The 232,317-nt window shown below is 38.4% G+C and overlaps 7 protein-coding genes across 7 annotated transcripts; 5 read left to right on the top strand and 2 right to left on the bottom strand.

The window, feature by feature from the left end:
- Positions 1–22,291: 22,291 nt before the first annotated feature.
- On the top strand, positions 22,292–68,137 carry LOC139726904 (inositol polyphosphate 5-phosphatase OCRL-like). The gene is made up of 23 exons (XM_071637898.1): positions 22,292–23,031; positions 28,492–28,589; positions 33,893–33,990; positions 36,219–36,347; positions 40,884–41,339; positions 46,304–46,399; positions 47,257–47,437; positions 49,712–49,831; positions 50,359–50,575; positions 51,472–51,588; positions 53,577–53,758; positions 56,344–56,455; positions 57,120–57,229; positions 58,060–58,195; positions 58,855–58,965; positions 59,575–59,740; positions 60,910–61,034; positions 61,766–61,876; positions 64,181–64,288; positions 65,050–65,134; positions 65,805–65,932; positions 66,295–66,406; positions 67,164–68,137. Exons 1-23 carry the CDS (start codon positions 22,969–22,971, stop codon positions 67,316–67,318), a joined length of 3,216 nt encoding a protein of 1,071 aa, XP_071493999.1. The 5' UTR covers positions 22,292–22,968; the 3' UTR covers positions 67,319–68,137.
- A 5,140-nt stretch (positions 68,138–73,277) lies between these two features.
- On the bottom strand, positions 73,278–78,345 carry LOC139726901 (uncharacterized). The gene is made up of 3 exons (XM_071637895.1): positions 77,965–78,345; positions 74,735–74,988; positions 73,278–74,012 (listed from the first exon to the last, which is right to left on the bottom strand). The coding sequence occupies exons 1-3, from the start codon at positions 78,215–78,217 to the stop codon at positions 73,893–73,895; spliced, it is 627 nt and encodes a 208-aa protein (XP_071493996.1). The 5' UTR covers positions 78,218–78,345; the 3' UTR covers positions 73,278–73,892.
- A 161-nt stretch (positions 78,346–78,506) lies between these two features.
- On the top strand, positions 78,507–83,866 carry LOC139726900 (protein MIX23-like). The gene is made up of 5 exons (XM_071637894.1): positions 78,507–78,554; positions 80,136–80,261; positions 82,099–82,245; positions 82,877–82,936; positions 83,585–83,866. Exons 1-5 carry the CDS (start codon positions 78,510–78,512, stop codon positions 83,639–83,641), a joined length of 435 nt encoding a protein of 144 aa, XP_071493995.1. The 5' UTR covers positions 78,507–78,509; the 3' UTR covers positions 83,642–83,866.
- A 6,494-nt stretch (positions 83,867–90,360) lies between these two features.
- Positions 90,361–97,856, bottom strand: LOC139726899 (pyridine nucleotide-disulfide oxidoreductase domain-containing protein 1-like). Its single transcript, XM_071637893.1, has 6 exons — positions 97,718–97,856; positions 96,454–96,716; positions 94,995–95,217; positions 93,079–93,336; positions 91,663–91,805; positions 90,361–91,074 (listed from the first exon to the last, which is right to left on the bottom strand). The coding sequence occupies exons 2-6, from the start codon at positions 96,607–96,609 to the stop codon at positions 90,361–90,363; spliced, it is 1,494 nt and encodes a 497-aa protein (XP_071493994.1). The 5' UTR covers positions 96,610–96,716; positions 97,718–97,856.
- Positions 97,857–104,133: 6,277 nt separating this feature from the next.
- Positions 104,134–124,383, top strand: LOC139726898 (splicing factor 3A subunit 3-like). Its single transcript, XM_071637892.1, has 15 exons — positions 104,134–104,271; positions 106,801–106,848; positions 107,747–107,799; positions 108,429–108,534; positions 113,321–113,485; positions 114,426–114,508; positions 115,045–115,183; positions 116,011–116,079; positions 118,825–119,009; positions 119,626–119,695; positions 120,845–121,006; positions 121,546–121,656; positions 122,349–122,439; positions 123,014–123,069; positions 124,031–124,383. The coding sequence occupies exons 1-15, from the start codon at positions 104,176–104,178 to the stop codon at positions 124,106–124,108; spliced, it is 1,512 nt and encodes a 503-aa protein (XP_071493993.1). The 5' UTR covers positions 104,134–104,175; the 3' UTR covers positions 124,109–124,383.
- A 7,448-nt stretch (positions 124,384–131,831) lies between these two features.
- Positions 131,832–145,784, top strand: LOC139726897 (protein FAM76B-like). The gene is made up of 9 exons (XM_071637889.1): positions 131,832–132,019; positions 133,039–133,103; positions 134,252–134,312; positions 135,196–135,348; positions 136,628–137,244; positions 139,724–139,792; positions 142,028–142,169; positions 143,211–143,312; positions 143,887–145,784. Exons 1-9 carry the CDS (start codon positions 131,927–131,929, stop codon positions 143,986–143,988), a joined length of 1,404 nt encoding a protein of 467 aa, XP_071493990.1. The 5' UTR covers positions 131,832–131,926; the 3' UTR covers positions 143,989–145,784.
- A 25,213-nt stretch (positions 145,785–170,997) lies between these two features.
- On the top strand, positions 170,998–232,016 carry LOC139726885 (uncharacterized). Its single transcript, XM_071637879.1, has 9 exons — positions 170,998–171,107; positions 182,090–182,311; positions 203,424–203,652; positions 213,156–213,401; positions 215,997–216,182; positions 217,334–217,416; positions 220,234–220,416; positions 222,589–222,744; positions 231,514–232,016. The coding sequence occupies exons 1-9, from the start codon at positions 171,099–171,101 to the stop codon at positions 231,634–231,636; spliced, it is 1,437 nt and encodes a 478-aa protein (XP_071493980.1). The 5' UTR covers positions 170,998–171,098; the 3' UTR covers positions 231,637–232,016.
- The last annotated feature ends 301 nt before the right edge of the window (positions 232,017–232,317 follow it).

Here is a 232,317-nt window from a genome sequence, read left to right as displayed (position 1 = left end):
AGCAGATTTGCCTTGTGGTCTCTGTGTCTGGTGCTTGTAGGCATATATTGAGCTTTGATGAAGAAAACATGTAGCATTAGTGTCTGTACATACAATCGAGTACATGCTTCCAGTAGAGGATATACCTTGAACTTTTTTTTTTCATTCTCATGACATAGCTTTAAGTTTTCTCTTTGTCCCTTCCACCCCCTGTTTCCTAATCAACTACATTTTTCTACATTGCCATGTACAATGTTGTAAATATAGCTTCGCTGGTACGTATATGTTGTAAGTTGAAATAATGCTTGCAGAAAAAAGAAAAGATTATATTTTAATTCTTTTATGTGATTACACCTGCAAAATGGAATGTGGAGAGAAAGAGAATGAGCAAATTGAGGATTTGATGAAATTTCATCTTGTGACGTGGAAAGTTTTACAGTGAGTGATTCTGCAGGATTGTGTATTATTGTTGCTTGATTGGTAATATTTGAAAACCTACATTCTCTTTGCTGTAGTTTATTTCCATACAGGTTATTCAGTAAAAGCATTGTTGTTGCATTGATCTTTTGCTTGTACATAATTCCAAAGTTTTCAACCAAAGGTTTTTTTTTTAAATTTTTGGCTCGTATTATTTTGGAATGTTGTTTCAACCACCCTCACCCTTTTTTCCTCCTGTTCTCTGACATGAAAAACGAACTAATTGAATATTTATATATTTAGGTATATTTATCTTTTTCTCATATCAATTTATGCCCAGTTCTGCCATTGTGTAAATGATATTGTTCTTTTTTTTTTTTAAGCTGGGAGTCTGTGATACCACTACATGTATATCCTTGTTCAAGTGAATACCATCTGATTCAATAAACCCATAAATGTTATTATTTAAATGAAATTAGTGATATTTGTATGTAATGAATTGAACAGGTGCCTAAAGAAATATGAATTCTACAGGCATGCCTGCTATCTTTGTATTCAATTGCAACAGTTTTCTTATCTACTTCATCCTCCTTTCAATCTTTTGCATTGTATTCCCATTTTGATTCAGAATTCACAGACTTAGGTATGTATTCACTGATTATTGGTATTCGTTGTGTTCCTGGTATGCGGATGAAATGAAGTATTCTATCATTTTGAGATATTCAAGTTTTTTGCCAGCAGTGTGTACCTCAGCCATCCAATGTTCAGCCAGGATTGAATGTCAGTGGGATGTATGTAATTTAACTAACTTTGTATTCTGTATGAGACATGATACCCGAACCACTCAGAAGCTCGTTAAGATGGTCACACCATTATTAAAGCAGAGAGCATTTCAAAGCCCTTCAGCTTAAAGGGTATTCAGAAACTTCTTGAGGTACAATAACTTGAGCTGTGTACACCAAAGCATTTGTCTTACCTACATGCAGGTTCACTCTTGGCTGTAAACTGCTCATGACGAGTTGACATACTTCAAGGCTGGTAAAGTTTGTACAGACAGCATTAAATGTAGAAAAACTAATAAAAGCTGCATGTGAAAAAAAAAAATGACTGATGCAGATTTAGGTATGTAAGATTGGTAATTCTTTTTTCTTTCCTTCTTTTTTTTTGATAGTATGTTAAGTACATCTGTGTTAAGCCTCTGATCAATAAGTCTTCTTTTTCTGATCCTCAATAACACATTTGTCATACTCGATAAAACGTTTAATTGTGTATGGCAATTTTATATTTGGAGTTGTTGGTTGTTTTTTTCAGTGTTCCCAATGTCTGTACTCTGGTTCTAATGCCTGATAAGATTCTGGGCATAACATTAATTTGGCATTCAGATTATGAGTCATCGAGTGCTCTTTTCAGATGATTACATAACGCAAAATGAACTTGACTGCAATTGCAGTGTGCGCATACTTTTTTCCCCAGTTGGATTTGTTGCCGTGTATTAATTCAGATTTTGCCGGCAACTGAGAGAGACCAACCCTGTGTAAATACCTGCTCATTTAGTCTCTTGTTTCTCCAGACTGAAAATATGTGTGTGTATACCGCTATTAAAGCAGAAGTATTCTTCGAAAAACCTACATTACTGCATAGTAGTCTAAAAGTCTGATGAACTGACCACCACATGAGAAGCAGAACAGCACTAACACTGTAAAATAAGTTTTTAGAGTTAGTGCCTTCTGCTTTTCAGCAACTATCACAATATGTTCACCACGTCTCAGTGAGATTAATCCTCTGTGATGTTAGACGTACAATTTGCTTGCCTTAACAACCCTGCAGTTAACTCTTCACAGTTAACTTATTACTGCTGTTGGAAAGAATTTTATTACATTTTTGTTGATATTTTTTAAAGCAAACTGTTTGAAAATTGTAATTATTATAATACTCTTTGTGTAAGATTCACACTGTAATTAGACTTGGATATTTTGTACAGATATTAGAAAACAAACATGTTAAATTTGATCTTGTTTTGTCGACAGTGTAGTGGCAAAACATTTCCTAAATAAACAGGTTAACGCCTTCTGGGCAGGACATATGTAGCACATATGCTGTGATTTCTTTTTGGTTTCGATGTGTTTGTGATCTGATAAACAAGAAGCGGTTGTTTGAGAGGTGAAAGTTGTTGAGAGTGATGAGTGTTTTATATATGTGACCGTGCATCTCAAAACGAACATAAAGTCGCACACACTGATTTTGCGTGAGGACTGAAAATAAGTGAAATGGGTCAACCTAGCCGAACTTGACTTTTTCATATTTTCTGAAAGAGCTGGTCTTCTTTTACACTACGCTAAAATTTGGTATCATAAGACGGGCAGGAATGTGTGTTTTTTTAGCAGTTTATCTCGAACATTTTTGGTAGAATAGTGTGATTAGGTGTGTCTTTAGAATCCCTTTTTCATTTCTGAAAAACCTTGTCCACACTCTTCACTTTCAACTCTAATAACTTTTGAAAGGATAGTGCTACTGCTTTGTAAGTTGGCATTAATTATGGAAAGAATGTATTAATGAGGCATGCTTAATTTCAGTTTAATCTGATAATCCCTTCATTGTTGTTACTCTGGTGGTTTACTTCCTGTTTTTTGTCCCATTCATCGCACAGCTAGCACGGTTTGGTAAAGATTAAGCGCTTGAATAAACACTGTACTTCAGAGCCTCTTTTCTCAGTTCACACTTTTCCTGAGTTTGTGCTTTCTTTCCAATATTTAGATAGGTTAGCAGAGTCCATTTGATTTGAGTTATACATCATTTTAAAGCTTAAAGTCTGCTCTTTCAGAATATAGTCTTAGCTGAAAATTCATGTCTGGCAACTTTTTGTTTGTTTTGAGGTGCAGGGTCACATATAGAAGTTTTCTCATAGATATCCTATAGATGGCTGAAATTAAGTCTCAAGCTACGTCACTCGTGTTATCATAAAGTCTGGGCATTGATCCAAGTCAAATTATCTTGATGTGTTTGGTTTACTTGACGTGGCCTCTAAGGAAACACTGAACAGGTTCATCTTCATATACATGTAGATTGAGAGAATGCAGCAATGGTAATAGAACACGTCAGTGAAAGTTTGAGGAAAATCTGACTATCTTTTCAAAAGTAAGGAATTTTTGTAGTTTCAGTGCCTCCGTGGCTGGATGAAAAGACTACTACAGCTTGCGCTGTCACCAGTGTAGAACAGTATAAAGAAAATATAAAGAAAATTTAACATACAATGTATTTTGGCTTTTCTCGCATTAAAAAAAAAAAGAGAGAATGTGACTTGCCTCTTCCAGAAGACAGAGGGAATAACATTACCCATAACATGATATTATGTCATTGACAAGTCGAGAGAATGCGCGCTTTTTTCAAAAGAGGAAATTTTGTGAATTTCTCTTTATAATTTTCTTATATCGTTCTATGCATGTGACATCATAAACTGTAGTACAGTAGTCTTTTCATCCAGCAATGATAGCACAGAAACTTCAAAAATTGATAACTTTTGAATGGATTGTCCGATTTTCCTCGAACTCTCACTGATGTGTTCAACTAATATTGGTGCATTCACTCAATACACATGTATACGAAGATGGACTTGTCCTTGAAATTCCGTGAGTAAGCTCCCATGCGATTAATGGCTATAAGACACCTTCAAAGAACATGGGTAGGAAAGATAAAGTGTCCTGCCTAAAGACGTAACTGGTCTTTGCTGCAGACTCAAGCCAGAAACCTCGGAGTTGAATAAAAGGACCTGTCGATGCAATGCAAATGCATGTTCACTTTTTGTTGATTCATACCTTCAACATCACTTTTGTTGTCAAATGAATATCTAGACATACGTACAGTGTATGTGGCCTACACCATTGGTATTCTATAATTATTTTCTAGCATTTTTTCTTTAAATTACAGTATTGTATACTCCCACACACACCCAAAGAAAAACAAACAAACGAACAAACTTCCAAAGCAAGATTCTGTCAGTGACAGCATCTGTCAATCACAACTAAGGTACTAATACAGTCAACCTCGCATACCTCGAATCCAGTCGGGACTGAAGAAAATGGTTCGACGTATGCAAACTTCGAGGTATGTGAACATGAGTTTCATAGGAGGGGATACACCAGGAAAAATCGGGACTTTAATTTTGCCTCCGAGTTAAGCGATATTTGGCTAATCTGACGTCGAGGTATGTGAGGTTGACTGTAATTTATGATTAACAAAAGACATTGGAATCCCCTAGACTGAGCATAAGTTATACATGTATGTTTCTATGTTAATTAGATTATTAAATTACAGGGAAACATGCAAGTTATGCTCAGTTAAAGGACAAGTTCACCTTCATAAACATAAAGATTGAGAGAATGCAATAATATTAGTAGAACACATCAGTGCAAGTTTGAGGAAAATTGGACAATCGATGCAAAAGTTATGAATTTTTAAAATTTTTGTGTTGGAACCGCTGGATGAGGAGACTGCTGCAGCTTGTGAGTCATATGCGTACAACAGTATAAAGAAAATATAAAGAAAATTCAACATATTTTCACTTTTTTCGCATAATAAAAGAGCACTTGACTTGCCTCTTTCTAAAGGCAGGGGGAATAATATTACCCATAACATTTGTCGGTAACAAGTCGGACGAATGTGTACTTTTTTCAAAAGATGAAATTTTGTGAAATTCTCTTTATATTTTCCTTATATTGTTATACGCATGTGACATCTAAGTTATTCACACACTGCAGTAGTCTTCTCATCCAGCGGTTACTGCACAAAAACTTCACAAATTCATAACTTTTGAACGGATTGTCCGATTTTCCTCAAACTTTCAATGATGTGTTCTACTAATATTGCTACATTCTCTCAATCCTTATGTTTATGAAGGTGAACTTGTCCTTTAACAAAAGACATCAGAATCCCCTAGACTGAGCATAAGTTATAATACATGTATGTTTCCATGTTTATTAGATTATTAAATTGCAGGGAAACATTCAAGTTATGCTCAGTTTAGGGGAGGGTGCATTCCAATGTATTTTTGTGAATCATATCAGCACTTTACCAGTGATTGACAGATGATATCAATGACAGAATCTTGGTTTGAAGGGTGCTGTGTGGGTGCATCCAACTAATCTGAAGAAAAATGGCTGAAATAATATGAAATACATGTATATGGTACATTTTTAGATAGTCAATATACATTTATTTTGTATTTCATAGTTCCATTAAAGGGAAGGTAAACCCAAAGAGCAATGTGGATTGAGTGAAAGCAGTAACATTAGTAGAACACATAAGTGAAAGTTTGAGGAAAATCGGACAATCGATGCAAAAGTTATGGATTTTTAAAGTTTTGGTGTTGGAACTGCTGGATGAGGAGACTACTAGAGGATATGACGTATGAGTGGACAACAATACAAAGAAAATATAAAGGAAATTCAACAAAAATTCACTTTTCTAGAATTATGAAGGAGCAGTGGACCAACCGCTTTCAGAAAGCAGGGGGAATAATTGCTACCCTTAACATATGTCAATATCAAGTTGATGGAATTTGTAATTTTCATGAAAAATGGATTTTTGTAGTATTTGCTTTATATTTTCTTGGTATTGTTGTCCACTCATACGTCATAACCTCTAGTAGTCTCCTCATCCAGCGGTTCCAACACCTAAACTTTAAAAATTCATAACTTTTGCATCGATCGCCTGATTTTCCTCAAACTTTCACTGCTGTGTTCTACTAATGTTGCTGCTTTCACTCAATCCACATTGTTCTTGGGGTTTATCTTCCCTTTAAGGGTCCATGGTCCTAACGACAGTATCACAACGTGCTCAAGACTTCAGAGTTGGAATTTACCTTTAGTGCAGGATTTGCCCTTTGTTGTGAATAGTCACCAGTAACCTTGTTGATGACCGCTGCCGGTAAAATATCCCACGATTTGTGGATAGATATTGGCTAGCTGTTTACTAGACAATCGTGTTGTTACTTTTAATTTTTTTTTTCCACATGGGAAAATTTAAAGATTTTGTTCTAATTGTTTAATTTTTAATAACCCTTTTAGGGATGAAGGCAATTTACCTCAGTAATTGAATTGTAAGAGCTAAGAAATTTCAATTTGCTAAGAGTCTAATGATAGCATGCAAAATTGCTTGGCATATTTCAGTTTACCAATTATAATAGATGTAAACAAACTCAAGTGTGTGTGTATGTCACGAGCGGATCCAGGAATTCTGTAAAGAGGGGGCGCGTTTACAAAATTAAAGGGGGGCACACGCACCCCTCCCCCCATTTTTTTCTTTTTATTTCTTTTGTTTCAACAAAAAATAAAGGGGGGGGCGTGCGCCGGTTGCGGTCCTCCCTGGATCCGCCCCTGTATGTGTGTGTGTCTGTCTGTCTGTCTGTTTGTCTGTGCACATTTTTTCACATCATAAGTTGGTAAGATGAACAGTATTATGTCAGCATTCATTTTTTTCAGACTTACATTGTGTGTGTATAATATGAATATACACTATCATATTACATAAATATATTACAAATGTCATTCATTCAGATGCACACAAAAACTACATAATGCAGGGGCTGCAGAACGTTTTCAGGGTTGAGGGGGGAAGGGGAGATGCAGTACATGGGTCAATGGTCCCCATCCCTCCTGATAGATAAATAGATAAATATGAATATATAATATATATATATATATATGTGTGTGTGTATATATATATATATATATATATATATATATATAATTATATATAAGAATATTATATACATATATATATATTGACATCAAATCTTGCACATTAATAGACGTGGCTGGTGTTGGGTAGCACCCCTTTAATCATCGAGCTTTCGGGCGAAAAGCCCTTCTTCAGGATCTATACAGTCAATGACAACAACGTATAAATAAAATCAACCTAGGTATAAAATCATACTAAACTCAACTAGCCTCATATACTATACATTTCAAAATATACTCAACATAAAACATACCTCAATTCAGCGCATTTTATAACAAAAAACAAATCAGCATACTATAACTAAATACAATCGCAAAACAAAACTTACTGTGTTGGTGCTGAGTGTGGTCTTGTAGTGTTGTCTGTGTGAAGATTGTGGTCGGGTGTATCTTATATGTATTTGTGTATATGGGGGGGGGGGCGTTCCTGTACTAAGGCTCGTTCTCAATAATCAATCAAAAACTACCAATACTCAAAAATTTTCACCATCCAACAATACAGAAAAACTTCCAAATTACTATTACAATTTCTACATATTAATACACCTCTTGTAATACATACAAATATACAATCCGCATACATAATATAATTTATACACATGAATCTATTTATCCAAATACTTACATACTTACAACCACGTTACTTTAACTACAGTTCAACTTTCCCAAAATACATATACCATTATTACATTACCTATTATATATCTACCTACATTTACATCAATCACTAATTCTATCTAACTAAAAATTATTCTAACCTTCTCAAACAATAACATATTTATCATATACTAACATTCAATTAATCTAACAAATATTATAATAATCTAAAAAATAACATTAATTATTATTAATGTGCAAGATTTGATGTCAATAGATTTAAGTACTGTTCAAAAATGGACTTATTGGTTTTTGCAAACAAACTCTTCATATATATATGAAGGGTTTGTTTGCAAAAACCGATAAGTCCATTTTTGAAGATTTTGAAGTACAATCTCTGTCATAAAGTACAAAATAATACCTTTAAAATGATATATTGGTCACTTCATATAAAGGTTTATTTTTTAAGTTATGGTCAAAAGAAGCAAAAATTGTCTTATTATTCTCTTTATTTTTCTTGACCTTTAATCGCAAATATCTCCACTTGGCAAATATGGACTTATCGGTTTTTGCAAACAAACTCTTCATATATACATATTATAGATAATGCGAGAAGATAAAGCGTTCAATTCACTGAATTAATGAAGGAGCTACACTGGTTCTGTACCTACATGGTCCACATGACCCCTTCTCACACTCGTATGAGAAAGGGGGTTTATATGTGATGAGAGAGTATAAATTATGCCAGCCTATATAATCTTTTATTCGGGCCCATTCATTAAAAATACTGGACAGAGGGATATGCACCATCCTTGCCTAGTTAAAGTTGAGTAGGATGGAGAAAATTAAAAGTAGGGCCTAGATAACTTGAGTCAAAAGAGTTTTGTGCACTGAAATTAGGCATATCCCCACTTCGCATCTAATCAGTTGATTACGGTTCATGGATCACTATGTGAAAGGGGGAAAAAGTGATGTAGATTGTGGTGAGAAAAGAAAAAATGTTGCACTTATTAACATTAACTATTCTAATCATACATAAGCACCAATGAATCAAACCTACTTCCTCATGTTTATTATTTCTACAAACAAAGGCTGATGAATTTTTCATGCTTAGTTTGGGAAGTTTGAAAAGAAAAAAGTTTCAGTTTCATCCTGTTCTTTCCTTAATATAGAGAGCAAACTAACTTCTATTGCTAAAATCCTATAAAAAAAGAAAACACAAGGCAATGATAGTAACAATGATAACAACACTTGAATTCATGATATCTATGAAGCACTTTAATCACATAAAAATGTATCTAGGCACTCAGAAGAAAGAGAAAGTGAAAGGGAAAGAGGAAAGAAGAAGAAACGGCAGTTTCAAGCGAAACAACACAAACTATAAAACAGGAAGTTACCATAATCAAAAACCCTTTCATCAGAAATGAAAGTGAAGTTCCGTGGCTGCTTCATAAAATTGTTGCCTGACAATTTCCAAGAAAAGTTTTTGATGATATTCAAAGGATATGATATTTATTCGATTTATTTTTCGTGTTTTTTTAACATGTAGTAAGAAGTTGGTTTTATCTTTCTCAAGGCCATTCATAAGAGTTTTATTGCAAAATGAGCTAAGCGCCATTTTTAAGCATTTCAACATTTCATCAGATAGAGCAAAATTGAACCTTTCTGATCATAACTCACTTGTGACATAACAAGGAATATTCTAGACGTTCTGATTAAAAATGTCCTGTATTTTTTGATGATTTCCTTTGTTTTTTAGCAGCTCAACTTAACAAAACTTGAGTTACAGCTCGCGTTTATAGCTCGTAAAACCCTTCATATGGTACGGTAACACTCTTCTGGAGGTCCTTATGAAAGGATTATGTTTATTATACATTTTTATACATCAATTTGCTAATTTCTTTCTTGCTGCGACTTATTTTCAATAATTTGTTCCCATTAATGTTTTTTTTTTCATAAACGACATAACAGCAATAACTAACAGTTTACTAGTACTTTCATAGTTCCGATTTTTTTTTTTATTAAAAAAAAAATCTTGCAATATGGATTTCCTTGTAGTCTGGCGAAAACTTGCTGGAATCATTCTTCTTTAGCAAGGACTTTTCCAAATACCAAAAGAAAAGAGCTCATGTCTACTTTGCATTCTCAGTGTTTGTGTTGTGGGTCCTAAAAAAATAAAATAAACACTCAAATAAAGAAACTATTGTATACGTGATCGAGTAACATATTTGTGTCACTGGACGCCAATTATTTTAAAGGCCTACATTGTGCTTCTCGAGGTAAATGACCATCATTCACTTTTTGTCATGTAAACATGCTTGTATTGCAATCTATCTATCACATCGAATTGCCATTCAACGCTATTCGTAATATTGCTGCTTTGTATTAATCAACGAATTATTGGTTCAAATTATTGAATTGATTGAATATTGAATTCAAACAGTCATTACGCGGATACTGTTCGGTACAGACGGACCACGACGTCGAACAGGGAGCTGCAGCTCTCCTCGCCAAGAGAGGGCGTAAATGAACTTGTTCGTTGGGTGTTGTGCATCATACATGCATTGCATGCATGGGATGCAGCGCATATGTCGTGTACATATCGATTGGATATCGTATGTGTAGCCCATAATGTCATCAATATTCGCGTCACTCTTCCGCAAATCGTAGTTGAGAGGTACAGATCTAACTGAAGGAATGACAGCTTCTATGGGTCCTATGGCACTATTTGGCGATTGTACATAGGACGTGATACTAAGCCGCTGTATCAGTGCTGACTCAAGCCTCAAGGTAAATATAACAGCAGAGAATCTAGCCGCTTCGGTTCGTTCGCTCAGGATTGTCAATTCCCATCCATATAGGCATAGGGGAGTTGTGCAGTAAACATCGTATGGTGTCCACATCCATTGCATTGCATTGCCGCAGCAGCCGCAGTTCACGGGCTGAGCAGCTACATCAATCGGTAGGACTCTCCCACTGCACTGGTATTCATAATCACTTCACACGCACGTAAAACCATGACCCACCAATGTGTATTGGTGCTACATGTAGATAGTGGGCAGTACCCGGCATATAGCTAGCGCTAGGGTACTGAGTGTAGCAGTAGTTTTTGCTAATAATATGGCCAGTAATATCGTACAGATGTTTTACTGTAGTGCTAAGGTAGTGAATACAATGCAATGAGAGTGGATTGCCTTGTTGAGGGTGAGTGTTTCTGTAGTGAACCATTCACCATCATACTCTTCATCTAGGTCTAGACCATATAGCAAAAGTGTCATCATGCATCAAAGTAATGTTAAAATTAGACAGAAAGATCCGTCTGTCCGGAGGACTCTTTTATATTTTGCCATTAACGCTGTCCTCCGTAGACAGACGGAAGGTACCAGTACCCATTGCTGTGTGGATATTCTTAACCACTGTCTCTATGGAAAATTGGGTGAGGTACCTCACCCTTCTCGATTGCGTCTAATTCACGGCCCTAGGTCGGCAAATTTAAGCTTGTATAGTTACATAAACTATTCAAGAATAGACTACACTCACCAGATTAATGAATAATCCAACATTTCGGTAGAATTTTCAACGTAAAACACACATCAACCAGCCCGTCGCATCGTCACGTTCAAACTGCAGAAACATACAGTATGATAAGCCAATCACATGCGAGGTAGTTTCTACGTGTTTTTTTTACTAAAACACGTACCTCGCATGTGATTGGTTTACAGATTCAAAATGGCGACTTACGGCTAGCGAACAGCGATGTTGCGATATGGATAAAATTTCTGCATTATAACCGAGTTACTGTGAGTATTTCGATTGCACAATGTGAGAAATTAACCCCAAAATTGCTGCATAATGTGTCATGTCATGTCAAACTTGTTTGAATGTAAAAAGGCTGTCTGAAATTTGGTTTATCGTAACGTTTGATCTGTGCGCGATGCTCCACACAGGAGCCGCGATCATTGACTTCGGTCTGTATACGGAGGGGATCCGTGAAGCCAGACGCAGTCTCCGCGGAACATTCCCCGACGGACAGATACAGACCGATCTTTCGGTCAACGTTACAATGCACACCTTGTGTCCATGCACACAGATGTAAATCCTTCCCTTTCTTGGCCTTGATTGCATAATAAGTTGTATCTAGAAAGAGCTAGAGTCTAGTGATGGTTTCATGCCATCATAGAATTTCAAAGAAAAGTAGATACTGGTAATTCTGATGCCGACTGTGTGGCTTCTGTGTTAGTGAACAGTAATGTCAGTATACTGTAGATACGTCGAATATATCGCGAGGTTTTTATTTTCGCGAATTTCGCGAGTCCGGTGCTACAGTTGTATTCACAAAATTAAAAACACGCAAAAATATTTACTCTGATCCCGATGTGGATGTGACATATGCATACATTTCTCTGTTCAGTACAGGACTCCACGATCGTGAATTTAACCACTCACGAAATCGTCGGGAATTCCCGATTCGCGAAAATTTAGACTCGCGAAATATATGGCGTATACAGTATATAACACAAAGCCACCCATAATTCAACCACAACGCAATGTCGTCCAAAATTCGACCACCTGCTAGTGCTGCATATTTAGAAACCTACATCATGTGGAAATGCTTTTGCACACAGTTGAATCTTTGCAGGGGAGGTCGAACCTTTGTGAGTGTCCCGTACATGGTGTATACTATGTGTATGTGGGCTGTGTCAACTTTACAGCGTGGTAGATCACCGATCAATTGACCGAAAGATCAGTCTGTACTTCATTCTCGAGGGTATGTTCCATGGAGACTACATCTGGCTTCACAGAATCCCTTCCGGAGGAGGACCATTAAAGGACAAGTTTACTTTCATGTACAGCCGTACATGTGGATTGAGTGAATGCAACAATATATTAGTAGAACACATCAGTGAAAGTTTGAGGAAAATCCGACAATCCGTTCAAAAGAACATATGAATTTTTTAAGTATCTGCGCAATTACTGCTGGATGAGAGGACTGCTACAGTGTGTGATGTCACATGCGTACAACGATATGATGAAAATAAAATTTTAAAAAGAGAATTTCACAAAATTTTACTTTTTGAATAAAGTGCACATTTCTTGGACTTGTTACTGATGTATGTTAAGGATAATATTATTCCCCTTGCCTTCTGAAAGAGAGAAGTCAAGTGTTCTTTTGTTATCCAAGAAAAGTGAAAATAAGGTGAATTTTCTTTATACTTTCTTTATACCGTTGTACTCCTGTGACATCACAAGCTATAGTAGTCTTCTTATCCAGCCATGACTGAGCAGAAACTTTAAAAATTCATAACTTTTGAACGGATTGTCGGATTTTCCTCAAACTCTCACTGATGTGTTCTACTAATATTGCTGCATTCACTCAACCCACATGTCCATGATTATGAAGGTGAACTTGTCCTTTAAAGTAAAAAAAAATGTTTATATAGAACTCCACCGGACAGACAGATTTTTCTGTCTACTTACTCTAAGTGATTATTTCATAGATTAGAAGAGCAATAAAACAGTCATAATCAATTGTTATAGTCTTTGAAACAACAGGTTGCCTTTAACTGTAATACATTGTATGTTTGCTCGACAGTAAGGTCCCATTGTCTAATTAAAGGGGAAAGAAAGGAAGTGATCTAGGTGAATCTGGCACATCTTTTTTTTGTCCAATTGTATGTTTGTGAACATTTTTTGCTGTTAATGATCAAAGGATAATGTCGAATGTGCTAATTAGTGAAAATGATTGTAAATATGGCAGGATGAAGAGTACACTTCAGTATTTATGATATAAATTTATAGTGGGCAATGATAATTTCACTAGAAAGTCTACAGACATGGCAATTCTAAGAATTATGACATTCAACGGGGATGGTACATGTGCACCTTATTTTTGAACTGAGTAGTACATGTATGATACAGGATAGATGTTTTTATGAACATTAAAAGAATAATGAAAAAATAAAGTTTGAAATTTTATGAGATATGTCTGCTTGCAGCAAAGAAATAAATGCATTTGGTATCATCCTGTCACAAGCGATTATAATGGTGATTATTACCCATATATAAAAGGTAGTTTTGCCAGGCAATCGTAGTTGGTACAAAAGTATTTTGATCGGTCGGGAAACCACCAGTTTCCAGTGGGCAATATAGTGGGTATCATCCTTCTTCTGGATTTCGCCTTTAACTTTGCATGTAAACACATGCACAAACCGCCAGTTTCCAGCGGGCGACATTGGCCGGTAGCGCTTCTGCCGGATTTACTATATTACACATGAAGAAATAGGAGTTTCTCGCGGAGAGGTTTCGCGATGAAGGGCAAATTCCCATACGTTAGCAAGTAAAAAATTAGGACGGTCGCTGCGACTGTGTGACCGCGCGGCATACCTGAATTGTGCATAGGGGTTGTGTGCAAGCATGTGGGTGTAGAACTTTGAGCGCAGTCATGTAGGATTCGACCTGACACCGAGTGGAATTTGTTACCGTGAATCGGGAAGTTTACATTTTAATGATTTAAGTTACTGCTCAAAGATGCCTGAAATGCCTGAAAATAGTACCAGGTAACAATAATAATAAGCAAATAATCAACGTTGGTGAAGGTGATGGGACAAACTATCACTTCGGAGGCGATCTGGATGTAGCTATCTTTCCGAAGCGCAGCTGAGGAAAGATAGCGTACACATTCAGATCGCCGAGGAAGTGATAGTTTGTCTCATTGCCTGAAACTAAAAGTTGATTATTTGCTTTATATTCCACATCAAGGGTAAAAAAAAATCCCATTTTATTCCAAATCTGAAACCGTTTTAGCTGTCTTTAGGTATCCTTAGGGCTTAGGCTACGTGTGCGCGTAGATGACAAAACAATGAATTTGCTGCGCGCACCACGCGGCTCCAAAGTGAAAGTGCGTTGCACTGTGTACTATCAAGTGACCTAGGTCACATGATAGTCCACAGTGCAACGCACTTTTATTTCACGCGTACTCATCTTGCGTGGACTGTGTGGAGATCAGCGAAACAAAAGTGACTATCAACATAGAGTGTAACGAACTTTTCTTCTCAGGTGATGTGATGGGCAAAACTACGCTCCATCACGTGATCAGTTCTGGACCAATCCTATTGCAACATTCTTAGTATGTGGACTGTCTACTTTCGGGGGATGCAAAATTTATTGCCCTCACTAGAATAGTATTGCCCGAGTCGAAGACGCGGGCAATATAATTCTAGTTCGGGCAATACAATGTCGTATCCCCCTCAAGGCTAGTCCATATTAAATATCATGCCCTGTAAATTGATGCATTACATACTAGTCGAGACAGCTCACGACCGATGCAACATACTTTTCACTTCCTATATATTCCCTTTTTTTCTTATTTGATGTGCATTGTATATTTAACTCTTTTTGACTTTCAAGTTCCTCAAAAACTCTTCATTCCTATATTGTAAATATGGTCCATTTCAGCACATCCAACAGTTGCATAAAATTTGATCAACAAACGGTGAAGTGTACGGTAGGTGTGTATAATAGCATTTCTACATCCTATGATTACTGTAGTTCTCATGTACGCCTGCAGAAACTATCGAATTTCACTCTTTAAAAAATGGAGACATACAATCTAAAGGCTATCAGAATGCATAATGAATGTTTGAGCTCATGCTGTGATGACACATTTTCAGTTGTGTAAGGAAGACCATGCGAAATATTCACTGAAAATGTACAGCTGTATATCCGATCATGGTTGCTGTGTGATGTTTTATATTCGATCTCATTGATTACATTAATATGCCAAATATTTTGTGAGGTTCTTATTTTTTAGTGAAAAATTGAGCAAAGAAAATGGGATTCCATTGGGATTCAAACCCGAGACCTCCGGATTGCTAGTCCGGTGCTCTACCGACTGAGCTACTGTATAGAAAGCCCTAGTGCCGTGTTCGTCCCAGAAGCCCTAAATTCTCAATGCTCGAATGGTCAGAAGCTGTAGCAGTGTGTTTGTGTGTGACACACACGCACACACTTGAACCTAGCAAAAACCCAAAGGATAATTCAACTTCAGGGGATAAATGCAAGGGATCACCGAAGTGATGCAGCTTTTAGAGTATTTGCGAATTTTGCAAGTCAGGTGCTATTCGTGAAGTTAAAGACGCGAAAATAATGACTCTGATCCCGATATGAATGTGACGCACACATATCTATTTGTCCGTTAGGCCAAAAAAAAAAATTGTTGCATTGGCGTAACATGAGATTTTCAAATAGGGTCGGTCGGGCAGATTTTTTTTTTTTTTTTTTTTTTTTTTTGCTACCTGCATTTTACGTGTAAAACTTGTGCTCAGCTCAGTAAACAGTTACAACTGCTGCACCGAATGTGCTGTGTTCATCTATTCTACAAATCATTTATGAGGCCGATATTACTGGAATTATACCCCTTCACAGAATTTAAAGATGTTGAAATCCCTATCCTGAATGTTTTCACTTCATATTTTACTATTTTGACTTAGATAAGATAGATGCAAATTGACCCATATGTACGATCTTTTCATCGCACACGGCGATCTCTATTACAGTCCCACATATACAGATTCGTGTAAGTTCTCCACACAAGAAACCTATGGCAAAACTGTGCACAATACATCGCAGTCTGAATGCTACATATACACTGAATAAATCTTGTTAGAGTACGTGTCCGTGTTGGAAACAGATGACGTACTGATCAAGGAAGGCTTATGCGAGGCGCTAGATCTCTCCCTCGTACATCCGATATCCCCAGAGCCGTTTCCACTTCCGGGTTTGTGCGATCGCGATCGCAATCAACAAGATATTTGATATCGATAGCAAAAAAAAATAATAAAAAAACATGGGGTCGGCGGAATTTTTAGGGTCGGGCGGGTTACGCCAATGCAACAATTTTTTTTGGGGGGGGCCTTAGTACAGTACTCTACGATCGCGAATTTTATAACCATTTGCGCAATCGTCAGGAAGTCCTGATTCACAAAAATTTAGACTCATTTAAAATGACGTACTGTAAAACATGATATATTCGTGGCACGAAATTTTCGCGAATTGGAGCCCGCAGCCTTTTTTGTGGCATGAAATTTTCGCGAATTGCCACTGGCATTGAATGCATACAGTGTAGACAAGAAATTTCGCGTGCATTTTAATTTCACGAATCTTGGCGCTCGTGAAATTCACGAAATTAGAATACACGCGAACATTCCTCATCTTACAGTATACAGCATTGGGCCTCAGCAGTCTAGTGAGAGTGAATTCAGGGGTCGCACTTAACTTTTTTTTTAACTAGCCAGGCGGACTACTTAGAATCAATTTTGACACTGAAGCAATATTTTGGCTAGCCAGACGGACTAGTAACTTCAGAATTTTTCGATTTTTAGCTAGTCCGACGTGATTTTGGGTGGCCAATGGCCAGCGGACCATTGCCAATTTCGAACCCTGGAATTGCATGCAGCAGCCCATTTGCTAACATGTGATTCAATACTACTGCTAGTTGCTTAAGAGGTGAATGTGTGTAACATGGACAGACCAAAATGCGACAAGTTGGTCTGTCCATGTTACATGCGTTCACCACTAAGTCTAGAAATGGTATAAAGCACAGTATTCAACAGAATTTTAGAGCTGTTTTATCTTCTCTCATCAAAATTAAGCCATTCATTTGAAAAGCAACAATGTTTCAATGAGCATTGATTAATAATTTGACCTCCATTAATAGTACACAGCTTCCTGTCCAGTGTCACATGTTCACCAATTTTTTTTTTTCATTTGTCATAAATTTTAATAGAATGCTTATATGTGAAGCAATTTAGGGGCAAAATTATCTCTCATTAAAGTGTTCTGGATGAATACCAAGGTACGCTGAAAAACTGTGGATAGAGTATCACTCAGCACTGTGGTGTCATGTGCAGCCAATCGCAACGGAGGTGACGCTGGAGCGCTTCTATCAAATTTATGAATCTGTTCATAGAACAGATTCATAATTTGACCTTTATATCTTTAGTACACAGATTTCTGTTGTGAATCTGTTCTAGAAGATCATAATTATTGTATTGCCCAGGGGTAATGCACACTGGAAACAAGAAAACAAAACAACATCCCTGAAAAGTACCCTTTTACTGTGGAAATGCCCACCTCAATCCACATTCACATGCCAAAGTGGTACACTTGTGTCCCATGAACAGCAACCTACTGTGCAGCTGTTAATTTTCTGTTGTTGTGTGAAACGCCGTTTGACAAGTACAGCTTGTATGCCTATAGTCACAAATATCATTAATTGTGTGAATGCAATTTCATGTGAAGCCACGTTAGGCACACTAAAATTGTACTGTATCTAGAAAGGTAATGTGTTAACTGTTTAATATCCCAATGACCAACGTTGTTTACTTCCTCATTCCTCACAGATTGATTGTTTGATTGTTTGTTTGTTTTCTTGCCTGTCTGTGTGAGGCTTGTTTGTTTGTTTGTCATTCCTCCAGGGGAGTATAAGAAAGAATCCTCTCTATTAAATACAATAAAAGAAATACATTGTGCATCATACAACATTGAAAAACAAATACAGTTCACTTTACGTTATACATGTCACTTTACATTGGGTGATTTCAAGTTACCATGTAAGTGCTAGTGCCAGTGCTGCCCCCCCCCCCCCAAAAAAAAAAAAAATAATAATAATGTTATACACGACCCCCTGGCATGTCAAATTTTATGAACATCTCTTGTTTGTGCAATTTTGAAGTATGAGGTAACCTCTATCAATCTGTGCATGTGATTACATGCTCAAGCCAGCAAAGCCAACATTAACATTGTGCAGAGTTAAACTTAAAAGCCACTAGCTAGATGGAGAAACTTTTGAAAACAGACCAAACATCTTTTTTTTTCCCCTGTCAAAATAGCACATTGCCAATTCAAATGTACATGTATGCCATTCAGGAGCAATTTACACTGTACAAACCTGTACAAATTGTATGTTCACCATTCGATGTGTGTAAACACATGAATTATTGAATGCTCTGGTCTGCAGTGAATTATGAATTTTTCATGATTTTGCTTATTGGTAGTAGTGCTACCGTTTCATTGCTGGTAAACTTTGACATTTGGGAGTACTTTCTAAGATTATGAACAATTGGATGCAAATATCATACAGTTGTAGAATACGTGTAGATCTACGAAGACATGTAGTGTAAACTTTGGTTAAGCTCTTGACTTTTCCGTGGAAAGAACAAACAAGGAACAAACAAAAAACAAACAAACAAATTTTTATAAAGATATATGCGCACAAGCAAAAATGACTAACAATTCCCTAAGATACAATACATGGTACCAAAATAACACAGCGTATTGACTGTGTGTTTGCTCATGTTGTTTACATCCTTATGTATCTTGGATGATTTCATGAAAATTTAATTGAGCTGTCAATGTACGATCTAGTTCCAGTGCTTAATCCAGACTTCTACGAGTACAACTTTGCATATTTCATTCTCTATATGTGACCGTGCACCTCAAAACGAACATAAAGTCGCACACACTGATTTTGCGTGAGGACTGAAAAATAAGTGAAATGGGTCAACCTAGCCGAACTTGACTTGTTCATATTTTCTGAAAGAGCGGGTCTTCTTTTACGTTATGCTAAAACTAAGTATCATAAAACGGGCAAGAAAGTGTGTTTTTTAGCAGTTTATCCCGAACATTTTTGGTAGAATAGTGTGATTAGATGTGTCTTTAGAATCCCTTTGTCATTTCTGAAAAACCTTTTCCATACTCTTCACTTTCAACTCTAATAACTTTTGAAAGGATAATGCTACTGCTTTGAAAGTTGGCATTAATTGTGGACAGAATGTGTTAATGAGGCATGCTTAATTTCAGTTTAATCTGATAATCCTTTCATTGTTGTTACTCTGGTGGTTTACTTCCTGTTTTTTGTCCCATTCATCGCACAGCCAGCATGGTTTGGTAAAGATTAAGCGCTTGAATAGACACTGTACTTCAGAGCCTCTTTTCTCAGTTCACACTTTTCCTGAGTTTGTGCTTTCTTTCCAATATTTAGATAGGTTAGGAGAGTCTATTTGATTTGAGTTATACATCATTTTAAGTCTGCTCTTTCAGAATATGGTCTTAACTAAAAATTCATGTCTGGCGACTTTTTGTTCGTTTGAGGTGCAGGGTCACATATACAGTGCAGGGTCACATATACAGTGCACTCCCATTGTAACGAACGCGGTTATAATGAAATTCCAGTTGCAACAAAGTAAAAATTCAGGCTGCAACATTATCCACTCGCTGTATTTGTATTGTTTATTTGTTTGGTTATAATGAAATTTTGATATAATGAAAGAAAACTGCTGGTCCGGAGGACTTCGTTGTAACAGGAGTCCGCTGTACAATATTTAGATGCGTACACTGTTTGGACACAGTCTAAACATATTAAAAGCACTGTGATTTCCTGACTTGGTTTTTGCAGTTATAGGCAATTCCGACATTGAGTTGAGGGTACAGCATGTCATCACAATGTAAAGTTCATGGGATTCCAAAATCAGTGTAAGCTACACTCCATTTCCTGTGCTACTTTGTAGCCTGTGATGTCATGGAACTAGATAGACCTGTACAATTGTATAATGTATTGCACTAGGAACCCAGTACTGAGGTAAAATCCTTACCTTTTCTGAAGCCGTCCAAATATGGTGATCTGGTTTCAATTAGCCTGATGCCCAGTTGTGTAATATTGATTGCATGATTCACTGAACATATACTTTGTACATTAGATTGTGTCAAATGTGAGAAAATTTAAACCAAAACAATGTTAATGAAATTTCTCTGTTGTTCAGTCTGATTTAAAGCTGGTGGTACAAATCTCCCAGTTTGAAGCTCAAATTCTGTTACAAGATGGAGCCTTGTCTCATTCTAAATGATACATTTGTAGTTTTATGCTATGATGAATACAACTGTACCTGTAAGTCAGATTCAGGTAAAAATTATCTGGGTTACATAAAGGTTAAATTGATATACACTGTACAAAATAGTAAAAACAATGCAGACATTTACAGACCAGTGTACATACAGTGTACACGTGTATGTTTACATGGTACACTTGTCATATGCACAGGTGCATTGGCATTAATTTATTGATCTCCAGTGTATAGGCTGTACTTTGTGTTAACTCCAACATACATGTATACTTACCGGTACTTGGTTGAAAGGTGGTGTCCTTTAAGAGCATGACAAATCAACAAACAACAGAAACCTAAAATGGAATGGTGTAGTTTTGGTTGAGATGGGGATTCAGATTTGAAGGCGATATACATTGTAATTAGAAATGTCTTAAATATGAAATGTAAAAAAAATACAATACAAGGAGTTAAAAGTTTATTTCATGAAAATTAGTGTTGAATTGGCCAAGTTATCCAAAAATTAGGAGTTTGTAGTAAAATGTGAGACTCACCTTTTACACGTATTACAACCACTTTGTTTTACTCGGTTTTGGGGTATCTCAGCCATTTTAAAACCAAGTTTCATCCAATAAACTTTTTTGATTCCTTTTAAAATTGTGTGCAATAAGTGGTTTCTGTCAATTATCTTGCAAAAAGTTAAAACCTGAATCCCCATCTCAACCAAAACTATAGGCTTACCATCCCTTTAAGCAGGAAAGTTTTATGCCGGTAGGTCAAAAATCACAATGTAAAAGTGAGTTCTTCAGTGCCTCTTCTAGACACGTTGGCATGTTTTCTCTCACACAGATGTTCAAAGAAAAAAAAAATCATTTACACAGTACTCAGTACATTTGTACAGCTGATGGTGTACTCTGCATGTACAAATTGTACAACATACAATATTGTAGCTAATAGTGTGTGACTCTGCAAAGGTGTGCAAGTTTTATTCTGCACTTCAGCTACTTGTATGTACACGTATCATATCTCAAACTCACGTTGTCATGATCAAAAACACACAAAAGGAAAGATGATGGTGTTGTTTAGAAAAATTTCCCAAACCAATCTTTTCTTTCTTTCTTTCTTTTTTTTTACTAATACAAAGTAAAGCTGAATCTGTGGTGGTATGCTCTGTGTTCAGTATTTGACTATTATTTCTAACCATTTGTCTATTGTGACATACATTGCAAATGCACACCAAACCCATTGTTTGATGAAAAGTTTTGTTTTTGTATTCTTTTTTTTTTTCTTTTCAGTTGGCGCATCATAATCGCTGCAGGGTTCTCCCGTCAGCTTCGGTGAATGTGAGGGAGGAAATGAATGGTTTGACTGAACTGTCCTGCAGGGTAAATATTTTGAGCAGCGGATCAAGCGGCAGATTAGCTTGTCACCTTCCTATCCGCACACCAGCGTTCAGCAGAAGGGGACTGCTGTTGCCGTAGCTGGGTGATCCGGTGGGAAGTCGTTGGATGAGCTGCTAACCGTCTACAGCGATCTGACTGAATTGAGCTAGCGGAATCACAAGAATAACCTCTCCGACAACCCTTCTCAACAGCCAACTTCTTGTCAGCTCCTTCTCCTTTCTGCCTCCTTTGACCCCCACCCCCCCCCCCCCCCCCCAAAAAAAAAAAGAGAGAAGAAGATAGAGGTGCAAAAAAGGGCAAAGTGTGATGGTTTAGTCACACACATGTGCTCACAGGACGAGGGTTTGACTTTTAAAGCCAGCCCACAATTACGGAGAATCATGCCAGGCGGCACAACGTGTGCGGCACATGAGTCAGACTCAGAGTAGGGCTGTGTGTGGAGGTGTTTGACATCAACTTCCCCGCCCGCCTGCCTCGTTTCCCGACCTTCTTTGAAGCTACTTCGCTAGAAAGCCATCGACTGTGCCAGACACTGTAGTGCACAACTCTTGACTTCCCATTGGTGTCGGATAGACTCTACGGCTTATTGCACGTATTGTGTACAAACTGTAGACTCATTTAAGTTATATACTTTTTGTGTGCATTACAACGTTTTTATGGATGAATACAACACTTTCTGTGACAACTGTAAAAGATTAGAAGGAGGATTTCCAACATTGGATGTTAGCAACTCCAATGAATTATAGTACTGCAAACCTTGCTTGGATTGTATTCTGTGTGATAGAAATACCAGGAGGGCGACCACATTCACTTAGAAATAGGACATTGTGAAAGTGGGTTCAAACTCACCGCAAGGGGATAGATACATCGCTAAGCGATGGTAGATGGCGCTATTCTGAAGTGATCTTTATCACCAGCAAGAATCATCGAGAAATCCTTGGGAGTCTACATTCTGGCACGATGGAAATTAAAGTAGCTGTACAGGAGAAGCTGAACACCAGTGCTGGGGAGCAATGTATCGACATATCCTTTTTACCCTTTAAAATTGAGGGAGTTCAGTATTCGTCTCAAAAAATGATGATGTGATGTGGGTGAATTACGACATTTTCAATGTGAATTTTAAAGTGAAGAGGAGAGAGAAATAATCCTTCATTAGAATGAATGTAACATTAAAATGTTTCTGCAGACTTTCTATGTTTGTGGAAAAGAGGGTCTATGTATTTCATATTTCTTATTAACCTGTAAAGGACAGACTGATTTTGCTACAACACGTATTTCCCATAGACACCTGCCTGAGTATACTTGGGACTCTTCCTCAACAGGTTTACAAACTGTACTTCTTAACAGTACCTTGTGTAATCTGTACAGTATCTATCAAATCAAAATTGGTCTTGAAGTTTAAAACTAGCTGGCAGATTGATTTTGATTGACTTTAGAAAGCACTCTATTCAACATTTCCTATTCACACTAACTATATTGACTATTAAACTCTGAAATCAATGTCACACACATACAGCTGTACACACACACACACACACACACACACACACACATTCTTGCAGTAATAATATCATGGGACTCGGTACTCAAAGAGATTTACATCAGTGAGGGATTTGTTATGGTTGATAATGATTTCTGAGGATTGTACATGTATAATGCTATTTTTGAGAAATTTTCTTTGGAGAAACAGAACTCCAGCTAACATTCAGTCAGACAGAAAAATGAAATGATGAATGAGCATGAAATACAATGTTTTGATTGGAAGTTTCTATACTTAAGTTCCTTGTAGGTGTGACAGCATGTGGAGTCATAGGATACTCAGACATTTTAAAAGAGAAAAATGATTGATGAAAGCGTCACATTAAATTTTTATTGCAAGCACTTGAGAAAACTACCTGGGTACAGTAGTCCAAAACGAGGTTATCTGTGAAGCAGAGTTGTTGCTGGGTGATCTTTTGTTTGCATGCTGCGCAATTTTCTCCATGAAATTATAAGTATCGGTTATGCTCTCAAACTCAAAACCAGAGGAAACTTCACGGGTATGTTCAGCTCACTGAAAGTGAAACGCATGATATTGCTTTGGTACTGGGACCCATTATGTACATGGTATGTATGTTTTACTGCAGATTTGATTACTTCAATGTCCAAAAGTGACATACTTGTACAGTAATGCACATTTATGATGTACAGTTTTCTATGCAGTGCTCACGACTGTGCATTCACTGTGTACCATGTGGTACGCCATCTATGGGACAACACTTACATGTAATTGAAAAGAACAACAAACAGTGATATAGTGGCAGTCGTCTGTAAGTGTATTTAAGGACAGCCCATGAAATCTTGAACATCAGTTTTTCTACTTCCTCGCATTTTTCATCGATATTATTTGAGTTAGAAACACCATTCACAAAGTTCAGTATGAATGAAGTGAAAACAAAAAGGTTGTCAAAATTGTATTAAACATGCTTGTACATCAAATGGGAACATTACAACAACTGTAACAACAAATCATTTCACCAGAAATCATGGCCCACACACATTGTATGATGTGCTTTATTACACAATACATGTACAGTGTACAGTCAAACCTGTCTACAGGGGCAACCTAAGGGAGACAAAAACGTGCCCATTATAGATAAGTAACTGAGATATCTGTAGACTGATTCTTTAACATGCTTTTTCTCTCGAAGCGAATTGTTTTTAGTGGTGGTATACGGCAGGTGGGCCGCCATAGACAGGTGGTTGCTAAGACAATTTGAAAGAGATAGACAATATCACTATAAAATTTCGTGCACGATGTTGGCAGACATTATCCTTCAACCATGCAAATTTCTTGACTTTTGCAGAATGCGACGTGCACAAGTACATGGTTGTCCTACAAATTGTAGCTATTGAAGCATGCCCAGGCTCAATGACAGACAAGTTTCAATTTCATCGATCACTAAGCTGTTTTGAAAAACATCCCTTCATGTCACAGAAACCATACTTCTGTGACTGTAAGCTGATCTATCTTTTCTTATTTTTGTTTTTATTTTAATGTATACATACTGTTATAGTACTATACCAATGGAAGCGTTTCTGGTTATAGAGCAAACTATGCTTTTCATTTCAGCCCAATGTTGTTTAAAGTATACAGTGTAAGATTGTAATTGTTTGTTTCGGTCTCAGAAATTTCAAAAGCCTCTTAACTGCTACATGTAGCTGCTTCTTAAGTTGACAACACTAATAGGAGAATTATTTCCTGTTTCTCTATCAAGTGGTATAAAATGTGTAAATGATTTCAAATTCTGATTTTGTGCTGATTTAATGAATTCAGTGAGTTCCTGTGATTCCTTTCTGGGATAAGATACTTGGTACTCAGAGACCTGTGTACTAATAAATCTGTAGATGATACGAGAATAGTACAGTGTAACAGCAACAACAACAACAAAATCCGTAGGACTTGATAGGTTAAAGTGTGATCATTAGCCCCATCCCAATGAATTTCACGTAAGTAAGTTTCTGTTTTTAAAAAGATACTAGGAAATCATTAATTTCAAACTCAACATGGGCAATGGGATATAATGTAATCATAACCTTTTCATTAATTCTTAAGATCTCCCAGGTAAATTTTTCTTTTTGTATGATTTTCTGTGGAAAGGAAAAAAAAAAACAGAAGGTAATGATTTGATGGCAGTGTTCTTTTTGTGTGTGTGTGTGTGTGTGTGTGTGTAATTTGGATTTTTTTTCCCCATTTAGACAAAATTGTGACACTGGGATGTTTTACACTTCACCTTTGACCTTTCGCAGGCAATTAGCTTTCATGCAGCTGTTTGGTTTTGTTTTCTTTCTTATCAGAAGCTCTTTTGTAGGAAAGAGAAACCAAGTAGAATGCATTTCAGAGTACAAGAGTCATGTTGGATATCATTTGATACCCTGGTGCTCTGATCTAAATGCCTAGATCTTTGTCATACATTCCAAAACTGGATGCAGCAATTGTACTTTACAGGGATGTTGTGTGAGTCCAATGCAAGCAGCACAGACGTTCCTTCCTCGCTTCCAGGATTTAGCTTTTACTGTTTACGTTAAAAGGGAAGACGTGCTGGGTATAGATGTTTAGATAGTTGATGCCATGTTGATGTTGCTATATCTGGCTCCTAGCTCATTGAGTAATGTGAGATATTAGAGAGATCACTACCCTGTATTATGACAACAGTCGTACAATTCTCCTTCTACTTAGTAGATCTTCCACTCGTTGTGTTATTCTAAAGATCACAATGAACATACGACAACTCCAAGTAGATTTCCAAAGGATAAGTTCTAAAAATCTAGAGACAGAAACAGACATGGAATGATAATTCAAATTCATGAAATTCATTCGTGGAGATGTTTTTTCATTGCAATTGATTGACAAATTGCCCTACATCAACGCAAATAAGCTCTGAATTGATCAGTGTTTTAGTAGTGGCCATGATAAAAGAAATCATGGATGTACGTACTCGAGCAGGATTTGAACCTACAATCTCCGGGCAGGCGTCATCTCCACTAGAGTGCGCTTCCGTCCAACAGCAAGTGTTGGTTGTAATCCTTATACTGTATACACCATATATTTTGAGAGTCTAAATTTTCGTGAATCAGGACTTCCCGACAATTTCGCGAGTGGTTAAATTCGCGATCGTGGAGTGCTGTACTGAACAGACGCGTGCGTCACATTCATATCGGCATTTAGTCAATATTTTCGTGTTTTTAGTTTTGCGAATATAAACAATAGCAGCTGACTCGCGAAATTTGCGTGAATTAAAACCTCACGAAATATTCGGCGTATACAGTAGCATGCCACAGGTACTGCGTAATTATTCAAATTCATGGAGGTCATACATGTAGGTTTGAATCCTGCTCGAGTGCATACACCCATGATTTCTATAGCTACTACCAAAACACTGATCAATCAGTGCTTATTTACGTCGATGAAGGGCAATTTGTCAATCAATTGCAATGGAATGATGATGTTATAATATTCAACATGTATGAATATAATCTGCATAAGATACATGAAATTAAGTTTTATTAAGCCAAAATGTATGATTTGAATCATTGAATTATTTTGTGCCATGGTATGTTGAAATTTAACAAGCCTGAGATAGCACAAGAGAGCATATGAATGATATCTGGAGCCTAATGACCCAAGGGACTTCGCGCACATTATCGAGTTGGAGTCTCCCATTTTCTAGGGGTTCAGGTGGGAGAATCTCCATATCGGAAGGTGCTGGGGGTTGGAGTCTCTGGTAAAGGTACACAAGATGGTGCTACACTCCTGGTATACTACATTGTACATACAAGCTAAAATGTTTTTTCGAGGCATTCCTGTACACAACATCGGATGTAATAGCAATCTTGTACAATCCCATTCTGCACATGATTCACCTACAGGTGTATCTCATGACGTAAATCTTACTATAACTGGCACCAGACTGTGTCATAGAATAGATCCATTACCTACTGTTCATACGTGTAGTACATATGGGTTTGTCATGAAAGAAACCTGAACTTTGTATACTCCTTATATTTCTTTGAAGCCACCCTACAGTAGCCCCAAGGGAGCAGAGTTCATTCCCTAGTGTAACCATGGCAACATCATGATGCATTATGTAGATGGTGATGTGTGTACATATTTAACAGGTTGACACAGGCAGCATTTTCAGTTCCACTCTAGTATAACAGCCTAGAATGTTACCGGTACCTATTAAAGCTGAAAGAGTCCAAATTTATGATGAAAATTTAGAAGAGGGCCTCCATCTTTAAAGTTGGTGTGTCACAAGAGGAGAATAGCACTGGTCCTGTTGGAGATCCCGTAAAATGTAACTCAGCTATTGGATCCAGTATTATTCTTAATTTGAAGTACCCGGTACAATGTATCCATACATTGTACAAGTGCCACAATTTGCAGGTGGTTTTATACAAATATGTACAAACAAGCAAACATTTGCCGATGCTGCAGCAGCTTCTAGCATTTCAGATAATGTCATATTTTTGTTTCATTTTCTGCTCTATGTACTTCCGTGCATACACTGTAACTTCTTGATCTTGGGTGCACTGCATTGGTTGGTGTATTGCCAAATGCACATGCAGTATATTGCTATTTAGCACATTGGGCCAAAGTGTGAAGGTGATTGAACTGCCGATTTGCTTGGAAAATCTTTGCCAAAAGTTTGTTGACATTGCACTGGCAAATATGAACTTTCCAAGAGGTGCCCTCTAGACCCTTTACTACTAGGCAACTTTAAGACTTGAAAACATCCAGTTTATTTGTAAATATGCCATCATATTTGTAAATATGATGATACAATGTATTTTTGCCATATTCATTTCTATTGCAAAGTACAATGAGTCCACACTACTTTCAGTCCAACAATATTTTTTAGCTTCCGAAAGTACAGATCAGAGCTGGTATTAGATCAACAGCTCAGCTGAATTGTAATTTTCCTTAACCTTTCCTGTGTGCACTACTTGGAAGGAACACTTGTCCCGGACTGGCTACAGGGGAGACGTCTGCTAGCCCTGGTCCACTGCCCCACCGCTGCTCGGGGAATTGGTGAACAGGCGTGAGTATACAACATCTTTCTAGACCCTTTCTCAACCTTTTTCAACCTGCCGCCCGCTGTGGCTCCTATAGGCTTTTTCAAGACCAGTTTTATAAATCCAATGTGAATCTTTTTTGTGTTATTTATTGCAGGCATCACGGCCAACCGGTTGATAAGCATGGTTAGATGTTCGATGCCGCCGCTTAAAAATATTTGAAGCATACGTGTGCCAAACAGGATCTGCCATGCAGATGCGAAGACATTTGACTCGTGTCTCATGGCATAATCACCAGCCACTTTCTAAAGGAAGATATGTCTTTGTGATGGTAATTACAATGTACTTTTCGCTATCCCTTCTTATAAAAGATAGGTGGTACAGACACGAGGATGTGCGAATAGAAATTGCTGAAAAAAAAATTTTAAAAATGCTGAAATAAAGATGAAAATTACTAGACTGGGCATACCGGGGCACTAATCTGATATATCTATCAATAAAGAATTATACTTGGAAGATGATTCCATGCTAGTTTTATTTGTCGGAATTAAGTGGAAAAGTGATAAAACCGGCTTTCCAGGATGACAGTTTTCAACATTTTCTCATGGTACAGCTCTGATTTACACTTTTGAACAAATTTCTGCATGGGATTGACTTTTGTTTTACATGCTTTATCATCAAGTGAAATTTCATTTCATTTAATAGATGACAAAGTGAAATTTCATTTCATTTTATAAATGAATAAGCAAAATATGGCCAATATTATGTTAACGTTCAAAATGAATCTTCAGATTGCTCAGCAAGACGGCGGCTTCGAACATCGATCATCAAAGGAACAAATGCACCTGTGAAATTCTTTTTTGCATCAATAGAAATCTGACAACTGTTTGAATAATTACAGCCTGTTGGAACTCCAACTCTTTAAAACCTCCTTGGTGTATAGACACCCATGAATAGAAAGAGGGAATTACAGTACACTGAGGGTGTTTAAGATAAATTGCTATGAAATGTTGATAGAATGTCATATTACAGATAGCATGGCAGTCATGTGATCAACATCCCATCTCATCTTGAGGGATAATGGCTTGCAGAATGGTTTATTGGCTTTCCAAGGATCATGACTTTAATAAATTAATGTCATTGTTTCAGGGGAAGCCATGTTTTGACAGCTTTGAGTGCTCTTTTGGGCAGTGACGTACTGTATACTCCATATATTTCACGAGTCTAAATTTTCGTGAATCGGGACTTCCCGACAATTTTGCGATTGTGGAGTCCTGTACTGAACAGAGAAATGTACGCGTACGTTACATTCATATCGGCATTATGTAGAGTCAATATTTTCGGGTGTTTTTAATTTCGCAAATAGCAGCTGACTCGCGAAATTCGCGAAAATAAAAACCTCGCGAAATATTTGGCGTATACAGTATACTGAATATCTCTTTGTGAATGTTGTTGGGATGACTTGCCCCTTTAAACCTTGTTGAGGATCATACCATGGTGACTGTATTGCAGTAGTGATCCTTAGGTGCTTGTTTGAATGTTAGAAGAAAGACTGCCCAAACCGGCAAGTATGGGTGCATGTATCGGGCTGTGAGGGTGCATGGCGGTGTACACAAGACACGTGTGCTTGGATTGACGCCCTATGTCACTTTCGGTAGCCACTCAAGTAGCCCTGCTAATAGGCCAATTCCTGACGCCAATTTCGCCGAAGGAAAGAATCAGGATTGAGCGGCGAGCGGTAATGATGTCAAACGAGTTTTGAGTGGGAGTTGTTCTTGACGTGATCGCAAACCACAGAATTGCGAAATCTCAGCTGAGGGGTTATTAATAGGCCCAGCTACTCCAGTAATGTCGAAGATGGAATTCTGGCCTGACTTCAAATCTGTGTGGGCTTGTCTGCAAAAATCTGAAAAAGTTTAATGAGACTGCAGCACACGAAGGAAATATGCAATCTCTCTTGAACTTGCACAGTTCATGAAGAACACTACACACATCATCATCTGTGCGTTATATCCTACACAAAGCACTACGTAGGCTCATGCTCAAAAGGTCATGGGTTCATACCTCAGGTAAGACACATTATTCACTCCACAGTGCAGGTCTTTGTCACGAGAAGGTCAGACTTAGTAGTTTGTAGACAACACAAAGATGAAACTCTTTGAGGACAATGAAGGCAATTGCTGTTCCGCATCATATTTGAGTTTGCTTCAATAAATGCAGGAAAATCAGTCAAAAAGAATGGTTGAGTGTCTTGAAATCAGACCAAAGAAAAGAGAGTCATGAAATCATGAAGTTTTATATGTTTTCATGCATCATTGATACAGGGATGCCAAGTTTTAAAAAAAATGTATGAGTGAGATTTTCATGACTCGGCATCTCGGCATGCGAATGTGTGCGCGAGCGAGGATGTGGGAGGGGTTTTTCCCCCCTGTGGCCTCCCAAGGTAGGGAACTTTTTCAATTTTTAGCTCTTAATGGTGCGATCAGATGCATACTTTAGTGACTATTTTTTACTTATTTTGAAAGACAAAAGGGAAATATACCTTCAATTGCAACTGTCACAATTATCTTTTGAGCTATGCTCATTATTATAGGCCCAAGTTGCAGACTTTGCCCGTTGCGTGAGATCTTGAGATGGCCCCTAAATGCTTGAGTCTCACGCAGAATGCGTGAGACTTGGTAGCTCTGTTGATACTGTAAACACTGTTATTTTTTGCGTACAGGTATTTTTGCAAATGAGGAGGTCATAGATGATTTTGCAACATGATTTCACGAATTGACACGGATGCTAACTTTGTTATGCACTATTGAACCCGAGCGCATGGAGACATTTTCGTATGTTGTTAAATTTGCGATCTAACTGTGATTCACGAAAATAACGAAAATTAAACCCTCGAAAATAACGAAAATTAAACCCTCGAAAATAAAAGCTTAATCCCACAGTATTTAGTATGGCATGCTCTACAATATCCAAATCAGAGTCCTGCAGTGATTTCTACTCTCCACTTTGTACAACATTGTGTACACATGGTGTCTCATAAATGGTGCACCCTTGACATGGGACTTGTGAAAGGCATCAATAGTTTTGCCTATAGAGAGTCAATGCAAAATCCACTCCACTTGTAAAGGGATTATTTACCATTTGCAGATGAAATAAAAACCCAGCTTCAGTGCTTCAAAATAGTTCTAAAAGGGGAATTAGGGATAGAAACAAATTTGTGATGTAAAAAATAGAATCAGTATAATTAACGTGAAATATTAAACATGTGAATAATGGTTATAATAAAAATGTTTCTAGACTATTAAAACTGTCTACAGTTATGGTTTAGTGGGAAAAACAATGATATCTCCTTATGTTTTTAGCTTTATTACAAAATTTCTATGTGGTAGGATGTTTTATGATACAACTGACCTACAGATACAAAACTGTATGCATCAAATGTGATATCTATAAAAAAAAATGAAAGAAATTTAATCACTGCTCCCAATGGTAAACAATGCCTTTAAAATCATCTTAATCATACAAAGTTAAAACAAGTCAACAGCACAAATTTTATCAAAAGATGGCATGGTAGTAATAAGAGTAGCAAACCACAAGAATGATGCTTGTTTGTTTGTTGTTGTTGTTGTTGTTGTTGTTGTTGTTGTTGTTGTTGTTGTTGTTGTTGTTGTTGTTGTTGTTGTTGTTGTTGTTGTTGTTGTTGTTGTTGTGTTGGTTTCTTTAACCCCAAAGTCAGTTGTTTCGTGTATCCTTCACAAGAACAAATTAAGTTTAATTTATTAGTGTAACAGCGGTTTGTCTTCATGGATGAAGAAAACACCAATATGGAATGTAACCTGCAATGGGAACATGGTGTAGACTCCATGAGAAATGTGGTAGGCAGAGATGACAGGCAGGGAATTTTTTTTTTCTTTGCTGGCTTTCATTCCTTTGTGTGGCAGATGAATTATAGGGTGTGGTCTTCATTCCCCACCATCATTGGTATCATCATCCTGTTCTCCTCCACTGCTTCACTCTCTTCCTTTGGTCACCTCCTCCTCCTCCTCCTCCCTCCACCTCCTCCCTCCTCCTCCTCCTCCTCTGCCTCTTCTTTCATCCTCTTCTTCTACTACTTCTTCATCTTCTTCATCTATTACTTTACCATCTCTCTATCTTCTTTCTTTTCATTGCCTTTTCTTCTCCTTCTTGTTCTCCTCTTCATCCTCTTCCTTTATCTTTTTCTGCTACTACTGTTGCTTCCTCTCCATCTTCTCATTTTCCTCCTTCTCCTTTGTCTTTGCTATCATCTTGTCATGTTGTGTATAATCACCATCATTATTGGTGGAAGGAGAGATGTTTTGAGTCTCATCACTGGTAAACTGTAGTGATATCTTTGTTGCAGTTGTGGGTTACATATTTCTTGACAATACTAGATATCAACCTTCATTAGCCGCATTTACACCTACTAACAGCCCGACTTTTAAAATCGCGATATTTTGGTTCCACCATTTACACTTGCGCAAACGCATGCGAAGTTTAATCTTCACGAAACATCATGATTTTTTGGTCGGTAGTGCGCATGTGTAATTTAGCTCTCTTCAATGCGGTAGACGAGTGGAAGCGCGCGCTATTCGTATTCACTACAGTGCAGTCTATTTTGCTCACAGCTAGCTGGCTGAGCCGAGGATCAGCCATTTACTGAGTACCTGTAAAGTATGTATACCGTTTACTCTGGCCAGCAGCCGACGTACTCTACACTTTCCAAAGGGGGATAATCCGATACCGAAAGTCACGTGATGAAAAATCGTGATATTTCTGCAGATTGGGTTTACAATCGTGAAACTTCGCCTGAAACATCGCGATGTTTCAAAAAATCACACTCCGGCTGGCCATTTTTCTGGCGATGTTTCGAGGGCGTTTGGGTGTAGTTGCTTAGCAAGTTGCACCCAAATGTTGCAATTTTAGTAATATCACAATTTTTCCAAGCAAGTGTAAATCCCCCTATTCATTGGTAAGTCTGAAAGTCTAAATGTTGGGACTGTTTGAATGAAACGAAAGCTGCATTCTTTAAATTCCCATTGTGTTTGAAGACGTTGATGAAGATCAGTATGAAAATTCTGCTCTACCTGTACCATGTCATTGTTACGAAGGCGGGTTTGTTTTTCTGTTAATTGGGTAACGTATAAAGAAGGGGAATGTTTTCAAAAGATTAACCCGAAGTCACACATTCACTTTACCCATTCATTGTTAGCATGCTAGTGTTGGCATGGCAGACATAAGTGAGTCACCTCATGGATAATGGATTTTCGATAAGAGTTTTATGTTTTGCATTATTTTATTTTCATTTCAGGTTGTTCATCTTCACCAGACCAGACGTCATAAAGCAAAGCAGTGACATCACACTACTGAGGGCGCTACCTATCAAGGGAGACTTCAGCTACACTATAGGTAAGGGTTCAAAGGTCGCATACGTATTATGTCCTTGGCTCAGGATCGAACCCATCAAGTCTTCAAAAATATAATGGGAATTATGCTGCAGAAAATACTATCCTGTCATAGATTGGCATCTCTGAATTTCACTGCATTTTATGTCTCGTAGACTGGGGTATTAAAGATAATTGTAGGTTGTAGGTAATAGAAGCACAGAGAGCATCCATGGTTCTTTGTTGCAGCACCACACTGTAAAGACATGGATTTACTATACTTTCAAATCTGATACAGTCTTGCTGCACATGCAAGTACTAATTATGTTAATAGATCACAAATTTTTAGGAGATGATCCTTCCTCTTTGCAGTCAGATTTTAATGAAATGTTGTCACAGTAGCATTGGAAGCCATCAATTTTACATCTTTACTGCGATGATGGTTTTTTTTTAGCATGGCGAGTACCTGCGAAAGTGAAAGGGCAATTATCTAACATGTCAGGTGGTTTCACAAAACGGTTTCTAGAACTTGAGGCGGGACAAACTTACCTGCCTTGATTGATCACTTGATTATAATTGACAAGAAGAAGAAGACTGTAATAATTTTTTATTTCTCTTATGAGAACAAAGGGGTAAAATAATGGAGCTGCTAGATTGTGTTTATAGACAACTGCCTATGACGTACAGTTAAGAATGAAAGTAATGGCAGTTATGACGACATTGATTATGAATATAAATCTTTATTGCTGTATCACCATCAAATTACTGGGTGTCAGAGGATTTTATAGAACATAAGAAGTCATTTAAAACGATTACAACTTCATTAATGTTTCACCAACGTATGGCATGACAAGTGACAACTCTAAATGATAGTCATCCTATTTTATTAATGTGAACAGGGGCCTGTTTAATAGTGACATATTCCTTTATGATGAGATTGCCCTCAATACACAAGAGCTGTAATGATTCTGAATCATGAGGATAAGCTTTAGTGTGGTGGAGGGGATTAGAAAAGAGGTGTGAGTTGGGCAGGTTATGAATCACTATACAGTGTTTGCAACCACGGTTTTAACTGGGGAAAAACTATTTTTAGTGCATAAATAGACTTTTGGGGGTTTATTTTTGTAAGTGAGGGAGGTAAAGGGTATCAGTCATGATTTTCTTGAAGGGAAGGAGATAGAGAAAGAAGGAGAGGCTGAGTTAGAGATGTAGTTTGTTGTCAAATTTCTCACAGTATACACTACCGACCCCAGGTGTTGAATTAAATGGTATTGAAGGATGCTATGTTGTGCAAGAATTGTTTTGGAAGATCCATGCATGAGAAGCTTGATGTAAATTTGCAAACTTTTATTTTTTTTTTTATTTTTTTTTTATTTTTTTTAGGGGGGGCGGTTATAAGTCTTCTGTCAATTTTGAGAATCCTTGAAAGACCCTCACATATTTCGCAGAAAATCATGTGACATTTAAATCCCATATTTGTGTATTCACATCCAAATTTTAATCTCTCCCAAGGTCTGTGTTTATTGTTGTTAGTTGCTTCTGTTGTTTTGCTACCATTTTCCTTGTTCATCATACAGGGAACTCTTATTTAATAGCTTTTCTGATTTGCTGAGAAAATTAATTCTCCTAACTGTTTGTGGAGGAGCCCTTTGTACACTGTATTGGAACTTCAACATTAAAACCATATCACTGTTGGCAAGAGTTTTCATGAAAACACAAATCTCAAGTAAATGTTCATGAAAAGATTGCGCTTCAGACAAAGTAAATGATAAGTCATGTCTGGCAAGTCAATGTTTGTATTAAAGGTGTAGAGGTGTTTGCATCACTGATCAAAGAAATACTCAAATTCACATTATAACATAAAGACAAAAGGAAGAAGTTTTCCACGTATTTGAAACTAATCACAAGTGTAAGGCAGAAAAGAAACTCATTTCATGTGGCTAAAAGCAGCGATCATCAGTTAATTAATGAAAGCAATCTTGTTATTGGAATATAAAGGGGAAAAAAAGAAGTGTAAGATGAATGGAGAGTTCTGGATGTAATTAATTTAACCCAGTGAGGACGGACCAATTTTGTCATAACACACATTTTCCCATAGACACTTGCCCGAGTATTCTTTGGACTTGTCCTCAACGTGCTAATATTGTTCACTCAGTATAAAGTGGCATTATACATGTAAAAGGTGTATCCGTGTCATTACAATCATCAATGCAGTATTGAAACAGATCCACTTTTAATGTCCTATGTGCCCAGAAACCATTGCCCGTGACCAAGGGATGGTGAGAGCACACGTCAAGACAGCTGATACCAGTCTCATCATAGAGGTGCCTTTCGCCCAGCGTTCCTCCGCTTTCTTCAACAATGTCAAGAAGTCTATGAATGGTAAGATGGCTGCTGAGGTAACAGCTGAGTGTTCATCTCCCCTATTCCATTTCTCACCACTCCCCCCCCCCCCTTCCTTCTCTCTGCCCTACCATATCTCCCCTTGCCCCTTGCCCTTCCCACTCATCAGTACCCCCCCCCCATTATCCTTCCCCCCCCCCCCTTACTATTTTCCTCTTTCCCTATGTCTCTTACCTCCCCCCCCCCTTTAAATCTCGCTTACCCCCTTTTTCTTCTTGTTCCCCTTCAGCCCCCTCAGTATTCCTTCCCATCTGTCTTATTATTTCTTCCCTTGCCCCTTACCCTCCCCCTCTTCAATCTCCCTCACCCCCTTTTTCCCCTTTCCCCCTAGTCTCTCCTAAACTCTTTACCCTTTCATCCCTCCCCCTCCTTCTTTCCCCATCTTCTGTTTATCCTTCTCCACTTACCATACTCTCACTAACCATATCCTACTCTTCATCTCTTCTTCTTCCTCCCCTTGAAATTCCCCCTTCCCCTCTTCTCTCCTCCCTTTCCACTTCAGTCCTTTTTTACCCTCCCACCCTCTCCTCCCCCTCCCCCTTTCAGCCTCCCTGCCTCCCCCACTCTCCCTCCTCCTTCTCCACCTTTCACTCGCTTCCCGTCTTCACCATTTCCCCACTTCTTCTCCTCCTCTTTTTCTCAATCTCTTTCCCCTCCCACCCTCTTTCTTGCCCCTTTTTCCACTCCCTATCCCGTCCCCTTTACCCCTTCCTTCCCTCTCACACCCAGTCCCATTTTGGCAGGCTAATTGACAGCATATGCCAGATCAATTAATGCATAAAAAAGCAACAAGGGTATCGAAATAAAGCACAGTGAAACACATGTGTACTGTCGTATCTGATTTTAGCTTTGTCAATACTCAGGGGTACAGGGATGTCCTCTGACAAGTCCAAGGTTCACCCTATGAGGTTGAACTTGACGGGTCAAATGGGCTTGAGTATATTGAACTAGTACAAAGATTGAGAAGCTTTGATAACTGTTGCGTCACTGACAAGTATGCTGTTATTGTTGTTGTCTTAAGCAAAGGGTATGGTGTAGAAATAGGGAATTGATGATATGAAAGATTGTACAAGATTATAGATCTATCATGGTTGTGGTTGTAATATTGTCAACTACAATGTACCATGAAGGTCTATTATAAGGGGAAGATCCTCTGTTTTGTTCGTGCATCATGATCTCTTTCTACAGTAGTTGGTGTTTATCAAATCATACCAAAGAACATGGAATATGAGGTCTTTCTTAGATAGTCCAACCAATAAGTATATGGTTGAAGGAAAACACAATACCCCGTTTATGCTTTCTTATTGGTGGGGGGGGGGGGGTCCTTATTATATTGAGAATAACCCCAAGGCCTTATTGATGTCAGTTCTTTCAAGCCTAGAGCTGGATCCTGATATGAGGTGGATGCCCAACAGAAAACAGTAGTGCCCATTAAGAACTTTAGTAATGACCAATTAGATATTCATAACAAGATTCTAGTGTATCATAATGTTTTTTAAAAAAAGAGTTTTTTGAGCCATAGGAGATGACCCAGGGAGTAACAATAGGGTGAACAAGCTTCAAGGAATGTGGTATTACATCACTTTAAAACAAAGACACCATTATTCAGACGGAAGAAATGGTTACTTACAATTTTGTAATACATGAGAGCAGCTAGTTTGTTCTCTGTGTTTTGTGAATAAAGTCCACACTGCTTGGCCCAGTTCTTCTGGTAAAAGAACAAGTTACCTTTGACCAACCATTATGTGAAAGGGAAATATTTGGTCATACCAAAATTGTTTGGTCCATACATTTCTTCTCCTGCCATACCCTTGCTCTGAGGTTTTGAGGGAGACATTCTTTTTAGCAGGGGATAACATCACAGCGTGTGAGTTCTTCATGTAATGACCTTTAACCTTTCATTCATGCAGAATTCTGGACTTTTGCATTACTATTAAAACCTGCATTTCTCTTGTGCAAACACTTCTCATGTCACTTAATTCCATCTTGTCTTTCACTCTAATACTAAACATTAGCACTTTAATAGTAACTTTTCCTACAGCAAAGGTACAGTGTATGAAGTATAGTCTATCATAGTCTAGATTCTAGACTGGTTCATTTAAAAGTTAAAGCATCTTGACAGAAAACATCTCAGCCACTGCGTGGCTGAGAAGTTAGTAGGAGAATTGTTTTTCAACGGGATCTGAGGGTACTGGAGTACTTGCAAGAGCTGTACTAGAGAATATCTAGGGAAAATCATAAAACACAAGAGCACAAGAGCACAAGTTTTCTTTTTTTCCAGGCACTGTAAAAGCATGGAACAACTTGGCTCCATCTACTATTTCCCAAAAGGACCCCCTTAAGTTCAAACATGCCCTGTTTGAGGACCCTTCCCTCTCATCCCTTCTCTGAAAGTCCACCCTCTACGCAACCTCCAGTTAAAACTCCACAGGAGATGTTTAGGAGGTCTACTTATCCAAGATCCAAGATCCACTCAGCCTGATTCGTAGGTGCTTTTTGCACTGTTATGGCAAGAACAGCAGTCTGGAATCTAGACTATTAAAGTGCATAGAAACAATTTACTACAGCATGCCTATTGTGGTAACTGGGATGTGCTAATCCTCACTTTATATGCCAAAGAATTACTGTAAAACATGATATATTCGCGGCATGAAATTTTCGCGAATTGGAGCCGACAGCCTCTTTTGTGGCATGAAATTTTCGCGAATTGCTGCTGGCATTCAATGCATGTAGTGTAGACAAAAGCTTTTGCGTGCATTTTAATTTTGCGAATTTTGGCGCTCGCGAAATTCGCGAAATTAAAATGCACGCGAAAATTCCTCGTTTTACAGTAGATTACAAAGTGCAGCAGATAATGCTTGATACATTGTAGATTGTCAAAGTGAGCATACATACTGGGCTGGGTTACTCTTCACTTCCATATTTCTTCATGTTGAACTTTGATCTCTGTTCTTGCATTGCACCTTGATCAATTTGTCAGATTTTAAATTAATTGTTGAAAATATGCTGGCACAAGGTGTGTGTACATATAATGCATGGAACTATTCTGGCATTATCAGGCAACAGCCTGAATGCTGAGCTTGTTGAGAGTGTACAGTAATTAGCCTGAGTGTATTTCATCTACCTTTAGACTTTATGCAGCTAAAAGTCTGAGGCCAATAATTAAAGGGGAATTCCAGACCAGGTAAACGTTAATCTCAGAACAAAAAGTAAAATCTTCATAGCACAACAACAGTGAAAATTTGGCAAAATCATGAAATTGTATAGTTTTGCTAATATTTGTAAAACAGCTCTTGAACAGCTGATATGAATGAGTGAGTTGGTCATATCAACTCAGATTTTATTCCATTTATAATGTACAAAAAACCTGATGAATATTTCATGTTTTATTTCATTCATTAAATTTCTTTTTTTTACTATAAAAGTGTAAAACATAATGTTAGTCCTGAATGAATAACTTCAAAATAATGATCGTTCGGGTATATTAGGATTAAAGGCTGGGGCATAGTTGCATTTAAACAAACCTTTCAATATTTTGTCGTAGTGGCGCTCTGCTTGTAAACAAACGATTATTACGGGGAGTGCTTTACAATTTGGTGCCGCATTTGGCCCAGTTTCGGTTTACAGCGAGAAAAGGCCAGGCCAAGCCCGGGCCAAGTCAGGCCGAGCCGCGGCCAAGACTACCTCCAGGGCTTGGCCAAATGCGCGGCCGATTTTGGTACCGCATTTGGACTTTTTGCGTGTTTACAGTGGAATGAAGGCCGGGCTCGGCCGTGGCCGAGCCCGGCCCTTTCACTTACTGTCAACGGGGTCTTTGCGATTAGACTTGTGCTGTCTCTTCTCTTTGTATCCTGCTTGTACTAGATTGTCCTTGTTCTTGTGGTCTCACAATTTACAACCTTGTGCAAAGTGGTGAGGGTTGTTCTTGGAGTGGACCGACTCTATGCTCCTTGTAGAAAGCATTTGATCCAAGTGTTAGTTTTTTCTTTTCTTTTTAAAGAGTTGAATAGACTGAAGACCATGAGAATTGCATACGTACAAGGGTATGTAATCAGCACCCTTATATGTATGCTGATATGAATTACATACGTATACATATTGGCAACTCCCTGCTTATAGTACTCCTGCTTCTCAAGACAACTCAAGATGCATACATGTGAAGGAAAGCAGTGTGCTCATCACAGAGAAGGTCAGGAGTCTTTCTCTGATAGAAGGGCATTACATGCACCATGGGTACATACAACATTTCTGCACTAACAAAGTCCAGAGATGTACATGTAGATCTTATGAGTGTCTCGTAATCTATTCTGTTCAAGAGCAATTTCATGATACAGGCAAAGTCAGATCGAAGATGTGTCCAAAGCCAGCCTTCTGTGTCTCGTCACCCAAACCCACCCATGTTTGGTCATTCTTACTTGATGTTCACACAAAACCAATGCTTTCTTTCCCCGTCATTTTAATAGCAGACTCATTTAGAGAAGTCGTCTTCATTTTTTCACTGTTTCCGTCCGCTAGCATGCCTAGAGAAGGTCAAACATGGAGTCGTTCCCGGGTTCTACTGGCTGCAACGATACCATCAAATGATCAAGGGTGGTGGGGGGCAGCAGCAGCGATCAGCTAACCTGTTAAACCTCTCTTCACCGACCACCACGGATCCGTTCGGAATGACCTCCTTCGCTCCTCAGCCATCGTCGGCGACCTCCGTGTCGTCCCCGAGTTCCACCACTGCCAGTACTAACCCCTTCTTGCCACACGCCCAGACCCTGCCCAACCTGGAAGCGGCGAATCCGGCATCAACAGCCGGGAAGCCAACCATGCGTAGGGGAGTCTCAGACCCCCTCACGCATGGCTACGTCAATATTGGGGCCCAGAGCGACGTGGAAGGGGAAAGGAGTTTACTGGACAGTACTGACCCTTTCACCCCCTCCTCTCAAATGGTACATCCCGCCCCTCCATCGTCATCCTCGTCAGGTAATTCATCGCTGGTCGTCGTTCTTCTCCCCCTCTTTCCATCTTCTCTGAATCACGTTTCCTTCCACTCCCCACTCACTCTATCACCAAGCCACAAGTTGGTGCCAAAGGCATGTGTGTCACCCCTCCATTTGTCCATCTGCCTATCCAGACATGACTGTTTGTAAACTTCTCAAGTTATTGGGGAATTTTGCTGCACAAATCATCATATTCAGAGTATCGTCATTGATTTAAAGCACCAGTTTTTAAGGGAACAACAAATGTAATCATCTTGTATGTTCTACCAATGTGATAATTAATTAATTGTGAGCAATTTGAGGCTTGGAGTCAAAAGGGGCCTGAGCTTTCAATCCTAGCAGAATCTTCGTCAGAGGCAAAATGACAAAGCAATTAGAGCCTTTCAAATTATACAGCTGAAACAAATAATCTTGTATAAAAGACAAATTACTGTACCTGATGAAACAGTAACACTTACCAATGAATTGTAAAAAATCTTATTAAAAGTTCCAGCTCCAGTTGCAGACTTGAGTTACTGGGACATGTTTTGTTGTTAGGGTAAACTTGGCACTTGCGTAATTATCAGGTTACGTGGCCATTCTAAGAATACCTTTATGGAGTCCATTGAATTTTGATAATGCACACACTGGCACCACAGGATCAATTGTTTATTAGTGTGGTCATTTGTGTTTGTATGAACTGTAATGAATCTGTGCCAGTGTTAGACTACATTAGATTTATACATCCAAAGCTTCAACTGCAGCATCTAAACAGAAAGTCTCTCACTAGTAAAGCACACAACATTTCAAAATAAAAAAGTCTTCTTAAAATTTGTATCAACCATGATAGATTCCTGTGATTTATGTACATCTATAAATAGGCAGATGATATTGTTAAAAGTCTAAATGTATGGTACAGGCAAAATGTCATGTGCTACTAAATGTGAGAATATTAGATTACAACATTGTCCTTTCCCAAACTAGCAATTACTTTCCCATATCTGTATCATTGTATTGTGTTTCGTCCTAGAGTTTTCTCCTAGAGCTTTCTGTACATCCACAGCTCCATATTTTTCTCTTGCTATTTCCCTACCCTTCCATGCACAGTCACACACACATGCACAGTACACACACATGCATTTTTTGTACAAGGCTTCCACCTGGATATATGATATTTTGCTCTAGGCAATTGGACATATTCCAATTTTTATGTCTGAAAAACATCCTTATATGTTTTATAGATTGATGAATTGAAATGTAAAAACCATCAAATTAAGTATCTTAATTCAGATTAGTAAGTTTAAGATTTAGGTATCATGCAGAATATCGGTAAATACACAGTTATGTTTCAGAATATGGGTCAAAATTTTAGAGTTGTCCCAGTTTAATGGTGTGAAATGTATTGATGACTGCTCGGAGCAAAACTTACAAATATCCTCAGTTGAAGCTGATTACAAGAACACACACATGAACCAACAAAGCCTGAGCAAATGGATGTGCCTGCTGTGCTACATACGCTCTTCTTCACCTCACACAAGCATGCGCACATCCAAAGAAAGACCTTCCTTTGACAAGTCATACTACTGAGTGCATCCTGCAAGTTTTCACCCATTTGTTTTCCCCTTTACTCCTTCAGTGCATTTTGTTCTTGTTCCTATTCACAGAACTTGCTCATTTTGTTTTGTCTGTTGTGCATGCTGGTTGTATGTCCTTGTATTGGAATGTTCTTGCTTCACTGAGCTTCTGAATGCACCCTGCAAATAAATCACACTCATATGCAGCATATACTGGGATGATCCTATCTTAAAGAAAGGTCAAATATTTGAGTTATGGCCCTTTGCATCATGGATTTATGAGTTTGTGATCTGTCTACTAGTAGTATGTGGACAAGGTTTTAAAGACATCTTCTTCCAGTATTCTATGGTCCATGTTTTGTGATCACTACCACTTTTATCCTTTGCAAAGTAGACATTGCCAGGGAACCTTTTGTTTGAAGATGATTTGCTTCTTTCTTCTTCTTTTTTTCCTCCCTTTCATCATGCTCATTTGTTTGGAATTTTCCCCTGCAAAGTTGGACACCCCATATATTGAGTGTATTGTGCATGGATGTACCCATAGCTTCTGGTATATGTCGTAAAATCATACCACAGTCTGCAATTAAGAACATGCACATGTATGTAGGCCTACATGAGATAAATTGAAAGAGAGAAGAGTGCAACAAGTTTTGATATGATGTTTCTCTCTGTTCTGCTGTGTTGCTATTATTTATTCACATTGGACCTAACAGACGTGTCTGTAAATATATGGTTCAGAAAAACTGCTAATATCTCAATTTTGTCTTTTCTGAAGCAGCCAAATTTTGACAGTAGTTAGAGAAGAGATTACTTTCCCAGCTAAAAGGCAAACTTTTTTAAGTATTTGATTCTGTCAACCCAAGTGACGCACATTTTGGTACAATTGTACATTACAAAGAATCCGAATGTGTGACTTTTTGTGGGTTTTTAGTTTTGCGGTCACATTTGGTCCTACAGAGGGGAAATTTTGAGACTAGTCAGTGGTATAGTTGCTGTCTTCTTCCGTAGGGTGGGTTTGGGGATGAGGAATGGCTTAGTTTGTTTTGGTGAGGAGACTTCAGGAAATGTGAGTGTGCATGCTATGCCAAGGTTCAGTGATTAAGATGCACATGTCTTTATTACGATGGGCCCTTGAGGTTTGTTTGGGTGGGGAATGTGTTCCCCCCCCCCCCACCTCTTCCACCCCACCCCACCCTACACATACTGATGATAACAAGCAGATATTGATGTAATGCCATGGCATACTTGTTCCCACTTCATGAAACAGCTCAATACATATGCGATGTGATGTATATACAGTGTTAATGCTTTCTATGATATGCAGCTGGGCAACAACCAATCAGCTGAAAGCTCTTCAGTTGTTGCCATGGCAACTGAATATGCGAGTTGTATCATACTATTAGGCTGAAAGGGTAATTGCAAAGCAAAATGAAATGAGTCCAGGGAGATGCTATCATTCCTATTGAGTCTATTGTCGAATCGTGCAAGATCATGCTGACATTGCTTGCATATTTGCACTTATCAGCTACACTACCGACTGATCATAGTCTGCTTGTGTATGACTGCCACCACACAGTTATCAAGAGAGAGCTAGTAATTTTAACCCATTAACGATGAGTCCCGAGCATACTCAGGCAAATGCGTGTTTTAGCAAAATCAGCCCTTCCTCAATGGGTTAATCTTCATGGAGATTAGTGGACAATGTGTCAGCAGTGGCTGGACCATGGGTTGCCACAAAGAACTTTGTGGATGACGTGTTGGGGGAGGGGGTTACTTGCAGAAGGTGGATTAACCAACTATACAAGACTAGAGGCTAAACATTATGGAGTGTGACCCATGCCAGTGTTGGAGGTCAGCTCAGGGTCAAGTGACCTTTGGGAAAGGTGTGTTCATTTTCTGTTCATAAGAAGTCTTCTTTATGACTGTGAATCAGAACTTGTCAAAACATTTCATCTGCCCTCTGGTTGGTGAGGTCCATTTTATGCAGATATAGTTTGTTTTGTTCTGTTTTGTGTTGTGTTGTTTTGTTTTGTTAAAACAAAAAAAAAAAAAAAAACATGTTTTTGCCAAGAATGGCTTAGGATGATATACTGGAATGCAAAGAACAGTTCTAGTATGGACCTTTTCTTGTATTGTAATCCAGATACCTTTTCATCTCATTCCACTAGTTTCAAATATGTTATGCATTCTGTAAAGACAGGTTCGCATGTGAAGATCAAGTTGGATTTTGTTGTGTGTTTGTGTGACACTACACATCACATTGATATGATTGTATCATCACAGATCTGTTATCCTGGGATTATCAGCCAAAACAGAGCATTGTACACAGTGTGCGTACGGGTCGTGAATCGTTACTTAAAAGAAATTCCTTACATGTATTCACTCTGCTCCGTGTTTTCACTGTTCTGTTTTGTGCCATGTTTTATCAGTTTTCTATGTCAATAATACATGCTCTTCTTGCTTAATTTTTTTTTTTTTTATAATGGCTGTATGCTGTTACATGTTCTTGATATTTTTCACGACCTATGCTTGTCTGTTAACATGTATATTATGCTGCATGTACATCTTCTTTATTGCACATATTTTATCTGATCTTACATATTTTGCATGTATCTTCTTTGCTTGCATGTTTTGTCATGTATATTATGCTGCATGCTTCATGTTAAGTAACGCCAAGGCTGCCTTTAATTTCTGCCATGATGACTTTAGGTCAAGAATTATTCCATTGTCACCTCTTATAGCACAATCATTTACATAAAGATGTACAACATCTTTCTAGCATGAATTCTAATCTATTGAAAATTATATGGTCTACAGCTCTCCGTTGTGATGCCTTGTATGAAGAAAGTCTTTCACTGTCACTCCATTTATGGATTTTTTTTTTAAATCCCAAAACTTTGTATCTACCTTCAAAGTAGTTGGTCATTCAAGCTACCAGCTTTTCAGACATATAGCAACCTTCTTGTAATCCAGCTTCATTATCATACTCTAAGCTAGTGATTTGAATGAAATCTTTCAAAAGTTTTTACCACACCAAACTTCTGAAACAGCAAGTGATGATTGAAGTCAAGCCACTAGGGAGGGGTGTGACTTCCAAGCCTGTTAATTTCAGATACGGGTGAATTCCCAGTCAGGTCACCCACATGTAATGGGCAATGTTAGACCTGCCTAAAAAAAAAAATTACATACTTTTGGAAGCATTGAAGCCCATCTATGTAGATGAACAACAGAGTGCATGAGGTCAGACTTGCTAGTGAAGGTTGTGGCTTTCAGGCCTGACCACTTTGGAGGTGGATGACTTTTCACTTAGATCACAAGCTTTAGCGGGTGGTGCTAGAGATTCATAAAAACTCGTGACACTCTCAAGACAATGTGCTATCAACTTTCTCTATAGCTTGGCACGTGTCACAGGACTATGGGAATAACGAGGGGTCGTCATCGTCTTCGACATCATCCTCATCATCATCCTCATCATCATCTTCGACATCTAGTAAGTAGCAACAAGGCGGTGCTCTATGCTTTGTTTCCTGTAGATGCTGTGTTTCCACTCTCTCTGTCTCTCACTTGTCCTGTGTCACACAAAGCATTGTGGGCAGCATCAATATCTGTTAGTGGGACTACATAAATCTTCTTCTCCTTTCTGTCTCAGCTACTGCCTCGCAGTTATTTGGGCATAGATTGTCATCAAATGTTCTGTCCTGTGGTTTTCCTGTGCTTCAGAGCCTTGTGTATGGCAGCTTCCAATCCAAATGCAACTTTTTCTGCAAACTGGCAGATTCATCCATGTTGAAAAGACCATATTTCAAGAAAATCTAGCAAGAGCAAGGGGGAAAAAACAACTTTAAGAAGTGATGTTTTCTTGAGGGAGCTTCAATAGTAGACACAGCTGGTAAGTCAGAGTCTAGGGCATAAAGGTATTTGATCATTCATCTTTTCATGTTTTGCATGGTTATTTTGTGTTACCATGGTGATTTATCCAAAGCTGGTCTCAATTCAGTGAAACAGATTCACACCTTATCTCAAGATTTGCAATTTTCACATCCACTGACAGCAAATTTTGTGATAAATGTATAGAGCAAGATCAGTTTGGCTCTGAATGCCTTCATCATTATACACCTGTGACATCAAAGATTTGTGATACACCATCCCAGATGGTATTCTACATTCAAGATAGTAACAAACTGAATGTTTTTACATGCTACCTTAATTACTAGTGAGTTGATCTATCTTGTGCGTAGTGACACATACCATACTGTTATGAGTCTATAGTTGTGTGACGTGAGTCGAGATTCAGAATTAGATGTGCACTTTCGTGGCGCCTGCCCACATTCTTCTACTCTCACCAAGGTGTAGACAAAGTCGGAGTGACGCCAGGGTTCGAGGACAACTTTGCCGGCATGGTGCTCAACAGCAACGGCGGCATGCTCATTCAAGACGACCATTTCCAGGAGCCGACGAATAGTACATTCTACACCGACCTGGATGGGCACAAATTCCAGGAGACAACATCAAAGTCGTCGTTACTGACGTAAGAAAATTTTGCTTTTCCTCCCATCATGATGATGTTAAGATTTGTTATGGATCTATGAAAGAAGTTATTCATAAATAATTGTTACAATTGTAGCTGTAGGCACTGGATAAAGAGTGTCGAGATTAAGTGATGTATTCAAATTTATGGATATTTTTCCTCTAGAGGAGCAGGTAACAAGCTGTTCCATCTGCCTGTAGATACCAAGTGCATTTTGATACTTGTCATCCAGTTTGCCTGTACAAATATTAGTTTTTGCTATATCATCAGGTGAGAATGAGAAGTATGTTCAGTCGCCACTAAACCAATTGGCCCGAATTCACGAAGGTGGTACAAATTGTTGTTCTTGTTGTTCATTTTCCATCTGGAAACCATGGTTTAAACCATGGACAAAAACCATGGAGCGCCAAGTGTCGCATGGAATATTTCGTTAGCGAAATTGTCATTTCGTGGACGGAATGTTCATTTAGTTACAAAATGTTGTCATTTCGTTACAAAATAATCATTTCATCGACGCAATGACTGATTTCGTACCGAAATATTCCATGCGACACTTGAGGCTCCATGGTTTTTGTCCATGATTTAAATCACGGTTTCATTTGTACCACCTTCGTGAATTCGGGCCATTGTGTTTGAGATAACTGAACGCCCTTCTCATTCTCAACCGACGATATGGTGGACAAGAGTGGGGCAAGCTATGTGGTTGTCATGAAGAACCTGTGAAACCTATGAAAGGTACATGTCGGCATCGAATTTGAATTTGGTGGTGAAGTAGTCTTGCTGTGGTGGCAGAACCAGGAGTCCCCAAATGAAGCCATCCCAAGATTCACAGCAGGAGCCACATCTGGTGATTCACATAGAGTATTACAATCTGCATTCATCATGAATCCATTCATACAAATGTAGATATGGGGGGGGGGGGGAGGGGTTTTGTGGCATGGCAGATTAAAACACTTGACTTTCGGTCCAAGATCCAAATCCCATCTAATGCTTACACATACGTCCTTGAACAAGATATTTATACCCACCATGTCCCTCTCAACCCAGGTATGTGAACAGGTACCTTAAAACGACTAGGGTAGTGATTTAAAAGGCAGGGCCCTCTGATAGAGCAGTGGCAACATGCTACCTTTGATAAAGAAGACCATGCTCATATTTGTCATCACACCCTGTTCACTTGATATACCAGGGTCCGTTTCATGAAACTTGTTATCAGTGACAACTGCCACATTTCTGTGACAAAGTTGCTCTCAGCCAGTCAGATGCAAGGATTTCAGTAGCTTATACCCTATTCTAACTGGGCTATTTGAGACCAAGTTTTTACGGGGGGGGGGGGGGGGGGGGGGGGGTGGTCAATTTGTAAATTTTGCCTGTACATAGAGCCGGATGTCAACTACAAGATTATATGGTCATACAATAGAAAAAATTTGATTTTATATTTTTTGATAAATTAATTATGCAAATTTACGCATGAAATCATATTTTCACCTATTACTCCATTAAAAAGATTGAAGGATTGCTAAATTTTTATGTCAGAGTTCCTCAAGACACATCGAACAATGTTCTTATAAAAAAATAGCGCAATCAAAATCAGTTTCTTTTGTTCTTTTGTTTTGTATTGTTTTGTTAATTTCTTGTGTATTTTATTGTTTTTTCGACCTTTCCTTTTCTATTGTTTTTTGGCCAAAATTTGTTGCAGGCACTTTTCCAAGCTGATCTACATTAGAATTGATTAATTTCAATGGTTAAAAGTTGAAATAATCTAATTTATATCATTTAAACAAAAAAACACAATTTGCATTGGATTTGCACACAAAATCATGAATTTGAGCTGTTTTTGGGTTGACATGCATATGCAAAACATTGCGTAACTTCAGAACGGTGTACCCGGACATCGCAAATTTGGTCTCAAAATATGCGGGAGACTTCAATGAAAAAAGTCATGAAACGCCACGGCAAAATCTTTGCGCGTTGCGGAATCGTGGCGCGAAATGTTGGGGGGGGGGGTCAATTTGACCCCCCAGTTAGAATAGGGTTAAAACAACTATGACAACTTGTCCGTGATACCAAGTTTTATGAAAAGGGCCCCAGGGCCCCGTTTTATGAAGAGTTATGATTGATTATATAGTTGATTTCTATCATTAGTCTATGGCAGCCTGTGTGTAAGGGAAATTTATTATCAGTTATATCTGTAGATAAAATGGGGCCCTGCTTTAACCCCTTCCCCCACCACACCCATGTTACTTCTCCCTCTCTCAATCTCTACCCCAGGAGTTCAAACCCAGAGATAGACAAGCAGGGCTATGCCTCCATCAAACCCTTCAAGCCTGCAGGAATCCGGGAAGAGATTCTGAAGAGGAGAGAGGACGAGTACACCTTTCCTCATGATTTCAGGTAGGTGGTGTGATTCAACAGATCCATGAAGGCCATCGGAGGGAAACAATCCTATTTTCTCTTCAAAGATCAAAAATTTGAAATCTTGAATTCATCTTCTTCCAATTTCAACGACGGAAACATTTTGTAACCTGAAGCTCTTTAGATATTGTGAAACGTGGTAATGTTGCTTGATGGGTTAAATTGACCTATATATTCTATTTCTATGCACAGTCTTTTGCACATTTGACTGAATCTTAACTTCAAAGCTGATTTTCTCAATGCAGTGTGTATTTGGTAGCCACCTTTTCGACTGTTTATCAAATGTTTATGTGGAGGTATTTAAAATTCATGTGAGAGAAATGATACATGTATGTCTTTAGAAAATGTGGGATATGGTCTGGAATGTTCAGAAATGCTGAAAGTACAAGACCTATGCCAGGCTGTTTTATGAATCTGACATGGTAAGAGGCCACATGCATGTTTAATTGTAAACTGCAAATCTCTATCCAGTTAAGCCTTTGTCATCCCCAAAATCATCCTCCTAGGGTGTTTGTCGGCACGTGGAATGTCAACGGCAAGGGGGCGACGGAGGACCTGCGGCATTGGCTGGCTGCCGATCCCCGACCCCCAGACATGTACGCCATCGGGTTCCAGGAGCTGGATCTGAGCAAGGAGGCGTTCCTCTTCAACGACTCCATCAGGGAGGAGGAGTGGCATAAGAGGGTCGTCATGTGCCTCCACCAAGACGGGATCTACGTCAAGGTAATGTCCCCCAAGCTTCCAGCCCCTTGGACAGAACATAAAATTAAGGTCCCATGTGTGAGATCTACAACCCACACTGTCTTGTAAAAGATCTCGCCTTGTTCATTGAGGGGGCAGGGTGTATACTAGCCTGTGGAAGTGGTCCGCCCTAAGTATTGTACGTACATACTATACAACTTGACCCCATGGAAGACCAGCTAGTGCAGCTGAATATGGGCTATCCAGCCATCTTGTCAGAAAGAAAATGACAAGAGAAAAACAAAACAAAACAAAATGAGCCCCTTCTCTATTGACTCTCGGAATTATTACACTTTCAGACCAATACCCTTTTAGTCCATATAAACCTTGTATCCACTTTGATAGTCGTTCCTGAAGAATCAATTATGCATATTACTGTACGCATATGTTTGTACTACATCGTCGTACAGTACATTATCTAATTGAGCTATGCAACACATTGTCGGCTGAGGCATTAACACTGAACAAAATTTAAGTATACCCCTAATGACATTCAATTTGCCAACATTTAGCTACACACGCATTCTGACGCTCACAGATAGAATTAGAATTCACTGTTGCAATGTAACATTTTCTGACGACATAAATACATCTGTAATGAGGCAACAAGCTGTCCGCACACAAAGAAAGAAGGAGTTGTCATCTAGAACAGTTCCTATCCCAATGCGTCAATTTGACATGCAATTTCACTTTCACGATGCTGATGCCATATTCCATATATGGATCATGCTCAATGGTACTTGACCAGGACTAAACCCGAATAAAAACTAACAGTGTTATTTCAAGTGTTATGGTGGTTTTGGTATTCACAACACTCTGCTTGCCATTGCGTTTGTACTGATTTCATTTTGACCTTTCACCTTTGATGGTCCCATCAGATCAAACTGATTCGTCTCGTGGGCATGATGCTGCTTGTATTCATTTTGGAGAGGCACTTTCCCTACATTGACGACGTCATCGCAGAAACGGTTGGCACAGGCATCATGGGTAAAATGGTGAGTTTGGATGTACAGTACTTATAGCAAAGAAGCATCAGGTCCGAACTCCAGAATTTATAACCACTTATGTCAGAAATATTTCCTCACTCCTTACCCCAGACAACATTGAAAGAGCTCTATAAGTTTGCTAACACTGTTATCAAGTATTATCGTCATGTAGATGAAAATGATGAAAAATAAAACTTCAGAGCATGTAGTTTTTCTTTTGTGTGTGTGTGTGTGTGTGTGTGTGTCATTTTGTGTTATGTGTGTGTGTTTTAAAGAAAGAGAAGAGAGAGAGAGAAAACAAATTAAGGCCCTATACAACAAATATGTTGCCCCAGACTATACATAAAACAAACAAAATAAATCTTCTGTGTTATTCCTATTTGTTTCACTGCGTTGTGTTATGTGATGATATGAGGAGTAGTGATTTCTTAGGGTGTTAAAGGACAAGTTCACCTTCATTAACATAAGGATTGAGAGAATGTAGCAATATTAGTAGAACACATCATTGAAAGTTTGAGGAAAATCAGACAATCCATTCAAAAGTTATGAATTTTTGAAGTTTTTGTGCAGTCACCGCTGGATGAGAAGACTACTGCAGTATATGATGTCACATGCGTACAACAATATAAGGAAAATATAAAGAGAATTTCACAAAATTTCATCTTTTGAAAAAAGTACACATTCCCTTGACTCGTTACTGACATATGTTATGGGTAATATTATTCCCATTGCCTTTAAAAAGAGGCAAGTCAAGTGCTCTTTTATTATGCGAAAAAAGTGAAAATATGTTGAATTTTCTTTACATTTTCTTTATATTGTTGTACTCATATGACATCACGAGCCTTAGTAGTCTCCTCATCCAGCGGCTCCAACACAAAAGTTTTAAAAATTCATAACTTTTGCATCGATTGTTCAATTTTCCTTAAACTTTCACTGATGTGTTCTACTAATATTGCTGCATTCTCTCAATCCTTAAGTTAATGAAGGTGAACTTGTCCTGTAATCGTTAATTAATGAAAACTCGAATTTGATGAGAGATTTGCGCAATCTGGTTGTTGTTTTTTTGTGTGTATGCATGGTAAAATTACATCACAGTATTTTTATTATCAAAAATTGGTCACCAAGTGACTCCTATGTACCCGTTACATATCGTCGGTTGAGAATGATAAGGGCGTTAAGTTGCCACAAAACCCATAGTGTTCGAGACAACTTAAAGCCCTTCTCATTCTCAACAGACGATATAATTTGTAATGGTTTTGTCATATTTTCATAGTTTCTTTAATAAAGCTGAATTAGCGAGTTCGCTCTTCACACAATGATTCCTGTCTATGCCTACTTGTTGTGAGGAGAAATGTAAATATTCATGAGATGGGAGGGGAAAACTTCAAATGCATATTCATATTTAAGGAGATGTGCAAAAACACAGTGAACAATTTGCAATGAGTGTTTGGAGGCTCAGTGGACCGTGGTCGCAAGTTGACATCACGCATACTGCTTGCCTGCATCAGCCAATTAAAAATTCAGAGGCATTGGTGATCAGGTGATTGCTTTTCCAAAAAAAGTCCTCGTGCCCTTAAAAGGGGGAAATGCCGTTTTTATCATCAAACTTTGCATCGTTGATTTGATACACATAATATTAGATCATACACTTATAATCTTTTAATATAGTCCTTATTGAAGAAATAAAAAGAAGAAGAAAACAAAACTGCTTGTGATATATGTGGACTGTGCAGTGGTAATAAACACAGGCATGAATACTGTACATTATGATGGCTGTTGTGAGCTGTCTGTAATTAAAGGAGTTCAGTGTTGTTTCTTTCCCGTGCATTTCATTTCTCTTTTTAAATCATCATCATCAGGTATTGGTGCCTGATGTAGGAATTGGACTCTCTGCTCTGAGGCAACCTCAGGGTGACAAGAAAACACTGAGGAGCAATATTTCTTCTTTGATTAACCTCTGAAGATGTGACTGTACCTTTAAACTCCTTTCCTTCCAGGGTAACAAGGGAGCTGTGGCGGTGAGGTTCAACTTCCACAACACCTCCTTCTGCTTCATCAACTCGCATCTCGCGGCCCACATGGAGGAGTTCGAGAGGCGTAACCAGGACTACCACGACATCTGCGCCCGCATGAAGTTCGAGCGGGAGAACCGCCAGCCCCTGGGCGTTATGCAGCACGAGTGAGTTGCCATGGCAACACCATCTCCCCTCTCTTTCTCTCTCTTTCATGGCCTCATGAATGTCGCCCTCATTATGTCAATGCTCCATCTCTGTGCTTCGTCGCTCAAATATTCATGACAGGCATTAGGCTTGCCACCTGCTCTCAGGAGTTTTCATGCATTTTTTTTTTTCCTTTACATTTCCCCCAGTCTTTTTCATTAAAGCAACAAGAACTCAGGTGTTTCTAAAGTGATAGCTGTGGCATGATTACAAGGATGATATCAAAAAGAACCAGGGGTATGGAAGCATGAAAGTGCTTTCAACTAGAAGATACCATCACATTGCATTATTGTCACACAGACCTCAAACTGTTAAGTGAATAAGCTTCAGTTGATTAGAGTGAGTTTGATCAATTGGGCAGATAGCATAACATGACCGTGATGTGAATTTTGTCTGGTATTTACCACAGACCATGTCATTCATATTGTCAGTCGTGTGATATCGATATACTTGTTGTACCACAATCACCAGGAATGACTGATGTGTTTCTTTGTCTTCTTTTCATTGTTGTTGCTGTCGTTGTCGCCATCATTGCCATCGTCATCATCATCATTGTCAAATGTATTATTTCGTATTTGTACTCTTATTGTTAGTTAAAATCCTAACCCAGGATGAAAGTGCAATGTGAATTCTGCTTTCATCCAGTCGCATTTAATCTCTACAGACCAGAGATGGCTTCTGTTCAGTAAGCGTCAATGCAGTACATATTTTAGTATACCATATCTCCCCCCCCAAAAAAAAAAAAAAAAAAAATTATAACGAGACCCTCCACAGTGATAGCTTTAAAAATAGTGAATCAATCCAAATACAATTTCAGGGTAATATAATTTATTGCCCACATCTTCCAGAAAACCTCATCCAATTTGCTTCAGTGGTCAAAGAGAAATGAGGAGTTTTGTAGAGCATGTCAGGAATCCTTTCTCTCCAAGTTCTGTCCATTATGTTCACACATTGATATGCAGTTTCGAGCATCCGAGTGCTAAACTTAGAAGAATCAGACTCATGACATGCTTTAGAATAATCCACATTTCTCTGTGACCACTTAACCAAATTGAATGTGTTTTTATGCCTCCGCCACGAAGTGGTGCCGGAGGCATTATGTTTTCGGGTTGTCCATCCGTCCGTATGTACGTCCGTACGTCCGTCCGCATTCGTTTACGCGATAACTTGAGTAATATTGACTGGAATTTTACCAAACTTGGTCCAAGTATAAAGTATGATGGGGCAATTACTTGATTAGATTTTGGGTGAAATCGACCAAAGGTCAAAGGTCAAAGGTCAAGGTCAAATCATGAAATTGTATCTGTATACGCGATAACTCCAGACTGGATCACGCAAATTTTACCAAACTTTGTCCGAGGATAATGTATGGTGGGACAATTACTTGACTGATTTTTGAGTGAAATCGGACAGAGGTCAAAGGTCAAAGATCAAGGTCAAATCCTAAAATTGATCTGTTTATGTGATAAATCAAAACTGGATGGAGCAGCTTTCCCCAATCTTGGTCCAAGGATGATTTATGATGGGGCAATTAGTTGAGTAGATTTTAGTGACATTGGCAAGAGGTCAAAGGTCAAAAGGTCAAGGTCAAATGCTAAAAATGTTGCTATTTCCCCCATATCCATGCCATGCCCAAAGGTATTTTCTTGAAACTTAGTGTAGACATATACTATTGCATAAAGATTCTCCAGAGAGAGTTTCATGTCAAGGTCAAAGGTCAAAAGGTTCAAGGTTAAGGTGAAAATGTTACAATTTTACTTTTCTCGCAGGTGGTTCAATGTATCTTCATGGAACTTGGTACATATGCATGTACTGACTAGCAGGGATTATCTAGGGAATATAGGGGTCATGGGTCAATAGTCAGGGGGTCAAGGTCATGGTCAACTCCTCAATATTTTACTATTTCCCTCATAAACTAGTATGTATATGCAATGCTTGCATTATTATTTTTAAAATTCAATATACAATATGTACATGTATTACCTAATGGAGATTCTCTTGGAAATTTCCTGCCAGAGGTTCAAAGGTTAAGGGTCAAAGCAAGGCTTTAATGCAAAAAAAAAAATCTATTTGGCACTGTTATTACACTCTTTCTTCATACCTTTAAAATTACCCAATGCATAAACTTATAAAGGGTCAGTCAGAAGTTAAGTAAAAATCCTCAATTCCCCAAATACATGTACCTGAACTCTTTCATAGACAATTATAGCAAACCTAGTTCAAGGAAAGTGAACATTCAAGATATTTCTGACAAACCTGTCATTTCAATATTTTGCCAGTTATGTGAAACTGTCATCACACATTGTAAAGACATTGTACTATACACCTATTGGGAGAATCATGCATTATGGCGGAGGCATCAGTCGCCATAGCGACATTTCCAGTTTTTTTCTGCAAGATAGAGCTAAGATGTTGCATTTTAAGACCCTGAAGTAACATATAGACAGTTTAATCATATTGGGAGTTATCAATGCAAAAATCTGATCATAATCTTTTGGGGGACATACTGTAGAGTGATCAATGCCGCTCATGCTCTCTGTTGCAGTGTTGTCATCTGGATGGGGGACCTGAACTACCGCATCAGCGACATTCCAGTAGAATCAGTCAAGAAGCTGGTGGATAAGAATTCATACAAAGAGCTGCTGACGCAAGATCAGGTAAGGAGAAAAGGGATGGTTTTGCTTTCATCCATGTTTGTGTGAAATACTGTTCAATGTGCTTTGCATTTGTGTGAAATGACGGACTGCACGTTCGCTACTGTTGAAATTTATGAACAAAATATTTGCATAGACAAGACCCTAAGAAAGATAATAGCACACCACTGGAAGGTGATGCAGAATGGAACGTGCACATGATGGACAACGGCTTTGAACTGCAAATGTGTGAATTCCTGCTGTAGGATTTTAGTTGCATAGTAAATTGTAGACCTTTTGTCATACATGCCCTCTTTGAGCAATTTAATTAATTGTATGAGGGAGTAGTTGTGAAGTGTGATGTGTGTTCTTTCAACCAAATAAGCCAGTTCACAGTTAGCACTAGTCTGCAATGACCTCTCCAACCACAGACTTTTCTGTTGCTGAAAAGAATGCACATTCACCTGTAAATACCAATCTGCAACTGGTTCATTTACAACACAGTTGTCATGAAGCCCTATCCAGGTTTTGAATACCTCAGTTGCAAATCCATTTCAAGAGAAGGTCTGCAATGACCTTTATCTGCACATGCTCAGATTGAAACTATGGACTGGCTCATTTGACATGATTTTATTTTTATTGTTATTATTTTATTTTATTGTTTTAAATCTGCCCCGTCCTTCTAAAGCTAAACAGACAGCGGGAATGCCAGAGAGTCTTTGCAGGCTTTCAGGAGGGGCCCATTGGATTCAGACCCACCTACAAGTACAACTCGGGATCAGATGAGTGGGACAACAGGTAAGGGACTCCGGAGCTGCTTTGCCTTTTTAATGGTGTCATCCAGGAACAAAAAAAAAAAAAAAAAATCAAGACATACACAAAAGGATAAGAGGTAGTACTCCATGGGGGGGGGGGGGGGGGGGGATGAATAAGAGTTACTTTGTGAAATATTGTAATTGCATTAGAACTCCCCTCATTGAGATGTGTCAGGGCAGTTTAGTTTATTTGTGTGTGTGTGTGTATTTTTTTGTCAGTTTGTTTTGTTTTTTCAAGCATGGAGCTCCAAAAGCAAGAAGAACGAGGGAGAAACCTGGGTCCTTTCTTTGCATTCAATTTCAAGAAGAAACAACAACACAACTACAAATCAACTTGTCTACCTAAGGAGAAAAGTCTAAAGTTTTCATTCTAAAGAAACTGGCGTGAGAGCTCAATTTCTTCAAGGATTGTTGATAAGTTGAGGAATGGTCAGTCTGTTTCCCTGACTCACTAATGTCTTCTTGTGCTTTCTCAGCCATGACAAACTTTCATATAAGGTTTTAAAAAAAATCATCAACAACAATAGAGAGAGAGAAAAAAAGAAAAGACTTGTGTTGGACGTAGGAAGAGTCTGTACATACAAGTTGTACATTGTATGTAGATCTGCATCATAACATGTTATAGAATTTGTAAGCTCTGCAGATACTTTGAAGCATCTGGCATTTGTTGTGAAACAATGCTTTAAACCATACAATTGATGAGTTGGTGTGCTCATTCAGGAGAATTTAGACGGACAAATATAAGAAGTGTTTTGATAAGTTGTCATGTAATTTTGTATAAAACATAAACATTATATCCTTGTTCCAATCCAGTGAGAAACAGCGTGTGCCTGCCTGGTGTGATCGCATCCTTCACCGTGGCGACCGCATCGCCCAGAAGGTCTACCGGAGTCACATGAAGCTGAAGCTGAGTGACCACAAACCCGTCAGTGCCCTCTATGATATAGGGGTGAGAACTTGGGAGATTTGTTTTTTCCTTGTAACATCTATTTCCTATCGTACAGTTAAAAAATGGAATGCAATACTATGAGGATTCAAATTCTGTATGGAGGTTGAATGGTACAAGTATACATTTGATTTATACTTTTTGGCTGAGTGCAGACCTCCCAACCATTCTGAATTTGGAGGAAAGAGTCAGAATTTTGTCCATTCCCAACTGTTTGTTTTGATAGGTGTTTCTTATTTTTCTTGATAATTTTACTACACAATCCTATGGGAATTGCCCTTTCCTACTTCTGAGCCAGATCATCCCTATTTTTAGTCAGAAAGGTTGGGAGGTCTGGTGAATGAATGCAGATTTCATTGTGTAGGAATCTCATTGATTAGATAATTAGGGGTTGTTGTTTTTGTTTTGTTTGGGGGGGGGGGGTTCATCCATGTGTCACCACCTTCCATGCAGTTTCTGCAGGACTACCAAATAAATGTATGAAATGCTCATCAGGTGGAGCAAGCTGATGTTTAGTAATTCACTGATGTTTTACTCTTTTATGTGCTTGAAAAAGCTTTGTCTGATAATAGTAAAAGCAGTTCTTTTATAACTGTAGAATATTTGGTAGTATCAATTTGATGAATACAAATATGATTTACTCCTCTTTCCTTGTGCTGCAGGTGAAAGTTGTGGACGAGAAGAAATTCAGGGAAGTGGTGGAGGAGGAGATACGAAAACTGGACAAGCAGGAGAATGAGGCCCTGCCTCAAGTCACCCTTGGGAGGAATGAGGTGAGTTTTCTCTCTCTACCATACCTTGTCTGTCAATCATCTGTTCCACTTCTTGTCATGAGAAGAAATGTCCTTAGGAATTCAGATATTCAGAATATTTGTGCCCATCAAGCATCGTATTTCTTTGAGAAAAACCACAACTAATGTTATCTGTCTTCTACTGATGCCAGTATAAGTGTGAGTCAGGCCATATCTGTTTAGTTTGCTGCCCTCTGTATCACACCACCAAAGATCAGATAATGAAACTATCTACAGTTGAGAATGATAATGGCATTAAGGTGCCACTAACACTATGATGGCTTTAGTGACAACTTAATGCCCTTATCATTCTCAACCGATGCTATCAAGCTTTTCCTAACATTTCATTTGATAATTGCCTAATCACATTTCACGATGTTACCTAATATGTTTCAAAGAACAGTGTGTAAATGTGCCGCCGCCATCTTCCAATATCTTTGCGTGTGGTGCTCAGTCAAACACCCAAAATGTCAAAGTAGTTAAATAGAATATCCTGTGTACCGTTTGCAGTCATCCAGTCTGACATGACATTGGTGACTTGTCACATCTTCCTTTTCTTTTCTTCTTCTGCATCTCGTTGCCATGGTGAAGTTGAACCTTGGTGAGCTGCGCTTCATGGAGGAGATGGTCGAGATGGTGGAGGTGGCCAACACGGGACAGGTCAACACGCTGATTGAGTTTGTGGCCAAGCTGGACGACAAGTCGCCGTGCAAGCCCTGGCTCAAGGTGGAGCCCCAGTCCACGTTTATGATGCCAGGTAGGCTGGTCGGTCTCTGATCTCCAGGATGCTTTGCCTTAACGACCTTAACCTGTTTCATGTCTGTTGGGAAGTGAGCTGCAGGAATATTCATATAATAATAATGATAATAATAAGGTCTTATTTATCCAGAGTAGCCTCTTCAGTGTTGCCTGTACTCTACCAGAGGGCCCTGTCATTGTTTTACCCTACCGTTGCCAGGTACCCATTTATACACCTGGGTCGAAAGGAACATGGTGGGTAAAAACATCTTTTCCAAGGACGTAAGCATTGGGAGGGAATCGAACTCGGGTCCTCCGATTGGGAGTCGGGAGTCTTATCCACTATGCCACCACGCCCCTATCATCAAATTGGCAACCTGAAATTTTACTGCATTCAAATTATAGTGGGAAAATAAACGATGGTACTGCTTAGATTTATCAAGTCAGCACAAAATCATCAAAATTTAATGATTGCCATTTTGACATAGACACATGAGCTTTAATCATTTGATATATATTGCCAATCTAAGAATCGGCTATTTATTTAGTGACTGTAAGGCTTTCGAAATTTTGCAACTGAAACCGAGTTAGGATCAAGGTAGGTTGTGGTGACGTTCTCAAGTAAGGTCATAGTAAAGTCTTAGCAAGTATGGCTTTAAATACAGTGGAAAATTAGTGAAAGTGTATGCCAGAACAAGAGGGATAATGTCAAGCCCCCAAACAAGTTATATTGCAGTAATGTGTCATACAAAGATGTGTTTTGGTAGGTTGACTTTCTCTTTTTCTCATGGGATTCGGGATAGTGGTGCTCAGAAAGATTAGCCACCCACAAAAGCACACAGAAACAATACGTGCACACACATCTACACACATGTTGCACATACACATTGTAGTACATACACTTATGCTGTGCGCTCACATGCATACACATGAGCACTTGGATAGGAGCAACTGTACAAGCTGACATGATAATATTTTGACTGTTGTGATCACAATGGAAAATGTATATTTCAGTAAATTGTTCAGGCACAGGGGAATTTGAGGGATATTACTGGTTAAACAATTTAAAAATTAATGCAGGCAGTGCTCTGTGGTTGTTCAGAAGACTGCATTGATCTAAAATGGGCCATTTTTTAGTCGCTTCCTCTGACACTCTAATTTTCCTCCCCCCCCCCCCTCCCCCCACAGGAGACATGGTGGAGGTCAAAGTTACAGCATACATTGACAAGACGACAGCATCAGCGTTCAACACTGGCCATGACAAAGCTGAGGACATACTGATTCTTCACCTGGAAAATGGCAAAGATTACTATATATCCTTAACAGCATGAAGTACCTGCTGCCTTTTGTCAGCTGATGTCTGTGCAATTTCATAGGTGTATTTGTAAATTTTTGCACAGTTCTCTACATGGATCTACTCTAGCGTTATGCAGTACCTTGGTAACTTTGGCCATCAAAATTCAACAGTCAAAAGAAAAAAAAAAGAAAGAAAAAGAGGTTTCATGGGAGATGTTGAGAGATTTCTTATGTGGTAGCAATCTGTAGAAACCATGTGGATTGTCGTGATTGCGATTTCCTATCATAGGTATTTATAAGTAGAACTAACTGAAAAAAAATGAAGATTTTTTTTATTCTTGTGCCCACTAGGATGCATTGCATATGTCTTATGTTTTTCTAATCCAGTGTTGGAATCAAAAGTTTACATCTTAATGGGGACGTTTTCTGAATCAATTACATCACAAATTGTAGTCAGTTGTCATCTACATTGTAAGGAGGGCAACATATGGAATTAAATAAAACTTCAAAAACTAATGGCTTTTGCAGGATGGTAAGGTTTTCCTCGGATGTCAATGACTGCTTCAGTAGTCTTTCTGCATTTAGTCAATCCATTATGTGTTTTGGGAAACTTCCCCTTTTTATCGTTGAAAGTCAGCATGTGTTACGAGGGTTACAATTGTGTGGCTCTGAAACTGTTCGAAGGTGTATGTTTAGAGCTCAGGAAGCCAAATTCCACTTGTTATGACATCCTTGACCACATGATCACATCACAGTAAGTGGTAGCTATCGGCCAAGCTGCTTCGGGGCATCCATCGAGGCACTGGTCAAGATGCACGAACCCATCAGCGAGATGACCATGCAGGAAGTGGTGGACCTGGTGAGTTGAGTGGTCAAGCTATAGGGGTCATCACAACCTTGCTGTTGGTCATTGCATGTACAGTGTATTTCAGAGATTGGATTACTGTTTAATTTAGATGATTTGAAATGATTTGATTTAAATTGATTCATTTCATAATGTGACCACCGATGAAGCAGTGAATGCTTGTATGCAAACAGCCATGGCTGTAAGTCACTTTTGAATGACTAGGCAGAGAAGATAGAGTGCTTTGTTTAACCCTAACTTACCTGGGGGGGGGGGGGGGGCCATAATGGCCCCCCCCCCCCGACACTTAGCGCGATATCTCCGCAACACGAGAACCCATCCACACAGCGATTCGTGACAATTTATCTTGAAGCCTTGCGCAACTTTTAAGACCAAATTTGCGACGTCCGGGTACGTGGTTCCGAAGTTACGCAACATTATGTAAGTGCATGTCAGACCGAAAATTGCTCAAACACGTGATTTTGTGTACAAAACCAATGCAAATTAGGTTTCTATCTCAAAATCATAATTGTATCATTATTTTTACTTTTAGTGATTAAAAGTAATTAATTTTATGTTTCTTATGATTGAAATGGTGTCGCCAAAGATTCCCATTGAAAAAACAATAAAAAACAAAAAGTGAAAAAACAACGAAATACATAAGAAATTATAAAAACAATAAAATACATAAGAAATGAAAATTGATACCAATTTTTTTTCAACCTAAATTTAATCAGAATTCACCAAAGAGTCTTTAAGCAAAAAATTTTGAAGTTTGAGGGCTTTGTATTTTATGATTTACAGCCAAATTCTGATTTCATGCATAAATTAACATAATTAATTCATATAAAATAAAATAGAGCGATTTATTGAAATTTATCCACACAGTTCAATAGATTGCATCATGAGTGACTCGCATGCCAATTTTCGTAACGAACGCGCGATCCGCGGCCGAGATCATAAGGGGGGGCCATCATGGCCCCCCCAGGACTCTAAGCTCACAAAATAGCCCAGGTACAAGTTAGGGTTAAGGGTGCAACCACTGCAGCTAGGGGACTTGAATCGGGATCTTGTGATTGATAGTCTATGGGTGTGTCCGAGCGATCTAAGGCGGACCAAAGCGAACTGAACCAATGCGTACAGTACTGAACTGTACCAGTTTTGGAGCGTTTGAGCGCTCTGTTGAGAAAGCGTACCTCAGGACTTATTTTTAGAGGGGGTCACACAATTTGAAGCAAAAGGGTCGTTCACCCGGCATGCTTAAACTACTTACAGATGTCCCAAACAAGGAGATTGAACTCCTAGCATTATGACGTATGCGGGTGATACACGCATTCTTCACATGCAAACTTTTGGTACCCTTTTGGAGCACATCGGGAAGTGGTCCACTTTTGGCTCGAATCAGTACAGTACATACTTTTAAGTGTTCAAGCACTCCTCTGGCACGGGTACGGTATGGTACAGTTCGCTTTAGGAGAGCGCTTGGACTTACCCTGGGGTCTTTTCCACTGAGCTATAACATCTCTGCCTTCCCACTGTGACTTCTGTAATGCTTTGCTTATAACTTGAAGGATGTAGTATGCACCCTCCAGACGTTACAAAAGATGGACATTCGGTCAAGAACCAAGTACTAAAAATATACAAATGTCCCATTCATTTTCCCTACCTGGCAATGAGTTTTAGTGTCCCGGGGCCTGCTTTGTTAGATTGTGACCCGTTACCAGCTGTGTAAATATAGCGAACAAGACATATTCCATTGTGTTATGAAAATATTTCAACTTTTCTTGCTTCCCATGCACTTCCAGTAGCTGTACCTTGCCAGGCGATATGATGGCCATTTCTGTTAATTTTCACCTCCCTTCAAAAACAACAACAACAACAACGACGACGACAACAAAACAAATTTGGCCTAATGTAGGCATTATGATGTCACCATCCCACATGAAAATCAATGTCGATGAAGTAGGGTTGAGGGAGATTCCTATAGTGGTGGCCCCCTTTTCTCTAACATGTAATTTGGGGACGTATGAAGATTATCATCTTGGGGTGCTTCACAAAAGCCTCTAGAAAGATAAAATCTTCAGGGTGAGGATTTGAAACTAAAGGTGACAATGTAATTATTAATACCGGTATTTTCCGTTTTTTCCTTATGGACCAGAAAATATGAAAGACTCCCATCTTTCATCTTACCAGCAGTAGATGTATGGTTTTGCTTTTGACAAAAATGCTGGTGTTTTACCTGCACAGCGCTGCTTGCATTGGGTACTCTATAATTAATCCCCCCTCCCCTTTCTTTCTTTCTTTTTCTCGGTGTGCCAGGAACAAAATGCCAAGGTAAAGGAGAGTGCTGCAGACTTCAAGAGTTATGACATTCCAAAGGAGATTTGGATGCTGGTAGATTACCTCTTCAGGAACGGCATTCAACAGGTGAGGGCGCCGTTTGGATCAGTGATTCTTCTCTTTGAGTTGCAACATTATTGAAGATTGACATATCTTACTTGATGACTGCAAGTATCATGTGACTCATTCAGTGGTTTTAAATCAATCCTGTGTTCAATAAATTTGATGCTGCTACTACCTTACTGATGGTAAGATCCCAGATGAGTTAGAAAATCCTCATGCTAGACAGACAAGAATGTGTGATGTGTCAGACTACCAAAGAGACTACCAAAAATTCTTCATATTGGGTGAAAAGATTTCTGTATTCATCTGATATGCATTGCTTTATTACTTCATGCATTTTATTTTCAAATATATATTTTAAGTATGTGTAACCATGTATGCCACTTGTGGCACAAAGATTTTCCATCTTATGGACAATAAATGAAATGAAATGAAAGTGAAATAAAATCACATAATTTCATGTAATGTGATGTGAATGCTCTTTCTCTGTCTTACCTGTATTCAACCAACTCCCCTCCTTCTTGCTTTTCTTCTACTTTATCTATTTCTCATTTGTCTCTCACACAAACTATCTCCCATTGTTCCTTTTTCTGCCTGCCAATGCTCTTCCTGCCCCTCCCCCATTATCTTTTTCTCTTTTATCTATCTCTGTATCTATCTCTTCTCTCTGTCTCTATGTCTGTCTAATTCTCTTCCTCGCTTAACTCTCCCACATCCACCTCTCTCTCTCTCTCTCTCTCTCTCTCTCTCTCTCTCTCTCCTGTACTCGTCTACCCCTTCAACAGGAGAACCTGTTTAGCCAGGAGGGTCTACATGCAGAGGTGCTGGCCATCAGGGATTTCCTGGATACAGGTTTCCCAGAGGAGATTCGTATCCTTTCCACCACTAGGGGGCGCTGCTCACATACACCCATTCTCATCTCAAAATTATTAGTCTTTGAGTGCAAGCGTTGTTGGGGTCTTCAATCAAGATGTGCTTACTGCAGCATAGGCTTTTATGTCCTTTATTTACCAGTTAACACATTCACTGCTTTGAACCGTATACGGACAATTACCTCACAGCTAATTACTGGTTAGTGGTAAGAGTAGAGCGAAGATTCGGGTTAGGGTTAGGGTTAGGTTTAGGGTTAGTAGTAGGTTCAGGTTTAGGATTAGGATTAGGGCCAGGGGGTAATTGCCCTGGACCCCTTTACTCCATTCAGAGATTGGCACAGATGAACTGGAACTAATCCTTGAATGAATAAGGATAAGTACATATACCTACCCAATCACTTTTGTGCCACAATTTCTTTCTTGTGGGACTAATGCATTTTTACACCTAAATGGGTATTTCCGACTTGCTTACACTGCAGCTAAGTGCATGGATATAATAATAACAGGTATTGGGTTAAAAGGATGAGTGATGCAACAAAGATAACCAAATGATCATCATGTGGTCTGAACATGCACACATCACTCCATGAATGATACAGTACTGTTGAGTCTTGTGACAGTTTAAAATCAATCACACAGTGTCATGACCCTTAACCTTTAACTCCCAGCTGGCAACATCCACTCGGTAGCGGAGTCTCTTCTGGTGTTCCTGGCCAGCCTCAGGGAACCAGTCATCCCTTACAAGTGCTACCAAAAGTGTCTCGACGGAGCCAACAATTTTGTTCTCTGCAAACAGGTTAGTCTGTTAGATTGGTACATTGCTTTAGTTCATGAAAAAGAAATAGAATATGTTGTTCAAGATAGTCCAAATTATACAAGCCTGATAAAAAAATGCAACAAGAAGAAAGAAAGGTGAAAATAAAGTGAGCTCATAACATGAAGTTATTTCAGGATCATGTCTCTTAAACAAATAAGATGAAAAAAAAAAAAAAAAAACTGTGATATACAATTTTGGTTAACTACATTAGTATAGGGTACATTTGATCTTTGACCCCTCGTTGCCCCACAGCCACCCCCCCCCCCTTAAAAGTATCCCACAGTCCCTGTACAGTACATGAGACTTGAGGCCTCATTGCCAATTTCTCCATCTCCTTCCAGATCATGAAGCAGCTCCCAAAATGTCATCGGAATGTCTTCAAGTACCTGACGGCCCTCATCAGGGAACTCCTCCTACACAATGACGACAACAAACTGGATGCCAAGACACTAGGTGAGGTCCTGGGCCCTGTTTCATAAAGCTGTTCTTAAAGTTACAAACAACTTAAGAACGACAGGAACACGTTCTGATGTGCTAGACTTATCAGAATTTCAATAATTCAGAACAAGAACTGATCACCAGTCGTTCTTAAGTCGTTCATAACTTTAAAAACAGCTTTATGAAACACCCTGCTGCTCTGCTTTCTCTTTCTATCCTCTCCTATAAGAACTAGAGCTGCTAGGTCTCCATGATCCTGCTTGGAGCTCACTGAAGAAAATGTCTATTCTTTTAGAGAAATCCACCCAAAAAACAAGTTAACTCTCAAAGATAGAGGAAAAAATTCCCAACAGAAGATTCCAAAAATGAATGATGTCATTTCTTGTATATATTTGGAGTGGACCACTTCATTGAGTGTGCATCCTGCTCTTTCCATGATTGAATGAAGCAGGATCTTTTACGTGCATGAGTTGTGACTGTCTCGCACACGGGACTTATATGACAAAGTATTTTTGCCTCTTACTATTTAATAAAGAGGATGGCATGATATCACACAACATTGCTGGGCAAGACTCACAGACCTCAAAGCCGGGTCATTTGATTGCAAGGCAGAGACTCTACTATCCTAACCACCTCTTTGCCTAGCTGTTCATTGTGGAAAACATACGCACTTTATTAATAGCTTAGAATTTTGCCTCATACCTATGTGATGATAGCCATCTGTTACCTTATCCCTTATTCTTTTCTCTTTGTATGTTTTTATTTATGACAGCAACCATCTTTGGCGAACTCTTCCTCCGCTGTCCTCCGGAAGATCGCGAGAAGGAGGAGCAGGCGGTGAGGAGTAGGACCACAAATCGGCAGCAGATAACACGCAAGAAGGCCACCTTCGTCTACCAGTTCATCATCAACGAGTACGATGACTGATATCCACGACCTCCTTGGGGAACTTTGTGCTTCTGTAATTTGGCGGCACAAGTGAGCCATCGACATTTCCATTTCGTGTGATTACATGAGGACATCAGAATGGCGAACTTTGAAAATCATTGAAGAATCAAGGGATACTGAGTTTGGTGAATCTATTCATGAACTATCATTGTACAGTACAATTTTCCTGGTAAATACATTTTATAGTTCATATTGCGTAACCGTGAAGGACTGGCAAGCCAGTAGACCAGAGCGTAATATGATTGTTGATCGAATTGACAACAGAAAGAAACAGCATAGTTTTTTGGCCCCAGCTTGTAACAATCTTTCAACACAAAGTGACGTCAAGTTCAGGGGAGGTGTTCCAACATGAAATATGGCAAGAATCCTCAGAAATGAATCCTGGTACGATGGTGTAAGAGCTTACAACAAAAGCATGCAAAAAGCAAGAGATGGCACATAAATCCTCGATACATGAGTTTGATTCATGCTCATGTTTGCATGGCGATTGTTTGAAGCACATCATCTCCGTGGTAAAGTGAAATTGTGATGGATAGAAAGTTTGAAGCAGCTTCTCCTTACTTGATGTCTCTGACAGTTTCTTCCTGATTGTTGTAAAATCAATGTAATGAAAAAAATTCACGCCAAAACGACTGAAATAATCACCATTCCAAGTTCTACGTTTGGACTGGCATTCACAAGATTCCAGCAAGGCTTCAGGTTGTCAGAGCAATGACCTTAAAATTAGGGTACAGTTCAGTGGACAATGTTTGAATTAGAAGCATTGTGACTGAATACGAAGGCCAAATAGGCAGTAATAATGGCACACATTTTCCTCTTCAGTGGTGAAGTGTCGTTCATTTCTTTGTTCTTTGGCAAGGATTGGCCACTGCACATGAATAGCATTGTCAATGCTAACAGATACTGCCAGTCTGGAAGAGTCAGGCAGTCTATGAGCTCACTGTGCTCTTTTACTGAATAATCTTAATCAACTTTAATTCCTGAAGGCTTTAAAGGTGTAAAAATAAAATATTTCAGGAGTTTCAGTGGTGCAGACAAATCGCTTTCCTCAAATCTGTCCTTTTTCAGATCAATGATGGGGGCTATTTGTGCAGCAGAATACTGTAAAACATGATATATTCGTGGCATGAAATTTTCGCGAATTGTCACTGGCCTTCAATGCATATAGTGTAGACAAGAAATTTTGCGTGCATTTTAATTTCGCGAATCTTGGTGCTCGCGAAATTCACAAAATTAAAATGCTTGCGAACATTCCTCGTTTTACAGTATTGAGAACAGCATCCTGTAGCTTGGATGCACAGACAGTCTATGTTAGAACTATAGCATACACACCAATTGAAGTCCACCGATGGTAGAACATTTGCATTAGACCTATGGATGTTGGACCGAGTTACAAGCAGTGTGTACTCTGCCTGGCCAGTCAAAGGCTGTTTAACAGAGCTGTGCCCAATTCACTATTCACACCACAAGTAGGATCTCTTTAAAAAGGAAGAACTTATATCATCGCAGGACTGAGGAAACAGATACAGGGTATGAAATGATATCAGTGCTTCTATAAAAAGGAGAAGTCAGGGGAATGCCAAAGCCTAATGAAGTTTACCATGGAGACTATGTGTATTTTGAATGGCCTTACCTTGGGAGTTCTTGGTATGTATGGGCTAAATGTTACATGATTGTATCGAGGGGGCAGTATGAGGGGTTGCTAAAATCATTTTAAAGCTGCATCATATTTTTTCTTTCATGTACTTCCAGAAATCTCTTAATTTTAAGCTGCTTTAGAAAGCGTCATGAAGAGTTAAGTATGGCATTGTAAATAGGGCTGTTGGCTGTGTGTGATTACACTCTTGATTAAAGTAATGATTCTTAAACCAATGGTGCAGTCTTAAGTTGCCTGTGTTCCAATCAAAATGGTGAATGTAAGCAGCATTGTAGTATAAATGACTGGAAATGCAACATTGGTGGGGAGGGAAAAAAATTGTTGGGAAGAGAAGGCAAATAGATGCGTGCAATCGGGATGAGGTGTGCTTTTTACAGATTTAATTCTTATCATGTTAACTAGATGCTCTATGACTAAAATTATTATTCAATGCTAATCTGGCTTTCCTGTCTTGTAGGAAATAACGTGATGATGCCTAAGGTTATTTCATTTTTCTGTTTAAAATGTTGATCTTGCTCAAATACATTTTCTCTTAACAGATATTTTCAAAACAGATATTTTCAGTAGAGGTTATACCGAGTGGAGTGAGACAACCTGTCAAAACTGAAGAATTTGGTGACGTAGTACTTGTCAGCAATGGTTATAAACTGACCACTGGTGTTATTCTTGGTCAAACGAATGTCAAATAAGCTGTTACGAGTGCAGTAATATAGAATCTTAACTAAGTCTTCTTATTTTTAAATCAACATATCACTGTAAACGTTTGTGGGTTTGTTTTTGGTGTTCTTATTAGTGGACATTATCATGTCACTTGATATCCAGGACAGAAATGTGAAATTGAGGTATTCAAAACATTATTTTATTTACGTAACAAATGAAGATGTCATCACTCATTCAGCCTAGTTTCCACAGGAGATAATCCAATTAAAGAAGTGAAAAAGGCAAGAAAATGCACCCTTTGATTTTTTTTCTTCATTATAGACCATTATTCTCTGTGCTCACTCTATCCTCTCAGCTGTAATTATTCTGCCGATGTGTAGTATAATGTATCACAACCTCACACTGTATAGCAGACGGTTCTTTAGTGTTGCACTTTGGACGACGCATGACGCATGGGGACTAAATCAATGTTCAGTACTATCAATTCAGTCTTTATTTTGTGTTTGTGAAAAACAGCTGAGCTGATGTGATTGTTGTGTTGTGATGATTTTAACCTTTCTACAGGGAGAAATAAAAAAACTGTAGATCTTCAATGCCAAATGTGAACAGTAATGATCACCCAAAAGTGTTGCCATTACATGGAAATGTGTAACAGGTATCTATAATCTGCTTCTTCCTTTTGCTGTGGGTAACTATGTCAGCTGTGTAATCTTTTCTGTTTTAGCTTTCAGTGTAAAGGCTTCAGGGAAAAGGTATTGTCGTAATTCGTTCAGATTGGCTAAAAATGAATGCGTAAAGGCAACAATAGAAGGAACGAGCGACGTTCTTTTCCTGTTCATGCTTCGTTCAGTGATGTGACAAAATTTGAACAAATGTTCTGGAACAAATAGAAGAATAGAACAATAATTAACAAAACTGGTGATTTGAATGAAGACTTTGTGTGGACTGAAAATGTATTTTATCATTGTTATTGCTTGTGTCATGTTTGGTCAGGTCTGCCACGTGCAGAAAAAAAGAGGAAAATCCTGAGAAGAAAACAAAGAGGACTTTCTTGTCAAATCTGTGGATAAGAACATAATGCTATCATTTCCTGTAGACAAGAGAGTAAGTTATAATCTTATTTTATGATATAAGAAATCATATTTTATTTCGATAATTGACTTATATACAAATGCTATTTATCTAGTTAGTAATTGCTGTAGTACTGGACTACATTCTTCATAAATTTTTTACACATGGTACTATGATACAATATGACCAAGCTAGACTTGTGTAAGTTGTGTGTAATATGCGCTGATTCCGAGGACTCTTAAAAAAGTTCTAGAATCAAAAGGATCACATGTATAGAGTGTAGCAGAAATGAACTGCCTTTATCAAGGAATGATTAAAAGATGATGAGAATCAGAAGGTAACAATTACAAATTGTTTGTTTTCTTGTATGAATATTGTTTTCTTGAGTGAGGGAATGGGAGTGTAAGCATTACATAAATATTGCATACATTTTGAAACTTCGTTCAACTCCATGCATTAAGTCGTTGCCTGTATTTTACAAAACATTCATCAAATATGTCTTCTGTCTTTCACAGAGGTGAAAGTACAGTCCGACCTCTCCTATCCAGCCTCCCTTTAAATGGATTTGTCTATTATCAGGATGCAATCTCGCCATGATTTTTTTTTTTTCAATCTAATGATTACGGGGAAAGGGGATTTCAAACTCAAAAATAAATAAATACTACCCAAGATCACATGAATTACATATTATTCCCAACATAATCAACATACATTCACATCAAATTTACATCTAAAATAGCATGCATTCAGACATCAACTACCCCCAAATTTGTGCGGATAGCAAAGAAAGAATCCAATGTACGCTACCTGCAATAAGTTACATGTAGCTACCAATGGGGGAGTCTCCCATATCCGGCCAAATCCCTTATCCAAATAAGCGCTCGTCCCGACATGTCCGCATAGGAGAGGTTGGACTGTATATAAATTTTAGTACAGTGGACTCCCATTGTAACAAGCACGGTCATAACGAAATTCTGGTTACAATGAAGTAAAAATCAGGCCCCAAGTCCGCAGCATCATCCACTTCATGTGTTTTATTGTTTATTTGTTCAGTTATAATGAAATTTCGATACAACGAAAGAAAACTGCCGCTCCCAAGGACTTCGTTATAATGGGAGTCCACTGCATGTGCATTAAGACTGCCACTCTTACTGCTTTCTTCAGTACAAAAAATATGTTCACTTCACATTTGAAAAGTGATGACAGCAACTTACCGTCAGCAAGTCTTTTCATGCTTAATTTTTCAGCAATTTGATCTGGGCCCAAGTACATATTGTAGCATGTAACTTTTGAAAATCTAACATACATGTAGTTGACATAAACAAGTACACAATTGTATTGCACAACCAGGAATTTTAAGTCATTACCAACAACAGCCCCACAGACACTCATTCCAACAGCCATGACCCAGACATAGATGCAAATGATAATGTTCTAAAATGTTACGTAAAGGGAAAACCCCGTAAATAACAAGACTTGAGGAACTGCAGACTGTTTTTTTTCTTTTTGCTAAAAAGTAAAGGGTGGTGTAAACACAGTAGTTTGTACTAGTATCTTGGAACAAGCCACAGGTTTGGAAAGATTGATACATTTTCTGATTTCATGTCTTAAAATGGGAGTGCACAATGCAATAGATCAGTACACATCAGAATACAACTCGCAACACATCAGTAGAAGGGCTAGCACTCGCATACTGCAATGAGATGGTGAATTTCTTCTGTTTTCTTTAAAATGTCTGCTTGAAATGCTGTTCGAACCTACTAGAATTCTTACATGTACATGTACTATAGCTTCTTACAGGCACAAATATTACCTCGATTACTGCAAAGAAAATGGGACTAAGCCAACTCTCACTATTACCAATTTCTCATCCTATTAAACATTCTTTTTTATTAATTTGATTTTTAAAAAAAGGATGTTGTGTGACCTGCTTTGCTTCAGAAAATCAAAATTCCACCCACAAATCACCATAACTTGCTTGTCTTCAACAATATTCTGATGTTCTTGCCGATTGCTCACAGTATTATAAAACATGTTTCAAATAATATTGTTTACAGTGGAAAAAAAAAACTTTTCCACCAAACAGGGTTACCACAAATTGCACATATAAGTGTATCATGCAATAAAATTCTTCACACTGATTACTCATATTTGATGAGGTAGGCCAAGCACTCTGTGCAGTCTAAGCTAGAAAATTTTCTGGTTTGGTTCATAAATCATCTTTTAAACTTCACATGCCTGCACTTGGCAAGGTCATTGTACATACAGTTAAAAGGAATTTACAGTATATATGTGATGTTCTACTATGCAGTTGATGTACATTTAATTACAACACATGCAAGACAAAAAAAAAAAATTAGTAACATATGAAGAGTTTGTTCGCAAAAACTGATAAGTCCATTTTTGAAGATTTTGAAGTATGGTCTCTGTCATAAAGTAAAAAATAATACCTTTTAAATTATATATTGGTCACCACATATAAAGGTACGTTTTTGAAGTTATGGTCAAAAGAAACAAAAATTTTCTTATCATTCTCTTTATTTTTCTGAATTTGGCAAATATGGACTTATCGGTTTTTGTGAACAAACTCTTCATATATTGAATACATCGGTCCCTTCAGCTCTGTGCCAACTAGAGATTTGTTGTTGGTTTTTTCTTTTCTTTTCACACACCTTACTCACTGACTAACTGACCAGTGTCGGGTATGGCACGAATGATATTTGATCTTTGTCCATTTTTACATTACCTAGACCAATCAAATGTATTCAGTGATTACAGCAAGTCATCACTTGCTACAGAATTTTTCCCAAACTATGACCACTGATCAGGTTGCACAAAGATAACTAGAACACCTGAAATACATTCATTCTCTTTCTCTCACAATCTACATGTTTATATCAAAGAAGACATCAACATGTACACATAAATTGTACACAAGAAAATGACTTTGAGACCAAAATTAAAGTTCCAAAAAAAAAAAAAATGATTAATAGCACCACATGCCCAATTATCTGTTGGTAATCATTACAAAGTTTCACCAGTGTTCAATATTGCCAGGCACACTGTCAATATTTTGTGTCGCCAATGTTCTGTCTTTGTGTCAAGAAAAGCCACATTTGTAACTGGCAGAAGCTACCGCTGGGGCTGTTGCTAGCTTCAAAGTGTTCAGGAACCATTGGAAGGGAATGATATGTCCGGCAAGTAGCCACTCGTGGCGATGATGTCCAGCTTGTTGTTAATGTTCTTGATGTCATCAGAAAAATGTCGCATGCTGTAACATACATCCTGCATAAGCAACAAGGACAAGACAGAGAGAGAGAGGGGGAGGGGGTAGAGAAAGAGACTTACAGAAGATGCAGCACAAATTATGTTAAAATGCTCAGGACATGAATGCACCAAAACATAAGTACATATCATTTGCAAAGTGTATAATTTAAATACATATAAAGTTATGTGGATTGTCATAGGCTGGTGTGATATTTAAAAACATGCAAAGTGCCTGTCTACGATGAAATTATTGGGCATCACACTGCAGGCCTACATAACACATTCAACAAATATGAACATTTGATTCTTTTGCTCCTTTTTTGGTGTAATAGAATGAGAATGTTTCGTTACTCATATCTATAATAGCCATTCATATGGCTCATCCACATCAATCATAAAATGGTATAAACCACACATACAATGAACATAACATTCTACAAAGCAAGAAGCAAAGTAACCAAGACCTCATTGAGATGCATTATGGTAACTAACAAATGTCAGCTAACAGAAAACAAACCAAATTTTATGCGAGAGTGTAACCTCCCCCCCCCCCCCAAGAGAGAGAGAGAAAACTAAAATCAATGCCATTACAAAAATGGTACTAGTAAGCTAGTTAGTCTTTTTGTCTCACATGCATGTATGTACCATAAAGCCTATTTACTGCATGTTACTTTCCAACATCTCAATTAGTGTATATAACCAACTGGGTCTTGTTCCCTACTTTTGACCACTTGACTGACCTGAATGACCATCTGTGCTTTGGTCAGCATCTGGTTGGTACCACTAAGGTCCTTATGTCCAGCCTGGATGGCCTGGGCCACTGCCTCATGGACGTTGGCCTGTAGACTGATGTTCCGCTCACGCAGCTTGCGGTGGAGCAGGGTGTCGTACTTGGGCGGATCCAGCGGACTGACCTTGGCCAGCTGGGAGGCCGAGGAAGAGGATTTGATGGAGGACTGACTACCGATGGACGGTGATCTTGAGCCACGGTCAACTGGAGTTTCGAAGGAGAAGTGAACAGGTCAAGATCAGAGCGACATTCCTGATTCTGACTCACAGTTTGCTTGACTGAAGTTATACAATTTAAATAGTTATATTTATATACAATTAACTGCGACCAGCCCCAACGCGACAGTATAACTGTGTACAAGGAGCGCCCCGGGGTTAATACAATTAAACTTGCTTCTACCGACCTCGTATAGGTTGCATAATTGCCTAAGTCGAAGGTCTTTCCAAGTCTTCTTCTCTTTATATTCTATTGATTTTTATCCCTCATAAGTCGAATTTTAAGTCAAAGCTATTTCTTCAGTCCATAAATACATTTGACCTGGGCAAGGTTGACTGCAACCCCGGGGCGCTCCTTGTACACAGTTATACTGTGGGAGCAGTTGGGTTGACTGTATACACAGTAAAGAAAGAAGAAAATAAAGGAGAGTAGACCTATCCTGGAAACAGAGGTTTATCAGGATCACTACAAAAATTTTACTTATCTGTTCCTTGTGATTATAGCCACTTGTCCTGTAATTTTAATCCAAATCCATTTGCATTTTTTTTTGTTATTTTGCAAACAGACAGACAAACAAACCAACAAACCAACCAATGCTGACAAACACAAAACCTCCTCAAAGATACGGTAATACAGAGTACTGACGACACAAAAATTCTAAAACATGTTACTTCCAATAGAGATGCTGTGTTTCTGCAAAAAGATCTTGATTGTCTTATTTCTTGGTCGAACAAGTGGCTTCTTACTTGTTGTAGGTTTCACCCCCAAAAATGTTGTGTTCTTACGGTTGGCAACCAAGACAACTTGTATGATTACACTATGAATATTGGAAATACTGTACATCACCTTTCACACGTAGATTCATGCAAGGACCTAGTAGTCACGGTTGATTATAAACTTAAGTTTGAACAACATTTTCAGGAACAAATAAACAAAGCCAATAAAGTTATGAATTTAATAAGACGCACAAATGTTTATCTAAATAAAGATAATTTTATTATTGTTTGATATATAAAGCTTTGGTAAGACCTCATTTAGATTACGCCCATGCGGTATGGAGTCCTTAAAGGACAAGTTCACCTTCATAAACATAAGGATTGAGAGAATGTAGCAACATTAGTAGCACACATCATTGAAAGTTTGAGGAAAATCAGACAATCCGTTCAAAAGTTATGAATTTTTGAAGTTTTTGTGCAGTACCCACTGGATGAGAAGACTACTGCAGTGTATGAATAACTTAGATGTCACATGCGTACAACAATATAAGGAAAATATAAAGAGAATTTCACAAAATTCCATCTTTTGAAAAAAGTACACATTCCCCTGACTCGTTACTGACAAATGTTATGGGTAATATTATTCCCCCTGCCTTTAGAAAGAGGCAAGTCAATTGCTCTTTTATTATGCGAAAAAAGTGAAAATATGTTGAATTTTCTTTTATATTTTCTTTATACTGTTGTACGCATATGACTCACAAGCTGTAGTAGTCTCCTCATCCAGCGGTTCCAACACAAAAATTAAAAAAATTCATAACTTTTGCATCGATTGTCCAATTTTCCTCAAACTTTCACTGATGTGTTCAACTACTATTGTTGCATTTTCTCAATCCTTATGTTTATGAAGGTGAACTTGTCCTTTAATTGAAAAAACATATATTAGCTTTAGAAAATGTCCAACGGAGGGCCACAAAATTAGTACGTGAAATAAGATCTTTATCTTATGAACAGAGATTGAGGCACCTTGGACTTTCAACTCTAGCATACTGCAGGGCGAGAGGTGACATGATTGAAGCTTTTAAATTATTTCATAAATATGATCAGGAAGTAGTGCCTGATTTGGGTTTAATAAAAAAATGCACAAGAGGACATAGTAAAAACTTATATATTTTTCGATCACATATGACTACAAGAAGAAATTCATTTTACATGCTTATCAGGAAACCATGGAGTAGTTTACCAAGAATTTAATAGATGCACCCAGTGTCTTCAGTTTTGAAGTTGGTTTGGATAAATTCTGGGACAATGAACCCATAAAATTTAAGTTCCGACGCCACGCCACCTGGTCATGACCCAGCTCATCTTAAGGACTAAACCTGGATCTGAATACAGAGGCTCAGCCTGCATTCAGAATCTTCCATAGGTATCCATAGGTAGGTATCAACTCAATTACACATACAGTTGAACCTCTCGTATCCGGACAAGTCGGGACTGGGGCTCATCCGGATAAGGGATTTGGCCGGATACGGGAGACTCAATGCTTTTGTACATATACATACACATGTACTGATGTAGCCCATTGTACTGTAGTACCACATGTAGTATAAATGTGTATACTGCAACTTTTTCATTGTTACACTCAGTAACAGACCCCAAAATAGAGCTTCGTGTTTGCAAGAATTTGGAAGGAAATTTGATGTAATGTATGTATGTTGGAAGTAATATGTAATTCATGTGTGTTTGTGTAGGAGTTCTCAAGGAGTTGGGAATCCCCCTTTCCTCCCGTAATTATTTAAAAAAAATCACGGCGAGATTGCGTCCGTATAATAGAGAGATCCGGATAAAGGGAGGCCGGATAAGAGAGGTTCAACTGTATATGCTCATCGACATCAGGTAGAAGATTAACCGCAGCAGCGACCCCCAACACGTAGGTTACAGCGCCCCGCGCCGGAGTTAGTAGAAGATATATAAAATTTACGTGTAAAGATTCCTTTAAAATAAGCACGCTTGAATCGCTCTGTATTCTCCTGTATGGACTTAGTGCATGTCACACATTTTGATGCCCAGAAATAAGGTCATTTCCCTTTCAGAGTCAACTCGAGTTTTGAATACAATTTAGTTTTGACCCAATTAATTTCATATTTCGTAGTGTGAAATACTATAGCTAGCTCTTCCACATAAAATTTAAAGCAAGAAAAGGTCGTGCTTGACTACGTTTTTGTTTTACATTAAATAAACATTATATTACCTTTCAAGGGAGGAATGTTAGACTGGGTGGGAAAGTGATACTGCTCCGCTCTAGCTCGAGTTTCTTCGTGGTCACCCTCACTGTCTGTCTCCGAGGCCTCACCCTGCACCACCACACCCATCTGTCGGAGCTCCGCCCCGATGGATAACTGCCGTTGCCCCGCTACAAGTTCTGCGGCTGCCTCTAGCGCTAGATCCTCGTCAGACTCTGATTCGCTTGCTTCGCCCTTGACTACGTGCGAAACATCGCCCATTTTTTAGATTTTCCGAAAAACAAGGCTGGAAATAATGATGACGGAATTTCTTTCGGACGCTCCTTGGAAACAGAATATGACAGTTAAAAGTAGACAATCAGTCTAGTCACCTGACTACAATCGCGATCGAAAACACTGCCAACAGTAGAGATCAACGCCAGGATAATCAGGACGAGCGAGCATGCAGCGAGCGCACCGAGGTCACCTAGGCCTGGGGTGCAGGCATGCAGGTCGTCGTGCGCTGGTGTCGTGTTTACGTGCGTTCATTAACGTAGGCGCTAACCGTACCGAAATGGAGTTTCCTCACGTGTCGTGCGAAGACTTCGCACAATTTCAGGTGAGAAGCTTTGAATTTTCCAGTGTATTCGGGATCTTGCTCAATTTTAGATACTCTGTCATTATTTATGACCATTTCTATGATCTCACCTGCACCTTAGCTGTCAAACCTGCAAGGTAGAATCCCAGGACTCGGGTGTTATGAAAAACATATTACTTCAGTCCCATGTATTGAGTTTCACGTTGCTTGGCTCAATGTTCATTATACATTGTGTATCAGTGTTCATGGCCATGGCGATGGCTGGGACAAGTGAAATTTAATGAGTGTGTAGGACTTTGAGTAGCTAAGGTCACGACTGTGAACAAACGTGCAGTGATCATGCTTCTAAACCGTTTGCACAGTACTGCATGCTACTACGTACTACTGTACTACTCGTTAAGTTGAGGTGAGGATTCGGGTTCAGCTTGGCGCTTGCTATCAGTTGTATTACAACGTTTTGCGAGCGAGATGGAGTCTATTTTAAATGATTTTTATACGTCTAAAACTCTACTGTAATATTAGATCCAGAAAACTATGTAGAAACTACTCTATCTAATTTATGAAATGCTTAAAACTCTATACAAATTCCAAAGAGCACGAGCATACAATTCTAGGGACAGGGCAGGGAGAAAAGTTTATTTGATGAAAATCGGATTTGAAGTGACTGAGATCTAAATTTAAAAACAAGGAAAAGCAAAGAGATCCTGATAAGTAATAAAAAAAGTTGTGGCCTTTCAATTTTATTACGATCACTTTACTGGATATCTCTTGACCGAATGGGCCAAGCCAAAAGATTGGTCAAGTACGTAAGCCGCCCATGCCATGATTTGACCATAACGCTGTCCAAAGTTTGACCGCCGCGCCGGCTACATGTAAAACCTACGTATTGGTGTATGTCTTTGCGTGTGGTTTATGTTGGCATGGGAGGTCGAACCTTGGTGCTGTTTTTTCTTTATCTTATCATCGGGGATATGTTCCATGGAGACTACTATCTGGCTTCACCATCTCGGAATCCCCTGATCATCCTAGGATGGAGGCAGAGGAGGGCCATAAAAGTAAAAAAACAAACAAGCAAGCAAAAATAGAAAAGCTCTTCTACCAAGGTAGAAACCGATATATCTCTTATTGTACAACCTCCCAGCAGAAAAACTCCTCTGGGCAGATAGTTTTCTTGTCCAGGTTCATCCTTATTCCGCGCCCAACCAGGTGCTGTATGAGCCATGGTTTATGGCATGAGCCAGCCCATGACATATATTATCCATAAACCAATTATATCTTTCCAACTAGTGAGTGGTCTACACATACACTAGACATGTCATCATCACCTGTGTTGTTTGGCTTAGTGCAGTTGAGCCCACCTGAATTTGATTTGTAGAGCTAGAAGTAGAACAGTTCACTTGCAGCTAGAGTATAGTCTCGGTGTAATTAAAATTTGATTTTATGCCAAGGCATATAAAAGTACCGGTGCTCTTTTTTTTTTTACTATAGTGTTTTCTCTTGAACTGCTGCCTGATGATTAATAGAAAAAAAAAATCAATTTGCATAGAGTGTATCATTATGACTATGACAAAAACAATGAAAGATTTGTTTATTCTATTTCAGGAAGCACTGAAGGAAATGAGAACAATAGATGACAAGATCATCTATGCCCTGAACACCACAGTACCAACAACATCCTTCAAGGGACAGGTTGACGCTACACAAACATGCAAAGGATTGTACAACCAGGTAACAAGTCTGACTACAACTTGTAACTGAGGGAAGACAAAGTGTTGTTTTTGTTCCCCTCCCCCACACTGATTTTCCCATGCCACTCTACATTACCACACTCTTGTCTTTATAGCTTATGCACATATACAGTGGAAACTCGATATAACGAGATGGTCGGGACCGAGTAATTTTCCTCGTTATAGCCGATATCTCGTTATATCAGTAGGCATAGAAGAAGGCATAACATAAAGACATCAATTTGCACATGTGGGACTACCCATCATATTTCAATCAATACTGATAACTTTATATTGTGTGTGAGGGAATTACTCACCTTCATGGGTAAGAAGATGTTTTTCGCCAAGGAAATCCAATATCAAGAATGTGTTTCTTATTAATTGTAGATGTTTGAATTTGTAAATTTATATAACTTGCGATTGTATCAAGAGCGTCTGTGTATTGGTATGTGTATAGCATGGGTGTGTGTTGTATGGAAAGCTTGAATGTGGTCTGAATATAATGCTGTGTGTGTATGTGACACATTCTGTATGTACATTATGACTGCGTGTGTGTGAAGATGGGGAATTCCCTACGTAGAAAGCCAATCACAGCATCAGATTGCCTCACACCTGCTAAACGTCATGATGATGTCATGTATATGGCCGTCCCACCACATTTTCTGCATGTATCAGTGTGCGGGCACACACACACACACGTACACCATGCAGTGCTAGCTGGTGTGCACTGAAGAAAATGATTAAGTGTGTGCAAGACAGTTTTTGGCGCATCAAGCTTTACAATCTCGGAAGATGATATACAGTAGCACAGGCGAAGTAAAGCTTTACCGAAGGCATTTTGCTTTACCTCGCTATAGCAGGTTTGATTGGCTATGTTTTTCTTTGTGTGGAAGTCACAAAATTTATCTCGTTATAGCAGTTATTTCGTTATAGCCGATCTCGCTATAAGAGTAGCATTTTACATAGACTTGTGTGGAAGGAAATTTGGGACCGGGAAAATGTCCTCGTTATAACCGATATCTCGTTATAGCAGTGTTCGTTATACCGAGTTTCCCCTTACTAGAATACATCACCACTTGCCAAATGTATATAATGCATCCATGCATCAGCTAACAAGGGTAAGATGTGTAGTGCAGAGTGGGATGGCAAAATTAAGGAGAGGGGGGGGGGGGGGCATGAGGAACTCTTTCCCTAACTGATAAACACCAAGCAGAGTAAAAACACATTGTAGTCCAAGGACGGAATTGCCAGGGTCAGGTACAGCCAGGAAGGACAATTACTTTTTCAGGCTGGATTTATGCAAATATTTTTACTGGGAAAATGTTACAGAAGATGAATATTATTGATAGATATATCTGTAATGTAACCTATTCCTTGTTTGCAGTCTCTTCAGCTGTGATTTCTTCAGAAGGAGAAATATGGTGAATTAAATAGTAATGGAGTCTGTTTATACACAGAAACTGGTCATCTGATATAATACATGTACCTACACAGTCTAATTTGAGAAGTCCCATGCTCTCAGTTTAGCTATTTAACCAAATATGACACTATACATCACTGTGACTTTTCTGTGCAAGTATGTAACTCTTCATTATCTTATTTATGGAGATATTGTGTGTGTAAGATTTGTTTTAAAGAATGTTCTTTACAGGTCTTGGATGCCTGTTAATGAGGAGTGTGCCTCATGACTTTTCCCCATAGAGAATTTGGCGTCAGGCTCTCATCCATTAGTTTTCCAAAAACTTGCCTTTTCAAGAGCTAACTTGGACTTGCAATGTTCATTGTAAACTGGCATGGCTTTTTAGTCGATCTGTTCTTCTTGTTTTTGTTTTGTTTAGCTTTCAGCTGCATATGCATACAGGGAAGGGACAATCAAGCGCTGCATAGCTGAAGTGTCGGCATCAGTGAGCACCCTCAAACAGCAGAGAGATGCCAACCCAGACGACCTCAAAGTCATGAAAGACTTACGAAAGGAGCAGTCAACGGTAGAACTTATTCCCAACATTTTGTTACTGTACACGAGGAAATTTTCACAAAGTGGAAATTTTTGTGTTTTTCTTGCAATGTGAAAGTAGCGTAAAAATTAGGATATTTGAATACTGCATGTATAATGTAAAATTATTTTATGTCATTGACTGTTTTCATATTAGGTATATTGTCATTGCTTTGTTATTTGTACTTTTCTTCACTCACTAATCCTGTAGCATATTACAGTGAATTTGCTGTTGTAATACAGACCATTTACCAGACTAGTATTATTGTAGGTAAAATGTGTGAATCATTCATTTTCCATGCAGCCAACGCCAACTGAGTCAAATCCAAAGAGACTACAGAAAATCCTTTTGAATTACACAGTAGAATTCACACATACTATATTTAAATCCATCCGCAGTGAATCAATGGTGCAACATGTGATATGAAAATGTTTATTCTACACCATGTTTGAGTTTACAATATGTAGGACATCAGTAGCACATCACATGATATGACAATTTTTTTGTATATTATGAGTGAAAATAGAGCTCATTCATATTCTTGTGTACATCCCCTCTCCGTGTATCTGTTCATCCAGCTGTCTATTGATCTATTTATCTCTCTCTCTCTCTCTCTCTGCAGTTGAGGCTCATGCAATCAGAGATGAATATAGAGGAGGTTGTGAAAGATAGATCCCTAAAGGTAAACCCAAAATATTATGCTTACATGACTCTGTGAATTATGCTCTCACATTTTACATTGATTTCCTTTCTTGATTTTCAGAATTCAGCCTCAAAAAAATTCTTGAAACAGAATGACTCATGTGCTTTAAAAACTACAGGAGTATACTAGAGCATAGAGATTGTTGTATGTTTGCTTTTTTAACCAACCTTCCCTACCTCATGATAAACTAATAAGTGTTATCTTCCTGATGTATATGGAAATGATACTTGTGAATATAAAAAAATAAGAAATAAAAAATGTCCTGTATCTATGCACATTGGCATTTATAATGGAATACCCAAAATAAGATAAATGGTCAATACATTTGTTCAGCTCTGTTTTTATTTTTCTCCATATTTTTGTATTTCACTGTCCTTCAAGAGTGTGACTTTGTAAAAAGTAGATTAACCCATTAAGGACAGGCTGATTTTGCTACAACACGCATTTCCCATAGGCACCTGCCCGAGTATACTCGGGACTTGTCTTCAACGGGTTTGAACATTCAGAGCTGAAGTGTCTTTTGACAAGTGTGAGTGTGGTAAAATATTGCCTAAATTCTAACAATCTTGTTCAAACACAACACCTTGTGAATATCTCAATATGTTTCCTTTGCTGTCTCCTGTCCAGGTATTCCACGAAAGATGTAGAAACCATTATATACCACCGAAAACAGACACCTCATGACAAAAATGCACGCACTTCCAAGGGGACCGAGAATGAGCGACCGGTCAGGAGCAAGTTTCACGTCAGAAATTGTCCATTGTTACTGAATATTTGTTTCCAATGTGAAAATATTTGCCTGACCATTTTTCATTCTATTTTTCTTTCGTATTTCTTTTTCTTTTTGTGGCAACAGTAAAAAATGATGATCCAGCGCGCCAAACCATACATGTACTTGTTCTTTGAGATTCAGAGTGATACTTGTTAGGTCCTGTGTATTTTGTGCATTTTCATGACAAAGGAAGAATATACATGACTTACTGTAGTCTATACTCTTCTGACAAGCAAAGCTCCTCTTATTTACATGGAAGATGGTGTAATTTTGCAACAACATAAAGTTCTAAAATCAGGCATATTTTTGTGGAAGAAAATAAGTTGGTGGTTTCTGTTCGCTAAACAGTATACTTAGTAATGACCAAAGCAAATAGCTCAGCAGACCAAATTTGATTACTGTGAAAGTGGACATTTTCACGGTGACAACATATAGCATATTTTGTGCAACCAGAAACTAGCACGAAAATAAAAGCATGCAAATATATTTGCTTGCCATATGTTTCAGTAATTAATGTCTTGATTCAGCAGAATTGCAAAAAGAGCGAAATTCATCTTACTCTGCCAAGTTTACCCTGCCAAGTGCGAAGAAATTACTCATGCAAAAATATCCACTTTCATGCTGGTATTATTTCTGAATCTGAGGTGGAGTATTTTGTGAGTCACAAGTGTGCCTTAACATCTGTGACTGTGATAACAAGAGCTATCAATTATCATCTCTGAAACCCTGGAGTCGGTTTGATTTGCATAATGTAGGCAGAGCATTGGAGAGCAGCGCTCTGTTGGAGTTGTGCATGATTCAGCACAATTTGCATTGTAGCAATCACTGTACAAGGCAATCTGCAAAACAAGAGCTGCGAGAATTAAAGGCAAACATGGTTGATCCTGCATCCTTGATATTTTTCTTTACCACATACAACATATTACTTCTCCCTGCTGGAAAACAGGAGTGTGTCAGCTGATTGTGAGTGTGAAAATGGTCAGTATCTGCACACAAATTCTGCTTATTTTCCTAACTTCATGGAAGGACAAAAATGGCTTCGAATTAGCTTCATAAAAACAGAGGAGTTAGGCCAGTTGTTTTGAGTTGAATTCACAACCTTCTAGCTCTGAAGAGATTCTGTGTCACTGGAATACTTGACTTGATGTAGGTCCCTCCATTTAACAGAATTGAGTTGCGTTTCAATACAGAGACTCCAACTCGCCCGCTTTCGACGGGAGATCTCCCGCCGAAAGCCCATTTTTGCAAAATCTTCTGTTCTCCCGCTTGAAATGATTTCTTACTTAGTGTCATCGTATGTTGAAAAATAAGCCTTAGATAACATGAAATAGCATCTAGAACCCTAGAGCTGGACCCCGCCACAAGATATTTCGCGCTTCGCGCACATCAAGTTCGAGTCTACCGTTTGCTAGGGGTTTTAGGCGGGAGAATCTCCAGATCAAAAAGTGCTTGGGGTTGGAGTCTCTGTCAATATCATTTGATACAGTGTGTAACCATTCGAGGTAGAGTATACTCCATTGAAAGTCAATGTTAATCATTACAATATCAGGACCAAGAGAGTGTAATACATTGCACAAATGAATGGCAGCCATTAGTTGCACCATGGGATAAGGCTCCTCCATTTCTTGTTGGACTCTGCGTCTGTCACATTTGAGATTTTGTGTGTATCGGGTACTCTGGATTGATTTGTGATTAACTGATATGTCCTGAAAGGAGTGTGGTCAAAGGAAGTGTCAGCCATTATGAAGATGAACATTGATATTTCATGGAGATAGAAGTTTAACCTGGTCTGTGTGGATGCCGGCATTGAAGAGAAATTGTGTCTTCCCAATATTTTGGATGCTTTAAAATTGAGTGATATTCAGTTTATAATGTGTAATTACAACATAGTTTTTATGCTTTGGGTTGACGATTTTATTCATTTCGTGCAGAAATTCCGCTTGGAGTTGACTGTATGTGTAGTGCAAAATTGCCCAAGCAAATCTATACATTGTAGTGTAAGTAACATTAAGGTACAGGTCTTCTCCATCTATAGTAGATCATGGCTATTTAGTATGCCAGGTGACGATAAACATAGGATGATGAAAGACAAGAAGTGTGTCATGTCATGACCAACATGTTGCATTTGCAGGAGTACATTAATAAAAACAATGTTTTACATGTTACACACACACACACACACACACACACAAAGAAATTGTACTACAATCAAGGAATACACTGCCTCATGTTAATGGAGAAAAAGTCCTAGCATTTTGGACTGAACTTTTAATGTACTTGTATTCCTTTGTTTTACTTATCGAGTTAATGTGAAGAAAGCAATCTTGGACATCTTCAGTCCAATTGTGTGAAACCAGCCATCATTATGTATTGAAATACTTTTTTATACCGGTACAATAATGTATGAGAGTCTCTGTATTTTATAATACTGCAGTGCATGTTTTAACCCTCTCCCTGTGAGTATCAGAAATGCTCATTGCCTTTGTACAAGAACCACCGAGTTCCTGTACATGTGGTTGATGGGTTAATGGTTAGGTTTTATTGCGTTTAAATTTTGCATTTGACAGTGATAATCTGTGCTGCAAATTTTATACAGAGATATTCTCCTACTTCAATAATAATCAGTATTCTTTGAGGAGATTGTAGAGAAATTGCAGAGAGTGAGGTGAACTGCTGTTTTTGTTTCCTTACAATTTTATGACATTTAGTCATTCATACAAAAATATGTCATTTGGCAAATACTCGTTCTCGTGTCTGTGATTTGAAATTACATACACGACGTTCGTCAACATTCAATGGCGAGATGTGGAATCAGATCTTGAATGTTCAAGCAGGAAATCACTGTTCCTCATACAATGTACATCAATTTCAAAGAATAAAATTTATTGAAATTGGGAAAAGAATGAGTGACTGTGTGAAAATATATATTTGACAGTTGTACTGTACATATTTTACAAACTTGACTAAGAGTACATTGTACTAAAAAGGATGGCATGCACAAGAAATAATATCCTTGATTCAATACACAATGCAGATACATGTAGTTAAAACATCAATGTACGACCACAAAGTGCACTCTGTTAGTTTTCGACCAAGACATGGTGGGACAGAAGGGAGAATTCAAAAATATTTATAGTATTGAGAATAATGTTGATTCATTCGATTGAGGAATAGTGTGAGGTAACCGATACTCCCATGTGATCATATTAACAACAGTCTTCTATAGTGGAGAGAGACATGACTGACAAGAAACATACACCAGAACAAAATCTTGTGCATGAAGTATTGCACATACAATATTGACATTTTCTGCCATAATTGAATCAAGGAAGACATGTATGTATGTAAATCAGTTCCAGACCAGGAAATTGCCTTTTGATTACAGTTTTGATGATTGAGTTAACATTTGGTAGTTAACATGTGAAAGTCATGATGGTATTTAGACAATCCACATGTACAATGTACCTGTAGGCCTATGTTTCAGCATGCACATTTTCTTTTTCTCAGCAAGTGTTGTTTCAGTTTCACAAGACTGAGGGTTGAGAACGTACAGGTGTATTGGAATTTATTTATTTCACCACTTACACAGAACTTAGTTGGCATGGTGAAATACATTTTTGGGGACAAGAAAATTGGCAGTGGGCACAAATGTTAAACACTGAAGGGGTGGTAAGTGCATGAGTAGAAGCCAACAGCGCTCCATACAACTGCCTGCACTATGTCCTACGACATAACAGCAAATATTTAGACTGTGCAATCGGCACAATCTATCTGGAATTGGTTAGGAAATACTGTCACACGAGGAATGTTCGCGTGCATTTTAATTTTGCGAATTTCGCGAGAGCTAAGATTCGCGAAATTAAAATGCACATGAAAGTTCTTGTCTACACTATACGCATTGAATGTTAGAGGCAACTCGCGAAAATTTCATGCTGCGAAAAAGGCCGTTGGCTCCAATTCGCAGAAATATCATGTTTTACAGTAGGCTGAAAATAACCCTTCTGGTAAGGAAATGAAATCCCTGCGATTACAGATTTCAAAGGATTTACTTATTATTTTTAGACATTAATGACGGACAATGGAAGTGTTTCAGCCAGAATATCTCCTGATAAAGCGGTTTATGGTTCCAATTAAGCGGTGGAAATAACACATGAAAAATCTGTTACATCAAGCATCAAGTTTTGTTGCACTTAAGTGGGGGTTCTCACTAAAGCGGTTCCCGATTAACAGGTGAGCATTGTACATATTACCATTTTCTTGTCCTCTTTGTAATTTCAGCATGTAAAATAATAAGGCAAAACACAGCCAATGCCTGACAAGAGTCCAGGTGCAGTGAATAGAAGCTGAAGGAGAAAACTAGTCAATCTACAGTCAGGGGAGCCACATTCCATAAAGACTTCTCCATACATTACCTACAGATATATTATACTGACTATTGCACAAGAATATCATGCACACAATGCAAAATACATTATACAAATCAACATACAAAAATATCAATGATTGCACAATGCTCATCACATATCTAGATACAGAAGCTCTAACATGTTATTCAACACTAATGTAAACTGGAAAAGGAAACCATGTGATGATCAAGATGCAAAAATGATATACAGCTGTAATTTTCAATTACATTTGTATGATGCATAAAACAGACTTCACTTGCCTTTGGGTTGCAAATGCCCTACATTGAACCACCCCTCCCCCAAAACACACACACACACACACACACACACACACACACACACACACAAAATAACAGCTAGATAGACAAAAATAAAAATGACAGCGAACATTTGGATGCAGATTGGAAGGAGATGAATCACTAACACTATGAAAGGTAGCATTTTGCCAAGGCCCTCTCCCTGTATGGTGGTGAGCGAATGGGGGCGAGCGAATGGGGGCGAGCGAAGCGAGCCCAGCCAAGTGCGACAGCGCGAGGGCCTTTTAAAATCTGCTTTGCATCCTTCTGTTAACCCTTCAAATTACCAGTTTTTGCTATCGGAATTGGGTGGCAAAAATCGACCAATCTGTGTGTCTTTCTGCCCGAGCCAGATTTGTATACGGTGAATGCATGCAAACATGCTGGACATGCCAGACAACGTAAAGACAGAGAGTGTGGGTAGCGCCTAATTCCACTGGTCGACTAAAACCCATAAATATGACTACTCTGTAGAGTTCCAGCGGTCAAATGATAACGTGTGAAGCAGATCTCAAAAGGCCCTCGTGCTATCGCGCTCGGCTGGACTCGCTTCACTCGCCCATTGTAGCCATCATACAGCGAGAGGGCCTTGTCAAAAGTCTACACGTTGTATATAAAAGGCAGAAAAAAAAGGTATTAATCTGAGAGATATTTTATAGAAGGTGAGAGCAAAACCTTTTCTCAGATTTGGTGATCATGTATCACATTGATATGGACTGACCAATCATGGGTTGTGGGAACCCTATTCATTTCCAGCCAGGGAACCTAACATCAACCATAGAAATTAACCTCTTGACGTCAGCAATCAATTGTTATTCTATCCTGATGAACCTATCTATGTTGGATAGTGCCATGTCATTGGATCATGGTATACCATTACAGGGGAAACTCGGTATAACGAACACTGCTATAACGAGATATCGGTTATTACGAGGAAATTTTCCCGGTCCCAAATTTCCTTCCACACAAGTCTATGTAAAATGCTACTCTTATAGCGAGATCGGCTATAACGAAATAACTGCTATAACGAGATAAATTTTGTGATTTCCAAACAAAGAAAAACATAGCCAATCAAACCTGTTATAGCGAGGTAAAGCAAAATGTCTTCGGGTAAAGCTTTACTTCGCCTGTGCTATCATGTTCCGATTTTGTGAAGCTCGCGATGCGCCAAAAACTGTCTTGTACACACATATTTTCTTCAGTACACTCCAGCGCTAGCACGGCATGTTGTACTTGTATGTGTGTGTGTGTGCACTGATACATGCAGAAAATGTGGTGGGACGGCAGTGATAACAGCATCATGACGTTTAGCAGGGTGTGAGGCAATCTGATGCTGTGATTGGCTTTCTACGTAGGGAATTCCCCATCTTCACACACACGCAGTCATAATGTACATACAGAATGTGCCGCATACACACACATCATTGTGCAGACCATACTAGTATTCAAGCTCTCCACACACAACACACACCCATACCATAACCATACCAATCCACAGACGATCTTGACACAATCGCAAGCTATATCAATTTACACATTCAAACATCTGCAATTATTAAGAAACACGTTCTTGATATTGGATTTCATTGGCGAAAAACATCTTCTTACCCATAAAGGTGAGTAATTCCCTCACACACATTATCAATTTGTCAGTATTGATTAACAGATCATGGGTAGTCCCACATGTGCAAATAAATGTCTTTATGTTATGCTTTCTTTTATGCCTACTGATATAACGAGATATCGGCTATAACGAGGAAAACGACTCGGTCCCGACCATCTCGTTATATCGAGTTTCCACTGTACATTAACTTCATCAAACATACTGGAACTTGAATGGCCCTTCCTATGTTTGACCATCTCTAACTAGCCAATGGCTGGTTCACGAGCAATGCATACAATCACTCTACTACAGATTGCGGGACAGTTTTAGTCGAAATAGTCCTCGATGTCTATGTTTGGGTCCAAGAGGTCAACCCCAAAGGGGCTGAGGTCAGTTTCGTTCAAGATCAGATTCTCAAAGGTCTCCTCCAGGTCCGTGTCTCCGATGAGGATGGCACCCTTCATCAACCCATTGTGCATGACGACCTTCACGTACTCCATGCCCTTCGTCATGCGCAGCATCACCTCATAGTCCGTCCCCAGGCCCTGGCCATTGAACTTTCCCAGCAGCACCACCTTGAAGCCGAAGAAGCGGGTGACATGGGCGAAGAGCTCGAAGCAGAAGTCCTGTGGGATGGTCTCGCTGCACTCGTCCGCCACCATGCACTTGGCGGCGTAGGCGCCCATCTGGCGCGCCTGCGACCACAAACGCATCTGCGTCCAGTTCGGAGCAGGCTCCCATGTTGCCGTGCACACGTCGCCCGCGGCATACACATCCCCGATGCTAGTCCTCAGGTGGTCGTCAACGGCGACCCCTCCATCCTCCGAAAGTTTCAGACCACCGATGCTGCCAAGAATGGTGGTGTTTGGTAGCACACCTGTTGCGCTGACGATGAAGTCACAACCGTAGATTTTGCCATTTGTAAGCTTGATGCAGATGCGCCATGAGGGTGCACATTCTGATGCTTTGTCTCCAAATGTTGGAACAGTCTCTTCCACACTCAGCTTTTGAAAATCCTCTGGAGATAGAATCCTATCAACCTAAAGAAGGTGCAAAAAGAAACACCAATAAGAAGAATAGAGTCCAACTCATTCTTTTCACTTTGTTGGCATCTTTTCCAAACACTCAAAAATTCTACAAAACGTGATCTGTGAATGGCATTTTCGAAACATAACAACAAAAGTCAAAATCTTGCAGCCATATAACTGGGAAATTAGAAATCAAAATTTTACTTAAACTTTCAATCATTTCAAATTTATTTGCCAGTGTGTTTTGTTTGCATGTTTGTTTTGTTTCATTCTTGGTCTCACTGTTCAAAATACAACTGTTGTATTTGATAAGCAGCAGAAGCCTCAACAGGGCAATTGCCTTTACTTCTTCCTCCACACTTTGAATATATAATGTCATGATATGTAGTACATGTGTGTATTGTGTATTTGCATTGTACACTGTCTTGTGTATACTCTCCATTGTTCTTTTGGTTTTCACCTTCAACTTACAGTTTTGTATGTTGACACAATTGGCATACACATCTATCCATTCACTTTTTTCTTCTTTAAGAAGTTTCCCTGTCTCAATGCTTTGGATGTTCACATCTATCTACTTACTTCAATAACTTAACAACTCACCTCACATTGGTATTCAATGTGTACCATATGGGACTGTGACCCTTGACCTTTCATGTCCAGCCCTGCACTCCAGTCAGGGCCGAGGGCGCTGCCCAGGCTGGATCTTTCTCTCTGCTTGTCGTCCGACTCTGTAGACTTTGTTACTGAGTGGGAGAGAGAATAATATAGACTTACAGAAATTAGACTGGGTCCCCTAATAGCATCCATGGATCCAATACAAATTGCCCCCATCCCCCGTGGAGGCTAATTGGTCCACATTCCTGAAAGATGTCATCCTGTAGATTTAGTTGCAACAATGAATCACACATGCACACACACACAGACACACACTGTCATGAACACTTGATTATAAAATTGAAGGGGTCAGTGCAATATAGTGCTAACCCACACTTTTGTAAAAATTGAGTGACATGCATTTTCATAATCCTTATCCATCACTCTAACCTCTGTGAAAATATCATATTTGAATTCAAGCAGTAAGATGGTAAAAAATGCATGCATTCATGTTTTGTTAATGTACAATGTATGGACTTTCCAAACATTCAACAGCGATTATCTCAAAATGACTATTGTGTGGGTTAGCACTATATTGCACCGACCCCCTCAATTGTAAAGAAACATATCTGTAAGATATCAGGACTCCTCAAAGTGTATCTGTAGGCAAAAATCCTAGATGCATGGCAGGAAAACCAAAGACCTCACACAGTGACACACACTTACTGTTTTTTTTTTTAAATCTAGCTGTTTCTTTTATTATCTTCATGCCCCTACACACACAGTCACATTTCAAATTCAAAATGTCAAAGATGCCTACATGTACAAACTGATGTAATAGTTGACCTCAGTAGCGGATCCAGAGGGGGGCGCACCGGGCGCGGGCCCCCTCTTTATTTTTTGTTAAAACAAAAGAAATAAAAAGAAAAAATGGGGGGGGGGGGGCATGCGCCCCCATTTAATTTTGTAAAGGCGCCTCCCCTTTACGGAATTCCTGGATCTGCCCCCTGGACCTGTTACCCCTATTATGTGACCTTCGTACAAGCTTATCATGTAACATCCAAGACTTAAATAATTTTTGGATGTCCACTGTGTCCCAAACACAAATTGAAATTAGGGCGGATCAGTTATCCTTTTTCCTTTGAACCCTGTTCACTGAGGCACCTACTACGATAACTGAAATTCCTCATGGCATTTTTTCTCATCGACTGTTTTGTCACAGATTTGTTGTGTGTGTGTGTGTGTGTGTGTGTGTGTAAAAGTGTTTTTTTTCTTCTTCTTCTTCTTCTTCTTTTTTAAAACGGCAAAGTCCATTGCATGCTCAGGCCTGCTTTCTGACTCCAGAATTTGCATCCTTGCCTTTTGGTACATGGAATATAAGCTAACCTATCCCTCATGAAACAAATGAAAGAAACTGCTTACATGTGTATTTGAGTCGCTTTGATGGACCGGTGTCCGACTGCTCCTTATCAGCCGCCACGTGGGGTAAGAAGAACTCCGCCGTGCCAGCATCGACAAACGTGCTGGAAATGGAGGCATCCTTGATGGCCCAAATGACCTCGCAACCTTCCACTTCGTACACCAGCTCAGTGGCTATCCCCCCGTTACCGACCACTACTATCCTCTTTGCTCCCTCTAAGTGCTCTTGGAAGGTCTGCACACTTTCTGTGTCCCTGATTCCTGTGAAAAGGGAAAATGGGGACAAGTACATTAAAGGGATGGTATAGTATTGGTGGAGATGAGAATTTGGTTTTTAATGCTTTGTGAGATATCAAGAAACCACTTATGAAATAGTACAAAGCATACCATTTGAAGAGGAATTCAAAGTTTATTCAATGAAAATTGGTTTTGTGATGGCTGAGACATCCAAAAACAAAGGAAAATAAAGCTATCGTAATAACAGGTGGGTCTGACCTTTTATTAGGATCGTTCTGTTTTGGATATCTCGGCCATTTCAAAATCAATTTTCATCAAATAAACGTTGAATTCCTCTTGGAATTACATATTCTTTCGCATTTCATAAGAGGTTTCTTATTATCTCACCAAAAAAATCAGAAACCCGAAGTTAGGTCTCAACCAAAACTATGTCCAATCCCTTTAAACTATTCAATGACTCAAAACACATCTTTTCATTTAACTGTCTATCATAATCAAGAACATCAGAAGATTTTGCAGTGCAGACGAATATATGTCTATAGGTTTTGCGCTATATAAATTGATATATAATTATATATCATTATCTATATTTACAATACACCTAAGAATATACTTTCTCCTGAAATTTGATAGAAGACAAGTAATGTTTTACATTGGATGATAGGACTTATCCTGAATATAATATATACCAGTGAGCACCGGTATATGTGAATACATAGCAAGACATGAAGGGATGAATGTAGAGGATATCATATCCCGATGTACAAGAGTGCACATGAAATAATCAATCTGAAAATGAAAATGAATCAGTGACTCTTCAAGAATGAAAACAAATGAATAGCCAATGCTGCACACTGGCACTGGTGCGACGGTCCCGAACCACTAAAAATCACTGTCGGACCCGTAACTTTTTCAGGAATAGACAACTAAAATATGGAAAAATTGGGTACCTACTGGTCCAACAGACAGATCGGACCATTAGAAAAATGGGTTAGTGTGCAGCCCTGGCAATAGCAGACCAAAAATGCTACAAGGTTAATCAGTACAGCAATACTTGCAGGGTTGTCTTATGTTTGATTCAGCAAAGCAGTATTAGACATAAGATACAGTTTTAGGCAATTCCGTCCTGTTTAAGAGCATCCTATGAAGTAAACTGTATTCTACAGTAGATAGACATCAACCTACAAGAATTGCCTCTCCACACTTTTATCCTGGAAGAATTTCACAGCAAATCTACAGTATACACATGGAGTCTCTTCAAGTGCAAAGAAATACTGCCGCAGTAATATGTGCTTCTATCTAAAGAACCGAACTGACATTACTATAAGTTTACCAATATTTTCATTGTTTCACCATGGGTATCATACATACAGTGCACTCTCGTTTTAACGAACACGGTTATAACGAAATTCCTGTTACAACGAAGTAAAAATTCAGGCCGCAACATTATCCACTCCATGTATTTTAAGTGTTTATTTGTTCCGTTACAATGAAATTTCGATACAGCGAAACAAAACTGCTGGTCCCGAGGACTTCCTTATAACGGGAGTCCACTGTATTCTATTTCAATGTCCAAGCTTATTTGCCTGATTATGATTAGATCAATGTTCAGAATCTATCATTATTGTGCAAATAGCACATACCCTGGTACTAGTATTTGTGATCACACATCAAGCTCTTACCCAAAATGTATGGGTTGTCTTCTGCAATCTTTTTGGGCCGGCCACCGGTGCACAAGCAGACCTTGGCATAGGGGAAGCTGCGGCCATCTTTCGTCTTGACCAGGTGCTGGTCGGGATGCAGATCGGTCACCTCGGCATGAATGACCTCCACGTTGGGGTGAGTTTGCTCCAGCCACTGCGATGACTTCTCCTCCACGTCAAACTCCTCCAAGGCACGTGACATCTGCTCAGCAAGATCATTAATGGGACAATATAACACGCACAAAAAATGGATTTTTTTTTTTTTTTTTTGAGTTGTTGGTTGAGAAAAGCACATTTCAAGGTGGTAAAAAAAAAGCTGTTGAAAACTGCTTATTCAATAGCGACCACCAAATGGAGTAAAATGGGGTCAAAAGGGGCCTGACCTTCCTATGTACATGTAGTACATAGAAGGTAGAATCTTTGTCAGAGGCAAAATGACAAACATGTTGGGAAAGCAATCACATGGACTTCACAAAATAAGCACAGTCTAAGGAGGGCTAGGGACACAGAACAATGAAAAAAAGGAAAAAAATGGGTGGGTTTAATAGAAGCCAAAGGAGGGAAACAAACAGGTAAGGGGGGGGGGGGGGGGGGGGGGTAAAGCAATAGGGTGAACAGACAAAAGGTAGGGGTAGGCCAGTGATGATCCAAAGGATCATAGGGGGCGACCTGTGAAGGATAAAGATGAATAGGGAGGCAGCTTCAAACAAGATAAGGAACAACAGAAGGATAAAGAATATGGGAAAAGAAAATAATAGCAACAGCAGGAGTGAAGGGGGGATGCGGAGCTGAATAAGCAGCAAGCCCTAGACCTGGAGTGCAAATATGTGGCAAAAAATGGCTCATTCCAAAGTGAGAGGAAGGTGCACATTTCAAAAAAGAAATCCATGACAGTGAGTGTTCAACAGATGAAACCAAAAAACTGTTTCTAATGAGATTGGTCATGAATTTATGAAAGGCAAGTCTGCTGGATGGATGTTCAAAACCAAGTCTGTTAAATCTTGATCAGAACACGGACAAACACTTGATACTCAATGGTTAACAACCCATTATGACAGACTTTTTCATATTTGACTTCAGGTTTAACTTAAGTGCTAGTATGTGCTGTGATGCCAGTCAACCACTATACTGCCTAGGTTCTACATTTTTGGGGAAAAGAAAATATACCTTTTGTTATCAACTCCAAGTTACAAGTACCTGAAACTCAGCAAGCCATGTTGTATGATGTGTGTGTTTGTAGGCCTCCATGCATAGATGTGTATGTGTTTAATTCATACTTTTGTAAATAAGTTAAAACTTTTGCACATAAGTTTCATCCTGCCCTTTGATGATAAATTATATTACATTTTTAAGATTTTCCTTTTTACTGTTTCACTGCATCATATCATTATTTTGTATGTTTGATTGGCTGATTAAAGTTAAAGTTCATCCCTTGTACCTTCTTGTAGTTTGTGACAGCTTTCACGACAGGAGAAGCAGTGAAGAGTTTGACTTTTCTTTCGGGACACGAGTATGCCAGCTGCTCCACGCAAGAAACCCCGGCGATACCGCCACCGATGATGACGATGTCGTGCTCGGAGTCAACTGACGCCATCCTTCCCTCTTCTTCGCGCAGCGACCTGTTTTGGCTCTATCTCCCTCTCACGATTGTTTGAAAGGTTTAAGTTTGATTTCTTTGGCAATAACTCAATGAAGATAGGCCTGGATGGAAGAACAAGAATCACATCAAGACTTTAAATATAGATATGGTTTCACTTTCATGAATTCAAACAAGAAGAAATAAGGACAAGGTACACAACATGTAAAACTCTTGGTTGGTATAATCTGTTTTTCAGATTGTATAGAATCTAGAGTATGGTAAGAGGTAGATCATCATTATTGTGTCTTTAATTTTAAAGCCCAGTACTAAATAATGATAGCATCAAAGGCAATGTCCTAATGAGGAACTCGAAGATTTTAAGCGGTTTCACGTTTCAATCCAGGCATGCACTGATATATAAGTTATCTACCCCTTAGGATCTACACTACTAGTTTAACAGGCTAGAACCCACCCACACTCAAGTCTTGCAAACCTAACAGTAATAATTTTAACATTTACATTAAATTTTAGTAGACCTGTGGTTAAATTAGTTAACAATCAAACTAAATGTTATAAAGGGACTGTACAGTACTGGTTGAGGTGGGGATTCATGTTTTCAACATTCCTAAGTGAGATAATGAGAAACCTCTTATGAAATATGAAAGAGGATTCAACGTTCATTTGATGAAAATTGGTTTTCAAATGGCTGAGATATCCAAAAAAGTGATAATAATAAAAGGCAACAGGCCATAATGCCTTTTATTACTGTATACTGATTAGGATCTCTTTGTTTCACTTTGTTTTTGGATAGGGTCTATCTCACTCAGCCATTTCAAAATCGATTTTCATCAGATAAACTTTTTATACCCCTTAGAATTGCATGCTCTTTGACATCTCATAGGGTGGTTTCTGAACATCTCGCAAAACGTTAAAAGCTAAATCCTCACCTCAACCAGAACTGTTAAATTAAAGTTTTACACAAATTTCGAACAGTCACTCTCGACTGTCACTCTTGGAACTAAGTCTAAGGACTTTCGTTTACTGTTGTTAAAGATATTAAGACAAGAGAGAATACCCGGTATGTCAGATCAACACACACACAAAAATAACTGTTTTACCACACCTAGCAAGTCAAGTTCAAGCTGGCCTGCTGCGCTCAGTAGTACTCCTGGGCTGCCGGGTCGGCTGCCTTAGCTGCCGGGGCGACAGCGGGTGTAAGCTTGGTAATTTACGGTGTCTGCAGCTAGCTACCGGTAGTTGCAGCATTCAACCGTTGTAGCCCTTGGCCTCGGTGTTGTCGCAATGTCGAATCGCGTCTGTACAATAATGGCATACACAATTTTACAAGGTACGGCTAGCTGCGCGCACGTATGGAAGGCCATCGCCGCCAAAACGTGTGCCAAACCATACGCATACATGTCAGAACGTACGCATGCCTATTTCATAACGTACGCATGGTTCTGTCATAACATACGCATGGGACATTTGCTATTATTTTTCAATGAAATTCCTAACATACGCATGCTTCTGTCATAACGTACGCGTGGTCTTGCCATTACATACGCATGGATTCGGAAAAAATGTCACACTCTCAGAAAGAACCAAGCGTATGTAATGAATGAACGATGCGTACGTAATGACAGAGCCACGCGTACGTTATGAATAACGGAACCATGCGTACGTTATTACGGAACCATGCGTACGTAATGACTCGACGATGCGTACGTGGTGCATCATATATTTTTCTGTAGCTATTACGATCTCGCACAACCAATGAGAAAGCAATTATAAGTTAACATATCAGTTCGGTTTAGTCCAATTCAGACTCGGACTTTATTCTCTTGTCTGCATTGAACGTACTTCAAATGAAAATGAGTATTCTTTTTTTTTTTTTTTGAAGAACAATAAGGTGCACAATCAGTACATTCATATAAGTAAAATTAAATATACAGTAGTCTGATGACAGAATGCAAAATTGTGTTGATTTTAACAATTCAGGATAGAGGAATAAACGGTGATCTAACTGGTTCATGGTAAAATGATTTTGGCGGGATTGGAATGCAGAAGTCTGTCGTTATAAATAGGCTAATAACTTGAAGAGACGGCAGTCTGAAGAAAAGAGTTTAAAAAAAAATAATAGGAAATTGAAAGTACAGAGCAAACGAAAAAAACCATGTTATTTGATATTCTGGAGTTTTGCGTTGCGTTGATGAAAATAGATCGTCAAGTCTAAAGGGATAAAGTGAGTGCAATATGCCTTAAACTATACGCGTGAATTTTTCCTGAATGGTTTGATGTTTAATACATTCGTGAACAGTGATCCGAAATATCAAATGCATAAAGCATTTCGTGAATGACATAATTAGATGTTTCCTGATCTTTAGAGTTTGATATGCGTTGTCATGGGAGATTTGAAAGAAAAACAAAGGTGTCGCGCACGATTTGATTCGTTCCGGCAGTGATTTCTATTAACTGCAAGGTCCGTGATATGAGATAGAACTATGGAAGAGGAGTTGCTTCGGATTATTGAAAACGAAAAATCTTTACAATGACGTGCGGGATAGGAGGTTGATATTGCAGTTGGGGATGAATGTATCGTGGAAGATATGAAGTAATTGTGTTGATGTGCTTTAACATAGCAGACTGGTAGGTACAGAGGTCACGTACTCTCATAGTTCTATTGGTGTTTTGATAAAGGAGAGGTATGAGCTAAATAGACAGAATGTATATACACACATTGGAATGTCCTTTTCTGTACGAGAAATAACGCATCAATTTTGGATTTGTTACAGTAACTCCATACAGTAGGCTATTACAGAAGTTGAGCCATGGTGAAACAAGATAGTTTCTCGGTTGAAAAGCAAAATATTTTCGCGGCATGATATTGTCGTGACTTGGAGCCGACGGTCTTTTTTCGTGGCACAAAACGTTCGCGAATCGCCGCTGGCATTCAATGCATATGGTATAGTAGGCAAAAACTGTCGCGTGCATTTTCATTTCGGAAACCTTGACTCGCGAAATTTTGCGAATTGATAATGCACGCGAACATCTCTGGTTTTCTAGGATAAATAAATTATCAGGAGGACTTGCTTTTTTTCGGGGGGGGGGAGGAGGGGTCAATTCAATAAAGTGTTTCAATTGCAATTGATATTGCTCTACATCAACGTATAAACAGGCACCGAATTAATCAGCGTTTAGTAGTAGCCACGATAAGAAATAATCAAAGGCCTACATATTCGGGCGGGATTCAAATTTACGACCGCCTGAGACCTCTGTGACCTCTTGCGGCCTCTACGACCTCCTGCGACCTCCTGCAACCTTAATTGCACAAAAATCTATAAGACATAATGGACCAAACCTTTGGAACACACCTCCAGATTATGTTAAATCATGTAAAACGTTATATTCTTTTAAAGCTAGGTTGAAAAACGATGTTACTGTCAGATTACAATCAATGAATATTGAATCTGAATAAAAATTCTGTTTTGTTTAAGGCATTTATTTTCTTAATTGAACACAAATTTTCCTTTGCCGTCCATGAAAAATTTATTTTTGTGTTATGCTTCTGCTCAATATCGGGGATATGCATGCCAAAATAAGAGATGAACAATATCTTAGAACGCTTCAGAGACACTATGTGTCTGCGCATAATGATAAAGCGTCTCATGTTTCTGTGATTAATTCGTCGTTGAACAATATTTCTTTTTGTAATGCAGATGAAATTTGCGCTTCGTCTCAAGTTTTGTTGGTATTAGTATAGAAATTCTGTGTGTCGTCAATACATATAGGTATATACTGTAGATGATCAGAAATGTTAGTTAAAATATAACCAATTGATAACGTTGGTAAACTGATTCTCGCCGATGTATATACTGCATAGTTTATTGTTATAGAATTGGATATTCTCGTATATTCCGAAGATCAATATTAGAATTGCCCGTCAAAATTTCGTCTGTTTTCTTAGATATTAATTGAGGCAAATAAAAAACAAATGTGAGTTAGAGGATAATTTATTTTGAAAAAAACGTGCGTAGTAGAAGCGTCCACCTTGTGAACGATGCTACGACACAGATCAACAGCTTCTGGGGGGGGGGGGGGCACGTCCCCTCCCCCCCCCCCCCCCCCCCCCCCATCGGCTGGTAAATAAACCCCCAAAACAAAAAACAAAAACAAAAAACAAAAAGACCTCACCAAAATGGTAATTCAATGGTTAGTAAACTGCTTTTGAAATCGACATGAAAGGGCGATCAAGAAATAAGATATTTTTCTAAGATTTCTTTTAACCATGATTAAAGAGGTATATAGTGTGGAACATTGTTCAAAAAGCCTGGAACCGACAAAAGATTGTGATTCAGCGTGATTCCTGGTTGGCATTCTAAATATAAGCAGAATGTGCGCAGTGTACTCAGAACATCCGAACGGCACAAAGAGTCTCTGCAACGTTGCGCAATGTGATATAGAATGTACACCTTTGTACCTTACGCTTCGTTATCAAAGCTAGATCATTGATTTTAGCAGTGTTGCTTTACATACTAGTCAATCTTAAAATGCCTTGCATTGCCAATAATAAAACTTTACCTGGGTTATTTCCTAACCTTTCCATGTATATAAAACATATACACACACAAACACAAACAATTAGGGGATGCTCTAAAGTGCAGATTTTGGACATCTTTCCCCCGCTTGCTCACTTCGACGCCCCCTCGCTGGTCATACGTAACCCAATCACGAACATAAACCGACACCCTTGACTACCAGTGGTGGATCAAGGGGGGGGACGCACTATGGGCGCCCCCCCCCCCCCTCTTAATTTCCAAAGCGAAAAATATAGCTACAAACAGCAGTTTGGGGACTGTAAAATGTCAAAATCCGCTCGCTCGCATTTAATCGTTATGCCATTCTCCTGATGTTACTGTCAGTAAATTGCCAGCAGTTGCGCCCGCTGAGCCCCTTTAATTTCCAAAGCGTAAAAGTATAAGCTACAAACGGCAGTTTTTGGACTATAAAATGTCAACATTTTCAAGCTCGCTCTCTCCGCTCGCTTGCATTTTATCGTTAGGCCATTCTCCTGATGTTGCTGCCAGTAATTGCCAGCAGTTGCGCCAGGTGCACCCCCCCCCCCATAATTTCTAAAGCGAAAAAATATCGCTACAAACGGCAGTGTTTGGACTGTAAAATGTTAAAATTTTCAAGCTTGCTCGCTCCGCTCGCTCGCATCTAATCGCTATGTCATTCTCCTGATGTTGCTGCCAGTAATTGCCCCCTTAAATTCCAAAGCGAAAAAACATAGCTGCAAACGGCAGTTTTGGGACTGTAAAATGTCAAAATGTTCAAGCTTGCTCGCCCCGCTCGCTCGCATATAATCGTTGGGCCATTCTCCTGATGTTGCTGCCAGTAGTTGCCCCCCCCCCTTAAATTCCAAAGCGAAAAAAACATAGCAACAAACGGCAGTTTTCGTACTGTAAAATGTCACAATTTTCAAGCTCGCTAGCTCCGCTTGCTCGCATTTAATTGTTGTGCAATTCTCCTGATGTTGCTGCCAGTAATTTGTCGTTTCACACTGTCATTCCATAATCCATGTAAGGAAAACTTACAATGTTGCTCAATGACTGCTCTGTGGAATGTATCACATTCCGTTATGTATTGTAGTCCCCGTTAAGTTTGCAGACTGACAGCGCACGCACACACACACACATACGCACGCACAAGCATACACAACCTCAAAATTACTTTTCCACGAGGTGACCCCCCCCCCCCATGTCTTGACCCACGGTACGCCACTAAGCGTAGGTGTGACTTACTATAAGTGCTTGTGATCAGAATGTGGGTGAATTGGTCTGTATGAAGGCCTGATTTGAGGGAGATCACATTGACCATATACACGATATACCCTGTGTCGAGAATTAGAGTAGTTTATCGACTTGCAAAATTTGAAAAGGTGATAGCCCTAGTAGTTTTGCTTCGTTCGCGTGCTATCAAAATCTTCATGCCACTGCTGAGTACAGAATGTCTTCCGTGGCTGTGGCACTATGGGTCCTACGCCGAGATATGTAGTAAAAAAAAAGAGGAAATCTCAAAACACAACAAAGTTTGGGTAAAAAAGAATATCAATTACTGCAGTGGACACTTGTGGGCAAGCAAGTAACGTTGCTTCAGTGGTAAGACATATCTGTCAATCGCTACTGTCCATGTATACTCTGAACCAATGTGCGAGAAATGGGAAAATTAGATTACAAATCACGATCCACCTGCCAAAGTATTTGCTTTCTCTTGTAAAGTACGTGCAAATGAGATTACTTGAGCGATCATTTCCCAATATACACTACCGCTGCACACGCAATTTCTCTCTTTTTTGTTGCATTTTTCCTGATCTAAGAGAGTTATCTTCTGCGCATGTAGTTTCTAGATTTTCAAAACGTAGTATTATTTCCATCCAGACTGAATATGTTATATTATGAAGGATATGGCAATATGATCAAAGCAGGAAAGCATATTTACAGCAAAAAGTTATTGTGACGCCTTTGACAGAAACAGGTGCATGAATTGATTAAAAGCGATGAATGTCAATGAGTCGTAGGTTCATGGTTATAATCACATAATTATTAGCTTCATTTGACGAAGTTGATCGGAAAATGATAATATAGGCTTTCCAATGAGGATATACAGTTTCAAATATTTTCACAACATTATGCCTCAGATTTATGATTGAACTTTGCACATTGTTTTGGACAGGATTTACTTCTGTTCAATGTGCTTTACCATCAGGTAAAATGTAATTTCATTGAATAAATAAACAAGCGAAATATACGGCCGACATTATGCTAGTGCTCAAAAGAATCTTCAGATTGCTTAGAAAGACGGCGGCATAGAATCCCAATCGCCAAAGGCACAAATGCGCCTGTGGAATTCTTTTGTGAATCCTTACAAAATTGACAGCTGTTTGAATAGTTACTGCCAGTTGGAACTCTTGTTCTTGAACCTCCTTAATTGGTATCACATAGGGACTACCGCCAATTCGGTCATTCCAACGTACCCGCTATATATTGCTCACGAAATGAAAAGACTATGCGTACGTAATGACGAGACCATGCGCACGTAATGACAAGACCACGCGTACGTGAGGAAAAGGCCATACGTACGTAATGACGAGACCATACGTATGTAATTCTAAGACCTTACGTACGTAATGACAAAAATCTATTAGACCATACGTACGTAATGACAGAAGCACACGTACGTAATGGTAAGACCACGCGTACGTTATGACAGTAACATGCGTACGTTATGACAGTAGCATGCGTACGCTGAGAATTTCAGAGAACTATAATGACAAATGTCCATGCGTACGTTATAACAGAACCATGCATACGTCACGAAACAACCATGCATACGTCACGAAACAACCATGCGTACGTTCTGACATGCACGCGTATGGTATTGGCACGCGTTTTGGCGGCGATGGCCTTCCATACGCACGGTACACGTACACGCGCGTGCGTGCATAATGCCTAGCGCCTGCATTTTCGCAACGTGTTGAAATCGTGAACAGTTTCAGGACATAATGCAATACAAGTGATCAAAATGGAAACAATTCTTGAGCAGCAGAGAAGAATACACGAAGAGCGGGAGAGAGTCATCGATGCACTCGTCAAAGAGACCCTTCACAAGAAAACCAATGTGAGCTCAGGGTGGTAAAATGTGATAACTGAGTCTGCTTACTTTGCGTGCGGTATGCAGCATGATGAATGTTTCGTGTTGTCCCACTCGTTTGTTTATGTGTGTGTTTGCGTACCGCGCGTGTGTGTTTATTCAAGCTGGAAAGACTTTATCTTTAGGCCTTATCTTTATTGTACAGTAAGAGTGCGGTGCAGTGAGTGCACACAGCACAGCTTGTACTTCTGTAAAAGTGGAAATTTTCGCGGTGTTGAAATTTTCGCGCATTTCGGGCAACCAGAAACCAGCGCGAAAATAAAAGCACGCGAATATTTTTGCTTGCCGTAGGGCGTATGTTCGTGTAAATTTACTTGGTGTCTTGAATCCGCGGAATTAAAAACACGCGAAACTCTTCTCACTCGGCAAAGCGCGAAAAATTAGTCATGCGAAAATATCCACTTTTACAGTATAACGTCTGTAGTAGCTCTCACGTGCACAGACTCCATCACGTCTCAAGTCTAATCCCGATAATGGGTATGGGGTATGCCTGGCCTAGACAGAAAGATCCGTCTGTCCGGAGGACTCTTTTTATATTTTGCCATTAACGCTGTCCTCCGTAGACAGACGGAAGGTTGCAGTACCCATTGCTGTGTGGATGTTCTTAACCACTGTCTCTATGGAAAATTGGGTGAGGTACCTCACCCTTCTCGATTGCGTCTAATTCACGGCCCTAGGTCGGCAAATTTAAGCTTGTATCGTGAAATTAGCTTTTTAAGAATACATTAAACTCACCAGATTAATGAATAATCCAAAATTTTAGTAGAATTTTCAACGTAAAACACAGCCTGTCGCGTCGTCACGTTCAAACTGCAGAAACATACACTATGAATCTATTAGCCAATCACATGCGAGGTAGTTTCTTTGTGTTTGTTCTACTAAAACAAGTACCTCGCATGTGATTGGCTTACAGATTCAAAATGGCGACTTACAGCTTGCGAACGGCGATGTTGCGATATCGATAAAATGTCTGCGTTATAACCGAGTTTATGTGAGTATTTCGATTGCACAATTGAGAAATTTATCCCAAATATTGCTGCATAATGTGTCATGTCATGTCAAACTTGTTTGAATGTAAAAAAGCTGTCTGAAATTTGGTTTATCGTAACGTTTGATCTGTGCGCGACTGCTCCACACAGGAGTCGCAATCATTGACTTCGGTCTGTATGCGGAGGGGATCCGTGAAGCCAGACGCAGTCTCCGCGGAACAGTCCCCGACGGACAGATACAGACCGATCTTTCGGTCAATGCCTGGCCATGCCATGATTGGTCTCTGTGCCTGTTGTCAGCTGGTGGTTGTACAGTGTTGTAAAACCAGCTTTGGATTGAGATAGATATTATCTATAAACCCCAATTTTCGGACACTTAAGCTTTTCTGCATTATTTGTTAAACTAAAAAAATACTCTACAAAATTGTAAGTGACAATGTATGTTAAATATATCAAACTACATTTTCCCAATATTGATTTTGTTAAATACACTTACATCATAAAATTTCACAAAATCCCCAAAATAAAAGTTACGACCTTGTCAATTCCCCAATTTTTGGACAGCCCTTTCAAAATTCGGACACGGGCTGTGCGTGTTCAATGTCAATACGCATACAACTTAGGCAGCTGAAAAATGAGCGCGCACCATACCATGTTTTCGCAAGGTTGCATTGGGTACGTTGCGGCGCCCGTTCGTGTCCAAATTTTGGTGACTCGGCACTTGCATTCAGCCCCTGTACATTTATTCACTGCATCGGCATGTACAGAGATTTTGTTTTTCTTTTGTGTTTTTGAGGATACCATCACACTCTGAGCTTGGAAGCAACTAGACAGTAGACTAATTACAGTTTAACAGATTCAAGTCAGAAGTTGATGCATTCCTGTCAAAGAAGTACAACAAATTCACATACTGCAGAGTAATTATCTCAAATAGTAGCAGTCATCACTGCAATGAAGAAGAAAAGGTATTCAAGTTTGACATGCAGTGGTAGTTTACTGAAAGTTGGAGGGCATTTACCATACAAGACTATTGACTTTCCAGAGACAGGTGAATACAGGTGAATGACATGCCATTTGGTTTTCCTGTTCAACAAATCTAATTTATTGTTTTCAGAATCCACTTTAAATCGTGATCAACACAAAATTTACAGAAAAATTCCTTTGACGTTCCTGATTTCATTTTGTTTATTAATTCCTACCTGCATGAAAAAGTCTTAGTACTCTTACATATTTTCATTTTCATGTGGAAGTAAGAATATCATTGAAGACACACGCAGCATATCATCATTTTAAGTTGATCTTAGAATTTCAATAAGCTCGACTTAAATTCTTTGTGAAACAACCCCCCCATGAGTCTCAGTTTTCATGTGATACATAAGTCCAAGTGATAGTACTGATGTGATGGAATGCAGTACAGTAACCAAAAGAAAAAAAAAGTTTTTTATTACTGGTAATAATACATTGTATGGATTGATAATGTCACTTTGTTATCTTAATTCATTTGCAGAACCGAGAACAGATAAACTCGGACTTCAGAGCAAAGCAGCTCCTTGATGTAAGTATTATTTTATAAATGCTCTTGTCTAGTCATACATGTCTTCATATTGCATCCATATATTGCAGATGACTTCATTAAGTGCTCAAGGCTTACAAATGTTATGAGTATCTTTTTAGCATTGAATTTCTCTAATTCTTTCACATGTCTTGTTTCGTCAGGCCTCAGTTATCCCACTAATATTTTTTTTACTGAAATCAATTCATATTTAATATGAAACATAAGCATTATGTGCAAGTGTAAATAAGGTTTAAGTGTCACATGTATGCTGCCAGAATGAGACATACACTGTACATCTCAGATACCTGTACAATATGTTTGATATGAAACTAAAAAGTACAGTGACATTCATTTGTGACTTTGGCTCATTGTCACAAAATCACACAAAACTGGTGAAAAAATTCTGTGTGACAAAGGTTTTTTAATTCTAAACCTATGCTGCCTTGGGTTTCATGATCTTCATGCACTCCATTATCATGAGTATTCAGAGTTCTTGACACAATTTTTCAGTTTGTCTCTACTTCAAGTGGAAACGGAGTCCATAGTTCATGTTTTGTACTTGTCTTTATAGTAAGCAGGTCCAAGCTTTGTGGAATAACTATTGTGTGAAGATGGCATTTACATACATGTATCCATCTTTTACTACAGTGACAAGGAGATTTTTCATTTACTTTCCCTTTAGTTTCTCTGAAACGTACTGAAACCTAAGGTGTAGAATGTCTTTATCATGGTGTGATAAGTTCACTTCACTTGACAGTGGTATTTTATGCTATGATGGGCCTGTCTCAATGTCGTGTTTGTTATTGTGAAAACAATAACACGAAAAATCCATGCTTATAAATTTATTTATTCAGATTTTTCTCCTAAATATCTGTTTGCCCTTTTTTCATATTTTCAGCGATATATTGATGGAACCAACACGCTGAAGGAGCTGTATGAGGACAAAGATGGGTAAGAATGAGAATGGTTGGCTAATAAAGCAGATTTAATACAAGACACATGCTGAACAGATTCTGTCATCTTTTATCACCATCCTGCACACATCAATATAATGGAAGAATCACTATCAATTTGCGATTTTATGCTGTGTTTGGCCTGGATCTGCATCATGTTATCTAGAAAGCAGCTTGAGAATGAAACAACTTTCATCACTGTCATTGTCATGACTTAAATGATCTAGAATTCCTCACATATTTTGTATACACAAAGTATTTCCATGCTGGGAGTAGCCACTGAGTCTTGTTACTCCTCATGTCATAAGTGTTCGTTCATTTACTTCAGTTTGTGGGTGAGTGTGTGCTCTGTAAAAGTGGAAATGGTGCCATTGGGCATGGTATACTATAGTTTTGCTTTTATGGTGTGCTCTGAATTCATGTGTTCTCAGTTACCTGAGCTTGGGAGGGTATAGGACCATGTGAAAATTTGGAGATTTTGTAGCAATGAGGCAGACAAAATGAATATAAGATTTGTCATACACATGTATGTTACCATAAGAGATGAATTACCTTTTGAGTATGTACCGGTACCCATTATTTAATTATTGCCCTATTGTTCCTTGTTTCGACATAATTCAAATCCAGCTTGCGCAAGGAGGAAATCCAAGCCCTGTCTGGTCCCAATGAGTTCGCCGAGTTCTACAACAGACTTAAAACCATCAAGGATTTTCACAGGAGGCATCCAAATGAGGTATTGTGAGCATAACCTCCCCTTCCTCTTCCCCCTTTTTTTTGCACTAAATTGTAGCCCCCCCCCCCCCCCCCCCAATTTATTGTCTCAACTTGAAGTGTGTCTGTCTTTGTAAACATTATTGAGTCATTCTGAGTAAGTTACAGCATTACACTTGTAGTAGTAGTATACAGGGATCTCGCCAGCGTATATCACCCTTGTCGGCCCCGACAAGCGTGCGGTTTGAAGAAGCAATTGCCGACAAGGGTAAAACTTGCCGACAAGGGTAACACCACGCGTGAACTTGCCGACAAGGGTACCTTGCTTGACGAGCTAAGTTCGGACCAATTTCTCGCCTTTTTCAGTCTTTATTATCTGGCTAGAAAAGAAGCTAGATGATGAAAGCAGCAGCAGTTTACATACGTATACAAGCTCAAAAAATTTACCCACGCAGTCACCGCACCGATCACAACAACGCGGCTCAACAGAGCGACGTACTAGCTGATACCAGGGAGGTCTCACCTCCCTGCTGATACACACCACATCACACACTTCCTCACTCACATGCGCTCTGATTTGGGATCCACACACACATGCACAAGCACCCAGCCGGCCACTTACAGCCTCCTGCATGTACAACGGTACAGTGTATTGTGAGAGCATGGGTAGGGTCCATGGTGAGAGGGAGAGAGAGGACGGAAAGAGAGGGTCGGAGGCCGAATTGAAGGAGGCTGAGGAAGGCTGACACGTGCTCGCTTGTTGTCACGCTTGTTGTCGGGTTACGCAAAAACAAACGATATGAAATGCATGCCCCCTCCGCCAAAGGTTGTATTTTTTTTTTGGCTGCTTTGGTTTGTTTGTTAGCTTGTCTGCCTGTCTGTCTCTCTATTCGCAAAATAAGTCGCAATTTGGGAACAGATTAGGATGAAATTTTCAGGAACAGTTGGTTGGTAAAATGGTGCAAGGAACAGATGATTAGATTTTGATAGTGAGCAGGATTTATAATACCACCGAAATTCACAGCCAGGATCCAGGATCTTTAGACTTTGTTTCGTATATTTGAAAGGATTCGTATCAATTCTTTAGGAAGCTGGCCATCGGCAGTGACGCAAAATTAGATGCGTTCAAAGCATTGCCGCAGAGAGAAAATTAACTCCATTTTTCGTTAAAAAAAAGAAAAGAAAAAAGAACGTGCGATGGAGTAAGCAAATGCAAATTGTTATTTAGGTTTTGGTAGTTTCAGCGTTTTTTTTTTTAAATCTAAAAAGCCATGCGTTCCATTTTAGCCTTTTCAATATCTATGGATTTGTAAACGTCATTCGTGAATATTCCATTTTCCTTCTCCGGGCCGAAATTTATAGTAATTCTGTCATGATGGTCTTTCAAGTTCAACGTATACGTAATGCTCCACGTGCTTCTGGCTTGGTTTGTAAAAAGGTGGGTTAGGGGGCCTTCACGGGCAGAAAATAAATGATGATCATTCATCAATGTTCCCAGTTGGTTTACATGCTATGTACACGCTGTTTACGACCACTGAAGCAAGGTGGCAGTACGCGCGACATTCTTTATCTGACACCGCTTTCGTGGAAATTTCATGGAAATTTCCACAAGCCATGATATCAAGTTTCCCCACTGCTTGAGGTCGTGCTTTTTTTATTCTTCATTACGAACACCAATTTGTTCAACTTGAAAAGTGTAGATAATTTGCTTTGAGGACGTGTTTCTTTTTTTTTTTTTTCATTGCAGCATCGGTAACATTTTGTTTTGTTCATCGTCCCTGCATGGCAGGGGTTCATGGGAGGAGAACGATAGGAATGACTGGGGAGAAAATAAACTGAAAGAAGGAAGCATCTTTTGAGCGAGCTGTCTTTGTTTTTCTCTACACCAGCATCAGTTATCGCCACCAAGATTCTTTTTTTTTTCGTTACTCCGACAGATTAATGATAAAATGATGCTAGATTCTTTATTCTGAAGGTTCGTTAATCCAAAAATGATTAAGAAAAAATGTCCGTTCATTTCACAACGAAATCAGTTTTGTTATTTCGAACGTTCTGCCAGTGAAATTTCGGAATAAAACGACGGCACAAAACAGCGTGTTTTCGTACTCTAAGGGTCAGTTATTTCGACAGAAGTAGTAATGATGAAATAATAAATTGTAGATTCTTTATTCTGAAGGTTCGTTAACCGAAAATTGAATAAAGAAAAATGTCCGTAAATTTCAAAACGAAATCAGTGCGTCATTTCGAACGTTTTGCCAGTGAAATTTTGGAATAAAACGACTGCCCCAAAACAGTTGCAGTTTTCTTACTCTGAGGGTTCGTTACTCCGACAGATTAATGATAAAATGATGCTAGATTCTTTATTCTGAAGGTTCTTTAATCCAAAAAAATGATTAAGAAAAAATGTCCATTCATTTCACGACGAACTCAGTTTTGTTATTTCGAACGTTTCTGTCAGTGAAATTTCGGAATAAAACGACGGCACAAAACAGCGTGTTTTCGTACTCTATAAGGGTCAGTTATTCCGACAGAAGTAGTAATGATGAAATAATAATAGATTCTTTTTTCTGAAGGTTCGTTAACCGAAAATTGAATAAAGAAAAATGTCCGTAAATTTCAAAACGAAATCAGTGCGTCATTTCAAACGTTTTGCCAGTGAAATTTTGGAATAAAACGACTGCCCCAAAACAGTTGCAGTTTTCTTACTCTGAGGGTTCGTTACTCCGACAGATTAATGATAAAATGATGCTAGATTCTTTATTCTGAAGGTTCTTTAATCCAAAAAAATGATTAAGAAAAAATGTCCATTCATTTCACAACGAACTCAGTTTTGTTATTTCGAACGTTTCTGTCAGTGAAATTTCGGAATAAAACGACGGCACAAAACAGCGTGTTTTCGTACTCTATAAGGGTCAGTTATTCCGACAGAAGTAGTAATGATGAAATAATAATAGATTCTTTTTTCTGAAGGTTCGTTAACCGAAAATTGAATAAAGAAAAATGTCCGTAAATTTCAAAACGAAATCAGTGCGTCATTTCGAACGTTTTGCCGGTGAAATTTGGAATAAAACTGCCCAAAAAACAGTTTGCACTTTTCTTACTCTTAGGGTTCGTTACTCCGACAGATTAATGAAAAAATAATGCTATATTCCTTATTCTGAAGGTTCGTTAATCCAAAAATGATTTTAAAAAATGTCCGTTCATTTCACAACGAAATCAGTTTTGTTATTTCGAACGTTTCCGTCAGTGAAATTTCAGAATAAAACGACGGCCCCAAAACGGTTACAGTTTTCTTTTACTCTGAAGGTTCGTTACTGCGAAAGAATAACGATATAATACTTTAGATTCTTAATTCTGAACGATCGTTAATCGGAAAACGATAAAGAAGAAATGAAAACGGTTACAGTTTTCTTACCCTCAGGGTTCGTTACTCCGAAAGAATAATGGCAAAATAATACTCTACATGCTTAATTCTGAATGATCGTTAATAGAAAAATTATAAAGGAGAAAATATTCGTTTATATCCAAACGAAATCAGTTTTGTTATTTCGAATGTTTTGCCAGTATAATTTCGGAATACAAAAACGGCCCCAAAAGGGTGTTTTCTTATTCTGAAGGTTTGTTATTCTGAAGCAATAACGATGATAGATGATAGATTCCTTTCTGAAGGTTCGTTGATCGGAAAATAATAAAGAAAAAATGCTTGTTCATCTTCGAACGAAATCAGTTTTATTTTGAACATTCATCTGTAGTACCGACCTTTGGTGTTGTTGTTGTTTTCGATTACAAACCTTCGAAGTACTCAGTAATGAATCGTTTCATTTTATGATTAAACAAACCTTCGGAATAATGACCATCATTACATTTTTGTATGATATCTCTTTGATGTCATGGCCAAACAACCGCAGTATACCCAGAAAGGAAAGTGCAACGATGTCCCGAAAGTTCTCGATCGCTTCTCGCGCATCTGCATGCAATAGGCCTACCACGTGGTCGAGCAGACGGCGAGAAAGCAACACGGCGCGCGTTGTTGCGATGCAGAGGCGGCTAATTATTGCAACAGTGAAACAGGAAAGGCCTAAAAGAAATCGGAACCTCCACCATCGGCAACTACTTCTCTTTCATTTATTATTTAGAAGCTGCCGCTAACAAAAGGTATGGAGTTTCTGCATTGTTTCTGTGAGAATATGCCCCTCACAACGTTCATTACATCTCCGTGAAAATGTCGCATTTAGTGGCATTTCAGCGGCGATTTATCTGTGTTGTATTGAGCATTAGCGAAGTATAATCACTCTTGTTTTTGTAATGAGGATGTGAAATGTAAGGGTAGAATTTTGGTGCACAATATTTCAAGTGCCAATTGCCACCTAAAAGGGAACAGCTGTAGGTGCCAAAAGAGGAAGTATCACATCATTCTAGGACAAATACAATATTTTCCCCTTTGTTTTTCATGTATGGTTTGAAGTTTTCTGGGGCATGCCATTTTCCTTTGAACATACTGTATAATGTCTTTGTACAAAACCCAAAGTGCAAGAAATCTTAACTGATCATAAAACCTAGTGTAAGCATATCATATCCCTGTTGTTGGACTCATGTGAGCACCACTTGATGTTCATCTGTTTTTTAACAATTATCAATGTCCTCTGGTTGCAAATTTCTATCACCTTCTCTTGTTAGATTGTGAACCACAGTGACAAAGCCCTGTCATTGACTGACTTTTAGACCTCTAACTTACGGTAAATAAAAGCCAGACTGGTGTACTAGAGTATTCATCACATAATGACACCCTACTTCCCAACGTCCCTCAGATTTCCGTGCCGATGTCCATCGAGTTTGAGCAGCTTAAGGATGAGCGAGAGAACCCAACGGACGAGGCCCAGAGTTTAGTCCACTTCAAGGATGAAGAGGGCTACGGGAAGTACCTTGACATGCATGAGTGTTACGACAAGTATATAAACCTCAAGAGTGCAGAGGTGAGTCCCCCCCCCCCCCCCCCCTTCCCCCCATGATAGCAATGTCAAAACAGTTTGAAGGGGAAGCTACATCAGGATATATTGCTGTTGTTGTGTTGTTTTTGTTGTTCTTTCTTGACATTTGAGTGTGAAGGTACAACTTGTATGTCTGTGTGTGTTTGTGTATGTGTGTGCATGGATGTCTTGAATATTGGCTTGTGATATTTTATTGAGTAAATTCAAGCATAATATAGAGAAACCGACCAGAAATATATAATATGAATGAAAATTAGCAAAAGAAATGGGATTCTATCAGGAACATACATGTGTAGTTGCATGGAGTTCATTCTGTGACACACATAAATTTGTTTCATGTATATAAATGTATTCTTGCAATTAACATGTGTGCTGATGCTATTTATTTTTACGTTTTCAGTAGAGATTGTCACATACAACTAGAAAGCATCCCCAAGATAGCATGATGTAAAAACAATTGTTGGTTACAGACTGGATCCCAAATTTAAAAAAAAAAAAAACCATTGATGAGACTATTTCTTCAAGGAGAGAAAGTGTTCGTGCATATAAAACATTTCCCATTGAACTGCTAACCCAAATTAGCATGTGTATGATCTTCGAACTAGATATATCAATATCTTTCAACAATTTAGCTCTATGTAAATACCATTGATTCCATGAGATTGTATAGAATGTCAGTGAGATTGTGGTCTGAAAGGGTATATCAAAAATGGTCTCTCTTGTTGTTTTATGTATTTTGTTTTTATGCATTTGAAATATGGTACTTAATGATGGGTAATGGCATCTTATTGAATACAAATGACTTCTGATAGTCTCACAGATGATTAGCACTGTTAGTTGTGCCTATATATGTAGCAATCACCACCTTCACTCAAAGCATGCTAATGTGTAAAGATATTCTTTCCTCTTTTTTCTCTTTCTCCAGAAAATTGATTATGTCACATACCTCTCGGTCTTTGATCGACTCTTTGAGATACCAAAGGACAAGAAGAATGCAGAGTACAGGAGGTAAAAATGACACAAATCTTTGTGGAAGCACGCAATGGTTGTCACAATGTGATGCAAAGGAAATAGATTATTTTGTGGATATCAAAATACATTTTGCCAGTGGTATGCCTCAACAGTGATTATTTGATAAATATTTCTTTCATATTTCACCATCCCTAACCATGACATAATGAATACTGCACAGTGTGTACTTACAATGCTATGTATTTACCTGCAGCTACATGTATAAAACACCATTAGGTAGACTTTTTGAGCATTTTTGATGCTGTGTAGTCCTTGCCTATTTACAGATTAGCCCGTTTTTTACTGCCTTTGTGGAAAGAAATTATGAAATGATGATCTCCAGATAGATAGGTTTAGTGGTAGATTTATCTAGTTACATTGGTTTCCTTCTATTCATGTACCGTCGGTTAATACTTTTAATGCAACAGAGGGCAGATAGGTTAGGCTGAGTATTTTGTTTTACATTTTGTAATGGGCCTGTTGTAGTCTTATCTCAAGGAATCTAATCAACCTCTTGTTCTGGAACACTTCAGGTACTTGGAGATGTTGCTGAGCTATCTGCAGGACTATGCCTCAAGGGTCAAGCCAGTTCTGGACTTCCCCGAGGAACTGGACAAGGTCAAGAAGGACTTTGACCCCCAGTGGGAGGCAGGCACCTTCATGGGATGGCCGGTGAGTTTTAGTCCTTGTCATTGTTAAAGCGTACCAATACCGTAGAAATCAAATGTGTGTACAGCTAGAATACACACACACAAAAAAAATAACAGCCGTGACTCATCTGTGATAGCCCATGAAAGTATAGATATTTCAATTTTTTAAATCAGATCAAATCTCTTTAAGAATATGGCACTTCTGCTCAACATGTTTAAGTTCTGCTCCTTACATGCTGATACTGATGTGTGCATGTTCTAGCTATACACATACCTTTTTGCAAATAATATCAAGATTCCATGTTCTGATCGCGTACATGCATTGCATATCACTGTCTTGCAAGGTGTATTTGGAAAACATATCAATTGCACTATCATTCGATTGAAAGAATAGGGTGATTGACAAGTCTATTTCAATTTATATCTTAACTCCAATAAAAAAATAAAAGATCAGAGTGACAGAAATATTTTGCAGAGGGCATGTCTCAAGTATATACTACAAATTTAACAAACATAATACTGAGGGTATTGGTACACTTTAAGAGTTAGCCAAAGTGCTGATGCTAGATGATGGCCCCTATTTCAAACTTAAATCATGTCTTACATACAATTGCACCTTTTGATATTAATGTATTGTACAAATAATGCACACTAGAGAGTGCATTAGTGGAGATGCAGCGCACTCACAGGTATTTACAATGATACATGTTGCACAACACTGTGATACCTGAAAGGGTTCTGCATCTCCATTGTCATCACAAACATAAAACTGTGCATTATTTGTTTCATGAAATTGGTGTTTGAATATTCCTTTTCATTCTGTTTCTCTTTGTATTTTTTTTTTCTCAGAAAGAAGCAGCAAGCGCCATGACCCACGCCGGAGCTCATTTAGATCTGTCTGCATTTTCGTCACCTGAAGTGAGTGTGTCATAAATGTTTGTAGTATCGGGTACCTTTCCATATATTCAAGGAAGAGTTCTATTGTGTGATTATTACCCATTTGACTCATGATCAGATTTTCATTACAAAATTTTGATTTGAAACGTGTTCATTTATTCATTCTTACTGCTGTCATAATGTTGAATCATGATAGGGATTCATGCCATTGCTGATGACCCAAAAGGATACTAGAGCAAAACTTTAATTCTCTGTAGTAGGTTGACATATACATGTTGTATTTATTTAGTTTTTATGCACAACCATCTGGCCAAATTATCTTTATGCAGTTGTTTCACTTTGATATGCTTGTTGGTATGGTGTCTGATTTAGTATCATTCTGTTTTTAAATAAAAATTAAAATGAATTGAAATATGAAACGATAAGGATTTTCTCCAGGATTTGAAAGCAAACAAGTTCTGCTTGGAATTCCATTGCAAAATCAGCTGGCTCTCAACCTTCTTCAAAATTTTGTTGAAACATTATGCACTTGTATTGTAAGACAAAGAAAAGGCTCCATAATTATTCAAATTCATGAAATTCTTCAGTCGAGATGTTTTCATTGCAACTGCTTGACAAATTGCCCTATATTGACGTACATGTAAATAAGAATTTCATGAATTTGAGTAATTACGCAGTACCCGCTGCATGCTATAAGGTTTAGAACCAACAGTTGCTGTCGGGCAGAAGCTCGGTGGTCTACTGGAGATGACGCCTGTCCAGAGATCAGGTTGTAGGTTCGAATTCTGTTCGAGTGTGTACGCCCATGACTTTTTATCATTGCTACTACAAAAACACTGATCAATTCAGTGCTTATTTATGTCAATGTAGGGCCATTGTGACCGCCGACAACGGTTTCAGGCAAAAGTCGGGAATTTTGAAAATTTATTTTCTCACTGAATCACATTGCCCATTTCCTAAGCTTTGCATTGATATAAAACACTCGTATTCTTCGGCATCATAAGTGGGCATAGAAAGAGAAATAAAATACACTTTTTAAGTTGTTAGCCTGAAAAAATTGCGAGAAAACAGGCTTTGAAGATTCACCTCTTTCTCAGAGACAATGTCCGAGCGGCGATGCGAGGGGAGAATCACCCATCCGTACGATGGTGCCAATTGATGTTAAGCTCCGCCTCTAGCAACCACATCGCCTTCTGATTGGCTCATTGAGAGAGTCAAATATCCCGGGCACCTTCCTCGGAGCTCAGCGTATGGAGCCGAAAAACAATGCGTTTCGCTCGGGTTTCATTACCAGTACGTCTTTTAAGATGGCGAATACGATAATTACACGGATGGTGTACATTGCATGTACATGTGTATGGTGCACGCAATATGCAATACCATGGCATTCACATGCCATGACCATGTGCATGTAACAGAAGCGGTGGCGAATCCACACATTTACAAATCGCGTTTTCATTGTGGCTGATTTGTCTTTATCATTGGCGACCCTTTTGAAGGCAGGGAATTGCTAGTGCTGGCAAGGGTCACGCTTCCTGTTTGTTTTGCTTTTACAAGACATGCATATTATGTTGCTTTGTTCGGTGGTGCTAATTAAATTAAAACAAACAAACAAACAAACAAACAAACACGACTCGTTAGTTTGGTGCGAACTTTACGTGTAGTATTTGAATATAATTGGTCACATGTGACCGCTCCTTTCCTCTCATCTACCTTCCATTGAATCAGTCTGCTGTCATAATTGTTACTAAATGTACAAGTAGACAAATTTGAGAATATTTAGTTTTCTTTTCACACGATTATGTTATGCTACATGATTTTTGTTTCACTTCCGTTGTCGAACATTGTGGTAGAATAGTTTGGATAGAAAGCCAAACGAAGAGCACGCACTACAGAGCGAGCGTATATAAACCACTATACCAAGAACAATGGAGCATGTAATCGTGCACGCGTGGACAAAGCATTCCCCAAACGCTGCAACTGGTGTCTCCGAAAGCCGAATTATGTAAATGTGTGCGAAGCACCAGCCAATCGCATGCGAGACCCTGCTCCGTAGCAACGCTGGGGATATTGGCGCGGCGTTCGAAAGAATCTCGAAACTGACGAGTGCGATCCAACATAGGGTGCTTAAAATTCCATTTTCAATAGGAAAAACTTAGTCTTATGCAATGAAATTTAGTGTAGATGTAGAAAACATATCAAAGATCCGATTTCTGCAAAAAACCTAAATCGACAAAAATAATGGTCAAAATCTTTGTACCCCGCCTAGGAGGGAATTTGCTCTTGCGACTTTTGCCTGAAACCGTTGTCGCGGGTCACAATTTGTCAATCAGTTGCAAAGAAAAGGCTGGACTGAGTTAAAGGTAATGATTACCATTGGGAGCAATGATTTTTTTTTTAAAATTTTTCAAGATATCACATTTGATGCATATGTGTAGGTCTGTTGTATCACAAAACATCCTACCATATAAGATTTTCGCAATAAAGCCTAGAATATAAGGAGATATCAGTATTTTTTCTCTAGAAACTATAACTGTAGACGGTTTAGTGTGTAAAAATTTTATGGTAACTATTGTTCACAATTTGTGTATTTAACAATACTTAACATCGATTATACGGATTCCAATTTTTTGCAGTGGTTGTTTCTATCCCTAACTCACATTTTAGAACTATTTTAAAGCACTAACACTGGGTTTTTGTTTCATCTGCAAATGGTAAATAATGCCTGTAACGCTGACGTTTGCACCTTCCTTTCCTGACACCCAGGAACTGGCCTCACTGGGTCTGGATCGTCTCAAGTCAGCCCTGATGGCTCTGGGACTGAAGTGCGGTGGGACCCTGGAGGAGCGAGCCCAACGCCTCTTCACCACCAAGGGGCTTCCCCTCGATCAGCTGGACCCCGCCCTCTTTGCCAAGAGCAAGCCAGGCAAGGGCTCCAAGGCGGGCAAAAAGTAAGGCATTGTTTAGCTGTTGTCACCAATGTCATAGATAATGAATGAACAAATAAATAAATGAATAAATTTAAAATAAATCAGAATAGAAGCATTAAATAACATGGTTCAAATAAAAGAACAAACTTAAAAAATACAGCAGCAACACACAAATGAAACAAAGTCAAGAATCATAAGACAAATACAGTGGCCCATTATTTCTCATGCATCACTGTGACATCCATGCCTGTGAATGATGTTCAAACACGGACAAAACTCCACATTCAGGGAATTACTTCCAGGTCTCTACCATAATGTCTCTATCAAACATTGATTAATATCAAGGTTGCGCATTTGCTCAATGTTGCATACGTATCATGGTAGAAGTTACATTTCATGGTCCTTACAACATTTTGCAAACATTGATATATATTTAGTTGTAATCCAAAGAAGTTGCAAACAAGAGATTGCATTCTTCATTGTATTTTGTTGGGAAGACACAGTAGGTACTAACCTATGCCGGTATGAAGTAAAAGTTGCGTATATGCAGATAATGAATTTACTTGATGATCAATTTTTTATATGTTGTTTTTTGTCTCAACTTGTCTCTTTTGTGGTCTGTTTGTTATTAATTCAGGGATGCTGAGAAGCAGAAGGACATTGCCTTCTTGGAAGCTCAAGTTTACTACTTCACAGAGCTGCTTGGAGTGAGTACACTTGATTCACAATGATGCTATCATTACAGGCTAGCAATCAGCCCAGCCTGTGCAGCCACATGATTATATGTGACCGTGCATTACAAAACCAACAAAAAGTTGCACCCCTTGATTTTATGTGTGGATTCATTAAGGATGAATTTGTTGAAAGAGGTATTCTTCTTCTATATTATGCTTACGTTTGGGATCACAAAATGAATGGGAAAGTATGTTTTCAGCAGTTTTTCTACGACCCCTTTGTAGAGTAGTGTGATCAGGTATGTCTTTATAGAGGTCCCTTTTCATTTCTTGGAAATCCTTTGCACACTGTTCACTTTCAGCTCCAATAGCTTTTGAAAGAATACTGCTACTGCTTTGAAATTTCGCTCTAATCATAGACAGAGTGTGGTAATAGAGCATGCTCAATTTCAGCTTAATCTGATAATCCCTTCATTGTTGTTGCTCCTGTAGTTAACATCCTGTTTTTTGTCCCATTCATCGCACAGCTAGCACATCTAGGTAAAGATTATTACTGTGCTTGAATAGACCCTGTACTTCAGAGCCTCTTTTCTGAGTTCACACTTTCCAGAGTGTGTGTTTTCTCTCCAATATTTAGATAGGTTAGGAGAGTCCATTTCAGTTGAGTTATACATCATTTCAAAGCTTAGAGTGTGCTCTTTCAGAATCTGCCGTTAATTAATATTCCATGTCTGGTGACTTTTTGTTAGTTTTGTGATGCAGGGTCGCATATAAAGTGTGCATCTTTCAAGCCCTGGTATGATCTAATGTTGTAATGCGATTCCTAGAGATATCAGTGGATTCTATTCTTAATATTCTTATCATGCAAAGACAGCCACCAAACCTGTTTCTTCCCTCTTTCTCTGCAGGGATTTGTAGCCAACTATGATTAGACATAGAAAGCTGATAATAAGCAATTTTACATGCATTAAGATTCGTCTTTGGGTGAAGGAAAATTAAAATCAGTGAAACTTAGGAGAGAAAAAAGAGGAACATTTTAACATTGAGATGATTTAGCTTATTTTATCATTTGCAAATATATGTCCAACTATCATATTGCCTTGAGCAGTCAGTGGCATATACAGGAGAGGAAGATGTAAATCCAGTGTTACCATGAGAGATGTTTGTTTGTCCCGTTGCCAGGAACAACGCCTCGCGACGAAGGAGAACGTGCAGAGGAAGCAGGCGAGGACGGGAACGGAGAGGGAGGATGAGGATGAGGAGCACTTCTCTGACAGTGAGAGCGACGATGAAGAAGAGGTCATCTACAACCCCAAGAACCTGCCTCTTGGCTGGGATGGAAAGGTATATAATGGGACAACTTGTGAAACTGTCACTCGTTAAATTATCTGTTAATAATTCCTCACAGTATATGTGTTTGGTTTTCTTTTCTGTGAAGACAATGAGGTTATGAAGTGATTGTATTAACATCTATTTATAGTGCCATGTATGTGTGTGTTTGTATGTATGTATGTATGTATGTATCTTTTTTTCAAGGGCAGTGGAATGTCTTTCAGGGTAGGGGGACTCAAGGTCACTCACCACATAATGCAAGCTATTTGTGGCAGGAGTGAAATCTTGAGTGATGCTTTCATTGCACTCTGGCATTTGGCGATGTATCGATCTGTTTGGGCGGTTTTGTGTGTTTGAGCAAAATATGCGAACTTGGCACGCTGTCAACTGAGCCAAGCATGCAGACATAGCACATATAAAGAGTTAAAGCGTATCAGGACTTCTGAAATTTTGTAAACCAAGTTTTGTTGTTGTGCCGTGCCTGTTTTCATTGGAAGAATAAGATTGTGTAACAAAACTTTGGGATGTGCTCGTCTCTATCTTCTTTCCAGCCCATTCCATACTGGTTATACAAGCTGCATGGATTGAACATCTCATACAGCTGTGAAATCTGCGGAAATCAAACTTACAGGGGACCTAAAGCATTCCAGAGACACTTTGCTGTAAGTAAAAGTAGAATTAAAGTGACTGAAAGTTAATGATACAATGTAGTTGCCACACCCTAGTCTTCATCACAGAGTATCTATGTGACGCAGCTCTGTGTAACATATTGGAATTGTTTGGGTAAATTCAAGAAGTTGATTTGTAGACTCAAATTTCACTATGATCAAAAGAAACTATGAAGGATACCAAATGCTGACCATAAAGTAGATGTATGAGGCCTATAATTTGATGACTTTCATTTATAAGAAACAATATGATATCTTTTCTATTGGATTATATCAAACATGCTGGACCAACATCTTTGAATTACATTGCTGTACATTTTATTCATATAGCAAATAAGATGATTTTTAGATGAGGAAGATTCTTCCATCAACCAAAAACAAAAAAATGAAAAAAAAGCAAGAAAGGAAGAAAAAGTATGATTTATGTGTTTATATTACGTCTTGTCTTCAGAGTGCAAATACCACATGTTGGGAGCTCCAACCTCGTATTGTGCTAGAAGAAAAACTAAACCATTCTTTGCAGAATACCAGCATGTAAATGAGGGAAATATGTTAATTTTGTTTTTTTTTATCATTATTTTATTTTACTAAACCTTTGTCCTGCACTTTGTGAAATATTTTTGTCTGTTAAAATGTATCTTGTGTGATGGTGAACTATTTTGGCCTGTGCTTTGTCTTTGTAACAGGAATGGAGACACGCCCATGGTATGAGGTGTCTCGGTATCCCCAACACAGCCCACTTTGCCAACGTCACCCTTATCGAAGATGCTCTCGCATGTAAGTAACCAAGAGCTATTGATTTCATCTCTTGCATATCCGTATTCTATTTTGGGTGCTTACCATACTGGTGTGTGTGCTCCCTCTGTGTTTTTGGTTTACAGTACAGTGCAATCCCGTTATAATGAACACGGTTATAATGAAATCCTGGTTACAACGGAGTTAAAATTCAGGCTGCAACATTATCCACTCTATGTATTTTTATTGTTTATTTGTTATAACGGTTATAACGAAATTTTGACATAACAAAAGAAAACTGCCGGTCCCGACGACTTCGTTATAACGGGAGTCCACTGTATCTGCTCAATAACCCGTCAGAGTAGACCAGTCCAATTTGTTCTCTAGAAATAAATTTTCCCTCACCCTCCATCCTACATAAGTTGAAATTTGTTAATTACCGCAGTTTTGTGGTATTACATACATGGAGTTTGATATGATTGTCTTCAATTTATGTAATCATACAATTTTGAGTACATTTTATGTCTTTGGTGCATTAAGATGAGTTTGGATGTAACTGCATCAAATTCTGACACAAGTTTCTTTTATTTGTCATTCTTCTTCTTCTTTACTGCAGTGTGGGAGAAGCTAAAGAACAACAAGGCATCTGAGAGATGGGTCCCAGACACAGAGGTAAACAGGGAATAATCAAACAGAATTTGTGATATACAAACTTGAGAGCAATGTAGGCATGAATGACACTAAAATGTACATAGTATAAAACAAAGTAAGCTAGTGTAAGACAATGCACTCTTGTCATAACGAACATGATTATAATGAAACTCTTGTTTCAATGAAGTAAAAATTCAGTTCCCAAAATCATTATCTGTATCTTTTCATACTTGATGTTCGGCTATAACAAAAGAAAATTGCCGGTCTTGAGGACTTTGTTGTAACGGGTCGCGGATCGCCTGTACTGTGAAATTTCAGAAATAGAGATCTTCTCATAACTACACAGGATATGCTACAAATCAAATATATTTTTTAATTTCTGCACTTTCTTTGATATGACACTTAATATTTAATTCAGACATCTTATTATTCTCACTGTACCTTTCCATTATTGTGTATTCAACCTAAGCATCTACTATTTCATCTTATTAGACTTCCAAGTTTGATGGAATTAATTTGTCTCCCTTTTGTGCTTTTTATCTGAGAAATAAAAGAAAATGTGTGAAAAGCAATATTTGAATTCAAGTACAGCATTTTCACAATAGGGCCCTATGTCCTAAATGAGGGATTATTAATTAGTTGAAAAAAACAAACAAATCAGATTCATATTTTATCATTTAACTGTGACTTATACAATAGTACCCATGTCAGGCAGTCTGCTGCCACTGTATAGGCTGTTACTGTGGCGTATAGATATTTCCGCGAATGGGGAGGTCACTGACATTTTCACGAGATGTTGTCTTCGCAAATTGACACCGAGGCTCACGTAAGTGCAGTGTTACTGTAGCGCATGGCAACATTTTGCATATTGTTGAACTTGCAGTCCAATGGTGATTCGCGATAATTAAACCCTTGCGAAAATGACAGATTATACAGTATCTGTCGTAATTCCGTATTTTTTTCTCGCTCTTCAATTACACAGGAGGAATTTGAAGACACCAGTGGCAACGTAGTGAATAAGAAGACATTCGAAGACCTCAAGCGACAGGGACTTCTGTAGATACTGCTTTTCGTCTCACTCAATATTCATCATCCCCCAGGCCCAAGAGGCTGAGATTCCAGCTCTGAGTCTGCGTCTTCAGGAAGTATGGAGCATGGGAAAGGGGGACACAGAGGGTGTGGTCAGCAAGGTCCCTTTACTGGACTCTGCCACACTGAACACCTGTCCAGCTGATTGGAATGGAGTGACCCAACAGGTCATTCCAGATGCAAGCAACTTCCTTTGACTCCATGGCTTCATTCTCTGGACAATGACCCTTCAATGTTTTCATGATAGGAGAGGCATGAAAACTTCTGTATGCAGATTGCTGTTTACAGATGCCCCCCGCCCCTGCCTCACACATCATCAATACTACTAAGTTAGCAGTAAATGAAGTAAGAGTTTGATTTAAAACACACACTTGAGCATTCATTTTGCACCTGTTTACCCACACAAAACTGCTCTTGTTTCAAGATTTGTACTTTGTTGAGCCTGCAACCCTGAGATTTGTTTTGGTTTGACCAATTTCATCAGTGAATGATGTTTAACCTAATTTCGTTACCATTCTGAAATCCTCGTAGATTCTTGATTCCAGGTTCCTGTAACAAAAGGGTTGTACTCCAGACAAGGCACCCATTGTCCAATCTCTATCGTGTGTTATCATGATTAACCATGTGACTTGTAACCAGTGCTTGATGTCTAACAACAGTATTGAAGTTGCTGAAGACAAGGCCTGAGTATACTTGGGGCAGATGTCTATGGGAAGTGTGTGTTGTAGCAAAATCAGCTAATCCTCAACAGAGTAAAGATAATGACTAATGAAGTTTGTCTATATTTGAAAACTTCATATTACAATGAGCAGTTTTGAGAAGCTGTTATGGCCAAGTAGATCAACTGCAGACTCTCAAGCATGAGGTTTGTGGTTCAAATCCCCTGTCAGCACCAGTAGTGCCCACAGGCAAGACATTTTATTCCCATCACCTCGTCCTTTAGAGGAGGGTCATTTGTCTCAGTGTTATGTGCCTATAAGTCCTTTACGTGCACCCTTTAGTGGCCAAGTAAAATTAAAGTCAGAACATAGCTCTCAGAAAGGCTCAAAATTGAAATTAAAGTCAGAACATAGTTCTCAGAAAGGCTTAAAATTCATCACCATTTGGAATTTGCTTGCAATACATTGAAAGGGTATCCCAAGGAACTTACCTGATGCAATTTGCCAAGATAATAAATTGTTATTGAGTATTTTGAGATTAGAAGCGTAGAATAAGTTCGATCATAATCCACAAATTTTATTCCAGAAGAGTCCTTCCCATTCAGCATTGTGGGGAGGTAGAATGTCATTTGGTGATCGATCGTGCCCTTGCAATCAAATTTTCAAACAAACTGCATGGGATTCACTTAGAGTGAAAGATTGATGGATATTGCTGTGGCCTGATTTCTCAATTGTCTATAATCAATTACGAAAAATTACATAGCAACCACGATGGGGTAAGCTTTGAGATTGTGGACTTCCGGCGAACCTTTTTGACTAATACTATGCATTTTCATCATTACCTACGTGTAACTGAAATTGTGTCCTTACAGCGTTATTTCACGCATTTCTTGTGCATACATGTACATTTTGGAGTAATGATGAACAGTTCTGCAGGCATATGAGAACTGTGTCTTGGCTTTAATGACATTTTGAAGAAGAAACTCCGTATTTTGAATAGCAGAAGCTTGGCATTTATTGCCGTCTGTGGGAGATCTGGAGATTTACCTTGAGTGGGTTTTTATGCCTCCGCCACGAAGTGGTGCCGGAGGCATTATGTTTTCGGGTTGTCCGTCCGTCCGTCCGTCCGTCCTTCCGTCCGTCCGTCCTTCCGTCCGTCCGTAATGAATTTTGTGGACAAGGTAACTATCAAAACCTGTTGAGGTATCCTAATGAAACTTGGCATGTATGTGTATTAGGGGGTGAAGTTGTGCCTATCAACTTTTGGGTGCACATGCTCAAGTTCAAAGGTCAAAAGGTCAAGGTCAAATACATAAAATTTCACTATTTCCTTCATATCTACTGAATGCCTGAAGATATTTTCTTGAAACTTAGTGTATACATGTATTACCCAATTAAGATTCTCTGGTGAAAGTTTGGGTCATGAGGTCAAAGGTCAAAGGTCAAAAGGTCAGGGTCAAATACATCAAATTTCACTATTTCCACCATATCTATTGAATGCCTAAAGATATTTTCTTGAAACTTAGTGTATACATGTATTACCCAGTTGATATTCTCTGGTGAAAGTTTGGGTCATGAGGTCAAAGGTCAAAGGTCAAAAGGTAAGGGTCAAATACATAAAATTTCACTATTTCCACCATATCTATTGAACGTCTGAAGATATTTTCTTGAAACTTAGTGTATACATGTATTACCCAATTAAGATTCTCTGGTGAAAGTTTGGGTCATGAGGTCAAAGGTCAAAGGTCAAAGGTCAAAAGGTCAAGTAAAAATATTAAAACTTCTTTTTTTTCTCCGTACCTTGGAAAATTGTTCAAGGTATCTTCATGGAACATAGTATATACATGTACTGACTGGAAGTGATTATCTAGAGAATGTAGAGTTCATGGGGTCAAAGGTCAGGGGTCAAAGGTCAAGTGCAACACTTCAAAATTTTACTATTTCCCTCATATTTATGCAATGCCAGCAGGGTTTTTTTTTTTTTTTCACTTGGTGTATGCATGTGTAACCTAATAGACATTCTCTGGAAAATTTTTTTTTTCTTCTTTTTTTGCCTCAAAGGTCAAAAGGTCAAAGATCAAGTGAAAGTGCTGAATTAACTTTTTCCTCCATATCTCGGAAGTGGCTAAAGTTATCTTGAAACTTAGTACATATTATTCATGTTCTACCTGAAAGTGATTATCTTTTGAATTTTAGGGTCAAGGGCCAGATGAAAATGGTAACAATTTACTATTCAATTCAGAAATTGCACGTTTTCTCCACACCTGTACCTTGAAAATTACTCAATGCCTAAATGTATGAATGGGGCAAAGTCAAGTTAAAGTCCTTTAAAATCCCTAGATACATGCTCTCCTATTCATCCAATTAAACCTAGGTCAAGGAAGGTGAACATTCAACACATTTGTGACAAACTTGTCATTTCAATATTTTGCCAATTTTGTGAAAATGTAATCACACATTGTCCACATGTACTATCTAGACCTATTGGGAAAATCATGCATTATGGCGGAGGCATACCAGTCGCCAGAGCGACATTTCTAGTTTTTAGAACTTGTATTCTACCATTTCCTATGAAGCTTGTAAAGAAATATTGTCCTGTAAATGTGTAAATAATTTCTTTCATATACAATACTTAGTGTCGTTAGTCTTTTTTGTGTAAAGTGTTCTTTTTTTCATGAAACACCCGCGTCAGTTTCAAAGATCAATCACTTAATTGTCTGTCTACCAAGTTAGCGAGAAGAAAAAACAAAAACAAAAATATTTTAAAATCTACACCCATTATGTTTCTGTACTTCTGTTAACCAGTACTTCAGACCATAAATTGCTGAAGTGGAAGGTGTATAATTTCCCCTGATAGTTCTACTTTCAGGAGAAAGAGATATGCAACAACAAAAAAGAAGAAATTAATGTAATTTCCGTGTGTATTTCTGAAATTTGTAATAAATTTATGTCACTCAGAGATAAGAGTTGAGTGTGTGTATGTAACTGTCATTCATCACCTAATAATATTATGTTTATGAAATGCAGTGTATAGTATGTTATGATGGTTGGCATATTATGGTGCACATATTTTCTGGTACAGGTGTGTGTGTGTTTGTGCATAATAATTTTTCAGAGCACTGCTATGCATTGTGCATATTATTCATATGTATTCATACATATATGAAGAGTTTGTTCGCAAAAACCGATAAGTCCATATTTGCCAAATGGAGATATTTGTGATTAAAAGTCAGGAAAAATAAAGAGAATGATAAGAAAATTTGTGCTTCTTTTGACCATAGCTTCAAAAATGTACCTTTATATGTAGTGACCAATATATCATTTAAAAGGTATTATTTTGTACTTTATGACAGAGACCGTACTTCAAAATCTTCAAAAATGGACTTATCGGTTTTTGCAAACAAACGCTTCATATATTCATACACATCGTGCATGTACATACATAAAGACGGAGAGTGAGAGAGATCATGTGATCAGATCATGACGGCAGTACGTGTATAACCATTCAGTCCCAACATCACACAAAACACAAATAATATGTGTACATTTAGTGGAAATACTTGCGTTCATGTATTTATCAAGTTTTCAGTCTACCAAGTTACTTATGTGGACGTAAACTTCAAAAGATGATGATGTTACATGATTGTAGTATTATTGTCATAGTAACCAAGATTATATTTCAAGATTTCTGTTTGGCAGATATTCTTAATTCTATATTGATTGCAAGTACTGTATATCAGGTTAACTTTAGCAAATGTTTAAAGGGGTAGTTTCCCAAACATACTTCTGGATTGAGTGAAAGCAGCAATATTAGTAGAACACATCAGTAAAAGTTTGAGGAGAATCGGACAATTCGTTCAAAAGTTATGAATTTTTAAAGTTTGGTGGCACCATTGCTGGATGACAAGACTACAACAGTTTGTGATGTCACTGCAGAACAACAATATAGAGTAAAATTCAAAGAAAATTAAAAAAAAAAAAAAAAAATTTCGAGCCTAATGAAAGATCAATTGACCTGTAGAAAGCAGGGAGAATAATATTACCCTCAACATAAGGATGCCACTAACAAGTCAAATGAATGTGTGCTTGTCATAAAAGATGAAAATGAAAACTCATAGCTTTTCACTGGATTGTCAGATTTTCCACAAACTTTCACCGATGTGTTCTACTACAAGTATAATAGCTGAATTCATTATGTCCACATTTTGGGGAAACTTTCCCTTCAAGTATTGCAGACAAAAATACATACAAACATTAAGCTCTTCATTTGCGGTGAATTTATATCAGTCTGCACTTTGAAAGGTGGTAGGGGAGTGTGTAGATGAGTGCTTTAATTTCAAAAGAATTCATGTATGGTGATACTGCCGTCAGGTAATGCACACATACAGATACACACACACTCACACAAACACACACACACACACACACACACTCACACATACACACACACCAGCTATACATACACTGAAAGGGGAGTGATAGCCAAATATATATATGTATATATATATAAAATTATGATATAATATATTGTTTATTTGGCTTATCATTATGTACACCATATGAAGAGTTTGTTTGCAAAAACCGATAAGTCCATATTTGCCAAATGGAGATATTTGCGATTAAAGGTCAAGAAAAATAAAGAGAATAATAAGAAAATTTTTGCTTCTTTTGACCATAACTTCAAAAATGTGCCTTTACATGTAGTGACCAATATATCATTTAAAAGGTATTCTTTTGTACTTTATGACAGAGACCGTACTTCAAAATCATCAAAAATGGACTTATCGGTTTTTGCGAACAAACTCTTCATATGCATGTAAAGCTGACATCTGCATCTTTTGATTCTTTTAAAAAAATTTTCCCTGTAATGAAGTAGGGCAAATTAGGCCTATATCAATTTAAAGCTTAGCATCTGACAAATTCATATCTAGAAAAAAATGAAAAATTCTTGTAATTACATGGTTTAAATCTGTGATAATTCATCACATATGTGGATTACATGAATGCATTGCAGCAATGTTAGTAGAACATATCAGTGAAGTTTGAGGGAAATTGGACAATCTGTTCTAAAGTTATGAGTTTTTACAAGTTTGGTGCTGCACATTGCTGGTTTGAGAAGGCTAGAAAAAATGTACAACAGTTTTGTGACATCACAGCAAGACAATAATACATAAAGAAAATATAAAAGAAATTCAGCTTTTCTTTTGATTTGTCCAGCATGATGAAAGAGCAGTTGACTTATCTCTTTCAGAAAGTAGGGGGAATAATATTACACTTTATATGAAGAGTTTGTTTGCAAAAACTGATAAGTCCATATTTGCGAAATGGAGATATTTGCGATTAAAGGTAAAGAAAAATAAAGAGAATAATAAGAATTTTTTTGCTTCTTTTGACCATAACTTCAAAAATGTACCTTTATATGTAATGACCAATATATCGTTTAATAGGTATTATTTTGCACTTTATGACAGAGACTGTATCTCAAAATATTTAAAAATGGACTTATCGGTTTTTGCAAACAAACTCTTCATATACAATGTCAGTAACGAGTTGTAGGAATGTGTGCTTTTCATAAAAATTCAGTTTAACAGAATTCTCTTTACATTTTTTGAACATTGTTGTCCTGCAATGACGCCAGGAACTGTTGTAAGTCTTTTCAAACAGCAACGGCAGTGTTGAAACTTTAACAGTTAGTAACTTTTGAACAGATTGTGCAATTTTCCTCATACTTCACCAATGCGTTCTACTAATCATCGCTGGGGTGACAAGACCTTGTATCTGCAATTTTGGTGAAAATTACTTTCTTGGATTAATAGTCAAATAATGGGTTTAGTGATGCCCTGTCCAAATCCAAACTGTCTTACCCCAAAAATGAAGCCACCACGGCATGTCAAAGGAAAGGCTATCCCATTCGCTATACTAGTAGTGCTTTGGCCGCCATGTTTTTGGGCTCTCCTGAACATTTGACATTTTGTAGATACGAGGTCTTGTTGCCCCTGGCCAGCGACGTAATATTTCTGCATTCACAGTCAATCCACATAATTTTATACCAGCTTTATGAACATTGGGCATCATTCTCCTCAAGTACATTGTTTGTATGCACAGTGGTAAATGGTGTATTAGTACAATAATTGTGAATGAGACAAAGAAGAGACAGATTTAGGCCTACTTATAATCTACATCAATAAGCCAGTTTGGAGTTAGCTCATGTGCACAAGTGAATACAATGACCATTCTCTGTTTCTCACTTTTTTTTAAGGAACTTCAGTCATTTTATTCAAAGTGAAATAATGCATAATAGCTTACCAAAGTAACAATTTATGGAATTCGTCAGTCATGTTCAAACAAAGGATGAACATACACAGACCAGGTGACCAGAGTGGTCCACAATTAACACTTTAGGAAGCATCCATTTCATTATTTTGCATATTGAATCATATTATGAAGATTTTTTTCGCAAAAACCGATAAGTCCATATTTGCCAAATGGAGATATTTGTGATTTAAGGTCAAGAAAAATAAAGAGAATAATAAAAAAATTTGCTTCGTTTGACAATAACTTCAAAAATGTACCTTTATATGTAGTGACTAATATATCATTTAAAAGGTATTATTTTGTACTTTATGACAGAGACCATACTTCAAAATCTTCAAAAATGGACTTATCGGTTTTTGGGAAGAAACTCTTCATATTATTGACTCTATGCCACTTTTGCTGTCAGGTGATATGAATTGTGCTGCCCTGCTGGCAAGCGCCATTTATGATTGGGATTACTTGTACTATTACATCACAGATGCTTATCTCAGTGAATTTAAGAACCAACATGCCCTAAATTAGCCTACTTTTTTTCTCTCTCTCTCTCTCTCCTCATGCGCCATGTTGGACGCGTCGGCTACACAGCTAGCGATTTTCACTCGTCATTATTTCTTTTGTAGTGCTTTGCGCTTCGGACCATGGGTCATGGCCATGCGTTTTTTGAAACAGGAAATAACATCGCGGAAGCGTTCGTACGTACAGTACAGTACACAATTGAAGGCCGAATCTCGCCGGGAAATTCACCGAATTCGCCTGGCCTGTAGCTTCTCTGAACAGGTTTTTCTGCGATCGTCTGAAGATAACTTCATGTCCACATGTCGCTGAAAAATGAAGCTCTTTTTGCGTGCACAAAGTGCAATAGCAGACATCCATTTGATGAATTATCACAAGGACAACAGCTTTGCAAGGTAAGCTTCTTGTTCTCACACTTCACTTCGTTGTGTGCATTTTCCAGCCACAGCTTTCGTATCGCGAGTTTACTTGCAGGCAATGCAGCCACTGCCCATTGCAAACAATGCCGGATGCAACGGGCGGAGCTTACGTCTCGCTGCAGCTGCAGACATCGATAGGAACTCACGTGGGAAATCCGTATATTGTGTGCCAGAATCTGTATTTATGAATACGAAATGGCGTCAAATTAGTACACCACACACTTTCAGATATCTTGAATATGTTTTTACATCATCACATCAGTGTTGTAGTCTGCGGCATAAACTGATTTTCTTTGTGCCTTTCTCATTGTGAATGTCAGTGTGACTGAGCTGAGCTGCTGTGTGTATTGTTGTGTTACGTGAGCTTGATTTTTTATCTAAATTTTAGATTCGCCTTGCACTGTAACTGGGAGGAAAAAGAAGTGATCAATCAGTCTTTTCATGTTTTTAGGAATAGATCTACATGTATGATGCAATTGTAAACTTTTATGAACATGTCACGTTGTGCACTGACACTGATGACAGTGAGAGGGGTTTGAATCTTTGCCCACAGCAGCCCCAGTGAATTAGGTTGCCTAACTTTGTTAGTACTAGTAGTTACACAAGATCAGAAGATAGATTCACTTATGACCAGACCAGATAAACTATCTTCCAGAAGCAGGAGGTATGCCAATATTATGACTGATTGATTGCAATTAATCAATGGTATGACCTGTTGTGGCTTTAATAACAAACATTTTATGTACTGTTTTTAAATAAACAAAACCACAAGTTTGAATGTTGTTTGTTGCTTGTTCCTGTAAACTTCACCTTATAGAATCACACCAGCCAAGTACAGTACTACAATTACATACTCTGCTTGAGGAATGTACTAATCAGAAAAAAAAAAATATAAGAAGAAGGGTTTCTTGTTATTTGACTTCATTTTTCTGTAACAAACTTCTGTTACAATGTAATTATTCTTTTACTTTTTCTCTTCTTTTTTTCCCACACAGGAATGTCGCGGGGCTTATCCAGTCGTCAAATGTACTTACTGCAGAACAGAATTTCAACAAGAGAAGTGAGAATACATAGCACCGTTCATACACAATCAAGGGTGACAATCGTGAGCTTGAAATAAAGAAAAGGCGAAAACATCGGAAATATTCTTGTGCAAAAGCACAAAGGCCAAAACTTCGTCAAATACTTGTGAAAGATCACATTTTAGTACAGGCATGTGTTTTTGTCACACCCGAAAGGAAATCTTTCAACCCTTTCAGAGTTCCCATACATATGAATTACACAGTTGTATGTTGTCATTTCAAAACTGATAAAACTGTGCATGCTCATTGAGTTTGTAATGATTTAGGGGCTGACTACAAATCAAGATGAGACAAAATTGCACTTTTAGAAGGTTTATACATCAACGACCCACTTAAATCCAAATGAGAATGACTGAACATACTACTACCTTGAGAATTGTGATGACAGATGATGTGAAGATACATTATCAAGCTGTGTCTGCGGAGAAATATTTATCTGCTGTGTGAAACATTAATATCTAAGGCATATACACTTGTATGTCTTTCTATTTGGCAACAAATGTGTGCAACAGTTCACTGAACATTTTGTAGTAACTGCAACAAAAGCAGCAGAGCAGATACTTCTAAGTTTTTAGTGAAATTGGCCAAGTATTCTATGAAGTGTATTCTCAAGTTAGTTCCATTTTAGCATTGTCAAGGTGTCCTACATACATTGTACATTGTAGCATTCAGTTGTTTAATACCTTGCACAAGGCATTTTAATCTGGGGACTGACTTTTGTAAGTTTAGTACACTATTGTAAGCTTTTTTTTTTTTAATTCATCCATTGATTTATTTCGAGATTTCCATAGGATGCTTTGATGAAATACATTTTGAGAATTCTTATCCTATAAAAAATGTCCTAACTCGTACTGCTGCCCTCCCTCTTTTGCTCAAGCTCCCACAGTTCAATAATTTCACTGAATTCATTCTTTAAGAAAGATAAATCTTCTGTTGTAGATGCACTGTACAAATTCCCAATATAATTCGATGTTGATCAAAGCCTTTACCTGCAATGATGAATTCGAGTTCCATATACATGTAGATGCCTTATTTGTGATGAAAAGACATACACACAGTGTTGTATTACAAGGCGCTTATGACAGGATGTAAACTGGCAGTGTTGACCATACTTTTCTCTTTGCAGCAAGAGCAGCACAAATGCAATCTGCAAGAAATGTGCACAGAATGTGAAGACGTACGGCACGGTAAGTTCTGCCATCTCATCACTCTTCCCATCATCGTTTAATTGACATTGGCTGTGAGTACAACTGTAGGTCTTCTTTTTGTCAGGAGCAGACTTTACAAGATATTAGAAAAAAAGGGGGAAATACATCTTGGTGTTAAAAAAAAATAGTATTGAAACATCAAGCCAATGTCACCATGTTGGTACATGGTACGTACATAAAGTTTTGGTAAAGCGAAGTAAAGGATCATATAGTTTTGGTTGAGTCCCAACTTCAGGTTTCTAACATTTTTGGGTGCGATATTAATGAGAAATCTCCTATGAAATACACGTTTATGAAAGATTACGTAATTCCAAGAGGAATTAAACGTTTATTTGATAAAAGTTGGTTTTGAAATGGCTGGGATGCCCCAAACACAGTAATCCTAATAAAAGGTGGGACCCACCTTTTATTACAATCGCTTTATTTTACTTTGTTTTTGGATGTCTCAGCCATTTCAAAACAGATTTCCATCAAATAAAGTTTGAAGTTGTCTGAGAGTGGTATGCTCTGTACTATTTCATAGATGGTTTGTTGGTATCTCGCAAAAAGTTAAAAGCCCAATCTTTGCCTCCACAAATACTACACCATCCAAAACTTTGTGTGAATTAATTTTCATATTGTGTATTATTGAGAGTTACTGGAGAAGAAGTTCCAATCAACTACGTGTGTACAATTGAACAAGTACTTGCATGTCCTGGATAATTGTTGTCGTGTAGAAAGTAGAAACTGGTGTATTCTTTACCATCCAGAAGGCTGATCTTTGGCATGAAGGCTCTGTATGGGCATTCACTTGTATTCAGTAATATCAGGTTTGTGTGTCTATTCCAGTGACTCCGTCAGTCATCCACTTTCACACATACAGCCCAAGCCCTGCGAATACTGCAACGTTATCGCTGCATTCATCGGAAACAAATGCCAGAGGTGCTCAAACTCGGAGAAGAAGTATGGCCCCCCACACACGTGCGAGCAGTGTAAACAAAAGTGTGCTTTTGACCGGAAGGATGAGAGGAAGAAGGTATTAAACATATGTTCAGTCAAAAAGAAAGAAAACTCGGGCCAGCGAGGACACATAACTGGTTTATGATACGTCTATGAAGTCAGTCATAAACATAAGTTGTTTTTAGGCAGCTTGTGAAACCGTACAAACTTCACAAACTTAACTACTATGCAGTATTCCAGGTTATGTTTTCAGTAGTTGGTATTACTGTATTTCAGTAAAGCTGATATCACTAACTTACACATTTTGCTGGTCGCCTGCATAAAGTATAGAAGCTGGCTTCTGAACCATAAATCTGAGCAAACTCATGAAATGATGCCAGGGCCTTTGATGCTATATTTACTACATTAAAAGACATGTTCAAGATGCATGCAATAATGAAGAGATTGCAGTGAAACTCACCAAGTATACTACAGACCTTGCTTTTACCAACCATGTGAGTTACTCTCTATGAATGCATCTAATATTTTAAAAAAGAAAGAAAAGAAACTAAAAGAAGATTTTCAGTAGTGAACTGAATAGACATAGTTGCAGCAAGTTATTTTGACAGGTCTAATTTGCCATGAGGCCCTTTGTTAGTGTCTAGAATGTTCACAAGGACTTCTTATTGACAGATTTAACCCTTGTTCAGTAATGTGGTGCCCTTATAATGATCTGTAAACATGATAAGAAGTCACGAAGATGTACTTCATTGCATGTACTGGGGGGGGGGGGGGAAGAAAAGAAAAGAAGATTTTGAACATGATTTCCAGTAGTAAACTGAATAGACATAGTTGCAGCAAGTTGTTATTTTGACAGGTCTAATTTGCCATGAGGCCCATTGTTAATGTCCAGAATGTTCACAAGGACTTCTTAGTGACAGATGTAACCCTCATTCGATAATGTGGTGCCCTTATAATGATCTGTAAACTTGATAAGAAGTCACTAAGTTGTATTCAGTTAATTGCATGTACTGTGAAGAAAAAAACAATTTTCAAGATGTAGATCACTTTGGATATGAGGCGTGTGGGAAGAGAGAAGAGTTTGCAGACTAAACAGACCATTCGAAAAGAAAAACATTATAAGTTTATGTTTTAGAAAACAACAATATGTATTATCATTTGGCAGGTATTTTCACATTTTATCCCAATGCTGACTAGGAAATGAAAGAGGAAGGCCCCATAGCAAAAATTGAGGAGCCATCAAAGTTTTGTTGTCATTTGTGTATTCGTTTTTATTTCCTTGTAACAAATGCATACCAGGAAAAGGCATTAGTTGTTCATTTATCCTGTCTTTTATGAATTAATTTTGCACACAGGTTGATGGGAAACTTCTGTGTTGGTTGTGTACATTGTCTTACAAACGGGTACTTCAAAAGGCGAAGAAGAGGAAATACGACCTGACGAATCGCGATCACCATCGGAATTCCTCGAGTGATGGAGGGACGCGGGGTAGCAGCAATGGTGGAGGAGGGGGCGCAGGGGGAGGACCCACTGCAGGGAGTGGGGGCGGAGGAGGGAATGGGGGAAACGGGGGAGGAGGAGGAGCCACCACGCCCACAGCCCTGACCCCGACAGGCAATCCCACCGCCACCACCACCGCCCAGTCACAGAACACTGCCTCGCCCCTGAAAAACAGGAACACCAACCGTGACACACCTACCTCAGTGGGGCGAAACCGCAGTGAGAACGCGTCCAGCGGCCCCGGAACCGGGAGCCTGTTCAGTCGGGACTCATCAACGAGAGAAGGCAGAGATAGAGAGAGGGGAGGAGGAGGAAGTGGAGGAGGAGGAGGAGGAGGAGGAGAGAAAGATAGGGACAGAGACAGGGACAAGGGTAGAGAGAGACATAGAGACAGGAATCGTGACAGGGAAAAGGAGAAAAAGGATGACCGCGACCATCGGCACCACAACTCAAAATCCAACGAGAAGAAACAGTGAGTGTGGCTGGAATTTTGTCAATACTCTGATGTCATATTTTGAGTGATTTATTTATTCACTTATGTAGTATTTTTCTAGATACATAGTTCCATGTGTCTGTTTCTGTTGATGAGAGGGAACATTGATAATCAATCACTACTCCGAAGCCATAGCTTACCATCTCACATAAAGTGCAATGCCACGATATTAAGACACTTCTGTGTTTTGAGAAGTCCTGGTGGAGTTTTCATTTTAGTCAAGGAGCAAGACATTGCTCAGTTTATGTACAAGACAGCAACTGAATATTCAAGTAGCAACCCTGGTCAATATGAATGTGTTTGAATCTCCCAGACAAACTAACAGTATGGGCCTCATGTTTCCCTGGTACAAATATGGCTTTATGCATCCCTTCTTTCAACTGAAACAATTACTCTGACATACTTTTGTTTTGACAGAAAGTATGTTTGTCCTTATCTGTGTCAAGGCAAGTATGAAATCCCATTTATATTTTTAGCTCACCTGAGCCAAAGGCTCAAGTGAGCTATTGCGATCGCCCTTCGTCCGGCGTCCGTCGTGCGTCGTGCGTCGTGCGTCGTCCGTCGTCCGTCGTCCGTCGTCCGTCGTCCGTCGTCCGTCGTCCGTCGTCCGTCGTGCGTCGTGCGTAAACTTTTTACATTTTCATCTTCTTCTTGAAAACCCCAAGACCGATTTTCATCAAACTTGGCAGGTAGCATCCCTAGGGGGTTAGGAACTCAATTTGTTAAAATGGGCACCATGCCCCACCCAGGGGGCCCCCAGGGGGGCCTAAACCCCCCAAAATTAAGGAATCTGTAAAAATCTTCTTCTCTAGAACCAGAAGTGATAGAGCTAAGTTAATACTATGAGTTAGTACATTGATGACTGTAGTTTCAAGTTTGTTCATGGCAAAATTAGGGGTGCCCCCCTTGGGACCCAGGGGAGGGGGGTGGGGAGGGGTTCTAATGGGGCCTAAATTGTACATTTTCATCTTCTTCTTGAGAACCCCATTACCCATTTTCACCAAACTTGGCAGGTAGCATCCCTAGGGGGTTAGGAACTCAATTTGTTAAAATGGGCACCATGCCCCACCCAGGGGGCCCCCAGGGGGCCCAAACGCCCCAAACTTAAGGAATCTGTAAAAATCTTCTTCTCCAGAACCAGAAGTGATAGAGCTAAGTTAATACTATGAGTTTGTACATTGATAACTGTAGTTTCAAGTTTGTTCATGGCAGAATCAGGGGTGCCCCCCTTGGGACCCAGGGGAGGGGGGTGAGGAGGGGTCCTAATGGGGCCTAAATTGTACATTTTTATCTTCTTCTTGAGAACCCCATGACCCATTTTCACCAAACTTGGCAGGTAGCATCCCTAGGGAGTTAGGATTTCAATTTCTTAAAATGGGCACCATTCCCCACCCAGGGGGCCCCCAGGGGGGCCCCAAACCCCCAAAATGAAGGAATCTTTAAAAATCTTCTCTAGAATCAGAAGTTATAGAGGTAAGATAATACTATGAGTGAGTACATTAATGACTGTATTTTCAAGTTTGTTCATAGGAGATCAAGGGGTGCCCCTCTTGGGGGCAGGGGGGGGGGGGGGGGGGGGGGGGGTTGGTTGGGAAGGTCCAAATGGGGACCTGAATTGTACATTTTCATCTTCTTCCTGAAAACCTCATGATGTATTTTCATCAAACTTGGCAGGTAGCATCCCTAGGGGGTCAGGATCTCAATTTATAAAAATGGGCACCATGCCCCACCCAGAGGGCCCCAGGGGGCCCCAATCCCCCCCCCCCCCAAATTAAGGAATCTTAAAAAATTTGGGCCCTTATTGTACAGTTTCATCTTCTACTTGAGAATTCCTGGTCAAATTTTGGTAAAGCTGTGAATAATTTAGATTAGTGACTGCGTGAAAGGTGAACTTGCGATACTCAGGTGAGCGCTAGACCCGCGGGTCTCTTGTTATTAATCTTGTGTTCATTCAACTGTACTACCATGCAAGTTATCATATACAAGACTGTTTTGATCATCTTTATTGTCTTCTTTTTTGATGTGGGTTTTTTTTCCCCCTTGGTGTGTTTTTACTAGGCCACAAATTTGTAGCAGATTTTTTTCTGCTTCGTTTTTGTAAAATTGTAAATTTCACAAAAATAAAGTCATATTTTGTGTGGGAGGATTTTCAAAACAGCATACCCTGAGTTCATCTTGAAAGATCATAAAGAGAAAAAAGGAATGCGAATATGTGTAAGAAATAAAGTTCTCTGTAGGTGATGTTTTGGTAGTTTGAGCAGGAAAGTGAATCTTTCAATCCTGTTTGATACCATTTTACCCACTCACATTGAAATGGGAGCAAAATACCTTCATATTTCTCCAGTATTACCCCCTCCCCTTTCTGTGTGTATAGTGGCATTTATTTGCCTGTTTTCTGTTCAAAGGATTTTTCTGTGACATAGTAAATAAAGTGTTTGTTTTTCACTCTGACCCTTAGAACACTTCATGAGCCTGAGTTGAAACGGACCAAATCAGAACACTCCAGTAACGGCGCCTTACCTTCTGCGTAAGTGTAGTTCTCATTCATTTCTCTGATTTGTGAAGTCAAGATGTGTGTTCTCATTATCAGATTTAAATTTCATACAGAGCATAAGCAACACAAAATTAATTCTGAAAGTCATATTGTGAGCTTGACATATTGAATAAGATAAAATGCATTTAACCACTGTACTTTCATCATATCAACATGGATTTGTCTTCATTTCCTTTCTAAGAAAAGATTCCTCTACCATCAGTTTGCATCAAAACCAGAATTGATTAGATTTGTTTGTAGCCAGGAACATGCTGCTTATATGTGTGATGTTGACACAAACATAACAAGCAATATGTGTGTGTATGGTTTTTGATGTCTACATTTTCTTGAATTGACTGTCACGTAAACTGTGGCGACAGGTATTTTAAAATTGTATATTTGTATTTGATTTGTTTATATACTCACATAGCTTTGCGCCAAATGCTAGGCTCTTCCAACTAGAACTTGTGTCTATTCGTACAGGTTCAGGCAATGGTAACAGTGTCCAAACACACTTCCACTCTGTGGGAGGTTTGTCACTGAAAACTTTTAGGGTAGGAAAGCCCCTTGTACAGCACAGACTTTAGATGGCAAAACAGCGTATGTCGAAAATTAATGAAAATTGAGTTAGTCACAAATTTCAGTTTGTTTTAGTGTAATCTAACTCTGAAACAAATCTTGAAATCAGAACGCAGTCCGTTACTGAGATATGACGCCCACTCCCTGTGAGAATTGTCATAATTTTGTTGGCAAAACAACGTAAGCGGTGATACGCTCACCCCTTCTCAACACGCATCGTACATGAACTTGGCAAACAACGTATCTACAGGTGATCTACGTTGTTTTGCCATACACACTGGTAGACTGCGCGCTGTGTGCGGACAGCCGAACAGCGCGCAGTCCATTGTGTTACATATACGTGCGCCATTGACAAGACTTACATTGGTTTGTCATAGCAATACTGGAGTAGCTTGATTGGTTGATGTGGTAAAACAACGTATGTTTCGATTTATGCAAATTATTCTGAAAAATAAGGGGTCTAGTGAAATCAGTTGCATTCAATGTATTGTTGATATTGTTGCGCTTTTTAGGGTAAGATATGAAGTATCAAACAAAAACAAAAAAAGAGCTGTACCTTTGCAAAACTTTAAAGGGATGGTACAGTATTGGTGGAGCTGAGGATTTGCCTTTTATCTTTTTGTGAGATACCAAGAAACCACTTATGAAATGGTACAGAGCATGCCATTCTGAGAGGAATTCAAAGTTTATTTGATGAAAATCAGCTTTGGAATGGCTGAGACATCCAAAAGCAAAATAAAACAAAGCGATCGTAATAAAATGTGGGTCCCACATTTTATTAGTATTGCTCTGTTTTGGGTATCTCAGCCATTTCATAACCAATTTTCATCAAATAAATGTTGAATTCCTCTTGGAATTACATGCTCTTTCATATTTCATAAGAGGTTTCTCATTATCTCACCCAAAAATGTTAAAAATCTGAAGTTAGGTCTCAACTAAAACTATACGAGCCCTTTAAACTCGATTTACTGGAAAAGAGCTTTCATGTAGATACACTGTTTTGCCATCTCACTGCTGAGTAGCCTAGACCCAGCCGATGAGAATGGACAGCAAATATTCCCAAGGAAGTGGAGATGGTACACTTGGTGCTGTGCGCCATACCCAGCCACAAGATTGTAGAGAGATCAGCTGTTTGCAAATAAACAGAGGCTTACCGGAAGCCACACATTACACTCGCTCTGGTCTTTGGATCTTCCATGCAGATTGTGTGGTCTCAACAAGACATCATCAAGCCCAAGTAATAGAGATTACAATTGTACATAGTGATCATGATACACATTAACAGGTCATTTATCTTGGTGTTATATCTGCCCCGTAGATTTACAAAGACTGGACAATGTACAGATAGATCACTTGATTGCCGTGACACAACACAAACAAAGCTTATGTGATGAAGCGAGGATGTTGCCTCTGCTTCTATCTCTCTCTCTCTATCTCTCTGCTTCTCTCTCTCTCTCTCTCTGCTTCTCTCTCTCTCTCTCTCTCTCTCTCTCTCTGGATCATCCAAGGCTGGCATGACCTTCATCGACCCTGGCAGCACATCGTATCATTCGTTTGTTTGTTTGTTTAGTTTTGTTTTTGTTTTTTTTTACAATGCAGTTTGTACATCACAATGATGGACTAATGTCCTTTTTGCTTTTGTCCTTGTAGATCATCCAAGACAGATATGACCTTTATTGACCCCGGCAACACAGACCACATGGTTGCCATGACACAGCTCAGAGAACAGGTGGCCTCCCTGAAGAAGGTGCTGGCGGAGAAAGAGAAATCCATCTTGGAACGTGATAAGAAGGTATGCTTGTCAAGTCTAACCACAGGGTGTGACATAAGCACTTTCCCAATTGCCCGGGGCAAGTAAAAGTCAAATTTGGGCAAGTGTTTTTGAACAATAAGAACAAATGCTTGCCCGAATTGGGCAAGCAAAAAGTTCTGAAGCCACCTTTTTTTCACTTATTTCCCCCAACGAACCCACAATGTCAACCATACAGAAGCCCAAAGATAATGGCTGGTTAATGATGCAATGCACTTTATATTTCTTTTCAGCAACTTTCCAACACTTTTGTGAAGAAGCCCCAATGCAATGCAACAACGACACTTGATTGCACCAAGTTTGTTACTCCATTGTGTTTAAGCATGCAAATCAATGTGTGCTATTTATTCAAATGATTATGTTTTATTAAGCCCTTGACTAACACATGATTTTCTTATTCATTTCCTTATATTTTGGACTTTCTTTTCAGGCAAGTAAAATTAATGTTCAGGCAAGTGTTGTGCAGCAAATTTGAAAATCTGCTTGCCTGACCTAGCACGTGGTAAAACAAAGTTACCAACTTTCTTCTGTAGCATTTCCTTTGAGATTTTTAACGACAGAATCCCTCTCATTCACCGGAGATGATGTGGGAGGGCGTGCTTCCAAATATGCCCACTTTGGCTGGAAATAGGGCCTGACCTAGAACGTGGGTCTCAGTGATCGATGGCAAATGAAATATTGTCTGAGATCAACCAGATGATGCCATATTGATAGAATATGACAGGATTTTCAAACTGGTATTCCTATCTATCTCATGCCATTACTGGGAAACAGGATAATCAAATATTTCAAAGCATATCATCTGATGATTGTGAGTAGTTTTTTACTTGCACAGATGAAGATGAAATTTCCTTGGAATTTTTGTGCACTCAAGTACCTCGGCAATATTTTGTTATGCCTTTTTTCTTTTTTCTTTTTTTGGATGGGATTTTACACAGTGCGAGGAGAAACACATATCTCTGCAATGCTTGTGTACTCTGATCCTTGTGGTCTCTTGACAATTTGTTTGCTGTATTTGTCTAGATCACAGAGCTGAAAGCCATCCACATGCAGATCGAGAGAGATCTTCGCACAAGACTTCAAACTCTGCAGAAGGAACATCAGGATACGGTCGATGACTTACAGGTTTGTGTGCTAAGTGTGTCATCTAAGGCTGGAAAATGAATTCAGCAATTACCAAAAATAAGAAATGATTTTGAAATCTTTTCTCCGAGGATCACACAACAAGAGGCTCTTTTGAGCATTGTTGCAAAGAAAATCTCAAACCAGAAAAGTAGTCTATGACCAACACTTTGAATGTTGATTGCTTGGTTTTTGGCTTTTGTTTATTGTCTTTATTTCATTCAGAAGAAATGTTGGTCCAAACTTCTCGTAAATTGTGTTATTACTTTTGTTATTTATTTATTTCAGGTCAGTTTCCCTTTGTTTGCATTTCTTACTTAAAACAAACAAACAAACAAACAAACAAACAACCAAACAAACTTCAGCTTCCAAGACAATATATATCTGTCATTTTGTTTAGATATTGCTGCTCAACCCTAAAAAGTATGTTTGAAAAGAATATGATCCACTCTTCAGAACCAAATGAATTGAATATAAAAACATATGTTTTGTAGTGTATAAGACTGTGATGCACCTGTTGGTATGAATTGTTTCAAGATCTCTCTTTTTTATGTGTGTAAATTTTGTTTGTCTGCAGGCCAAAAATCGTGCCCTTACAAAACAGGTCGCCCAGCTTTCCAAGTCATCAAAAGATAAGGAGAAGGAAAAAGATAAGGAGAGAGACAAGGTGACTATATGACAGACTAGTCAGGTTTTGGAGCCCGTAGAGCAAACAGAAACGATCTCTCTCTTTGTATTTTCTTCTCGTCAATGGCGAAGCACAAACGTCGAGGCTCGAGTGTGAGCGGCATCCCGAGCCACGTGGAAAAACACTCTCCCGCGTCGACTTTCGACGGGGCAGTACGTAATCAAGTGTGTGTTTTTTTGTGTGCGTCACGCTGCAGATAGCGATGATCTTTTCTCAGTCCCACGTACTGCCATCTGTGTCGACACCGCTGCAGAATGTTTGCACCGTCTATGCATACACGGAGCTGAGCAGTCTGAGAGGCATTGCTCTTCAACACTCAGGAGGTGACATCAAAACTTTTTTGTCGCTGTCACTTTTGTGATTCTGCATTTTTAACACCAACGGAAGGCTTTGGAGTTTGCACCGAGAAGCCATTCGGCGGTGCTGTTTATCGCATTGAGTGGATTGCATCTACTCCTGGTGGACCTAAGTTTATTTAGAACAGGACAAAAGGCAAACTAAGTCTTTGAATATTAATAAACTAATCACTGATCATATTTGTCCTGCTTTTATATGGTGCCCAGTCACCGCAGGCATGTTTTAAACAGAGTTTGATATTTATGCAATAGAGCTATGATATTCCCTATTTTTTCTCATATATATTAGGTATCCAAGTTATCCGTCAATGTTATGAGTAACATGTAATGAAGTGCATTGTTGGGTAAAATAAGTCCTTGTTTTTTGGAGTGTTTTATGAAGGGAACTGGTGGTAAATTTGAGTTACAGTATTTGCTGCTACCACAGCAACAGTCCAAATGCACACAGAGGAGGGTGAAGGTGTTCTGCCAACTCTTGCCACGGTGTCCTGTGATTGGTTGAAAGTTACAGCTGTCACAACTTATCGCCTGCTTGAGGGCCCTGGAATACTGTTCTCGCCGCCTTCTGGGCAGTTTTTAATGCATTATTTACAGCAAGATTTGTGTATTTCTCTGTTGTTATGTTTAGGTTTTTCTATGCTTTTGATTTTAGATAATGACCAGACAGACCAACATCATAGGGACATGTATCTGATGCATGCATTTACATTGATCGGAGTTTCATTGAAATGTGCAGAGCACTCAAAAACCCTGTACGGCCAGCTGAGAGAGTTAAGGGTATTGAAAGGATGGACATTGGTCAGAAATAGTGCTATCGGTCATTCCGTCCTGGTCTCTCTAGGTTTTAGAGGAAGAAGGTTAGGTCTGTGTCTCCCACATACTGTATACACCATATATATTGCGAGTATAAATTTTCACGAATCAGAACTTCCCGACAATTTGGCGAGTGGTTAAATTTGCATTTGTGGAGGACGGTACCACAGAAATGTATGCTTACACGTTCATGTCGGGATCGGAATTACTATTTTCATGTGTTTTGAATTTGTGAATAGCACCCAACTTGCAAAAATATAAACATCACAAAATATTTGGCGTATACAGTATTCTCCAAGGGATGTTTGGGTGTAAGAGGTGAATAATTGACCTGTCCATGAGGATATGTGTAGAATCCATCCACTGTGTTTGTTCCATGCATGTACAAGTAAATCATAAATAGATCATTTTTGGGCCACATCCTAGGATTTTAAAGTTGAATGCACTTTCCCTCCGTACTCGTCAGGTTGAAATAGCGATCAATTGCTTGTCGTTTGGAGATCATTTCTGGACTCTTGTTTCGTAAGGAAATGTAATAATGAAATGTGGAATTGTCGGTAAAATGCCCAGATGTATTGTAGCAGGCAAGTGCTGTAAACAGTATTTTTGGACGGTGGCATTGAGGGATTGGGTGTTCATGCTTGTGTGTGTCTGTATGGTGGGGTGGGGATGGGGGGGGGGGGATATGGCATATATACAATGAAGGCATTTGATTTATGATGACTATTTCTCCCTGAAAAGGTAGTAATGAGCTATGTAAGTGATTTGTCCCGACTATGTACATTTTGATACTTGGATTCCAGTTTGCATGCAGCTGTTATTGGTATGTCAGGCAAACGTAAGGCAAGCTTTCTGATTTCCAATATTTAATGTCCAATTTTAATATATTCATACATGCAAGTAGAATATGTCAATAAACTGACCTATTGTTTAGAATCTTTGTGAATTGGAGCTGATGGCCTTTCTGGCGGCATTAATTTTTCATGAATTGCCACTGGCATCCAATGCATAATAGTGTAGACATGAGCTTTTGAGTGCATTTTAATATTGCAAATCTTAGCTCTCTCAAAATTTGCGAAATTGAAAGGCATGCAAAAATTTGTGCTTTCACAGTATTTTTATTACATTCTGTCCCACCCCTCCACATGACTCCTCCCCCGCTCCCTTGTCTGGACCGAGTCTCTCTCTGTCGCTCTCTCTCTCTCTCTCTATCTCTTCCTCCATCTTTAGGTGCATTCGAGCACTCTCCTAAAGCAAAACCAACCATACCGTACCCGAGCCAGAAGAGCGCTCGAACGCTCCTAAAGTGTACCGTACCACACTGAACTGAGCCAAAAGTGGACCACTTCCCGATGTGCGCCAAAAGGGTCCAAGTGGAGAATGGGCATAACGCGCTCATACGTCACAATGCAAATAGTTCATTCTCTTTGTTTGGGACATCTGTAAGTAGTCTGAGCGCGCCAGTGAGGTGAATGACCCTGTTGCTACAAAAAGTGTGAGCCCCTCTAAAAATAACTCATGAGGTATGCTTTCTCAACAGAGTGCTCAAACACTCCACATCTGGCACAGTTCGGTACCGCTCGCTTTGGTTCAGTTTGCTTTAGTTCACTTTTGAGCACTAGAATGCACCCATTGTAACTGTGTAACTTCCGTCATCTTGTCTTCCTGTCCTCACATTCTATTTTTGTTCCCCTTACACAATTTACCCTCCACCTCCCAATCTCCCCACAATCCATCCATTCCCCCCCCCCCCTCCCACCCGACCAGTATTTGTAGCAACCCTAGCTGAGAATAGGGAAAATCTTATTGATAAGGGAAAAGGGGTAAAGGTACGAAAACCATTTTTTTTTTTTTTGGGGGGGGGATAGGCAATAGGTTGTGTCCACCAAATTACCAACATTTCCATCAATATGCTTTGTCTTTGTTAACAATAACCTGACAGTAGCTGATTCACATGCTGTGTACACCACATATTTAGTGAGTCTAATTTTCTGCGAACAGGGACTTCCCGATGATTTCGTGAGTTGTTAAAATTCGCAATCGTGGAGCACCGTAATGAGTTGAAGAAATATTATGTGCGTGCATGCCGCATTCATATCAGGATCATCAATTTTTCACGATTTTAAATCCACAAATAACACCTGATTCGCGTAATTCTTGAAACTTAAAACCTCGCAAGGTACATGGCGTATACAGTAATAGAGATTAAACGGCTGTAAGTCTTCATCAGTTAGACTTGAGCCCGCCTGAAATTCTTCTTCAAATTTCTAGGATTGAACAATTGCTTTTTTCCACTTGACTTGTAAATCATATGAGCCATTTTCCGTTTCAGTGTTCAGAATAAGCTTCTCCTCAAACAGAATATGTCATGTTTTATTTTCTGTCTCTTTGAATATTTCCATCTGTTTTGCAGTTGCTCTTTTCTTTCTAACCTCCTTGGTCCACATGCAAATCCTCAGGAATTTCAATTCCCTACTCTGGGGCCTCTCCCCCTATGTGCTACCCCAGCTTAATTAAAGTCATTCCACATCCCCAGCCCTTCCCTCATTCTTCTCTACGGGCACTTCCTTCCCGAAGATGTTAGGATGAAGAAAACAAGGGGAGTAGTGACAAATGTGCTTAGATGGAAAGCTGTCTGCGACAATTTGATCTTTCTAGTTTTAACCTTTTATACGCTCTGAGCACTGATTAGCGCAGAAAACCCTGCAGCATTGCATATGCTCTCCAAAGTTCCTGGTGCAGAGAGGAATAAAGGGGCATTGCAGACGATTTTCATAATTTCACATCATGTACAATTGTATCATAAAATAACAGCTCCATGTATAGATTTGTGATATTTGTTGTGGTTCTTGAGCAGAGAAACAACACTTTGAAAAACCTTAAACAAATTACACTGAACAAGGATGATGACGTAGAAGCCTCACATATTTCAGAAATGTAGCAGTGCAATTCCATTACAATATTGCTTGCTTGTGAGTTCTCCTGTGTATAATCTATGCATACCGTCTTCTTTTGTTCAGCTTCCTTGAGCCCCTACTCATGTATTCTTATGGTGACCCTGCCATGTCGTTATCCTTGTTCATTGCAATTTTTTTATTAATTTCAAATATATTCTTATTCTTCATCCTGATTATCATAAATTCAGAAGCTCTGTCCTCAGTATAACTATTTTATAGTTCAAATGTAAAAATCTGAAGATCATCAGGAGGTCTCCTTGAGTAACAATGCTTTGGGAAGTTATGGAATTCACTGTAAAGTGATTCCAAGTGTTCTCAGCATAATAGGGTTCAAACCTAATCTGGTATCACTGTGAAAAAGTGTGTGATTTGCCTGTGAATGTTCATATTTTAACAGTGCTTAATTGTAGACCGTTGAACTCAGCCATGTACATGTATAAATGCTGTATTTCTGTTTCTAGCATTTGCTTTTTTTATGCCTCCATTTTTCATGAATGTATGTCCAGTTTTATGTGTCATTAGCTCATTGCATTTTGCTTCTATTAGCAAAGGAGTAGACTGAATAATTTTTAAAGTAATCTGACCTTAATCGGATATACTAATGATATATTTATGTTTCTTAATGCACTGTCAACTACTGCAAGTATGTTAAAGACTAATTGTAGGCTCTGAAGATTATTATCAACTTGTTTGATTTGCATTATTGAGGAAATAACCTACAGAAATTTTGTTTTCAAAATATTGTGATGTTTGTAAATTGTATATAAAAATGGCTTAGAGACGAAATGTGCAAATTTGTACATGTAGAGCAGATTATACAAAATGTGGTCATATTTTTGTAGCACTGGAAACGTTCATTGTAGAAACTTTCCTCTGAGCCAGATTTTTAATTGCTAGGAAATTAACAACCGTAGCGTTGTACATGTGTTGATATTGCTGTAGAAGTGAAAAGGGCGAGATTATTTGAACTGTGTATGTTTGTGTAAATTGTCTGTACAAATACCAAGATCTCTTCTTTTTTAATGAAATGAAGCAAAACCAGGAAATCATCATGTTCCATTTTCATCAAAATGTTTGGCTAACACAGTTAAGTGGGACTCTGGACCGAAGTAGCCCTTAGTCTGCAAGATACCATCCATGAATTTTGCCACAATCAGTTGTAATTTACCTGTTTATCCAGTCCAACACACACTGCTCATGCAGGAGGGCCCTGCCATTATCACTACCCACAAGACTGCAAGGTAGTCGTTCTTCACCCCCAAGTATGTGGAATTGAAGATTTAAAAAAAAAAAAAGTGTACAGGGATTTGAACTGAGAACATCCTGCTTGAAGGTCCTGCAGCCCTATCGACCATGCCACCAATCTCATACGTATAGTGTTAGGGTGCGTTTACACCGTCCTCAGTAACAGCAACGATTATTATTATTATTATTTTTTTTTTTTTTTTTGCTATGGTGTGCCAAAAGGAACCATGTCTGGATCTTTGAGAAAAAAGGTAGTAATTCGGTACAAATTACCCAAAATGTTATTCTCATGTCAAAATCAAGAGCAACAAAATCACTAGTTGAAGATTAATTTTGAAACAAAATTATTGGTAGGGAAGTGATATTGTAACTTCCACTCTTGGAATACTGTCACGCAGTTTGGGACCCAAGTCAACAAAACAACAAACAAGCAATCGAAAAGATCCAAAAAAGAGCTGCAAGATTTGCATGCAACAATTATGACAGATCAGCTTGTGTAAAAAATATGATGAAGCGACTGGAATGGGAAAGCCTCGAGAGACGTAGAATCAAATCTCGCCTTCTCATCATCTATAAAGAGACCCAAGGATTAATCCCCAGCAATATTAAACATTTACAAAGCTCCAATTCGACCAAGAGAAAACCAACCACACGGCACTCCTCCAAGAAATTTGTGTACGACCATATAAGAGCAAATAAGAGCTGCTACCGGCAGTCTCTATACCCAAGGACAATCCCCCAGTGGAACAACCTCCCAGATAATGTCAGAGAAGCTTCTACAATCCAAAAATTTAAAGACCTTCTTGAAAATACCAAGTGTGAATAAGATATGCCTCCGACTCAAGCATATATTGCTACCTACATGTACGGGATAGCCACACCAGGCGTTTGTACAGTGTACATCAAGGATATCAAGATCAAGTAACAGAAACAGAGACGGTTCCTTTTGGCGCACCACAGCAAAAAATATGAACCGTTGCTGTTATCGTGCTAGGTCTAAACGGGCCTCAAGAGACGAAGAGACGGAAGAGGTAATATGGCAGCAGCTGTCCTCATCTCATGCATATTTGTATGTGTAGTAAGCAATTTATCCATTTCATTTCTGTCATTGTCAGCTACGAAGTGTGCTCTCTTTTTTTCTTCTTTTTGTTTCCTTCTTTTTTACCTCATTAAGTGACCAGACCAAAGGTTGGCCATCATATTTTGGTTTTCTTCTTCTTCATCTTCTTTTTTGCTGTCTTGAATGTATTCAAATGCATAATGACATTACCCAGTATAAGTGGAATTCCATCTACGAAGTGTACTTGTAATGGTCTCTGTTAGGGTGTAGCCATTTTGCCCAATTTGATGATGATTTCTCATACTGCATCTTTTCCCTTCAAAGTCATCCTGATAAGGATAATGATGATACAATGTGATAATAGTGAAACTCATTCTGTTATATATAGAGTGCATCATACCTTTGAAAAGTGTGGAATGTGCTTGAAATAAGAGAATATATAACTGGTAGGTTATAGTGAATAATTATCTCATAGTATGGTCCATTTATGGGGGTCATTGTGTTTTGTCCTTCCCCTATCTTCAATAAATCTATGATGCATAGTTAAACAGTGGATCTTTGTTATAAAGAGGTTTGATATAACCAAACCCTCTTTTAGCAAGGTGATTTGAATATCCCAACTCTTCGGCCCGAATTCATGAAGGTGGTACAATCTTTGTCCATGGTTTAAACCATGGACAAAGACCGTAGTTTTGTATGGGGCGCCCAGTGTCGCATGGCCTATTTCATTACGAAATCAGTCATTTCGTCGATGAAAGACGAAATGATCATTTTGTCTTTCGTCGGCGAAATGACTGATTTCGTTATGAAATAGGCCATGCGACACTTGGCGCCCCATACAAAACTACAGTCTTTGTCCATGGTTTAAACCATGGACAAAGATTGTACCCGGGTACCACCTTCGTGAATTCGGGCCTTTATGTTTCTTTCTTTCATGTACACTGATATAGTGAGAAACTTGACAGAGTAAGGTAATGGTCATTGTTTTCAGATCCTCCTTGTAATGAGGTTTATGTTTAGTGGAATCTTAATTGAGTTTAACCTCTTGTTCGTTTTCACTTTTTACTGTACTCCTTTGTGAGGATGCAGACAGGATATTACACACTGTAAAAGTAGAAATTTTTCCTGCAAGTAGTTTTTCACACTCAGCCGGGAAAGATGAATATTGCGTGTTGTGAATTCTGCGGAATCAAATATGATAGGTTAACATATAAGTAACAAGCAAAATATTGCTTGTTTCTATTGTCGCGTGATATGCTCAAAAATTTCCACACTGCAAAAATGTCCAATTTTACAGTATAATACTTGTAGCTCTCATTTTCCAGAGCATCATTTGAGACTCTAGCAAGCTACGTTGAAGCGTGCAGTAATTTAATCCTGTAAGGCATTTGTCATTGTCCTGATTCTGTGAGCTTACTTTAAAACATCATTCTGAAGGATGATACAGGGAAATAGTAGCGACCAAAGTGAAATAAAGCTGAGAAATTCTAATGACTTTCACAAATTTTTGTCCCCATTTAGTAGCAGCACCAGATGGTTCTGTTTTCACTAATTTGTACAAATATCAGTATAATGTGAATAATCATCTATAATCAAATTATTTTTTTTTTAAAGAAAGTGTTAGGATCTGTAACTGAAGACTACTACCACCTTCAACATTCTCAGGACCAGTCAGTGTCTAATACTTTACTTATACACACAGCTGGGCCCAGGAGCGCTCCTTAAGCGCTTCGACTTCCCTCTGTGTCTGCTCATACAGAGAATCACGCCTCACCATGACCACACACAAAGTGACCGAGCGGGGCATGAATGTCATAGTGACCTTCAAGTTCACGGGAACTTCTAACATCTAAAAAGCATGCACAGCCTGTACCGCATACCACTTTCAGATTACTCTGAGTGTTTGTGGCCCGTTCATACAGATATTGAGGTGCTTCAGGAGCGTTCCTGAGCCTAGGCTCAAGAGGGGCATAAATTTAGAGCACTCCAGGTCCTGATCGTCTGTTCATACAGAGTTCGGAGGGGTTCAGGAGCACCCTAATGGAGCGCTCTAAATACTCTGTGTAAATGGGGTGTAAAATCGTTATATATTATTGGAAATTATAGTCTTACCTTTGGCTTGATGGGGTTGAATGAGAGTACAAATACCAGAACTATTGTAAATGAATAAAAATGATGGCATTACATTAATGCATATTTGAAGGGGAAATTGTTTTGAAAGAGCACAGAATCTATGCTGTTCTTCTCTAGGGTTTTGCACTTGGAAGAGTTGCCACAAATGCAGGTATCACTGCGCGGTAAGTTATAACCAGTTCTTTACTGTGCATGTTCAGACGCAAATATGTATAGATTTTTAAAGTACATTACGTGTATGATGATTTGTGTGTATTAACAAGACATTGTCTTTAGTCGCTGTTTAGCTCTTAACTTTTATATTGTTTGGCAGGAAAATGGAATCATGTGTATGAAAATCCTGGCTTTTACAATGTGTCTGTCTGTACAAGTTAAAAGATATTAAGATTGTGAATTTGGACATTGTTCGGTCCAGTATTCTCCAATTGATGTAGTCATTGGTTGTGTTCAAGAGAGATGATCTGAAGTAGCTATATTCCAACTGTGCAGATTATATATTTGTCACTTTTCTCAGTATTTTATATTTTGTCGTGATCTCAGCACAGTTCGTTGGGACTTCCAGATGTTGATGGAGGCCAGTGTACAAAGAATGTGTAAAATAGCTCCTGTACATAAGACACCTTTTTTTTGACACGAATGGAAATCATAAAATGTGTACAGCATCCGTGCCCATTGCATTCTCGTAAATTTCACTGTCTCTCAATCAATATGCAGCGTTTTCCGATTGGGCATAAATGTAATAATTTTTGATCGCTGGTGAGAAATTGAACTCCTGCGAATGTTTCACAAAGAATTTAAGTCGATCTTGACGTTCAGATAAACTTAGAATTGTTGTATGCTACTGGTTTACCTGTAGTGTATTATATATTTCGTTTTATTCAGTGTTTTCAGAATCCACTTCAAATTTGTTCTCAAAATTTACAAATTCCTTTGTCCCATATTTTATTAGTATATCAATGTCTGCAAATTTTCATTTTTATTCTAAAGTTGAATATCATTGAAGACGTGCACAGCATACCAATCTAAAGTTGATCTTAACTTCTTCTTTTTTTTAAAGATTGACTTCAAAATTTTTGTGAAATAACTCTCCCCCTCCCCCCAATGTTTGGTAAGTTCTGGCTGGCTCAAAATGACCTCCACAGCCAGGTCATTTCTATCAGGATAAGTAAGGTCAAAGTTGAAGATTTCCTCCACCACAGCAAGGTTAGAGAGATCCTCACTCTTAATTGTGCAAATATCTATCTTGGGTTTTTTATTGTGTCAAATAAACAATGCCAGTATGATTATGCTTTACCTATTTAAAAGCACGTACAGTCATATGGCTGGCTACAGCTGTCTTTTAACCTGTTGAGGATGGATTGATTTTGCTACAACCCGTATTTCCCATACACACTTGCCCAAGTATGCTCGGAATTTGTCCTCAATGGGTTCCTCCTCAACAAGCTCCTCCTCTTTTTTCTTCTCGGTTTTTTATGGGATGATCCACTTGTTCAAATCTATCATGTAACATGCATGGGGTTTACATGGATTTATACTGACTTTGACGGGGCTGTGTGGTGTGGACATTTTTCCATGCAAGGATAACTGTAGCAGAATTCTGAACTCTTTGGCTCGGATTCACGAAGGTGGTACAATTGAAACCATGGTTTAAACCATGGACAAAGACCACAGTTTTGTATGGGGCGCCAAGTGTCGCATGGCTTATTTCATAACGAAATAGGCCATGTGACTCGTTGACGAAATAGGCCATGTGACTCTTAGCGCCCCATACAAAACTGCGGTCTTTGTCCATGGTTTGAACCATGGTTTCAATTGTACCACCTTTGTGAATTCGGGCCTGTGTGTCCATGTGCCACCAGAGGGCGCCCTGCTAGATTTATCATGCCAGTCTGCACTGTTGCACTTTTTCTGTGTAACTCTATCATGTCAGCATGTTATTTTTACATTGACTGAAACCAGACGGCTGTAGCAAACATTTTGCACCAATGTTTTTCGTGGTTATGAATTGAGTGTATCCTCTTCCATTTATATAAATAATTGATCATTTTAAAAGATTTCTGTCACTTAAATGCACGTATGTTTGCATAGTGAGTTTCTGTAGACCAAGTAAATGTAAAACATTTCTAGCAATTTTAAGTCAACCTTTGATATCAGTGGGTCTGCACTGTTTGATCAGCCTTCGTGAGGAGAGACCAAAGGTTAACATGATGGCACATCAAAATAGGGTGGGGGATAAGTAGGGCGCAATTTTCACCAGCCATCAAAACATGTTTTCATTTTTATTTTGCTCCTCTGGAAACTTTCGTGTCATATGAACAGTAAAAAGAGAAGAAAAAAAAATGTCTTTTGTTCATTCTGCACTATGAGGTGCTAAAACTGTAAAATGATGAATAAATTGTAAATAAACCATGTATGATATCAGTTGTTGTATGAGGAGCCCCTTTGTGTTTGCTGTTTGATGTTTTTACTTTCGTTTTTGCTTATTTTGTGTTTTGTATCTTTCTGTATCTTTAAGGACAAGTTCACCTTCATGTACTTGTGGATTGAGTGAATGCAGCAATATAAGTACATGTAGAACACATCAGTGAAGGTTTAGGGGAAATCAAACAATCTGTTCACAAGTAATACATTTTTAAAGTATCTGCACAGTCACTGCTGGATGAAAAGACTACTACATTGTATAATGTCACATGCGTGCAACACTATCAGAAAAATATAAAGAGAATGTCAAAAAATTTAACTTTTTGAAAAAAGCGCAAATTTTCTTGACTCGTCACTTACGTATGTTAAGGGTAATATTATTCCCCCTTGCCTTCCGAAAGAGGGAAGTCAAGTGTTCTTTTATTATGCAAGAAAAGTGAAAATATGTTGAATTTTCTTTATTTTTTTCTTTCTATCGTTGTACACATGTGACATCACAAGCTGTAGTATAGTCTTCTCATCCAGCAGTGACTGATGAGAAACTTCAAAAATTTCACAACTTTTAAACGAATTATGTCTGATTTTCCTCAAACTCTCACTGATGTGTTCTACTAATATTGCTGCATTCTCTCAATCTACATGTCTATGAAGGTGAACTTGTCCTTTAATTTGTACCACCCCATCTTTCTGAGATAATCATAACCTTATCTGATAGTCTGTGGCCCAGCAATAAACCATGCCCCATATTTTCTTGTGTGTATATACATGTGAATATATATATATATATATATATATATATATATATATATATATATATATATATATATATATATATACATATATATATATATTGGGAATGGGGATATATATATATGAAGAGTTTGTTCGCAAAAACCGATAAGTCCATTTTTGAAGATTTTGAAGTACGGTCTCTGTCATAAGTACAAAATAATGCCTTTTAAATGATATACATGTATTGGTCACTACATAAGATAAAGGTACATTTTTGAAGTTATGGTCAAAAGAAGCAAAAATTTTCTTATTATTCTCCCTACTTTTCTTGACCTTTAATCGCAAATATCTCCATTTGGCAAATATGGACTTACCGGTTTTTGCGAACAAACTCTTCATATGTTGAGAATATAATTAAGACAATGAAAACAGTAGATTTTGCACGATTCCGGCTGGTGGTAGAAGCTATCAACCTGAGGTCTTCATCAGCTTTATTGTCTGATTATACGAAATGGAATAGGGGGTTTTGAACATAACAAATCGTATGGAGTAATGAACATAATACATGGAGTACAGTTTTTTTTTTTAGAGCATACACGGTAACATATTATTTTAGCAATAACAAAACATTCCACAATATATTGCTGTAAGTAAATAATAATGGGTATATATTACATATCACAGACATATCATACATTGGATGATATCATCATCATCTTCAATGTATGAAATATCTGTATGTAATACACTGTATGTACTCAGTATTATATATTTACTTACAGTAATATAATTATTGTGGAACGGCAAACTCGAGACTCCTTCCTCTTAAAATATTCGAAGTCCAACACGTGGAAAATTCCAAGATATTATATGTAATTATCAAATGAATAAAATTGCATTTCTCTTTGTTGACCATGCAGAGAAAGTAGAGGAGATCTTGGATGAAACTGTAACTGAAACTCTATAAACAAATAGATGATAATTTCAGAAATATCTTCCAAGCAAACACTTCGTTGTTATTGGTTTTGACGTATATAGCTCTTCAAATCAGTCTTTTGTTTATATTCTACATAAATTTTGGTCACGTATACAGTATAAGTGTTTGGTCTTGTTATTGTCGCCGTCGGTGTCGTGTTGTTGTTGTTGTTGTTGTTGTTGTTGTTGCTGTTGTTGTTGTTGTTAGTGTTGAAGAGGGCAAAATACGCTGTTACAATGGATAACCCTTCAAACGGCTCAGGGCAAGTTGACCCTTTGCATGCTCTTAGCGCTAATTGACATAGAAAACCCCGTAGCTTTGTACACACTGTAGTCCCAGGCACAGAAAGGGTTAAATCCATGCCTTAAATTCCACCTGAAAGGTAATGAAACTCAAAAACTTAACCATGACGGTGTCAAAGACATTCATGCGATTGATTTTAACCCCTTCTGCACGCAGAGTGTTAAACGAGCAAGAGAGGTTTGCGGTACCACCATCGCATGTAAGTGTATAGTTCCGGAAAGGACTGCATGGTTGTCGAATGTTTTGTGATAGAGAATGAATGTAACAAACGCAAACGGGAAAAAAAAACTGACCAGAATGAATATTACTAATTAGTTGAAAATTGGGCAAAGAAAATGGGATTCCAACGGGATTCGAACCCGAGACATCCGGATTGCTAGCCCGGTGCTCTTCCGACTGAGCTATATATAGAAAGCCCTAGTTCAGTGTTCGTCCCAGAAACCCTAACATCTCAAAACCAGTTCAGTGTTCGTCCCAGAAACCCTAAATTCTCAAAACTAGTTTAGTGTTCGTCTCAGAAACCCTCAATTCTTAAAACTAGTTCAGTGTTCGTCGCAGAAACCCTAGATTCTTGATTGAGAATTTAGGGTTTCTGCGACCAACATTGAACTAGGACTTTCTATAGAGTTGTGGCGGTAGAGCACCGGGCTAGCAATCCGGAGGTCTCGGGTTCGAATCCCGTTTTCTTTGCTCAATTTTCCACTAATAGAGAATGAATGTCTCAAATTTTGTCTATAATATGAACACCTTCCCCACTAACCTATAGAGGCAGAGGACGTTTTGGGGAAAAAACGTAATTTTGTGTAAGAAAGCATCGAAAAGGGAGTAGATATAGAAGCTGATAAATAATACCGAGAACTTAACAAAAAAAGGTGGTAAAGACTAAAAAGAGGAGTTGGGATCGAAAGCAAAAGATCATGAACTGTAGAAAAAAGCTCTTAATGATTTCAAGAGAATCCTATAGTTTAGGTTGAGTCCTACCTTCAGGTTTCTAACATTTTCTGGTGAGATAATGAGAAATCTCCTTTGAAATGTAAAAGAGCATGCAATTCCAAGAGGATTTCAACGTTTATTTGATAAAGATTAGTTGTGAAATGGCTGAGATATTATCCAGAACAGAGTGATCCCGATAAAAGGTGGAACCCACCTCTATTACGATCCCTTTGTCAGTGTTTGTTTTACTTCTTTTTTTGGATGTCTCAACCATTCCAAAACCAATTTTTATCAAATAAACTTTGAATTCCTCTTAGAATGGTATACTCTGTACTATTTCTTAATTTGTTTCTAGATATCCTCTCAAAGAGTTAAAAGCCCAATCCTTTTGATACCTCAGCCAGTACAATACCAGCCCTATAAGCATTTGTTTAGCTTCCTTTTTGTGAGATTTATAAAGGTCTTGTTTTGTTTTGTTTGTTTGTTTTTGTTTCATTTAGACATTGATATAATTGACATAAAATTGATTACTTTCAGTACCCAGGGTTAAAGAAAACCAAAGCCCACTATAGACGTTGATTGAGTGAACGAAGCAGTATTTACAGTAGAACACATCAGTGAAAGTTTGAGAAAAATCGGAAGATGGATTGAAAGATTATGGATTTATGAAATTGCAGTAAGTCATCGCTAGATATAAGGGGATTACGCCATACTTCATGATATCATTATAGACACAATGTACAAGAAATATAAGGAGAACCCCATACTATTTCATTTTTGTTTTCACGAAAAACACACATTCCATCGACTTGTCATACTGACTTACAGTAAGGGTAATAATATCATTCATCCCGCTTTGCGGAAGAGGTAAGTCAAATGTTCTTTCATTACGCTGGACAAGTAAAAGTATGTCGAATTTTCTTGGATCATATTTTCTTTAAATATTATTGTCAATCACGAGTACTTGGTTGAAGCCCCCCTCCCGGCTGCAGCAGTATAGTTGTGTCCCAGGACAAGGCTCTTTCACCTCACTCCTGTATAGTTTTCTGAATGGGACTTAAAAGCCGTTCCGGTCCCGTGGTTTCTTTCTTAATTTAGCCTTCATTGTTTCCTTTTCGGTCGCATAAGAAAAGGAAATCAATGCGATTGAATTCAATGCACATTTGAGGAGAAATGCATTCGACAAAACGAGACTTAAAGGGATAGTATAGTATACTGGTAGAGATGAGGATAGGGCTGTTAACTTTTTGCTAGATATAAAAAAACACTTATGAAATGATCCGAGCATTCCGTTCCAAGAGGAACATGAGGAATTCAAAGTTTATTAGATGAAAATCGGACTTGGAATGGCTGAGACATAATAAAAAACCCAAAGAAAAACAAAGCAGTATCCTAATAAAAGATGGGTCCCACCTTTTATTAAGATTGCTCTGTTTTGAATACTCCAATGAAAACCAATGTTCATCACTCAAATAAACGTTGAATCACTTTTGGAATTACAAGCTCTTTCATTACCTCGACAAAAAAAAATTGGTATCTCACCGGGCTTGAAACCAGTTCGCGACTAATTCGCGACTCCAGATTTTGCTAGTTGCAGAGACGTCCCCGCCTCGTCTCCGAGACGTCTCCTGAAAATTACAGAGTCTCCGAGAAGTCGCAAGAAATTTAAACATGTGCGATTTTTTTTGGGAGAAATTTTCAAGTCTCAGCGAAGTCTCAGCGAAGTCTCCGCGACGTCTTCGAGACGTCTCCATGGTTGCGGAGACGTCGCAGAGACTATAGTAACTGTATTATATCCGCAACTGCCGAGACGTCTCCGCGATGTCTCCGAGACGTCTCCGAAACGTTTCCTACTCTATTTGACGCTGTTTGACCTACTTTAGAGACCACGAGACCTATCTGCGTGTTGACATCATGCCTAGATCAAGTCAGGTGATCCTGCAACGGCTCCATCATATTTGAAACTTTTTGACACCAGTCATTACTCGCCTCAGAGACGTCTCCTAGGTGAGACCGCAAGCCATTTTTATGTTGGAGACGTCTCCGCGACTGCTGCGACTGATACGTTGGAGACGTCGCGGAGACGTCTCCGTTGGTGAGATACGGCCTTTAGGTCTCAACCAAAACCATACAATCCCTTTAAAATAAGCATAGACAGTAACATGGGTTTCGACAGAATGTCTCCAAAATCTGTGTAAAATGGATCATGCGCTCTTGAAGTTTTGATGTATCATAATTATAGCGTCAATAGCTCTGAAAAGAGATCATAAGTCTTTTTGTGTGTGATTTGTCTTTTGTTTTCATGAATTGAGTTATAAAACAACCCAAATAGAGCCTAAAATCTTGGTCGCACATATTATTGTGTCTTTAAGTGGATGAGTTCAGCTGTTTTGTCATTATTTGAGTCGTACTTGATTACAGACTTCAGCCCATACACGTATCGGTTGACAGAGGGTATTGTTCGGACTCGTTCACGCATTCGTGTGCTAGTCTCTTTCTTTCCCTGTTTGTTCAGCGCAGAATGTCATCATCTGCCAACTCGGGTCGCGATCGAGGTCGAAAGTTCGAGCTTTGAGTAAATCTTTTCGGAGAAGACGGGATCCGAGAACTGTTCTTCTTTATAAAAATCATGGAAGCTTATAAGTGCCAACCAGATGACGCGATAAGAAGACGAGAAGACAAGTTAGATACCGAGAAGCCGAGTTCTTGGAACTCAGTAAGTCGACTTGTTTAGGTCAAGACGACAAGAAGCCGAGTTGCTGAGTCGATTTGTATTGGACGAGAAGACAAGATGATGAGCTGTCGAAATTCGGCAAGTCGAGTTGCTTTGGACAAAAATACAAGATGACGAGTTCTTGGAGCTCGGCAAGTCGACTTCTTTAGGTCAAGAAGACAAGAAGTCGAGTCGTTGAAACTCGGCACGTTGACTTGTTTTGGACAAGAAGACAAGATGATGAGTTGTCGAAATTCAGCAAGTCGATTTGTTAGGGACAATAAGGCAATATGACGGGTTGTTGGATCTCGGAAAGACGACTTGTTTTCGACATGAAGACAAAATGACGAGTTTTTGGAACTCGGCAAGTCGACTTTTTTGGGGACATGAAGACAGAATGATGAGTTGCCGAACCTTGGCAAGTCGACTTATTTTGGAGAAAAAGACAAGATATCGAGTTGTTGAAACTCAGCAAGCTGAGTTGTTGAAACTCAGCAAGCTGAGTTGTTGAAACTCAGCAAGCTGACTTGTTTTAGACAAGAAGACAAGGTGATGAGTTGTTTGAACTCGGTAAGTATTCTTATTCGAGACAAAACGACAAGATGACGAATTGTCGGAACTTGGCAAGTCAGCTTGCTTAGGAAAAGAAGACAAGAAAATGAGTTGTAGGAACGCAGCAGGTCGACTTGCTTGGAATAAGCAGTAAAACCGAAGAGTTGTTCAAACTTGGCAAGTCGACTTGTTTAAGTAAAGCAAACAAGGTGCCGAGATGGTGGAACTCGGCAAGTCGCCTTTTTTCTTTCTTTTTTTGATCAAGAAGACAAGATATGACGAGTTGTTGAATGAGTTGATTTGTTTGGGACAAGAATTTGACAAGTTGTTGGAACCCGGCAAGTCGACTTGTTTGGGACAAGGAGATAAGATGACGAATTATTGGAACTCGGTAAGTTGACTTGTTTGGGACAAGAAGACAATATTACGAGTTTATAGTACTCGAAAAAGCGACTTGTTTGGGACAAGAATTAAGACAAGTTGACTTGTTTGGGACAAGAAGACAATATTACGAGTTAATAGTACTCGAAAAAGCGACTTGTTTTGGACAAGAATTAAGACAAGTTAATGAAACTCTGTAAGTTGACTTGTTTGGGACAAGATGACGAGTTGTTGGGTTGGAACTCAGAAAGTCGATTTGTACAAGTTGGTTTAGGACAGGAGGGCGCCTTGAAAAAAATACCACTGGACATTTTCACCGGTTTGGTCGAAAAAACACTGTTCATAACAAAATTAATGCGATCCGTTACAGAATTTTTATCCTTTGAATAAAATTATTACCCATGCCCAATTGTTCAGCACATCAAACATAAACTTATGTTCCACTCTTCTTGTCTAAAACAAGTCAGCTTGCTGAGTTTCAACAACTCGACATCTTGTCTTTTTCTCCAAAATAAGTCGACTTGCCAAGTTTTGGCAACTCATCATTCTGTCTTCTTGTCCCAAACAAGTCGACTTGCCGAGTTCCAAAAACTCGTCATTTTGTCTTCATGTCGAAAACAAGCCGACTTTCTGAGATCCAACAACCCGTCATATTGCCTTATCGTCCCCAACAAATCGACTTGCTGAATTTCGACAACTCATCATCTTGTCTTCTTGTCCAAAGCAAGTCAACGTGCCGAGTTTCAACAACTCGGCTTCTTGTCTACCTGACCTAAACAAGTCGACTTGCCGAGCTCCAAGAACTCGTCATCTTGTATTTTTGTCCAAAGCAACTCGACTTGCTGAGTTTCGACAGCTCACTGGCTGATCTCGTCTTCTCGTCCAGTACAAATTGACTCAACAACTCGGCTTCTTGTCTTCTTGACTTTAAAAAAGTCGACTTGCCGAATTCCAAGAACTCGTCTTCTCGGTATTTAACTTGTCTTCTCGTCTTCTTATCGCGTCATCTGTTTGGCACTTATAAGCTTCCATAAAAAATAGAGAAAGCGAAAAGGCGAGATCATGCACTACACGTTCCGTCTTCTTTCCTTTTGATTCTGGTCTGAAACGAGTTGTGAAATTCCGTTCCTCGAAATCTCGGAACCCGCAAAGATCGGGGTTTTTTTTAATCATTATTATTATTTTTTTGCACTTATACAAGTCTCTGGGATTCAAGTGGAAGTACTTCAGCGTTATGCTCCATACAGGTGCCACCATTATCATATAATCGAATATTGACGTATTGTGCTGCCTGAATGTAAACGGAAAGAGGAGCCATTATCTTATGGTAATTTAACACAAACATCCTGTCACAGAACGAGGCAAGAATTTCCTCACAATCGATGCTCATAACTTGAGTAATGCTGGAGTTCACCGAGAGTTGAATGAAATGTCTTTGACCCTGGTTTGTCTTATGGGATATTGATAGTTCAACAGTTGTCCTCATATTATGACTGGACACCTGCCATTTCAAACCCCAGGCGCAATATACGCGCACATGCACATGGACATAATTCATGCTCCGGTATACTAAAGGAGAGATGCTAGCAGATCCCCCAGGGGATATGTTATAGGGTGGATATGCGGGGTAATTTACCAGCGGGACAATAATATCACTCCCGTTGGATTCCACGGGCAACGTACTACGTTTTGTTTAATTCCGGGAAACTTCACGGGGGAACTCTTTCGGAGGAGGAACATGTAGCCGGCTTTTGTTCTATTTTCACGGTGAAATGATTTGCAGTAAGCGATGCTTTGGCAGTCTTAATTTACACCCGCGTGTACTGTAGGACACGGTTTACCGTAATCATCAATACGACACCTTTCGAAGCTCGTACTACAGGTAAACACAAAGTGCATGTACTCAAAGAGATAAGGACTTAGGAATCCGAATGAAGGACCCTACTCCACACATTAATCATCGCGACTACGCACAGCCTGATAGACATTCTGAGCAACGACCATGCAGATATGTTTTTATTATACATTGTACTCAGCAAAATGTTAACCTTTGCACGACCTTTTGGCGGGTGAATGCTTTGTAACGAGATATCTACCGGTAGTAGGAGAGGCCTCCATACAAAATTCTATAGCACATAGCACACATGCGTACATACTAAATCTCCATGCGCCAAAGAGTATATCGATCGATATGCAGTTCTGTGAACCATTGCCCAGTGCGCTGACATGTCCTGCGTATAGTTTGTGGCAAATGGCGTCGCAGTATGTGTTCAGTACTGTCTTGAAAGCACATATTGATGCGATGTATAATTTATCTTTTTCCTAGAGGAAACCAGCAATTGAAATCCTGTTTCTAACAAAATCAATGCTTGTGTCGTTGAGATTCACATCAGTATACATTGTTATCAGACTTCAATATTCACCTCTCGGTCACAGGCCCTGTGCCTGGCTGTAGGAAGTGTTTGCACAATGTAGGCTTATAATACATCCGAGTTTAATCTGAAAGCAATAAACCCAGTTTTGGATCTGTTTCTTGATTTATTCTAAAAACAGGGCAATAGGCCTACCAGTGACACAGAAAGGTCACTAGGTCAAAGCCTCGAACTTTTCGTTGTGGAGGATCGTATCAAGTTTGTGGATTGTCCTTCATCATTCTAGCTTATCGGGTACAGCCATGTTCAATGTTCAAGTAGGTTCCGTTGACCTGTTTTGATTTTAATTTGTTTACTTAAATCTCAGATGAATACAATTTGCATTAGTGGCTTGGTTGTATATGCATGGAAAGGCATGCAAACATGACAAATAAATCAACAAGGCCGATGGCATACATACATCTAGTGACGTTTGTTGTGTTTGTTTGTTTTGATTTTTTTGTTGTTGTTTTGTGTTTATTGAATTGCTGCTTTACTGCTCGAGAGCAAACATAGCTATTGATCAATTTGGTTTGAAACAAAACAGATTTTTTCTACTCCAGAAATGTTGTAGACGTTGTTTGCGTTTTGTTTTTAATCAAAGTATATCACTGTGTCTAAATTGTTTATCTTTTTATAAGGCTCACGCATAATAAGCCAATTTGAAGTTTCAGTTTGTGCATGAGCAGGACAGAATCATTATTTATTTTAATGTATAATCTTTGTATATATCTGTGTTTTAGTCGCCCACTCAGATTTGACCTTTTAAAGGACAAGTCCACCTTCATATACATTAGGATTGAGAGAATGCAGCAATAATAGTAGAACACGTCAGTGAAAGTTTGAGGAAAATCGGACAATCCGTTCAAAAGTTATGAATATTTTAAGTATCTGCGAAGTCACTGCTGGATGACAAGACTACTACAGTGTATGATGTCACATGCGTACAACTATACAAGGAAAATAAAAAGAGAATTTCACAAAACTTTACTTTTTGAATAAATTACAAATTTTTTCGACTTGCTACTGACGTATGTTAAGGGTAATATTATTCCCCCTGCCTTCTGAAAGAGAGAAGTCGAGTGTTCTTTTGTTATGCGAGAAAAATGGAAATTTGTTGAATTTTCTTTATTCTTTCTTTATATCGTTGTACTCATGTGACATCACAAGCTTACTTAGTCTTTTCATCCAGCCGTGACTGAGCAGAAACTTCAAAAATTCATAACTTTTGAACGGATTGTCCGATTTTCCTCAAACTCTCATTGATGTGTTCTACTAGTGTTGCTGCATTCACTCAACCCACATGTCTATGAAGGTGAACTTGTCCTTTAATCAATCAATCAATCAATCAATCAATCAATCAATCAATCAATCAATCAATCAATCAATCAATCAATCAATCAATCATATTTGTACCAACAAGACATAATTATTTTTATGCACACGGTGGTTTTTAAATTCACTATACCATCTGTTATGCACTGATCCAATTCAATTTAATTCAACAATTCAATTTAATTCAATTCACTTTAATTCAATAATTCAATTCAATTCAAACTATTGGGCACAAGAAATAAGAAGTACATATAATATGAGCACGATACAAAACAAAAGCAATGCGTGCACATCTGCATGTATACCATGCCAAGCAATGCCACGACCCCTTTGAAGAAACTATAGAGCTTCTTAGTGGAGACCAAAACAAGATTTACGAGGGAAATGGCTGATAGATACATATATATGAATATCTATGTGATCCTTATAAAAGCACATATTCACCTGCCGGTAGGGCTGGTATTTTAGGCAAGATTTACTGAAAAAAAAAAAACTAAACAAAGAAATGGACGCTTTCTCAAGTTGACGGACCATTCCGGTCTAAGAAAGTTCAGTCTTTGTTTGAAATTGAATTCCATAAATATTATTGTAGCATCTGGCAAGCTTATGCATAAATGTTACTTTTAAAACGAGTGCAGTGCCTATAACGAGATGGACCACATGGACATTCATCGCTCGTTAATTAATTCGTGCACCTGTTTCTATCAGAAACGTCACAAAAACATTTTGAGCATGTTTATTCCTAAAATACCAGTTGAGTCAGAAAAGGCACCTCAGCTAAATGGGATCGAAATTAGGGGAAAGGTTCTTTTGTCAGTGACGATGCACGATTACACAATAGTCATTGTCCAAACGTCTGAATGTACTATATAAGATGCACATAATCAGGTGGCGGTGGTGATGATGGGATCAAAGAAAGAACTCCGTTCATTATGTCTGTAGGCCCATGCTGTAGAATAAACCGAGAAAGAGGCTACGATATACTGCACATGCACCCATAGTTGATGGTGCGTATGGAGGTAAACCGAATCGCAATATTCCTATAATACTTCGTAAATATAAATTATGTGAACAAAGGTATAGGGGCCTGCCTATGATGAGCGTGTATGAGAGGAGAGCTCGAAATCCAGATCAGCATAAGAAATTGTGCTTATAATAAAAACTGCAGTCCTTTTCCATCAGGCCCATGTGCACCTGAGGAACAAACCGTAACATTAACAATTTATTGTGAAAAATTATATAATTCAAACACTCTAGTAAGGACTGATAAAAAGGTTGAGAAAAAACAAAATGATGAATAATTTAATTGTATAAAATATAATGATAGCAGTATTATAATGATAATAATGATAACAGTAATAAAAATAATAATGAAAATAATTGTTATTATTAGTATTATTATTATTATTATTATAATTATCAGTATCATCATTTCTATTATTGTCATTATTCTTATTAGTATTATTACAGTAGTAAAGTAGTAATAGTAACACGAGCAGTAGTTGTATAATTGCTGTCTTTTTATACAAAAAAAAAACAACGCTAATGGTAACGATAATAAGCGATCATTCTTATTGCAGTCGCACTGATAATAATGGAAAAGGCAACTTGATAACCTTCCTAAAGGGGCCTGCTGTAATGTTATACCCTCCAGGAACCCGTACATTTTATTCCTCCCGGGTCAAGAGGCTAAATGTGGGCATCCATATGCAGACGATGGAAAAGAAACATCTTCTCCAAGTTACTGACGGATGCACTATGACATGTATGAATTACATCCAATAACTCGACACGTTGTTGATGTTGTTTTGATAGCAATGATTATAATGATGATTGTCAGCAAAAATATAAGCCGAGGCAATAAATGTCTGCGTACAGTTCACTCTCCCGCTATCGCATATAGTTTTGGTTTTATTAGCAGTTTACAACCAATAATCGTGACATAAAGCTAATGATAGGTCATCTCTCTCCTCCCCCACCCCCCTCTCTCTCTCTCTCTCCATGGCTCTCATGTATACAAATTCGTAAAGTGGAAGAAAACTCAACCCGAAATTCGGAATTTGGTAATAATTTGAATACGAAGGTATATAATTATTACAGGGTCTTATTATGTTGAATGTTAAGCATAAAAGAGAATTCCAGAAGATTTCAGCTTATACAAAAGGTATACATCAACTTGGTTAAAGGATAAATCTAGTCTAAATATTTGTTACATAATCTGATAAGAAAGAGTAAAGTATTATGAGTTTAACTGTAAAAAATTTGATTGAAATCGGACGAAAAATAAAGAAGTTATATGACATTTCGAAGTTTCGTTTATTTTCAGGAAACAATTCATGAACGGTCAATAAAAAATGCAGATGACAAAGTACAAATGACAAAGTGAACATGTCATTCCCTCACAATTTGTCATATAGTTTGTATATAAAATATTGAAATTTCCAGTTTTTGATTCAAATGCAAATATGCCCGAGGCTCAAATCCTTGTAAACTGATCACTATTCTGAAGTTATTCAACCAGGAATATAACATCACGTTTCACACTTCAATGACAGTAACATTGAATTTTCGTCATTTCTTGCACACGATCAATGGAAAACTGTGAGGGTATATACATTGTTAGCTCACTCATTTGCATATTCCTACATGTACATCCAGTGTACAAGAACTATTTCAAGAATTTAGCAAAACTTCAAAATGTTGTATATAACTTCCTTATTTTTCAACCGATTTCATGATTTTACTGCTGTACTTTCAGATTTTTAGATTTTCACTCTTTTTCATCAGACTAATTAATATTTGGACTGGATTTTCCCTAAGGGTAAAATGAATGATGACGTATTTTCGGTTACCAGCTCGTTATTCCGAAGGTTCGTTATTCCGAATGCTCTTTATTCCTAAGATTCGTTATTCCGAAGGTTCATTGTTCCGAATTTCACTTTCGGATTGACCAATCTTCGGAATAACGAACCTTCGGAATAACGCCACAAATTTTCGGATTAACGAACCCTTTTTCATTTTCGGATTATAACGAACCTCATAGGTATAGGGAATTTGCGTGTTTCGGATTAACGACCCTTCGGAATAACGAACCTTCGGAATAGCGAACCTTCGGAATAACGAACAGCACCCGTATTGTCAGCTGCTTTTCGACAGAGGTAGGAGAGCAATGCTCCTTTATATACGAAAGTGAAAATGTGGTGGTGGTGGTGATGGTGTGTGTGTGTGTGTGTTGGAGGGGGGGGGGGGAGTGGGGTGGGTCTCTATTTCCATATACCGGCATGAAGTCACAAAGTAGACCTATCAATAATTTTCTCATCTTTATTTTTTTTTTCAACCCGTTTTTACGGATTGTCCGATTTTGCTCCAATATTCATTGATGTGCTGTTGCTGCATTTGGCACAGACTCCACATGTATATGATTATACGGGTTTCATTTTCCTTAAAGGGGAAAATCCAATCCAAATTCATGTTAGTTTGACAAGAAAGAGTAAAATATTACGAGTTCAACTGTATAATTTCAATCGAAATCGGATGAAAAATAAGGAAGTTACGAAATTTTTGAAATTTTGCTATTTGGGGGGAAACAGTAACTTGAACGGTCAATATGAATATGCAAATGGCAAACTGAGCATGTCATTCCCTCACAACTTGCCATATAGTTTACATAAAATTTCAAAATTTCCAGTTTTTCATCTCAGGCAAACGAAATTATGCTCGAGGCCCAACTCTTCTTATATCTAACTGCATGATCACTATTCTGAAGCTATTCAATCGGAAATAAAATAACATCATGTTTCAGACTTCAATCACAGAAACATTGAATTTTCGATTTTTTTTTTTACTTATTGATCAATGGAAAAGTATGAGGGTATGACACCGTTATCTCACTCATTTGCATATTCATATCCGCTGTACGAAACTTCAATATGTCATACTTAACTTCCTTATTTTTCATCCCATTTCAGTCAAATTTTTACCCTTGAACTCTTAAGATTTTACTCTTTTTTTATCGGACAAACTTACATTTATACTGGATTTTCTCTTTAAACGTTTGAAATGATTGTCCATTTTTTTCCCCAGCTTCACTGTCACTGCATGACATGTGTTCGATCATCGGGACCCTTCTATTCCTGCATCCACCCAATGAATAGGGTTCCTCTTCTTGAATCTACAAAAGATTGAGAAGCGAAGATTTGAGTTCCATGCGAGTGGAGTATAGGGCTTCCGACGCCATGGCATCGTGTCGCTTCTTTTCATGTGGTATTTATAGTGGAAAAAAAATATCATTGTTCCTATCCAGGAAACGTGCATGGGAATTCAAGATTATTCCATGCTTTTCTCCGTTTCCTTTTGTTCCGAGTTTGATGCAGGGACCGCGAAATCGGGACGGGGGGGGGGGGGGGCTTCAGCCTCCACACACACACACACACACACACACACACACACACATATACGCACACAAACACACACTGACACACATTCACACACACACACACACACACACACACACACATTTTTAGGGGTCACTAGAAAAAAAAATCTGGAAAAATCACAGTACCCATAAATCATATTTCCAAGGTTCCGTCCAGATTCTTCTGCTATCATAGTCGGGCTGATACAGTTCTTGATACTGACCCGCAGCCCAACCCCCACCACACCTTGAAAACGTTCCGCCACCCGGGGGCGGGGCCCTGCGATGAACAGTGCATTCAGTTTTCATTGGCTTTTAGTTTTACTCTACTTTTTTCTTTCTTCAAGCAGAATTGAGCACAAGGCAAAGGGTGCATTCATTGTTTAATCGATTTCTGTAGTGGTCAAAACGATAATAAGCAGTTTTCGAAAACCCGTGACTATAATTTGCTCAACATTGTTGTTGTGAGAAGAAATTACTAGTGAGTAGGCCTAACTCGTTCAAGATTATAAATACATTGTAGTTTGGTTGGGGGAGCACGTCGCCATGCATTTTCTTTTTCTGTTGTCTTCTCGTTTTTTCTTGTCTGTTCTTTTTTCCCCTTCTTTTGATTTAGTTTGGTTTGATTTGGCTTGCTATGTACGTTGCTCTATGAAAAGACCACTCAAGAGGATGACATAACGTTGTTTTGATCGCAGCTAGAGCATTTCCATTGTATTGTTTTCTTTGCGCATGCGTATATTTGCCAGTATCATCAGCTGTTGGAGCTGAGCAGAATGGTACTGAGAATAATGTGCATGCAGAGCGCACATGATCGACCCAATAATTGATACAGCTACCAAATATCCTACACACACTACCTTCGCGGATCGTACGGCACGGCTTGACGGCGCGCGGCGGAACATGGTCGAACGACGATCGTGTGTATCGTAGTGTTTGGTGCACAAGCAAGATCTAGTTACCACCTCATCCACGTTATACTGCTTATCTTCAGTCTATGTTTCTTTGCAAATGAAGTAGAAAAGGTGCAAATCCAGTGCTTTTCAGAACGTCAGGCGTCATACGGATCTAATGACAATGTTGCAATTCAGTGGCTTTTGTAATAACTGCCCATGATAGGACCTTTATCGTGATTTCAGAGCTCCTCCGCTCCCTGCGATTGCGTAGATAGCTAGGGGCTCGAGCAAGCAGCATCTTTCGGTTGGATTCTCACCTTCTGCTCGATTGCCGTTTTATATGCTGAAGGATCGCACTTTGCACACGTCGCTACGGAGTTTGCACGAGGACCAGAGCTGCAAGAGCCGAGACGCTATTTCCCCCAACGCGCCGGGTGCAAGACTCGGCTCCCGTACAGTCCCTGTGCATTATGACAACGGTAAGCACTCCGCAGCTCTCTGCACGCAGAACGAAATTATGATGAAATGAAAGCGAAAAAGTGCCGTTTGGAAAAATAGTCGGATATTCTTTATTAATTTCAGGGCAAAGTCACATTCGCCATTTTGAGAAGATTTCGTTATCTTGTAAGAATTGTGTGTTTAACCTACATTCTGTAGAAGAAAATATTGAAAGTCTCGAACGATTTTACTTCGTCCTATTTGTACTGGCAGTAGGCTAACGAATAGCCGCTGGAAACAAACTTGTGAGATTGTATTCAGCTAGTGGACAGGGCAGGGTAAGTGCTATATACACGCCGCTATAATACGCTACTTCATCGGCTCTCCGTCTTGCAGCGTGTGAAGAAGCCGTGTCCATGTCCAATGTCACAATGATGGCTGGCAAGATTATCAGAACGAACGTTTGAATAAATCGACTCACGTCCACATAACTTAGTCACAGTCAGTGCATTCTGATCTCCACCAGATTGCATTGCATTGCTATTCCATGTTAACTGGCAAGTTAACATGTCTGTTCATTTTTAACTTGCACTACTGGTAGTATTAATCCAGGTCTGTAACAATAGGGCCTAGGCCCTTACGTATCCAGAATTAACGTGTCGTTAGAGAGAAAGATCCGTCTGTCCAGAGGGCTCTTTTATATTTTGCCATTAACGCTGTCCTCCGTGTACGGAGGGGATCCGTGAAGCCAGACGCAGTCTCCGCGGAACATTCCCTGACGGACAGATACAGACCGATCTTTCGGTCAAGGTCAAACCCAGAATAGGCCTACTAACGTTTAGAATCTACTCGTCATCATGCATGCTTTGCTATTTTCTCTGGAAAATTTGTTCTTCTTCTTCATGTGTACTGTCCAACACCCCCGGCCCCCTTCTAGTAGGGGCCAACCGGGCAGGGGGTGTGCTGGTGTTAAATTGCGCGGAGAGAGAAGTGTGGGGTCTAACTTGCCTTTCTCCTGGATGTATTGTAGGGTTGCTGCTTTAAAGGAGTCCTTGTTTGTGATGTTGGAAACTGTTGATGGGAGTGAGTTCCAGTCTATGACTGTTCCGGGAATAAACAAGTATTTATAGCAGTTTTTGTTTGTGGCGATTGGGATTAAGCTTGTAACATTAGTTGTCATTTAAAACCTCAGAAAACCTCAGCTTAGTCATGCAGGTATGGCTGGTCAGCTGTTTAGAATAAAATATGTTTCCCTTTAAGATAAGCACAGGCACAGGATTGTAGTATCCATCCATGAGGCACGACATGCATGATGTCATTGATGAGACAGAGGTGATTTGTAGAATCAGACAAAAACAAACTTAAATATTTAATTCAATAGACTAAATTGTTACATACATTGTAGGCCTCGGAAGTGTGCGTAGAGTTGATACTTATTACCAATTTGCCCCTTGGTGTAACTTTTAATGTTATTAAGTCCATATTTAAACGTAATGAAGCAACCTTACCCAGTGACCCACAAGGTTTTATCTAGATTTTCTGTTAGCTGGGCAAGTCCAAGATAAGGTCCCCTCAGAAGGCAAAATTTCATCTTTGCTCAATATTGACATGTTTGGCATCATTTTGAAGCTTATGAGTTGAAGTTTTGATTTCCGTGGAGGAAAAAATGATATTATGTAAATTTATGCAAATTTCAAGGGCTTAATTTGCATATATGTGAAACACAGCGTTACGTATGGGACATTTATAAAAATTCATATTAATTCAAAGGAAAGCAAATAATATTTGATTAATATGTGGACATAAGAAGTTCATCACATAGTTTAACTTGGTATGAACATTTAGGGATTATGCAAATGATTATGCAAATTAGCTCGTGTCCTATCATGAGATGTCCCATACGTAACAAAATGAGGTCATTTTTTTAGGTTTTTTCTGAAATTGCTAAGGTTATTTTAATGCCCTTTTGGAAAGTTCTAATTTATTGTTTAGAGAAATTAAATACCAGAGAAAAAAGAAAAAAAAGTAAAAGAAATATTTTTTATTAGGCATTGAAATAATGTTATGTATGGGACAAATGCGTTACGTATGGGACATCCTCATACATATTGCATGTGAATGCATGTAGCTAGCTGGGAAGGTCTCTCAGTACACAAATGGTCAATCATCCTGAAGAAAGTATCCCAACATTGTAGCTACTTTTTGAGTTATAGACACTTGAAACAATACATGAACTTGACTGAACAATTTTCAGAAAGGGGGAGGGGAAAATGGCAAAATACACAATGAAAAATCAGCATTAAAGGGATGGTATAGTTTTTGTAGAAATGGGGATTCAGTTTTCAACATTTAAAGAGATGATTGGAAACCAATTATATGAATTACTTAAGAGCATAAAATCCTAAGACTAGAGGAATTCAAAGTTTATGTGATGGAGATCCAATTTGAAATGGTTGTGATATATATATATATATATATATATAAAAAGTAAAATATTTTATTTTTTTTTATTGCAAGTGATACACAAATTGTCCTTATTCAGTTTTCAGTAGTAGCCACAACAAAATTCATGGGTATACATACTGAGGTGTGACTCGAATCAATGACCTGACTGCTAGACAGACATCATATATCTACTCGATCACTGGGGTTCCACGCAGCAGGTACATTGCTACTTAATATTTCTTGTGTCAAGTTGTTTTTTATTGAAACTAAATGGCAAACTGCCCTTCATCAATGGAAGTAAACACTTTAAACTACCAGGTATTCAATTTTTCAGTAGTAACTATCCTGATAGAAATAGGGCATACATACTCAGGTTGGTCATAAAAAATATAGAATATGATTGAATGTGATTATGATGGTAAATATCTGGCGAATATTGTTCCCTTGTCAATCTGGATCAGTATTTGAGTAATTTCAACTGATTCCACTTCAATAATTATGCAAAAATTTGTTTATGGGTATTTTGCAAAATTATTTTGCAAAATACCCATAAACATGCTTCTCCACACACTAAACGAATGGGGAACAAAGGGCATGCATCCCCAGGTTGGTCATAAAAATATAAAAATATGATTGAATATGATTATGATGGTGAATATTTGGGGAATATTATTTCCTTGACAATCTGGATCAGTATTTGAGTAGTTTCAACTGATTCTACTTCAATAATTATGCAAAATACCCATAGACATAGATCTTCACACACTAAATGAATGGGGGACAAACTGTCCCATACGTAACTGTCCCATACGTAACACGTCATGTCTGTCTTTGATTAGAGCCTGTAATTAGAGCTTTTTGCCTAATGACATGAAACTTACCTGTGATAATCTTGAGTGTTGTGACTTTCATCACAGTGAGTTACAAGTTGTAGAATGATATACTTTCAGAGAGTTTTGAGGTTGAAAAAAATGTTCAAAAAAACAAAATTTTTCTGGTCCCATACGTAACGGCACATATTTTCTCTTCTAGAATATAATTGTCAGGGTCATTTTTCTCAATTTTTTACATGATTATACTTCTCCTAGATATCAATCACCATGATGAAGTTCAATATGATCAAAGGCCATTAACACTATTATTCAGGTCATAAAAGTCTCTGAATGTCCCATACGTAACGTGCGCGTTATCTTGGACTTGCCCAGCTGTAGGCCTACAGCTGTAGTAGACATGCTGTCTCACCATTTATCATTTCAAGCAAACAGTCTCTATTAAACACTAACACAGTAACAGTAACAACATCCTTAGATCTATACGAGGCACCTCAAGTATTTATGTAACAGATTGATGATGTAGAATGTGTTTAGCAGGCCAGTCATTTGCACTGACACAATTTGGTGGATGCTTCTTGTGTTGCAAATTGTTCAAAAAAAAAAATGTTTGTTTATTGTTGAGGACTGATCTACGAGGGAACGTACAATGTAGACCCTACAGACCACAGCAGGATCTGAAGGGTTTTCCATTGTACTGGCTCTTAATATTATAAAGTACCACGGTAAGTTAAATTCATCTTGGGACTCTATATACGCACTTGTGTTGAATACTATTTAACCCATAACGGGCCAACGCACCTGTGTAAATTAAGTAAACAAACACCCAAGTGGCCCAGCACCGTTCGTGCACACACGCTGACAAACAGACAACTCTCCAAACAATCACTCTTCATTAGCAAGCAATGGAAAAAACATAGACAAGTTATATATCATTTGAAAGAGGAAAACAATCTCTTTAATATGGTATAACATGCTGCCATTTAATGCATAGTACAGTCATAGTACTCGGCGGAAGTGATTGACGTCGTTCATGTCATTTCATTCACCACGGGGTATTCCGTATGTGGCCGTGGCCCCTGCAGCGTTTGGACGAACTACAGAGTGTCCCATACAAAATTGTAGATGGCCCGATATGGGTTAATGTTTGCGTCAACCTCTCCAGAAAAGCATGAATTTCAAATTGAGAAGTTTGTTTGAATATGCAGTGTATGCCATGATTTTCTTGACAGCAAAATCAATGATATTGAAATGAATACTTGGATAATGGCTACGCCTATAGGTTTGTCATTTAAGTTCTTTCAAAGTAGAGTATGCCTTCAACATAAATACTGTGTCAGAGTCTGTGTTGGCCTTATTCGCAGCATTTCCACCAAGTCAATGGCAGTACGAGATAAACTGCACAATGTTTACATTAAACAGTCCGACCTCATGCGTCCAGACATGTCAGGACTAGCGCTCATGCGGATAAGGGATTTTGCCAATGTGGGAGACTCAGTTGTTCAATACAATGAACGTGGACACAGTAGGCCTACGTACAAATGTAGAGGATCTGCCTACTCAATGAATGATCGCCTGTACTGCCATGCCCTGATTTAATGAAAAGTTGGGGGTAGTGAATGTCTGCATGCATATTTAGGTGAAAATTTGTTGTGAATGTATACATGTTAAAAATTTACAGATCAGCCGTTGCGATCTTAACAAATTTTAATTGGTAGAGGGAGGCAAAATGAAGAAACTCGCATCTGAACCTTCAGCCCTCTGAATAAGATCTTTCATATTTTGATGATGTTGGGGATGAATATTATGTGAGTTTGTGTCGGAATTTTGTGTGAGTTTGAAATCCCCCTTTTCCCTGTAAGTATTAGATTTAAAAAAAAAAAAGGCAATAGAGTGTCCAGATAAAGAGAGATCTGGATAAAGGATGGCCGGATAAGAGAGGTTACACTGTATGACTTTTGCCCCTTTGCTTGTCGCGATTTTTCGTCGCTGCTTTAACTTTTGCTCTAACCATATCAAGGAGATAGTTTTCATGTACGTCCACCTCCCTGATCATCATATTTCTGTGAGCACCAGTTTATGATGTATTGATCAGTAGGTGAGGTATCGAACGAAAGTACAATGTTTAGCATCCCCCTGCTTATCCTTTTCAGGTCTCCTGCTTCTTTCTTCTCATTTTTTTTTAGGAGGCATTGGGAACTCTAAAAAAAAAGATAATCTCTTTCCAAAGATTATGTTGCTGTTTTTTTTTTTTTTTTTTTAGCAAAAGATGGCATTTCATAATATTTGGAAAGATCGCGTTTTGTATTCTTTAACTCATTCATTTTTCCATTTCTTGAACCCATTTTAGTATTAAAAAAAAGAAAAAGAAGAAGAGCTGGGGGCCATCTTTAAATTATACACGTGGGCCTACATTATGTATGTAGTTTGACTGGCTGTCAGTTTTTGTTAAAGTTTGTATTTGTTTTTTCTTTTCTTGCCTTTTAATAGCAGTGTTTACATTGTACAAAACGTAGTTATCTCTTGTTTGTGCAAAAATGATAACCCTGGTGCCATATTGTTAACGAGTTGGATTAGAAATAGAATGTGATGCACTGCGCCGTTTCAAGTGTTATATGCTCTGCGATGTTATCACTATGAGGAGCACGGGGCCAGGAAGTGTAGATGGCGTGAATTTGCTGATGGCTGCCCAACCAAGTGAGGATGCCCCATCAGACCCAGCACAGAACATGGAATTTTTATATTATGTACAGAATTGCCCACTGCAAAACTTAATTTATCATTGTAAAAGTCTGTGTTTATCCTCTAAAGGAAAGGTCAGTGGCCTTATCAAACATTTTTATTGATCTACCAAATAGTGTCAGTAAACTGGCCTTTTACCAGTGGCAGTCTGTCCTCTGCTGGAAGTACATACAGAAGAACTCAGAATATGTACTCAAAGGTATTCCATCTAAGAATTCAAGAAATGCTCAAACATTACTTTGGATCAAAACGAAAAAATCCCTCTAGTAGAAAGTTATATCCGTGAAAACATAACTGAAGAAGGTGAATTTGTTTATGATTTCATTAAATACGTCGAAGTGACATGGATTGTTCGTTTGTTTGTTGTTTTTTTGTCAATCTGTTACTCTTGCAGGACTTTTCATATAAATTCTGTGTGGTCCACATAACATGTGTTACACTCTAAATATCTAAAGAGAGAATTTTGACCCTCTGCCCTTAACGTAATTCGCATCAGAAGAGAAAAAATATTGTTCGCCATCCAGCTGGTATCGGATTTTTGCATTCTGTGAATGTATGTTGGCTACAATGACTGGTATGTACAGTATCATACACGTAAGTGTTGCTCATTGTACATGCTCATAAACTACATAGAAGTATGATGTCTTCGAGATTCATCCACTTACTTGTAGATTTATTTCCCGCCTGTGTTTTACAGATTCATATACAGCTGCAGTATGATGAGATCAATTTCTGTGTGGTCCACACAACATATGGTATACAGTACTTTAGTGACCCTGCTTTTGCCATCGAAAAAAAGAAATAAATAAATTGCTGATTCCTATTTGCCATCTGGTATCAATTTTTTGTTAATATTTAGCCTACTTTTATCATGGTGCATTGAATGTACCTATTCCTTCCATTTATCCCAGATTAGTGAAATCTGGTAGACTCAGGTGAGTTTTTATACAGTAGACCTGTACAGTGTGTCTTCTTGTCAGTAGACTGGCCTTGAGCATTTTGTGAGTAAACCAGACATTTTTTTTTTTTTTTTAAAGGACAAGTTCACCTTCATAAACATAAGGATTGAGAGAATGTAGCAATATTAGTAGAACACATCAGTGAAAGTTTGAGGAAAATCAGACAATCCGTTCAAAAGTTATGAATTTTTGAAGTTTTTGTGCAGTAACCCCTGGATGAGAAGACTACTGCAGTGTATGTATAACTTAGATGTCACATGCGTACAACAATATAAGGAAAATATAAAGAGAATTTCACAAAATTCCATCTTTTGAAAAAAGTACACATTCCCCTGACTCGTTACCAACAAATGTTATGGGTAATATTATTCCCCCCGCCTTTAAAAAGAGGCAAGTCAAGTGCTCTTTTATTATGCGAAAAAAGTAAAAATATGTTGAATTTTCTTTTACATTTTCTTTATACTGTTGTACGCAGGTATGACTCACAAGCTGTAGTAGTCTCCTCATCCAGCGGTTCCAACACAAAAATTTTAAAAATTCATAACTTTTGCATCGACTGTCCAATTTTCCTCAAACTTTCACTGATGTGTTCTACTATTATTGTTGCATTCTCTCAATCCTTATGTTTATGAAGGTGAACTTGTCCTTTAAAGATGAGGAAAGAGGGGGAGATCCTCTAAAGCATACTGGACTACTGACACACTGGATGAGACTGTCTCAAGGACTTGAGATCCAGACCAAAGCTCAGGAGGACTTTGGACTTGTTTAACAGTCCAATTTGTGATACACTGTACTAGCTCTGTAGCTTCATTAAATCTGCTTTTATTACCATGTCTAGATTTATCTGTTTTAGATAACTATCTTTACATTTGCAGTTGGCATCTTAATTAGGACTTGAGACAATGTATCATTAAAACGAGGGCATTAATGGTGGAAGATTTTAAGAAGAGTTGGGTAACCAGGGCAACAAATGAAGATTAAAGACCTGGTAGCATGTGGATTTATGGGTGGCCTGGTTCGTTCACTGTCTGCCAGCGTACATTCAAGAATCTGTAGCACTGGTCAGCGAATATAAAGTGCATTACAGGTAAGTGCACCCTCGTCGGGAATGGACGATTCCAGAACTTTGAGATTCTTGGCAATGTGTACTTTAGAGGTCAGTATTAAACAAAACCGTAGACAATTCATCGCAGGGGTCCTGGAATGCACACAGTGTGCATTGTACAAAGTACACTTTTAGGCCTATTATAGTGTACATCTGAGCTGGACCAGTCTTCCAGTCCATGAATCCCACACTACCAGGGCTTGGGGAGATGGTGCAATTTTGGTTGAAGTTGGATTCATATTCTAACTTTTTTATGAGATAATCAAGAAACCACAAATGAAGTATTAAAGGGCATGATATACAATTATAGGAGGAATTCAAAGTTTATTTGATGAAAATCAGTTTTGAAATGGCTGAGATATATCCCAAAGCAAAGTAAAACAAAGCAATCCTAATAAAAGATGGGTTCCACATTTTGTCAGGACCACTGTGTTTTTTGATACCTCAGCCATTTGAAACCAATTTTCATCAAATAAACTCTGTTGTAAAATTCCTCTTAGAATTGTATGCTCTTTCACATTTCAAGAGGTTTCTCATTACATTTGTATCTCACAAAGAGTTGGTTAAAACTATGCAATCCCTTTAAATTGAGCTACAAGTTCAGGTTATCTGTGGCAGGTACTTGGTAAATCATGAGTGGGGGTATTCATGGCAAGAATTATGTGACAGCAATAGAAAAAATATTTTTTCGAGTGATTTACATGTAGTGTGTGATGGGTAGGGCCTATAAAGCTCATAGTGGAAAGCCATACACATGTATCTTGAAAACAGGCTGTGCATACTTTTGTGATTTATTCACGAAATGACAGATTTTTTGGGGAAACAGTCCCTCACCATTTTGATTTTATTACCCACCTTTATAGCTCTATCAGCTCTATTTAAGATCTCGATGAAATTTTGGCGAACTGTCCCTCGAGGTACAATGTGGTTCACTCCCAGGTACACTGATGAGAAAGGGGAAGAAATCCCTGCAGAGAAATGTATCGTACATTGTACACTTGTTGTGCATCACAGATTCCAGTGGTAAATCAGTCACCATTTTTAAATTACTGCGCACAGGCCTTGAAGTACACTTTGAGGCCAATGGCCATGCTGCCCCTCCAGAATCCCAAGAGGACACAACCACTATTGGCTGTGACTATTTTCTGGTAAAAATAACTGAGAAAACCTTTGAGTTTGTAGGCCTACAAGAAACAGTCTGAGTCAGTTCCTTGCCTTTTCATTTGAACTGTTTTTTTTTTCTTGTATTTTTCTTCCGAAATGTGGTGTAAACTATTACAGTGAAAATTCCCCTACTGTTTTCATCTAAGTAGGGCCTGTATGTCAAGGTTTATATAAAAAATGTACAGTATCACTTCCAGTTTGTTGCCAGCCCTCCCCCCCACCCAAGAAAAAAAAAAGGGGGGGGGGGGAGACCACTCATAAATATCGAGTAATTCACTTTTAGCCTTGATGCCCCCCCCCCCCACACACACACATATGCAACTACACGTAGCCGTAACACCCCCTCAAAAAAAAAAAAAAAAGAGAGAAAAGATGAATAGTAATGATATGAAAACATAAACTGAGAATCAAGGCCATAGTGGCCATGGTTCAAAGCAAATGAAATTTCATTTCTGCAGTGTATGAAATCTATGAAATGTGGTCCCATTTGTTGATAAAAGTATGCAAATGAATGATGGTGGACATGTACGTGTGTACAGGGTATTATACATGGTGCATTTGCTTGATGTGTATAGATTTATGGTTCATTGTTGCTTTTTTATATAGGATAGTTTGTATTCAACAGGATGTCAGTTGCCAATTCCCCTCATTCTTTGTCACATAGTGATGCGCAGAGCACTCTTCTGTTGAACCCATCAATTCTTGAGATGATTTTATGGTAAAACTGAGCATGTGGTTATGATTAGATTGGCAACTTTGAATTTCATATTTGACTAGTATGATGATTTTATAGTTGGAATGATTAAAATAGAATTGGTTGAATTATAATGTGTACAAAATCAAATTAAAGAAAGAAAGTCACTTCTAAGAATTCCTGTAGTGATATTCATCTTTTAAAAGTATAGATATCAGTTTTGTAGGTCCTAAATGAATCTTTTTACAAAATGGGAGAGGCTTTTAAAAGTATTAAAGCACATGCTGCATCACTTTTAATTGTTTGAGCAACAACAAAATGAGAAGAGAAGTAAGCTGCTATAGTTCGACACCTTTGATGAAACGCTTTTTACGAGTATTAGAATTCAATTATAATACAAAGGTAATAATAATTGTGATTTGTAGACTGGTGTATTTTTAAGAAGACACAGCATCAAACACAAAACTGATTCTATCATTTTCCCCAGTTTACTCAACTCATGTAGGCCCTTAATCCATCTGCCCTCTTCCCACTTCCAATACATGTAGGGTCTACATGTAGGTGCCTCCTTCATTCCAGCCATGCTGCCACTCTTCAGCACACACAGGCACTCCATCTAGCCACGCTACTTGTTTCGGGCCCTACTGTATTCCCCCGTTTGAAAAAGAAAGAGAGAGAGAAAAAAAAAGATGTACAGTGTTCTGGTATCTGGGCTGAGCGAAGCAGCGGTGCCCAGTTACTGTAGGCCTATTCAGAGTTGGACATGACTGCTATGTCTGGGGTCAAAGGCAGGTCATACCCTGGACCTTGTTTTTATCATGTGTGCAGCATGCCCTCCTCTTGTCTGGTTTCCAGACCATTTGCCAAGTTTTGTCCCGTCCTTAAAATGCACCCTTTAGTCGCTGCCCACGACCAAGTTGTCGCTTTCGTCTGCAGGACCATCCAGCTCAACCTGCTACTGCTTTCGTCGTTAAAGGGCGGCGATGTTCTGGGAGGCAAATAAGTATAGGAAGATGGTCAGGAAGCCAGACTAGCTGTCCTCTTGGTTACCACTCACTGATGTCATGCTCTATCTCCTCAACAGCATTTCTCCAAGCTGAAGAACAGGGACGGAGCCATGGCCTCCAAGAAGTCTGTGCTCTCCACAAAGAGCTGTCGGCTCATCACCATGATGGGGCTGACAGCCTCGTTCTTCCTCGTGGAACTCGTCGTTGGCTACGTCACGCACTCTCTGGCCCTGGTGGCCGATTCGTTCCACATGCTTTCCGACATCATCTCCCTCATTGTGGGATTCGTCGCTGTCAGGGTAAGTGCCAACTTTGAAAGTCACACATCTGAAGTTTTGAGTGCATTACCCGATAGGGATGAGGGACAGAAATGAAGAAGAGGGAGGGAAAAGTGAAGAAATGAGGGGGGGGGGGGGGGGGATGGGGGAAGGAAAGGGGTAGGGGAACATACAATAGTAGGACATTGACCATACAATGAATATACATGATACTTTTGTTGATCCTTTCTCATAAATTTAAAAAGAGAAAGAACTTTCTACAAAAAAGAAAAAAACTTTCAACAAAAATTTAATTAATTTTGTTGAAAGCCTTTTACGGGTGAGTATAAATATTACACAAGCAATTTGTGTTGTAACAAAGTCCTTGGACTTTTCTTTGCGAAAAAAAAATTGTTTTTCTAGCCTAACAATGAAGTATGCAAAGAGATTTTAACTGTAATTTTGGTACCTGAAGTTTTTTGTTGTTGTAATGAGAATTTCGTCATAAAACAACCCTGTTTGTTATAATGATAGTGACTGTACAGTGTAGTCACTAGGTTTTTGCTTGATGGCTGCTGTACTTTGAAATCAGATGGGCTATGCATTTTCAAGTAGGCCTACATGAACATAATTGTTTTCTCATGATTTAGAATTTTCATGGATTGCCCTAGTTTGCATCCAATCCTGTGTTCTTGTGCATTTGTTCAAATGCTTGCCCTGAAATACTAGTAATAAAGAACAGCGTGGATTTCATACCTGCCTGACAAGTATCCAAATGCACTTGTATGTGATTGAAATACATATTTGTGGTTGTGCTCTAACTTCATACACATTCAGAATAACTGTATTGATAAGCAAAACTGAGGCTGAACTTGGTAGCAGCTGGCCAGCCGAGAAACAAGACTTGCTACTATTACACCTTACATGTAGATGTGAAAATATGTTTGCAGCATGAAAATAAATAGAATGTTGTGGTGCGATATAGACATGTAAAAAACACAGATGTTCAGGTATGCACAAGGAGAGGGAATGATACCATTATCAAACATGTGTTTTAACCCCGATAAAAGAATCCTGGCCCTTCTTTGCCCCCTGAATTCCTAAGTAGGAAACTGTTACATCACCTATGACCTTCTTTCCTCGATAATCTATTCAGTTCTAAGTTCATGGAGAAAAAATTTTTTATCTTTGACAAGTCTATCAGCTACTGAAATGCCAGGATGTCTACAAGATGATAGAAGAAGTGGCTGTGAGACAAGATGAAATTCTTTCAAAGATGTCATAACCCCTCCCCCACCCCCTTCTCAGTTAATGGTACAGCATAGGATGCATACATGCCTACATAACAATACAAGCTATTAGTATGAGGGTACATGCCTGGGTATGTCTATTGTGCACCCTTTTTTTAATCCCAAGCCACGCTCAGACACATCACATCACAGTGGGCAGCAAGCAGTCAAATAGACAATAGAATGTGCCGAGCTGTGAATGTGAGCTGAAGAGGTTAATAAAATAGGGCCTCTGTTCGCTCTATTCTCTGGCTTGCACTCTCAACAGGAAAGGGGGCAAGGCAGGGTGGGGGTGGGGGGGCGTGAGGTAAACCTTTTGGCGGTGATCCATTGTCACTCCAGAGTTCTCGCTGTAGAAAAGTGCAGGCATAAGTAAACAGTCTAATACCAGGCCAAGTGACATGAATTTCACTCGGCGTTTGTCCATCATGGTGACATGACATTTGTTCCTGCAACAATTGCTGGGGTCTTACAATATCTTCTCCAAGGACTGAAGGGTTAGGGTTGTGATGGGAGGATTAGGATTACGGTTGGGAGAATATTTTTGTGGACCTGTAGCTCTTGTGTCAGGGTTTAGAGTGCAGATATTTCATGGGAGCAATTGTCAAAGGAGTAAATATCATGGAACCATCCATCATATTCATGGCTTAAATACAATTGTATATCAAACCTCGGACATACAGTGTACAAATGTCCTCTACTCATTATTTGGTCTCATTTTGCAATGTTTCTGGTTTAAGATTTGTAGTATGAGTCTCCCTCAAAGGATGGCCAAAAAGCATCATCTACTGTATACGCTATCACTATTTCCGCATACAGATGTTTTCACGAATGACAAGGCCATAGGCATTTTTGCGAGATGTTGTTTTTGCGAATCGGTGCCGACGCCTATTAAAGTTAATGCACTATTAACAGGGCGCATGGAGACATTTTTGCGTGTTGTTAAATATATGCGATCCAACTGTGATTCGCGAAATTCGCGAAAATTAAACCCTCGTGAAAATAACAGCTTATACAAGTTTCATGGTACACTGTAATCATGAAAGTTGTTGAGAATAGTATTCTATGAATTCTAGAACAAAACCTACAAGTTTGCTTCAGTATAATGATTAGGCAAGCATTTTTTGATGTTCAAATTTCCTTTTTGGTTTTAGACTGCGACAAAAGAGAGAAGAAGTGTCACCAAGTGTCACTTTCATGTAATGCCCAAAGCTCCAGTGGTCAATTATGTACGATTGACACGTAGAGTTGTCTAGTTTAGCATCTTGTGGAGACTAAAAAAAACCCAAACACACCAGATACTGTATTTTATAAGCTGTTACTTTCGTGTGTGACAGGTATTTTCACAAGAGGCGGTCACAGACATTTTCATGAGATGTTGTTTTCACGTATTGACTCCGAGGCAATCGTAAAAGCACTATACACCTACTGTAGCGTATGACAACCTTTTCGTGTGTTGTTAATTTCGTGTCTCAACAGTGATTCGGGAAATTCATGAAAATTAGACCCTCGCGAAAATGTCCGCTTTTATACAGGAGATTGTTGACAGCAGCCATGCAACTGTGATATTACTCAGTGATAAACCTTTTTGTGTGTTTTTGCCAATCACACATACTTTTTTTAAATGAGGGGGTAGAAAGTATTGAAAGATACCCTGTATTTCTGTGGAAAAAGATATATTCAATGACACCAAATTACTGTACCTGGCTTTTTTAAATTTGTTTTTTGTATTTTTATCTGAGACGTACAGCGTATGACCTGTGCACTATCTCACTTCCCGGGAATCTTACCATACAGTGTACATGTACTTTGTAGACTACACACAGCAATCTGAAGGCCCTACTAGTGATTGCACACATGTACAGGATGGATAAAGTAGGTCACGTGATGGAAATGTTCCTGGTCAAGCCATGATAAGTGACGATGTGATCTGCACACATGACCCATACAGGTGTGTACATATGTATCTTTGCCAAGAAAGGAACAAGGTTCTGCAAAACTCTTTGTTTGTGCCACATGTTTTGAAAAGAGTAGATCAAGAAAAAAAAAAGTGATTGGAACAAAGAGATTTGAAGGTTGAAGTTCTTTTACGAAATGTACAAGTGCAATACACAAAGTTTTGCATTACATAGAGTACACGCTGACTGTGACTGTGTGGCTTCTCAATCGTTTCTCACAGAAAATGGTTGCCATTTCGGTGTTTAAATTCAAGAATCTGTGTGAACCACATCTGCTGATGTTCGAGGTGTTGTACAAAACAAATAGTATGGTCTTAACTCGTGCAATGGAACAGATTTCGCACTCGGTGAAAGATGAGGCACACTATTCAACTCGGCTTCTTCTCATTGAATAGAGAGTAATAGAGTGCCTCTATCTTTCACCTCATGCGAAATCTTGTACCATCGCATTCATGACCATTCACTATTTGTATGCAGGTAAACTACAATATGACCTTTCAAGAATGGAAGCCCTTCCAGTATTCCACCATGGCATCTTTCACTACTAATCCTACAACATTCTTTTTTATCTGTAAATGTTAAAAAAAAAATAAAGAAAAAAAAAATAAAAAAGCACCGGAGCCTCAAACTGGTGTGTATCATTGTACATAAAGTGTAGGTACATGTACGTGTATGTACAGTCTGCACAGAACTGCCTTCAAATGATGACCACCTGTTGAAACAAATTTAAGCAAGATTCTTCTGTGAGAAAGGAAGCTTTATATGTGCAGTATGTATCAACTATCATGTTATAATACAGTGGGTAAGCCCTACAATGTACAATGTACAAACGTATGTCTGGAGTGACCAGCCACCATTGATTTTCTTTCTCTTGAATCCTTTATTCTCCAGTCAATACATGTATTGAGGCACCCCCACCCCTCCAGGCATAAGAAAGGAAGCAAGAAAAAAGGTTGAGCCATGCCTTGATAATCAGTGGTTTGGGTAATGCTTCATCAATAATTTTCCCCCATGAAAACTATGGACTAGGATCTACTTATAAACATGCACTTATGTGTTACAGAAGTCATATTGGCCTACCATAAACATTTCAATTATTTTTGGCAGGTGACCAAAAAAAAAAAGAGTAATGTAACCCTGAATGTAGTTCAAATTCATTCAATCCAACAGTCAAGTGTTTCAACAATGAATATCAATCCACAATGGAATGTATGCAACTTAGATATTAGGAGTCTTGCTGCCATTTTATTTGGGGGATGTGATGCGTATTGGTAATCACATTAGCATCAGTTGATTTCATTTCTGGTTGACATAAAACCTACATTGTACATACTACTGAAACGTAATGTTCAATGTCGCACTGGTTTTAATATGTACAGCCAGTGGTGAAATCAAGGAGACACACAAGATCTAGTCACTTGTATGTGTACAAGTTTATCCCTTCAAACCCATGTTTGATGCTGCCACTAAAATTTGAATTCTTTCCTTGCTTTCACACGTACAGAGAGTACTTAATTCAAAACGCAATTTAGTCATGATAGTAATGGCGCATCGCTCCTGAAAATCAAGCATTCTTGCCGTGTGAATGCGAAGTGGAAAGACAGAGGGTGATTTGAATCACAATTCCAATCTGTGTTTCAAATGATAACGGTCCAAAGGTGTTTTTCAATCACGCCTCGTTGGAATGAAGCACTGAAATGACCGTGTGAACGTACATGACCTCCTATTGTGTTTCGGGGACGGAGCTTATGATGAACTTTCAACCACTTTGACAGGAAGACCACGCTCCTTGAATGCCTGCTACTTTGATGTCTCAAGAGTGATAGATGGGAACTTGGAAAGAGGCCAAACCTCCCTTCAACAATAGAGAATCTGCGCAACCTTCCTCTGTCGTGTGAACGAACGATGATTGAAATCTTGATTGCAATCGTATTTATATTTCACCATTCAAATTAAGCATGCAAATCAAGAAAGCAAGATGCCAAACTGGATCTGCCTCACGCGTGTATTATAGAAGACATTGATTCGTGCCCCATTGCCAATGAGCAGCCATCCTCTTGAAGAAAGATACATGTATGCCTTTATTTATTTTCACCATCTCTACTTTTAAAAGACCTTCCAGCAGAACATTAACAACGATAGAGACACAGGGATGCATGAATGCAAAATGCATACAAATTGATGAACTGAAAATAGAAATTACACTGTGTGTACCCGACTGGACATATAACAGTCTGGACACTATCAGCTGACAGTATACTCGTTCATAAAGAGCTACACTCAAAGATTATACCACAGCAGCTTTTGATATTTGTCAGAATTGATTGGAAAAGTGATTTTCTTTTTTATGCCTCCGCCACGAAGTGGTGCCGGAGGCATTATGTTTTCGGGTTGTCCGTCCGTCCGTCCGTCCTTCCGTCCGTCCGTCCGTCCGTCCTTCCGTCCGTCCGTAATGAATTTTGTGGACAAGGTAACTATCAAAACCTGTTGAGGTATCCTAATGAAACTTGGCATGTATGTGTATTAGGGGGTGAAGTTGTGCCTATCAACTTTTGGGTGCACATGCTCAAGGTCAAAGGTCAAAAGGTCAAGGTCAAATACATAAAATTTCACTATTTCCACCATATCTATGCAATGCCAGAAGATATTTTCTTGAAACTTAGTGTATACATGTATTACCCAATTTCAATTCTCTGGTGAAAGTTTGGGTCATGAGGTCAAAGGTCAAAGGTCAATAGGTCGAGTAAAAGTATTAAAACTTCTTTTTTTTCTCTGTAAATTGGAAAATTGTTCAAGGTATCTTCATGGAACATAGTATATACAAGTACTGACTGGCAGTGATTATCTAGAGAATGTAGGGTTCATGGGGTCATAGGTCAGGGGTCAAAGGTCAAGTGCAACACTTCAAAATTTTACTATTTCCCTCATGTTCATGCAATGCCAGCAGGATTATTATTTTTTTTTTTTTACACTTGGTGTATGCATGTGTAACCTAATAGAAATTCTCTGGAGAGTTTTTTTTTTTTCTTTTTCTTTTTTTTTGCCTCAAAGGTCAAAAGGTCAAAGATCAAGTGAAAGTGCTGAACTAACTTTTCCTCCATATCTCAGAAGTGGCTCAATTTATCGTGAAACTTACTGCATATTTATGCATGTTCTACCTGAAAGTTATTACTAGTATCTTATGAATTTTAGGGTCAAAAGCCAGATGAACATGGTAACAATTTACTATTCAGTACAGAAATTGCACTTTTTCTCCATACCGGTACCATGAAAATTACTCAATGCATAAATGTATGAATGGGTCAAAGTCAAGTTAAAGTCCTTAAATCCCCAAATACATGCTCTCCTATTCTTCCAATTAAACCAAGGTCAAGGAAGGTGAACATTCAACACATTTGTGACAAGCTTGTCATTTCAATATTTTGCCAGTTTTGTGAAAATGTAATCACACATTGTCCACATGTACTATCTAGACCTATAAGGAAAATCATGCATTATGGCGGAGGCATACCAGTCGCCATAGCGACATTTCTAGTTAAGTTCTGCTTTACAGGCAGGTAAGGTATCAAATACTTCTAAAACACACAGCCAAGACTTACACTGTTGCACATTTCTGGACAGGATTGACTTTCATCAGCAACCTGGGAATTTGATTTCACTTTATAATAAACAACTGAATTTAAGTATAAAAGTGACAATCTAAAATCAATGTTCAATCTTCAAAATGAATTGCTCGTGAACATAGACGAGTCGACAGTATCAAACCCCCATCATCTTATAAGGTGCTCACAGTATGCACCTGTAGGTAGGACTCTCTTAACATAAGATGGATCCAACTGACAGCTGATTGACAGGCACTTGGAACTCCAGTTCTTGAACCTCTTGGGTACAATCTGGCTTGAAAGTCTACACACTGGTCAGACAGGAGCAGAATGTTCTTTCAACTGTACATTGGAGCCCAAGGGCTTCTACTATCAAAAGAGAAACAATGTCCAACAGTCCCTAAAATGTTACAGGACTGACAATGCACCCTATATTAACACCCTGAGGCTAGAACGCAGTTACTGTCTATTACAAAAGTCACCGTCTGGTTTATTGGTTTATTTTCGAAGCACATTGTGAGTGCATTATCTCTACTCCTATCAATAGGGGTCACACTTAACTTTTTTTTTTCTAGCCAGGCGGACTACTTAGAATCAATTTTGACACTGAAGCAATATTTTGGCTAGCCAGACAAACTAGTTTCAGAATTTTTCAATTGTGAGCTAGTCCGACGTGATTTTTGGTGGCCAATGGCCAGCAGACTATTGCCAATTTCGAACCCTGAATAAGCTTCCTCCTATAGGCAAACATGATGAATGGCGACTTTTCATCAATTAAGTAGTTTCAGATGAAATTTCTCTCAAAGGGACTGATGCTATGGAATAAGTTGCACTTTTTAACAAGGAATAAATCTAGTGAATAACACGAAGATCTCAAATATCAAAAGTCATTTAAAACAAATGTTTACAACAGAGAATGAAATAGTTTAAAGAGAGCTCTGTTCCATGTTGTCGACTGATGATATCTATACTTGAAAGTATCCAACATACATGTACAATGTACATTAGGTTTAAAGTTTTTTTTCTCCAGTACAAAATTTTTGCGGCCATTTTGCGCAAGAAGATACTCATGAAAAAAACAAATGCTTCCAAATATATTTTTGCATATGATGAGAAATAGAAAGTACAAAGCATAATTCTATCTGTTTGATTCAGCAAAATAAAAATTGCACAAAATTACAGTTGTAACCTCACCCGAGTACGAAAAGTTACTCACACCAAAATTTCAATTACATGAAATACAAAGTGTAGCGTAGGCCTATATTGTACAACAAACAGTGCATTGCAATGCTTTGCCTGGAAAAGGGTGGCTCATGTCAGCAAACAAAATTACTCATGATTGTACAGTTTGTCCATACAACTGTTTTTTAGGACACCTGCTTCTTGTATAACCCTGCAATATGGCCACTGATTTCCAAGCAATCCCATGACTTCATTTGAGCAGGGGTCCCCATACAATCAGCATGATGTACATGTGTCGATATCCTGACCAATACAATGTTTACCTATCTAGAGTACTACCATGGTATACACTGTATAGGCCCTACAGATGTAACTGGAACCAGAAAAGCTGGCAAGTGTATATTGTACAATATGTGTGCAGAAACCTGCCACGGTTGTAGGTGGTGTTATTGAAATCCAGTCAATTTTAATATCAGGTGAGGGGCTTGGGAATGCTAGCAGACATTTAATCTTTTTCAAAAATGCATAAAGTTTACACTTGCTATGGCAGGGAATAATTTCCCTAGTAGCAATTGCATCTATAGCAATTTGTTAAACGCATTTTGGTATGACTGCTATACAAAATATGTGCGTAGTAATTTCATTATACAATCATGTACATAGACTAAAATCGCTAAATATTGAGAAGGAAAATTATTCCCTGTATGATGTCACCTGCCTGCAGCAATAAAACTCAGAATTTGTACAGAAGATTGTTCCAGGTGACAGACTAGGTTATGTACGTATGCGAAATCGATCGGTTGAAGTTATTTACAAAAATGAGTGACAAAAGTATGCGCTTCAAAGTTCGCTTGTGATTGTTGATTGCATGCAGCAAATGTTTGTTTATTGTGACATTAGAGCCGTGTAATGGAACAAAAATTGTGAGTCAATCGTGAGTTTAACATGGGAGTCAATGGAAATTGATGACATCAGCCATGCACTATCCATTTTTCCCCAAACAAAATTGCATGGCTGACAGCCACAGCGTGCGAGGGAAATTTTAACTAAATGTCACATGATGGGCAATCGACCAATCGGATAGCACTCTGCATTCTTTTTAGGTGTTGTATAATGCAAAAGGTTATAATGTACTATGTACAGCAAATAGCATTCAATTCTAGACATCAGATTTACAAATTGTAAGAAAGGAAGTTACATAATACATAGACTCAAGTCTGTCCTGGAGCACTCATTTTGTAGGCCTACTTCCTCATCTTATGTACTAGTAACTGCTAACTCTGTTTTGAGATTTTTAAAGAGATATTAGTGCTGTTATGGTGACTCAGATAACAACTATGGTGTCAACATCATTGTGCAAACATTGTTTTACTTCAAAGATATCAAACTACTCTAGATATATTTTATTAGTAACTTCTATCAAAAATGACCGCCATATTTTATTTTGCAGAGCTCCTCTATAAAAGCTGTGGCATACAAGTACATTAATAGTATATAGATGTACACATGCTGGTGTTTCATGGGTGATTTTTTTCCCATCCCAGTGTTAAAAGGTCCTGTTTACCTTTGGGAGCAGTGATTCAAAAAATGTTCAAGATATCACATTTGATGCATATATGTGTAGGCATGTTGTATCACAACATCTTACCATATTAAATTTTTGCAATAAAGCATAAAATATTGGGAGATGTTATCAGTATTTTCCTTGATAAAACATAACTGTACCCTATGCGGTTAAGTCTGGAAACATTGGAATAGTAACTATTGTAAAGTTACATTTTGTGTGCAATACTTAACATTGATTGTATTAAATCAAATTTTAACAGTGGTTATTGCTATCCATAACTCACATTTTAAAACTATTTTAAAGCATAAATGCAAGGTTTTTGTTTCATCTGCAAATGGTAATTCTGCCTTTGTGCGCCTTACTTCCCTTCCTCTCTCGGATCTGTGATTCGTATGACTGTACTGCGGAGTACCAGGAAAATGAGGCTTCTGAGGCCAATCCTATAACTTCCTCCTGGAGATCATTTTTACAGACAGAATTTGTAGAGATTAAGAACAGATTTGGGAGATCTCTGCACTAAGTTCAGTCGGCAAAGGATTTCTACTTTTCAAAAGTCAATTATCCCATGGAAACTGTAATATCTAGGCTAACTTCAGTGCTCCTTCTGTAGTTAAAGTGTAGCAATACTCTGAATATTTTGTTAGCTATATTTGTAGCATATACCCGAGATATGCCCTCTGCAAAATATCAAAATTTTTTTGTGCTCCTTTTTTTTTTATGCGTCTTGAACAATATCATATTGTGCAATGTGTGCGCGCGATAAGATATGTAATCTCGATATCGTTCATTAAAACATAATTTGTATCTATAGCTACATGTAGAACATGCACAGGCCAGTACTGACACTTGCGGAGCAGAACTTTAAAACGCTTGGAGCGCAAGTGCCAAATTGTTGAAGGTATGATCTTATTTATCAAATTCAACGACTTTCAGGGCTATCACAGGTGAATTATGGCTGCTTTTTTTTTTGGGGGGGGGGGTATTCTAGCTGCACACAAATTTGATTTCCAAGGTATCATTGGTACTTTATTAATCTGTGTATGGTCATCTGACTGGTATGTATAGTGTCTTATCTACATGTATGGAGAACAGCATTTCATGTTGAGTATCAACATGTGTTGGATGTGATGCATGCTGCTGTTAAAGATCCCCCAAATCTTGAAAATAAACAAAATGAGACTTAAGTACAACATGGGTGTGTTACTGTAGGTCAGGAATGCCTCAAATCTATAATCTTGTATCTACATGTGGCTAGATTTGCTTTAGATTGTTTTACAATGTATGCATGTGAAACTTCATAAAGGAGGGAGAAAACGCACATCTAGAAAAACCGTCCTGAGCACTAACATGATTACCTCGGAAAATGTGATTATGCCTTACGGTGTGTGCTGCATGAAATCAAAGTGAATGTTTGAGAAAGCAGTTAAATGAGATGTCAGTCACTTCCATTAGTTTGGATTACCATGTCCTGAAGTGAAAACTAATGAAAGTCCTACAACCAAGATTACTCATACATGTAGCTCCATACTGTTTATAGTTCGTTGGATGTGCCGTGCAGTGTGCATTCAGTATGCAGACATGTTGTGTAAATTTGACTTGTAACTCAAGGGGAAAACCTGAGACCGAGAGCCTCTTTTAGATTTTGAAAGGCACATGTCTCAACTACAATGTATTCGAGTCTGACAATTATTGAATAGTGCATCGAGAACCAGCTATGTGTTGAAAGAACTCTTCGAAGTTGACTTTTACTGGTACAATTAAGGTACATGTAATGTTTTGTACCTCTTCAAATGCCACATGTGCATGTCAAGTCGTAATCAAAGCATCATCATCGCTGCATTTGTGTTTCCCATTTTGAAGGACACACGTTGCCTACTGTGAAGTTGATTTGGATTTAATAGACTCGGTGAAGAGCAACGTACGCAGAAACTGCCATTTCAAATTATGCATGCGATAATGTGAATTTTTTCCTCTGTATTTCCGGCAATAATGTGAACTCATTTACCGCAACGAAATTGCATTGATCAGCATGTGGTCGTGAAGTTCCTATCAAAAGAATTTTAAATGCTTTCTTAAAATTCTTCTCCTACACTGTACCTGGAAAAGGAAAAGTGCTATGCAGAATTAATATGACCAACTCAGGTCTTTCCTCCCGCCCAGTCTAGGAAAATATTCTTTAGAGTAAAACTTGTAATGATTTGATGCATGATGATGTATTATTAAAAGTGATAAAGAAAGTGGGGAAGCGAGAAAGAAGAGAGTGCAAACAATACAAAAAGGGGGCAAAGGGCGCAGTCCCTCGGAAACCAATTACCAAAGTGCTAGTAGCAATTTCTTTTCATAGAGCACTTGTAAGTACAATTAGGCACAGCGTAGCACTTACGGGTGCAGAAATTGTGCGTTCGGTTCTGTGATTTAATATTCGCCATGCAGTTCTGTACGTGCTCGGTTTGTGTACTGAAGAAAGTGTTCCTTTCCTGCTTTTGTTATTTCAAACCTGAATGCTTCCTCTATAAATTGAGTACATTCTCTGATACTACAGCATTAAAGGGATGGTGTAGTTTTGGTTAAGAAGGGATATCAGATTTCCAGCTTTTTTTTTGTGAGATAGTAAGAAACCAGTTATGAAATATAAAAGAGCATGTGATTCTAAGAGGAATTCAGAGTTTATATGGTCAGGCAAGAGTTTCTTCAATTTGTCTACCTCTACAAATAAATTTTTTAAGATTACAGCTGCTGATCTGTTAATTAACAAACATGTCGGAAAAAAAGGACTCGAACCTGTCATCTGCTGCTTTCTAAAGAAACTCACACCTGAACTTTAACCCCTCTAAATAATATCTTGCTTTCAAAGTTCTGTTCATTTGAATTTGCTTGCTGGATTCAGCTTTATAAAACGACTCAATTATTTTGGCTTCCCCATTGAAGAGCCTCCTTCTGGATTTATTGAGGAGTGGGGGAGAACAATTTTTGCTATTTTTCATGGCCAAGCTACTGTAAATCACATTGATGACATTTTGCTCCAGGGTCGTTAATTCATGCTGGTGTGGAGGAAAAAAAGGCGCCAGGTCTCACAATGGATGGTTTTTAAAATCACATGAGATAAGTTTATTGTTATTGACTGTTTAACTTTATTACATTTAGGCCTACATATTGTACATGTACAAAGTTGCATGAATAATACTTTGCAGGTGGGTCATATTGATGGTGATAGTCTACCGACATCCTCAAAAACCTTTTCCCCATGCTAATTAAATCTCTCTGCTTCTGCTGGAAGCACCTTACAAAAGATTTACTTTTTATTGTCACTTCCAGACAGAAGAATACAAAAGGCCCTGATTTTGATTTGGAATGATTGTTGGATAGAGAGATGCATATATGTAAACACACCAGTATCACCATACATGTAGTTGCTCAGATTTGGAACCTTTCCGACGTTGATGTGTGAAAATGTTGGCAGCCCTTCAAATTAACCTGAAGAAATCAGATCAAGGATTATGTGAGCACTGCTCACCAAAGGTCTTTTGCTTTGGAGCATGCTGATACTAGTTTGGGCCTATGATCTTCTTGTGGAATTTACTGGCAATGGGTATTATCAGTCTTCATGCAAGATGTGACTTTAGGCCCGTTCACACGCAAGGGAAAAAGTGAGATTTAAAAATCAATTTTCTTTACAATCGCGATCAAAATTTCACAATTTTTTCCTGTGTGGACAGAAAAATCTCACTAATTTTCGTGATCCTATTCGCGATCCAACTCGCACTATTAGTGCGATTTTTCAGAAAAATCACGATTATTTTGCCAAGTGTCGTGTGTGTGAGCGTGATCGAGATTCGGAAATTGGTATTTTTAATCCCATCGTTCGTAGCGGGTGAACATCAACATTATTGGGACTATGGGGTCAGTCTTCAGTCATGCAAGATTCGTGCATGCGCAATTTGGCCACTGATCGTTCTTTCCTTGCTGCGAAGTGCGATTTTCCCCTGTGTATGAACGGTCAAAAAAAATAAAAATCTAAATTTGGATCGCGATTGTAATTTCGATTTTCGTTGTGTGTGAACGGGCCTATTGTGTCAAGAAGTAAAAGTTGAAAGGGGGGAGGGAGGTTAACTATCTGGCTTTAGGATCAGTATTTACAAGGACTTTCTGATTGTGTCAAATGGCTGCAGTCCACTTGTTACAGTGTACATCTGCGGTGTTATCACCCATTTCAGTTCTTGTGCATGCCCTTCACGACGTAGTACTGTTATGACATCATGGCTCTGTCCCATCATGCGGGGCTGGCTATTCGTGCACCATGTTTGAAATTTTGTAAGCTTCTACAGGTAATGTTCAATTAGAAATGAACAAGTTACCATTGATTTCTGTCAAAAAGAAAAGAAAAGAAAAGAAAAATGCAGCTACAGGGAAGGAAATAGACCAGTTTATGAGCAGTGAGCACTATTGGTGTCTTCCTGTACTGATTTAAATATTTTGCTCAATATTGTAGCTGATCTGTTTACATTTAGCCGTTGCTATGTATGGTACAATGTAGGCCGATATCAGGCAAGCTGCTAAGGTGCGAGGCACAGCTGTTACTAAGGATTCTGTTGAAAATATACTTTTCTACAGTTTCTGTATGGCTGTGCACAGTATATAATCTAGGGCCTATAATCTCTATTTGGTAATATTGTTTTTATCATGGCCTATGTAATGAAGCCTCACGGGACTTCGAGGGGTATCCACCCCCCCCCCCCTTGTAGCTGACAGCTATGTGAGTGCAAATGGCCATTTTTACAATCAGTGGTGTAAAACACGGTTTTGGCACTAATTGGTGTATAACTTTCTTATACACTGACAGATATGCATTATTTTTTCTCATAAACTTACCACCCACAGTGTCTACCTTGGGTACCTTAATGAACTTTCCTCTCTTTTTCTTTCAGATGTGGCATGCACTTACATGCTTGAAATCCAACACTTTTGGTGTATGCACTCTGACATGGTTTTTTTGTCAGACCTAGCATATTAAATTGTTCATTCCTTTTCATTATTTTTGTTGTTGTGGTGATAGACAGGTATCCAACATTAAGAACTATTATGTTTACCAGGTTCTGCTTTGTCTTCTTTAAAGACTGAAATTGTCTAAACTTTATGTTTCGGAGGTGACATTTTCCGTTAACAATTAACCCCTCTTTTGAGTTAGCTCTTGCTCACAATTATAAAATTCAACTTTGCTAATTTCCATCAAAACAGAATAGTAATCAATCTGACTTATCTTTGATCCAAAGATTATTTGATTCAAATAGCTTATCATTTTTTGGTGAGTGTTTATAAATTTATGCAATTTTTCCGTTAACTTTTCTGTCACCTCCGAGACAACAGATTTATGTATTTGATTTTTTTATTCTTGACATCAGTTATACATTACATTTACAAAAATGTAACATATCCCCTCACATTATCTCTAAAGGAAGGTAGTAGAAATATAGCCTGTTGTTTTCATTTCGGAGCAATTTACAATTTTCCGTTAACACTTGTCACCTCCGAAACAATCGTCACCTCCGAAACAACAAGCGTATTATATTTGATAATTTCTCGAAGACAAAGCAATTTTGTTTGATTCTGTCCAATTGACAGGAATCTCTTTTGGATGAAAATAGTAATATGGCAACAGGAAGTGAGAATTTTCTAGAGATTAATAAAAGATCTAATAAAAACTAAGAATTACTGTTTCGGAGGTGACAAAACACTGTTAACAAGAGTTTTTGCTCATTTCTATTGAAGAGAAACCATATCATGTACACCAGTGGTTTCATTTATTTTAGTAACATAAGTCTCAAAGTGGAGAAATCAACTAACACACTCTCACTCTTATTTTTATTACTATACTGTACATTTTAGGGCAAATTTACATTTTTTCACTTTTTTAACAAAGAGAATGCACAAAATACACCCATCTGTTGTACATATAATATTGTAATCAAGATCAATTCTCCTGCTTTAGTTAAGTAAACATATAGATGCTTTCATCTTAGAAGCTTGATTTCCAATTTAAGCAATTTAGTTGTAAAGATTTACCAATCACAGCTTTCCATGTAGGTTGCTTTTTCTTGTGTTTCGGAGGTGACGTTGTTTGTTAACACCATACTGTTGTGTGATAGTGAAAGGCAAGACTTCAGTTCCTTTTCACTATCTATCAACATTTTCAAATACATTCAATATCTACAAAATCATCACAATATAAATGACTTTTGTATACCTAGCTCACCAGAATTCCCTTGATACCAAAGTGATACATGATGTGGCAGTTCATGCATGCCCTAGTCCACAATCTTAAAAAAAAAAATCATAAAATATTCAAACTCCACAAAAAGGCCACATGCCTATAGCTGGTGCACAACTTGTTCTTGAATTCTTAGTTGTTGTTTTTCCATGTACAATGTGGTAATCATAAACAAAATTATGTGATTTTTTTTTTTTAAATATGTCAATAATTATTACATTTTCCAAGTTGAACCAACTGTTTATGACATTGTATTTTTTAAGATTATTGAAGTTATCTGACAACTAAAGTGAACAGAGGAACAAGTCCCCAGGACTGGAAAGGGAAAGATCCAAAAACAAGATTTGTAGTTCTATCTCAATATAATTTTGATGACGTGTTCACCTTGTTTTGTTATTATGTTTTATCTTAGAATTTGGCTTTAAGTACTGGAATTTCAAGGAAAAGAAAATGGTTTCTTAAAGGACAAGTCCACCTTCATATACATGTGGATTGAGTGAATGCAACAACATTAGTAGAACACATCATTGAAAGTTTGGGAAATTGGACAATCCATTCAAAAGTTATGGGTTTTTTAAAGTATCTATGCAATCACTGTTGGATGAGACGACAACGACAGTGTGTGATGTCACATGCATACAACCATATAAAGAAAATATAAGTGAATTTCACAAAACTTTACTTTTTGAAAAAAGTGCACATTTCTTCAACTTGCTACTGATGTATGTTAGGGCAATATTATTCATTCTGCCTTCCAAAAGAGAGAAACCAAGTGTTCTTTTCTTATGCAAGAAAAGTGAAAATATGTTGAATTTTCTTGATACTTTCTCTATATCCTTGTACATGTGTGACATCACAAGCTATAGAAGTCTTCTCATTCAGCTCTGACTGAGCAGAAACTTCAAAAATTCATAACTCTGGAACGGATTACCTTATTTTCCTCAAACTCTCACTGATGTGTTTTACTAATATTACTGTATTTACTCAACCCTCGTGTCTATTGAGGTGAACTTGTCCTTTTTCCGTCCCATATAAGGTTATTTGAGACCAGTTTGTGTCCGGGACCTTCTGTGAAGTTGATGGGTAAACTTACTGAACAAAAAAAAAAAAATTGTAACCATAAGTTCACACAAAAGCATTATGCTGCTCTCTTCAGCTGGGAAACACAAACTGTTGTCTTAACCAAACTGTAAAAACTTGCTAAAGATTAGTATGAATTACAATCTAAAACAAAATATGAGCTGGTATCCACTATCATGAAAGAGAATAACTAAACAAAATAACAAGTAAGAACTGAAAGAAAGAGCTTATATTTGAAAATTAAAGCCATGAGGAAAGACATGAATGTTCACAATATATTAGTTAACACCTGAGAAGTTGGGTTGTCTCTGTGTTGTGTCACCTCCAAAACAATAAAATGGTTTTTTCTTATCTTATACTTTTTACTCTCAAAAGTGACTAATATATATGATTTGCTGGTAATTTTCAAGCAATTCAGAAAGATACATAAAATATATTTTAGTAATGTCAACAGTTTAAATGAATCTGGTATATAGAAAATTTATCCCAGATGAACCAAACACCTTTCACCAGTATTATAACATTTGTATGGTGGCTATCAAGAATGATGAAGAATTCATGAACATCCTTGAATTAATCTATTTATAATACTATGTGCAAACAAAAACATAATACAAGTCAAATAAGAATTTTTTGCTTTTGGCATTCATAACCTATGTCCCCACCAAAAAATTACAATCGTACCCTCCGCAACGATAACTTTAAAGATAGTGAATCAATCTAAAATACAATTTGAGGGATTGAAACTATAACTCATTGCCCACACCTTACAGAAAACCCCATTCTATTTGCTTCAGAGGTCAAAGAGAAATGAGGATTTTTGTAGAGCATGTCAGGAATCCCTTCCCTCCAAGTTCTGTGTGTTTACACATTAATATGCAGTTCCAAGAGCATCCAAGTGCTAAACTTGGAAGAATCAGACACCTGACATCCTTTATAACAATCCACATTTCTTTGAGACCACTTAACCAAATTGACTGGGGCTTTCTGCAAAATAGAGCTAAGATGTTATAATTTAAGACCCCAAAGTAGATTTTAGCTGATTTAATCATATTGGGTGCTATCAATGCAAAAGTCTACTTGTAATTTTTTTTTTTTTTTTTTTTTTGGGGGGGGGACATACTATATGAATACTTGAACACAATGTTAACATTGAATGTCACCTCCGAAATAAAGTTATTCTTCCCTGGTGTTGTGGAATAAAATGTTCTGAGAGCAAAGAAACATTACTATAATGATCTTACACCCTCATTTCAATTTAAGTAGAAAATGGAATGCCATGTTTCTTCAGGTTACAATATCTAGCATATGTCCGTCATATTCTCACTGTAAATGAATATTTCAACACAATGTTAACATTGAATGTCACCTCCGAAACGAAGTGATTCTTCCCTGGTGTTGTGGAATAAAATGTTCTGAGAGCAAAGAAACATTACTAAAATGATCTCACACCCTCATCTCAATTTAAGGTAGAAAATGGAATGTCATGTTTCTTCAGATTACAATATTTAGCTTACAACCTTCGTCCAAATGGAAGGCAAACTACCGGTGCCCATGCTAATTAATGAAGTGTAAAAAAACACTTGTTCTGTGTGGTTTATCTGCTTGAAACAGGAGTTGATTTCTTGTTCTCGAGTTATAATTATTAAAAACATTGATAAAAAGAAGAAGTTTTGTGTTATTGTCACTTATTCTCAAAAAAACTGAGTGTTAATATTAATGTCACCTCCGAAACATTCTATTATGTTAACTGTCACCTCCGAAACATCCATGTGTGAAAAATCCAAGATTTAAAGAAATGATTGGAATTTCATTTAACCTACATAGGAAGGTAGCCCTTCTTAAAGACTTGTTATAGTATAGAGTTTGACCTGGCTTGCCCTCCAATAAATAGTTAAAATCTTAAAAATTGCATGTCAATTGGTATTTTTACCAAAAATTTATAAATCTCATGTATTTTTTTTTAATTCACTTTATATTCAACCCCCAAATAGTTTTGATTCACAAACTATATATTGTTGTTAACCATATAAACTTTGCATGGTGAAGTTTGACTACAGAGTTTTGTCATTATGGTGCAATTCATGAAAACAAAATTTTGCTTAAATTTACTTCAGGTGCCAGGGTTTTCCTTAAATTACAGCAATAACTCTTCAGCTTTAAGGTCTGAAATGTTATTTTTTCAAAAATTTGAATACTTTCCAACAGGAATCAAACAGAAAAATGAAAAAATATTTTGTTTGAAATTTTGACCCTCTGAGTACAAAAGTTACACCACTGATCGTAAAAAAGGCCGTTGCAAATGAGAACTTAATGTCTGTAAAGGTGATCCCCCTCATCCCTTTGAAATGATAGGTACACTTTGTAGATGCCTCTTCATGTTTCAATTCATTCCTTTGATGACTTAAATTCATTTTGTTGGAGTCAAGTACATTGTAGTGTCATGTTCAGTCCTTTTACATTGTCAGCATAATGCAAAATTAAACGGGACTGCTTTCAGAAGAGATCATTTGCTGCAAAAAAAAAAAAATGCATTAATATTTGGGGGTGCAGTTTCCTTTTAGTGATGCGGTGAATGCATACAAGTTTCTCTAATCCATGGAAGCATAGCTGTTTGTGCTTGCATTTATTTGCTTTCTCACAACTGTGATATTCAGTTGTGTAACACGAGCAGTGTGATTCCCCAACTTTTGTTGAGAAATATTGGTATGTGATCATGCAGAGCCTCTTTGCCAAGATATTTTCAGTCAGTCATGCACTATATTGATCACGTCTGTTGATTTGTCAGAACTCTGAAGGGGAAAAAAGTTTTCCTTTGTGCATTGGCAGTTGCGTGGAAGCAGTGAACTGGTTCAAGTGCTACATTTTTAAAGAGTTTCTGTGAATATGAAAAAAAAAGATGGGAAAGTTTGCCTTGTTTTTCAATGAATGCACATAACTGTACCATGTGTCAGAGGATTGCTGCACAGAAATAAACAGCTTTGGCCAGCCATTGCGAAATCTGCTCAGTTTGACATGTGAAAAACATTCTCTCTAAATATTTTTAAAGATGATGTCACAGATAAAAGGTCATTAGAATATGATGACCTGTATCAAGCCTTCCATGAAGGTCATCATTTCTGACAATTTTCTGAGAGGACAATGCAGATTAAAGTCTTTGATTGAATATAAATGACAACCATGTCAATCAATGGGAATAGTCAAAATGTTTGTCTTGTGGCTGCCCTAATTTGCCAATACAAAGGGCGGGCGGCACAGCTGCAGTGGTTGCTGATGTACTGCCAGATGATTCAGAATGTTTAGCATACAAATGATAGAGCCATCTTGGGGATGACCAGTACTACGTATGTGTTTTTATTAAAATTGACAGGCCCTGTACATTGGCACCACAAGATGATAGCTGTGTCCAATCTGAGGCTACACACTTTCAATAGTGCTTTCTGTTGCTGGTTTTCTTTTAAATGTGCATGTCAAGGAACTGTTTGGTACCAAGTCATGCATGTGTATACTCGCAATTTTGATACACATGTACACACATTACATTTTAATCCCAACATGTACAAGGTACAGTGGTACATGTCTGCACTTATAATTCTTTGCACATGGGCTAATATTTACAGTACCTGTTTTGTTAGCATTATCATCTGACTGTTGTTGCGTGATTGTACAGTTTGAAAGGAGTGTATTTATTGATGAGATAAAGGTTGGATTGTAATGTTTACCTTGCCTTTCGGCATTGTCTTTCATGTTTCAAGTGCATGGCTACAATTATTGTACATAACATGTTCAACTAAAATCTCTCGTTTTTACTGTGTTGAAAAGACTGATGTATTTGTGATATTGTACTGAGCTCTTCCCACATCTGCTTGTGCCATCCCTTCTTGAGAAACTTTAGTTTGCAGTCAAAACTTGACATTGAATACTTGAGCGGAAAGCCATTTTTGTCTGGACTATGAAAATAAATGAAACTTGGAATGGATCCAGAATACGGTATGTGCCTACTTGGGCACTACATAATAATGTTCTTGTTGAATACAACATGTGTATTGTAATTTGTAAGTGTCATTGACCAATTATTTTCAGGATCCTTCATTTTATACCCTCATAATTGTCATTCTAACAAGTTAGTTTGACTATTAATAGGAAGGTTAAATTGCTCCTGGCTCACATTTTTTTTTTCATTGTTCTATGACCTGTATTTCTATGTGCAGTATTCCAAGCGAGACACACCAAAGAACACATACGGCTGGCAACGTGCTGAAGTTGTGGGTGCCTTGGTCAACGCAGTCTTTCTCTTCGCTCTGTGCTTTACAATCCTGGTGGATGCAGTCGAACGCCTCGTCGAACGCGAGAACATCACAAACCCAACCCTCGTTCTCATCGTTGGAGGCGTTGGGCTCGGAGTCAACCTTATAGGCATACTTCTCTTCAGCTCCCACGGTAAGTAGATTACAGGGGAAAAAGTTATGTAATACACACGTACCTGTATCAGGGCCCGATTGGCGACAGTGACTGCCCATGTGTGAAAGCTTGAAAAACGTGGTGATTAGGCGACTTCAAACTCATTGTAGTAACTTGTTTGTCACAAGACGGTATAAGGAGGTTACCTTGACTTGCTGTGTTTAGGCGTGTTTTGAAAACTCACCAAAATATCTTTGCTCAGAAGGGAGAAGGCAAGGTATGACTGACCCAAGGTACCTTGTTCAGGATGAGGGAGGTGCCTTGTTCTAGTAGGAAAGAAAGTGACTTCTTACACATGTTACTCACCTATACACCTTGCTTCTGAGGGTGAAATAGTAACAAAACAATTTGATGGTCTTGGCTATAGTGTGTTCATTTCCTCATTTCACCAGAAGCGTAGCCAAAATTTGGAAATGTTGAGAGTAATGTTTAGGGTTATAAGGGGATTTTTTTTTTGGCGGTGTGATCATGAGTTTGTAAATTGTGATTTGATATTGTGAAATATACAAGGATTTTTACATAGTTTGTATTTTTATACAAGAGATTACAAAAGTACAGTTATGAATATTTTATGATAATCAGTGGCACATAAATCTGTAACGCTGGATGCGTCTGGAAGGGATATAGGTTAGGGCGGTCCGCGGACTACAGTTATTTAGTCAACTTGCCCAACGCCTGGCAGCCCTGTCAGTTGCATTTAGTGTTTAGGTGTTTATGTGTTATTGTATTGATTGATTGTTTTGAGCTATGTAATTGATTATGTATTGCATGTTTTCTGCCAAATAAAATAATGATGATAATAATAACAGTGTTTTGGACAGCCCAGCCACGATGCATGAAGGAGTTGCAGTACATACGAAAGATGTACATTGTAACACACCTCACGACATAAAACCAAATGTCAGCAAACTTGGCCAACTGCGATGATGTTTCTTCACCCTGTTAGTTTCGTGTGTTTGTTTGTTTGTTTTTGTTTTGTGTTTGTTTGTTGTTTTTTTGCAAAAATTCACACAGTAAAATTAAACAGGTCATCATATCCACAAGGGTTAATGGAAATGCACTCCTCTTGAGCTAAATTCAACTTCTATAAAGCGTCGTGTTAGATTTCTAGTCATCTTGCATTCATAGTTAAAAATTGGCTTACAGCAGCAAGGTACATTAGCATGTAAAGTTGCTTGCATCCATTTTTATGGCTCACGTTCTGTTATACCAACAAGTTTTATCATCACAAACCAAGAGCAGAGATTGTCGTAATCACTTCAGATACGGAATCATAAGATAGCATACATGCACAATATAAATTTATAAACATGCAATATGTACAAACTGGGTATTTGTAAAATACTTTATCTCATCTGTGTTCAACCATTACAGGGAATAATTTTTCAACTCAAATTTGATTAGCAATTTCAGCTGATGGACAGTATTTCAAATGATATCCTGTACACTTCTATGGAAGAAAACTGCTACACAAGAGATAGTTTGTGTAGCAGTGGTGTAAAAATGCATAGCAAATTGCGATGCGATACCAGGAAAATTATTCCCTGCATTATCTGTTTTGCTGAATCGTAGCAAAGCTTTGGAGTACAAAGGAAATTTGTATGACCCTCCTGATGACAAGGATGTATTCTCTAAAGCTTAGCACTAATAGCAGATGACCTTAAATGCTTTACTTTTGTAGGACATGAAAAATGAGTTCTTGTTTGTTTTTTGGTTTGTTTGGAAAAGACAGTTTGTTGCCACTGTTTCAGTTCCGTGTATGATTCCCATGCACACATATGTTTTGGTTTGTTTCATGTTTTTAAACATATTTTGGCAATAAACGAGTTCCAAGTGTTTGCTCATGTGCCATTCCACTATGTACTATGTGCGCATTCATAGTGATGATGACGTAGACTTCATACGTGAGTGCTCGTTCATTAGCCCTGCACCTGACGCACTCGATAAACAGAGAAGAAGATTAAAAGTTTGTTGTATAGATTTACCTTGAAATATCATAATAAGATGGATAAAGAACAGTTTAAAATGTGCATTTCTCTAGTTTGCCCAAGCGAAGATTGTGAGTTGGGATTGGGTAGTATCAAAAGAAGAGTGGTTAACCCCCCCCCCCCCCCCCCGAAGGGAAAAAAAAAAATCTTGCTTGTGTTTGTGTGCATGTTGTGGTGCAGTTCTTGTTACCTTGATTTCTGTTGTTACACTGTACTTGTCAGAAATCAGTGGTGAAACTTTCCTACAGCTTATAGTTATTCAAAGGAGGTGACAATCAGTTTTCAAGTCAACTCGAATGAATTGGGTTAACATGAAATAAAAGTAGTTGTGAGTTTTGTATGAGAAGGTCAAACATGCAGTATTACACAAGCAAAATTTATGGAATGATTACACTTCACATGTTTCACGGAGCGTGTACATCAATCTTAATCATAAAGTGATGATGTCATTGATTTTATTAAGTTCTCACCGACCTGCAGACAAACCTTCCCAGATTTTCTCTCTGTTCTGACATAGAATCAAAAGGATAAATTGTACAGTTTACATTCTCTTCCAACTGCTAATAATTCATTTTACATTGACAGTGACGCTTTTAAAAGTGATAAAATGTTGTAGTCTCTTAATTATTGACCATTGTGCTTCATTTTTGAATAAAAATTATTGGGATAATCTTGCACAGTAATTACTCATCACATGAGCTCATCAACTTATAATCGCCGCTATCTTTTTGCATTAATTGTGTTTATCACCATGAATTAGAGCAGTCCTATGGCAGTATCGAGCTTTTTAGCATGCTCTTCTTTCCAAAGTTGAATTCAAGTACCCGTGATTATGAGGATTACACCCCTGCCACACCCCCTTCATTGACAGCTTTAACTTTAATAATGTGTCCAGTGATGGATACAGTATTGAAAGATACATTGCAAATTTATGTGCTAATTCATGGTGTTGTATGGCTCAGTCAAGGCGAGAATGAATATCTTTATTTTTTGATCACATGGTGTTGCACATTTTATCCATTTTATCGTTTTTATCGTTTTTTTTTTTTTTTTATCGTTTGTATGAAGGATTAGTATCTTGATAAAGGAAGTCATTAATGTTCTTGACAAATTTGCAATCTGTCCGTCCTACAAGCTTTATACAGTAGGTCAGATTTACAGAAGAAGAATTACAAGGTAAAATGAGTGCAGGTAAAGGTCAGGTACGGAAATAATGAAATAGGCTAAAATTGCTCAAGCACGTAAAGAGAAATACAGTGTTTGATACAAATGTTGGACGGAGATGGCTTGTGCATGTTGAAATTTGCATCACAATTACCTTTTATGTTAAAATACGTAATTTCTCCAGATGCTGAAACTATTAAACCTTGTTGATTTGTTTGTGCAGACCCACAGCATCGAAAGCTGCAAATTTGCATAAGACTGAAAGGATTCTGGACAGTTCCTTTGTTTCTCAGGAACCTGTATATCCTCGCAAGCTAAACTTTCTGTTTGTATTGTACTTCCTGCTATGGAGTTCCCAGTGGTAGAATGCAGTGTGTGAAACACTATGCATTAACATACAAAAAAAAAGGTGTACATAGTATATCGGAAAAAACAAGTTGACCAGCAGGAAGGAGAAGGGACACATACAATCAAAGACTAATGCTTAATGAAATAGACAACACACGCACGCAAGCACACACCCACCCACACCCACACAGACACAAACACGCTCACACAAATATCCCAAGTTTCAGATTTTGAAGAATTAGTTAACTTTGATAAATCATTTTTCTAGGTTGCCAGTTTTTCTGGCAAAAGCCTGAAGTCAGACCCAGGTAGTATCAAAGTTCAGGCTCTTTTGTATACTTTAAAGTTGTTTTTTTTTTCTGTGTAGGTATGTATTTCAGGTCCTCTCATTCTTACTGGCATCCCTTTATGTTTATTATTCTTCAAATGATGTGCCCGTACCTGTATCCAGGGCAATAGCTCTATGAAATGCGTGAAGCCATTCATGATTAATCATAAATAGCAAAGGTTCTACCACCCGGTGAGGTGATTACTATGCCCTGTTTACTCTGAGCTGGGCTGACTCGTCCTTCCGTAGTCAATCATTCGGAAGAAGAAATATCAAATGTCGCAAGGATGTTTTAAAGGGATGGTATAGTATTGCTTGAGGTATAAAGGCATCAGATTTTAACATTTTGTGAGATATTTAGAAACCACTCTATGAAATTTTAAAGAGCATACAATTCTAAAGGGAATGAAAAGTTTATTTGATGAAAACTGGTTTTTGAAATGAGTGAGATATCTAAAAACAATGTAAAACAAAGAGATTGTCATAAAAGTTGTGGCATGTCGCATTTTATTGGGATTATTATTATTTTTATTTTTGGGGGGGATATCTCAGCCGTTTAAACCAGTTTTCAATAAAATGTAAATCCCTAAGAATTACATGTTATTTCATATTTCATGAGAGATTTCTCATCATCTCACACACACACACACACACACACACAAACACACACACACACACACACACACACACACACACAAAGTTGGAAACCTGCAGCACCATCTACTGTAAAACAAGGAATGTTCGCGTGCATTTTAATTTCGCGAATTTCGCGAGCGCGAAGATTCGCGAAATTAAAATGCATGCGAAAGATCTTGTCTGCACTATATTATACATTGAATACCAGTGGCAGTTCGCAAAAATTTCATGCCGCAAAAAAGGCCATCGGCTCCAAGTTGAGAAAAATTCATGCCGCGAATATATATCATGTTTTACAGTATGCTGTAAACTCAATGGCCCGAATTCAAGAAGGTGGTCTAAGTTTAAACCATGGTTTATGTATATTTCTTCTGCGTATTTATGATTGACAGATTGCGTACGCTAAGAGGCATCCAGTAAAAAAACGTGCATTGATGTGCGCATGTATTGGTACGCCTATTTAACGCTTATTTTAGACCATGGTCTAAATTTGTACCATGGTTTAAGTTTAAACCACCTTCGTGAATTCGGGCCAAAGTGTACTGCGCACATTGTGCACACCTGAGTGCAAAGGCTGAAGACTGGGTCCATCAATTAACTGTATGCCTCATGTACAGTTACACTATACGGTACATTCCTGGCCACTGTGATAGACTGTAAAGAAAAGCTGTGCAAGTGGAGATAGCGTGCAACTACCTGCTAGCTTCGTTAATTTTCTTGTCTTCTGGCAAATTGGTGTACAGTTACATACACAATGTGTTGTCAAGGAGTTATTATGATACATTACACTTCTATGGTAGTGTCAAGTGCCATGTCTGTCCAACCTCAGTTTGTGCACTGTTGACTATGGCACAGTTGTCTAGTGATTAGTATGTCTCTTACATCGCACAGTATCTTATTAACTTGTCAGTTGTACTGTATTACAGCATCTTGTAATCGGTCATTCTGAAGTTACATGCAGTTGTCTTGTCAGGACGAGCAGCCACATGGAATATAACAGCTGGAACAATAAGCCTGAAGAGTTGGGGTGTCATACTGAATTTCAACATTCCTTTTGCGATCTGGATCATGTGAACCTGAACCGTGGGAAAACACACAATTGCAGTCGCCAAATTCAACTCAAAATGTTATGAAATAATATGTGCTTGTGTTTTTAAACACTTGGCAAGAGAGGATCACAACTCATAGCTCAATGACTTCAAAAAGCATTTTGATTGTGGAAGAATACACAAATTATTATTATTATTATTATTTGGAGGGGGGAGGGGAAGGGAGAAATCTTCAATTGGGTGAGGCTGGTATGTACAGATACTGTGCAATGTAGGTCTACAATGTAAGCCCTACATCTGTCTCATTAGCAGAAGATACAAAAACCCAACATTAATGCTTTAAAATAGTTCTAAAATGTAAGTTAGGATTAGAAACAACCACTGTAAAAATTTGAATCCATATTTGATATTAAGTAGTATGTTAAATACACAAAATGTGAACAATGGTTATGATAAAATGCTTCCAGACTAAACCATTTACAGTTATGGTTTAATGAGAAAAATATTTATATTTCTGTATATTTTGGGCTTTATTGCAAATATTTTATGTGGCAGAATGTTTGGTAACACAACAGCCCTACACATACAGTATACTGTATATGCATCAAATGTAATATCTTGAAAAATGTTTATATCACTGTTCCCAAAGGTAAACAGGACCTTAAACCTATCTGTGATTTACCATCTTCTTTTATGTGGCCACCTAATGTACACTTGTAAATATCACTTGAGAGAAATAACATATTCAAGGAGCTGCCTATGGCTGCAAACTGACAAATGCAGCGAGGGGATACAGAATTTGTGTCCAATACACATTATAGTCTCGTAGTCACTCAACAGCTGAAAAAGGAGAAACTATAATACACATGCACACACACACACACACACAAGATATCTCTATTTACTCTAAGGGATAGCACAGTTCTAGGTGAAATGGGGCTTCAGATTTCCAGGTTTTTTAGCTCACCTGAGGGCTCGGTCACGCTGCCCAAAAGTCACGTAAACGCATGAATCACGCAAGAAATTTGGTTTTGCATGCTTGTCCGTCAAGAATTTTGGCTGATTTACGCGATGAAAATTACTGATTAATTGTGCAAGAACTACAGAAATATCGAGCAAAAATCACTAAGAAACCACGCATTTTCAGCACATAGGCATGCAAAGGCCCCAAATAGGGTGAATACGTGGTTGTGCGCGACGACTGAAGTCCACGGTAAACCACGTGTAATCTGCGCGTTATCACTAATGTTCAAACTCCTATGAATCGCACATTATTTGCGCATGAACGCAATAGCGACAACATTTTCGCGAATGATCACTGATATTTCACGCATATTTCATGCATTTCCTGCGTAAGAACAACGCAAACTATGCAAAAATTACGTAAGATATCGCAATACTGCGTAAACTTTTATGTGAAGCTGAGTTTTGAGCTGCTCAAAACCTGGCCAAGGCCCGGTTACACTACCCAAAAGTCGCGTAAACGCATGAACCTAGTAAAAAAAAAAAATGAGCCTTACGCTATACAATAATGCGCAGTTTGCACATTTCATGAGCTTGTCTGACGTGGAACCCTCGTAGTTGTCAGCCGATGTGCGCCGGATCAGCGCTTTATGCGATTCCGAGTTTTACTTATGAAATACTGATGAATCACTGATGTATCACGAACAACTCACGTATGATTGGCGCTATATTAAAACAGCCATTTTATCATATCCCGTCAGGCCAATTCCTGCTGCCGAGGGGTGCATATCAAACCTGTGTTTTGCGTGATCTTTCTGTAGTTCTTGCGCAATTCATTGGTGATTTTCATCGCGTAAATCAGCAAAAATGGTCTAATTCTCGACGGACAAGCACGCAAAACCAAATTTCTTATGTGATTCATGCGTTTACGCGACTTTTGGGCAGTGTGACCGAGCCCTGAGCTGAAGGCTCAAGTGAGCTATTGAGATCGCTCTCTGTCCTGCGTCGCCCGTTGTGTTTCGTGCGTAAACTTTTTACATTTTCATCTTCTTCTTGAGAACCCATGACCGATTTTCACCAAACTTGGCAGGTAACTTTCCTAAGGGAATAGGATCTCAGTTTGTTCAAATTGGCACCATGCCCCACCTGGGGACCCCCAGTGGGGTCCAAACCCCTAAAATTAAGGCAGCTTAAAAAAATCTTCTCTAGAACCAGAGGTGATAGAGCTATGTTAATGCTGTACTATGACTTAGTACACTGATGACTGTACTTAGTATCATTAGTTTGTTCGTGGTGGAATGGAATCAGGGGTGGGAAAGGGTCCTAATGGGGCCTACATTTTACATTTTCATCTTCTTGAAAACCCCATGATGAATTTTCACCAAACTTAGCAGGTACAAATGTAGCATCCCTAGGAGGCTAGAATCTCAATTCCATCAAATGGGCACTATGCCCCACCTTGGTGGCCCCAGGGGGCCCACCCCAACCTCCAGTATAGGAATCTTTTCTCTTTTCTCTAGAACTAGGAGTGATTGAGCCATTAGTTGATGCAACGAGTCACTATATTGATGACTTTTGTTTCAAGTTTGTTCATGGAAGAATCAGGATTTGGATCCCCCCCCCCCCCCCCGGGGCCTGGAGTGGGGGGGGGGGGGGGGGGGGGGGGGGGGCAAGGGGAAATCCAAATGCGAACCGCAGCTCTTCAGAGTAAACTGATAAAGGTTATTCTTTAGAAGGATGAAAGTCTCTTGATTGTTCATTTTCATGGGCCATATTATGCTTTTTATGAGAGAAAAGTCATGTCCAGACTTGTTACTTCGGTCAGTCATAAAAATTGATCAAGACGAGTGAAATATTTTCTGCAGTCTATCATGTATGACTGTCAGAAATTTGGACAAAGCGAAACAAAAGCAAAGCGAAGCAAAGCAAATACAATGTTACATATCACTTGTAGTTATTCGAAAGGGAAAAGACTCTTTCTTACCGATCAGTGAGACATATATATACTGATATGTCTTTTTGATCATATTGGCCCTTCTTCTTGAAGGTTGCGTGCATCAATGTCCTTTATTAAACCTACATCTCTGATGGGGTTTGCATAACTAAACAAACATTGCACTTGTTGTTAATTGCTAACTACATGGCTTTGCCAGGGCCTGATATTGCTAAAGCCATGTCAGTGGGTTTATACATTATGGCCACACTGTTTGTTTTCATCAAGGGTAGAGAGGATAGGGCAGTGATCAATTGCCGATTAAATACTTCTCAAGTTCTTGCCCAGGGCAATGACACACTGATTCCTCCTTTATGATTCAGTTATGCAGATAATGTCTGCATTACCAGGTTGTAAAATAAGAGAAGGACCAGAATAATCCGCGTTACAGTATTTCAAATCGGCCAATATCCACATCATGGCCAGACTGGGGAGTTCATGAACACTATTCTAATATCGTCGCTGGAGCGACAAGACCTCGTATAGATCTACAAAATGTCAAATGTTCAGGAGAGCCAAAAAAAAAAATGGTGACCAAAGCACTGTAGCGAATGGGAAAGCCTTTCCTTTGACATGCTGTGGTGGCTTCATTTTTGGAATAGGACAGTTGGGATTTGTCCAGGACATCACTTAACTCATTATCTGACCATTAATTCAAAAAAAGTTATTACGACCAAAATGTCAAATACAAGGTCTTGTCACCCCAGCGACCGATATAGTGCACATTATTTCCAAGGTGCGGTCAAAAGGTCACACCACGCCCCTCCCTCCCCCTTCCCCCAATGCAGAAGCATGGCTTCATGAGAGGGATATGTTGTGCAGTTACCATGACAACTATCCATCTTATCTAGATGGGCACTCATTAAAAAAACAAAAACAAACAGGAATAGTGCAGATTGTTTCAGAGTTTGTTCAAGTGTCCTCATTATTCATACTGTCACCTGTGCAGATAATTTGGAGATGCATTTGTGGAAGAGGTACAAGGGTTAAATTCTTTGCTTTTTCCCGTACAGGCATGAGCCATGGACACAGCCATGGAGGGAGTAGCCACGGACATGGCCATGGCCACGGCCACGGCCACGGGCACAGGGGCAGTGAAGTTCGCGTGGCCCTCAATGAACCAGAAGAGAACGACGAGGCTGTTCGGGCAAACGGCGTCGGCGACAGAGGCCCCGAGGAAGGGACGCCGGACGTTGAGACCGGGCTGAACACGAGGCACTCTACCAAGAAGAAAGGGGAGAAATCACCCAGACAAACTGGTTGGTTATGATGATGTTCATTTATAGTATCTCTGTTAAAAGTAGAGATAGTATGTGTGCTTATTTGATGTATTTCAAGGTGGTTTAAAACATGCATTATCAACCTCAAGGCTGTTTTTCAGTGAGTCTGTATTTCAGTTGGCAGCTTGAATAAAATGACACAATATGATACAGTAAAAAAATAACATCCATTTCATTTTATTCTATTTTCATCAAAAGTATAAAACAACACAATGTGATACAGTGAGGAAAATAACATTCATTTCATTTTATTTTATTTTCATCGAAAGTGTGAAGAACAATATAACATTTGCATATATATGTATTTAAGTAAAATCAGTGCATCTCTTTTCTACGTTAAAACAAAGCATAGCATACTGTAACTGAATTATGAGGAGGAAAAGTTTTTGGAAATGGAGGGAGCTGCTGAAAGCCACAGCTTGTAGAATGCAGTTCCCTCATGAGCAGTAATTGATAGTAATGGGCAAATTAAAAGGATACTGGATAATGGCAAATGAAATTCATTAGATTGTCTGATAAAATATGAATGTACAGTTTTGTTTTTAATAAACATAGAGTTAAACACAAGAGAGCAGGAATAATTTGTTAGTTTGTAGATAAACTGTCCCGAATCTAAACAATTCCAGTCATTAATTTTTGAAAATATTATTTTCTTAGAATAAAACATTTGCATTCATTTCCATGATTCATACAAACAATATGAAGAGCTTTGTTTTATAGTAATAATATTCTTTCTTAATATGACGAATATGTGTTACCCCAGGTGAGTATGCCATAATTCAAATAGGGTATAATCAAGGATTAGTATAGCATTATTAGTCAAACATTTGTAGGGAAACAAAACTTAACCTTGTTAATTACACCTATATTTGCAGGAACAATGTGACAAATTGAATCAAAATTCTACCCACAAGCATAACTCTAACCCTTATCCTAATCCTCCCATTAAACTAAACGTAAAACCCTATAGAACACAACCCTAACCCTAAGTCCATGGTGAGAGTAAGAACGGAGCAGTTGTCGAAGGAGCAAATTTCTAGTGTCACTGTAGTGTCAATGTCAAATGCTGTCTATTTATGAACTTGTGTTTATTTATCTATTTTTTTTGTGGGGGGGGGGGGGGGCTAGGAGGTGGCAGCCGAAACTTATAAATTCACATAGAATTTCATCGCACAAATTTGTACAGTTTTCATGTGCATTGCTGTGTAGCATAAGATTAGTGTTCCAAATATGACAAACAGGCAGAATTACTGATTTCTTAGCTAGCTTTGCCCAATGTTCACATTGTATGTTAATGTGAATTATATGTCATCTCATACAAGTGACAGATCTATATATATTTGTCCTTCTACACCACCCTGTGTGTTGGTATATGGCTTTGTGGCAGATGACAGTTGTGTCAATAGCGAATCGTCCTCTGGCGTCAAGAGAGCAAACAGCTCTAAAAATATATGCAGGTAATACTGCTCATTCCAAAGGGTCCATTGATCGCTAATCCCTAGAATGACCTTTGCCCTTTGGAGTAGACAATGGTGTTGGAGTTCTGAATTTGACCTTACAGCCTGCCCCATTGTGTTTGGTCGTTGTAGCTAAGTTTTCTTGTAGGGAATAAAAAACAATTGCACCAGTAACAATACACTTTACAAGAGATGACATTGCACGTACCAAGGTCTTTGCTCTGATACCTCCTCTTCTGTAAACATAAATTTTTTGATTGTAGATAAGGACATGTCAACATGTTAAGTTAGTGAGACAGATACACACTCAAACAGCACACCCACAAATACACACGCACACAGAGTGGCATATGCGCATTAATGTTCATACAGTGTGTGGGTCTGAAAAGGTCAGGGGATACCCGGGGTATAACCTGCTATCTCAAAGTGGTAAATGATTTGTTTTAATAGTAGAGGGTAAATGAATTGGTATTGGTATGGGACCCTGCTATTTGTACTTTGAATGGGCTCATCAGAAATATATAGAGTGGAGATCTTTATCACAACTCTTTATATTGATGTGTGAAAGCTGTGGAATTTTAGGGGGATATTTGAAAGTGTGGTATATCTGCTTTTTCCTATTTTTTGCATAGGGAATCAGTTGGTAGTCCATTAATACATTGTACATATGTAGGTGTTCCGAGGAGCTTCATCTAGAACTTGAACTAACCATTGGAACTCCCTGCCCCATGCTTTATCATGCAGATCCCATCCAGAAACACTGCTTTCTTTTATGCGTAGCTCCCACAGATATGCCATCTAAATGGTGAACATTCACTTTCCTTGACACCTTGGCAAAGAATATAAAAGCCTCTGTGAATTAGATATCCTGACATAATGGTTAGATGCATGAATAAATAAACCAGTAACTTCTCCCTGATACTGCAGTTCTCTAGAATTCTTGTGATTTTTCGAATGTGGGAGAGTTGGCATCTGTTGGTGAGTGGTGTGATTTTGTTCCAAATAGAAGCTGACTTTAATGGAAAAGGAAAATTATCTTCCATGTTTATGATCTCGATAACCTTGATTTCATTCCTACTTCGTATTGCCTTGTTTATGTTTCCAAATGGCATCGCAGGTTCTGCTTCTCAGCTGAACATGAGGGGCGTGTTCCTCCACATTCTCGGGGACGCCCTGGGCTCGGTGGTAGTCATCATCAGCGCCCTGGTCGTCATGTTTGCCAAGGGCAACTGGATCTACGCCGTCGACCCCATCCTCAGCATCCTTATCGTCATCATCATCAGCACTACGACGTGGCCACTCTGTGAGTGTCAAGGTCTAGGAGTAATCAGGGAAATTTCTACAACCCCCACCCCCCCCCCCCCTTTGCTGTTTGGATATAAACTTCCATAGGCATGGTCTGAGTGGCAAAAAATCGAGAAGTTTAACATCTTTTGTCGTGCGGCAGCCAAACTGGCGGCCAAATTTGGATCTAAAAGCTTGGGTCATTAGTACGCGCGTGCAAGAAAGAAGAAAGAGTGCACCGCCTGATGGCTAGTTATTGCAATGTAACAATGCATATCTGTACATGACGATGGCCTCGCGCTTCAGAGACACCGCCCGCACACAGATAGAGAAGTTTGTCGGGGGTGAGGGAAAAATTTCGCGAGAAGTTATGCGAGAAGTTTTTTCGGAAGTTTGCAGTCACACTGGCAAAACTTCAAGATTTTAAAGATCGTTCTCGATCTTTTGCCAGTCTGACTGCACTTTATTTGGCTTTTCCAGGGTACCAACAGGCTAAAGCTGACTTTTATGAATCTCTCTTGACTTTGAAAACACATACCAATGAAAGATACGTAGCAATGCTATGACACTTGTGTAGTGTAAGGCAAGAAATGATTTCTTGCATTCACAGATTATGTGGAGGCTTGAATTCTGTTCTTTACTTTTGTCTGTTTTTTTTGTATCAATAGTCCGCATACATGTACCTTATTGTTTATCTCTTCCAAAATAATTGTTTTTCTCATCGGTTTATTGATCTTTTTGAGATATGGTTAAACACTCCTTGATTATTAACTGTAGTTGATGAATGATTATTCAAATTTCTGCCTCAATGACAGCCATGGCAGCTCTGCACAATAGTCTCATACATTATATCGTCGCTGGGGTGACAAGACCTTGTATCTGCAATTTTGGTGAAAATGACTTTTTTTGATCAATGGTCAAATAATGGTCAAATAATGGCTTAAGTGACGTCCTGTCCAAATTCCAACTGTATTACTCCAAAGATGAAGCTACCACGGCATGTCAAAGGAAAGGATATCCCATTCGCCACAGTACTTTGGCCGCCATGTTTTTTGGCTCTCCTGAACATTTGACATTTTGTAGATACGAGGTCTTGTCGCCCCAGCGACGATATATTTATAATCTGATACTTGATCATGTCCTTGAATTACTGTCTTCCAATTCCCACAGTGAAACAGTCCAGCATGATCCTTCTACAGTCCATCCCTACGGGTATAGATATTGAAGCCATTGACAAAAAGCTCAGGAATCAGGTAGGTGTCGTATGGAACCAGAATTTGCATATTCATCTTTTATTTTATTATTGTTTTATTTATTTTTTGCTTTGCTTTGCTTTACTCTACGGATTAGATGCTATAGTTACACTTTAATTCAATTTCAATGGAAAGCAAACAAACAGGATGGTTAAAATTCCATGAAGATTAAGCATAAAACTTGAATATTAACATAATTTTTTAAGTTTCAAGTTTTGTCTAGTCTGGCAATGCTAGTTGCAATCACTGAAGAGTTCGATCAACGATGTGGCATCTACCATGCCACCCCATACAAGCCTGTGTTTAAAGTCTTCCCAAACTCCAGTAATTTTATATTGAAGGACGTGATTTCTTGTTTTATTTTGTTTCTAAAAATAAAGAGTTTGTGTCCAGAGTTGTGCATGGATTAGGAGACATAAGAGGCGATCACAGTCTTTCTTATCTGGCTTACACAAGTGATTACAACTGTTACCATTGTAAGAAAAATGTGTACCACAAAATATGATTTTTTACTTGTAGTAACTTTTTATAGATGCATTTAAATGCTAAAAATTCAGTAGAGCAGAGTGTAGGGAAAATTGCACTCTTTGCTGTGATGTGAATTTTATAGCAGAGCTACATGTATGGCTATGATGCTTTCAATGTACTGTGGCATGTTGCGATTATTGATAGGTTTGATTGGTTGTATACTTGTACGTTTGAGCAAAATAGACCACATGGGGGGGGGGGGGGGGGGGGAATAGGGGAAGGGCTCTTAGGCCCTGAGAAAAAAGGGTCAAGGATCAATGCCCCGCTACCATCGGTGCTATCATTGTCAGGACTACCCCAGTTTAATCACACTGCCATCAAGTGTTACCTATCCACTTGACTATCACTTGAATGAAGCTCAACCCCTTAACACAGTGCAGCTGCAAAACATCAAGCATTTAAAGGCATATCAGTGTCCCATTTATATCAAGGGTGTCGTCCGGTCGTCCCGAGACGGAAAACTCTTAAGTTTGTGTGGGAAATGTTGTATTTGACATTGTGACAGTGAAGTGAGTATAATGTGGTGTGGTCTACCCAATAACCTAAGATTCGCCCTTGCCTCTATTTGCTTTGCTTGTCAAGCACTTGGCCACAGGAAAAAGGTATTACCTGTTGCTTGAAACTTGAGTTTTGTAAACTGTAAAGGCCATGCACTTTGCCAGTTTTGTTACTTGCTTCAGTTATGTATGATGTGGCAACTGCGGAGTTGTAGATCTGAAAGAACTTCCTAGCACCCGGCTCTATTAATGAGGAAATCCAGTCCAAATAAAAGTTAGTTTGATAAAAAAAAAAGAGTAATATTTTAGGAGTTCGACAATAAAAAATTGACTGAAATCGGATGAAAAATAAGGAAATTATGACATTTTGAAGTTTTGATGGTTTATCAAAAACAGTTCTTGTACAGTAGGTATGAATATGCAAATGAATAAGCTAACCATGTCATACCCTCACAATTTGCCATTGATCTTGTCCCAGAAAATGATGAAAATTCAATGTTTCTGACATTGAAGTCTGAAACATGATGTTATTCCTGGTTGAATAACGTCAGAATAATGATCAGTTTATAGATATATGAGGATTTGAGCCTTGGACATAATTGCGTTTGAATGAAAAAATGGAAATGTCAAAATTTTATTGACAAACTATATACTTGTATATGGTAAGTTGTGATGGAATTAAATGCTTACTTTGCCACTTGCATATTCATATAGACTGTTCAAGAACTGTTCCCCTCCCCCAAAAAAATAAAATAGCGAAAATTTGAAATGTCATAACTTCCTTATTTTTCATCCGATTTCGATCAAATTTATACCATTGAACTCATGACATTTTACTCTTTCTTATCAGACTAACTTAGATTTGGACTGGATTTCCCCTTTAAAAGTGAAGGGTTGTGAGTGCTTTGAGTGCCCAACAGCATAAGAGATTTCATAGCATTGGACACACTGTTCAAAGTCCTTAAAGGGAGCGTATAGTTTTGGTTGAGACCTTATTTCAGGTTTCTAGCTTTTTTTTGTGTAATGAGAAACCTCGTATGAAATATGAAAGAGCATGTAATTCCATGAGGAATTCAACGTTTATTCGATGAAAATTGGTTTTGAATTGGCTGAGATATCCAAAATAGAGCGATTCTAATAAAGTGTAGGACCCACACCTTTTGACAACCGCTTTGTTTTACCTTGTTTTTGGATGTGTCAGTCATTCCAAACCCGATTTTCATCAAATAAACGTTGAATTCCTCTTAGAATGGTATGCTCTGCACTATTTCATAAGTGTTTTCTTGGTATCTCGTAAAAAGTTAAAAGCCCAATTCTCATCTCCACCAATACTGTACCATCCCTTTAACATAGACATGGTTATTTATAATGATTTTACTCTCATTTGATACAAATTATTCAAAATAAGACGGTGGACTTAAAGTTCTGATTCTTCTCCTTGTTCATGTTCCAGACCCATGTCTGGATCACGTCCTATATTTGAGATAAAAGGGGAAGAGTAAGGGAATAGTGTTGTGTCATTTTCAGATAGTCTACCTCCCTTGACTTTTGGATCCTTTTGTTGTAGCGGGTCACATACTATATTTTGACTCGTCCTTAGGTTGCTTTATCTGTAGATTGTTTTTTCATTAAAGTGCTATAGTCATTATTGCTTGCTGCTCTCTTTTATTCATGAGCTCAGGGTTGTCTGTGGTGCAACTTGAGTTTTTCGACCAAAGATGAATAACTGACAAGTGATTACAATATATTTTGCCATCTCAATTTTCTGCCATGTTGCTACTGGGGACAACAGTGTGGCGACATAGACAACATCCATGAGTTTCATGTGTGGCAGCTGACGGGCGACAAGTTGATCGCAACCCTTCATGTCAGCGTGTCGTCCCTGGAGCAGTACGGCGGGGTCATCGAGCAGGCGACGAGAATCCTGCACAGCGAAGGGATCCACTCTACGACGATACAGCCGGAATTCACATGTGTGAGTATTTCTTTTACAGGGACTGTACAATACTGGTTGAGGTGAGGATTCGGGTTTATAACATTTTTTTGAAAGATAATGAGAAACCTCTTATGAAATATGAAAGAGCATGTAATTTCAAGAAGGATTCATTGTTTATTTGATGAAAATTAGCCTTAAAATGGCTGAGATATCCAAAAAGTGATCCAAATAAAATTGACAGGTCACAACTTTTATTTGGATCTCTTTGTTTTATGTTGTTTTTAGATATCTCAGTCATTTCAAAACCAATTTTCATCAAATTAATTTTGATTCCCCTTAGAGTTGTATGCTCTTTAACATTTCATAGAGTGCTTTCTAACTATTTCGCAAAACGTTACAAGCTGAATTCTCACCTCAACCAGGACTGTACAGTCCCTTTAAAGCGCACTGGACAAACGATATAGGTCACCTATAGTTTCCTGCTCTGGAATATATATCTCCCACTAAAGACACCAGGTGGGGAAAAAAAAGATTAGTTTCCTGACATGAGATCAGTGAAAAGTTTGTTTTCTTTCATGCTCTTTTCTTGTGTCTCAGTATGTGTGTGTGTGCTTGTGCGTTACATGCAAGTGTTTGATCAGAGGCAGAAAAGTGGAATTCCAATGCATTACTTTATCACATTATGTTATGCAGTGGAAAATGAGCATTTCAAATGCAAACAGTACAGCCAGAATTCCTCGATGTGAATATCGCTTTCAAAGCCCAAAAGAAGGTTTTGGTTGTATTTAGTCTGTAAAAAGAAATTGTGTTGGTTTTATTTTTGTGTGTGTGTGAAAATGTGTGTTTCTTTTTATCAGGCAGTGTATGGGTATAATTGGACTTGGTTGTAAAGCTCGATTCATTCAGGGCCCCATTTATAGAACGTTGATATGATAGCAACTCTTGCTGGGATGGCAATTGTCATAGTAACGACGAGAATCCAGCTTCCTGATTGGCTGTTGCTATTGGAAGTTGCCATTCCAGCAAGAGTTGCTATCCTAACATCTTTTATGAAATGGATCCCAGATGTGCAATGAGATTTTGCTGTGTGGTGGAAAATGAACAAATTTATTTCAATGGATGCAACAGTTTCTCTTGCACAGCCTTCGAGAAGGTTTTGGTCTCCAGTGTCTGCACTTTTTATTGTTTTATTAATATGCATATAATGATTTAAAGCAGTAAGTTTAGATATAACGTACCAACATATTGGGAAGTCTGATTGAGAAGCGAAATATGGCTAATATCACAAAACCTTTGCTGAATCACTTTACAGTCAATGATACAGCCTGCAGAAAACTGCTTGAGAGCCTGCAAAAAAATTTGATCTTGTTGGTTTCCCTTTCGATGAAAGTTATCTGCACTTTTGCTTTCGCCTCTTTGTTCTAGTTTAAGCTGTGAATGTAAGTTCTCATTTATTTCTAGATTGTACACAAGTGCAAAATTTAGAAAACATCACTCCTATTTGCCCAAGAGCAAGATACCAAAGCAGTCTACTTGAAATCTATACAAATGTAAGTGTCTAGGTCAAGATACTTGACTGCTTACAGCTAGTGTTTATTAAAGGACATGTTCACCTTCATAGACATGTGGGTTTAATGAATGCAGTAATATTAGTAGAACACATCAGTGAGAGTTAGAGAAAAATAGGACAGTAGGCCTACATTCAAAAGTTATGAATTTTTAAAGTTTCTGCTCAGTCAAGACTGGATGAGAAGACTACCACAGCTTGTGATGTCACATGTGTACAACGACGTAAAGAAAGATTAAAGAAAATTCAACATATTTTTACTTTTCTCGCGAAGCAAAAGAACACTCAACTTCGCTCTATCAGAAGGCAGGGGGAATAATATTACCCTAAACATACGTTAGTAACAAGACGAAGAAATGTGCACTTAAAAAGGAAAGTTTTGTCAAATTCTCTTTTTATTTTCTTTATATCATTGTACGCAAGTGACATCATACACTGTGGTAGTCTTCTCATCCAGCAGTGACTGCGCAGATACTTTGAAAATTCATAACTTTTGAACAGATTGTCTGATTTTCCCCAAACTTTCACTGATGTGTTCAAGTAATATTGTTGCCTTCACTCAATCCACATGGCTGTGACAATGGGCTTGTCCTTGAATTTCTTCACTCGTGTCTAACTGCCCCCACCTCCCTTTCTGCCGGCAGCTCAAGCTGAAGAACGAGGCCAACTGCCCGATCCCGTGTCCGATCGACTCGTGCTCCGACCAGAACAAGTGCTGCAGGAGCAATCGGCGGCAAATAGGCAGCAGCAGGAGCGCCACCTCCCTGGGTCAGCTGCAGATGGAAACGAATAATGTTGAGGTTGGTGTGGTGAATCCGTACTCTTCATTTACTGACCACTGACCTTCTCTCAGTGACCCCCTACCCACCCCTCTCTTCCGAACTCTTTCTTCCGGACTGAACTAACGGACGACTCCCAACCCATTACCAACCAACCCCAGAGCAGATCAAATCTAGACATCTAATTTCAGCAGGGCTACCAGGCACCATTTCGTAAGAGATGTTGGGATAGCAACTCTTGCTGGAATGGCAAATTTCAATAGCAACAGCCAATCAGGAAGCTGGATTCTTGTCGTTACCATGACAATTGCCATTCCAGCAAGGGTTCCTATCGCATCAACTTTTTATGAAATGGGGCCCAGAACTTTGCGTGCAGCAACCAATTTTTAATAAATTTTTTATATTATTTTTCTTTTTTTTTGCGACAGTTTGATATTAGCCGTCTGCTTTTGAAGCTGAAATTTCTCTCTTTTTCTCACAGACAATGACACACACAAATGCGAATTTGAAAACAGTTGGTAGATCCTGAACTCTGCTGTGGAATAGCTAGCATGTATTTGCAACAATAGATGAGAATAGGATGTTGTCATTCTTTCCTTTTCAGCCTCTCGTCTTTTTGAAACAAACACAAGTATAAGGAGTACATGCACTAAGACTATATTTGACCCACATATCTTGATACCTTAGTAATGATATTTGGCTTGCTAGTGATTTTTTTTTTTCCAAAGTGACTTTAAAAACCGTATGTGTAACGGCTCGGCTCGGCTTGCAACCCACAAAAAGTCACACATTTGGATTTTCTGTAATGGACCAAATACATGTATGTCATTTGGGTTGACCGACTCAAATACAGTAAGTTTGGCTACTGTGGAGATAAATCTTTTCTCTTCTTACTGTCAAAATTTGGTGGCAAGAAATAAAAACAACCCCAAATCAAGATATGAGGAGGTCTTCTGGACTATGTTTGTCAGGCAGGGGCTGTTTTCACAGGGAAATAGTGTATTTTCATATAGTTCTACGTACACGACACGCCTGAGTGATCATAATTCGTAAATCCTATTTTCTCCCTTTCCTGTGAAAATACACCTCTGAACTCCCTTTTGTTTCAATCATTTTGTAAGTGGGTTCAGATGGTCCAAATTCAACTGGTATATCATTTTAAGGCTAAGAACTCACTTTTTTTAAACTATGTAGAAAAGAGGAGATCCGTTTTGGCCTTCTTTTTGTGGGTTTTTGAGCTGGGCGGTCACATATTCACGTGTAGAATAGTAGGGGACTTCACCAACATCACAACAGATTTCTGGTCAGGACTACATGTATGCTTTGTGGCAATACAGATGTATGGATAGGTATTCTAAATACAGATTTTTTAAGAGAATAACATAGTTTACTACAGTGTTTAGTCAGAGTGATTAAGTTTGTAGTCTTTTTTTTGGGGGGGGGGGGGAGGAGAAACCCACAAGTTAGAGGATGGAGAATTCAAAATGCGGATTACATTATTTTTTTATTTATTTCGTATGGCCTCATTTGTTAGCTAGGGGAGCAGGAGGGCATGTATATTAGCATGGTAAGAGTTACATTAGAGATAAAAACTATATCCAGCTATCAGTGTGAGCTTAGCTTGCATACTAAGTGTCCAAGTAATCCATTTCGTTTGCTCCTCCCATTTTACTCAGGCAGCTTAAATACCTGTATCCATCTAGCGCAGGACAATCCTGAACTGTATTAGCAGACATATATACAAAAAGCTAATCACCATTGAGAGACCCAATCCCACATTCTCATTTTACTCAAGCAACTTAAATACCTGTATCCATCTAGCGCAGGACAATCCCGAACTGTATTAACAAACATATAAACAAAAAGCTAATCACCATTGAGAGACCCACTCCCACGTTCAGTCAAACCTGCCGTAGTGGCCACCTGTCTATAGCAGCCACCTGCCATATACAGCCCCTTAAAAAAAAGAACAAACAAACAAAACAAAACAAAACAAAACAAAACAAAACAAAACAAAAAATTACCCCAGAGGGGAATGCCATGTTGAAGACCATGTCTGTAGCGGCCACTTTTTTTTTTTGTCCCTTGGGTGACTGCTATAGACAGATTTTAATATTTTTCAAACTCTTAGGCAGCTCATACCCGTGTGACCTTTCCATTGCTTTACATTTGACCTCTCACGAGAGTATGGAGACAAAATCTTTCCTGTTGAAGTGCAGTTGAAGAGTTCTTTTCCAAAGATCTACTTTTGATGGTTTGGTGAAAAAAACAAAAACAGTCTGGATTGTATTTACAATGTTTTAAGTGTTTTCATGCAAAGACGTGATGTCCCATAACAGTGCCCCATTATGGGATAAAGAAAATGTGCCTTGGAAAAATCCATGTGTCTATTTGGATTTCTAAACATTCTTTTTTTTTTCAGAAAAGCTATTCAGGTAGGAAAGGCAGCTAGCCTAGCCTTACTCGGGGGTCAAAGTGCGTTCAAGCATGCACATTGCTTTCTGATTGAATCTTGCTGGATACCTTTTGGAACAAAAGTGAAATGGATTAAGCACTTTTTGGGGCAAAGCCCATTTTTCATGCCTAATTTTGCCAGTGTATCACAAGAATTGTAGTACTTTGAAGAGTTTACTGTATGGGACTACTACGAATTGATACATAATTATCAAAAAGTCCAATTAGATAAAAAAGGGATTTAAAATCATTTGGAAAAGAGCTATTCAATATTACATCATCAGTGTGATCCTGGACCCTGTATATTGATTAGCTGGGCGCTCAGAGAAATACCATAATGTCTGAAATCATATAAGTGCAATAATATTGTATTCTTTTCCTGTGAAGAAATTAACTTCGTGCTTTTCCTTCAGATCTTTGGTATGCACTACACCACTTTTATGTATAAATAAGAAAGAAAAGTATGTGTTCCACATACATACAGACTCATTTTTTATCCCTCAGAATGCTATTGTCTAAGTTTTATGCGATGTAATTCATAAGCTCACAGTAATTCATCCACTCACATTCTCAGCGTGCTGCGACTGCTATATGTGCGTAAACTGGAATTCTCATCAATTTTTCCCCCCTATCTTGTTTTGTTTTCCATTTCATATATTCTTCTCCCACGCGCTCCGTCCCAGACTGTACCTTTGAGGCAATCAAATCTATCCGAAGGTCAGGTCTCTTTTTAGCATCGTTACCGCCACCAGGTTCTGTGTGTAGACTAGTCTTCTATGTGTCTGTGTATTTATGTAAATACCACTACGTGTCCACGCCGGGCGTTGGGTAGATTTGCCGAATGTCTACCTCCTTCGAAACCAAGCATTGGCATCAGATGCTTTGCGTGGGACGATAGTTGTGTTCCCAGCAGATCGGAAGCGGAGCATGAATAATGCTATGGTTGTGTTCGTACCCACGATCTAACTATGCTATGATGTCGAAGTCGCATTCCCACGTGATCAAAATGGAAGAGTCCTCAGCGATGAAAGTTGCATTCTCACGTGATCAGATGTGAGGATTATATTGCAGTCAGTCCTTGCCTTTAAATGCTGGAGTGTTCTCATGAAAGTGTATGCTGGTGTGTGCATCATATGTATAGTATGACAAACAGGAAGAATTCTGAGTGGTTAGTTTAATTGATTGCCAGAACAGTGCAAATACACTATAAAGTCAAAGCAGTGAGAAGCGCAACAGAACTAAACTTGCACTCAACTGACCAGATGTCTTTACAAAGTCTAGCATCAAAGCTGCTGAAGCGCAAGAAAATTTGAGTTCTGAATAGACCCGTGCCCTCAAGAACGAAGCAGATGCCTCAGTTACTGGAACTTGATCTCAAACATGTCCTGTGACAGAATTTTAGTTGTGGCCCAGGAAAAGGCCTTAGAGTGTTCAGAAAGCCATGAGTAAAAAATGAGAGATGCTGCTAAGATTTCAGTGTGAAGCTGTTCGGGCAATCAAGAAAATTGAGAAGTAGATTGTTGGATCAGAGATCAACGGTAGTATACTAAGAGAATATGCTTGGTACTTATCAAATGCACACAACGTATGTTGCAAATTGATTTAAGAACTAACTTGTAGAGCTAGTTAAGCTGTAAGCTAACTAGTAGCAGAGAGATGTGAAAGCATGTACCAGTGGCAAGTTTAAAGCATGTACCAGTGGCAAGTTTAGCTGTAAGTGAAGTAGGAGCAGATTACACAGTAGCTAACTCATAGAAAAGAAGTCTGGAAGCTTGCATCTAGTGGCTCATTAACCTGAAAGCCTCTCTGAAAAGTGTACTAATCGCAAAGACCTTTACAGGAGAATGAAAGTGGATTGAGTGAACGCAGTAGAACACATCAGTGAAGTTTGGGAAAATTTGGACAATTTGTTCAAAACTTAACAAGTTACGTAAAGTTTTTGTGAAGACATTTCTGAGTGACAAGACTAGAGATTTTTGATGGATACAATGTATGAATTATATTAATTTCCATGTAAGACATCACCAACCTGTGTTGTGATTCTGATCCAGTGATGGTGGAATGAATACTTTTTAAGATTCATAACTTCTTTATGGATTATCCCATATCCTTACACTTTGTTGATGTGTTCTAGGATTAATTTTTTCTGAATCCACTCAATCCATATTCAATTTGGGTTGCATCTCCCTTTAGGCTGCGTTCACATAGAAGTATTCAGTATTCAGTATTCAGTATTCGCTATTCGCTATTCGGGCACCGAATACACCATCACCCACACCGTCAACTCACCATCCCATGTAGTGAGGATTTCTTCCTCCTACATCCCAGCAAATCTTATTAACAATTTCTAAACTGCATCAGAATGTCAGTCTACATGCTTATTTTTGCTAAAGGGCAAGTCCAGACCAAAAGTGTCATTATTTCATAAACGAGAGACGGTATACGCTGCAAGAAAATCGAACAAGCTCGATTCCCACTTTGCTATACTATTCGCAGCTATTCGGTACTTTCGAATAGTGCCCTCTTATGTGAACCGGTGTGAGGAAATCCTATCGTTCGATTCAAGCTATTCGCGTGCCCTCGAAAAACGAGCCCGAATACCCGAATAGTATACTTCTATATGAACGCAGCCTTACGGATGACAACCACAAGGAGTTGGGTTGTTGGAGGTTGCTACTGATTAAAGTGAGCTCTGATCTCCACTCTAAACTCTCAGCATCTTAGATAGTACTGCACTGACATACTGTGCCTTTATGCTAGAGGGCCTCAACTCCCAATGAATAATCTTGAAAATTTAGCACTGGCTGACGATGGCATTGCGTTCAGATGTTGTCAAATATCAGCACAGGCAGAAACCTGATTTACTTAAACATTTCTATTGCAGTGAGCTTCCCTCAAAACCTCGATCAAACTTTTCCTTTTTTTTTGAAAGAATGCAAAGAGACAGTGGAGTTCAATCCTTCTTTCATTCAGGTGTGCATGTCGTTCAGTCCTGGCAGGAAATTCACAATGAGAGTTTTGATCTAGTTAATAGTTTGATCATGACTGTGTAATATGTTATATAATCCAATGGAAAATCAATTCAGGCATATACAAGGTCTGAAAAAAAGATATCATTCAAAGGGATGAAGGTTCAGGTGTGAGTTTCTTCAATTTGTCTCCCTCTAAAAAATTGATTTTGTTAACAGATCGCAACTGCTGATCTGTAAATTAACAAAGATATCTGATAAAAAATGTTTGTTAATATACAGATCAGCAGTTGCGATCTTAACAAATTTAATTTGTAGAAGGAGACAAATTGAAGAAACTCACACCTGATGCACAAGGTCTTGTAATGAGCTTCTCTCAATGCATGAACTGAATTTAAACCATGGATTAGATTCAAAGTACCTCTGTTGAATTTGGATCTCAGTCACTGCAAGCTATGGAAATTTTGCATGTTTTAAAATGCTGTTAGTGTGTGTGTGTGTGTGTGTGTGTGTGTATGTGTGTGTGTGTACGTGTGCGTGTGTCATTTTGTTATTTTGTGTCCGTACAAGTACTAGCTGCAGTACTGCACAGTACTTTTTTTTTTATAATCAGTACATCTGAGCCAGCTGTGTGCTTCATCCATGTATATCAGAAGCCTCCTTTAATTTTATCTTTTGTAAATTTACCGGTAACAGTAGTTAGAGTGCAACGATGCAGTACTTTTAGTTTTCATCTATTGCCCTTTTCAAGCCCCCTTGATGTTAGTATGTACACCGCATTTCTCACTCATCTACTCATGCATTTCACACATGAATTGTTTGTTGCCTATTGTCAGTTGATTGTCCATGCATTTCCACACCATGGCATTGGTCCTGTACAATCAGTGTATATAGTAATGTGGCCCTCCCCACGACTTCTGTGATTGGTTAGTTTGTAAGGAGGCAAGCTCTTTACTTTTTTCTTTCTGTGGAGGGATGATCGGTGAAATAACTCAGATCGCATGCATCTGATTGTAATCTTCGGAAGTGGGGTACACGTTACGTTAAAGAGAGAGAAAAAAAAAACCCTTTAAACAAGCTTCAACCTTGAACATACTGACTGCTTGGGCTGCCTTTAACTCTCATTATTGTCTAGGCTGTTTCCTAATGTGCTAGTTCTGTGGTGTGGAGAGTGTGAACTGCAAGAATTGAGGTTGTTGTGTGCTGTGTCTATTCCCAGTCACCTAAAGTAGTTTTTCCCATTCCCCTTAATTGGGTCCGCTGCATCTTTGCTCTTTCCCCCCTTTTTTTTTTCTGTTTTCCTGAGTCTATTCTGCTCACAATTCTATCTGTCCTCAGTTGAGTGCCAAAGGGGCTTTAATGCTATACTAAAATGCCTTCTAGAGCCTTTAACTTCGTTCTGCTTCTGAAGTGTACATGTTGCATGTGATTTGCCATTTCATCTTGTGTCACATTATAATTATGGATGAACACGGATCTTTCTACCTCAGGGGCTATGGTACTACTACTTTCAAACTTCCACCGTGTGCTCCATATATTACCTATTCGTTCTCGCATGAACACTTCAATATTTAAAGACTTTTAGGGGATGGTTAATATGGGTGGTGTCAATTTTGTTGCAAACTGGCCATGCCTTGACCAGAGCCAGGTGAAGATGATTTATGATTTTATTTTTTTTTGTCTGTACTTCCCCCATTGCCTTGGTAACCAACCCACTCTATGTCCTACTCCGACTGTGCTGCATGCGAGACATTTCTCCATCTACCCTCGTCACTGGACCTTTTGACGTAGCAAGAGTCAAACCTCTGGACTATGCATGTTCTTTACTGTTTAATCATGGCTCAGAGAGGGCCCATTGTGCATGTATTATGTTCTCAGATTTTCATTTTGATGTGATAATGGTCACTTATTATCCATGCATGGTCGTCTGGGGAGGGGGGTTTCCATGTCATGCCGTGATACAAGTGTCTGTAGTAGAAATTCATGCATGCACTTTACATCGTCAAAATATAATGATTGTGCTTTATGGAAGTTTCTCTATATTTTGTAATGAAGCAACAGCAAAAAAAAAAACAAGAAACAAAGAAAAAAAAAGGAAAGACTTTTGTTGTGGAACTATATTGCAAGAAGAATAACAGAAACAGCAACCTCTCGAATACTTGAAAAAGAAGATCCTTCAATGACAGTATCTATAGACACTGACCACAAGAATCTAAAATCTCAGTTTCCATGGTTGAATATCTTGCATGCTGGGATTCAGTAAGTGTTTTGGAGACCGTTGTGAATACAAATGGTGTTTGATTGCATGCTGAAAAAACAAAAAACAAAACATGGTGTCATTTATCGCAATACAGTCACAAGTAACAGTGAGGCGGGGTTTGGAGTTTAATTCACAGCTCGATATCACATCCACCTTGTATGCCACCGGTAGCACCATGCCCGTAGTCATGGGTGTGTCACCACTCTTAGAAGAGGATTTTAGCCAGTAGGCAATATGAAGAGCATGTTATGAGTGATGTCAGACCAGTGAGAATGAGTGCATGGTTTGTGTTTGTATTGCTCATTGGGAGATGTTGTGTTGTGTGAAGGTTAATAGCTAATATTCGATCTGATAATGTGTTTCCTTCTTGTCTCATGTTTTGTCATTTATCTTCGCCCGACCACTCAACAATCTGGGGGGCAACCATTACTACCCTGCCTCTTCCGTCTCGACATTTCATGCTGCTCACGGTGTCTATTATGCTCATGGTGACCTATATGACCTCTGACCTCATGTGATTGAATGTATCCACTCTTTGTATCTTGTGCTTTCGCTACCATCGTCGACACATGCCATGTTCCACTAAACGTACTGTTGCCGTGGGTAACGGCACTCATTTCGCTTCTCAAAACGGGTGCTTTGCTGTGGGATGCTTTCATTCATGTGTGCTTTTGCTCGCATTTTAATCTTAATTCATTACTTTGAATGTATGGTACTCATGCTTAATGCACTCACATTGCTTTACCATTTGAACTCTGATGCTATTGTGTGTGAACTACTGTACATTGCATTTTATCTTTAAAATACATCACCTTCTGTTGTATGTGTTCTACTGGGTATGGGTGAACGTGAGGAAAATTATCTTTTCTAACATTATTCCAAAATAACCCATGTTTTACCAAACAAAAAAAATTATGATATATCATGCTTGGATGTCTATATGATTTATATCAATCAAATGATGATCTAAACTGGTGATCTGTCATGTATGGTACAACTTGTATATATATGATCTGTGTGTTGCATGCTGTCTTGAATCTTGTGTACATTGCCTATATAAAATGGATTCAATTTTTTTTTATGTTTGCTGTGATTCAACATGTAAAGTTGATTAAGAATACCTCATTGCCTTCCAAGAAAGCTGTGTCTACTCAAACAATAGTTGAGGAAATGGACAATAAACTTTCTGATGGTGAAGTCTACCCACTCAAAATTGTATCCACAGTGTGAGGGAGAGTTGTGCCATATTTTCTCGATGGAAGCCTTAGTTTTTACCGTCTGTTAAAAGAAAAGCTACATTTTTATGAAGTTTGTTTGAAAACAAAACCAAAATGTAGTGAAGTGGTGGTAAGTTATAAAGACACCTTATAAACAGCAGACATTAAATTTGTTTTGTCAATGAAAGAGGGGAAAATAACAAATAGAAGATGCCCCCCCCCCAAGAAAAAAAATGAAATAAAGAGAAAAAGAATAAGCCAGTTCACAGCAGTGATCCCCATTGACGTCTGAGCCAGACTTTTCAAAATGTGGATTAATCTTTTAATGAGAAGAGAGCAATTGAATACAGTCAAGCAGAAAATGGTAATTCATGTGTAAGTGCTGCACACATTACTTCAATTGATTTTGAATAGTCAATATACACTCTTTTCATGCGTGAAAATTTGTAACATATTCATCGTGAAGACCTCCAATTATTAAAATACTTTTTGTTTCAAGCCAATTTCAAGAGCAATGTCGCCGTGACCTTTTTATCCAGAGATTGTAATTGTGAACTGGCTCAACAAGATTTGATATTTTCCTAGATTTTCTGCGTGAACATGTATCTTTGATATTTGTGTAACTCATTTGGTACGAAATGTAGCAGACCCTATGAAACTTTGCACAGGATTAATCATGTTCCGATAGGCTGGG

This window comes from Diadema antillarum, unplaced genomic scaffold (assembly GCF_040938485.1).
Source record: "Diadema antillarum isolate AM-2024a unplaced genomic scaffold, OU_Dant_1.0 seq00000103_RagTag, whole genome shotgun sequence".
Taxonomy (NCBI): Eukaryota; Metazoa; Echinodermata; class Echinoidea; order Diadematoida; family Diadematidae; genus Diadema; species Diadema antillarum.
Note: the sequence above shows the minus strand (reverse complement) of the source record. Positions and strands in the feature narration are given on the sequence as shown.

Bases quoted from the DNA above. Each gene is read 5' to 3' on its own strand.
- LOC139726904 (XM_071637898.1), top strand. From the start codon at position 22,969: ATGGAAATTAAAGTAGCTGTACAGGAGAAGCTGAACACCAGTGCTGGG. The intron at 41,340-46,303 runs GTAATTCATCGC...CTTTCTCTATAG, and splicing joins TCCATCGTCATCCTCGTCAG to CTTGGCACGTGTCACAGGAC. The intron at 58,966-59,574 runs GTGAGTTTTCTC...GCCATGGTGAAG, and splicing joins TCACCCTTGGGAGGAATGAG to TTGAACCTTGGTGAGCTGCG.
- LOC139726901 (XM_071637895.1), bottom strand. From the start codon at position 78,217: ATGGGCGATGTTTCGCACGTAGTCAAGGGCGAAGCAAGCGAATCAGAG. The intron at 74,989-77,964 runs GTAATATAATGT...TCGAAACTCCAG, and splicing joins TAACATTCCTCCCTTGAAAG to TTGACCGTGGCTCAAGATCA. The intron at 74,013-74,734 runs GTCAGTCAAGTG...TTGCTTATGCAG, and splicing joins AAGCACAGATGGTCATTCAG to GATGTATGTTACAGCATGCG.
- LOC139726900 (XM_071637894.1), top strand. From the start codon at position 78,510: ATGGAGTTTCCTCACGTGTCGTGCGAAGACTTCGCACAATTTCAG. The intron at 82,246-82,876 runs GTAGAACTTATT...CTCTCTCTGCAG, and splicing joins TACGAAAGGAGCAGTCAACG to TTGAGGCTCATGCAATCAGA. The intron at 82,937-83,584 runs GTAAACCCAAAA...TCTCCTGTCCAG, and splicing joins TGAAAGATAGATCCCTAAAG to GTATTCCACGAAAGATGTAG.
- LOC139726899 (XM_071637893.1), bottom strand. From the start codon at position 96,609: ATGGCGTCAGTTGACTCCGAGCACGACATCGTCATCATCGGTGGCGGT. The intron at 95,218-96,453 runs GTACAAGGGATG...CTTGCTGAGCAG, and splicing joins CTGTCACAAACTACAAGAAG to ATGTCACGTGCCTTGGAGGA. The intron at 93,337-94,994 runs GTAAGAGCTTGA...CCCTTTTCACAG, and splicing joins AGACAACCCATACATTTTGG to GAATCAGGGACACAGAAAGT.
- LOC139726898 (XM_071637892.1), top strand. From the start codon at position 104,176: ATGGAAACAATTCTTGAGCAGCAGAGAAGAATACACGAAGAGCGGGAG. The intron at 106,849-107,746 runs GTAAGTATTATT...TCATATTTTCAG, and splicing joins GAGCAAAGCAGCTCCTTGAT to CGATATATTGATGGAACCAA. The intron at 113,486-114,425 runs GTGAGTCCCCCC...CTCTTTCTCCAG, and splicing joins TAAACCTCAAGAGTGCAGAG to AAAATTGATTATGTCACATA.
- LOC139726897 (XM_071637889.1), top strand. From the start codon at position 131,927: ATGTCGCTGAAAAATGAAGCTCTTTTTGCGTGCACAAAGTGCAATAGC. The intron at 133,104-134,251 runs GTGAGAATACAT...TTCTCTTTGCAG, and splicing joins ACAGAATTTCAACAAGAGAA to CAAGAGCAGCACAAATGCAA. The intron at 142,170-143,210 runs GTATGCTTGTCA...GTATTTGTCTAG, and splicing joins TCTTGGAACGTGATAAGAAG to ATCACAGAGCTGAAAGCCAT.
- LOC139726885 (XM_071637879.1), top strand. The intron at 220,417-222,588 runs GTGAGTATTTCT...TTCTGCCGGCAG, and splicing joins TACAGCCGGAATTCACATGT to CTCAAGCTGAAGAACGAGGC. The intron at 222,745-231,513 runs GTTGGTGTGGTG...CAACATGTAAAG, and splicing joins TGGAAACGAATAATGTTGAG to TTGATTAAGAATACCTCATT.